General features: G+C 45.2%; 2 protein-coding genes and 3 long non-coding RNA genes across 5 annotated transcripts in view; 1 reads left to right on the top strand and 4 right to left on the bottom strand.

Annotated features, from left to right (window-relative positions):
- Positions 1-16,727: 16,727 nt before the first annotated feature.
- LOC146042625 (uncharacterized) lies at positions 16,728-25,166 on the bottom strand. The gene is made up of 2 exons (XR_014463948.1): positions 24,618-25,166; positions 16,728-19,433 (listed from the first exon to the last, which is right to left on the bottom strand). It is a non-coding gene; the product is annotated as an uncharacterized LOC146042625 (long non-coding RNA).
- A 4,401-nt stretch (positions 25,167-29,567) lies between these two features.
- LOC146041863 (uncharacterized) lies at positions 29,568-30,991 on the top strand. The gene is made up of 2 exons (XR_014463631.1): positions 29,568-29,795; positions 30,826-30,991. It is a non-coding gene; the product is annotated as an uncharacterized LOC146041863 (long non-coding RNA).
- A 44,506-nt stretch (positions 30,992-75,497) lies between these two features.
- SLC17A7 (solute carrier family 17 member 7) lies at positions 75,498-240,341 on the bottom strand. The gene is made up of 12 exons (XM_083162706.1): positions 239,595-240,341; positions 178,607-178,859; positions 167,348-167,466; positions 120,509-120,623; positions 108,106-108,193; positions 103,898-103,984; positions 102,957-103,099; positions 102,170-102,319; positions 97,961-98,093; positions 80,685-80,795; positions 77,309-77,436; positions 75,498-76,752 (listed from the first exon to the last, which is right to left on the bottom strand). The coding sequence occupies exons 1-12, from the start codon at positions 239,654-239,656 to the stop codon at positions 76,411-76,413; spliced, it is 1,731 nt and encodes a 576-aa protein (XP_083018832.1). The 5' UTR covers positions 239,657-240,341; the 3' UTR covers positions 75,498-76,410.
- A 39,924-nt stretch (positions 240,342-280,265) lies between these two features.
- Positions 280,266-281,837, bottom strand: LOC146041864 (uncharacterized). The gene is made up of 4 exons (XR_014463633.1): positions 281,602-281,837; positions 281,148-281,225; positions 280,767-280,847; positions 280,266-280,390 (listed from the first exon to the last, which is right to left on the bottom strand). It is a non-coding gene; the product is annotated as an uncharacterized LOC146041864 (long non-coding RNA).
- Positions 281,838-285,168: 3,331 nt separating this feature from the next.
- Positions 285,169-288,358, bottom strand: part of LOC146041554 (uncharacterized) — a 25,047-nt gene continuing 21,857 nt past the window's right edge. Inside the window, exons 2-8 of the mRNA XM_083161510.1 lie at positions 288,104-288,208; positions 287,622-287,708; positions 287,140-287,226; positions 286,659-286,745; positions 286,177-286,263; positions 285,695-285,781; positions 285,169-285,299 (exon numbers count right to left, since the gene is read on the bottom strand). Coding sequence (XP_083017636.1) covers positions 285,193-285,299; positions 285,695-285,781; positions 286,177-286,263; positions 286,659-286,745; positions 287,140-287,226; positions 287,622-287,708; positions 288,104-288,208 — 647 coding nt within the window. The 3' untranslated portion in view covers positions 285,169-285,192. The remainder of the gene's footprint in view (positions 285,300-285,694; positions 285,782-286,176; positions 286,264-286,658; positions 286,746-287,139; positions 287,227-287,621; positions 287,709-288,103; positions 288,209-288,358) is intronic.

A 288,358-nucleotide genomic window follows, 5' to 3' on the forward strand; every position in this document is an offset into this window, starting at 1 on the left:
AAGGAGTTTCCTGGGGTTTGGATAAGTTTGATTCTATAACGAACTCGACACGCTCTCAATTTGTGTGCCAAAAAGGCATTGGATCTATTACCCAACGTGTAGTGTTTCTGCTGGAGTCTAGTATAGGCGTATTTCATGTGGTCGAGGAATAAAGTTTGGAGCTGATTGCGGATTGAGACTAATTCCTTTCTCAGGAGACGGGATGGTTGGGATCTATTTAGAGATTCTACTTGTAGCAATTGTTTTTCCAAGTCTTCCTGCTGTAGTAAAGCGCGTTTTTTGAGGCTAGCTCCAATTTGTATAAATGTGCCTCGAAGTACAGCTTTTAGTGCACACCATGGGTGGGTATGGAAGTGTGGAGTTGTGAGTTTTTGGCTAGGTATTAATGTAAAGCCTCTGAAACCGTGGAGCATGCCTCAGGGGATCGTAATATATACTCTGGAAGTCTCCAGGGGCGAGGTGGTCTTTTGGAGTCATGAATGTTCCAAGACCAAGTCACAGCCGCATGGTCAGACCAGACTACAGGGACTATGGATGATTTGGTGGTATGTTGGAGTAACCACTTATCTAATAGGATAAAGTCTATGCGGGAGTAAGAATTATGTACGTGGGAGAAAAAGGTATAATCTCTGACCGATGGGGATTTTGTCCGCCAGACATCTTATAAATCAACAAGCGGCTTAGGGGGCTTAGTGTGCGACGTGTTCTGGAGGTGACTGAGGGTTGTGGAGCTTTGTCTGGCTTCTCATCTGTGACTATATTGAAGTCTCCCATAAGTATCAGATGGCCTTTCTGGACCTTTTGGATAATGGCAAATAGTTTACGGAAGAAGGAAATCTGATTGGTATTCGGGGCATATAGTGATACTAGGGTTATTGCCTTATTTTCTAGTTTGCCCACCAAATTTAAGTAGCGTCCATCTTTCACAGATGTTTGCGAAGTCAGGTCAAACTGTACCGAATTGTGGAAAAGAATAGCCAAACCTTGCTTTTTGAAGGGGCCGTTTGAAAAGTAGCCTACAGGGTAGCGGGAATTATGGAAGGAAGGTGGGGCCAGTGCAGCAAAATGTGTCTCCTGTAAACCTACTACTGTACCTTTTTCCTTATGGAAGGTTTCTAGAGCCTGATGCCTCTTATTCGGGGAATTCAGACCATGCACATTCAATGAAAATTTTTTAACCATTTGGGAAATTGAAGGTAAGAGATATATTTAGTAAGGTGGTATACGTACCGGCGGACTCAGAGTAAGAAAGGGAAATAACAGTGGGGAAGCATAAAAAGAAATAAACATCATTGTTGAAATGACCCTAAAACAAGGGTCTGTTATGATATCCGGGAGTCCTCGCCAACCCTAACTCCGTTGTCATCGAATGGGATTGATGGCTGCGTGCTAGTGCTAGGCTTCGCCTATAATAGCCGCGTTCGACAGAGCCCGTTAGTCAGGCTCCGCCCCCGATGCCACCAGGTCTTGAGAGTTGACAACGCTGCCACCAATGTCAAAGATGAACAAGGGGATGACTAACTAACCCAAGAAGGCGAGGTCACCCTTGCTCTAAAGCAAACTGGGTAAACGTAACAATACGTAGAGATGTAACACAAACCTATACCAAACAGGTGTAACAATACACAGAGGTGTTTCATAAGAATCAAGATACAAGTAAGGGGTAGTCTGGGGATAAACCCCACTTATCTGTGCTCCGAGGAGACAACGGCAGCGGGAACCAGGGTACGGACAGCAAGGACAACGCACGGACACCAGGAGGACAAGAGGCAGAACGGAGGACACGGCTGGGAATGAACGACAGGACACAGGACGACTGGACACAGGAACCAGGAGCAGTGAGTAAGCGGGAACCAGGAACACTTGAGACCCTGAGGTGCAAAAGCTATAACCGGCGTCTGTCCTGGGCAGACGCCGGCTCTTTATTCAAAATCCCCGCTGACGCTGACGTGCGCCGCACTGCCGGGCGCATGACCTCAACGCGCCGGCACGCCGACGGAGACGCTCGGGGACGTTGCCCGGCAACGCCCCGATGCCTGCTGACGATGCCGTGGGGACGGAAGCCAGGGGCGTTGCTGTGCGACGCCGCTAACGTCTCCCCCGGCACTCGTCTATACTGTCTGTCCCGGCCGGTCCGGGACAGAAGTGTAACAGTACCCCCCCCTTGAGGAGGGGTCACCGAACCCTTAGAACCCGGTTTCCAGGGAAATTTTCTAAAGAACTCCGCTCTTAGTCGGGGCGCATGCAAAAACTTTTCTGGGACCCAAGATCTTTCCTCATCTCCAAACCCCTTCCAGTGGACAAGAAACTTGAGCTGACCCCTGACTACCTTGGAATCCAAGATATGTTCCACCACATACTCCTTATGCCCTCGAACCAAGACAGGTCTTTGAGTACGTGTAGAGCTGGATGGAAGGGTTCCGATGACAGGTTTGAGCAGGGAACAATGAAAGACATTATTGATGCGCAGAGACCTGGAAAGCTGAAGTCTGAATGCCACAGGGTTAATTTGTCCGATAATCGGAAATGGACCGATAAACCTGGGACCCAACTTGGGACATTGCTGTCGAAGTCTAATATGACGTGTGGATAACCATACTCTCTGACCCACTTTAAAGAGACACGGTCTCCTGTGCCTATCAAAGAAAATCTTAGACCGGGCTGAGGATTGTCTAAGGGCTATGTGTACATTCTTCCAGGCTTTCCTAAAAAACGAGACAGTGGACGAGGATCTTGACGGATCAACCGGGGGCATGAATGAACTACATTTGGGGTGCAAACCTGAGTTGCAGAAAAAAGGAGAGCTCTTGATGGCTGAATGATAAGAGTTATTGTATGCGAACTCTGCTAATGGAATAAGCTCAGCCCAATTGTCCTGGCACTTTGAAATGAAACAGCGGAGGTATTGTTCCAAAGCCTGGTTGACCCTCTCGGTCTGTCCATTCGACTGCGGGTGATAGCCAGAGGAGAGACTGACCTGAATCCCTAAGGCTGCACAAAACTGTCTCCAAAACCTGGCCACGAACTGGGAACCTCTATCTGAGACAATATCGACCGGGAGTCCGTGAAGCCTAAAGATGTTGGTGATGAATAAATTTGCTAGGATTTTAGCAGTAGGAAGCCCATGTAATGGAGTAAAGTGAGCCATTTTGGAAAATCTATCCACAGTAACCCAGATGGTGGTGAACTTGCTAGACGGAGGCAGGTCAACTATAAAGTCCATAGAAATATGGGACCATGGTTTCTTGGGAATGGACAAGGGGAACAGCGGCCCAATAGGAGACTGTCGAGACGATTTGTGTCGCGCACAGACCAGACATGAGGCCACAAATTTGTCGACATCTTGCCTCATAGAGGGCCACCAAACAGTCCTGGCTAACTGTTCAAAAGTTTTGGCAATACCCGGATGCCCGGAGCTTTTTGCCGAGTGAAAGTCCCTGAGAACCGCCTGCCGTAATTTCTGGGGAATAAATAAACGGTCCTGTGGGGTCTGTTGAGGAGCCGACGCTTGGGCAGCAATGACTAAGGTGGCTAAATCTTGGGTCAGGCCCGCCATGATTACTGAGCAAGGGACAATGGGAGATGCTTTCACCTCAGACCCCTGGAAAGTCTGAAAACTGCGGGAGAGGGCATCCGCCTTCACGTTCTTAGATCCCGGCCTAAAGGTGATGATAAACCGGAATCTGGTGAAGAACAGTGCCCACCGAGCCTGTCGTGTGTTGAGGCGTTTGGCGGACTCAATATAAGAGAGATTCTTGTGATCGGTGATCACGGTGATGGTATGCTGAGCTCCCTCAAGCCAGTGACGCCACTCCTCAAACGCCCATTTGATGGCCAATAACTCACGATTGCCTACATCATAATTTCTCTCGGCTGGAGAGAATTTGCGGGAGAAGTAAGCGCATGGATGAATCTTTAGATCCAGTGGACCCTTCTGAGACAGGACTGCTCCAGCACCCACATCAGAGGCGTCGACTTCGATTAAAAAGGGAAGCCTGGGGTCTGGGTGGTGCAGAATTGGAGCTGAGCAAAACGCTTTCTTTAATTTTATGAAAGAATCCATCGCCCGTTGAGACCATTGTCCTGGGTCAGCCCCTTTCCGAGTCAAGTCCACTATGGGTGCCACGATGTCCGAAAAGGAGCGGATAAATTTGCGATAGTAGTTAGAAAAACCAAGAAATCGCTGAATGGCCTTGAGCGTGGTTGGGCGAGCCCAGGATTGAATGGCCTGAACCTTCGATGGATCCATGGAGAAACCTTGAGGGGAAATAATATACCCTAAAAAAGTCACTTGTGACACTTCGAATTCACATTTTTCCAACTTGGCATATAGATGATTCTCCCGTAGCTTCTGCAACACCAGGCGGACGTGCTGCCGATGCTCAGGAAGAGATTTGGAAAAAATGAGAATGTCGTCCAAGTAAACTACGGCAAAACCCCCTAAAAACGGTCGAAGGACTTCGTTGATAAAGTCTTGGAAGACTGCCGGGGCGTTAGCTAGACCAAAAGGCATCACAAGATACTCAAAATGCCCCGAGTGGGTATTAAACGCGGTCTTCCATTCATCACCACTTTTAATTCTGATTAAGTTGTAGGCCCCCCTGAGGTCTATTTTGGAAAAAATCACTGCCTCCCGAATCTGGTCAAATAATACGGAGATGAGGGGTAATGGGTAGGAATTTTTTACCGTAATTTTGTTAAGGGCTCTGTAATCAATACAGGGCCGTAAAGACCCATCTTTCTTCTCAACAAAGAAAAACCCCGCCCCCACCGGTGACTTAGAGGGCCGAATGAACCCCTTTTCAAGGCTTTCTTTAATGTAGAGGTCCACGGCTTGGGACTCAGGTGCGGATAACGCATATAAACGACCCTTAGGAAGTCTGGCATTAGGCACTAAATCAATGGCACAATCAAAGGGGCGATGAGGAGGCAAGGTGTTGGCTTCTTTTTTAGAAAAAACATCTGAAAAATCACGGTACTGAGGAGGGAGAGCTTGAAAATCGGGGTGCATCACACGGAGAGGGAGAGTGAGACAAACATCCGAACAGGACCCTCCCCACCGAGTGATCTCACCGGTTTCCCAATTAAATTCAGGGTTGTGTTTTTTCAACCAGGGCAGCCCCAGGACTATAGGAGTGAGAGGACAGTGAAAAATAAGAAAGGTGATATCTTCGGAGTGAAGGGCCCCCACCGACAGCCGAAGGGAGGGAGTCCTAAAAGATATACCGCCTTTAGACAGTGGACAGCCATCCAACCCACAAACAGAAACGGGATTTTCCAGGGGTATGGGCATAAGGCCCAATTGTTGCACCAGGCCTTCATCTATAAAGTTACCGGCCGCCCCACAATCCACAAAGGCAGATCCGTTCCAAGAACGGTCGGTAACAGAGACTGATACCTGAATTAATACAGAATCTGAGGGAGAAAAGCTCGACAGGCCCAAGTGAACCCCCCAAGTATCACTTAGGCCCTGTCTTTTCCCGCCTTCAGCGGACAAGCAACAGCAAGATGACCGGGACCCCCACAATACAAACAGAGGCCCTTGAGACGTCGGCGTTTTTTTTCGGATGAAGATAGTCGAGTGGCCCCCAACTGCATAGGCTCGTCTCCGGGTACCTCGGTAGACTCGTCTACAGATGAGGAAGGCAACACTCCAGACCGTCTTTCTCTCTGCCGCTCCCGAAATCTCCTATCCACTTTAATGGCTAACTGCATGATCCCATCAATGTCTTTGGGAGTGGGGTACTGTACTAATGCATCCTTAAGGGATTCGGATAACCCAATCCGAAACTGACTACGAAGCGCTGGGTCGTTCCAGCCAGAATCAATAGCCCAACGTCTGAACTTAGTACAGTATGCCTCAGCTGTGTCCTGCCCCTGACGCAGGGCCCTAAGATTAGACTCGGCCGAGGCCGCCCGGTCCGGGTCATCATATAATAACCCCATTGCTGAGAAGAATGCATCCACAGAAGAGAGAGCCTCAGCACCATCTGGAAGGCCGAAGGCCCAAGACTGAGGATCTCCCTGCAGGAGTGAAATAACCATTCCAACCCGTTGAGCCTCAGAACCAGAAGATCCTGGGCGCAATTTGAAATAAAGCCTACATGACTGTTTAAAATTAAAAAACAAAGACCGGTCACCTGAAAAACGGTCAGGGAGATTTAACCTGGGCTCCAGACTCCCACCGGAGGAGGAGCTAGACTGAGACCGTTGCTCGTGTGAGTCTACCCGTAGGGTGAGCTCTTGCAATTTCTGCGTCAGTGTGTGCATCTGTCCTGCAAGAGAATGGGCAGCAGCCTGCTGTGACGGATCCATGATTGGGTTTCCCCACGACTACCGAACCTCTGAGCTGTAGGGGCAACAACAGTCTCAGAGTATGGTCTGGCCGGTTATAATGTTATGATATCCGGGAGTCCTCGCCAACCCTAACTCCGTTGTCTTCGAATGGGATTGATGGCTGCGTGCTAGTGCTAGGCTTCGCCTATAATAGCCGCGTTCGACAGAGCCCGTTAGTCAGGCTCCGCCCCCGATGCCACCAGGTCTTGAGAGTTGACAACGCTGCCACCAATGTCAAAGATGAACAAGGGGATGACTAACTAACCCAAGAAGGCGAGGTCACCCTTGCTCTAAAGCAAACTGGGTAAACGTAACAATACGTAGAGATGTAACACAAACCTATACCAAACAGGTGTAACAATACACAGAGGTGTTTCATAAGAATCAAGATACAAGTAAGGGGTAGTCTGGGGATAAACCCCACTTATCTGTGCTCCGAGGAGACAACGGCAGCGGGAACCAGGGTACGGACAGCAAGGACAACGCACGGACACCAGGAGGACAAGAGGCAGAACGGAGGACACGGCTGGGAATGAACGACAGGACACAGGACGACTGGACACAGGAACCAGGAGCAGTGAGTAAGCGGGAACCAGGAACACTTGAGACCCTGAGGTGCAAAAGCTATAACCGGCGTCTGTCCTGGGCAGACGCCGGCTCTTTATTCAAAATCCCCGCTGACGTGCGCCGCACTGCCGGGCGCATGACCTCAACGCGCCGGCACGCCGACGGAGACGCTCGGGGACGTTGCCCGGCAACGCCCCGATGCCTGCTGACGATGCCGTGGGGACGGAAGCCAGGGGCGTTGCTGTGCGACGCCGCTAACGTCTCCCCCGGCACTCGTCTACACTGTCTGTCCCGGCCGGTCCGGGACAGAAGTGTAACAGGGTCAGAGTGTTTGTCGCCTAACAAAATTGGCAACAAAGCAAAAAACATTAGTGGAGTGACCTGAATTGGGTCCCTCTCATGCATTCTAAACAGTAAATAACACGTAACTGGTGCAAACATGTATAGCATTCTATATCAATGGTAGTAGATAATGATATAACTTCAGAGATAGGAGAATCACTGGTGTACAGTGGGAGAGGTGTATTCCCGTAACATATTGTAAACAAGTTATCAAGTATAAATCTAAAGAATTTTCTTACCAAAAGGAAAGGAGGAACTAGGCGCTATTATGACATGTTTTTAACACAATATAGCTGCTGCTTAGGTGAGGTCTATAGTAGACCACTAAAAAAAATAGCAAAAAAATATCATATAAATGAACATCTATATATTGAAGCAGCGCTGTACCTTTAAACAATTAAACATGTAGGGATTGCCTGAAAAAAGTACATTTATTTAAAATACAATTTTAAACATTAAAACAATTCATATGAGCAGCCTCATAGGGGTAGTAAATTGGCCAATTGAAAATGTCCTCTGAAAGATAGGGAGCAATTTTGTGGAACCACAACTGGTAACAGATTGTTAAAGTCTCACCAATTTTGAAAGGGATTTTTCCAGATAGGGTCCAGTTGTCCTCACTAGGATGTGGCTGTGCTGTAATGGTAATAGACCACCGGAGGAAGATCTCAGACCTTGTGGGGCTTCCCAATCAGTTGAATGGTGGATTTTATAATGCTTGTGGAGCTGTGCTGGTGAAGCTGTGCTGGGTGTCCAATTTCAAAGAGGCTCCTATTGTCAGCAGAGGACGAAGTGATGCCAAAATGTTTGTTGGAGGTCTGCTCAGATAGGTGGCTATCTGAGCAGACCTCCAACAAACATTTTGATAAAATTGCAAGAGATCGAGGTATATCTGGAGGCCAGTCTGGCTGCTTTGATAATTTCTTCCTTAATGTGGTAGAAGTGAATTCTAAGGAGGACATCTCTGGGGTAAGTGGATGTAAAGTTTCCCCTGGGTTTGGGCAGCCGATGGATGCGGTCAACGACCAGATCTTGTGGCGTAGCTGTCGGGAGCAGTTTTTGAAACAGTTTAGTGACATATTCCTTTAGTTCCGAAGGGGGCCACAGAGTCCGGCACACCGCAAATCTTTAGGTTGTTTCTTCTAGACCTGCTCTCCAGGTACGCCATTTTATCCCTCATTGAGGTGACCTCATCTTGTAGCTCAGAATGTGAGGTAAGCAAGTCGTTATGAGACGTCACCAATTCCTGCATCTTGTTTTCTAAGTGGTCGGTACAGCCTGCTATTCCCACTATGCCCTCTCTAAGTGTTTGGTATGAGGTCTCTAGACCGGTGAGGATGTCTGTACGAAACACCGATAACATTTTAGGCATAGAATGGGTTGTTAGCGGGGCTTGCGGGTCGAGATCCATTTCCATATCTGTGGGAATTGGAAGGTGTAGATTTAGAGGATTTGGATGGAGTAATAGAAGCTCTCGGAGGTGTGGATCTGAATTTCTGGGCCTGAGCTTCAGGTTCTATGAAGCGTACAGGTGCAGGCCTTTTAGGGGTTTGGGCCCTTTTTTTTGACGGCATGGCAGAAACGGCAGTGGCGTCTGTAGCAAAGAGAGCTTTGAGCAACGGAAGCTGGGAGATAGCTCTATGAAATGTAGAATGCTATATGGACTGCATGAGAGGGGGGGTAGAAGATGTATAATCACATTTCCTTCCCATCTGTGTAGTTTGTAATAGTTGAAGTCGAGGGACCCTTAGAGGAGGTGTCAGCAAGGATATTCACATTGAGACTGCAGGCATGCTGGATTTGTGAGCAGGGTGGCAGGAGTGAATAAGAAGCACTGTTCTCGGCTGGTGGAACAGTGCACCGCATCTCTAGCAGAATATGAATAGGGTTAGGGTGCACGACTTATAGGGGGCATTAGCTCACTTAATATTTCAGCTAGGTCCCAGCAGCTGGACTGGGCAGAGAGGCTGCAGCGATTTGTCCCCTAGTGCCACTACCAAGATGGCCACCACTAAGCCTGATGTGAAAGCTGGGACAGGAGAGGGGATCAGTACAGGTAAGCAGGACATACCACAGCCCTCCTGGCTCAGGGGTATATCTGGGGATGTCTGGGTGCCCGCTGGTGGGTTTGTGGAGGCTACGGTGGCGTCTGCATGCCACGTAGCTCGATTCCTGGCTGCTGCCCAAAATCGAGGCCCCGGCTCCGAAGTCGCGGGTAGGCCGCAATCCGCAGAAGCCTGCAAACAGGTTTCCCGACTCCGCGGCCGCCCACAACCACGCGCCGGAGGGGTGGGCAGGTCCTGTGGGTCCCTCAGGAGTCAGTCTGGTGCTTGTGAGCCCCTGTAGACCTGTTTTAATGACAGGCTTTGTGGGAGCCCACTGAAAGTGCTGCTGCTCGTGATGGCTGCCAGGCCACGCCCCCCTGTTTATGCTTTTTTAAAGAAAAATCAGAACCCAAAACCTTGAGGGGGTGTTTTGGCAAAACCTATTATAACCAAAACCTGAAGGTAATCAGAACTCAATACCCAAAACGCAAAAAGTGGCAGATGCACATCCCTAAAATAAACATTGTGAGAGGTTCAGGATAGACTTGAGTAGAAATTAATATTATCAAGGTTAAAAATACTGTATGAACAAAAAACAAATTCTATGATTTTAGCGATTTTTATGTCTTTCTTTTTTAAATATTGCTCCAAAACACGAAACAACACGGCTGGAGATACAGACCCATAACACAAAACATGAAAAGTGGCATATCGCTAGTAATTACTTGTGCTGGTAGACTGCTGCTGCTGCAGAACATAAGGACCATGACACTCCTGCATTTTTCTAACTGCTCCCTGTAAACTTCCTGTTAACATCTTGAAATGGTCACTTCCTCAGGATCACAGCGGCAACTTGGTGCATGCTCGTAGCTCATGCGCTGTCTGCCAATTCTGCCATATTGCATAGACATCGAGCATTGCGTACAAACATTAATCAGTCCTTGTAAGAAAATAATCTGTATCAAAGCCATACTATTTATTATACATAATTGTATGAATTGAATACATTTTTGCAGCAAGATATTATCTACTCCATTTTTTTAACCACTAGTGTGTGTGTGTTTATTTCATTAATTAAAATCTGTCTTCATTACTTGTCTAAAAACCGCCTTCACAAACATTTAAAAGTGTTGATGTTGACTGCAGTCTAGCAGGTGATGATGGGGTTAAATCAGGCTATATAAATACACCAAATCTAACACTGCCTATTACATCATGTAAAGGCTTTTAGCAAAATCTCAGATTTCATTGCTGTCTCTGACATAGGAGACCAGTCTTCAGTCCTGTGCTTCAATGTAAAGTGTTTGCATTCTCAGCAGAGAGAAGCAGATGGCCTGGGAATAATATCCTCCCCATAGGTCCTGTTACTCATCAGTTATAAAATACACAGAAACAGGGTTATGATATGTACAAATATAGAAGAAGGTACAAAATTGTTCATTTTAGTATCAGCAAACTGTAGAGATGGGCACAATATCTTTAGGGTCCTACCTGGGAAGGTGATGATCAAATAGTTGCCCTAAAATAATAGAATTAAAATCAATATAATTGTGATACAATGAGCCAAACAAACTCCAGGGGAGCAGAATCTGGGCACTCTGACATTAATTAATGATACATCTCTTAAAAATCAGACCATCTGCTCTCGCTTACTAATTGCAAACTGTAGTGTGATACATAAATGCATCATACAGGCAGCAGTTCAGACTCAGACTAAGCACAATTATATAATTTAATAACATGTGGTGAGTGTATACAATTGATTTCAGGATTGCTGAGTTTAAAAAATTTCAAATGTATATATGTCCCTAGTTATGCAACTGGTCATTAATATCTATGAATTCAAAGTTGGAATTTAAAAGTGTTGGTAAGGAAAATGTAACTTACTAGCAGAGGAACTGGAGGCTACCCACGTCCCCAAAGTCTGTATGAATTTTGATTGCATGAAAGTCAGGTTAGTTACAGATTGGCAACCCTGGGGGAAATGGGAAGGGGGGGGGGGGGGGGGGTCGTAGGGTGCCCCAGAGCATTCATTATAATGCCAGAAGACAGTGGGTATTCTTACCAATAAAACATTTTTTTTTTTTAAATCAGAATAGCATAATTTAAAGCTAATAAATTCATAGACATCTGTATATGTTTTTAAAACTGGTCTTTCCTTTATTGATAACAAAAAAAGGAATACAAATGGTGGTAAAAAAAGAGACAAGCATATTAATGCACTCCAATCATATATTTACAGGCTTTGCATTCTGAAGAAATCAATATTAGATATTAATCCCCTGCAAACGGGAGATGTTGACCACTAAATAGAGGCCCGCAAGCCGGTCCCACACACTACCACTTGTCCCCTGCCGACCCGTTTAATGTCCTACTTTCCTGGGATTTACATTTCAGTGGAAAAGGTGTCAACCCAGGAAAAACTCGGGATAGTAGGGCAGTGGAAACAGGGACCTGGGTAGGGAGACCCAGCAAAATCCTAGGTCAAAAATTCTATGTGCGAATGACTGATCTACTTAATGGAGTGCAGATGTGGTTTGGTTTGCTGACAGCCATTCAGAAAGAACCCTGTGAATTTAGGCATATGTCTGCACTTAAAGTGAATCCCCCTCCTTTTTAGTTCACTTTGAACGCACTAGGTAGCTGTAACATAAATTGTTACCTTGATTTTATTCTATTGATTTGGAGACAATAACATTATGTTTCTGGAAGAAACACCCCTGATGAAATCTTGATTAAGATGAAATACATCAGGTTAGTGTACTTCTATTCACTTGTATGAATTTGAATTCACTCTGATCAAGTTTACAATAAATCTTTTGGATCATTCAATTTGTACTTCATTGATTATTAAATATTAAGTACCAGACAGGTTATTCTCCTAATAAGGAGTTATTTGGCGCCTTTCCATTATTGATGTATGTTTAGCGTTTTTTAGCGGTTTTTAGTGGTTTTGTTATGGTTCCCCACCCAGTGGTCAAAGTGGACCAGTATATAGCGGTATGCCATACCGCCACTTCTTCTCACTGACCCGGAAGCATGTAAACTCAATGGTGCGCTCAGCACCTGTCCCCGTGGAAGCAGCAGCATCAGCCACATAGGCTGAATTGTCCCCCTGCGCTTCCAGTCCCAGTCAGTAGGCGGTCCCCAGCATCCCCCTGCTTGCTGTACATTTTGACTGACAGCGCGATCAGGCAGGAGAAAGCCAGTGAGCATGAGCTGCAGTGTGTGGGCTGGAAAGCAGAGCAGGCGTATGCATTCAGTAGCCCGTGTAATTGTTAAACCACAATGCAACCAACATCCACTTGATTTCCTCAATCACTTTGCTGCGGTTATGGCACCATCTCCATGGTGAGCAGCTGGAACTGTGCGTAACCGTGCCGGACAAGGTGAGCGCCATCCAGTATGAAACGGCTCCTCCTGAGTCCTTAGGACTCATAATCCGCCGCTGAAAGGATGCTGCATCAGCATTAGAAGCAGGAGACTGCTACAAAAGGTAAGTACTCAGTCAGAGGTATACTTGGACTGCAGTAATACAGAATATTAATATGGCTTATCTGTGTGGCATACTGGAGAGGGACAATATGTAGTATACTGGAGGGCACCAAGACCATATTAATATAGGGGTCTCTGTGTGACTTGGGGTGTACATAGACATAATATGGGCCATTTTGCATAGCATACTGGGGCGAACTGTAACAAAACTATGATGGGCTCTGTGTAACATGCTGGGTGGCAATATGTGCTGTACTGTGGGCATGGGTAAGTAATATTAACATGGTAGCCCTGTGTGGCATACAGGGGTGGCAATCTCCCCCTACTACTTCTCTCCCTTTTCTCATTTCCCTCTATTCCTCCTCTCTCACTGCCTTATTCCTCCTCTCTTTCCTGTATCCCTAATTCCTCCTACCCCCCCCCCCCCCATTTCCCCCTATTCCTCCTCCTCTCCAGTTTCCCACAATTCTTCCTCCTCTCCCATCTCCCACTATTACCCCTCCTCCCCCATTATAAATCTTTTTGCAATAATGGACTGATGTCCTAATTTGGGGGAATCTGGATATGTGGTGTGGTATACTGCACTTAAACTTGCCTCTTTGTGTGACCACAGCTTCTTTCCTGGAGCCTTCGGCGCGCACACACAACTACATCCTTTGTTTTTCGATACCCACACTTTAAAATTTCCACTTCGAGCACTGTGCCCACCTTCAGGGAATCTGAGTGGATCAGCTGCCTTTTTAACCTATTTTATAATTGTATATAACTGTTATTAAGCGTGATTAAGGGTATTGTTCAATTGTCAATATATATCCGGAGTGATTCGAAATTCAGGGACAGAGACTGCGGGGAAGTGGGGCCAGTAACAGCAGGAATGCAGGAACAGTGACAGCGGAGACAGTAACAGTGGGGATGCAGGGACAGGGAGAGAGTCAGCCGGGATATATGAGGAGAGTGACAGCGGGGATATAGGGACAGGGAGAGTTTTAGCTGATACACTGACAGTGGGAATGTGTGGATAGTGACAGTGGGGACATAGGGACAGGAAGAGTGGGGATGCGGGGAAAGAGAACATGACAGTGGGGATGCAGGAACAATGAGAGTGACAGAGGGGACATAGGGATAGGGTGAATGACAGAGGGGATTTGGGGAGAGTGACAGCAGAGATGCGGGGACAGTGACACCGGGAATGCAGGGACAGTGACACCGGGAATGCAGGGACAGTGACACTGGGAATGCAGGGACAGTGACACTGGGAATGCAGGGACAGGGAGGGTGACAGCAGGCACAGTGATAGTGGGGACATGAGAGAGTGACAGCAGGGTCGTAGGGACAGGGAGAGTGGACATAGGGACAGGGACAGCGGGGACAGGGAGAGCGACAGTGGGGAGGCTGGGAGATTGACAATGGGGGAAGTAACAATGAGTACACAGGCACACAGAATGTAGAGGCAGTTTGTGCATTAAATTACTACTTACTTTTGAGGTGTGCCAGGGCTCCAGCAGCAGTCAAGGAGAGCTGGGCCACCCGCTGCAGATCTAGCGGCACTGTAAATATAGAGCCTGTGCACCGGGGGGGATTCAGCGATGGGAGGTGGGAGGCCACCCAAAGCATATCCAGCTTCATTGTTGAGAGAGGGAATCATATTCAGTACATATGCTACATATTCAGTAACAGCATTGACAGAGCCGGGCCACCCGGCAAGCATGAGGAGGAGAGGGGGAGGGGAGACACTGGACCAGCAGCATCAGTGAGGGGAGAGGTAGGGACCAGCAGCACACAGAGCAGCCCTTTTGTAAGTGCAGCAGACCGGCCAATCTCCACAGCCACCTGCTGTACAGGGCTGCTATTGAATAGTGAAAACAGCACTCTCTTGGGTTGGGTCAGTGGGCCATACCGCTGCACAGCGGCATATATATATATATATATATATATATATATATATATATATATATATAGATAGATAGATAGATAGATAGATAGATAGATAGATAGAAGGTGATACAGTTCCGCGCTAGATTGCAGTCCAGCCACCAGCTGAAAATAGGGTATGTCCACCCTTTAAAAGTTGCACTAAGTCCCAATCCGGACTGCAGCTCACTCCACAAAATCCCAGGGCTCACGGGATCAAAGACAAATCTGTGGAAATACAATAACAGAGGAGCGCTCCATAGTGTAAAACTGACAAATTTTTATAAGCAAAACAATGCTCCGGTAAATCCTTCAAGGACTCGTACCGCAAATAAAACAGGTGTGGGCTGGATACCACAAGGTGTTAAACAACAATAGCCAGGCACATCTCCTACCACCATCCGGGGCACTGTGGACTCGTACGAACACCCGCCGAGGCTCACAATCTGTGGGAAACGGCGTGCCGAAGGTCCAAGCAGGAACAGAGGAGGCAGGGGAGACCCGGTGTGCAGAGAGCTGATGTCACCAAGCCCCACCCTAAGGCCAAGCCCCGCCCTGACATCACCAAGCCCCGCACTAAGGCCAAGCCCCGCCCTGACGTCACCAAGCCCCGCCCTAAGGTCCAAGCAGGAACAGAGGAGGCAGGGGGGACTGTGCCGTAGTTTATAACATACTGAGTACGTAGTTTATAACAACTGTGCCGTAGTTTATAACATACTGAATGTCGACTGGCATGCTGTGTACCTCTGGCGAATTCATGGTACCCCAGCGGCAGTCACATATTATGTGTCACAAACTTGGGGTGCACTACCACTCGGGGATTGGCTAGACCTGACACAGGGGCGCGGAGTCTAACCGTGACGGGGGTTTTCTGCCAGTGACCCCTCCAAGCGGGATATGGGCTTCTGCGGCACCCGACACGTCGGTCGCGGCCCCCTGGTCAGGTTCCCCGTATGAGTGGTGGTAGCTTGTGAAATATGGAGCGTGGTCGTCAAGCCGGGTCAGTAACAGGTGGACAGAAACGATACCAATGGGTGCAGCAATGATTAGTCAGAGTCAGGCCGGGTCATACACAGGAAGGCACAGGATGCGGTACACAGGGAGCAGGCAGAAGGATGGTCACAGAACAAGCCAAGGTCATACACAGGAATCACTGGACACGGTACCGGAGGATCAGGCAAGAGAATGGTCAGGAACAAGCCGAGGTCAGATGCAATAATCAGAAGTCTGGAATAGGACAAGGCACTGGAATGCTGGAGCTGGTGTGAACCTATACTCTGGCAGCTTCTGTCTGCCAGAGACTGCCTTTTATAGGAAGCACAGGGAACTCACAGGTGAATTAATCAACGGGCTGAGCATGCTCAGTTTACACAGAGCTTCCCAGCAAGAGAGGTTCACCAGGTGTAACTAATTAGCTGAGCTCAGATCTCACACCACAGTTCAACTATACAGAGCTAGTCAGCAGCATGAGACAAAGCCAGCAGGATTTGACCAGCAGGTAACTGAAATACATGCATATTGTGACATTATGCATATATGTATGAAGGTTAAATAAATCCAGTATATAAATTACATGTGCATATCTAACGGGCATATATGCAATCATTAGGAAAATCGTCTAAAGGTCCGGAACAACCTGTGGCCAAGCACTTCAAGAACTGTGCCCATCCGCTGTCAAGTTTACATTGCAAGATAATCGATCATGTCCCACAGCATCCCCGAGGCGGTGATCGAGCAAAAAGGTTATCGCAGTGCAAGTCCAAATGGATCCATACCTTAAACACACTCGCACCTAAGTGACTTAATAAAAAGTTTTCTTAGAACATTTTTCTTTGAATCATAACTAGCATTATCTCCAATGGGTGAAGTTTTTCATGTATGGCTAATAGTGAGTGAAGAGAATCGATCATACGCCGATGTATCGATTGTCTGATCTATTAATTACCTTATTTGACCTCAGTGTGAAGACCCCTTAGAGCTCCGTGAGAGTGTAACCTCATATGATATGACCAGTAACGATGACCACAGATACAAGGTTGAACTCTGATTTAATGATGACGAAAACAACATATTTATACACAACAAACGACGCTGGTTCAATTACATGATTGGTTAATATTTGGTGCAGAGGTAGGGAAATAGCAGTGTCTTTGTGGGGTGGCTTATACATCGCCTTGTGTAGTATTCGTTAGTTATGAGAAAGCACAGAATGTACAGTGTCTAAGGAAAGTAACAAAGTTTATGATAGCAGCGAGTACTGGAAAAGAGCCAGGATATAACCACCTTGAAATCAGCAGGGACAGACATAGAGAAACAAGATGGCTGATTAACCCTTCAATGAAAACAAGATGGCTGATTAACCCTTCAATCCCCTCTTAGAATCAATGTCCTTTTTAGACAATTTGATTCTTGTAGATGGCATCTTGTTTGGTACGATGGATTTTAACATATTCACTATAATCTTCTGGTGAGGGAAGGCTTTTGGCGAGATCAGTGTACATAGCAGGTGTTACATTATCCAGGTACTTGGAACCAATCTTCTTACATATGGGAAAGACACAATATCCTACTATCATAAGTACAATAATTATAATGAGAATAAACATGCCTATTTGTGTTAGTGCGTGTTTCCAATCGTTTAGCCATCCAAACCAGCTACTCCAGGGGTCCGTGACACCTGAGTTCTTCTTGAGTTCGATGGATAAATCTTCTAGATGTTTAATAGCTAGGGTAGTTTTCCCATTAGGACCTGTGTTGTCTGGGATATAAGTACAGCATCCATCAATCTTACCTATGTACACACAGGTTCCTCCTTTCTCGGCAAGCATCATATCTAAGGCCATACGATTCTGAAAAGTCATTTGAGAAGTGGCTTCTAACTGTTCAGCTATACCTTTTAAAGCATCTCTAGTATCATTCACAAAACGTTGCTGGTTATAATATATGTAATTTATCCAATTCACATTCTTATTGATTGTCACCTGGGGAAGCAGAGACTCAAAGCCAGCAGCGACTTCATCTCGAGCCTTGAATTCATCTGGAACTCCCCGGGGGACACCAATAGTATCGATATACACATGTGGATCGAAACTTTCCTTGGGGGCATCTCTCTTAGCTCTAGAGTGTGTGTTTGTGTTACCTGTGGGAGGAGGCCGAGGAAGGTTGGCTGGGAGGATGTGAATGGGCATGATAATCTTTGCCAGGGCACATTCTCCTTTCCAAGGGTTGTCTAGTTTTGTCCTCAGCCTCATATCTCCACAGATAAAAAAGATATCTCCCAAAGATTTCTTCATGGTGGGTATGGTGATATGTCTTCTTTCAGCACAATACCCATCAGGAAATAATTTCAATTGTACAACATTTTGATCAGTACTATTAGAGAAATAACAAGTGTAATTACCGGGGTAAATAGTTATAGTACTACCAGGGTTGGTATTCTTTGTCATAATGGGGTATTCCTTTTTCCATTGTTCACATTTGGCTTCTTCTATTACAGTGTCAGTGTATAAACTAAAAAAGCATTTATCCTGTTCAGGTGGTATGTGTATGGGTACAGTACCTAAATGGGGTCTGGACTTTCCACACACATAGCAATCAGTTTGATTAACCTTGCGGGCATTATACTTCATCCATTCTAACCAATAGTTTACATCAGAGAAACCTGTTTCCATAGACATGGTATCTTCATACGTGGGATTATCAATGGCCAACATATCATTAAAAGTAGTGACATGTGGTTTAAGGAATGATGGTGGTGTTTTAGGTTTTACAGTGGCTTTGAGGGCGGTGTATTCTGGGTTATCGTACATGTCCTTTAAATGGAATTTTCCTCTTGGGCCCCCGTTTTCCCCTGATTGATATTTACCCAAGACATATAGTCCGGCATCACCGGAGGCCGGGTTTTCTAAGTTAATGATAAATTGGCCATTGCAGGTGCCCTTTTTTCGTAGGGACATACGGGCTAGTAAGGATCGACCATTGGACCATTTATGGATGCCAACATCGGGGTAATATCCCCAGTCTTGGCTGATATTAAAGGCAGTGGTATCTGCTCTAGTGTTCCACCCAACAGCCCCCCATGAGTTGCAAGAATCTCCCCAGCAAGTACTAGTGACACAGATATATACGTGACTTACAGCGTGTGGTGTGTGTTGGATGTTACACAGCCAGGGCAGCGGTGGTTCTTCTCGATTCCCGCCTTGATTGTTTGAACAAGATACAATATCACAATAAGAAAATATGAAAGTAGCAACAGTTGTACTAGAAGAATTATACCAGAAGGTAAAACGTCCATCATTCTGAGTAATATCAACTTCAGCAAAACAGTTATAAAGAACAAGCCCGAATAAAATCACTAGGGCTAAGGTGGGGGGAGTCATATCCTGTAGCGTCGTCCTCGGCTTCAGAATGTTGTACCCCTGATTCCTCATCACCTCCAGCCGGCAGGTCTTCTCCAAGTTGGAGGTCAGAGCCACTGGCTCCCGTTATTACCTCTCTCGTCCCGTCTGTGTCAGTCTCGGGATCGGTGTCGACCTCTGTGTTGACGTGTGGTGGAGGTGGAATTTTCTTTACTCTGGATGCATGGATCCACGTTGGTCCTTCGTCGGTGAGGACAGCCGTCCTGGTAACCGCGACCACTTCTGTTTCTGGACCGTAGGTGAAATCTCCGGGGTGCTTGTTTCTCGGCAACACTTTCACTACGACCTTGTCTCCAACCCTGAATGGGTGAGTGGGTATCTGTGGATGAGAAGGATTCTTAAAGATAACATTTTGTTCTAACTCATTAAGTTTCTCTATTAGGGATCTAATGTACTCTTCTCTTATTACGTCTAGATCTCCCTCAGTTGTAACTAGTGGTTTCTTTGCCCAGGGCGTGGGAAAAGGTCTGCCCATTAGTATTTCAAAGGGGGAGTAACCTAGAGTCTTTTGTGGTGTCATTCTAATTTCAGCCAATACGATAGGAAGGACTTGTTTCCATTTTGCAAATGTACCTCCTGTCGCTTTACGTAGTTTATCTTTAAGAGTACGGTTCATGCGTTCCACGATACCGGAACTCTGTGGATGATATGGAATGTGAAACTTCCATTCTATTTGCAGTGCTTTGACTAGTTCTGCTGTGACCTTGGCTGTGAAGGCTGAACCTTTATCACTATTAATTTGAAGCGGGCATCCCCAGCGCGGAATGATTTCTCGCGTGAGTATGCGGGCTACTGTTTTTGCATCTTCTGATTTAGTGGCATATGCTTCTGGCCACCGAGAAAACATGTCGACAATGACCAGGGCATATTCCTGTCTTCCTGCATTATTGATATGTGTAAAATCGATTTGCAGGTGAGTGAATGGAGTGGTTGGGTATTCTAGGTGCTGGTGTCTTGCTTTGTCTGGGTTATTTGGGTTGTTTCTGAGACATATTATACATCTACTGATGTATTGTTTAATGAGATCTTTTGCATTAGTAATGTAGAAATCATTGGAGAGGAGTAAAGTAGTTGTTACTATACTATGGTGTCCTACTCCGTGGTAGTGTGCTATGAACAATGATGCACTGGTTTGGGGTATACATGGTTTCCCCTCTTTGCAGATTAATCCAGTCCGTGGATTCTTCTGCAGTATTGGATATGTCCAATCTGATAGATCTGAATTAGAGGCAGCAGCCTGTAATTCTGTCAGTAGGTATGTATCATCTAACGAAGGAGGCGAGATGACAGCAAGAGTGAGGTTATATGTTGCTATAGTGGCAGCACGTTTAGCAGCGGTATCAGCAAGAGCGTTGCCTTTGCTGATATCATCCTTTCCTCCAGTGTGTGCTTTACAATGAAGGATGGCAATTTGAGATGGTAATGTAATTGCGTGTAAGAGATCTGTGATGAGTTGCGCATGTGATATGCCTTTCCCATCAGCGCCAGTGAAGCCTCGGCGTTGCCAGATCATACCATGAACAACTCCGTAAGCGTATTTGGAGTCTGTGTAAATTGTGACAGGTTTGTCTTTGTAAATGTGACAAGCTCGAGTGAGTGCAATGAGTTCTGCAGCTTGTGCTGACTGTAAGGGGACTGTCTTTGCTTCAAGGGTGGTGTTTGGAAGTTTAACCACTGCATATCCTGCCTGGTACGTGTTGTCATTGGGACGGCTGCAGGAGCCGTCAACAAATATTATGTCGGCATCGGGGATAGGCACAGTCGACATGTCTTGTCTGGGTGAAGTTTCTGAGTCAATTGTCAGAGTACAGTCATGTTGAGGCGGCGCCTCGTCGTCAGGTCCTTTAAGACCTAAAAGTGCGTTTAGTACAGAGACAGGTCCTTCTGTGTTTGTTGCGTATTTTACAGTGAGAGAAGGGTTCCCTAGTAGGAGTACTTCATAGCCGCTGAGTCTTTGGGCAGACATGTGTTGTGTGTGTAGACCTTTGAGGATGGAGAGGACATTATGTGTGGTATGTAACACAGTAGGATGTCCTAATGTAAGTGATGTGGACATCTCAACAACCATTGCACAGGCAGCCAGTGCTCGAAGACAAGCTGGCATTCCTTGCACAGTGACAGGCATTACCTTTGAGAAGAATGCGACTGGGCGCATTTTGCCTCCATGAAGTTGGGTCAGTACACCCGCCATAGTTGTACATGTGTCCCTTGCAAACAAGTGAAATGATAACATATAGTCCGGGAGACCAAGCGCGGGACTCTGTACTAACATTTCTTTCAATTTTTTAAATGCAGAATACATTTCATCTGACCATTGTATAACCTTGGGTTTGTCTTTGAGTGTGCATTGTCTCAAGATATTATCATAGTAGGAACAATCAGAGATCCACTGTCTGCAGTAACTTACCATACCCAAGAAAGACAACATATCCTTCTGGGTAGTTGGGGTGACCAGGCCCAATACAGACTGTATGCGTTGTGGACTGATTTTTCTTTCTCCCTCAGAGAGTACAAAACCCAGGTAATTGACATGCGTTTTACACCATTGCAATTTTTCTCTTGACACTTTGTGTCCACATTCTGCTAACCAGTTTAACAATGAGATTCCATCTAACCGGCTGGTCTCCTCGGTGACACTACAGAGAAGCAGATCATCTGCATACTGTAGCAGGACAGAACTATGGGGGGGGTGCCATGGAGCCAATGTGGCTTGGAGGACTATGCTATAGACCACTGGAGAGTCAATATAGCCTTGGGGTAAACGACACCAGGTTAATTGTTTACCTTCAAATGAAAAAGCAAAGAGTAATTGGGTCTCTGTGTCTATAGGAATGCTAAAAATGCGTTTTTCAAATCTATGACATTAAAGTGGGTTGCGTTTGCAGGGATTGCTGAGATGAGTGAATTGATGTCAGGTACTATGGGTGCAATAGGAACAATGAGATCATTTACTTTTCTCAAGTCTTGTACGAATCTAACAGAGCCATCGGCCTTAGCAACAGGGTTGATAGGTGTCGAGTAAGGTGAGACAATGTACCTGAGTATGCCTTGTTCGAGGAAGTCATGTATCATAGGTCTAAGACCTTCAATCTTTTCTGGTGAGAGTGAATATTGTCTGCAAAACACGGGTTGTGTATTTGGTTTGAGCTTGGCTTTGTATGGTGTACAGGGTATGAAGCCAGTGTCATAAGGGCCAATGGCCCAAATTCTATCATCAATTTGATCAAGTGAGTTGTCCAGAGTATTTTGTAGTGACACAAAGTGTGGGGAGGTGACTTGGAGCCCACTCCCTTGTGGAGAGGGTGAGATGGAGATGTGGAATTTACTAAACAAATCACGGCCTAGTAAGTTAACAGGACATTCTGGGATGATCCTGAATTGGTGTATACCTAAATGTTTTCCCTTGACGGAGCGTATGATAACTGGGTCAGTCAGGTATGTGTCAGTGGGTATCCCGTTGATTCCCATTGAAGGAGTAGTCTTTTGCAGTTCACCATCATAGTTAAGAGAACACAAAACACTGGTTGTTGCCCCACTGTCTACTAGAAAGGACAGTTTTTTATCATCAACATATAATGTGATGAGGGGTGAATCTTCCCAATGAGTAGTGAACTGTGCAAAAGATGGGATACCCTCCTCCGGGCCCCGTCAATGTGCAGGGTCAGACCAGTCCACTCTGAAACGTACATGGTCTTGAACTGATGTTGAGTGTGGTCTGTATGGTCCCTGTTGGGGTCTGGGAGTGTAAGGTTGTTGTGGTTTCTGGGGAGGGAGTGGACAGTCCCTAGCCCAGTGTATATTCCGGCCACAGTTGAAACAAGTTGTTTGTCTTGGTACTGCACCAGTATTGTTGTAATCTCTGTTGTATGGAGGCGCACGGGGTGTTGGACCCTGAGGGGGTCTATACGGTCTTTTCTGGTTATTTTGTGGGATCCCCCTATTTGGTCTATTTGGTGGGCCTCTGTTATTATTTTGGAAGTTGTGAGTAGAAGTGACGACAGTCTTCTTCATATCAAAACATCCAGCAGATTCTTTTTCATATAAGTGCTCACTAAATTCAGTGAGTTTGTCAGATGTCCAGGTAGAGACATTCTGTTTGACTGGCGTGGAAATGGAGGGGTGTAGGTTATTGATAAAGGTGGAAATGAGTAAAGGGAATATTTCAAGAAATAGTCCCGTTTCCTCAGTCCAGCATCTTTTAAATCTCTTCCAAAATTCAGTGACTGTAGGTTTCTATTTACATGAAACTGCAATAGGCAGCGATGTTCAGTGTTAGGGAGAGAGAGGCCAATACTGCAGCTTCCCCCTCAAACCCCCCTCTTCCAGCAAAGACACAGAAGCCTAGCAGGAATCCGCCGTACACCCTGAGAGCTCAATAGAAAATAGATCTTTCAAAGCTGAACTGGTGTACGGTGATTTCATTCCACATGTCAGTTATCTCCTGTGCTTTGTTAAGGGGATAATCTGCAGCTGTTTACTATATTGCAGGGATCGGGGTATTAATACTGGGGACTTGATTCCAGTCCCATCTATTATATTGTCCACCTCATGGATTAACAAGGTAATAATTTGTGGGCAACATACTCCTTACATATTTCACTAGGTAATGGGGGTGGATAGACTGTTTTATTCTTACTATTATTTCCACCCATGTCGGGGTATGATTGTGTATCAATATTTCTGACTATGAATGGGAGCGTGGAAAGTTCTTAATACTCAGACCAGGGGCACCGTCTTCAGTCAGGCAGGTCGGGACCTGTGGCAGCAGACTGTGAGGGTTGGTCTTTATCTGAATATTATATGAACTATATTTCCTCTAGATACATCCCATTAAATATAAAAGTACAAAATGTTAGTGAAACAACAGACCGTCTACGTGACGGTGGACAGAGTCTTGTTGTTATGTTGCTGAGAACTGTATGTGAAGCCTCACGTTGCGTTACTCCGAGAAGGAGAGCATAAAGTCCGCAAGTCTGTTGGCATACAGTAGTCAGATTAGACAAACGGTGAAGTTATTGTGCGTGAACTTACCAGCCGCACGGTTTACAAGGAAATACAGATATCACGAGTGTGTATACTCACCAATCACACAGGGATATTGAATGAAAGAAAAAAACTTATACTTTAAGACAATACAATAAAGACAATTGGCCAATAAAGAATGGGCGTTCAAAGTGAGGTACTATTTAGACTAAAGACCCCAGGTCTCCTTCGTACTCCAAGTACGGCATCTGATCCCAGATCAGGTTATGTGCACAAAAATAGAAGACTTTAACTTCTATGATAGAAGACTCTAACTTCTATATAAGACATTCAACATACCCCAGGCATGGTGTCACAGGTTCAGGATCGAGTATGTCCGTAACCTCACAACAGATTCAGGCAGACTGTAAAATCTTTATGACATCTGTGTAGGAATGGACCTCGCATCCCGGTGGCCGAGCCCCCACTTGAAGAGAATCGATCATACGCCGATGTATCGATTGTCTGATCTATTAATTACCTTATTTGACCTCAGTGTGAAGACCCCTTAGAGCTCCGTGAGAGTGTAACCTCATATGATATGACCAGTAACGATGACCACAGATACAAGGTTGAACTCTGATTTAATGATGACGAAAACAACATATTTATACACAACAAACGACGCTGGTTCAATTACATGATTGGTTAATATTTGGTGCAGAGGTAGGGAAATAGCAGTGTCTTTGTGGGGTGGCTTATACATCGCCTTGTGTAGTATTCGTTAGTTATGAGAAAGCACAGAATGTACAGTGTCTAAGGAAAGTAACAAAGTTTATGATAGCAGCGAGTACTGGAAAAGAGCCAGGATATAACCACCTTGAAATCAGCAGGGACAGACATAGAGAAACAAGATGGCTGATTAACCCTTCAATGAAAACAAGATGGCTGATTAACCCTTCAGTGAGCATGATTGCATATATGCCCATTAGATAAGTATGGTACAAAATAGGGTAGTCGACACATAGCATGTCTACATGCATATAATCTATAGCAGCGGAGCAGCAAATTAAATAGCCGCTCCCAGGTATAAAATCTTATTCAGAATCCCATGCAACCCATCATTTTTAACTATTCTCAATTTATTATATAGTCACGTGTACTCAGTTTATCACTAGCACATATGTTTAATGTTTGAGTTGTTCACATGTTCATTTTTTTCATATTGTTTTGTCCACAGTTACACGTTAACGTATATTGTCACAACCGGCATCTCCACGGGGGGTGTGTCAGCAACGGAGTGACAGAGCGCAAGGAACACCCTCGGGGCATCCCGTAGTGTCCAGCCCCCCGGATGCTGCATGCTGGTTTAACACTCCTATATAATGTCTCTTTGGCCCTTATTCTGATCGGTGCATACTTTCCCGAATTCTTTCGGATCGCGTTTTTTAGCCGTCTGCGCATGCGTGGGGAACGCCATGCGCATGTGCCACGCATGGTCTCCGTACTTGTTCTCACTAATACCGTACAGAAATGTGCACCACAATCACTCGGGCAATATGGGCGTGTTATGGGCGTCATGCGGAATGACACAGGGGCGTAGTTTCAAAGTGGGCTAAACTGGGCGGAAACATGGGTGGACATGGGGGAGTACACATATTTTGGTAGGCGTGCATTCGGACAGCACGCCGAATGCACGCGAACAAAAAGGGAAGAAATGTGCGGTGTCCAAAAGGCTAGTATTGCTTAGCGGACACCACTCGGTCATGCGCTAGGCAATCGGAACGCCTAATCAGGACGGACGCACCTCAACCAATGTCAGCTGAACACAATACAATCACCTACTTTACTCATTACTTGTTAATTACACGCTTGTCACTGCTTCAATTGGAACCATTGCAGCTTAAATGGACCATTACTAAACACACATATATATGCTGCATTTTTCACACACTTTTACACTGCAAAATGCACACAACTTAATATTAATAATACTAATACACATGTCACTTCTGCATGGATCAATTAATACAGACATTTGGGGGGCCAAAATAACATTTATTAACGAAACTTAGAAAATAATTTCGAAACCATCACAAAATAAATGGTACCATAACAGGACTAAAAGTAAATAATATATAATAAATAGCCACAGCAGAATCATTAGGAACACATCAGGTGGCTTCACAACAAAAGTAGAGCACCAACACTTCAAGTACAGCACACAGTAATGCTAGCCGAAACAGGGCAACAGGGGAACCAAACATGACATTTGAACCGCGGGCAAATGTGGTGACCCTCGGCACGGAATTTGACACAGGATGCTGACACACACAGCTCAATGGAAGATTTGGGAAGACATAACGGTGGAGATTAATGGGGACACAAGTTCATTTGCGGGCACGTTTGCCCCTGGCAGGCTCCTTGCCACGTGCAGCAGCTCTTCGGCCTCGCCCACGGCCACAGTCAGATGGTGGGTCACGTGGAGCACATGCTGGGGAGGGGGTGGATCTTCTTCCCCCTCTGGCAGCAGGGAGTGATGATGGTGGTAATGCACCAGAAACGGGTGACATTAGGACCCTATTGGTGGTAACTAGCTCCACCATAAGTTCATTATGGCAGAGGAGGAGTTCATTTTGCCACAGGGCTTGATCAGCCAGCACCTGCAGGCTAGCAGCAATAAATTGCTGGCTGGCACTCATAGCCTGCAGGCTCGCAGCAATACTCTGCTGGCTGGTGGTCAAACCCTGCAGCACCTCCTCGGCCCTACGCACCCGCTCTGATGCGAGTCTCCCTGCTGCACAATACTTTCAAGCACATGCCCCCACGTGGCCAATTCATCCGCGGACATTGCCGGCTGCTGCTGCACGGGCCTGCTACTGGGGCCAGGTGGCACAGACTCCACAACCTCCTCAAGAGATTGTTGACCAAGCGGTGGGGATGCTGTTGAATGAGAAAATACCAATTATCACACATTCCATGCAAAATTCAAAACATCTACTTATGGCCTGGCAAATAATTACCTTCAAGCGTAGAAGCCATCACTTCCGCTGGGGACTCGCTGTCTATGGTGCTCACCCCCCGGACCTCCTCCACTGCAATGCAGCACTGTGCCATCTCTTCCAGGGGGGTGAGCTTCAGCTTTGATGGCATGGGGCCAGCCCCAGAGGTGTGGCTGTGTTCCCACCGCTCGGTCAATTTCTTCTTGAGGTTGCCTTTGAAGTCGTGCCACCTGCAATCAAAGTGTACATATTAATACATGTCACTCCTCATGTTTGCTGTAGCACCCATTGCAATCTGAAACATAATACAACATGTGCCTACTGACACCAAACTTACATTATATTCATTTTGCAAAACAACCCTTAGAAGATACAACTACAGTCACCCTACAATAACTATCAATTCAATGTCATGGCAAACATGTCTGTGCCTCCAAGCAACGTGACCACCCATTGACCAACTCCATCTAATATTGAATGTAAACATTACTGGACTTGTACTGCTCAAATGTAACACACATGTACTTGCCTCTTCTTAACGTGCTCCGCTTCACGAACTTGTGGAGCCACCGCATTAATCTCCGCCGTTATCTCCTCCCAGATCTTCCATCTCCTTGTGTGTGTCAACTTTACCGGTGGGCACTCTATCAAATCACGTGCCCGGGTCACCAGGATGTCACGCTCCTGCGGTTCATATGCCATGTTTCTTGTGGTTGGTTCCTCTGTTGCCCGACTGCGGCCACGGGCACGACCACTGGCACCGCCACTGCCACTGGCACTGCCAAGGCCACCGGTTGCTGTACTTGAAGTGCTGGCCTGGCTACTCTGTTGGGAAGCCACCTGCTGTGTTCCCAATGATTCTGCTGATGCTGAGGATGGGCCAGCTGCTGATTGGCCTGATGTTGATGGCCCATCTGGCTGTTCTGGGTTGAGGGGGACATAGGTGGTGTTGGACTCCATGCGGGACAAGAGGTTCTGCACCACCTGTTCTTCCTCTGACTCTGAGCCAGCCATGTTTGCAACAACTGTTTGCCTTTCTAGGACAACTTTAAATACTATTTCTGTAATTGGCGTTAATCAGCTGCAACCTGCGTTCCGTACGTCAACCGTGCGGCGCATACGGCACGGCGCATACGGCACGCCCCTTGGTGTGGATAAATATTTCTCAAAAACCTGGCAAACTCAGTAAGTCTGATTTAGTAGCTAAATGCAGATTTGAACACCAATGACCAAATAAAACTGAGGTCACACATGAAATGTATATTTGAATGTACATCTGTACTGTGCACTTGTTTGGTATGTAGTACAACTGACACTACCCATTCCATATGTAAATCCAGTCCACCACTTAGCCACAAGTAATCAGTGCTAGCATCCAAATCACATGTGAAAGCACTCCAAATTCTGGCTGGATGCTAGCTACTTTTCATTCCACCTCTGTAGTATGGGCCAGTAGAAGGTAAGTGTACACATGGCAGCATGGCCTAATTTTGGGAAAAGGTCTGCCACTATTTGCTATGTTTCTGCTGCATAGCTTTCATTATAAAATAGCTGTTTAGTACCTTGTTGAGTTAGGTGTAAGTCTCTAGTGATGCAGACTATTTCACCTGTTGCTTATACCCATGTTTGGTGAATGTTATAGATTATATATAATGTGTTTCCATCTTAGTTTACACTGTCTGTTTAGGATGGGTGTGCGATGCAATGGGTTAGCCGTCTGTTCGGGCGCATACACGCTGTTAGTGTAAAAATGAACAATAAAGTTAATACCAAATATCACTCTGATCAACCAATGACAGCACATGATTGTTTGATTTGTGCCATTGCTAAGATGGCGGCCTATGGCAGAGCAGCCCCTTTTTCCCCTGCAGAATTAAGGACACTGGTCGCCGTTATGGAGACCAGGCTGGGCCGTGCAGGGCCATTCATTACCAACCGGCAGAAACGTAATGCCTATGCGGTGGCCCGCCGGCGCATATACGCCCGTACGCAGGTGCGGCGGACCATCGCACAGCTGGAGCGGCGGTGGTCCGACTTGAGACGACGCCAGCTAGATTTGCTCCAGCAAATCAGGGCCAGCATAGCGAGATGTGAGTGTTTATACATTAAATGGCCATTTGTACATGACTGCTTACATGACCTTATTTAAGGCAATAAGGCCACCAGCCTGATCATGAGAGAAACATGGCATACACTATATGTGTGCTACTTCCTGTTTGACACCCTGTAATGGTGATAAAATATGTCATTGAGTAGGATTAATGTTTGTGATGCTTACAATGGCCCAAATGTCACAGCATACCTGCCATGTTACAGGCTGTGTTTTGTAAAGGCCACTAAAAAGCTGTTTGCCTGTACAATTATCTGTACTTATAACCTTTGCATGTATAGCTTGACAAGGCTTAATACAAATGACCCCTAATCAGCACTTTTTTGTTTTTCCCCAAACACAGCACGGGATCGAGCAAGACAGGCCCGGGAGGAGCCAGAGGTGGGCCAGGAGGAGCTTGCCAAACCAAGGGCCCAGGAGGTGCCTCAGGAGGAAGGGATGGCGGAGGAGGTGGCACAGGAAGTGGAGGAGGAGGAGGAGGGGTGGGCTGTGGAGGCGCTGCCACCAGAGGAGGACGTGCCACCAGAGGAGGAGGTGCCAGCAGTGGAGGCCCCTCATGAAGAGGAGGAGTTTGAGGCCTGTGAGGTTGTCCAGGCGGCAGAAATTGGTATGTATACATAAGGATTAATTTTTCCTTTTGTCATCTACTATTTGCTATGTAGCACTGGTGATTCAATTGTGTTTTTCAATACTATAAAGTGATAAAACAAACTGGGTAGCAACAGACACACTTAGGGGTTAGATAGGGTGGGCAAACCATCCCTTTCATCCAGGACACATATTAATGACACAGGTTGTGGGGATGGCTTTCAGGTCGATTTTAAGTGTCAATGAACCAGTGTAGTTAATCTGTATCCTGGAAGAAAGTGATGACGTGCTCATGTAAGGGTTACATGTCCCTGCTGCAAGCGTACAATCTGTAGGCTCATATAGGTGAGTATAGTTTACAGGTGCTTAATTTGACCAAACTAGATTCAGTATGGCATAAATGGAGTATGGACAGGCGTGGCTTAGACTGGAGTAACAAGTGGTCAGTGCCCCTGGGCCCTCCTCTAGCTAACCACCCCCTGCGGTCTGCATGTATGTTTGCCACCATAATTGTTTGATGATTTGATCTTAGTAATGATTTTGTGCATGGGAGTGGGTTAGTGCTGCAGCTTCACCTAACTGGCATTATGGCAATGATTTCTGGAGCAGACCATCAGCAGGCAAGCCATGCTTGAATGCACCAATGTACTGTGCATTCCTGAGAGTTGTGTAACTCCCCTGCCAGGCTCCATCATATAACAGACACTGAACTTTGTTAGCAGAATTGTGATTGGTGCAGCGCGTGACATGCTTCTCAGAGCTTAGTCATGGGTGGGTTTGGATTGAGAAGGAGCAGTATGACTGTGAGGTGTTCTACAGAGTAAAGGGTATAGGGCAAAAATCAGGCTTTCCATGTAGTATGTATGCATGTATGTATAGGTGTATGTGTCATATATATAGTTATATATGTGTCTATATATATATATATATATATATATATACATATACACACACACCTGTCACGGTGCATGTTTAAAATGTAGGTATGACTATGTTAAATGTATGCATGAATATCATTATTTATTTTTCTATTTCTATTTCCTCCACAGATGAGCCTGCCCAAGCAGAGGAGGGTCGCCGTGGGGCCCTCCTAAGAATTAGAGCCCACATGCGGCACATTTTGGACGAAATGGACCGGCTCATTGATGAGGAAAATTAATTTCTTACACATTTATTTTTTCGTGTTTATTATAATAAATAGTTATTTAAAGTTCAAAGTTGTCAGTGTTTTTTTCTAACATGCAAAAGTATATGTGTAACTTGTTTAAAATGTTTTAAATAAGCAAAATGTAAATATTGTATATAGATGTATGTTAGGGTCACATGCTGTAAGGGTTAATGTGTGTCATGAATGTAGTAGGAATGTGGGTCAGTATAGATGAGCATTTAATTGATTGAAATTGATAACAATCCCTTTTTCATGAGGTTGCCTAATTGCCTAAGTGGGTCATGTGATCGCTGTGTGTACTCAGTACAAAAGTGTGGGATTGAGCGTAAATACTCACGCATCGGGGTGTACGGACAGCTTCCCGTACGTTCTGACGCGGTAAGACCATGCTTGTGCGGGAAGACCGTGCAGAATCTGTACGTTTCCCCCGCACACGCACGGTTTGTATGTCGTCCGTACACACGCCCTGTTCTTAAAGAGTGTGTCCGTCCGAATGCGGAGGACACGTGGGCGTTTCTACGGACGTTGGCCGTACGCCACCGCACAGCGTGGCGTGCGGACCGCACCGTAAGAATTCGGGAAAGTACGCACCGATCAGAATAAGGGCCTTTAAGAGGTAAGAAACTGCTGTTTGCCTATCCATTGCATATGTCACTTTTGTTTTGCACGGTATGACCTGATGAAAAGGCCCAGGCGGTCATGAAACGTGTGTTTTAAACCATCATTATGCACTTTGAAATACAAAATATAATTTGAACAAAATACCATTGAGTGCCGCCTATTATCTTCCATTGGAGATCATCATCGCCGGTGGGAGTGTTGTTTATATATATATATATATATATATATATATATATATATATATATTTCTTGTAGCGGCCCGGCACTCTCCTAACTTCTCAACTGCCCCGGTGCCTTCTGGAGGCTAGATATAGAGAGTGAAGGAACAAACAGCGGCACTCGCAGGGAACTTTTCAAAACGTGTATTTAGAACATAAAAACCAATCCAACGTTTCGGGGCGTACGTGGCCCCTTTGTCAAGGTGTGGGTAACAACAGTGTATCAAAGAAGTGCTTACCTTATATGCAGTACAAAAGTTTAGTGTCAAATCAAACGCACGCTGCATGTTCGCGCCGGGTCCGGGGCTGCCGGAAGTGTAGTGGCCGGAAGTGTACCTCCGTGTATGAGACGCATCTGGCTCTGCTCTAGCTGTTTCCTAGGAAACCAGACGCTTGCGGTCCACAGTTCCATGTGCTACCGCTGGTAGAATAGGAAGCTGGCGGTTCCCCGGTCCACGGCGTATACATGCTGCGTGAAACAAAAAATAAAACAATCGTGCCATTAACAACATTTCACAATATATGTATATAGTTCGTGTAAAAGGCTCAAACCTATTAAATGTGAATATTAAGATCCGTTTATAATCGTGAATCTGTGCATGGGATTATCGGTCTGATAAGTGGTCAGCACCGATCCCTGTCCTTTATATGGGTGGTTATAATTCCAAAATAGTGTTATATCGTAGAAGTCTCAAGCACGGGAGTGAAAATTAAAAAAGGTGAACCCACATAGGGGACACAATGCTATGGATCAGCTGTAGATTGATGTCAATACTTTTATGTGTCGATTAGTTGCCTGTTTAAAGGTCAGGATCATTGGCGGGTTACCGTTCGCCAAGAAGTTATAAGGGCCTATAGGTCATAACAGGGTGCGTGCATGCACAGGTAACATCTATCATATCAATGGGAAAATGTAAAGGGATAGCAAGAATGTAAGATAAGAAGAAGAAAAAGCACACCGGTCTGTCGCCTGACAAGTAAACTCTATTAAATATGTCAAAATTGGCATAGCATCTATCATATCAATGGAAAAAAGCAAAGAGATAGCAAGAATTTAAGATAAGAAGAAGAAACAGCACACCAGTCTGTCGCCTGACAAACACACCCTCTTATATGAGTCCCAATTGGCATAGCAGTGTTGGTTAAACCCATCAATCTAGCTATATAGTGGTCTCGCAGGTATAAAGCAGATCTGAGGGTCCAATACTATGCTAAGAGAAAATGTAAAGGGATAGTAAGAATATAAGCGGAGAAGAAGAAAAAGCACACGATCTAGAGGCACTGGGCCTAATTGTCCCACTGAATATTTACATGTTATATAACAGTCAGGAAAAATATACAGGGATAGCGAGAATTAAGCAGAGAGAAGAAAAAGCACACGATTTGGAGACCTTGGGCCTACTACATAAGAATGAATGTTGGCTTGAGTCCAGCATCCATGGGCTGTGGGATAAACTGTCCCACTGAAGGCTTACATATTATATCACAATCAGTAGGCCCAAGGTCTCCAAATCGTGTGCTTTTTCTTCTCTCTGCTTAATTCTCGCTATCCCTGTATATTTTTCCTGACTGTTATATAACATGTAAATATTCAGTGGGACAATTAGGCCCAGTGCCTCTAGATCGTGTGCTTTTTCTTCTTCTCCGCTTATATTCTTACTATCCCTTTACATTTTCTCTTAGCATAGTATTGGACCCTCAGATCTGCTTTATACCTGCGAGACCACTATATAGCTAGATTGATGGGTTTAACCAACACTGCTATGCCAATTGGGACTCATATAAGAGGGTGTGTTTGTCAGGCGACAGACTGGTGTGCTGTTTCTTCTTCTTATCTTAAATTCTTGCTATCTCTTTGCTTTTTTCCATTGATATGATAGATGCTATGCCAATTTTGACATATTTAATAGAGTTTACTTGTCAGGCGACAGACCGGTGTGCTTTTTCTTCTTCTTATCTTACATTCTTGCTATCCCTTTACATTTTCCCATTGATATGATAGATGTTACCTGTGCATGCACGCACCCTGTTATGACCTATAGGCCCTTATAACTTCTTGGCGAACGGTAACCCGCCAATGATCCTGACCTTTAAACAGGCAACTAATCGACACATAAAAGTATTGACATCAATCTACAGCTGATCCATAGCATTGTGTCCCCTATGTGGGTTCACCTTTTTTAATTTTCACTCCCGTGCTTGAGACTTCTACGATATAACACTATTTTGGAATTATAACCACCCATATAAAGGACAGGGATCGGTGCTGACCACTTATCAGACCGATAATCCCATGCACAGATTCACGATTATAAACGGATCTTAATATTCACATTTAATAGGTTTGAGCCTTTTACACGAACTATATACATATATTGTGAAATGTTGTTAATGGCACGATTGTTTTATTTTTTGTTTCACGCAGCATGTATACGCCGTGGACCGGGGAACCGCCAGCTTCCTATTCTACCAGCGGTAGCACATGGAACTGTGGACCGCAAGCGTCTGGTTTCCTAGGAAACAGCTAGAGCAGAGCCAGATGCGTCTCATACACGGAGGTACACTTCCGGCCACTACACTTCCGGCAGCCCCGGACCCGGCGCGAACATGCAGCGTGCGTTTGATTTGACACTAAACTTTTGTACTGCATATAAGGTAAGCACTTCTTTGATACACTGTTGTTACCCACACCTTGACAAAGGGGCCACGTACGCCCCGAAACGTTGGATTGGTTTTTATGTTCTAAATACACGTTTTGAAAAGTTCCCTGCGAGTGCCGCTGTTTGTTCCTTCACTCTCTCTATATATATATATATATATATATATATATATATATACTGTACATATATACAAAGCACAGGGGCTCTGCACTCTCTATATTAACTAACAATAATAAATAATTAAGATTTAGTTCATGTATTGATCAATGCATTTTAAGCCTGCAGCCCCCGGAAAGAGGCCCCACTTTTCTGCAGGTTCCTACTCTATGTCGCTACTGGCCACCTTGTGGCACCTAGTGGACAATCAAGAGCCGCTATGCAGTCAATAGAGGTATTCCGGAGGAGGAGCTGTATCGTGTGGCTTCTCCGCACACTTTGGCTACCTCGGGTTTTTAGCTTTTTATTTTTTCATCTTACCTGGATGCCTACTTGGAATGAAGTGGACCGGTCTACGCTGGAGGACCCTGGTAAGTATAATTTCCTTCCACAGGTACCCCATGGATTTATTCAGGACCTGACGAATGGTCAAGGTAGGTAAGTATCAGTATGAAAGTGCTATGTATGTAATAAAGTTTTATTATTCTGGTGTCAGTGTGTTTATTTTACTAGAGAAAAGTAGCTCTAAATTGCACACCCTCAGTAATGAAAGGTGCCATCTGCTGAGAATAAAATGGTTTACATGGAGAGAGAGGGTGCAAATGCACTATGCGATCATTACATTACAATATAATATATAAGAGGTTGTTGGTATATCATTGGCCAGTGATATTGGCCTGCCCACCAATCGTCCAGGTCACCTCTTGTCGAGCAGGTTCCTAACACTATGGGGTCACCACCTTGGATGCAGGGAACCCCGAAACATGATCCAGCTAAGGACCCACCCAGGGCATCACAATAAAGAATAGTGATTGTAAAGTGGTAAAATTATAAGTATGAAAGTCCCTACTATATGTTTGGAGGTAGAGAGTGTGTGAAAAAAAGGTGCATACATAAATAATAGACAAACATGATATAAAAAGTGACTGTGTTTTAAGTTGTGACGCCCTGAGACAGTCCAGCCAGAGCAGCCCGGGGGCCCCACGCCCAGATGCCAACCCCAAATTTTCTGACACTATATCTAAATAAAAAGGACTTACTTGGAATTATGCCTCTGTCTCAGTGCAGTCCATGCTGGTTCCCTGCTTAAAAACAGGGAAAAGTGGCTCTAAATTGCACACCCTCAGTAATGAAAGGTGCCCAAAGCATTGCGAGCGAAGCGAGAGAGGATGCGATGCACTGGAAACTGTGATTTTTTTTAATTATTTATTTAGTTTTCTATTTTTTTTTTTACAATGCAGCCTGCACATATCTGACTGATCTGTGCAGGCTGTCAATACATATTTGTATTTTAAAATATGAATTTGTATTTTAAAAGACGTCATCGGAAAATATGTCAAATACGATGGCTTTTTAAATTTTCCTCCAGAGTACGAATTTGTAAATGCAATACATGGGTGATGCCAGTCATATTCATTCGTATTAAGAATACAAATTTTTGTATTCCTATTTTTAGTGAATTTACCCCAATGTACCATTAGAACGGATTGGGATCATTGGGTCTACAGCAAGTTGGTCGACAAGCGTTAGGCCACACCATTAGGTCGACATTGGGAAAGGTCGACATGGTTCTAGGTTGACATGGGTTTAGGTCGACAGGTCAATAGGTCAACAGTCAAATGGGTGACGGGTTTTTCACTGTTTTTTTACCCAAATGTCAACACAGTCCACATGGACACAATTTCCAGTGCACCACATCCCCTCACTGGCGATGCTTTGGGCGCGGTGCCCCGCTGCGCTCAGTACACTATTTTATTCTCCCATCCTGCCCTAGTGGATGGTAGGGCATGAAATACCACCTGTTGGCACATGTCGGCTCAAAAAACAATGGAAATCCCCTGTCAACCTTTTGACCGTCGACCTAGACCCTGTCGACCTAATGACCTGTCGACCTAAACCCATGTCGACCTTGACCCATGTGGACATATCCCCATGTTGACCTAACGGAGTCGACCCAAGGCTTGTCGACCAACTTGCTGTAGACCCAATGATCGTATCCCATTAGAACACTGGAGTGATGGATGCTGGAAATGGGCCTCTATACGCCTGTGTAGATATTCCTTTAAAAACCAGACATTTGTAGCTAGTATAGTAATTTACCACATTAACAATGTATAGAGTAGAAGAGTGTTTTTCTGATTATTTGAATGTATATAATTGCTGAGGCAACAGTGATGTACTGTATACGCTGACGTGCACACAGAGGTGTGTCGTCAGTTTGGCTCTGTGATTGGATCCTGATCTGGAAGCTCCTTTTATGGAGATCCAGCGGGCGCGTGTCTTGAGCAGGAGACTTTCTGGTTGATCAGTGGAATGAATTCACACAGGTGATCAGGGATTCTTCAATTTGTTGGCAGCTATATACTGGGCTGGCTTGCTCAATTTGGGGGTTATTCTGTTTGGTACGGTGAAACGTACGTACGGTCCGTCAAACCGTATGTTTTCCGTACACTCACGGTGAGCGTAAGTCTGCCCACAGAACAGCCGCACACGGACGGTCGCAGACACGACAATGGGGAGTGGCGTACACTTGAGCGTACGCCACCGTGTACGGACAGATCTCCCTCTTAGCCACCGATACCTGGTGTACAACAGAGCGTACACCAAAGTGCACGGACAGATCTCGTCCGTTTTCCCACCGACACCTTCCGTATATCTGAGCGTACGCCACATTGCAAGTAGAAATTGAGTCCAAAAACATCATTGTTGCTCTTAGAAGTGGTTTATGTGTCTTTTCCATAATAAAAAAATGGTATGTTTGTGTTACAGTGAAAAAGTTGACACATGTCGACTCCTGTGAATTGAGTGTCCTGCTTTTTAAAGTAGAAAAAAACACTTTCTGAATGGGTGTAGATGGTTATAAAATAACTACCTTAACATATATAAAAAGGTCTTAGAATGAATATTACCTAAAATGAATCCAACCTTTACATGTTGAGAAGTGTAGAAAGATAGGCTTCCAATGTGTTTGAGGGCTGTGTGTGGCTTGCAGGTAGTCAAATAATGATTTCTCCTTAATAGCCTGCAGCATTGCTTATTACATTCAGGTGTACAGATGGGTCTTTTCCCATCTTTGCAGGGGATGGCGCTGGCGTCGCCAGCCGCCATCCCCCGCCAGCGCCATGGCGATGGTGAGAAGGGGACGCGCGCGCACGAGCGGCGCGCGCGTCCCCTTCCGACGGTGCTTCCATTCGTTCCCCCGGGTCCCCGCCGGCTTGCCGGCGGTGACCCGGGGTCCCCGCCGCCTGCCCGCACCCCCCCTAACCCCCCCTAACCCTGTCCGTCTCCCTGAGGTGGAGACGGACAGGGTTTCCGTCGCGCTAGCGACGGAGACTGAGACGCGCGTGCGCGTGAGACGCATGCGCGTCTCAGTCTCCTCGCTGGCGAGGCTGCTGGCGGGTCGCCAGCGTGTACCTTCTGGCGACCCGCCAGCAAGGATGAAAACCAGCACATACTGTATGTGTTTGACTAGTAATCAGCGTTAATTAGCAGACCCAGGCGTCCGCTCTCATACGGTATCTCTAGGGGTGGTCTGGAGCTATCTTTGGCGTCCGCCTGTTTTTGGGCCAAAATGCACGGTGCGTTCGCCGTTCGAGGTGGTTGTGGCACCGTGCATTTTGTGTGCACACCCATCATGTACGGCCATGTTTACACCCAGTTTTCCTCATTATTCCGGCCGCTCCCATAAAAACGCCCCCATGCCGCTCACAATGACCGTGCTCTTGCGGACAGGTTTTTTCGCACGGAGAGACCCGTCCGTGAGCGGTGTGAGGTGCACAGATGAAAAAAAAGCCTGATCCGCCCGTATACGGTCCCACCGTACCAAACAGAATAAACCCCTTTATGTGGGTCAGTCCAGGATGAAAGCTGGATAAACCGAAACAGGCTCATAGACTGCCTTTCTTTAGACTCTTTGGATGGGTGAATATAAGTGTGCCCCATGATTTTTAACATCTGCTATTGCCATCTTTTGCATCGCAGTCCGGATACCAGTATGCTATTATGGTTCTGTAAATAAATTAAACTTGTTCTATCATAAAAACTGCTGCCTGCTATATTCTCTTGATATAAAGTGCATATATATATATATATATATATATATATATATATATATATATATATATATATATATATATATATATATATATATATATATATATATATACAAACGATAGGATCCCCACAACAGGAAGGAACCAAGCACGGCACTGGAGGACTTGTAAAGGTGGTTTTTATTACCTCAACGTTTCAAGGCTGTTTGCCCCGTCGTCAGGAGGAGAAATACACATGGCTTTTATTTACATCCACTTTTTAAGAAAATCCTGTGACAAGGAACAACAGTGTAAATTTGTTTTTTAAAAGTGTAAATTTTTAATAAATGTTTATAATTGAAAATATTGGTCTATGGATGTTTGAGAGTAAGGAAAGACTAATAGAGAAATAAGGGCGCTCGATAACACTATTGTGGTGATATGATATATATATATATATATATATATATATATATATCATAAGTAATTGGTACAGTATGGTCGGGAACACGGAATAGTTTTTTGGAGATGTTCACATGCCTCAATACAGTGCACAAACCAATACGGTTCACCCACAAAATTGATCATCAATCTGTAGCATTCCCAAATGTAACTGTTTATAGGGAGCATGATGAATTTGGATACACACTGTATCAGAAAACAACTGATCGGAATACCTTACTCAAGGTCACCATCCACTACAACTTAAAGAGAGTTTACCTCTCTGTCAATTAGAGTCACGCAGTTCTCTGAATCACTGGCAACAGCAAAGGTCAGCTCTGTCAATGCTGTGGAGATAGGGCAAGGACACTTGCAGGTGACAAAATCGATAGCTGCGGGTGTTGGAAAGGTCAGTCAGGTGCATGAGAATCTGTAAACTCATTTATTTGCTGTACTTTATGTTAAGGTTTCTCATGTCTATGAACCCTCGTATTTCCAATGGGGGTCATAAAAAGTAACAAAAGCAATACTTTATATACCACATTTCCCTTTACTGACAGCTAGACAGCTATTAATACAGCATTATACAAAGTTTGCAGAGAGAATAACTATGCCAGTACACTGACTCACCTGAATATTTAAAGTTGCAATTTGCTTAGGAATTTAAAAAGAAAACGCTAAAAGGGGATAGAAAATGGTGCTTGTAGTTGTCTTCACTATGTAAAATAGGTAAATGTCTCTATAAGAAGTATGAAACTACAATAGATTAGAACAGTGGCGTAACTAGAAATTTTGTTCCCCCCTGTGTGGGATGCAGCTACGGAGCCGCCCGGATGGTGTCCTTCAAGCAGGACTCTTTCCGGCGGCAGGGGCAGAAGGGGGAGCAGCACCGGCAGGCTTTATGATTTAGTTGCTGGGTGCAGTGGAGAGCCTTGAATACAGCTTGGACAGAGGTTGCATGGCTACAGAGTCCAGTCTCTGCTCCCACACCTGCCACTTCCCACAGCAGCATCCTGGAACCAGCGCTTCCCGCAAAACGAGCCAGTACTGGCTCCCCCATCCGCTGTGGGGTCTGCCTCACCATTGTTAGGCCACTGGAAACATTTACTATATGAAGTGGCTTCAACCCTTTTTTTAGGGGAGTCTTGCATTCAGTTTTTTGTTCAAGCATGAGACTGTGTTCCAACAATTATATAAGCTGATTGGTTTGTATATTATCTTTCTCCAAGCTTTGATTTTAGTGGCATATTTATCATATTTTCTAAATATTGATTATCACCTAAATGTGTGAAGGGAGGGCTACAGACACTCTGGGTGAGATTTAATAGGATGAGAGATTCAGAAAGTGAGAGATTTGGGAAGAAATCTCCAGGTTTTTTTAAAGCGGCAATCATTTACACAGCAAATCAAACTGGTTTTGCAGTGTAAATGATTGCCGCTTTAAAAAACTGGAGATTTCTTCCCAAATCTCTCACTTTCTGAATCTCTCATCCTATTAAATCTCACCCAGTGTCTCTCTATCCATGCATTCCAACTTTTATGTAACATGTAGTGGGACATGCTGCCCCTAATAAGGGGGGAGGCTCTGGCTGGAGGAGCCGGACAGCACCTGGCTCTCCTCTCTTCACACAGCATTTATCCAGCGATCATGGCAAAGTTATGCTGCAGTGATCACCTGCTCCGCCAATTACCCCCTACCCCCTGTCCGCGGTATAGTGTGACCTGTGGGAGGGACAGCAGGACAGTCTCCAATGAGCTAGACTGTCCAGCTGTGATCAGGACAGCCAGGAGGTGTGCCCTATCTGTTTGTAGTTCCTTCATTTATGACAGCAATTGCAGCCCCCATTATGCACTGTAGTCCAGACTGCAGTGTGTTTGACTACTAGAGCAAATGTCTTCTTTGTTATTAAGTGTGAGCTTAAGGTGAAAGTAAATTCACTGAAACCTGTTTTCAGCAAGTTTGAGAGTGAAATTGCCGAATGTCATAGGGTGCAAATAGAGATTTTCCCTGACCGCCATGTTTTAGTTTTGGATCTTTATTGACTAATGCAAAAAACTGCTAAAATCATGTAATTTGGCCCTGTTGTTATTCTTGCAGTATTATTAAACTTACTAATATTAATTTCCACTCAATTTGGGTAGATGAGGGCTGATGACACATCTCACGTACCATGGCATAGGTTGTGGATACGATAGTGAGGCTCATAGGGGAACAAGGTTGGGGGAATGGGCATGTTAGCTCATGGCGGAGAAGGAAGGATGAAGGGGGGCACAGGGTTCAGAGTGATCCTCAAGGGGGCACATGAATGCGGGTGCTAAAGGAGGCACAAGGTCAAAGGGAAGCTGAGGGGGCACATAGTAAAGGGGGCTCTTAGGGGGCACAACATAAAGGGGGCTGCCCAAGCAAATGATCTCTCAAATGGACAAAACCATGCTGCACTGCAGGTGGGGCTGATGTACCATGTGCAGAGAGTCTTAGATTTGGGTGATATTTCTAACTCTCTCTGCACGTTACATCTGCCCTACCTGTAGTGCACCTGGATTTGTCCATTAGAGAGAAAATTTACTTTTGCAAGAGAACCAGAATCAGGCCCGATATATTATGCAAAAAAAGGACTTTTGACAAAGTGAAGTGCAGCTTTTTAATTTAACAATGGAACACACATAAATCACTTAAAAGCAATGAATATGAACAATGTCAGCATCAGCGGTGGGACAACCGAACTGAGGTCAATCACTTAATTAAAAGCATGGATGGCTACTCCATCAAATTGCCCTCTGATGGTATGTGCGCTCTGGTATTTGATCTGCCCCACCATCCGCTTTGATAGCTGCAAGTTGACAACTTGGCCCCTCTGGGATTTAGCTCCCTTGTACCCCCCCCCCCCCCCCCCAGCGATGTACTGCTGTCTGTTAGATCTAATTAGTGGCCACTACCATAGTGCCCGGCTGCTGGTTGGCGGAAAGACAGCCATTCTCAGAAAACCAGCAGTCTGTTACATGGTGGTGGGCAGTGTTTAGATCCAACACAAAAGTGTGATGATCTGATCCAAAATACAGAAGATCTTACACTGGGAAGATGTTGTTGGGGATGCCACCAAGGTGGTATAGGTGGCGCTGTTGCACTTGCCCTTGCCCAGCAGTCCTTAAAGCCTCCCGCATGCTTAGGCTTCACCTCTAACAGCCACATTCGAACGGGTAAATTAGGTTCACCCCAACCAGTAGCGCACGCAGGGGGGGTTTCTGAGTACCCAGAAACCCCCCCCAGGACTCTAAGTGCCATATTCTGAAAGCTGAGGGTCCCCTCTTTCCATGGGTATAAGAATTTTAAAAATCGGCCATGGGGAACCGGAGATATCGGACTTCAAAGCAGTGGTCCCCATCCAAGCCTGTTAATTGCTCTCCCAAGTCAGATATTTCAGTTTCTGTCTGACGTAGAGTTTTTCTGAGGGTATATTCCAAAAGCTGGGACTCTCCCCGTTTGAGGGATACTAGTAGCTTGTCTCTACTGTTCTCAGAACCAGAGATATCAGCCTTCCAGCAGCTGGTTACTGCTCCAGCTCCACACACCTGGTATGTAATTTTATATTCTCGTTGGCAGATTACTCTGCCTCCTGAACTCTCATCCCCTAGTCCCCAGTACCATTTGGTAGGTGGGATTCTCTAGTTTTTAATTCAATTAAAATCTAAGAAATCTATTTCTGGGAACTGGATATATCTGCATTCAAGCAAGCTGTCCTCCCACCAGAAAATTATGAATAATGAGCCCACTCAACTATACACCCCTCTTCTGCATATTAAACATCCTCTACCACCCTGGAAGTTATGTTTCAGGGCCCCTTCATTCAGCCCAATGCCCCCTTCTCCCACCTCATCTCCCACCATCTGTGCAGTAAAGGGGTAATTAGTGGAAATTACTGAGCCCTACATGCTAAGTGGTTGATATAATACCCCCTACCACCTGTGGGACATCAAAGCTTCCGCTCATAGCACCCCCCACCCCTACCGCTGGAGGATAGGTAGGGGCCCTATTACATTGCTATGCCCAGGGGTCGACACTGATGTTATGTATATATATATATTTATATATATATATATATATATATATATATTTATTATTATTATTATTATTATTATTATTTATATACATTTGGTCTATCTGTAATACTTTAACTGACCCGGCATATACAGGGTCACCTAAGTGTCCATCTCCGTGCTTTGCTCCGCCCCTCTCTGGAAACCCCCCTCTGAAAATCCTGTGTTTGCCCCTGCCAACCTTGGTGCGGCCAACACTTATGAGGGGACAAGGCTGCTACAGGAGGCTGGGCAAGGCAAACACAGGACTGGAGTCAGACTGGAACACAAAAGGAAGGACCAGACACACAAGACAAATATGCTAACTTTAGCACAATACCATGTGCGACTAGCACGGGACAACTGCAGCAGATGGTATACACGAGCACCACAGCACTGGAGATGGATTTACCAAGCACTGGGTACTGAACCACAATGGAGATAGAGGTGCAGTTTCAGCCAGTGTCTAAATGCAATATAGTACAAGCAGACAAGGGACAGGACCGGGTTGCGGAGCAGAGCTGGCACAGGAGGGTAGATACAGACAGTACATACAGCAGGACCAGACTGTGGGGCAGTTTTGGTTACAGACAGACATATGGGTGAAAACGGGATGCGGTCATTTGGTCTACTGCATTATGGTCGACAGTCATTAGGTCGAATCCATTAGGTCGACATGCTAAAAGGTCGACATGACTCTAGGTCGACATGGGAAAAGGTCGACAGGATTCTAGTTCGACAGGTCATTAGTTCGACAGGTCATTAGTTCGACAAGGTCATTAGTTCGACATTGTCTATGTCGACATTCACAAGGTCGACATGGAGTTTTTCACTGTTTTTTGAGCCAACATGTGCCGACAGGCGGTATTTCATGCCCTACCATCCACTAGGGCGTGGTGGGAGAATAAAATAGTGTGCCGAGCGTAGCGAGGCACCGTGCCCGACGCATAGCGAGCGCAGCGAGCGATGCGAGGGGATGCAGTGCACTTTAAACTGTGTCCATGTCGACTGTGTTGACATTCAGGTAAAAAAACAGTGAAAAACCCCATGTCGACCTTGTGAATGTCGACATAGACAATGTGGAACTAATGACCTGTCGAACTAATGACCTTTCTACCTAGAATCATGTCGACCTTTTCCCATGTCGACCTAGAGTCATGTCGACCTTTTAGCATGTCGACCTAATGGATTCGACCTAATGACTTTCGACCATAATGCAATAGACCAAATGATCCCAACCCGGTGAAAACACAGGTACATCAACTGAAGCTCTATTGGAGCAAGTATCAACTGGGAAAAACAGGACCAAACACAGCACAGGCACATGAAGGGTTAAGCCAACTGGGAATCCAGGTAGGTACAAACTCAGCGCTGGGTCAGATAGGGTATAAAGGCAAGGAGGAAGTACAGGAGATAAGCATAAGGGTTGGTCAGGAAAGCATGCATGTGCTCTACTAAAACAAGCAGTATAACTAGCCCAGAGCTTAGAGGGAGGGTGGTTAATATAGGGAGCAATGTCCAATCAGAACAGCTAATATGGACAAGCCCCTTTAATGAGGAAAGTAACTGCAGGTGTGCAGCCTGACACAAGGCAGAGTGCTAATTGCATAATTATATATTATTGGGGCAGCACGGATGGTGTAATCTTTAGCATTACTGCCTCACAGCGCTGAGGTCATGGGTTTGATTCCCACCATGGCTCTAACTGTGCAGAGTTTGTATATTCTCCCCATGCTTGCGTGGGTTTACTCCGGTTTCCTCCCACAATCCAAAAATATACAGGTAGGTTAATTGTCTTCCAACAAAATTAACCCTAGAATGTCTGCGTGTACATGTGATAGGGAATATAGATTGTTAGCTCCACTGGGGCATGGACTGATGTGAATGTTCAAATATTCTCTGTAAAGCGCTGTGGAATATGTATGCGCTATTTAAGAAACTGTTAATAAATAATAATAAATAATTATATGACAGGTGAAAGTGAACACAAAACAAATACAAGAGTCAGGCTGTATTTACATAGACCCACCAGAGTCTTGTTTTTTGATCCAAGCCAGATTTGAAGATATAAGCCATTGGGTGGGTCCCACTCATCTCTAGTTGTGAAATGGCAAACTTATTGAAAAAATTATATGGACAAAGAGCACTTTGTCCCCGAGTGGCATCATTGCTGCAATGAAGGGATGTGAGCCGCATCCTGGTATAAGTGTACCATGTACCCTCGCATGGCTTGCAACACTCAGCACACTCTTATATTCTCACTCTTTGCCCACTTGGACAGTAAAATATGAAAAACCATTTGAGGAACTCATGGTGACCTTATTCAGGTCAACCATGCCCATGTTGACATTTAGAATGTGTCGACCTAGGGTATGTCACCCAATCTTTGGTGTCGAATAGTCACTGTCGACCATTAGTGGTGGACTTAGTGACTGCATACCAGCATCCCAGCGGTCAATATCCCAGAGTTCAATATACTGACAGCCAACATCACATTTGGTAAGTATGTGGGAAGATGTAGCGGGTGACTGCGGAAGAGAGTGTTAGGGTTAGGCACTAGTGGGGACTTAGGGTTAAGCTACGGGGAGGGGTGGGTTATGTTTAGGCTCTTAGCAGGGGCATTTGAAGATAGCTGTGTGCAGCTTCCTCATGTGGGGCTCCCTCCTCTTTGTCAGTAGTGACAGAACCGCCGGATGCATTAAGGTCTGAGCAATACAGCGCTCAGACTGTACTGTGTGAACCTCTGGAAAAATTAAGTGCTGGCCATTTTTCCAGAGATTTTCTTAATGCTGCATTACTGATGGCAGCAGTGCAGTATTGAGGAGTCTGAGCACTAGAGCACTCATACTTCACTATGCATGCACACATCAGGAAAATGGCTCCAGTGTGCACACATTATACTGTAGATACGCCACTGGGTTAGGATTAGGTGGTAGGATATGAGGGTTATCCAGTAGCAGAGATTGTTATGGTCAGGCAGCAGGGCGGGTTAGTGTGAAGGAAAAGAGGGAGAGGCTTAGGACACTTATGATGCTTCTATTGGGATTCTCCGTATTGGGATGTCTTAACTCCTGACATCCTAGGATATTAAATGTAACCCCTGGTAACGATAGATAGATAGATAGATAGATAGATAGATAGATAGATAGATAGATAGACAGACAGACAGATAGACAGATCGTTTTCTTTACAAATAAATATGAGGACACCGATATGTACAGTTATTATTAAAGATATATTATTACAATTTAGAATCTGATTTTGTAGCATCTTCTGGGGCACTATGACCAATTAGTCATGCGTAAGTGATTTCTGATTCAGAGGGAGTATGTGAGTCCTGTGATGGGTGAGGGACTGCTTGTATGTACATGAATCCTAGATGGGATCACCGAGCACTCAATGAAGTGTTGCAAGTCTTGGCAGACCCCCAACACCTCTAGGCAATATATTTATGCATTCTCAGACTCCCTAAGTAATTACTCTAGAGACCAGGCATGTGATGGAAATATCCTTCATTACACCAGTCTGACAGGGAGCAGCTGTGAGCCGGATTAGACGTTAAATAAAATTTCTGGTTAGATCTTATGTGGTCATGTTTTTATCCTCCAAAGATTTATATCAATTATGTCTGTTACACAGAGAGCGGAAAAGCTGATTTACTAAAAAATGGTAATCATTAAATAATGTGCAAAGTCTTTAATTGCAGATGTACTGCTACTGCAAATCTCATTTGTATATTTGTACTTACTGTAAGTCGCTTTTATTCTTACAGAAACTGCATCATCCTCTTTATGTTCACACCACAATCCCATAGCCTCTAGTTTGTAAAATACAGTACCATACCTCACAACTTTATCAATCTGAGAATAGGGACACTTGCGCGAAAAGGGGGCGTGGTGTATGTAAATGAGTGTGTGGCTTATGCAAATTAGTCCGCGCCCCCCGTTTTCGGCCGCAAATAGACACTGTGCGCATGAGACTGCCCCCCCTGCAGCGGGACACTGCCAGCCGCGGAAGGGACGTCAGAATGTCCCCAAAAACGGGGACGTTCCCGCATTTAGCGGGAGAGTTGGGAGGTATGCAGTACTGTACTCCACCTTCTTTTCATTTATAACTTTATACTGTACTTGTTTTGTCAATAATATGAATATGTTTATGTTGCTAATAACTATTTCCCAATTAGCAATGACAGATAAACATATTGAGATTGAGTTCGGTTTCTCAATGGTTTTGACTAGGGATGAGTGGGTTCATATCTCTGATTTGAGCTCCTCTCCCCCCTAAACATCCCGATCCGATAAGGGAATCCAAGTACGGCTCGGATTTTCCCAACCCACCCAGATCCCAGATCGAGGCAAAACATCATTGGTGACCACTATTGGTCGACAGGCACATTAGAAAGGTCGACATGGCTTAGGTCGAAAGGTCGACACAAGCAATATGTCGACATGGGGAATGTCAACATGGGAAAGGTCTACATGAGTTTTCCATGTTTTGTGTCATGTATGTTGATATAAGTTATCATGGACACTGTATATGTGTACTGCTTTGCTCGCCATGTTTCGTGCTCGGTGCCACAATAGACTCAGCACACTATTATATTCTCCCTCTATATCCACTTGGATAGTTATATATGAAAAACACCTATTGTATGTGTCGACCTTATTTACTGTTCACATGCGGACCGCATCTCCATGTAAGAATAACAAATACAAAGCCTGCTTGTTATACTTTGATTCAGGGAATAATACAACACTACCTTTTTCCTTAAATCAGTAAAAAGCAGTTCATCAATAAAAACACTGGCTGTTCCCATGGGAACGCAGGCGTTGTGTTGCATGGTCTGGGCGGGTGTCTGACGTCACATGACGTCAGTGCCTTCCCCTTATCCGGCGATCAGTGTGGAAATAAAAGTCAGTTTAGACTGACTTTTATTACTGTAGGGGAGAGGAATCATTTGATGGTCAGCGACACATACCCTTGCATTTTATTTATTAACAGTTTCTTATACAGCGCATACAAATTCCGCAGAGCTTTACAGAGTATAGTTGAACATTCACATCAGTCTCTGCCCCAGTAGAGTTTACAATCTATATTCCCTACCACATGTACACAGACATTCTAGGGTTAATTTTGTTGGAAGCCAATTAGCCTACCAGTATATTTTTGGATTGTGGGAAGAAACCGGAGTACCCGGAGGAAACCCACGCAAGCACAGGGAGAATATACAAACTCCGCACAGTTAGGGCCATGGTGGGTATCGAACCCATGACCTCAGCGCTGTGAGGAAGTAATGCTAACCATTACACCATCCGTGCTGCCCATGCTATTGCATGCTATTGAGGGAATTTGATGGCGGGGTGACTGCGCATTTGGTCACGCAGATGGCAGAGCTTATCAGTTTGCTAGGCTGCAAGTATACACAGCCTAGCAAATAGGTCTAATCAGGCCTTTAATCTGTATGCAATTGTAATCAGGCCTTTAATCTGCTGCTGCTTCCCTGTGGGTGTGCGATTAATAAACACATTGGTATGAGGCCTTCCATCTGTGACTCCCTGGGTGACATTTAATGGGAGGAGATATCCCGGCTTTTTTTTAGTAAAAAATGTCTGAAATCGCCCGTTTTTGTGAAATCGACAACTTAATAGGATGCGATTACGCTTAATATTGCATATTCCCCAGCATATTCTCACATGGCTACCTGGCGGTTTGAATTCACACTTCATATCACATCCAGATGTTTTTCCACTCTAATCTATATAAAGGCACCGATTTAATAGGATCAGAATTCGGAATTTGCCTCTGAATATTTACTAAAAATTGCCACATGAACAGACCAGGTTGTGATGGGCGGTTTTGAAATAGACCAACTTGGAAAATTATGGAAATTGTAATTTTTTTTGTTCCCTACTATAATCAGAAACTCCCCTACATATACCCCAACATCATCAAGGGCACCTGTGAGGGTTTGGGAGATGGACTATTTGCTTTGTGGAGTAGAGCTGGTCGTTTGTGATATTGCAAGTTTGGAGGAGCAGCGCAGGAGGAGGGAGCAAGCTGCATACCAGATCCAGGTCCCCCGACCACTTCATGCTTCAGGTATCATGCTAGGGTGTTCCTGGACTCCCTCTCTGAACAACAGGTTTCGGGGATGTTTCGGCTGAACCGCAATAACCTGTAAAACTTATATGAGAAATTATTTGGAGCCTTTTTGGGCTGCCAACTATGCGGTTTCTGGGCTGCAAAAAATAAATGTGCACCCTCTACTTCTTTGCCACAGGCTCCACTCAGTCTGAGAGCTCATGGCCATTGGGGGTGTTACAAGCCACTTTCTCTAAGCATTTAATTCAGGTGTTATATGCCTTGAATAAACTGTGGTGCACATATATCACATTCCGACATTCTGAGTCCGAGTGGTGGGATATGAAGGTGGCATTGTATCGGCTCTCAGCATTCCCTAATGTGCTGGGAGCCATAGACTGCACATGCTTTGGGATTCGGGTACCACACCTGAGGGGGTATGTCTTTATCAATAGACGTGGGCGTCACTCCCTATTGTGCAGGTGGTATGTGATGCCCACCTGAAAATTCTTAGTGTGGTTGCAAACTACCCTGGGAACTGCCATGATGTCTATATCCTGCATCTCTCTGGCCTTTGGGATCACTTCCAGGGATGCACCATGCCCGAGAGCTGGCTACTTGGTAAGTACATTTTCACTTTATATTCATGTGTTTGCCTCTATCTATAGTGTATGCAGAAAATGTTTAAAATGTTAAAACTGCACAAACACCAGTGCACTGGTGTGCTTACAGTATGTAGCGACTATTGCTTTAAATCATGTACATGTTACATTTCATATGGCATGTTGCTAAGGGAAACCAATGTGAATGGTCACCTTTTCAACTTTAAATTTGGACCTGACTATGGTTTAGTGACAATGGAATAAAAAAAAGGGACACCCATCATTTTCAAGCACCAAAAGCAATTGCGGGGAGGGGGGAGAGGAACAATTTGTATGGTAATATGATTCCCCCTCCCCTGCCCCTTCCCCGCTTTTTCATAAATGTTATGCATCTCCCCTCCCCAAACAATACCCTTCCGTCTCCACCTGCTTCATTATTGTTATTGCTGAAGCAGCTTCACCAATTGTTTTAGCTCTCCCTGCCCCCTTGCCACTACTTCTTAGTGATCCTTCTGCCTTTCCCCCCTCCAGGCCCCCACGCTGCTGCAGCTTCATAAAAAATTATCCCCATCCCTACTACTTCCCCAAAAAATGTATAAGGCAGTGGGGAGAAAAAAATGTTTATGAAGAAGAAGGTGAGGCAGGCAGGGGAGACTTTTTATGAAGCTGCGCTGCTGCAGAAGCGTGGAGACCTGGAGGGGAGAGATGGCGCCTGAGTGAAGAACCCTTCTAAAATATCAGCGGGGAGCAGAGGGACAGAAATCATTTTTAATATGCACCGAAGGCAGCAAGCTCACCAGCCAGTCAATCGCACCCGCTCCTGCTCCTGGTGCTCTGCTGCCTCCTGCTACGTAGTCCTCATCCTGCAGTGCAGTCACCAATCTATTCTCCTGCTGCTCCTGAGGTCGAGGCCACTCCCGCTCAGTGCTATGCAGTTCGCCTGCCTGCCTGCCACTGCTGCATAGTTAGTGTGTAGCTGCTTCTGTGGACAGCACTACCCATAAAGCCCTGTAGCGGCCCTGTAGCGGCCGACATTAAACAGGACAGACGCTACGCCATGACGTCGCGCTTAAAGAGCCTGACCCCGGCATTTCCTGACTATGGCATGTGCAGTCACAAGTTTCCCCGTAAACATGGAAAAATGGGAGGTTCCTCTCTATTCCCGTGGGAACGGAAGTTAGAGCCAAAATGCGGGAGACTCCTTCAAATTGCGGGAGGGTCAGCAACCCTGAGCTACAAACGTATTAGTGTTAATATGTGAAACAACATTAGTGTAATTAATCATTACTGTGTATTACAATTTGCAGAACTATAACAAACAACAATGTGATGTGTTACCTTCCAAACATAACAATATACATGGTACCTTACACTCTAAACCCAAAATTTTGTTTTCTAGGACCCAGGATTAGAGATGAGCGGGTCCGGGACTGTGTCCAGGGTGACGGGCTGTATCCAGTGTCCAGTGTAACGGGCTGTGTCCAGTGTGACGGCATACTGTATATCTAGTGTCCAGTGTGACGGACTATATGAAGTGATCAAAATTTACTAGAAATGAGTGGAACTTAATGTTGTTGAGCTTAATAATTCTTTAGGGGCAAAAATAGGCCCAAAATCTGTTATTTTAGCTATTTTTAGCATTTAAAAAAAAAAATCCAGATCCAAAACCCGCAAGGGTGGTTTTGCCAAAACCAATCCAAATCCAAAACACGAAGGGAGATCCAGATCCAAAACCAAAACCCGAAAAAGTGCCCGCCGCTCATCTCTACTAAGGATATGGGTGTCTCCCTTGGCTCATGATAACTCTGCACAACCCCCAAGGCGCTGCACAGCACTGCAACAACAACGCACACATTGTCACCTGCAATGTTGTGGAACGCACCTTTGGCATATTGAAAGTAATTTCCGGAGTTTGGACCAATCATGCGGTACACTGCTTTAGTACCCAGCAAAAGTACAGTAGTAGCACTTATTTCAAAGGCCTGTATATTTTGCATCTGATTAGTTTGGTTGGCCATAAACTCCACCTGCTTGTTTTTAAAAGTGTCTAATGACCTTGCTAAATCATCAGCACTAGGTGCTGTAGGGGCTGTTTGGCTAACTGGGGTACGTTGGGGTGACATGACGGTTGGTGCCCTTTGCATGACGGCTTGCTGTGTTACTTCCTCCACAGGTTCAAAAGATTGTACTATCTCCAGAATTATTTCTTGATTGTCCTCCATCTGTTGTGGCGGTAGTTGTGGCTGGAGCAGTTGTGTTGATGTCCCTGTGAATATGTTGACATTGGTAAATATGTTTACACCACTGGGGGCACACTACTATTGGCGCAGTATGGACGGTGTAATGGTTAGCATTACTGCCTCATAGCACTGAGGTCATGGGTTAAATTCCCACCATGGCCCTAACTGTGTGGAGTTTGTATATTCTCCCTGTGCTTGCGTGAGTTTACTCTGGTTTCCTCCAAAAATATACTGGAAGGCCAATTGGCTGCCGACAAAAGTAACCATAGAATGTGTGTATGTGGTAGGGAATATAGATTGTAAGCTCCAATGGGGCAGGGACTGATGTGAATGTTCACATATTCTCTGTAAAGAGCTGTGGAATATGTATGCGCTATATAAGAAACTGGTAATAAATAACTACTGAGGAGTATGTTTAGGTGTTGCATTTTGGCCCAATGTTGGAAGGCTGATATCTCTGGTTCTGGGCATAGTAAAGACAAGCTTCTAGTATCCATCAAAGGGAGAGAGTCCCAGCTTTTGGAATATACCCTCAGAAAAACTCTAAGTCAGACAGAACCTGAAATATCTGACTGGGAAGAGCAATTAACAGGCTTGGATGGGGACCACTGCTTTGAAGGCAGATATCTCCAGTTCCCCAGGGCCGATTTTTAAAATTCTTGTACCCATGGAAAGAGGAAACCCTCAGCTTTCAGACTAGGGCCCTTAGATTCCTGGGGGGTTTCTGGGTACTCAGAATAGCCCCCTGCGTGTGCCACTGGCAGCTGGGTGCTACATCTCGTTGCATTGAGTGAGAGGGTGCTGCTGGGCTGGCTGGAGGTAGGGGGTGCTGTGTAGATACAGAGGCAGCCTGCTACAGTTCCTCCAAAGGCAAGCAGTCCTCCCTGGCTGTGTGAAAGAGCAAGCAACAAGCAAGCTGGGAGAGAGGACCAGCAGCTGCAGTAAGTCTACTATTATCTGACCAAGGCCAGGATGGTTTATGCTGAGGGGCTCAGGGGTTGTCTTCAGTGGCGTAACTACTGTAAGGCAGCTCCAGCTGCCGCTTGGGGGAGCAAGCAGCAGCGGGGTCTGTGTGGGTGCCGGCACCCGCTCGAGGCACTGACATGCTGCTGTCTGCCGCTGCCCACTGGCTGAGCACTGGAGGCGAGTCAGCCGCAGCGCCATGCGGCCATGGCAGAGACGACAAATCCCCCCAGATTCAATTGACTGTACACAGAGCCAGCTATTGGCTATTGTGTACAGGATGGGAGGGCGGATGGGCGTGCTAGGGCGGCCTGGGATGCTCCGGAGCTATGGTAAGCAGCAGTGTCTGCTGGTCTCTCTTCATCTATCCTGCTTCAGCTTCTCCGTTATGCGTGTGACATCATCACGCCACACACTGGGGGGACACTCTGGAGAGGAGCCCGGTACGGGGGGGGGGGGCCACAAACTTTTTGGCAGGGGGGGGAGCAAAATTTATAGTTACGCCACTGGTTGTCCTGATGTTTGTTTGAGGGTGGAGGATGTATGCTATGTTTACATATTGTGCATGTGTATGTATGGTATGGTATGTGTGTGTACATGGTGTGTGTGTGTATGGTATGTGTGTGTACATGATGTGTGTATGTTCCTGATGTATGTACTGCATGCATGCATGTGTCTTTGTGTACATATGTGTATGTATGCTACGTGTGTACATAATGTATGTGTATACATGATGTGTATGTAAGGTATGTGTATACATGATGTATGTATGCTATATGTGTGTTTGTGTATACATGATGCATATGTATGTATGCATGGTATGTGTGTGTAAATAATGAATAGTATGTGTACATGATGGGTGTAGGTATGTATTGTATATGTGTGTGTTCATTATGTGTGTATGCTGTGTGTGTACATGATGTGTTTGTGTATGTAGGTTATGTATGTGTATGTACATAATGTGTGTGTATGAATGGTATGTATGTGTACATAATGTGTGTATGCTATGTGTGTGTGTGTGTGTGTGCATGATGTGTGTGTCTATGGTATGTGTTTGTGTGGGGGTATTTTTGTATATATAGTAGAGATGAGCGGGTCCGTATCTCCGGGATCCGACAGATCCGAATATGGTGATCCGAATCAGGATCCGAGCTGGCTCTGGAGTTCCCGCCTGAATTCCGGACCGAAAACGAGGCAAAACGTCATCATCGCGCTGTCGAATTCTCGTGGGATCTGGATTCTATATAATTGTGTCCATTGTCCAGGGGCTGTGTCCATTGTCCAGGGGCTGTGTCCATTGTCCAGGGACTGTGTCCAGGGTGACGGGCTGTATCAATTGTCCAGGGACTGTGTCCAGGGTGACGGGCTGTATCCAGTGTCCAGTGTAACGGGCTGTGTCCAGTGTGACGCCATGTATCTAGTGTCCAGTGTGATGGACTATATCTAGTGTCCAGTGTGACGGCATATATCTAGTGTCCAGTGTGACGGACTATTTCCAGTGTCCATTGTAACAGGCTGTGTCCAGTGTAAAGTAAGAGAAATAAATAAAAGTAATAAATAAAATAAAAACCAAAACCCGCAAGGGTGGTTTTGCCAAAACCAATCCAGATCCAAAACACGAAGGGAGATCCAGATCCAAAACCAAAACCCGAAAAAGTGGCCGCCGCACATCTCTAATGTATAGTTACAGTATGTGCATGTACAACCCCCCCCCCCATGAAAATACTGCATTTGCCCAACCCCACTCTGTAGCCACAGCGTGGGAAGCTCTGCTAAGAGTGCAGCCGCAGCGCATCCACAGAGCGGTCAGTGCTGCCTGACCCCTAGACCCTCCTAAACAGAGCAGCGGATCTACACCCCCCCCCCCCCCCCAAATAAAGCAGCAGCCAGTGGACGGACCAGTAGCTGAGGAACAGGAGACCCGCAGATGCTGTTGAGAAGATTTGCCTCACCTACCCTCCCATACACTCTTCCCCTGTCACTTCATCCCAATTATCTCACTCTCTCTTGCCCCTTATCACCGTCCCTCCACCACCTCACCCTCCCTATCACTCCCCTGTTGTCTCACTCCCTCTCACTCACCTAACCCCCTTTCACGTCTTCTTCCATCACTTTACTTATTCGCCCCCTGGCACTTCACCTTGTATCACGAACCCCCTCTTGCGCCATCACCTCACCCCTCTCTCACCTCTCCCCCACACCATATTTCCTCTTTTTCACTCTCTTCCCATCCCCTTTTCTCTCTCCTGTTCTTGCGCCAACCCAGTCACCCACTCTCTCCCCTGCTGCCCCCCCCCTCCCGTGCTGTCTCCTCTCTCCTTACTCTCTCCGACCTGCCACCTCTCTTTCTCTCAACCCCCCACTCCGTCTGTGGCTTTATGTGTAAGGGGTATTACAAAGGTTGCTAAAATGTGCAATGGGTGGTATAGTGTTAGACTGCGCCCCCTTTTTGCTACGCAAGAGCCCCACCCACCTACTCCGCGCACCGTGGCACCTAGCTACACCACTGCCAACAGCACAAATTAGTGATGTAATGCTTCTGAGAAACTAGTGCATGGTTTCAAATGCACGTTTAATATACACATATACATACAAATACATGTCTTGTATATATAGGGCCTGATTCAGGTTAAATCGGTCGGAGCTGAATTCAGCTCTGTTTCCAATTGTTTGGGACTGCGCATGCACATGGGCAAATAAGCTCATGTGCAGACCAACTTTGTAAATGCCTTGAGCGAGTATCACACTACAGAGGGGTGTCCCCATGAAAATACTGGGCGTTCCCCTGGGAATGCAGGCGGTCGGCCACTGACATCACATGATCAGCGCCCGCCCCCTTTTTGGCCATCTCCATCAGAAATAAGTCAGTTTAGACTGACTTTTATTTGCAAATGTTTAAAAAATCATTCGATGGTCGACGCCCATCAAATTGTTTTTTTACTCATACGGCCACATTCGAGGGGATGCGTAAGTGTAGACATCCCCTTGCATGCAAATGTAGGGATTTGTGCAGCGGGGGATGGGCACTCAGTCCGGCAATGGTGGACGGGCAGCGTTTACCTGTTTACTAGGCTGTGAACAAACACAGCCTAGAGAACAGGTCTGAATTAGGCCCATAGTTTGTATGATTTTAAATCCTATAATTTATTTAAATGTAACTCAAGGCTGACTAATGATGACAGTTAGGGGTCCAATTATTATTTATTGGGTTTTAGACCTGAAAAAATTATTGTTGCCGATAATCGCAAATCATAGCTCTTCCCTGTTATGTATAATGGAAAATGATCGCATTAGGGAACACTTTATTGTGTTCTGTGGGACCTAACGGAACATGCATGGCACGGTTATCAGACAGCACCTGTGAGTGGCTATTACCACCCTATCCCAGTAAAATATGCAGTCTGGAGGCTACAATAGCTAATGCCTAATTAATATGATGTTAACTATAAGATAAATCTCCGAATAAAGCAGCCCTCATAATAGAAACCTATGGGGGCAGCTATGGTGATCGAAAACGAAAACAGCAGCAGATACTGTATCTACAAAATCTACTTTGAAACCATCGTAATGCATTCAGGGGGATGCTTACATTTAGGAGGTACCCCCCAAAAATTACATTTACTGGGAATTCACCATAAAATGGGGGACATTTACTAAGATGTGTATTCTACTTCACATGTGATGTTGCTATGGGCAACCAATCAGATACTGTCTACTATCTAAGCAGTAGCTTCTGATTGGTTGCCCATAGCAACATCACATGTGAAGTAGAATACACACCTTAGTGAATTTCCCCCAATGTATTTAATACATTGCCTTTCTAGTAATACCCCTTTTACACCGCCGAAAAATCCGGGTCAGCGGCGGGTCAGACCCGGATCCGCGGCGGTGTAAATGGGGGGTATCCGTTTCCATTTACACGGGTCCTCTACCCAGGTCCTGACCTGGGTAGAACACGGATAGGACCCGTGTAAATGTCGGTGTAAATGGTCCCGCTGCGGGTGCAGGCACCCGCAGCGGGTCCACAGCGTGCAGCGCTGGGGAAGATGTTCCCAGCTGCTGCGGGAGGAGGGGGGTCCCTGCGGCTGCTGAGGAGAGGGGGGTACCTGTCAGCCTGCTGTGCTGGGGGTACCGGGGTGCTAGGGGTGCTGGGGGTACCTGTCCTGTCTGCGGTCGGATCTCAGCGGAGAAGATGATGTGCGCCGCTGCTGTATCACCCCCCCCCCCTTTCCAATCCGGCAGCCGGTCCCTGCGGCGTATGGAGTGTCAGTATCGGCGGTCCCTCCAGCGCAATAGGAACTAGTACTAGTTCCCATGCGCCAGAGGGACCCCCGCCACTGACACTCCATACGCCGCACGCCGCAGGGACCGTCTGCCGGGGGGGGGGGGGGTGGTACAGCAACGGCGCACATCATCTTCTCCGCTGAGATCCGACCGCAGACAGGACAGGTACCCCCAGCACCCCTTGCACCCCCCAGCACCCCGGTACCCCCAGGTACACCAAGCACAGCAGGCAGGACAGGTACCCTCCGGCACCCCCAGCACCTTAAAAAAAAAAAAAAAAAAAAACACTTAACCTGGGTCAGCCCTGATATATATATATATATATATATATATATATATATATATATATATATATATATATATATATATATATATATATATATATATATATATATATATATATTATATTATATATTTCCATATATTATATATTTCTATATATATATATATATATTTCTATATATATATATATTTTTCTATAAATATATACATAAAATATTATTTAAGGCAGGGCTGACCCAGGTTCAGTGTAAATGGTGCAGACCCAGGTCCGACCCAGGTCAAAGTGCTGTGTAAATGGGGTATAAAGCAGGGTCAGACCCTGGATACTCCAGCATTCAAAGACCAGGGTCGGACCAGGGTTTTTGGTGTAAAAGGGGTATAATTTAGAGATATGGATATAGTAGTGGATAGTGATGTAGTTGGTGCATGCCCCATTAACCCCATCTTCCTCTGCAATAACTCTCCCAATTGCACTGTCCTCTACTTGAGTTAGCACAGCTGGTGGAGCAGCAACCAATTAGGAAGTGATTCATGGTGAACAATTGTATCAGTTGTTAATGGGGCCCCCAGATGGAACGCCTAGATGTTGTGACACTAACTGCTTAATTATTGACCACAGATTGATTGTTTTTCCCCAGGGACCTGAGGCACGGGTGCATTGTACTGTGTCTTGTCAAGAGATGTAATATAGTGTTAACACATTCATAAACCTGCTCTAGGACCTGCAGGCATCATTAGTGACATTGTGTAAATTACTCAACCTCTGAAAAATGACATTATCACTGATGTGGCAGTAGCAATTCTAGGTACAGTTCCTCTAGTCGCTGATGTTAATACTGTTCTTTTTAAATATAATCTTCTCATTATACAGCTATTATCCAGCAATGTGATGTCCCTTAAACATAGAGTCTTTCACATTTTTATTTTTATTGAAAAAAAAAGAAAACCCACAAAAACATCCACTCCTGAACTTGTGAGTGTGTCAAGGGATCTAATCAAATCTTAGACAGTAAAATACCCAACCCCCTGGAAAACATAATATAGGGAGACTCGCATTTTCTTGGGTTGTGCCTTTCATAAAGCAAACCACAGCAGCCGTCCCTGGGGAACAAGGAAAACACAATTCCTTAGATGTAATTGTCTAAATTCCTGATTTGTACAGTATACCTAGTAAGGGATGCAGTCAGCACGCTGGTGATTGGGAAGCCGGCAGTCAAAATTCAGGCACCAGAATCATCCAGGAACCAGCCGCTCATCATCAAATGATTTTTACACTGTTCATCGCAAGCTCAGAGCAGCCAGGGATGTACTCGGTGGCTGTGATGATTACAGACTTATTCGGCCTAGGCCAGACATCACACCCCCCCAGTGGCGGATTCAGGGGGGGGGGGGCACCCGGGCACGTGCCCCCCCTGTCATTTCATTTTGTAGCTGAGGTCCAGGGCTTTCCAAAGAGCCCAGCCCCGTGTCTCTAGCCCCCCGGGAACTGGAGATATCGCCTGGCAAAGCTGTAACGTTTTTTCCCCATAGGATAATATGGGACCCTTCAATTCGGACCCCCACCCGGTTCCGACGGCTGCCAGTTCCGGCCCTGGCATCACAGAAGCTTGTGGTTGATCTCATTCAATTCCAATCGCTGGGCCTTCAAAATGTTACCAGGCTGGTCCATATCGGTCAATTGGTTCCAGAGATATTGCGCGTAAACCAATTTTTTTATTTTTGAAATGTAATTTCATGGCTGTTCATGTTCTTTGAGGGCAGATTACTCTGGAACCAAACGTTTCAGTTTTACTGGACCAAAATCATTCAAAGCCCACTCAAAAGTTCTTCAATATGATACTTGTCTCATGTAAATGGGTCAGCTGCTTCCGAAGATATAGCCGGTAAATGAGATAACTGGTTAAAGGGGAGGGGGGGGGGGAGAGGTGGTTTTCTCCCCCCCTCACCATAGGCGTGCGCACAGGGGGTGCCGGGGGTGCACAGGCACCTCCGCACAATATCAGCACTTCCTAATGACCGGCAGTGGCAGTGCCCCCTCCCCCGGCCACCTAGCAGTACCTGCGCTGGGCTGGGCTCCTTCAGCAGTCAGCAGGACCTCTCCCCCCCTCCCCTTTAACCGTGATTGGGCCACGCCCCTGCCTTTTCCTGTGCCCGGGTGAACTAGTGCAGCTGCAGTAGTAGTGAAGTAGTGCAGCTGCAGGCCACCTAGCAGTACCTGCGCTGGGCTGGGCTGGCCTGGGCTCCTTCAGCAGTCAGCAAGACTCGAGGTTTCAAAAGCGGGCATGGACACGGGGGTCCGTGATTAGGCCACGCCCCTTCCTTTTCCTGTGCCCGGGTGAACTAGTGCAGCTGCAGTAGCCCTGTAGCCTACTGTTCTGTGTCAGGCTCACAGGATGGCTCCTGGCTGAAACCTGAAGGTAATGTATGCAGAGATTGGGGAGTGTGCCATTTATTGTGAGGGAGTGGGCTGTGTGTGACAATGTAGTGAGGGGAACAGGGGGCCTGATTCAGGATCACTCACTAAGCATCAATCTTTTGCTGCCTAGCAAGCGGAACACCGCCCACGAATAACTGGGAAAACTGTACTGTCCCTGCTGTATTGTTACCTGCCTGGCTGATGCGGTGACCAGTGGTGCCGCTGATGGCTGCCTAGGCGCTGTACAGCTCGGCGGGTATTTGTTCCCTGTGTGATAACTGTGCTGTCTCTGCCTATATTGTTAACCACCCGGGGGTCCAGTTGTGCGGCTGATGGCTGCCAAGGCACTGCGCAGCTCAGCGAATATATGTTCCCTGTGTCTATATCACCCAGGGTACATCTAGCGTATACATATAATACATACATTAGTCACTATGCACTGTGTAATGTGACTATAGGTCACTACGTGCAAATATTCGTCACTGTGCTGTGTAATGTGACTATGGGTCACTACGTGCGAATATTCATCACTGTGCTGTGTAAGGTGACTATGGGTCACTACGTGCGAATATTCGCCACTGTGCTGTGTAATGTGAATATGGGTCACTACGTGCGAATATTCATCACTGTGCTGTGTAATGTGACTATAGGTCACTACGTGCGAATATTCATCACTGTGCTGTGTAATGTGACTATAGGTCACTACGTGCGAATATTCATCACTGTGCTGTGTAATGTGACTATAGGTCACTACGTGCGAATATTCATCACTGTGCTGTGTAATGTGACTATAGGTCACTACGTGCGAATATTCATCACTGTGCTGTGTAATGTGACTATAGGTCACTACGTGCAAATATTCATCACTGTGCTGTGTAATGTGACTATAGGTCACAACGTGCGAATATTCGTCACTGTGCTGTGTAATGTGAATATAGGTCACTACGTGCGAATATTCATCACTGTGCTGTGTAATGTGAATATGGGTCACTACGTGCGAATATTCATCACTATGCTGTGTAATGTGAATATGGGTCACTACGTGCGAATATTCATCACTGTGCTGTGTAATGTGACTATAGGTCACTACGTGCGAATATTCGTCACTGTGCTGTGTAATGTGAATATGGGTCACTACGTGCGAATATTGGTCACTGCACTCTGTATAATGTGAATATGGGTCACTGCGCACTGTATAATGTGAATATCTGTCACTACGCGCTGTGTAATGTGACTGTGGGTCACTGCGTGCTGTGTAATGAGAATATAAGTCACTATGTGCTGTGTCATGTGAATATGGGTCACTGCGCGCTGTATAATGTGAATATCGGTCACTAAGTGCTGTGTAATGTGACTGTGGGTCACTGCGTGCTGTGTAATGTGAATATGGGTCACTGCGTACTGTGTAATGTGACTATAGGTCACTACGTGCGAATATTTGTCACTGTGCTGTGTAATGTAACTATGGGTCACTACGCACTGTGTAATGTGATTATGGGTCACTGCCAATGTTCCCTCTAATTTTACGAAGGCTTTGTGCAGAAAAAGATATTGGCTGTGCAACTTTGGAAGGAAATGTACATTTTTGTGCGTCACATAACGTATACAGGCCTAGGTTTCGAGTTCTGTTGAGTTAATAAAGCAATTTGAATGTTTACCGACTTCACACACCACACATATAGACTATATCAGTGATTTTCAACCTTATTAAACTCGTGGCACACTAAAACAAGATTTTAACCTTTGTGCGCTCAGTTGTAATGTCTGTGCGCGGGCTCGGCGAGTTGTGTGCGCGCGCACACGCGCACAGCTTAGAGGGAACACTGGTCACTGCATGCTGTGTAATGTGATTATGGGTCACTACATGCTGTGTAATGTGAATATGGGTCACCATGCCGCCATTTTCCCAGTGGTCTTTACCGCTGCTCTGCCAGACCGAAGTGTGAGGTGAGTAGAATTAAATGGGTGAAGGGTGTACAGCGTGTGGGTCCCCCAGCAACACTTATGTGACATCATATGTAATAGCCATTACAATGTGTGGTATAATATGTAATGGGCATTATGGCATGTGTCATAATGTGTACTGGGCATTCTGGCATAATGTACAATGGGCATCACGGTGTGAGGCGTAATGTGTAATGGGCATCACGGTGTGAGGAGTAATGGGCATAGTGGTCTGAGTCAATGTGTAAGGGGCATCATAGTGTGAGGTGTAATGTGTAATGGGCATCACAGTGTGAGGCGTAATATGTAATGGGCCTTACAGTTTGTGGCATAATGTGTAATGGGAATTACAGTGTTTGGTATAATGTGTATTGGGCATTACGGTGTGTGGCATAACGTGTGTTGGGCATAATGGCATGTGGTATACTATGTAATCCCTATAATCCCTATTTTACAAAAATTTGTCAAGCCCTGGCATAATGTGCAATGTCAATTACTGTGTGTGGCATTATGTGTGATGGGTATTATGGTGTGTGGTATTATGTGAAATGGGCATTATGCTGGGTGGCATTATGTGGAATGGGCATTACTGTGTATTGCATTATGTGTGATAGGCATTATGTTGTGTGGCATTATGTGTAATGGGCATTATGGTGAGTGGCATTATGTGTAATGGGCATTAGGGTGAGTGGCATTATGTGTAATGGGCATTAGGGTGTGTGGCATTATGTGTAATGGCCATTACAGTGTAAATTTTCGACGCGCACTGTCCCTGTTTCTGGTGTGTGTGATGGGAATAATTAATCCTGAATTCCATATACATAAAAAAGTCACCTATTTAGTTTGCATTGATGCCCAGTAGGCAGTGATGGACACGCCCAGTAGGCTTTGATGGACACGCCCAGTAGGCGTGATGAACACGCCCCTCCAATGGTGCACCCCCTAAGAAAATGGGCTGCGCACGCCTATGCCCCTCACCCCAGAAAATGCAGGGACTAGGCTGGTGTAAAAGGGGCCAACCTGGGAATGCATTTTCTGGTGAGAAAGGGGTATTCTGCAGTGCTCTGAATACAGCCAGGCTCTGCCACTGTCGGTGGCTATCACTTCTGCCTGGCGGCGGCTGTCCCCCATTTACCGGGAGCATGTATTCCCCCTTGGCAATGAACATGTAATCCCACATTGCAACGAGCATGGAACCTCTGGCAATGAGCATGGACCCTTGGCAATGAGCATGTAGATAATCATCACTTATGTCGCATAATTTTTAATAGGCATTATGGTGTTTGGCATAATACATAACGGACATAATGGCGTGTAACTTAATGTGTAATGGACATTATGGTGTAAATGTTTAATGCACGCCTTTGGTGGACAATGTCCCTGTTTATGAAGCGTATTGTGAATTTTGGCTTAATCTGTGTGCCATTATGTGAATTCTGGCTCAATCCGTGTGGCATTCGGTGAATTTTGGCTCAATCCGTGTGTAATTATGTGAATTTTGGCTCATTCCATTTGGCATCATGTGTAAGGGGGAAGTATAATGGGGTCTGGTATATTGTTGCATAATGTGTAGAAGTTGTTTATGGTGTTGTAGACTACACTCAAGGACACACCCCTGTTAAATGGCCACACCCCTTTTCCGGAGCGCGCCTTTGGCGCGCGCACAACTACATCCTTCACTTTTGTCGCCATGGTGGGCCTGCGTACTTTAAATACCAGGGCCTATTTTTAATCCCATTCCCACCCTCTCTCTGCCGCTCTCTTAGCATGTACACTGGCACCACTGACACCGCCCTCCCCCAACCCAAACCCTCTTTTATCATGGTGCCCCCCCTGTCATTTTATCCTGGATCCGCCCCTGCACCCCCCATACTTGCCTAGTTTTGGAAACTGGTTTCAGGGAGATTCCATTCCTCACAACTTGTGGTTAAAATCAGGACCTGCCGCGCCTGAGGTGTGGCCAAACCAGGATGGGGGTGGGGCTTCAATGAAGGTGGGTGTGGTCTCCAGTAAAGTGGACAGGGCCCTGTGAAGCGACACACATTTTCATCATTTTCCACTGGTGTCTGGCCACTTGTAGGCTTTGCTGGCCTGGGTGGCTCTTGTGCGGACTACGGGCAGCGGTGCTTGGCAGGCCTCAGGCATGATCGTGCCAGGCTCCGCCGTGCTGTCCAGATTTTTAGATGGGGATTGCGTATTCTGGGGCTATTGGGAGGGCTATGCAGGGCATGGGGGGGGAGGGGGGATTGGTGATTAATGCAGGAGTGTCGGCAAGCATACTACCAGACCACACACACACAGGGGTCACTACCAGCCTACACACACATAGAGGTCACAACCAGCTAACACACACACACACACACACATACATACATACATACATACAGGGGTCTCTACCAGCCCACACACACACATAGGGGTCACTACCAGCCTACACACAGACACATACATACAGGGGTCACTACCAGCCTCCACACACATAGGGGTCATAACCAGCCAACACGCACACACAGGGGTCACTACCAGCCTACACACACCCATATACACACAGGGGTCACTGCCAGCCTACACACACACACATACAGTATACACACAGGGTCACTGCAAACCTACACACACACACACACATCTACACACAGGGGTCACTGCCAGCCTACACACAAACACACACACACACACACAGGGGTCACTACCAACACACACACACATACATACAGACATAGAACATAGAATTTGACGACAGATAGGAACCATTTGGCCCATCTATTCTGCCCCTTTTTTTTACCCTTCAGGTAATCTCAACCCTTTTTAATCCTTATTTCTTTGTAAGGATATTCATATGCCTATCCCTGCATGTTTAAATTGTTCTACTGTCTTAGCCTCTACCACCTCTGATGGGAGGCTATTCCACTTATCCACTACCCTTTCTGTGAAGTATTTCTTTCTAACATTTCCCCTGAACCTACCTCCCTCCAGTTTCAGTGCATGTCCTCGTGTTTTATTACTTGTTTTCCTTTGAAGAAAATTTCCCTCCTGTACTATGTTAAAACCCTTGATATATTTGAAGATTTCTATCATTTCCCCCCTTTCCCTTCTCTGCTCCAAACTATACATGTTAAGATCTTTTAGTCTATCCAGGTAAGTTTTGTGATGTAGGCCATGCAATATTTTAGTTGCCCTTCTTTGTACACTCTCCAATGTATTTATATCCTTCTGAAGATATGGGGTGACATTTATTAGAGATCGATGTTGGGTTTTTGGAGATTTTTATCGCAAAAAAGGCCGTTTTTTCTTTTTTTTCCCCAAATCGACTACTTAATGGGTGGCGATTTGCGGCATAAATCGCACTTTTTGCCGCTAATTCGCACTTTCTGAAGTGGCGATTTACAACATCGCATCCAGATGTTTTCCCATTGAAAAAGATACAATTTCTGATTTAATATCTGCCGCATTTGGAAATCGGCAGCAAAATGCGATTCCCCCCCCCCCCCCCAAAAAAAATAGACCAAGTACAGGGTGGCGATTTGCTTAAAATCACCAGCGTTTGAGCGTAGAAACGGTTAAATCTCTCACAGGTGACCCACATAGCACTTACTAACTCCCCTACATATACCCCCACATGATTATGGACACCTGTGAGGCTGTTTGAGATGGACATTTTGCAGAGTGGACTGGAGGTGCTAGTGTGTGAGCTGGGGCGTTTGGAGGAGCTACGCAGGAGGGATGATGCTGCTCACCAGATCCAGGTACCCCAACCACTCCGTGCTTCTCGTCAGTACCGTGCTATAGTGTACCTGGACTCCCTCTCTGATCAACAGGTGGTGGACATGTTTAGGTTGAACCGACAGAACCTGTTGAACTTATATGAGCAGGTGAGAGATGATTTGGACCCTTGTGGGGGGGCCAACTATGCAGTGTCTGGGCTGCAGAAATTAATGTGTGCCCTCCACTTGTTTGCCACAGGCTCCACTCAGTCTGTGAGCTCATGGGCCTTGGGGGTTTCACAAGCCACTTTCTCTAAACATTTTTCTCAAGTGTTAAATGCATTAAAGAAGCTGTGGTGCACATATATCACATTCCCACGTTGTGAGTCCGAGTGGCAGGACCTGAAGGTGGCATTCTATCGGCTCTCAGCATTTCCAAATGTGCTGGGAGCCATAGACTGCACCCACATTGGGATTCGGGCCCCGCACGTGAGGGAGCATGTCTATGTGAATCGCAGGGCTGGCTACTTGGTAAGTCACTTAGCACTGTTTACATGATGTTTGCTTACCTATGTCTTTCCGTTTAACATCCATGTGTGTAACCTTCTATTCAAGAGTAATTTCTGTTGTAATTGTTTATACCAGCCCAAACAATATAGTATAGGCTGCTACTATTATGTGCAAATTACCCACATGATATGTGACCACACAAATCCCTTTACATGTTAGGTGACTCAGGATATGGGTGTCATTCGTGGCTCATGACACCTCTGCGGAACCCACAAAGCCCTGCACAGCACTGCTACAATGCTACAATGCTGCACATATTGCTACCCGCAATGTAGTGGAACGCACCTTTGGGGTGCTGAAAAGCCGATTTCGGTGTTTGGACAGGTCAGCAGGTACACTGCTATACCACCCTGCCAAAGTGGTTTTGGTTGTCCAGGCTTGCTGCATGCTGCTGCATAACATAGCTTTGGGTCAACCAAATTATGTAGATGTGGCCCCTGCAGCAGTTGTGCAGGAAGCTCAAACTACTGATGTTGTAGTGCGAAGTACACGGAGGGGGGATGTGGTTCGTACACAGTTGATCCTGCAGCATTTCACAGGTAATTTTTGTGTGTACAATGAATAGTAAAGGGGAACCTGTAACACACATACATTGGTAACATTACATTTTTCCCTGTCCATGTTAATTGCCCAGAAGCAGACCAACAATAATGGCCAACACCTGCAAGCTACCCCACCACAGCATACTTTATGCCTGGCAACATGATAACACCTATAACAATGTCAAGTAAGTACTGTAGTTTTCTGTGTGTAAAAATGTTGGCAAATACAAATTAACATAGGCTTAATGGATGGAGGTGACATGGATCATTGATCTGAGGTGGTTGAAATGTAGCAAAACAAGTGGCGCCTACATACAGTATGCAATTCCCAATGCTTATCCCCTTCAAATGTGACTATTTCCTTAAAATTCCATGACAAATAAGCACACACAACCCAAAGTCCCGTGGATGCTAAAATGTCACTAGTTGACAATACATAATAGAACAGTGTGGGTAATCATTTGTAAAGAATGACAATAAGTTTGCTGGATGCAAATAATTTTTACTTGCTGAAACATTTAGCCATAGGCCATACCATATAAAAAAAATGTCATGAACATTCACTGCATGAGTGAAGGAAAAAAGAAAGAACATGATACACATGTAAATGCAAAGAACATTATTCATTTTTGAATACAGGCCGGGTATTAGCACCCTTACCACTAGTGGCACCACCACCCCTAGTACGGACACTACGCCATGGGGGAGTAGTGGGGGACCCACTCATGGGTGTGGAGGACACACTACTACTTTGGGTAGATGTGGTTTGGTGCTGACCTAACAAAGTAGTTGCACTGAGGCTGAGTTGCGTTTGTAGGGACATCAACGCAGTTGTTTGGCCATTAATAGCTTGGGTCTGTTCAACCATATTGGAATTTAGTGCTCTAAAATTAGTAGTTTGGCCCTGAATGGCTTGGCCAATTTCTGCTAAGCGTGTGTCTAATGTGGAGACAAGAGGAATTTGTGTCCCTACATTAGCCCGCACACTTTGAGAAATTCGTCTCATTTGCAGAGCTATGTTACGCACATACCCCTTAACGGTTTCTAGTTGGGTGGTCTGCACCTCCATAAAAGCTAGTTGTTTCCCCTTGAAAAGATGGATGGATTGCGCCAACTCCTCCGCACTAGTGGGGGTGTTGGTGGCTGCACTGATTGGGGGCTGCTGCCTATGTGACTGCGTATATGGGGCCTCATTGACTGGGTGTGCTTGGTTTTGTGCAGGTTCCAACGATGGCACCGTCTCAAGAATGATTTCACTCATGTCGTCCATATTTTGCATGGGATCCGTAGGTTCAGGCATCGGTTGTGAAGGGCCTACAAATGAGAAAAGAGTGGTAAGTATGCTATGCAGATTGGTGTATGGTGGGTCATGTTACCTTAGTTGGAATGGTTAGGTGTTGCTCATGCATTATGCATTGGCACAGGCTACTGTGGTGGGGACAGCCATGTGTGAAATGTGCAATGTGTTTGTGTAACACTATGATATCTCACCTGCAGACTGGACAGTGTGAACAATCGGATGTGGCTGATGTTGCTCAACAGCAGGCTGGGACTCCAGAGATGGAGCTGTTTGAAAGAAGAAGACATATTCCATAATGTTCATTTGCACCTAACTGTCACTTTTTCAAATATGCTGATAAAAACTTTAACAAAATCAAACTTTTTTACTCTGATATGATTACATAAGGAATGTGAAGACTTTGAACTGAAGTGGTTATTTCAGTATTATGACTGTGAACGATATTTTTAATCCACTTGCAAATAACAGGAAAGACCAGCCGATTACACATGTAAAAGTGACTGTAAAGTGCATTTCCAACTACCCAGAGGATTGATATGGATTAACAATCAAGTACACTGCAGCCCTACAGTGATTAGGACAGCACACATTAATTGGATCTGTGGAACTACATAACCCAGCAAAATGCAGAGTCCATTATTTAGCAATGCAAGCAAGCAACATGTGATTTTGCTGGGATATGTAGTTCCACACACACAGCAATCTTTTGGACACATAAAGCATACCACCATAATAGCATGCGCACATGACATAGCAAAATGTGTAGTTGACATGTGTGGACACTTACCAGTTGGCGGTGGAGTGGGGGGCCTGTTTGTGTCGGCAATGTAGAAGCACCTCCGGTGGGATGATTCGGCGTAGCAGCCTCTCATAGGCCTTAAAGCGGACTTCCTGCCTAGGGCCACCTCCTGTGCGACAGGCCTCTTTCTTCTCCAGGGCAAGCTTAGCTTTGAGGAGGCGCTTGATGTCATTGTATCGCTTCTTGATGTTCCGCACACTCCTCTTGTGTGTGCTAACTGCATTTACCGCGGAGGTGATATTGTCCCACATCCCCTTCTTTCTTGCCACACTTGTGCGGTGATGGTGAGGACCAAGTAGGCGGTCATACAGGGGCAAGAGTGCACGCACCAGGGCCATATTCTCCTCATAAGAGAACCTGACTTTCCTCCCACTAGCTGTACGAGCTGCATCATCCTCCTCCTCCTCCACATTTTCAGCCTCACCCTCTTCCTCTTCCTCCTCCTCCTGTCCTGCTTCTTCCCCCAGCACCTCCAAGTCTGCTTCATCTGCCTCCTGCACAGGCCAGTTCACCTCTGAGAAATCCCCCTCTTGCAGCTCCTCCTCTGTGTGCCTGGCACTCTTTTCCTCCTGTGAGGACACCTGGCTTGTGCCTGCTTCCTCCTCATCCTCCATAGCCACCTGCTCAGCTTCCACCATGTGGCCTCTCCCTGGCGCAGCTCTTGCTGGGAGCATGCTGGCTCTCCCTGTCCTGCCTCTGGCAGTGTTGACTCTCACTTCCCTACCTCTCCCAGTGGTTGGGGTATTTGGGCCCAAGCTGGCTGTCCCTCTGCCTCCTCTGCACCTTATGACTGCTCCTCTTCTCTCCATCTCAAACGCCTTACTCCCTTTCAAAGGGTAAAATGGCGTCTGCGCCCCTTTATATAGGGGGTGTGATGCGTATTGCAAGGGACTAAGGTGGGCCAATAGGTTAGCATGTTGTATGGGCTGATCAGGTGTATTGGTGTAAATCGCATTCCGGTTGGCCACAAATACGCACCTGACCTAACCCGGAAATCGCACTTTTATGGCGTATTACATCGACTCAATTCGCACCTTATCGCCGTCTATCGCCATCTATCGCACTTTTCAGGCGGCTTTGCGCCAGCAATTCAATACGCGATTTCTGGAAAAAAATGTGATTTTAAAAAATGGCGATACACGGCGATTTGAGTTAAAATCGCATTTTCTGAAAAACGGTCAACACAATAAATCTCGCCCATGGTCTCCAGAACTGGACACAGTATTCCAGATGAGGCCGTACCAATGACCTATAAAGGGGCATTATTACGTCTTTTTTTTTCTGCTACTGATTCCTCTCCCTATGCAACCAAGCATCTGCCTAGCCTTCCTCATTGCTTTGCTACATTGCTTTCCTGCCTTTAAGTCACTTAAAATAGTGACTCCTAGATCTCTTTCCTCCTCCGTAGTTTCCATTATAGTACCCTTGATACTATATTGAGCCTTTGGGTTTTTGAGTCCAAAGTGCATCATTTTGCATTTTTTAGCATTAAACTGTAGTTGCCATGCTCTTGACCAATTCTCAGGTTTACTTAGATCATCAGTCATTTGATTTACCCCTCCTGGTGTGTCTACTCTGTTGCATATCTTTGTGTAATCTGCAAAAAGGCATACTTTCCCTTCAATACCATTTGCAATGTCACTATGAAAGATATTAAAGAGCACTGGTCCAAGTACAGATCCCTGGGGTACTCCACTGGTAACATGTCCCTCCATAGAATGCACTCAATTTACTACAACTGTCTGTTTCCTATCCTGCAACAAGATTGTTATCCATTTAATTGTTTTATGATCCAATCCCACACTTTCAAGTTTATTTAGCAGCCTGCGATGTGGGACAGTGTCAAATGCCGTACTAAAGTCTAGATATGCCACATCTACGCCCCCCCCCCCCCTTCATCTGAAGGGGGGGGCTGAAGACTCTGCTGCTGCTGCCACTGCAGGTAAAGTCTCCCTGGAGGCTCTGCGGGGCGACAGGCTGCAGCTAGTCCAAGCCCCGCACTGTGCAATCAGCTCTAAATCATGCCCTATTGCACAATGATTGTTTATATAATATGCATTAGTATTGACAAAAAAGCCCAAGTGAAGTTAGCAAAAACATTATATTTTTCTTAATCTCAATAAAATGTATATGTGAGCTTTGCCATATTGTCCTAGGGCAGGGGTAGCCAACTCCAGTCCTCGAGAGCTACCAACAGTTAATGTTTTACAGGACTCCTCACAGAATCACAAGTGAAGTAATTAGCTCCACCTGTGGATCTTTTAAAATATGTCAGTCAGTAATGAGTGCACCTGTGTACCTGCGAGGTGAGCTGGAAAATGTGAACTGTTGGTAGCTCCCGAGGACTGGAGTTACCACTGTCCTAGGGTATGGATTATATGGTCGACCTAAAGATGATCGACAGTCATTAGGTCAACACCAATAGGTGACATACTGCAAGGTTGACATGGGTCTAGGTCGACATGGGACAAGGTCAACATGGGGTTTTTCACTGTTTTTTTTCCGAATGTCGAGACACAGTCGACATGGACACAGGATTAAGTGCACCGCTGTGCTCGCCATGCTTCGGGCAGGGTGCCTCGCTACGTTTGGCACACTATAGTATTCTCCAACCATGCCTTAGTGGATGGTAGGGCATGAAATACCACCTGTCGGCACATGTCGGCTCAAAAAAAACAGTAAAAGAACCCATATCAACCTTTTGACTGTTGACCTAGAGCATGTTGACCTAATGCTTGTGTCGACCTAATGACCTGTCATCATTGTCCCATGTTGACCGAGACCCATGTCAACATGTAGTATGTTGACCCAGTAGTGTCGACCTAATGACTGTCGACCATCTTTAGGTCGACCAACCGACCGTATCCCTTGTCCATTTGCTCTGGTCAGGGCCGGCGCTACCCACTCAGCAGCTCCTGCAAAGCAGGGAGGCGCCATGCTGAAAAGGCGCTGTCTCCCTCCCTGCTCTGTTAAAGCTGCCTCAGCCCTCACTGTCACTGCCTCCTGCATGCCGCCCGCAGCGCCTGTCTGACATCGGGCGGCAGTATGGAGAGGCTGAGCAGCTCCCTGCACCGCGCACACACTGTCCTCCTCCTGTGACCTGCCCCCTCTTCCTCACGGACACTTGCGCTGAGGCATGTAGCGCTGTCTGTGAATGCCTGGATGACATGTCATGTCCGGATCCGTCCCCTACCCATTGCTCCCTGCGCCTGTCAGCTGTCAATCAAATGATGAACAGGCAGCAGGGCCATCTCCCCTTCCTTCCCTCTTCTCAGTGTGCTGTGCCAGTGCCGCTGCCAGTCCTCAACACTCCACCCCCTTTATCTCCTCTCCTCTTCTTCCGTCTCCTCCTTCTCTCCCCTCCTTTCCCCCTCAGTTACAAGTGCTGCACATACTTTTTGTACTGCTTTCGGATCGCATCGCACACACATTGCATGCATGCCGTGCGATGCGATGTAGACCATAACGTATGCGCAGGGCCGGCGCCACCACTAGGCAGGTCTAGGCATTTCCCTAGGGCACGGCCACTGGAGGGCAGCAGTTCGCCCCTCACCCGCCGTGCAAAGGGGGTACCTACTGTGCCGTCCATGCCGGCTTCTGACAGGAGTCTGCAGTGGTGTCCTTGCCGCGCGGGTACCTGTGGCGCTGTGTATAAAGCTGGCGGCGGGGGGGGGGGGGGGTCCCTGCAATGAATAAGAAATAACTAGCGCTATCCGCCGGGCTATGTGGCGGCGCGGGAAGCACTGCCCGGTTTGAAAACACTGGCCACACGCTGATTGGCTGAGATTCAGCCAATCAGCGTGCGGCCAGTGTTTTCAAGACAGAAGCGCTTCCCGCGCCGCCGCATAGCGCTAGTTATTTCTTATTCACTTCAGGGACCCACCTCCACCGCCAGCTTTATACACAGCGCCGCAGGTACCCGCGCGGCAAGGACACCACTGCAGGCTCCTGTCAGACGCCAGCATGGACCCCCCTGCCTGCTCCCCAGATGGCGCAACAGGTACCCCCCACCCCCGGCACCGGGGCGCCCCCACCCCGACTCGCCTGGGGCGCTCCGGTGCCTTGCACCGGCCCTGCGTATGCGATTCTCGCAGCGTGAATGGACACCTTTAGTGCCTGCAACATTTTGTGGACACAGCACTGAGATGGTGTATGCATACATGTACATGCACCTGAGATCCTCCATACGAGCGCATGTTGCATACACTCCCACAATCGGGCTGCAGCTTGTTGCAATGGCAATATGAAAGGGCGCAAAATGTATGGTTTGCAAGAGGGCGATACGGAAACACCCTAGTACCGGCCCTGGCTCTGGTATACTTCTGCTGTACATTTTGGCCCTGCTTATTATTAGATCAGTCCCCCACGTTTCGTATATATGCACATGTGCAGGGCTTCTGTGTGGGAGCATTCGCCGACCTGCACTGTCAGTGTGGCACTCGCACAGGGAAATCATGTGATGGTCGCTGACCATCGAATGTTTTCTCCTGTTGCGGGCATGGTTCGAGGGGGTGGGCACTCTGGGAGTCGGTTAGCTGCAGGCTTCGCAGCTTACCAAATAAACCAGAATTAGGATCTTTGTACAGCCGAAAAATGAAAAGCAACATGAAAACCAAATTGCATACGTTCTTGGTAAAATGATAAATGCCAGAATCAAGGTTGTACTCAACGGGATACGATTTTTGTTAAACTTAATGAAAACAATTTGCACACTCTGAATCGGAATATAATTTATTATGTACAATTACTGCACATGTTTAAGTCATTTTATCTTCACGACCATCACCCTTCCCAGAACACCTATCCTTTCTGTTACACTGTGAATGTTTAGAATGTGCTTGGTACACGGATGACTAATGTGAATAAACCAGTATACAGCTCTCCATATTGCTTACTGTATGTAGGTAATGCAGGTAGTTCAGAGATGGAAACAAATCCAATAATTTCACAATTGCTGGTGTTTTTTCTTCTGCCCATTCATCTTTGTCACACAGCCTTAATGTCATTATGGTCTTGCAACGACAGTTACAGGGCCAGATTCTAAAGGGCCCCATACATCAGCAATTAATTGTGACAATTTTCAGATATGGAGATGATTGCCACAATTAATTTTAGATGTGTGGGCTCCACCTTTTGGCAATCACAATCAAAATCGCCAATCGATTGCTCAATCAGACTTTTAAACATACTTAATAATCTCGTATTATCTGCGGATCTTTTTTATATGTGTGGGCATTCCCAATTCGTCTTCTTCATCTTTTTACATTATGAACAACTGAAATGACAATCGATTGGGCAATTTCCAGATATGAAGATGCAATCTTTAGATGGAAAAATCTGCCGATCACTGAAATAAATCTGTAATGTGTGGGCAAAAACAGATAGATTGTAAAATCCATTTATCTGGCCAAAAAATCCCTGTATCTGGAAATCCATAAATTGTGATTGCTGATGTATGGGACCCATAAAAAGCTTCAAAAGTGATAAAATGGAGAGTGATAAACAGCCAGCCAATCAGCTCCTGTCTGACATTTTTCAAACGCAGTCTGGGACTGGGAACAAGAGACTGCCAGTGACTGAGGGGTAGATGTATGAACAATCGAACAGGTGTATATGCGCTATCCCCACATGTTATATCAGGGGATATTGCTTCCCCTGATGTATTATTCCCGCGTTGCGGGACCCACCCTAGCGAAGATATGGAACATGTGTCACATCGGCGCAGGTATTATTTAAATTGTACCTCTAATGTATGAAACGCTGATGTGCATCTTCTTCATCATCTTGATTTGGCAATGCGGGTTTCCAGCAATCTAATGCTCTGTGGTGCATGCTGGTCTTTGGTGTCTAAATTAAAACAGCACATGTGTCGGGTATACAGCGCCGTCCATATCCCAGATTCCCATGCAAACATTTCCCAGTGCATGCACTTTTTCAACAAGCGCGGCGGAGCATAAGAAAGCTGGAGACACAGCTCACATCCGATATGGGAGGATACGTATCCCCATCGGAGATGCTGCACAAATAAAACACGCAACCGATGTCAGGACCCACTTCACCATGATAACATGATGAAGTAGGCCCGGACACTCAATTATCGAAAACGGCATATTAATACATCTACCCCCTGGGTCCACAAGTTGTGAGGGATAGTGTGACTGATGTTTGGTTGTGTACATTTTGCTTCAAAAGGCAGTGGCTGGAATATTTGCATATCTTCTCATATCCACTGCATACAATACACAGCGGTGAGACGATTAGCGTCCATCTTTGAATCGGATGCATGGATCCATAAAGCTCACACTGCTTTATAAACACTCAAAAAATAGTTCTTTTAATGCTGGAGATAATAGTTTAAGAACTGGAGGAACCTACAGCGCTGTATAGTTTAACAGCTGTCATCTTTGGATATGATCTGACAATTCCAGAAAGGATTTGGCATGAGAATACAAAATGCTTGGTGTTCAGTAAAATAAATGTTTTGCTAAGGACACAATTTGCACCGATGTTACCGTAATGTACAATATGGCCACACAGAAAACTGTAAAAGTAATGCACTTACCATTCTCTGGACAGGGGAACTTGCAACTTAAAATGTAGGTAGAAATGTGACAAAAACATAGTCCACAGCTTATTCAATGCTTTAATTATTTTTGTTTGTTTTTTTGCCATCATGTCAGCCAAGGGACAATGTTGCATGCCATAAACTGACTCACCATTGCCAAGCACACAACAACACAAAAGGTGCCTCATCAATTACACTAATCACAAAGTAAGCCCCGAGCCCCGAGACTGGAAAATGACAACAACCACCACGATGGCAAAACATATTTTACCTGTCCCCCACTGTGATATTTATCTGGACAATTTCCAGTTAGAGCTGATGGTGATAGAAGCCCTTATGATTTACATAACAGTAGGACTGCCATGGGGTACAAATTGGTACCATATACCGCTCCTTGAAAGGAGAGACATATGTCATTAATAGTTATTATATTTAATAAATATTTATTTTATACCTCTAAAAATAAATAGGATAAAGAAAGCAATGGTAAGAAGTCATTGGGTATCCTGCCTTGCCTGGAGATGTGTTAATCAATGGTATTACCCACAATTATAATTCTTTGTCACAAATACATTTCAGCAACCCACAAAAAGTTTACATGTATGTAAATCAGTGTTCAAAGTCAATGATAAAACTCATACATACATCGTTATTGCTTACACAATCAAACATGTGATGGACATTTTAAAGACGTTTGCTTTGTGGCAGTTTAGACAAGAAACAAGCAAATCACTAATACCAGAAAAAAATTGGGCCCTTTGACATCAAAGACATGTTGGGGTTCTTTAAAGGCAATATAGGTACTGCCTTTAACCACATTATGGAAAATAACAATGTATTAAAACAATGCAAAGGAAACCACGATGGTCATGTAAAGTGGGGAGGCTTGGCAACACCAGTCACCTCTCTCTCATTCTCAGTTGGATTTGAGACATTGCTTTATCATTATTTAGACTTCTTTATGTTTTTATTTTCAAGATAAGTCCCTTTCAGCAGCAGTCCCATATAAATAGGGGTCCTTGCCCTGGTCTTGGATAAATTCTTCTTTTTTCTCCCACTCGGCTGGCCAGCCACCATTTGGGAAACTTGTGCTTTTGGTGGCACCATAACTTCCATAGCTACCATAGCCCTGAGGTTGATCCTCACTTTCGTCAGCAAGTTCATCTTCATGGATGAACCCACATTTCTCATCTGTGGTTTCCTCTGGTTCTGCCCATGGCTGCTTCTCTCCTGAAGCAAATAAGCCATAGAAAATGACCCCGCCATAGTGGACGAGGGCCGCAATAAGGAAGACGTACTGCCACTCCTCTCGACTCTAAAGGGGATAGAAAGTTCACATTAAAGACAGGATAAAAATGTTTGTTATATGTATATTATGCCAGGTGCTGTCTCAATGTATATTTATCTATTTCTAAGGGGAACATTTACTAAGATGGGCATTCTATTTCACATGGGGTGTTGCTATGGGCAACCAATCAGAATCTACCTATTTATTTAGCAGATTCTAGAATATAATAGATACGTGTAGTATCTGACTGGTTGCCCATGGCATCTAAAATAGAGCTCCCATATTTGTAAATGTCCCCCTAACAATTTTTGTTCCAAATTTTAGGCTCTAGGCCCTTTTGTAAATACATTACATTTGTTCTTTTCATTATTATTTTAGGAAACGTTATGATCTTTCAAAAAATCTTAATTAATGTAAAATGAAAAAAATGTAGAAAGAGCCATTTGATGGACAAAAGGATAATCACTAAAGCAAAGCAGTTGTGTTTGGAGACATCATATAATGTTGGCATGACCAGCATGGTTATTTCCGTTATTACAATTTACAGTACCTAACTATGATTTTGGTATTCTAAGATCCATACCTTGTGCTTTGTCATGGCACCTACAATCAGAGGGCATACCATGCCCGACAGGGTACCCACACCATTGGAAATACCCATGAGAATGCTGGCATATCGGGGTGCGATGTCTAAATGATTCACGTTAAAACCTTAAATATAAGTTGAAGAAAAACATTGTCACAAATATTGATATTTGCAAATGAATACATCAATCTATAATAAAATAACACTTTTGTTGGTAAGCTGCTCAATCAGAGGTGTGTCACTCAGGTGCCAAAAGGGAGGGGTAATTCTGTCTAGGAAAAAAACATGTTGTATCCCAATTGCACACTGAGTGAGAAAAATAACTACATGATAATCAGATAATACAGAGATCTTGGTTGCATATATCTGCAGATATAGGGCTAAGCCCCAGGCCGTACGTCAAGGCATCTCTGTCACTGGGGGGGTCCCTAATACTGGGTATGGGTCTGGGGTGTGGGCCCCCAACATGCCGACACAGGCTGACTACTCCCGGGCAGCACACAAATGCTCCAGGTTAGCACACCCTAACACTTTATTAATACTTATTTTTTTCCTATCACATTGTATATATTTTGTATTTTAATCACACCTTCACTTCCCTACATAGCACCTATGTGCTTCTTATTAACCCTACTAATTTTCATTGGTGTGCTGCCCTGGAGTACTCAGCCTGTGTCGGCATGTTGGGGGCTCACACCCCAGACCCATACCCAGTATTAGGGACCCCCAGTGACAGAGATGCCTTGACATACGGCCTGAGGGCTTAGTCCTATATCTGCAGATATATGCAACCAAGATCTCTGTATTATCTGTTTATCATGTAGTTATTTTTCTCACTCAGTGTGCAATTGGGATACAACATGTTTTTTTCCTATAATAAAATAAGTAAACCACAATGCTGTACAATCTTCCTGATTTTAAACTATGAAAAAAATGATATTATAATATCAGATATCTTCTGTAAGGATGAGTTTTTTAAGCACAATTCCTTCAGTGAAGTTCAATATAATTCTTGGTGATTTATGGAAATCCAACAGTACATGTTTTTATGCGCACTTCTATGGGAAGGGATGGGTTGGCCATAGGCCTCATAGGGTAAGATTCCTGGTGGGCTAACATATATAGTATGTGAGGCTTGTAGTTTTTGTTGACTTGTGTTAAGGTGAGCTCAGGGAGGACCAGTAGCGTAACTATAAATTTTGCTCCCCCCTGCCAAAAAGTTTGTTATTCCATCATTGCAGTACAGAAACTCTGCCATCCAATGATGCTGTCATGGCTACATATCATGTTATACCTTTGGTATGGCCCATGTGGGCTAACTTTAACAAAATTTTCCAGGGCCACTTTTTGTTCCCAATCCTCCCATGTCAATCTGGGTAGGTTGAAAATATGTGATGTTTCTGTGGCACTTTGCTGCATTATTACATTGCCCCTGGCATGATCATTTAAAAAAAATGCTAAGATGTATATAATTACCAATCTATTGCATTTCATGATTGAACTTTACAAGATAACAAATAGAATGTTATTTATACAGAAACATAATTTTATGAAAATTGGGTTCACAACCACACCACTTATATTGCAATTGCATCTGCTGTGTGGTGTAGTGGTGATATAGATATAGTCAGGGCCGGATTAACAATGGGCCTGATGGAGCTATAGCTCCAAATAGGCCAATTTTGTAGATGAGGGCTGGTGCTTTCCAATGAGCCCAGCACTGCGTCTCTAGCCCCCCGGGAACCGGAGATACCACCAGCCAAAGCTGGAACGTTTTACCCAAAGGATAACATGGGACCCACTAATTCGAACCCCCACCCGGTTGCAAAGGCTGCCAATTCCCCCATTGGCATCACAGAAGCTCAAGGTTGATCTCAGTCGAACCCAAGTCACTGGGTCTTCAATCTGATACCAGGCTGGTCCATATGGGTTCATTGGTTCCAGAGATATTGCGGGTAAATCGATTTTTTTCATTTCTGAAATGTAATTTCATGGCTGTTGATGTTGTTTGAGGGCAGATTTCTCTGGAACCAAATTGCACAGTTTCACAGGACCAAAATCATTCAAATCCCACTCAAAAGTTCTTCTACTGGTCTCATGTAAATGGGTCAGTTGGTTCCGAAGATATAGCTGGTTGGTTAAAGGGGGGGTTCTCTCCCCCTCACACCAGAAAATGCAGGGACCAGGCTGGTGTAAAAGGGGCCAACCCGGGATTGTCCCTACCTGATCCTGGGTCCATATTCCCGGGTAATTCCCTGCATTTTCTGGTGTGAAAGGGGTATTATTTCACATAGCTTGGACCTGCAGTGCTCTGAATACAGCCAGGCAGTCTCCCTCTCTCTGTCCGGCTGTCCATGGCTGTCATTTCTGCCTGGCAGCTGTCCGACAGGTACCACGAGCATGCATTCCCCTTTGACAATGAGGAATAGGGGGAGATTCTCTAAGAATCTCCGCCCCCTTCGCCGCCCATCGCATTTATAATTATCGCATATGTTCTGCTGCTGCGCCGGGCTCTCCTCCTCCCTGTACCCGGAAGAGGATCAGTGCAGGGAGGAGGTCACAGGTCCGGGCAGCACAGCTCTGTGCTGCCCGGACACAGGTGAGGGGGCGATGCGGGGGTCCATGCGGGGTGGCGGTGGGATGTGGTAGAAGGCCATTGGCTTCTATGGGGCATCGCCAGATTTTTCTGCCGATGCCCCCCGTCGCGTTAACCCGGCGGGGGATGCTTACAGCATCCCAAAATGCGGTAAATACCCCGATAACGGGGTTTTTACTGCATTTTTAGCTTAGAGAATCTCCCCCATAACGTGAATTGTGACTCAATCCTTTTGCCATAGTGTGAATTTTGGCTCATTCCATGTGGCATAATGTGTAAGAGGCAAGTACAGTATAAGGGGGTTACTATTGTGTTGCATGATTTGTATAAGGGGTATATGGTGTGGTAAACTTAGGTGACCACATAAAAAGTGCTGAAATGTTGTCTACCAAGTTTTGGCTTTCAGTATTTTCTTTATGACTCGAGTGCCATCTCACCCCACAAGTATCTTAGGACATCGGTGCACTTTTGGAGGGCACCCGCCAATATATTTCCCTGCATTTTTCCTATGCCAGCCCCCATCCTTTTCCAGGCATATATAATTAGTTGAAAGTATTTACACAAATAGAGACACACCCATGAGCGGGTCACCCAACCAGAACACTGGTCACGCCCCCCACATTATTAGGTGCTAGCCACAACCCCTATTATTGCACATAATAGGCCCTCAATCATTTTCAGCTCCAGGCCCATTTATACCTTAATCCGGCACTGGATATAGTTGTACGGTTATGTATTGTCATAAGCAGGTTTACGTGATTTCATTTCAAGTCTCACCTGATATAGCAAAGCCGCTGAATCCCACAGCCAAAACAAGAAAGGAGATAGCCACTCCTCGGGTGTGTGAGTAGCCCACCACTAGAAGAAGAGTTGCCTCCATGCCAAAACCTTTGAAAAAAACACACAAATGTGACTATACAGAGATAACACATAACAAAATTTCTTTTGTGCTGTTTTATGAATGCAGATATGTATCTATATTTGTCATTTTGTGCTTATAAGATGAAAAACAAAGACTGCAGAGAACACAATAATTCATGCTTTTTAGGATCCACAATACTTCTAATACTTTTACTATGTCTACTTTTATTTTGCTTCAACTGCCTTTCAAAGGAACCTTATAGTTCAATTTAGAGTTTTTGTATTCAACTAGTTACTATGGGGGAAATTTACTAAGAAGGGAGTTCTATTTCAGATGGGATGTTGCTATGGGAAACCAATCAGATACGATCTATTATTTTCTAGAAGGTGCTAAATAAATAAGAAGTAGACTAATTGGTTTCCCATAGCAACATCCCATGTGAAATAGAACTCCCTTCTTAGTAAATTTTCCTCTTAGTATCTATACTTCTAAGCTCTTTGTGTCGTGTGGCTGCTGTAGCCAGGGCCGGCGCCACCACTAGGCAGCTTTAGGCATTTGCCTAGGGCGCCGGCCACTGGAGGGCAGCATGGGAGCACCCCCCCCCCCCACTTGGAGCCATGTGAGCGGTGCCCAAACCCAAACCAAACACCCCCCCCCCCCAGACTCAGCAGCATTGTTCCCTCCCCCGGACTCTGCAGCAGCTGCCGCTTCAAGTTCCCCTCCCCCTCTACTCAGGCGGCGGCGGCCCCATCCCCCCCCCCCCCCCCGAACTCGTCAGCATTGTTCTTCCCTCCCCCCCGGATTCTGCGCTCTGCGGCGGCGGCCGTCGCTTCAAGCTCCCCCCCTCTACTCGGCAACGGAGGCTCCCTCCCCTCTGCTCGGCAGCAGCGACTGCATCCCCTCCCCCGGACTCAGTGGCAAATCCCCCCCCCTGGATGCCGCATCAGCCCCCGCCGTGAGCAGGTAATCTGCCCTGGCTGTAGCAAGCCACATTGATGGTGCCATGTGAGTGTTTCCATGATGACATTATTATTATAATTTTATTTATAAGGCGCCACAAGTGTTTCGCAGCGCCGTACAAAGGAACAGTACAGGGAGACAAAACTTGGCATAACATTGAATAAATAACAAAAATAGAGTACAAATAAAGAGCACCACAGTTCAATACACATTACAGCTTAAATATAAGTAGTGAGGACTCAATCAACATACAACTAGAGGCTTGAGGCCAATGATGGAGATGGGTATGCAGACGAAGATGGTCACTGAGTGTTGGAGTATAGGAGAGCTGTGAGTGACATGTGAAGAGAAGAGGGCTTTGACAACAGGAGGGAAGAGGGCCCTGCTCGGAGGAGTTTACAATCTAATAGGAAGGGGAGACCTACAGATTACAAAAGGTGCAAGCAAGTGGGTGGTGGCTAGATAGCACCTCTTGTAACCTTTGTAAATAGCTCTATGGGGGCATTATGTGTATGGCTTCATGGGGACATTGAGGGTTATGCTGGTTGATTCACAAGGCTTGCGAGTCCACCAGACAGATCCCTGCGATTGCTGGTCCGCCCCCCCTGCACGCCACGTTCGTATGCACGGGCTGCGAATGGATGTTTAACATAAACATCCATTTGCAGGCTGTGGGGAAACAATCACACACCCATATCGTCGACGGTCGCTGACCATTGAATGATGTGGAAGGCCCATCTAAGGTTACTCTCAGGTAACCTTAGATCTGCGTGGACATTCGGCATGAAGTGTGCGGGCAGCTGACATCCTGTGATATCAGTTGCCCTCACCCAGCGCCCACGTCACCAGGTGATTTTGATGGCAATGCCCAGCATTTTCATGGGAACCGCCATGAAACGCTGGGCCCACAGTCTTGGGTGCATGCACCCGGCGAACAGTCTGTTCGTTATGGCCACATGCACACAGCATATGTACATGCACAGAAATGCGGCTGCGCATGCGCATATGCCAAACATTTGTCTCTATGGGGGGAATTATGTATATGGAAGTATGGCTTACTGCACATTCTGTCCCTATTTTGAGTATGGAGGGCATCAATTCCCTTTCTGGCACAGGCACCAAAATGTATATTTTGATCAAGTTCAATACATTCAATCCATTTTACTTTTTTTTGTTTTACTAACAAATGTGGAAATGTTGATATTCTTTTAAGGTTAAATGCATTCTTCCCTTGCACAAATGCGTCATATAATTTCCGGGGTGAGCCGTATAGTTCCTGGGGAGCTGCCCGTTTTATTAGTTAGTTTAAAAGTCTTTCTCTTTTTTGTTTTAACTGCAGGATTCCTCCATGTGTGGTGTATAATTCCATGTGTGCCACTATGTGTGCTGTATCAGTCCAGGGCTGCCGCCATCTGTGTTGTATAATTCCATGTGTGCCGCCATTGTGCTGTATCAGGTCAGGGGTGCCACCAACTGTACCATATAATTCCTGGGGCAAACCAAATCCTCTGTATACTTCATGGGGTGCTCCAAATATGCTGTATCAGTCTAGGGGGGGATGCTAAGTGTACAGTGTCAGTCCAGGGGTGATGCTAAATGTGCTATATCAGTCCAGGGGTGATGCTTCAGTGTGTTGGATCAGTCTAGAGATGCTGCTAAGTGTGCTATATCAGTCCAGGGGTGCTACTAACTGTGCTGTGTCAGTCTAGTGTTTGTGCAGCCCATTTGTGTCGCTGTGCATAGTCCTTTATTTACCTCGGTGCAACCTATTGGCCTAAAAACATACAAAATTGTGAGGTATTTAAGTAAGAATAGACTGGAAATTAGTTGCGTAGGAACAAAAAAACACCCAAATTCTGCAATTTTATCAGATATTAGAGTGCTGAGGGCTGCATAAGCCAGAGGCCATATAAGAGCCCTGACTTAGGGTCATAGAAAGTTCAGCATAGAAAAAACTTAGGCTAGACTGTTCTGCCTGGATACAAGCTGGTGATCAGGCAGGGACCTATCAGAGGGTTAAGGGGAGTAGCCAGGGATAGGTTATATAAGTCAGGTGATCATGTGACCTCCTCCTTCTTTTACCATTTTGAAGTGCTGGAGCTCCTGCGCGGATCTGGTAAGAGATTTATTTTCTGTCAGCTTTATCCTGATTCATTAGCATGCCTCGTCCGAGACGCTCTGCCCCCCCTCCCCGCCGCCTGGTGGACGCGGCCCGGCCATTATCTGCAGCCGGGTACCGCCGTCCTCGGGTTAGGGTGATAGGGGTCCAGGGTGTTCCTGCACCCTCCGGGTCCCCCGTGGGGAGCCCGGCGCGAGGGCATAGTCTGGCTGTATTGAGCCAGTCACCTCCGGTGAGCGTGGCCAGCGCTGCACCGGAGGATACACTAGCGGCCACCTCTGCGGGTGAGCCGCTTGCAGTCGTCTGCGGTGCGGGCCGGTCCTATCCAGGGCCCTCGGCGGGAGTTGATAGGCTTCCACTACCTCAGGTCGCTGCGGCGTTGGAAGCGTGGCCTGAGGCCTTCGTTTCGGCGCCGGAGGTTCCCCCTGTCGCTCTGGTGACAGGCGGGGCTCCGGCAGTGTCACAGGCCTCAGCACCGGCTGGCGCTAGGCCTGTGATTCCGGGGCGGGGTGGGGGAGGGCTGCTGATGGTGTCGCAGGCCTTGGCGCCGGCTGGCGCGGGGCCTGTGACATCGGTGCGTGCGGCAGAGGGGTCTCCGGGTCAACATCAGGCCCCGGCGTCGGGGACGCGGGGCCGGCGTCATCAAGGCAGGACCCGGGGCTCCGGACAGGTCTCATCGCAGGTAATCAGGCCGCGGCGTCTGGGACGCGCGGCCTGGCAGCATAATGACAAGCAATGTGTTGGGGGCTTCTCCCCTGGCGGGGATTGAGCATGCGGGGTCTGCCACTGGGGGAGTCGGTTTTGGTGCCTCGCTAGGAGGTAGGGGGAAGGGGTGAGTGAGGTGCTTGGTGGCCCTGCCTCCCATAGCTTTCTGGGTACAGGATTTGCAGCGAGCGACTTGGGAAGTGTCCCAGTGGGTGCTGCAGCAGCAACAGCTGCTGGTTTGGTTAACATGGGTCATAGGCCCCCGGTTAGCGCTGGGGTGGGTGGGAGTAACCTGCTGCCCTCAAACTTAGGGGTTAAGCCCATGGGCAGCCAGAGTTTACCCATGGGCAGCTCAGATAGGGGAGTGGGGATCAACTCACTTTGGAATCCGTTGGGCTTCTCAGCAGGGCTGCCCACTGGCCTGGGGGTGTCAGGGCAGGTAGTATATTTAAGGAGCACCTTGGCAACGTCTGTCCATTTGCAGCCCCCCCCCCCCTTGGGGGGCATCCCATGGTATTGTGGGGTGGAGGTATGTCCACCCCTTCTTGGCAGGGTTCCCATTCGGTGTCAATGGCACAGGGTCCTCCCACGGTGGGTTTTCCTGGGCAGTGGGCGTCTCCGGGTTCCCCGTATTTTGAAGCACCTGTGGGTGGGGGTTATGGGGCCTGGCCGCAGGTTACACATTGGAGACACCAGGCGGCTTTGGGAGTGGCGCCGCAGTATACTGCTGGCTTTCAGGGTGTCCACACCAGTCAGCCACTTCTGTGGTCCGCGGGTGCGCAGGTTCACAGCCCGCACAGTTCAGTGGGTTGCAGATGGGATCAGAGTTTTCCCCCTGCGGGACCCTGGCCCTCTCAAAGGGGTCCGGGAGTGTCATTGCCTCATGTTGGTATTAATGCTTTGGGGTCACAGAGTGGTTTTTTGCCGTTGGGGGTTCCCCCGTTGCTTAGGGGCCCTCCACCCAGTGCCTCCGTGTCAGCCCCACCTCCCCCACCATTGGCCTCTCCGGTGGGGTCGGGAGGAAGGGGTAGTTTGTTGTTTTCTCCCCCCCTCCCATTGTGTGTTCACAGGATACGAGTGTACAGGCATCGACGGTGGTTTCCAGGTGAAGAAGTCGGGAGGTCAGAGAGGAGTCGAGGACGGCAGCGGGACAACGACAGCTGGTTCCAGGTTGGCCGTTGCGGCCGATGAAGTTTCGGGGACATCTGGTGCTGGTGAGTGTGCAGTTCCTTATTCCTCCTGTGATTCGTCTGATAGCGATAGCACTAGCGTGGGTTCGGATTCCCCGCGTCGCCGGCGTAAGCTGGCTAGGCTCATTGCGCGTCATGTAGCGAAGGCAACAACTAAGGACAAGGTCGCTGTTTCTGCTCCGCCTCCTCCGGACCCCCCTTTGTTTACCGAAATGGTGCATTGTGCGAATACTGCGTTGACTAGGGGTCTCCGTAAGAGGATGAGGGAGAAGATTAAGAAGGGGAAATACGTTGACATGTTCACCCTTACGGAGGACATGAGACAGGCCTTTGATAAGGCGAAGAAGGCCGATGGCATTGGGGAAAATGCCTTTAGGAATTTCCATCAGTGGTTGAGGGGTTTATTGGTCTTTGCAGCCTGCTATGCGGAGACCAGGCCTGCCGAGTATCCTAACGTGGTGAAATATTTGTTTTTGGCGCATGAGATGTACCAAAAAACAGGGTTACTCCTGGAGGAATTACGACGAAAGGTTTCGTCGGAAGCAGGATGGGAATGCTGTTTTGACCATGGGGTTTAAGGACGTAGAGGTCTGGCTGGGGGTCACACAGCAGACCAAGCCCCCGGGGAAGGGTTTGGGGAAGAAAGCGCCTGTGGCGGCGTCTCCAGCCACCAAGGTATCGGGTAAGGGTAAATGCTTCGCATTTAATGATGGTAAGTGTAGTAGGGGGGCGAGCTGTCGTTTTCGTCACTCCTGCAGAGTCCGTGGTGGCCAATCACCCAGCAAAGGACTGCACCGCAGCTCCAGCTGGCAAAACAGCCGACGCCGGGGAGTCCGGGGGAAGTCACAAGTAAGGCTTTTCGCCGGTGGTGGTTTCCAAGCTGGGGGAGTGGCTCAGGGGGTACCCTGATTCTGCAGTGTCTCGTTCTTTGTTTGAAGGTTTCAGTTCAGGTTTTCGGGTGCCCATTAAGGGCATGGTTTACGTTGTGGCTTCAAGGAATTTGAGGTCCGCAGTAGCGCACGCAGGGGGGGTTTCTGAGTACCCAGAAACCCCCCTAGGAGTCTAAGGGCCATAGGCTGAAAGCTGAGGGTCCCCTCTTTTCATGGGTACAAGAATTTTAAAAATCGGCCGTTGGGAACCGGAGATATCTGACTTCAAAACAGTGGCCCCCATCCAAGCCTGTTAATTGCTCTTCCCAGTCAGATATTTCAGGTTCTGTCTGACTAAAGGTGCCCATACACTAGTAAGATTTATCTTCAGATCTGGCTGGTTGGAACAAAAACCTTGTTATTTGTGAGTGACAGTTTGTCAGTTTTCCAGCATTTCCAAGCAAATAGTCAACTGTCATTTGCTCTCATCCATAACCATGTTTTTGTTCCAACCAGCCAGATCTGAAGATAAATCTGCGTGTGTATGGCCACCTTTAGAGTTTTTCTGAGGGTATATTCCAAAAGCTGGGACTCTCCCCCTTTGATAGAAGCTTGTCTCTACTTTTCCCAGAACCAGAGATATCAGCCTTCCAGCAGCTGGTTACTGCTCCAGCTCCACACAACTAGTATGTAGTTTTATATACTCGTTGGTGGATTGCTCTGCCTCCTGAACTCTGTTCCCCTAGTCCCCAATGGCATTTGGTAGGTGGGATTCTCTAGTTTTAAATTCCATTAAAATCTAAGAAATCTATTTCTGGGAACTGGAGATATCTGCAGTCAAGCAAGCTGTCCTCCCACCAGAAAATTATGAATAATAAACCCACTCCACTATACACCCTCCTCTGCATAGTAAACATCCTCTACCACCCAGGAAGTTATGTATCAGGGCCCCTTCATTCAGCCCAATGCCCCCTTCTCCCACCACATCTCCCTCCATCTGTGCAGTAAAGGGGTAATTAGTGGAAATTACTGATCCAGGCCCTACATGCTGAGCGGTTGATATACTACCCCCTACCACCCGCGGGACATCAAAGCTTCCCCCACCCCTACCACTGGAGGATCGGTAGGGGCCCCAACACATTGCTATGCCCAGGGGTCTACACTGCTGTTATGTATATATATATATATATATATATATATATATATATATATATATATGTGTATATATTATTATTATTATTATTATTATTTATATACATTTGGTCTATCTATAATACTTTAACTGACCCCGCATATACTGGGTCACCTAAGTGTCCATCTCCGTGCTTTGCTCCGCCCCTCTGGAAACCCCCTTCTGAAAATCCTGCGTTTGCCACTGGTCCGCTAGGGATTTCCCTCAAATTGTTAGGGCGAAAGTTTATGCGGAAATCAGCTTGGGGCGTATGTGTGGCCCTTACAGTGTTCCTCCTATTCAGGGATTGTGTATTTCCCCGGTGGGGGTGGTTCCCAAGAGCACCCCGGGAATATTTAGATTAATACAGCATCTTTCTCACCCCCATGGTGGCTCAGTTAATGATGCAATACCGGAGGAGCTCTGCAGGGTGAGGTATCAGCTGTTTGAGTAGGCTCTTTGTTTGGTTCAGGATTGTGGGCGGAATGCATTAATGGCGAAAGTGGATATCGAATCAGTTTTTTAGGTTGCTCCCGATACACCCTGATTCTTTGCGGTTTCTGGGTTTTAAATTAGGCTGGGAGTTCTTCGTTGATAGGTGTTGCCCATGGGCTGTGCAGTGTTCTGCGCTTATTTTGAGAAGCTCAGCTCTTTTCTTCACTGGTGCATTCTGGGAGCCTCGGGGTGTCAAGGTATTGCACACAATCTAGATGATTTCCTGTTTTGTTGGTCCCGAAGGTAGTTCAGTTTGTAAAAGGTTGTTAGAGACCACGGAACAGGTTCTATGGGCGTTGGGGGTCCCTATTGTAGAGGGTAAGACCGAGGGCCCCACCCATTGCCTGTGTTATCTGGATATTGGAATTGATACGAAGGCAGGTTGCTGCCGTTTTCAGCTGTTAAGGTGCATAAGTGGTTGGGCCTTATAGATGATTGTTTGGACAAAAGGAGAGTGCGGTTAAAGCAAGTTCAGTCTTTGCTTGGGTGCTTCAATTTTGCATGTAGGGTGATGCCAATGGGGCGAGCCTTTTGCAGGAAGATGGAACGGGCTACCACTGGGGTTGCCAGGCAGCATCCTTCAGTGTACCTATCCAGGGAGATCAGGGATGATTTGCGAACTTGGTCTTCATTTTTGGAATCATTTAACAGGGTCGTGTTTTGGCCAGCTCCTCCATGCTTTAACAGTGCATTGTAGCTTTTCACCGACGCTTCTGGCAGCGTGGGTTTTGGGGCAATTTTTGGTCTGGAATGGTGTGCTGAGGGGTGACCTGCCTCATGGGTTGACAGGGGTTTCGCTAGGAACTTGCTGTTTTTGGAGTTGTTCCCGATTGTGGTGGCCCTGGAGTTGTGGGCTCAGGAGCTAGCAGACAAGCAGGTGGTTTTAGGTGTGATAACATGGGTGTTGTGCACACCATCAACAATCAGAGGACTTCGTGCCCGCTAGCCTTGTGGTTACTTAGGCATCCGGTCTTGCAGTGTTTGCGTTTTAATGTAGTTTTCTCAGCTTGTCACGTTCCTGGCATTGATAACAAGATTGCGGATGCTCTGTCCCGTCTTCAGTGGGTTAGGTTTTGGGAGTTGGTGCCGGCTGCAGCGCCGGTAGGTTTACCTTGCCCACCTTATATCTGGCAGATTATCGAGTCGGTATAGTGGGTTTGGGTAGGAGTGCTTTGGCTCCTTCTACGCAGAAGGCTTATGATGCGGCTTGGAGGGATTGGCAGGCCTTTCTATGTAGGTATTGTCTGCTGCCCTTGCGGGTATTGTTTTCATTCATGTATGAGAGGTCAGGAAGACCCCACCCGGTCCTTAGTTTTGAATGGTTGGGCGAAGGCGGTTCCGGTTGGTAAGGATTCACAGCGGCCTATAGAGCTACCTTTAGTAAGGTCAAGGTCTTGGGGGAAGTCTGCGAGTCCAATTTTGAAGTCTTGCTGTTTCGCACGGCTTTTGTTGTGGCATTCTTTGTAGCTTTTTGGGTCAGCGAGCTAGTGGCCAAGAACAAGAAGGAGGGTAAGTCTTTTTGCTTTTCAGTAATGTTCAGTTGCGCTGCGGCAGTGCACTTTGCAGGATAGCTAGGTCCAAGACAGATCATGTAGGAAAGGGTAGATGGGTTGCTTTGCAAGGTCAAAGCGAGGCGGCGATTTGCCCAGTCCAACTGGCGCAGCCTTATTTGGAGATTCGCCCAGTGGGAGTTGGGGGTCAGTTTTTGTTGTATGAAGATAAGCCTGCGCTTTCTAAGTTTCAATTTGCAGCTGGGTTAAAGCATTTGTTTAAGTGCATTGGGGCTCCCACCCCAAGAGTATGGTACCCATTCCTTTCGGATTGGTTCGGTTACACAGGCGGCGGCAGCTGGGTTGTCCCCAGGGGCGATCCAGGCGCTAGGCCGGTGAAAGTCTGATTCGTATAAAGTTATGTTAGATTGGATAAATTGTAGTTGCGCCTATTGCGCCAACCCTAAAACGAAGTTTACTCCTGGTTTTTGAACGAAAGCGTTCAGGAATCGTGGGTGTGAAGGTTGCTTTTACTTTTTCCTCCACGGGGGCCTAAATTCAATTGGCAAAACAAGGTCCACGGGAGGTTTTTTAAGTTTTCTCCTTCACATGGGTTGATTATTTAAGTTTGTGTGTTTTTAAGTTACTGTCGGTAGGGATTCTCCTTTTTTCAGTTTCAATGGAATCCTCGGGACAGATGTGGCTCATTGGCCATTCTTTTATTTACTGGGCAGGGAGGCACCCGATGGGGAGGAGGTCACATGACTATTCAGGACATTAGGACAGTTAGGTGGATAGGTGTAGAGGCATGCGCGGGGGAGAGTTTTTTGAGTGAGCTCTTCAGGCATGAGAGGAATTGGGGTCATCCCCAGTGGTTGGTCATCCACCTGGGTGGCAACGACACGGGGATGGTCAAGGGCATAGACTTGATTTTGAGTATCAAGTCGGATTTGGTGGCTGTGCGGGCTCATTGGCCCGGTGCGAGGATAGTTTGGTCCGAACTTATTCCTCTGTTCCATTGGCGAGGTGCTGTCCGGACCTCAGCTATTGAGAAGGCACGGAAAAGGTTGCATATTTCCCCTGCGGGAAACTGCATTTTTCTTGAGGACATCTTCCGTTTGTGGGCTTGAGTAGTTGGGGTGTTCTTTCCCAGATAGTTATATTTTTCTTTGGGGATGGCGGCGGCGGTTTGTTAACCTTGTTGTGGCGGGAAGTCGCTACCAGCCAGCGGTCAAAGAGGGGCACAAGCGGTCATCGTGGGGCACCACCCCTTTCGTAGGACGGCGGGTGGTCCTTCCCATGCGGGTGGACAGGGGGCGTTCCCCTGCGGGACCGTCCGCTAAGGGCTAAGCCAGGTTAGGGGGTGGTGGGACCCGCATGATGCAGGTTGTGCCGTTAGGAGGCGGTGTTGAACCCCTCCTACAGTTCTGTTTTACGTACATCAAGTTGACTGGGCTGGCGTGTTGGTAGCGGCTTAGTCTTTGCCATCCTCCAACCTGTAGCTTAAAGTTAGGGACTCAATATCCAAATTTAAACTCCAAATTTACTAGGCTAGTTTACAAGGTCTTCAATAAATATTCCTCTTGACCTTTTAAAGTAACTCTTGGAGTCCGTGTGGTTATTTCTTGTCAGTGTGAGTTATTTGGTGTCGTCTCATTTATTTTAGATAAGGTTTTTCTTAATAAACAATGTATACTGTAGGTATTTAAGTTATGGGCTGCTTAGAGTGGCTGAGGGCTGCATAAGCCAGAGGCCATATAAGAGCCCTGACTTAGGGTCATAGAAAGTTCAGCATAGAAAAAACTTAGGCTAGACTGTTCTGCCTGGATACAAGCTGGTGATCAGGCAGGGACCTATCAGAGGGTTAAGGGGAGTAGCCAGGGATAGGTTATATAAGTCAGGTGATCATGTGACCTCCTTCTTTTACCATTTTGAAGCCCTCCCTCCCACCCTATTATCAGGCTCACTGGTGGGATGGTTATCCCTAGGAGTGGCTTGGCGGTTTTTGCAGAGGTGGTCTCTGCAAAATTTTATTTTTGTGGCTTTCCAGCCAGTATGGCGGGAAGTCGCTACCAGCCAGCGGTCAAAGAGGGGCACAAGCGGTCATCGTGGGGCACCACCCCTTTCGTAGGACGGCGGGTGGTCCTTCCCATGCGGGTGGACAGGGGGCGTTCCCCTGCGGGACCGTCCGCTAATGGCTCAGCCAGGTTAGGGGGTGGTGGGACCCGCACGATGCAGGTTGTGCCGTTAGGAGGCGGTGGTGAACCCATCCTACAGTTCTGTTTTACGTACATCAAGTTGACTGGGCTGGCGTGTTGGTAGCGGCTTAGTCTTTGCCATCCTCCAACCTGTAGCTTAAAGTTAGGGACTCAATATCCAAATTTAAATTCCAAATTTACTAGGCTAGTTTACAAGGTCTTCAATAAATATTCCTCTTGACCTTTTAAAGTAACTCTTGGAGTCCGTGTGGTTATTTCTTGTCAGTGTGAGTTATTTGGTGTCGTCTCATTTATTTTAGATAAGGTTTTTCTTAATAAACAATGTACAGGTATTTAAGTTATGCAGGGCCGGTGCAAGGATTCTAGACACCCTAGGCAAAGCACCACAACACCGCCCCTGCTCCCCCCAATACCCTCCACCCAGCCACTCGCATACATAATTGACTTCTTTAAATATTATATTGATTTTGTATTTGTATGAACAAATATAAAAAGAATAACTCCATAAAATGTGATAACAATAACATTACCATTGAAAGACCTCCATGTAATACTAAGAGCATTTTAATAGCCAGACAAAATGTAGGGCATTTATGTGAACGCCAGTCAATAAGGAGACATACGCTATTGGGCAGGCACTCAGTCACAAGGTGGTCAATCATCATGATATGATGATGGGCAGAGCGGGCAACAGAAATCTTGGTACCCAGCATGCTGATATTTCAACGCACAGTTCCTAGTGCATGGAGCTAGCACATATTGGTGCATTATTCAGTTGTACAGTACACAAAAAACACAGAATGTGATGGCAGATAAGAACCACTTGGCCCATCTAGTCTGCCCTGAACACATGTATATGCACACACTTGCACATAATATATTTTGACTGTGGGAGGGCCCAGGAGTACCATGAAGCCCACCAAGCTACAAAGCCCTACCTACCCTGGTGTGCATCCGTGTATCAAAATGTGCAAGGAATGAAACACCCACTGTAAGTGTGTACCGATGCTGCAATCATGCTTTAGACTTCACCATTGGTCGCACCATTGAAATTTGCATAAGCCATATACTAAGAGCAGATCATGTATTGTGCAATGTGAGCAACTCATCGTCTTTGTTTACTATGGCTTCCAGCAACATGCCCGTGTCACCCCAATAGCATGCAAATACTATGCTACATCTGCACCTGATTAGCCAAAACCCTGTAACTACCCAGGACAAAAAATATATAATTTGTCCCAATAAGAAAAGCAAAAACATAGGGGAAAATAAACAACATATTGGCCCCTACAAGACAATTTATAGAAATAAATAAAACACTAGATAGATAGATATTGCCCCACAGGCCCTTAAAAGACAAGAAAAAAAGGTACTTGTGAGTTATCTGGGCGTCCGATTTTGTTAGTAGATCGCATGCGATATCGCATGCGATATCGCATGCGATTTGCGATTTGCATGCGATTTAGCATGCGATTTCCATAAGATTTGCTATTCATTTCATTACCCCACTATCCCCAAAGTGTGTCTATCAACGTGAACCCGAAGCGTGGCGAGCGCAGCGAGCCCGCGAGGGGCGGCGGTACGCGTCCTCCGACCTTTTCATGCCCTACTATCCACTAGGGCGTGGAGTGAGAATAGAATAGTGTGGCGAGCGCAGCGAGCCACCGAGCCCGAAGCGTGGCGAGCGGACGCGGACACCTTCACAGGTATCCGCGTGCCCTTGCGGGCTTCACAGGTGTCCGCGTCCCCTCGCGGGGCTCGCTGCGCTCGCCACGCTTCGGGCTCGGTGGCTCGCTGCGCTCGCCACACTATTCTATTCTCACTCCACGCCCTAGTGGATAGTAGGGCATGAAAAGGTCGGAGGACGCGTACCGCCGCCCCTCGCGGGCTCGCTGCGCTCGCCACGCTTCGTGTTCACGTTGATAGACACACTTTGGGGATAGTGGGGTAATGAAATGAATAGCAAATCTTATGCAAATCGCATGCTAAATCGCATGTAAATCGTATGTAAATCGCAAATCGTATCCGATATCGTATGCGATATCGTATGCGATATCGCATGCAAATCGCATGCAAATCGTAAGTACAAAATCGGACGCCCGGATAACTCACAAGTACCGAAAAAAAATACACTATCATAATACAAAAAAATCATCACAGAGCCTGGCATATAATGTTGTAGTGACCTCGATATACAGGGTGATTCAAAAGTCGCAGTACACCCTTTTGTTTCAAAAACCTACTCCCAATTATACTCCAATCAGGTACAGGACTATTATTTATAAGGGAGTCACAGTAATTACATCATAGAACTCTCTTACCAGAACTCTGGTCACATAGTGATACTCTTCATAAAGTAATAATATTAATGCATTAAAAAGTAAAAAAAAAAAAACAAGCAAAAAAATATATATACACACACACACACACACACACACACACACACACACACACACACACACACACACACACATAGCTGTTGTATATAAGAAACAGTTATACATAGTTATATACAGTATTTATATATTATACACACACATGCACAACACACACACACACACATATATCTCATTGCTATTATACATTACAAACAGTTATGCATACTTGTCATGATTGATACTGCATCATTGCAATGGTACTGTAGCTAGCTGTTAGGTGTACAGACATTAGTCTAAAACACACAGGAAGGCACACACTGACACTAGTAGTGATTGCATCACTCTCACCTGATTGATTCAGAAAAGGGAGTTGAAGGATGAGGAAACGAAAGGACTGAAGCTGTGAGGAGGAAGGAGGGGCAGAGAGCCCACCCCCCTCCCCGTTTTGCCGGGCTGAGGAGCCAGGACTCGAGTCGAGGAGAGGAGAGAGGCACTGTGCTGTCTGCTCCATACTACTGCTCTCTGTGCTGGCCGGCACTTGCAATAGAGAGTGTGTGGCCCTTGTGCAGATATCAGTGGCCAGTCCAGGTGGTCTCCCTCCCTCCCCGAACAGGCTGTGAATTGATTGCTTGAGAGTGACTTCTGAGCTCACTGCTGGTGCAGTAGGGGGTGCCGACCCTTTGTAAACGGCTTCTAGTGATCGTGTTCATATTGCAATCATAAAAGAGAGGAGGGGGAGAGAGAGAATATGCGGGTGCACTTTCAGGTTGTAAATTTTAAAATCATGCTGCTGTGTGATGGGGAGGGGGGTGGGGTGTAAGGCTTGGTTTGTGGTGAGAGAATAATTATGCGGGCGCTATTGTGAAGGGAGAGATTGCAGAGGGAGGAGCTGGCAGTGGGAGGGCAGCGGGTTTAACACTGCTCCACGCACGGGCGGGATGCAGGCAGAGGGGGGGCGTATGTCTCACCTGCTCCCTGCTGGTACGAACTCCTGTGTGCCATACTTGGCAGCTGCTGCTGCTTTCTTCTTCCGGCTCTCCTGCAGCTAATTACCGCCCTCTAGTGGCCGGCGCCCTAGGCAAATGCCTAATGCTGCCTAGTGGTGGCGCCGGCCCTGAAGTTATGGGTTGCTTATAATAAAAAAAAAAAAATACAGATCCAATACACAAAACCCAAACATGAAGGGTGATGTTTCAAAACACATTCAGATCCAAAACACGGCCAGAGGTCCAGACCCAAAACCAAAAACACAAAACACTAAGGGCGGGATTCTCTAAAATCCGCAGCCCAGTATCGCCGGCATTTGCATTTCTAATGACCGCATATTCTCTAAAATATGCGGTCATTAACGCAAGGGACAGCTCTTGCGGTAAGAGCTGTCCCTTGCGATGCGGCGCCGTTGCTGGACTTCCGGGTCTATGACCCGGGAGTCCGTCTGCGCATGCGCAGACCGACACTCCGGCCGCGGGGCATGCTGGGAGGGATACGTGACGGATCCCTCATACAGCGCTGCGGTAAGAAGCCCATAGGCTTCTGAAGGGGATCGCCAGCTTTTTCTGGCGATTCCCTCCGCAGCGCTGACACTGTGAAGGGGGGTTAGAGAATACAGAAATGCGGTAAAAACCCCGATAACGGGGTTTTTACCGCATTTCTGTGATAGAGAATCTCGCCCTAAAAATGTCCGGTGCACATCCCTACTGTGCTTATAATATTATATCTGTAGAAGAAATAAAGATTGTGAAATGTTTGATTAACAATTATGTGGCAATTGTCCATATTTTCATCTTTGTTTGGTTATATGGATATATACTGTCCCTGCCAGCGGTACCACAGATGTAAGGAGCAGAGTTATATATAAATACAGTAGTTCCAAGAACAAAGGAAGCAGCACTCCACCAGGTTTTTGATTTGTAGAGTGTAAATGGTTGATTGTAATTTGTTCCCAGACATTACCAGATTTTCATTCCAACCAGCCAGATTGGAAAAAATCATCGTATAGTCTGTATCTAGGTCAGGCATTCCCAACGACGGTCCTCAAGGCACACCAACAGTGCAGGTTTTAGTGATATCCATTTTTCAGCACAGATGGTTTAATCAGAATCACTCAGGTACTAATTAATTCACCTGTGCTCCAGCCTGTATATCACTAAAACCTGCAATGTTGGTGTGCCTTGTGGACCGTGGTTGGGAATGCCTGATCTAGGTTAAGGGTGAGATTCCTACCTGGTGTTCTATACCTTTATAACACAATTAACCTGCCATAATTTGTGGCTTCTGTCTGTGGGGGTTTTCTAAGTCCTGAAAGACATATATTTTTACTCAAGTGTCTCTAAAATATATCTATAACCTTGTTACAGTGATTAAAGGGCTTTATCATCCCTTATGGGGCTTTTACACCTGCAAGCTTCTGCAAGAATCAAGGGGTGTGGATCGTTTTATCGACCTAACCATGGTTAGGTTGACAGTCATTAGGTCGACACCGTTGGGTGGGAAGGTCGACAGGTTCTAGGTTGACATGGGTGAAGGTCGACAGGTGTCTAGGTTGACATGGGACAAGGTCGACATGGGTTTAGGTCGACATATGCGGTAGGTCGACAGGTCGTTAGGTCGACATGGGGTTTTTCACAGTTTTTTTACCCGACTGTCGACACAGTCGACATGGACACAATTGGAAGTCAAACGCAGCCGCTCGCAATGCTTCGGGCACGGTGCCTCGCTGCGTTCGGCACACTATTTTATTCTCACACTACGCCCTAGTGGATGGTAGGGCATGAAATACCGCCTGTCAGCACGTCGGCTCAAAAAACAGTGAAAAAAACCCATGTCGACCTAACGATCTGTCGACCTAACACATGTCGACCTAACACATATGTTGACCTAAACCAATGTCAACCTTGCCCCATGTCGACCTAGACACCTGTCTACTTTCACCCATGTCGACCTAGAACCCTGTTGACCTTCCCACCTGTCGACCTAATGACTGTCGACCTAAGTGCTGTCGACAATACGACATTAAATACGTATTAAATAATGCACCCATTTATTATTAGGAACCCTACAGTATGTAACCACCCCATGTGATCTGATCCCTTTGCTTTGTACAGCCCTGTGTCTCCCCAAAAAGTGTATATACCTGAACTCAGATCATTTATGAACATTTACACTGCTTGGTCAGACCCGGCAGTGTAAATTCCATTGCTATTAATTGGCGACAAAAAATATTATATATATAAATACAATATTCATCAGAAAAAATTTCATGTGCAGAATGATTTACGTTTTTCTGAACAATTGCAAGGGAAAAACAGTGAATTACATTCCCTTTACAAGCAAATAAATATTTTATAGTATAGCTAAGGCTCACCCCTACATATTCATAAACAAAAAATTAATTTAGTGAAGATCAAGAAATGGCCATAATATCATGTTCAATTAGAAAGTAGGCAACTAATTATTGTTGTGTTGTTTAACTTGCTCTGGGCTGATCAAATCTGATGGTTGCTATTGGTTATTGATAAGTTATACTTTCAGCCATCTTGGTACTGTAAATCATTCAGATTGCCTCCTGAGAGTTGCCTGCTGGGAGTTGACTTACCACCGCAGTTCATCATTTTTCGGACATTGGTAGTAGACATGATTCTCTTGGCGCGCAGAAAGTCAGCTATCTGGCCTCCAATAGGGACTATGATTGTCATAACCAAATGAGGTAATGCAGAGATGAGTCCAACCTGAAATACAGTTAGCATTAGGTGATAATAATAATGTTGTACTTGATTTAACTTGATTTAAGATGTAACTTTTTTTACAAATACGTCTAGAGTAATTGCCTAATAAATTAGTTATTTCCCTTTTTCTGAGAATGGTAAGAGCAAATCAAACTTTTGACCTGTGTTTTATAATTGCAATGTAGCAATCAACCATCCCTCGAGTACCACCAACTGTAAAATGCAAATCTCACAGCTAACCTATCATGTCCATAGTTAAGTATAAAAGCTTTAGCACATAATTTCAATCAGTTTAAACAGTTCTATAAGAAAGTAAGTTTTGGCAGTTCAAACGAAACGTTTACAACTCCAAAAACATTTACTCCAATGCACATATTACACTGTGACATATGCCATACCTATAGACGGTGCAGGGTATGCAACTGCTATGGGGCCTGGTCTCTGGGGGGGGGGGGGGGGGGGGGCTCGTATTGTGTGTGTTATTTTGGTACTTGTTTCCTAGCACAGCCACAATCGCGGGCATCGTGTACCTTAAAGTTTGAAACCAGGTCCATTTAGCCGTCAAAGGCTAAATCGCGGCCATTAACATTAACATGGCCCCAGACGCGACCGACGAGATGCCCGCGATTTCCCCATAGGCTTCAATGTTAAAATAATTTTTAACATTGAAATCGGGAGCATCGCGTCGGTCTTGTGCCATTATAATGGCACAAGATGAGATGGACTTGATTAAGTCCATCTCACATAGGAAACAATGTGAAATGGGCCAATATGACCCATTTCACATTGTATATGGCCCCGTCGTCACCCCACGATTGACGCGAACCCGAAGCGTGGCGAGCGCAGCGGTGCGCGTCCTCCGACCTTTTCATTCCCCTACTATCCACGTCGGCGTGGAGTTGAGAATATAAAGTGTGGTGAGCGCAGCGAGCCACCGAGCCCGAAGAGTGGCAAGCGCACGCGTATACCTGTGAAGTAAAACGCGTCCGCTCGCCACGCTTCGGGCTCGGTGGCTCGCTGCGCTCGCCACACTTTATATTCTCAGCTCCACGCCGACGTGGATAGTAGGGGAATGAAAAGGTCGGAGGACGCGCACCACCGCCGCTCGCCACGCTTCGGGTTCACGTCAATCGTGGGGTGGCGTTGAGGGTGTAAAATTGGGGGTGTAGGGAATATTTTACATTGACTGTAATGTAGAATCGGGTCCCAGGGACCCTATTCACATTTCATTCAATTAAAAAATCTCGTCGATCGCGTCGGTCGCATCGCATGCGATTTGGTCGAAATGTACAGATATATTTGCAACAAAAAGTCGGGCTGGCCAGCCTAAGAATTGATTGGATGTCCATGTCTTTTATTTAAATTGTATTTTATTTTCATTATTACATGTGTAATGTATTGTGTGTGTTTTAAAAAAATATACTAATTGCTTTGCCCACCACTTAGGTGTGTGATTATTATTAATTAATGATAATTAATAAAAACATATATTTTTTATCAGAAATCCAGTGTTACATTTGCGCTCTTTAAATATTTTCTTGATATTTCCTTGATAATTCTATCTTTCTTTGGGGATTGCAGATACTCCCCACTTAAGAGCTGCAGGTGTCACACTTTCTATTTGATCAAGAAATTGTATTGGTTACTGTGCGCCCGATTTTGAGTCTCCTGTTCACCAGTGCCAGATTAAGGTCTAAATGGACCTGGAGCTGAAAATTATCAAGGGCCTATTATGCGCAATAATAGGGGTTGTGGCCAGCACCTAATAATGTGGGGGCCGAGACCACTGTTCTGTTTGGGTGGTCTGCTCATGGATGTGTCTCTATTTGTGTAATTACTTTTAACTAATTATATATGCCTGGAAAAGGCAGGGGGCTGGCATAGGAAAAATGCAAGGAGATATATTGGCGGGTGCCCTCCAAAGGTGCACCCGCAGCATGCCAATGTCCTAAGATACTTGCGGGGTAAGGCGGCACTCCAGACATAAAAAAAATACTGAAAGCCGAAACTTGGTAGATAACATTTCAGCATCTTTTATGTGGTCACCTAAGTTTACCACACCATATACCCCTTATACAAATCATGCAACACAATAGTAACTCCCTTATACTGTACCTGCCTCTTACACATTATGCCACATGGAATGAGCCAAAATTCACACGACTGAGTTAAAGTTTACACTATTGCACACAGATTGAGTCAAAATTCAATTTAAGCCACACAGATTAAGGAAAAAAAATCAAGCCAAAATACACACTATACCAAACAGATTGAGCAATAATGCACAATATGCTTCATAAACAGGGGCTTTGTGCGCCAAAGGTGTGCATTAAAAATTTACACCATAATGCGCATTACATATTAAAAATTATGCTACATAAGTGCTGCTTACCTACATGCTCATTGCGAGGGGTTCCATGCTCATTGCCAGGCATTCCATGCTCGTTGCCATGTGGGATTACATGCTCATTGCCAAGGGGGAATACATGCTCGCGGTAACTGGAGGACAGCCGCTGCCAGGCAGAAATGACAGCCATTGACAGTCGGGCAGAGAGCAGGGGGCTGCCCGGCTGTATTCAGAGCTCTGCAGGTCCTGGCAATTTGAAATAAAACCCCTTTCACACCAGAAAATGCAGGGATTTACCCGGGAATATGGTCCCAGGATCATGCAGGCTGGCCCCCTTTTTAACGCAGCCTAGTCCCTGCCTTTTCTGGTGTGAGGAGGAGAGGTAACCACCCTCTTAAACAACTATCTATATCTTCGGAACCAACTGACCCATTTACATGTGGGCTTTGAATGATTTTGGTCCCGTGAAACTGGGCCGTTTGGTTTCAGAAAAATCTGTCCTCAAACAATATGAACAGCCATAAAATTACATTTCATAAATGAAAAAAATCGGTTTACCTACAATATCTCTAGAACCAATGAACCCATATGGACCAGCCTGGTATCAGATTAAAGGCCCAGTGATTTGGGTTTGAGCTTCTGTGATGCCGGAGGGGGAACTGGCAGCCGTTGGAACCGGGTGGGGATCGGAATTAGCGGGTCCCATGTTATCCTATGGGAAAAATCTTCCAGCTTTGCCTGGCGGTATCTCTGGTTCCCTGGGGGCTAACAACGCGGGGTTGGGCTCATTGGAAAGCCCAGGCCCTCAACTACAAAATGGGCCTATTTGGAGAGTGGGCCTGGAGCTGTAGCTCCATCAGGCCCATTGTTAATCCGGCCCTGCTGTTCACGGGTGGATGTGTGTCTAAACATATCACACATCATCATTCTGTGACGCTGTGCGTGGGGGGAAACGGTAGACCAAATTTGTGATGCCCCATAGAAGCCTATGGGCTTCTTACGTGACCCACCGCCGCCCCGCACCGACTCCCCCCCCTTCACAGAGCTGTACTGCCCGGACCTGTGACCTCCTCCTCCCTGCACTAAGATTCCCTTTCCGGGTGCAGGGAGGAGGAGAGCCCAGCGCAGCAGCGCTGGGTAAGGGAGGGAGGGGAGAGATGACGGGTCCCGATGGGACCCGCTGACTCTCACCGCAAAGGACAGCTCTTAACGCAAGAGCTATCCTTTGCCATAATTATTGCATATGTTAGATCATATATGATAATTATTTTAGCGGTAGCCGGCGATGGGCGGCAGTAAGGGGGCACGGATGTTAGAGCATTCTTCCCTAGATCGCTTTGAAATGGAGCACTGTTCGCTCCGTGTGTATAGCCCCAGGTGTTGGCGGTGCGTGGTCCTGTGTGTTGCCATCGCCGGCAGGGGAAGAAAGTGCTTGCACTGTCTTTTCTGCTAGATCGCAGGGCTTTGCCTATAAACAATAGATATATCCCCGCTCAGCACGATTGCTCAGCACAAATCGCGGTGTGCATTGCGGGTGTACCTCGATGTGTGCTGAGGCACATTGTGTCCTTAAATAATCCAGTTAAACTGGCTTTTAGGCTTTGTTTTATTACTTTAATGGTTATAGAATTTATTTTAAACCACATGATACTAAATATATTTAAGGAGACTATTGATCTCTGCTAGATTTAGCAAATCATTAAAACAACATCATCTGCCACAGTACACATACCTTGCTGATTTCAAAGCCAAATACTTCTTCAAAATAAGCTGGCTGGCTAATTAGAAGGAGATAGAATGTCCAACTGCGGCAAAAGTTTGCGACAATAATTGCATATACCGGCATGGAAGTAAAGAATTTTCGCCATGGTGCCTTAAATTTCTGTAAGGAAACACAATTACAGCATATGAAATATAAAAGTTAGGTCTGGGATCACTTTCAGCCCATTAATCTGGCTTTGATCAGATGTACTCAATAGTTTAGTGGATATAACAATAAAATTGACTTTTTGAAATGCCTGACTGTCCGGGACCCACACAAGTACTAATGGGGATTATTGGCCTACTGAATCTTTGCAATAATTTATGTTCAAAAAAAGATTTTGATCATTCAGTCATTGGGTTGACAGACATGTTACTACTACTACTACTAGAGCATATCTGGTGGGGAAATAGGAAACGGGATCTTTCCCTGTGATAAATCCTTTATGGTTTTGACAGTTTGTTTGCAGATTTGTCATTTGAGTAAATAAGCTGATATTACAGTTATGTGGATTGGTAATTAAACTAAGCATTTAATTTTGACTTTTCTATGACTTCATTTGCCCAAATATATTTCCTCCATATTACTTAAATACTTAAATACTGGTGATTTAATCTTTCCTTCATTTGATTTTGCCTAACACTATATTGTGGAGGTTTTTTTTATATACTTAATAATATGATAATGCTAACTTGACAATTTCAATTTCCATTGTATCTTTGCATACATTCCTTACTCATAACAACATTCGACTTACTGTAAGTGGGTTCATGAAACCTGTGCTTTCACCAATGCTTTCTTCAATGTACTTCCTTTCTTCATCCGATATTGTTGGATGCGCTGCGGGGCTTTCATAAGACACAAGAATCCAGAACATATACCACATTAAACCGAAGCTGCCTGCAAACAGACATAGAGGAGCTCTCTTTAAGACCTGTATACTATTTATTTATTTATTTACAGTTTCTTATATAGCGCAACATATTCCGTTGCGCTTTACAATTGGAAACAGCGATAAAACAAACTGGGTAGTAACAACCCGACATAGAGGTTGGAGGGCCCTGCTCCCTAGCTTACAATCTATAGATGTCTTCCAAATGGAATTTCTCATGAACCTGGTCTTTTGATGTAAACAATGGGATCTGTATTTAATATAAACGTTAATGTGGACGCTTCACATAAAGGTCAATGGGATTGGAGGTAAAAGGCATAAACTAAATAAGAGCCAAAGAAATCTATGTTAGCAAACTGAGAAAAGCTGAGAAAAGAAGGACTCAGTATTAACCCCCCCTCATGCACCTGAGTGGCATTACTGAGCTAATTGAGCATCTAACACTATATGTATATATATCCAGAAGGCTGCATATTAAGGCCATTCAATTCCCACCACTACTACCAAAATATGGTAAGTCTTTAGCAAAAATAAATGATAAATGTCCTGTGCTGGAGATTGTCTCTAGCCATTAATTACAGTGGACAAATGGATGGAAATAGGAACTCTACTCTAAATCAGAGGAATTATGGTCTTCGAGAATAAAAGGTCTTCTAAAGTTTCTTTGCGACATTTCCAAAGCTCAGAAGTCTAATGGTAGGCCAGGACAGGCCCCTTATAAAACAAGGCAAACCGTAACTTGTTCATGGCAATATACAATACTTTAACTATCTGTGAAGTGTTGCAGAAGCTTTCTAATTACTCACCATAGACATAGAAGACTGAGCTCCATCCTGTATACTGGACTAAAACTCCAGCCAATGGCATGGCCACTACGGCTCCGGCATAAGAACCTACAAACAATATGACATTACCAACTTGGCAACATGGGCATATAATAATAATTTTATATAAATAGAAACATTATTTTTTCATATAAGCATTTGGATCTGTTTGTAATGCTGGGAATGTCAGATATAATGTCTGTCAAATTTTACCTAACAAGGTGAAACCATCAGATATCGTGGCCATACACTGGGAGGGATGTACCAAGCCAGATAATACAGTCAAACCTCAGAAAACTACATAATACTTAAGATTCCCCATATGTAATACAGCAGTCCTCAATAGATCACCTATGGACCATATGCATCAAGCTACACAAAGCAAAACTTTCCAGAGTTTGTACCTACTGTATGAGCTTCTTACTACTGGATTCTACTGATTTTAATCTAAGATACTTTTGTTTACAAATATGGCTATTAAACAAATTACATCAACATATATCTCTTTGCTGATCTCCCAGAATGATCTTTAATCAGCACAAAATCTATGTCAATCACCCACACTCACAACACTCAACCTAACAGTTACAGGGAGAAATTTAATAAGATGTGTATTCTACTTAACATGTGATGTTGCTATGGGCAACCAATCAGATCATGTCTACTACAGTATCTTCTAGAGGGTGCTAAATAAATAAGAAGTAGATTCTGATTGGTTGCCCATAGCAACATCACATGTGAAGTAGAATACACATCTTACCACAACAGACTTTTTTGGGGGGGTTGTGTCCTCTCTGTGGAATGCCCTCCCATGCACAATAACACTTTCCTCTAGTCCGAAAACCTTTAAATATCCCTTGAAAACCTCTTCAGGAAAGCTTATCAAATTCCAGAATCACCCACATAACCTCCATAAGCTATTTTATCCAATTACATTCCCTCTATATAGCCCACACATAACCTTTCATATTTTATCACTTAACATAATGCCGACCATAGGAAAATATTTCTATGTGACTGGATCATACAGTTCACAAAGAACTCTGTCATTTGGCTAGCACAATATTTCCAAATGCTTTATTTTTGAAGGCACAATTAAATCCATAAATCCCCTATCCCACTTTTTGGACTCATGTAGGCCTCAAGTAATACACTAATGTCATAAAACTGTATTAATCTGCCTTTTATATATAATGCCGCGTCCTCCGACCTTTTCATACCCCTACTATCCACGTCGGCGTGGAGTTGATTTTATAAAGTGTGGAGAGCGCAGCGAGCCACCGAGCCCGAAGCGTGGCGAGGGGACGCGGATACCTGTGAAGCCCGCGAGGGGACGCGGATACCTGTGAAGGTATCCACGTGCCCTCGCGGGGCGCTCTCCACGCTTCGGGCTCGGTGGCTCCTTGCGCTCGCCACACTTTATAACATCAACACCATGCCAACGTGGATAGTAGGGGTATGAAAAGGTCGGAGGACGCGTACCGCCGCCCCTCGCGGACTCGCCGCGCTCTCCATTCCTCGGGTTGGCGTCAATAGTGGAGTGGCGTTAACAATGGGGGGGCATTTCAAACATGAGGGGGGGTTTGGTATTAAAATGGGGGGTTTGGGGGCTTTTTATATTGAAATTAATGTAAAATCGGGTCTCAGGGACCATTTTACATTGATTCTAATGTAAAAATCGGGTCGATTGCGTCGATCGCATCGCATGCGATTTGGTTGGCATGCGATGTGATGCGATCGACGTGATTTTTCCGACCCGATGGATACAATCAAAATCGGTGGCGCCGTGCTAGGAAACAAGTACCTATTTTGATCCCCCACATAAGTTCCCTAGCACTTCTGTCTGAGATCAAATACAAGTTCTTGATTGCATGGTATACTGCAGATGCCAGAGTGATCTACATAAAGTGATCCCAGGTAACTTGTTGTACACATTGGAAATGTGACATTCCCGCAAACACACATTTGCACAATAAGGTCACCCCTTATTCGCAAACCATAATAATGTCAACTGGCGAAAAAGGGACGCGTCGCCGAAAACTGGTTTCAGAAACCACATTGCATAGGCAGCCGCCGCTATTTTCCCTCTCAGAAATAGCTGTGGGGATTGAATACCGCCCTAAACCGATCCACTATGGGAGTGCTTTGTGGGGATTCATTTATGCATTGTGATGGAAGACTTTTGAAGTTAATAGATACTCTGAATAAAGGCACATACAAACTGGGCGATTTTGAGCTGAATGTGGCTCAGTTATGCCGTTTGAGCTGCTTTTAGCTAAAAAACTATCATTGTGTACGGGGCAGCGAAGTATTACCAACAGATAAGCAAAGGGATGGGTGGTTTTTCCATAGCGTTCTACAACCCCAGGATAATCGCTCAGATTTTCAGCACAGCAATTTTCCCCATCATCCTTGTCCATACATGCTGGACAAAATCGCCCAGTGTTTATGGACCTTAAGTGTCTATTTGGTATTACTGGCTTGTATTAAGTGCCTGAAGTGCCTAAAGTGTTAGCCTCTTGTTTCATTTTGTTTAGGTTTTTTTTTGCTTGCAATGCTCTCATAAGTTTCTTTGTTCCACAATTCACAATTATGGGGGTAATTCTTAGCGTAGCGGGACGAATTGCTCCCCAGTTAGATATCAGGGGCCAAATGTAATAGGGTGAGAGTTTCAGAAAGTGAGAGATTTTGGGAGAGTTTTCCCATTTTTTTTAAAGCAGCAATCAATTACATGGCAAAATCAACATGGTTTTGCAGTGTAATTGATTGCTGCTTTAAAAAACATGGGAAAACTCTCCCAAAATCTCTCACTTTCTGAAACTCTCACCCTATTACATTTGGCCCCAGGTGTTTGTGCATGCACAAATATGCGCATGTGCAACAAACCCCCACAGTGAACGCCTTCAGCAAGTTTCACACTCACCAGGTATTCGCTCCAGGAGAGGCGGGCATTGGCCGGATGCAGGGGGCCATCCAGTGTTTCTTGGACGTGGCCACAAAAACGGTGGGCACACCCATAGAAACGCTGGGTGCACCCCTGCGCACACAAGCGTGTCATTGCGTGCTTGGGACGGGCGGCTGACTTCTCATGACGTGAGCACCCACACTGAATATGGCCATCTGCGGCCAGAATAGAGGTCAGTCTAGACCAGTTATGGCTATCCTTGACACTGCTGGGATGTGTAGTTCAACAACAGCTAGAGTGTCAATGTTAGCCATCACTGGTCTAGACTGACTTTTAGTAGCCAACGGAAGAAAAATACTTCATAGAATGTTTTTTTTTTCAGCTGTTCGGCCACATTTGAGCAGATGTGTATGTAAATGCATCTGCTCGCATGCTAGTGAGTGGATTCGGGCGGCAGGGCGGTGCGGACCTGCTCAGGCCTGTTTGCTATGCTGCGTATATTTGCAGGTCTGAATCAGGGGCAATATTTGTTGTATGTTTATTGTCGGCTCCCAATAAACAATGTAAAAGAAAAATGATGTAAAATGTTTCGTTTCCATACAGTATATAACATAATCACATATATTTAGAAAGTTTAATCTTACAATGTGCTAATTGTTCTGTAACTATCATTAATAACATTTGTAAATATATTTATTACTTTTTAAATTGTAAAAATCACTTAGGTACTGTAGTTCCTACCAATTATTTTTAGGAAAAAATAAGCTAGGCATCAATGTAGAGTTCATCATTTGCTTTATCCAATCAATAAGCATGCATTATTAATGTATTTATTTTTAGAATACCGGACTTTTCTTCCTCTAACCTTTCTACAATAAACAACCTTATTACTGGAATATGTACTCTGAGCTGCCAATGCAGCAATCAGGGAAACAAGACCCTATTTAAAGGAAAGGAGGAAGTGATACACAGGATCTAACAAATACACTGCATCAAATAATAATCAAATGTGTACGAAAATTGTAACAGACAAACATTTTACAAGGTTATTTAAATGTCATCTCATATTTGTGATTCATTTCTATAGACTCGGCATAGTAGAACGAGTATTTGATTTGTGAGAAAACTTCATGGACCTGCATATTTCAAGAGAAAGAACGAAACCATGGATCCTGACTTACCAATTTTCTCACGTTCTCTGGATCTCTCATGGGTGCAGTTAACAGTATGTAATATATAGTGTAATTAAAGGGACAGAGTGTAAATTGTATTCAAATGACATTACCACAGAAAGCAGTGGTGGCCAGTCTGCTGCGTTCCAGTGGGGGAGCCCACTTACTCCAGATTCCATGGCAGGCTGGGTATGTCACTCCCTTGAACATGAGAAAATATAAATTATATATAAACACAAGGGATATACGGCTATATTTTGTAAGACAAAAAGTATAGCAATGTCATATACATCTAAAGATGGCAATACATCAGGACGAATGATCTACAGTTACACTTTGCTAAGTGGGCTATTCTGCGTAGTGAAATCGCATTGCATCACACGGCACATTTTCGTGTCGTGCGATGCGATCTCACTAGTTAATTTATTCACTGCTCCAAGTTAATTTATTCACTGCACCCTGGAGGCAGATTGCATCACATGTTACGCAAAATTGCACGTGATTTTGAGTGCATTGTGATTTAGAACAACACCCCCAGTGTACATGTCTATGTCATGTAATGGGATATAGCACACCCCCACTATCCACGTCACCCCAAAGTGTGGTTAGGGCAGCGAGCGCCGCGTCCTCCCTACCTTTTCATACCCCCACTATCCACGTTGGCGTGGAGTTGATATTATAAAGTGTGGCGAGTGCAGCGAGCCACCGAGCCCGAAGCATGGCGAGCGCAGCGAGTCCTGCAAGGGGACATGGAACACATGTTAAGTAATCGCCACACTTCAGGCTCGGTGGCTCGCTGTGCTTGCCACACTTTGTAAAATCAAAGAAAAGATCACATTAATAAAATAACAATAATATAAATTTTTCATGACAAAAGAAAATAATAAAGCAGTCATTCTGTATGAGCCTTTGGTAGAAGTGAAAGGGCATAAAGAATATGCTCAAAAGCATTTTGTGCGCCTACAGTCTTTCGCCAGATAAATTCCTGCAGGTAGGATTCGAGATTCTGGCGCGCGGTGCCTCTTTAATATTTGTTGCGCCATTTACAAGATCCCACAGCCGCTCAATGTTTTGTGTGTGAACCCCAGTCTCCGGATCTACGAAATTGAACCGGTGGTTCACCCGAGCATGGTGATACCCTGCCTGCTTCAGCTGCTCCGTATTATAGGCACACCAGCAATCGGAGTAGATGGTCATCCCTGGTTCAATGCTTTGGTTTATGGTGGCCATCAGGGTACTGGCGTCATGTCGTTTTACAGGTGTCACAAAGCACTCACCAGTCTCTCTGCAAATGCCTCCGAATAGCCACTGCTGAGGCAGCATCTATCCCACATGGCTCTTCCTCTGTACAAAGAGGCTCTCGTCGACTTCTACGATTTTCCCTGGACCGCCAATTTTGCATTGGGGCTGCGTCATCAGGTCCACAGTGCAGGCCTGACGCATAAGATTATTATACTGGACCGCTGTTTTATTGGACAAGTTATGTTGACGCTCACAGAAAGAGATAGTTGTGAGCTCCTCCGCCCATGAATAAATAAACCTTAAAAGGTAAACGGCAACCCAGGAACCAATGTGCCTCCCGCAGGCTCACCTTCTTATGGCACAATTTAATATGGTAGCACCACGTGCACTCCTTCATGCTGAGGCGCATTGGGTCTCCATTTATACAATTTTTTGTCAGTGGCAGCAAATGGTGCTGCTGGAAAAATACCACTGACTCCTCCTCTGTCTGTGGCAAGCTGAACATTGTGACAGGTTCTGCAGCCATTACACTGTCATTTCACCTTCAGATCTGACAGGGACACTAACTGTCTGGCAGTAGGAACACTACGCTACTTCTGACTGACTACGATATGTGGAAACACTACGCTGATTCTGACAACACCGCTATGCTAACTGTGTAACGGCCGCGGTGCTAATACATGAAATCGCATACACAAATACACAAGTACCATTAACTAGTGAGATCGCATCGCACAGCACGAAACCATGAAACCGTGCCATGCGATGCGATTTCAGTACGCCAGCGTATGTATACTAATGTGGTACCTGGCAAATACACAAGTACCCTTGTCTGCCACAGGCATGTCTATTGTTTAAATGGTGCTTTATGGTCAGTTTGAAAACCAACCATTAGTGCATTTGTGGTTCTAATGGGAAAACATTGTTCTAAGGTGTTTTAAAATTGGGTTTTTGGACAATTTTCATGCAATGTTGACTTTAGTAAATGGTCAGTTTACAAAACTGACAACAAATATCCAAAACCCAATAAGCATATACCGTATATACTCGAGTATAAGTCGACCCGAATATAAGCTGAGGCACCTAATTTTACAACAAAAAACTGGGAAAACTTATTGACTCAAGCGGGACCCTCACTCAAGTATAAGCCGAGGGGGGCTTTTTCAGCATAAAAAATGGGTACTTATGTAATATCTGGGCTCCCGTTTTTCTTATAATACCTCGCGGGGCTCTCTGCGCTCGCCACGCTTTGGGCACGGTGGCTCGCTACGCTCGCCACACTATATAAGATCTTATTAGAGTATTGGAGGCTGACTAAGTCTTGGCTGGCTATAGAAATCTGGCTTTAGAAATTTTGTCAGAATTCAAAGTAGGAAGATTCTAAGTAGGAATATACAACCGCACACTGTCGCCTAGACTTAGCCTGGACTTGCTGTGACATAACTCCCGTCTTATTCTTATTCTCTTCTCATTGCAGGTAAAATTCCATTCATGCAACAGTCATATTTGAACTAGCATCACTGTGATTAGTATACTGCTTTGTCCTAGGTAAAATTCCATTCATGCAACAGTCATATTTGAACTAGCATCACTGTGATTAGTATACTGCTTTGTCCTAGGTAAATGTACAAATTTATTTTTAAAATTAGATAGTGACTTAAAATTAACTAGTGACTTGGACATGGTCTGTAACATCTCACCATTTGCTTATCTCAGTTTTATTGCTCACTTTCTCTAGTGGGAGAGGGGCATTGGGTGCGGTCTTAATTACTGAAGTTAGAAACAGCTTTTACAGATCTACTTATTAGAGTATTGGAGGCTGACTAAGCCTTGGCTGGCTATAGAAATCTGGCTTTAGAAATTTTGTCAGAATTCAAAGTAGGAAGATTTTAAGTAGGAATATACAACCGCACACTGTCGCCTAGACTTAGCCTGGACTTGCTGTGACATAACTCCCGTCTTATTCTTATTCTCTTCTCATTGCAGGTAAAATTCCATTCATGCAACAGTCATATTTGAACTAGCATCACTGTGATTAGTATACTGCTTTGTCCTAGGTAAAATTCCATTCATGCAACAGTCATATTTGAACTAGCATCACTGTGATTAGTATACTGCTTTGTCCTAGGTAAATGTACAAATTTATTTTTAAAATTAGATAGTGACTTAAAATTAACTAGTGACTTGGACATGGTCTGTAACATCTCACCATTTGCTTATCTCAGTTTTATTGCTCACTTTCTCTAGTGGGAGAGGGGCATTGGGTGCGGTCTTAATTACTGAAGTTAGAAACAGCTTTTACAGATCTACTTATTAGAGTATTGGAGGCTGACTAAGCCTTGGCTGGCTATAGAAATCTGGCTTTAGAAATTTTGTCAGAATTCAAAGTAGGAAGATTCTAAGTAGGAATATACAACCGCACACTGTCGCCTAGACTTAGCCTGGACTTGCTGTGACATAACTCCCGTCTTATTCTTATTCTCTTCTCATTGCAGGTAAAATTCCATTCATGCAACAGTCATATTTGAACTAGCATCACTGTGATTAGTATACTGCTTTGTCCTAGGTAAAATTCCATTCATGCAACAGTCATATTTGAACTAGCATCACTGTGATTAGTATACTGCTTTGTCCTAGGTAAATGTACAAATTTATTTTTAAAATTAGATAGTGACTTAAAATTAACTAGTGACTTGGACATGGTCTGTAACATCTCACCATTTGCTTATCTCAGTTTTATTGCTCACTTTCTCTAGTGGGAGAGGGGCATTGGGTGCGGTCTTAATTACTGAAGTTAGAAACAGCTTTTACAGATCTACTTATTAGAGTATTGGAGGCTGACTAAGCCTTGGCTGGCTATAGAAATCTGGCTTTAGAAATTTTGTCAGAATTCAAAGTAGGAAGATTCTAAGTAGGAATATACAACCGCACACTGTCGCCTAGACTTAGCCTGGACTTGCTGTGACATAACTCCCGTCTTATTCTTATTCTCTTCTCATTGCAGGTAAAATTCCATTCATGCAACAGTCATATTTGAACTAGCATCACTGTGATTAGTATACTGCTTTGTCCTAGGTAAAATTCCATTCATGCAACAGTCATATTTGAACTAGCATCACTGTGATTAGTATACTGCTTTGTCCTAGGTAAATGTACAAATTTATTTTTAAAATTAGATAGTGACTTAAAATTAACTAGTGACTTGGACATGGTCTGTAACATCTCACCATTTGCTTATCTCAGTTTTATTGCTCACTTTCTCTAGTGGGAGAGGGGCATTGGGTGCGGTCTTAATTACTGAAGTTAGAAACAGCTTTTACAGATCTACTTATTAGAGTATTGGAGGCTGACTAAGCCTTGGCTGGCTATAGAAATCTGGCTTTAGAAATTTTGTCAGAATTCAAAGTAGGAAGATTCTAAGTAGGAATATACAACCGCACACTGTCGCCTAGACTTAGCCTGGACTTAAACTGGACAGAAACTGAGGGAAACTACAATCAACACAAGTGCAACTCTTAACTGCTAAAACTTTGAATATTACTCTTCCTGCTTGCATTTGCACTGTCTGTTTTAAAAATGCCCAGCTGTACCTCTAATGACTTTAGCTCTCCTGCTCTTCCATTGATAATAGGTGTCCCCCAACATTTTATTCTTGGCCCTCTTCTTCTCTATCTCTACATGTCCTCTCTGGGTGAGCTTATTTGCTCACTTAACTTCCACTACCACCTCTATGCTGATAATACTAAAATCTACCGATCCTTTCCTGATCTCTCTCCCTCTATCCTCACTCATACCTCCAACTGTTTCTCTGCTGTCTACTCTTGGATGACCCAGCACTTTTTTAGACTTAAAATATTAAAGACTAAGCTGACCTCTTCCCACCCTCCTGCATAAAACCTGACAATCTCTCAACCTAACCTGTCTAAGCTCACTTCTTCGCCTTCTGTGTCACCCCAGTCTGTCTAACCCTCCCCTTTAGAATGTAAGCTCTCACGAGCAGGGCCCTCTCTCCTTATGTGCCTTTCTTAGAATATATAAACCTCTGCCACCCTGATAATTGCTTCAGTGTCCTGTCCCCTGGTGCACCTATCCATATTAACCATGTACTTGTCCGAAACTGTCTTGTACTGTAATTTGTTATGTGTTTTTGATTATAACTATGCTCTGTAAAGCGCTGCGGAATCTGTGTGCGCTATATAAGAAACTGTTAATAAATAAATAAATAAATAACTCCATGCGTAGTTGGATGGTAGGGGTATGAAAAAATGGGGTTCATTTAACATGGGAGCCCAGATAATACATAAGTACCAAAAAATGTTCTGAAAAAGTAGGCTTATACTCGAGTATATATGGTATATATTCATAGAAACATATAAAAAAAATAGAATGTGAAAGCAGATAAGAAGTATTTGGCCCATAATTGCACACATCTCTGAGGCTGGAAAGTCCCAGTTACACCTATACACCAGTGCCAAACCCCCTGAATGCTTAGCATCATGCAAGTGCCTAGTTGTTTCCCGATTATACCTATACACCAGTGCCAAATCCCCTGAATGCCTATCCTCTTGCAAGTGCCTACAGTAGTTGTCTCCCATTTATTCCTATGCACTAGTACCAAACCCCCTGAATTCTAATTCTTAGGGTGAAGTGTACTAAGCCTTAAAAAGTGCTAAAATGGAGAGTGATAAACCTCCAACCAATCAGACCCTACTTGTCAGTTTTCAAACACTGCCCGTGACATGGCAGTTATGAGCTGATTGGATGGTTGTTTATCACTTTCCATTTTATCACTTTCAAGCTTAGTACATCTGGCCCTTAGCCTCATGCAAGTGCTTAGTTGTCTCCCAGTTACACCTATTTAGCTGCAATAGTAGATGCTACTGAAATTGTTTATAGCTACGCAGTTTGTATGCCGATCTGAATCAGGTTTAAAACCAACAAATTGCTGGTTGTTTGGGCATTCATGTTGTGTTAATGTCATCTTCTCTATCCAGCATCAAAATATCTAACTGGTCTAAGAGAGGTCACCCCTCTCTGTAAATGGAAAAGGCTGTATCAATAAGTGCTGTCTAATGCTGGCCACACATCAGACCAACTTTTCTAAAGCCCTTCAAACCTCCAACCATAAACCTTTTTAATTTTTTTTAGTTCAGCCAACTTCTGTACAACTTCTGATGCCACAGAAGTGGGCGGGCAGTGTCTGCCAGGTAACAAGTCTGGTGCAACACTTGCACTTTACTTTTTTTTTTGCACCTGCTGAAATACAAAAAAAACACAACTACCACACTGCCAGGAGGGGGCCGTGTCGGAGGTCGGACATGTAGCAGGTCCGAGCTCTGACTCCAATCCAATGCACACGGGACCTAGCTTCGGATCAGATCACTTATTTGGGCTGGTGCACAGGAACATGTGCTGTAACTCATACCTCACTAAGGGCAGGATGTTGTAACATCCGCAGCTCTGTTGCCCCCCCTCCCCCTTTGCCGGTCACCGCATTATTAATAACGGCATATGTTCTAACATTTGCGGTTATTAACGCAAGGGACAGCTCTTGCGATAAGAGCTGTCCCTTGCGATGCGGCGCCGGCACTGGACTTCTGGGTCTGTGACCCGAAAGTCCATCTGCGCATGCGCCAAGTGACGTGCCAGCCGCAGGGCATGCTGGGGGGGATCCGTGACAGATCCCTCAAACAGCGCTGCGGTAAGAAGCCCATAGGCTTCTGAAGGGAATCGCCAGCTTTTGCTGGCGATTCCCTCCGCAGCGCTGCCACTGTGGAGGGGGGTTAGAATATACAAAAATGTGGTAAAAACCCAGATAATGGGGTTTTTACCGCATTTCTGTCTTAGAGAATCACCCCCTAAGCATCTCTGCTCCCCTGCTCCAGTCCCCTGCTGGCTCCCGGATGGACGCTGTTCCAGCGCTGGCTACTGGGCGGCTGCGGCTCCAGCGCTCACCCCCAGATGGCCGCTGATGCAGCATTCACCCCCGTGCAGCCGCTCAGGCAGGTCCGGCTCCTGCACGGCCTTGTCCTGAGTGGCCGTTGCCCCTCCGCCAGTTCCAGGGCGGCTGCTGCTCCTCCGCTGGCTGCAGCAGAGTGCATCCCTGGGGACCCGTTCAGGTTCTAAAATCGAGTCCCCGGGTGGAAATTTAATTAGGGCTGGCAGGGGAGCAGTGACTTTGACAAGCAGCATGATCATCTTGCTGCTGACACTGAGCTCCGGTAATGGAGGAGTAGGCGGACACTGCTGGTCAGTGTGTCCGCCTATTTGTCGTTCAGTTCGGGGAAAGTTCCCGAAACACCAAAACGATTTTCCCAGCTAGTTGGAACGACCGATTTGCCCGTTTTTTTGCCCAAAAAGTTGGCTGGTTGGAAGATATCTTTCTGAGGGGTTGTGGAAATCCTCATATAGGGCCTTATTTTGGTTCATTCTTTCTGACAAAATCCTTCTTAGATGGACAAAACCATGTGCACTGCAGGGGGGGCAGATGTAACATGTGCAGAGAGAATTAGATTTGGGTGAGTAATTTTGTTTCTGTGCAGGAAAAATACTGACTGCTTTATTTTTGCACTGGAATATAGATCTCACTTTGAAGTAAAACCCCACCCAAATCTAATTCTCTCTGCACAAGTTACATCTGCCCCACCTGCAGTGCACATGGTTTTGCCCATCTAAGAAGGATTTTGTCAGAAAGAATGAACCAAAATAAGGCCCATAGTAATGATCAGGAAAAAATAAATAATGATATACACAATATACTAAGTGAACATATTTAATAAAAACAAAATATAAAAACAGACATTAATATGAGCTGGACTTGGCAAAAAATAAACACTCCTTTTTATACTTTGTTTTTATTAAATATATTCACTTAGTATATTGTGTCTTTTTTCTCACTTCCTCTCTGTCTTGAAAGACACAGGAGCCAGGAAAAGGAAGAGAATAGGCAGTAGCCATCTGGTAAGCAGGGTAAATTATGCCCACAGAGCATCCCACACTAAGAACTACCCAAAAATAGGATACAGAAAGAAATGTCTCTGTGTGGTGAACCCAAAGAGAAAGAAACATAAAATATAACCTTTATTCAATGTCTATTTAAAATGTAGCGAAATAAAAGACACAAAACATATAAGGTAAAGACATGGACAAGTGAATTAAAAAGGATATTTCTATCCTTACAAAGGGGGTTATTCTAGTTCATTCTTTCTGACAAAATCCCTCTTAGATGGACAAAACCATGTGCACTGCGGGTGGGGCAGATGTAATTTTTGCAGAGAGAATTAGATTTGGGTGGGGTTTTTCTTCAAAGTGAGAGCTATATTGCAGTGTAAAATCATGCAGTCAGTATTTTCCCTGCACAGAAACAAAAAAACTCACCCAAATCTTAATTCTCTCTGCACATGTTACATCTGCCCCCCTGCAGTGCACATGGTTTTGTCCATCTAAGAAGGATTTTGTCAGAAAGAATGAACTAGAATAAACCATAGTGAGGCCCCAATGTTGTGTACACCTTGTATACATTTTGGTATTTGTTTCCTAGCACGGCGCCCATCGCATACCGTATTTAGTGGCGTGCAATGCGATCTTCCCGTTAAATGAACAGGAGTGCTTGTACAATGAAATATCGCATAGCAATTTTTAATTGTACAAGCACCCTGTTGGGTGCTTACAATGTTAATTGCACCCCATTGTCAATGCCACCCCCACTATCAACGCTAACCCGAAGCGTGGCGAGCGCAGGGAACCCGCGAGGGGCGGCGGTACGCGTCCTCCGACCTTTTCATACCCCCACTATCCACGTAGGCATGGAGTTGATTGTAGATAGTGTGGCGAGCGCAGCGAGCCACCGAGCCCGAAGCGTGACGAGCGCAGCGAGCCCCGCAAGGGGACGCGGAATACGAGCCCGAAGCATGGCGAGCGGAATACATGTAAAGTAATCCGTGTCCCCTCCTGGGGCTCACTGTGCTCGACATGCTTCGGGCTTGGTGGCTCGCTGTGCTTGCCACAATATCTAAAATCAACTCAACGCCAACGTGGATAGTGGGGGTATGAAAAGGTCAGAGGAAGCGTACCGCCGCCCCTTGCGGGCTCGCTGTGCTCGTCACCGCCACTGCTGGTACCGCCGCCCCCTCGCGGGCTGCACTGACTACCTGTGGCCAGGCTGATCCACGGTGTTGACACTTACACACCGTGATCTTCCCCAAGAGGCAGGCGACTCCTGGCTTCACACCGCCCGTTACCCGCTTCCCGGCTAACGCGCTGGCTATCAGACTGCAGTCTGTACTCAGCGTGAGCCACCAGCGGGATGGGATCAGGTTTAGGCAACCCTGAGCCCGTCCAGTGAGATTGATAACACGGACGTACACACTGCCCTACACTATGTATGTGATCTAGGGAACCACTTCCCAACTTATCTGGAGTTATTGTGAATCACTGGTTATTAATCAATTTAAGAGAATCAGCAGGCTTCATAAGGAGGATTATCCCTATTCACTCTGTAACCTCTGAAAATACGGTGTCAATCATATATATACTCCAGAAAGATAGCACCACTATCTTGATCATATGAAATAAAAATTTGTTGTACACGATGTTAGGGCCCCACTTTGTGAGGATATAAATATCCTTTTTAATTCATTAGTCCATGTCTTTACCTTGTATGTTTTGTGTCTTTTATATCACTACATTTTAAATAGACATTGAATAAAGGTTATATTTTATGTTTCTTTCTCTTTGGGTGCACCACACAGAGACATTTCTTTTTGTATTCTCTTTTTGTGTATCTCACCAATGTCCCGTGGTAGCACACCCCTCGAGAGGTACCAATACCAAGCATTATACATTTCCTGAGGGGGGTCGCAGCCTTATACTGTATATAATCCCTAACTTGACAGTGTGACTGGCCGGTGCTTTTCAGTTTTTCACACTAAGAACTACCCTCATTATGGGCCAGATGCACTAAGCTTCAAAAGTGATAAAATGGAGAGTGATAAACAACCAACCAATCAGTTCCTACCTGCCATGTCACAGACTGTGTTTGAAATGTCAAGCAGGAGCTGATTGATTGGTTGTTTATCACTTTCTATTTGATCACGCTTGCAGCTTAGTGCATCTGGCCCTATGGTTTTAATTATGGATGCCCTGATAGGCTGTGTTTAAGCTTGAAATGTGATGAACACACAGGATGTGGGATGTACTCATTCAAAAATGCAGTAAAATCAGTTTTATGGGTATTACTGCATTCCCTTTATGTACTTCAGTAATCAGCTATTGCTGGGCTGGTTCTAGTTGAGAGAGATCCAATCGGATCCCTTCTAGCATTTCGAGCATCCCTCTGTGTCCAGGGACCGGCGGTCCTCACAAAGGGCAGCTCTTATCAGAAGAGATGCCCTTTGTGATACTAATCGCATATGTTAGTACAATAAGTGGAGAGCTGTACCAGACAAAGTTGTACATACTGCCCTGTAATGCTAATTAAACTTTTTCATTTTAATTGGAGGGGAGTTTAGATTGGTATTCATTTTTACAGTTATATTAGTTTGCAAGTTATTATATTCATTTTGTAAAATGGAAAAATTGATATATTAATGTTTTTCCTTCCCTCTCTTTCTATATATTGCATTTATATACAGTGTGTGTAGGCCTGATACTCTAATTCTATCATTATTGTTGTGTGTATTGCGGTAGAGATAGCATCTCTCCACTTGAGAGTAATGTGGATGATTCAGACCAGGTTTTGGAGCAGTAGCAGAAACTAGGTGTGTGTTATCAGCAGCACCTGTGATTTCCTGATATAAGTGTTTCCAGGGCAGAGTGCAAATGCTCTTGATGGCGGATTAGTGATACGCCGGGGTGTGGGCTATGGAAGGGACACATTTTCAAGAGTCTGTTTATGCTGTGATTACCTGTATGCTGCTGCCTGTAACTATGCTTGCCTATGGAATTCTTCTGGTATGATGTGACCTGCTTTATAAAATAAAAATCAAAGTCTTCATTTGAAACCCCGTGTATTTTATCCTTGTCACGGTATATTTTTTTCTTTAGTTCTGAAATCAAGCATTTGGAAACTACTTCTGCCCCTGTCACTTCATGTTCCTTGGCAATATCAAGCATATGTGAATTTCTTTCTAGATTCTTTCTAAATTTTGCATGAGATTGCCAGCTATAGCACCAGGATATCAGCCCATAGCCAAACACATTTTTTATATTAAAAAATTATTTTCATACAGAGCCATCATACAGTGTAAATGATATACTGTTAGTTATAGATTTAGACTGCAACTTTTACTACAGTTGATAAGTATTAACCTTCTATTGTAGTCATTATACTGCACATACTGTATATTGTGATGCAGCTTATTCCCTGGAAAATACTGGTACAGTGTCAAACAGATCTCCCTTCTGTAATAAACAAGTTTGACTATTTTTTTTAACATTCTTACTTTATATTGCTGATTAGCCATTTAACAAAAGATTGACAATGTCTAAGCATGATAAGCCACTATTTGGCATTATTAATAATCAAGGACTGTGTATTTCGGTTATGGATAATATACATAGAAGAACACTAGTGTTTATACGTAACCAAATACAATATGTTTGCAATGCTTGTTTTCCCCCTGCTGTGGTTGGTTGCCATGTTACTGTATAGGAAAAAGGAGTGTGGATTACAAGATAGACAATTGGTCTACGCAAAAAGGTCAATATGCAATAAGTCAATTGGGTCAAAAGCTTGACAGGGTCAAAATGTTGACAGGGTCCAAATGTAGACATGAAAAAGGTAGACATGAGTTTGTCACTGTTTTTGATGTCAATGTCACCATGAACCCCCAATTAATGTAATGTGTACCCTTGTATGGGTCACTGCGCCATGCTTCAGGCTCGCTATGATTGGCACACTATAGAATTCTCTCTCTGTGCCAACATGGATGGAGAAGTAAAAGAAGCCGATTTAAAAAAAATCATGAGAAAACTTGTCATGTGTCTACATTTTTTATGTCGAAAATTTTACCCTGTCGACATTTTGTCCCTGTCGATCTACGTAAACCATGTTGACCTTAGACTGGATTTGCACTAGTAGACGTTGATGGATTCACAAGAATGGGAATTGATATTACAGCAGATAGAGTGACTGCAGTCCCAGATGTTTTAGCTAATGAAAACAAATGTAGGTTCTAAAAATATGGTAGACATTACAGGTGTCTAAAATGGATTTGGGAGGTCAAACTATACATACTAAAAGAGTTGCCAGGTTAACAATAAACAATGTTTTACCTCGACCAATCCCTGAAGGATCCTGACGAAGATGACACATCCATAATGTACTCTGGCAGCAGAAGGGATCAACATGTTTAACGTCGATGTAGCAACTATAGCAAATCCAAACACTCTGAAAAGCAAACACAGACATATCAGGTTTAGTACAGTATGTTGTATATAATGCAGATGTTCTAAAATTATAGCAATATGAATTAAGCTATTTTCACAGCCATCAAAACAAACATTTTGCTAAAAGTGGTTCAGCTCTACTATAGAAATTTAGTGAGCAAGATTGGCATGATGATCGTAAGTGTATTTGCTTGAAGTCATGTAGCAACCAACATGCATGGGCATTTTACCAACATATTAAAACATATAGTAATTTACCCTATATCACCTTGATGACGTCTTTGCTGAAACAGAATACACTTCAACTATACTGTATTTTAAATTGAAATTCCAAATAAAGTGAAAAAAAGTAATATTTCACAAATGTCCTCTTTTTATCTACTTATTAAATTGTAATGTCACATGTACCCATGGAGTTACAGGTTTCAGATAGACATGTATCAAGGGAGCAGATAAATATAGTTGTTATAGGCAATGGCACTAGGGGTGGGTAAAGGTACCCTTTACCCAGGACCGGATGGGATGGAGGGGCTTCACAGGGGTCCGGGTAGAGAATCTCCATTTTCTAACACTGCCCTTCTCAATACTGCTGGCTGTGCATGTATAACAGTGCAGCTGAGGAGCACATTAGTCAGTGAGACACTGGGGGCAAGATGTACTGAGCCAAGAAAAGTATTAAAATGGAGAGTGATAAGCCAAGAAAAGTGATAAAATGGAGAGCTCTTGACAGCCATGGTCACAGGATTTATATCCCTTTTGCTTCCCTATTCTCCCTCTTTTCATGCCAAAACAACAGTTTGGACTGCACACACATATTCTCAACATAATAAGTAAATTTACTAAGGGAAATACTGCTAAAACAATTATATTCGTATCCCTCACATGAGAGTTGCTGCCATGCTGAGTCTTGTAAACTTAAAAAATAGAAAATGAAGGTGCACATTCTAAAAACTAATGAGAATAATTCTAATAAAATCTGCAAAATAACAGAGTAAATTTGAGGGGCATAACAACATTTTGAACAAAAATATAGGCCCACCCTTCCTGAACAGGTGACCTCATATGGTAGGTCCATAATGCTAAGGTTCAGGTCCAGGGTAAGGGAAGCCCCAGGCCAGTACAAGCCAAATGCCCCAAGGCATCACACAAGTGGTTTAAGTGTAAAAAAGTATTAAATGTGTGCTGAGTCTTACATAGGTGACGGGTAATAATTTCAGTGTTAAAAAGTGTTACATTAATTAAAAAAACAATCAGGCCCTAAAAAGTGCTAAATTAACTGCACCCCAAACTTATAAAAAATAATGACTATGATATACTGTACCAATAATATACATTGATTCAGGATGTATCATTCATAGTGCTTTTTCCAATATGCAATTTGTAAATGCCAGAGATCTATGATAATTGAAAACACCCTCTGGCAGGTGGGAGGCCTGCTAATCCAAGCTGAAGGACATAGCCCAGCACTACTCTCCCAGAGATGCTTCACACACAATTCCCATGTGATAAGGTAAGAAGCAACAGGGGTAAGAGTGTAAGTTGTAAGTTGTAGGGATGCTGCCAGGGCCGGCAACAGAAATCTTGGGCCCCGGTACACTGATATCTCTGGGGCCCCCTAACCACGCCCACTTGAGCAGAACATTTTAAGTATACCGCTTATTGAATGTGTTTTTTTTATTATTACAAAATACACAATTAATATTCACTAATACTGGAGGGGTGTCTGGGTAAGTACCCTTACAGGAATCCAGATGGGGCCTTTATAAACCATTTCTAGGCACTGCACTCCCGCAGCTATGCTTACAGCCCGTCAGAACTTTGGGGCCCCTAACAAACTTGGCCTGGATGCTGCATAGGGTCCCACATGATTTTCTAAGTAAATATTAAATACATACATGATTCATTATATTTATATAATGTAGTAATCATTATTAAGCAATTTTATACATTCTACATGACTAAGGAGGGACATAACTCATTTGGGAGCTTGCTCATTGAGACGGAAGCTTGCAGACTATAGTGAAGCTTGATTACTTAAGTGAGTTGGAAACTGAAGCAGGTGAGTTAGAATACTGAAAAAGGTGAGTTTGAACTAGAGATGTGCAGGCTCGGATTTCAGAGATCCGAGCCCCCACGGACGTCATCATTCCGAGCCCGATTCCGAGCAGCACTCGTAGATTCCCGCCTGACTCGGTCCGTCTGCGTGATTAGAACGTCATCCCCCGGCGTCGGATTTCGCGAGGCTTTATAAGCGGCTGCCGCGCCCGCCATCTTCACTCCAGTCAAGTAGTGGGTTGGGAGAGGGTGTGTTGGTGCTGCTGCTGGGGCTTAAACTTGAGCTTGATCTTGAGCTTTTGCAATCGCTGGTGCTGTCTCTCAGTGCTGCTGTGTAGTAGTCTAACTGTGTACTTGTAGTACTACTGTCTCCTCTGTGCGGTCTACCTCTGGTGTGCTGCTGTGCTGTAATTAATTATTTTATTTGCTGGGGCTGTCTCCCTCAGTGCTGCTGTGTACTTTGTTCTCTGCTTAGGAGAACAGTCTAACTGTGTACTTGTAGTACTACTGTCTCCTCTGTGCGGTCTACCTCTGGTGTGCTGTGCTGCCTGTAATTAATTATTTTATTTGCTGGGGATGTCTCCCTCAGTGCTGCTGTGTACTCTGTTCTCTGCTTAGGAGAACAGTCTAACTGTGTACTTGTAGTACTACTGACTCCTCTGTGTGGTCTATCTCTGGTGTGCTGTGCTGTAATTAATTATTTTTTTTGCTGGGGCTGTCTCCCTCAGTGTTGCTGTATACTCTGTTCTCCTCTGCTTAGGAGAACAGTCTAACTGTGTACCTGCCTGTAGTACTACTGTCTCCTCTGTGCTGGGGCATACCTCTGGTGCTGTGCTGTGCCATTTATTATATATATTAATAATTAATTAATTATATTAAATAAATATATATATAGTCCACTGGTGCTGCCTGCACTGAATCTGCCAGTCTGGTGGTCTGTGGTCTGGGGCTCACTGCCTAATAAATAATACTGCCATATATCTAGTTAACTGTGTGGTCTGGGGCTCACTGCCTAATACTGCCGTATCTACCGTCTGGTCTGGGGCTCATTGCCTAGTAAAATACTGCCGTATATCATTATCTACCTGTGTGGTCTGGGGCTCACTGCCTAATAAATAATTAAATACTGCTGTATATCTCTACCGTTGTGGTCTGGGGCTCACGCCTAATAAATAATTAAATAGTAAATACTGTCGTATATCTCTACCTTTGTGGTCTGGGGCTCACTGCCTATACTGCCGTATGTACCGTCTGGTCTGGGGCTCACTGCCTAATAAATACTGCCGTATATCTACCTGTGTGGTCTGGGGCTCACTGTCTAATAAATAATTAAATACTGCCGTATATCTCTACCTTTGTGGTCTGGGGCTCACTGCCTAATAAATAATTAAATACTGCCGTATATCTCTACCTTTGTGGTCTGGGTCTCACTGCCTATACTGCCGTATGTACAGTCTGGTCTGGGGCTCACTGCCTAATAAATACTTAAACTGCCATCCTGTCTGCCGCTGCAATGCCACTCTTACATGAGCTACGTGTTTGTGCCGCACACTTGTGTGGCTTAGCATAGTTATCCAGCTACCTCGGTGAAAACTTTTTCCCTAAAAACAATATTGTGAGGTGTTCAGAATAGACTGGAAATGAGTGTACATGAATGTTATTGAGGTCAATATAGCGTAGGAGCAAAAAAACCCACCAAATTCTGCGATTTTAGCTGTCTTTATGCTTATTTAACAAAAAAATCAGAACCCAAAACCCAAAAAATCCAAACACAAAACACTTAGGAGGTGTTTTGCCAAAACCCATTAGAACCCAAAACCTCAAGGTAATCAGAACCCAAAACCCGAAAAGTGGCCGGTGCACATCTCTAGTTTGAACACTGTCTAAATCTTCATATTCTATTTTATTGTAATATATTAATCTTCTTTCTATCCTATTGTAACCTGTTGCTCAATTTTGACATTTAATTCATTTTATCTCTATTTTTTCCAAGATTGTATTTCATTTTACTCATTCACTATTATTTTCTCTTATCTTTGCCACACATTTATTGCACTCTGTTTCCCTCTTCACGCCTGCTCAAATTTGCCTCACTTCTGACCTTCTCTGTTCCCTTCATCCTCTCACTTGTTGTTTCATACTTAATTGGATTACTCAATCAACCTGATTTTACCCACTTTTCTCCTCTCTGACAGTAGTTCCTTGCCTGTTACCTTCTCTCTCACTCTGTTTTCTACCACATCCTCGCAAATCTACTACAGACGCTGTCTGTCCCCCCAAATCCCTCTGTCTGCTTTCACTAACCTACACTCTCATCTCTGGTCCTCATGGCTGTTAATCTCTCAACTTCACTTTCTCCAACCGCTCCTCCCCCCTCCCATCCCATACCTATCCTGACCACTCGCCCCCACACCCGCACCCTCCCAACGACCCCCCCTCGCTTCTGCAATCCCAAAAACCTTATCCACATAAATACACAACCCACCCCCCTCTTTCCTGTGCACTATGGAATGCCAGATCCATCTGCAACAAACTCCCTGCCATCCATGACCTATTCATCTCTAGAGCATTCCACCTCCTTGCTATCACGAGACCTAGCTTTCCACCTCTGATTCTGTCTCTCCAGCTGCTCTCTCCCACGGTGGCCTCTCTTTCTCTCACACTCCCAGGCCTGACGGTCGCCAAGGTGGCGGCGTGGGTTTTCTCCTCTCAGCCTCATGCACCTACAGTGTCATTCACCCTGAACCCTCTCTCCTTTTCTCCTCCTTTTAGTCTCACTCTATCCGTCTATACTACCCCTACCACCTCCTTGTCGCTGCAATCTACCGCCCCCCTGGCCCTATCTCCCAATTTCTTGACAACTTCGCTGCCTGGCTTCCACACTTCCTCTCCTCTGACCTGCCATCTGTCATTCTTGGTGACTTTAACATCCCCTTGGATAACCCCGCTGATCCTGGTACCTCCAAACTCCTCTCTCTCTGCTCCTCTCTTGGCCTATCTTAGTGGACTACCTCTCCCACCCACATCCAAGGACACTCCCTCGATCTTGTCTTCTCTCGCTCTTGTTCCCTTACTGACTACACTATCTCGGCTTTTCCTCTTTCTGACCATCACCTCATCTCCTTCTCCCTCACTGCTTCCCCCTCTCCCACCCCCCTCCCAAGCGCATTGTCTCATGGCATAACGTCAACACACTTGATCTTGCTGCCTTCTCAAACACGCTGTGTCCTCTTCTCGCCCCAATCGCCCTCATGTCCTGCCCGAAACTCGCCGCCTCCCTCTATAATGACACCCTATCTTCGGCATTGGACTCTGCCTGCCCTCCCTCCTCTATCCCCTTCAATGCTCCAACCCACAACCGTGGCACTCGCCTATCACCCGATTCCTTAAAAAGTGCTCACACACTGCTGAGCGCTTCTGGAAGAAATCACACTCCCTTGCGGATTATCTCCATTTCAAATTAATTCTTTCCTCCTTCAGCTCTGCCCTTGCTCTGGCCAAGGAATCCTACCTTAAGTCCCTCATCCTTTCCCAATCATCCAATCCCCGCAGGCTCTTCGCCACCTTCAACTCCTTGCTCTCCCCCTCCAGCTCTTCCGTCCTCCATCGTAGCCGCTGATTTTGCAACCTACTTTTCAACCAAAATCTCCTCTCTCAGGACTGCCATCACTGCTGCCATGACCTCACCCTCTCCCTCCTCCCCTCCTACATCTCCACTCCCCTCCTTCCAACCCCTGTCCTCATTTTACCCCACCACTGCTGCTGAAGTCCACTCTATCCTTCAATCCGCTTCTCCCTCCACCTGCCCGCTCGATCCTATCCCCTCCAATATTATCCGTCGTCTCAGTCTGTCAGTCTGCTCTCACCTGGCTCACCTCTTTAATCTTTCCCTATCCTCTGGGATCTTCCCTTCCTCCTTCAAACACGCTCTTGTCTCCCCAATTCTCAAAAAAACAAATCTGGACCCCAACTCTCCATCCAACTACAGGTCCATCTCCCTCCTCCCTTTTGCCTCCAAGCTCCTAGAACGTCTGACCTATAATCGTCTCCTAAGCCACCTTACTGCTAACTCCATTCTAGACCCCCTCCAATCCGGGTTCCGCCCTTTACATTCCACTGAAACTGCCCTGACCAAAGTCACTAACGATTTACTATCGGCTAAATCCAAAGGCCTCTTCTCTATCCTCATCCAGCTTGATCTGTCGGCAGCCTTTGACACTGTTGACCACCCTCTCCTGCTCAACACCCTCCGCTCCTTTGGCATCACTGGCACGGTCTTCTCCTGGTTCACCTCATACCTCTCCGATCGCTCCTTCTCCATCTCCACTCCGAGCTCCTCCTCTCCTACTACCCCGCAGCCAGTCTGTGGCCCTCTCCTCTTCTCCCTCTACACCACCTCTCTGGGCACCCTCATCAGCTCCTATGGTTTTCATTACCACCTTTATGCTGATGATACCCTAATCTATCTCTCCTCCCCCGACCTATCCCCATCACTCCTGTCCAAGGTCTCCGAATGCCTCACGGCCATCTCAGCCTGGATGACCCAACGCTTCCTGAAACTAAACATGGTTAAAACTGAACTTCTAATCTTCCATCCCCCGAACATCCCCTCTTCTCCCACTATCTCCATCAGCATTGGTGAAACCAAGATCACCTCCACCGACCAAACGCGCTGCCTCGGTGTCATTATTGACTCCTCCCTCTCTTTCACCCCCCACATTCGTGCTCTCTCACAGTCTTGACGCTTTCACCTATGCAACATCTCACGCATCAGACCATTCCTCTCCACTGACGCGACCAAAATTCTCATTCACTCTCTTGTCGTCTCCCACCTTGACTACTGCAACATCCTTCTCTCTGGGCTGCCTCTCACCCGCCTCGCACCTCTCCAAACTATTCTTAATGCTGCTGCTAGGCTCATCTTCCTCTCCCGCCGCTCTACCTCCACCTCCCCCCTCTGTCTATCTCTTCACTGGCTCCCCATTCCTTTCCGAGTTCTCTTTAAACTCCTCACCACCACCTACAAGGCTCTCTCCTACTCCACCGCTCCTTACCTCTCTTCACTGATCTCTATCCACACTCCCTCCCGTCCTCTTCACTCCATCGCTGACCGCCGACTGACCTCTCACGTATCACCTCCTCCCACTCCCATGTCCAAGACTTCTCTCACGCTGCCCCCCTGCACTGGAACAACCTCCCGCCACCCATCAGGCTTTCTGATTCCCTTACCTCCTTCAAGCGCTCCCTCAAAACCCACTTTTTTCGACTTGCCTATCCCTCCTATGATGACCCGCATATGATAGTGGATTTGACTGAGCCCACCCTCTCCAAAAAGGGGGCGGTTATCTAATCTGCATATTCCTCCTAAATACCGCAGTATGTATTTTCTATTAGATCCAGGTCCTTTACGCTTAAAGAGATACAATGTTTTTCTTTCTTTAAAGGACATTATCACGGGTCTACCTCCGTGAGGGTTTGAATGATCACAGTGCCAGCCCTCATGTTGTTTTTCCGCGATGTTGTCCTTTATTTTGATTCTTTCAATACATAATATATAAAAGTAAAAAGTGATAAAAAGAAGTGATAAAAAGAAGAGAGATCTCTTGTTTAATGTTTCCCAGAGAAAGTATTGTGCAAATATGCCGTCATTGTGCAAAATACGCAAATATATATACACATATATATAAAAAATTCTTAAATGCTAGATAAAAGATAAGAGATAAAAAATGGCTTAAAAAATTGGCTTAAAAAATGACCAAATAAAAATAAAAATGACCAATTAAACCAGTCCAGACTTTTCATAAAAATATATAGGTATCCAAGTCTGCCGGCACTCAAATAATCACGAGCATCTGGCCCCGGTGCCCAGAGCAGTAACAAACACCAAATCCAAATAATGGCACTCAGGAGACAAATGGTAAAGCAAAAAACAGGATGTGTATTTCACATGAATGCCAAGCTTTCAGGGTGTAACCCCCTTCGTCAGGACACAATCCTACAGCAATTTGCCAATGCAACAATCAACATTTAAATACCCCACCAAATGACACTCACCGCATCTCCATGCTGTGATCGCGCTGTCCGCCGTAACTGGAAGTCGTCACCAGGCCATGCACATCCGGGAGTACAGCGCTTCAATGTTGCCAAGCAACTACTGAGCTTGTGCTCCACGGCAGCCATTACCAGGGATATCCATAGTCAGGCGAATCCACGCTCACAACGGCGCCGATCAGCAGACCAGGCCAACTCAGCAACGAGTGCGAACACACATCCCCGCTTTTGAGAGGCTCAAGTGCGGCGAGTGCGAACCAGACAGCGCGCATCCACATGCTGCCAAGCTAACACCAGCCTTAGGAGAATAGTGCATACAATATACATAACCATGAATAACAATAATACACAAAGAAAAAAAGAAAGACAGTATATACAAAGAAAAATGCAAATACACATACATATGCAGATAACATTTTACATAAACGAATTCCAATTAATTTTGTCATTTAATCTCTTAGGGTAAATACAATCCAGGCGGTAAATCCACCTGGATTATAACAATAAGAGACGCTTCGCTCTATCCCCTCCTCTAGGGGAGTCCTGCACCTGAGGAAGGTGAACTTCGAAGTGCGTGCAGGCTAGCAGACAGCTGTTTGTTATTTTTCTTACATTGTAATTTTGATTGATGATGTGTGTCCATTTGGTGTCTTGGTCCTGAGTCCACACTGAGACCCATACTCATGTGCCACTGTGTGCCAGTGCAACCCAGAAAGTGTCATTTCTACGACACACCTCTGGGTGCATGCTTGTCCTTCCTGGACTTAAATCCCCCTATAGATTTGTTAATAGAGGGGCATTCAGGCTCACGTGTGAGGACTCTCTAAGACCTGATCACTTTCTCCTGGGCGCAACCCACTAAAGGAGCGCTCAGATATTAATGTGTGGTCTCCACACAGTGTGGTCACCGGTAACGGTGTCATCACAAATGGCAGGACATCATTACTATTAGTAAAAGGAGTTAGAAGAGGCGCATAACCCACTCCTGCAACGGCACCTAAAATAAAGAACGTGTGGCAAAACGGCAGAAAGTCCAGTGGACCTGCACAGTTCTAAGGTAGCCCACACACCATACAACCACTGAAGGAGTTATTTAAAAGAAGGGAGCTATCCCACTCCAGTTTGGCACCTCATGGTATGATCTGCTAGCATTCATCGTTGAGCACCCAGACCTGCGATGATTGTACAGATCTAGGTAGCCTACACACGGTTGAATCACAGACAAACATTGAATAAATTCTTTATTATAACAGCTTTTTCTGCCTGCCACCACAAGTTTTACATTGTGTAAACCCCACCCATTCATGTTGTATGTTGTTTTAATATTATTTTAGCAGCCTTTTAATAAAGACTCAATAAAGGTTAAATTTAAAAAAACTATTTTTCTGAGGTGCACCTAACAAAGGACATATCTTTCTTCTTTAAGTACTTGTTCCTATGCCCATGTCCCTAGGTAGCACACCCCTGTTTTTCAACTAAATTTCAGATTGAACATTTGAGGGGTCCGATTTTTCAAATTGTTATCTTGAGCTACTGACCCAAACCCCCCTTTTCCTAGTCCTTAGTCCCTGATCCATTTGTCCACATGTCCGTAGCTAAGTGTACAGTGGGTACAGACACATTTTTCAGGGCACTGAGGACACTTTTTCTGACGTCCCTGTACATCCCGGGTATCGCCTGCCTAGTGAAGTGGAATCTAGACATGATTTGGTACTGGGTCACAATACCTCCATCAACTGTCTAAATGCCACTCCACTGATGACGAGGAGGAAGTTGGTGGTGTGCTTCTCAGGTGCTTGGATCCAACAGGAGGACCAAGGGATTTAGGTGTCCCTGGACTGCTAGCCACAGTTCCTGAACTAAACACTTATTTATGAAGGGTCTTCTGGGTGGGCAAGATCCTTACCCCTGCTTATTGGAGCTTTACATAAGCTACATATGGCAATACATTTGTTGTCTGGATTTGGATAAACAAAAATTCCAGACCTTAGAGGTGGATTTATTAGTCCCCTGCCCAGGCATGATGATGGGCTTTTACATCCCATGGACAACAACTGTTTCCCCCCCTGGTGCCTCATTTAAGCAAACCACAGAATATCCTCGTCAACTTCCTCCTCAGCACCAGCTACATCAATATCCTCCTCTCGGTCTACAACATTGACACCTTCATTATCTAAATCAGGAACTGCACTGTGAGTGATCCTTCCAGCATATGCAGAGGGAGTGCTGAAAATGGTGGCAGGGGCCACCTCTTCCCGTACAGTGATGGGAAGGTCAGGCATCGAAACCACCAACACCCTTGCCCCCCCTGGGGGTTTGTGATAACATGTCTTCTTTAGAAGGCAGATATGTTTGCTGTGATTTTGATGACAGTTGAAATATCTTCAAATTTCTAAAGGGGGAGTAGGAGGGCTTGTATGGTCATGTGTAGTTGAACCACCAGTCATGAATACAGGCCAGGGCTTTAACCGTTCCTTGCCACTCTGTGTCGTAAATGGCACATTGCCAATTTTAAGTTTCTCCTCCAATGATTTTAATTTATTTATTTTTGGTCCTCCTTTTACTAAACTTTGGCTTTTTGGATTTTAAGTGCCCCATACTTTCACACTGGACATCGGCCTTGGCAGATGATGTTGATCGCATCGTCTATGTCATCATTACTACTTGCATTTGCAGCACATTCAGAAGTAAGAGTAAGCGGCCCTTCATCTTTCCCTAATTGATTCTCCATATTTTGCATCTCCATTATTTTTGTGGAGTTATGCAATATAATATTACACCACAGCACCACTGGAGTGCAAGTATATATGGCAGTAGATGCACCAATAGAAAGGTATTTATTTTGTATATGATTATACAGTACTCAATCAATTAGGCCCCAACAAAAAAATATATGGTAGTCAAATACGCACCACCAAAAAATTATACGGTAGTCATTTTATAATTATGCACCACCAGAAAGATATATACGGTAGTCAATTACGCACCACTAAAAATTATACAGTAGTCAATTTATAATTATGCACCTCCAGAAAGATATACGGTAGTCAATTACGCACCATCAATAAATTATACGGTAGTCAATTTATAATTACGCACCACCAGAAAGATATACAGTAGTAAATTACGCACCACCATAAATTATACGGTAGTCAATTTATAATTATGCACCATCAGAAAGATATACGGTAGTCAATTACGCACAACCCAAAAAATATACGGTAGTCAATTACGCACCACCAAAAAATTATACGGTAGTCAATTAATAATTACGCACCACCAGAAAGATATACGGTAGTCAATTACGCACCACCAAACAATTATATTGTAGTCAATTTATAATTACGCACCACCAGAAAGATATACGGTAATCAATTCCACACCACCAAAAAATTATACGGTAGTCAATTTATAATTACGCACCACCAGAAAGATATACAGTAGTCAATTACGCACCACCATAAATTATACGGTAGTCAATTTATAATTATGCACCATCAGAAAGATATACGGTAGTCAATTACGCACAACCCAAAAAATATATGGTAGTCAATTACGCACCACCAAAAAATTATACGGTAGTCAATTTATAATTACGCACCACCAGAAAGATATACGGTAGTCAATTACGCACCACCAAACAATTATATTGTAGTCAATTTATAATTACGCACCACCAGAAAGATATATGGTAGTCAATTACGCACCACCAAAGAGATATTATATATATGGCAGTATAATTAATATGCACCAGCAGAGATATTATTTTAATTACTAGATGCACCAGTACACTGTAAATGTATTAATATTTTTATTTATGTCAGACTCAGTAGTAGAGTGAGTATATGCACCAGCAGAGAATATGTACTAGTTATGTAAGGCTGTATACACCAGCAGGGGTATTATTAATTATACAGCAGATGCACATGCAGACTGGTGTACTAGTGGTTAAGGTTAACAACAGTGCTGCAGCACACTGCAGTCAAATACACAATGGCTGATATAAGGCTGTAAAAAAAAAATACTCCAGCCAGCAGGGGGGTATTATTAATTATACAGCAGATGCACAAGTAGCAGACTGGTATAGAAGTGCTTAATAAATGTAACAGTGCTGCACACTGCAGTCATATACACGTCTGATCCTGATGTATAAGCCAATGCTGTAAAAGATACACCAGCGGGGGGGGGGGGGGTATTATTACAGCAGATGCACAAGCAGACTGGTATATACAAGTGGTTAAATAATATACACGTATGTATGATTGAAGTGATGGGCTGGCGCCTGGCAGTGCAGCAGAGTCACACCACCAGAGAGCAGACAGTGGCACTAGGCACTTGCAGTCGCCCCAGCAGAAAATAAAACACAACTCTTCTTAAGCCTAACCTAACTAACTAAACTCCGCACACAGACTATCCTACTCCTAACCAGCTGAAATCACGAGTGAAAAATGGTACCGGATACTCGCTCTTTATATAGAGTTCTGGATCTCGCGAGAATCCGGCGCCGGGCAATGACATTTTGCCCGCACGTCCGGGTCCGAGTCAGGCGGGAAGCTCCGATCGCCGCTCGGATTGATGACGGATCTGGGAAATCCGAGCCCGCACATCTCTTTTGTCTGCTGGGGCTGTCATCCTGAGGACGGGGGTTGCATCCCCCGAAAGCGCTCGATGTGCATTTGCCCAATACACTTGATGTGATTACTTAAACCTGGATTGTGTGCCTCTAATCATTGGAGTTCTATACATGCGTTATGGAGTGCACCTATAAAGTTGCCTAAAGATTTTTGGAGTGCCGGCATAAAAGGAATGCTATATATATATATATATATATATATATATATATATATATATATATATATATATATATATATATATATATATATAGTTGTGTTATAAGTCCCAACAAAATCTAAGGCTATTGAATAAACTTGTGTTATACACAGCCGGTGATTCTTTTGTGTGTGGTAGCAAGTGACATGGTTGTTGGAGAGGCTGCTGATGCTTCAGAATTTAATATCTCACTGCAGATTTTCACCTCTTCACTCCCCCTCTAACACCTCCACCAGCGAACTGTGACACAATAAATTAGGTTACATACAAGGAGACTTCAGTTCCTTTTTTTGATTAGGAGAGGTGTCAAAAACACTTTGCTGCCAGAGGCTAGAAGGAAGATCCAGTGTCGTGTTTGCATTGACAGATTTTAATGAAATGACTCACCTAGCTTCAATCTGCTATTAATAACAACGTACAGTCATTTACATGGTCACCACCTTTGTTTTTCTCTCCATCTTTAAGGTTATTTTGTAACTTAAATGCCTGGATGGATTAATTATCTAGAGCAATCATTTGCACAGCAACAAAAGCTGCTATTTTGGCTATTACAGTAAACTGAAAATATAGGCCGATATGTAATAGGGTGCGATTTTTAGACTTTTGCGATTTTTTGTCAAAATTGACCAAAATCGCATTTTTTCTAAAAATCGCACATGTAATAGGATGCGAGTCGCGGTAAAAATCGCACATTTTAAAGATGCGATTTTCAGGCACACTGAAACTCGCATCCAGATGTTTTCCCATAGTAAACTATAGAACTCGCATATGTAATAGGATGCGAGTTCTAAAGTCGCATATGGGAGCTTAAAAAAAATCGCAAAAAAAATAGACCAGCTTCTGACTGGCGATTTAGGCAGAAACATGCACAGATCATTGAGATCTGTGCATGCTTCTGCTGTAAAAAAATAGTTAAAAAAGAAATTTAAATAAAAAACTGGCGGACGGGCCCCCTCCTAAGCATTACCAGCCCCGGGCTCAAAAAGCCGGTGCTGGTATCATAAAATCAAAGGAACAATCAAGTTGGGGTTCCCTGGATTTTATAAAACCAGCACCAGGCTCAAGGTCCGGCGCTGGTTCCCAAAATACGGGGGACAAAATGACTAGGGGTCCTCCGTATTTTAAGAACCAGCACCGGACAAAACCAGCCAGCAGGGTAATGCCACAGCCGGGGGAAACTTATTATATAAGCTCCCGCGGCCAAAGCATTAACCCCCTGGCTGGTCAGCATGGGCAGGGGTCCTGGGGAAGTGGGGACCCCCCCAAATGAAGGGGTCCCCCCCCTCCAGGACTTACCAGCCCATGCTGATAGTCCGGGGCTGTCCCCGATGCCCCTGGGCGGTGGGCATCGGGCTGATGACTTGTGTAAAAAAAAGAATTAAAACTATTGTTTTACACTGGCGAACTATGAGTCCCAGCAAGCCTACCCCGCATGCTGGGACTTGGGGAACCACAAGTCCCAGCATGCGGGGCATTAAAGGGCCCGCTGGCACTTGTAGTTCTGCAGTGAAAAAAATAGTGCACAAAATCACACTGACACCCTGTAAAATAAAACTTTAATACACACAAAACACACACACACTGAAACTTACCTACCTTGAGCCCGTAGGTCGGTCCCTGGATCCTGGGTCCGTCCTCCGGGGCTCCAGGGCAGAAGAGTCCGGTTCCGGGGTCTTTGTCCTGGTTCCGGGGCTGGTCCTGGGGTTCCGGGGCTCCTGGGCTGCAGAATCCGGGGTCCGGGATCCGTGGTAGTCCCCAGGGGTACCTAAGGAGGCAAATCCAACTCACCTGCTCCCCGGCGGCGACCTCCGGTGACAGCGCTGCTCCACACTGGTACCCGGCTTGCTGGACTTTGACCGGCGCTGAGATGTTTCCTCCTCACCGTCTCTGCACAGAATGATTTCTTGGCCAATCAGGAGCCGAGAAAATCGGCTCCTGATTGGCCAGAAATCATTCTAACTAGAGACGCCGAGGAGGAAACATCTCTGCTCTAGATGCGCTGAGATGTTACTTCCTCGGCATCTGTATTCAGAATGATTTCTGGCCAATCAGAAGCCGACTTTCTCGGCTCCTGATTGGCCAAGAAATCATTCTGTGCAGAGACGGCGAGGAGGAAACATCTCAGCGCCGGTCAAAGTCCTGCAAGCCGGGTACCAGTGTGGAGCAGCGCTGTCACCGGAGGTGGCCGCCGGGGAGCAGGTGAGTTGGATTTGCCTCCTTAGGTACCCCTGGGGACTACCACGGATCCCGGACCCCGGATTCTGCAGCCCAGGAGCCCCGGAACCCCAGGACCAGCCCCGGAACCAGGACAAAGACCCCGGAACCGGACTCTTCTGCCCTGGAGCCCCGGAGGACGGACCCAGGATCCAGGGACCGACCTACGGGCTCAAGGTAGGTAAGTATCAGTGTGTGTGTGTTTTGTGTGTATTAAAGTTTTATTTTACAGGGTGTCAGTGTGATTTTGTGCACTATTTCTTTCACTGCAGAACTACAAGTGCCAGCGGGTCCTTTAATGCCCCGCATGCTGGGACTTGTGGTTCCCCAAGTCCCAGCATGCGGGGTAGGCTTGCTGGGACTCATAGTTCGCCAGTGTAAAACAATAGTTTTAATTCTGTTTTTTTACACAAGTCATCAGCCCGATGCCCACCGCCCAGGGGCATCGGGGACAGCCCCGGACTATCAGCATGGGCTGGTAAGTCCTGGAGGGGGGGCCCCTTCATTTGGGGGGGTCCCCACTTCCCCAGGACCCCTGCCCATGCTGACCAGCCAGGGGGTTAATGCTTTGGCCGCGGGAGCTTATATAATAAGTTTCCCCCGGCTGTGGCATTACCCTGCTGGCTGGTTGTGTCCGGTGCTGGTTCTTAAAATACGGGGGACCCCTAGTAATTTTGTCCCCCGTATTTTGGGAACCAGCGCCGGACCTTGAGCCTGGTGCTGGTTTTATAAAATCCAGGGAACCCCAACTTGATTGTTCCTTTGATTTTATGATACCAGCACCGGCTTTTTGAGCCCGGGGCTAGTAATGCTTAGAAGGGGGACCGTTTTTTTTTTTTTTTTTTTTTTTTTTTTTTTTTTACAACACAGCGCACAGTACTGAACATGTGCCGATTTTCATGACTGAAAATCGCACATTTTCATTACTAAAACTCGCCCGAAATCGCACCACATCGCACTTTTTTCCTGTGAATTCGCATCTCAGTACATATGCGAATTTGCGGCAAAAAATGTGATTTGGAAAGGTGCGATTTTGTGCGATATGGTGCGATTTTTGGACTAGTCCAAAAATCGCACCCTATTACATATCGGCCATAGACTTTATTTCCATTAGGAATAATAAAAAAAAGAAAATCAATACATAGTAAAAAAAAAAATGAAATACACAAAAGAAGCATGAAATGTAATAGGGTGAATAATAAGGTGTAATAGGGTGAAATAGGGTGAAATGTAATAGGGTGAGAGATTCAGAAAGTTTTTTTTTTTTCAAACTGGTTTTGCAGTGTAAATGATTGCCGCTTTAAAAAAAACTGGACATTTCTTCCGAAATCTCTCACTTTCTGAATCTCTCATCCTATTAAATTACACCCAATGTATTTTAAGATTATTACATATAGCACAAAAAATATTCTTTTTATGTCTTCTGTTAAATCCATCTTGATATAGAAATCATTGTACAAAAGAAAGTCTCAAATTAAATCTTCCAGAAGTTTGGAATTCAGATTTCAAATCCAAATTTTGTGTTTTTGATTGCATGATTTTAATTGTTTTTATCTAGTTTCAGATTTTAAATTATGTATTTATTATTTAGGTACATGTTTCCTAGCACGGCGCCCATGATTTTTAGTCGTATGGCATCTTATGCATTGTATCGCATTGCATGCCATGTAGCTGCATGCGATGCGATTTAAGCACCATATACGATTTTTAATTGTATAAGCACCCTAATGGGTGCTTACAATGTTAAATGCACCCCCACGCCACCCCCACTATCAACGCGAACCCGAAGCGTGGCGAGCGTAGCGAGCCTGCGAGGGGCAGCGGTGCGCGTCCTCCGACCTTTTCATACCCCCACTATCCACGTCAGCGTGGAGTTGACTTTATATAGTGTGGCCAGCGCAGCGAGCCACAGAGCCCGTAGCGTGGCGAGCCCCGCGTATTACGTTACATGTATTCCACATCCGCTCACCACGCTTCGGGCTCAGTGGCTCGCTGCGCTCGCCACACTATCTAAGATCATCTACACGCCGACGTGGATAGCTGGAATCCGGCTATGTCATATGTCCCCCCCCACACGTGCCTCAAGACCACATTACCATATGTACGCCCAGAGTTTTCATGGGAACACCCATGAAACGCGGGTTGTATGCATATGGTAATGAGCCCAAACAGCCCTTCACGCCCCTCTCCACCCCCCTTTTCGGATTGTACAGAATTCACACCGTATTCGGACGTGCGCGATGTTCACACATGCGCAGATACGCCTCTGCACATGCGCAAACACCAACCATAGGCCGTCCTTACGCATTCGGAGCCATCCGAACCAACCAGAATAAGGAATATTCAACGTGAATACGCAGGGAACTGAGTCAACAAGAATCAGGCCCTAAGTGAAAGAGCAGCAGCACAAATACATGTCACAGTACACTGCACAGTAGTACCCTTATGCTTGTCACGCCACACTAGAGCCACTTATACACATTATACCACTATAGATCCCTTTCTCATTCCTCATCAGTCCTATTGATCATCAGTCCTCATTCCCTTCCCCGCACTGCACCAGCACATACACACACAGAGTTACACTGCACTACATTCACACAAACACAGGGTTACATTGCATTGCAGTAGCCCACACAGGGTTACACCGCACTGCAGCAGCACACACACAGGGATACACTGCACTGAACTAACACACATACACAGTGCTATTTTTGTAGGAAAATAGGTTCAGGAACTGTGGGTGGAGGCAGAAAATGGGCGGTGATGTGGGAGGAGCTACAAAGGGGCGGGGCATTACAGTTAAAAAAAAAGATAGAAAAACAGATAATTCCTCCCAACAGTGGCAGTAACATAACAATCCCCAGCAGCAAAGTGGAGAATATGCGCGCGCCTAAGGTGCGCGCCCAAAAACAGGGGTGTAGCCTCACTGCAAGGGGCACAGCATTGCAGGAAAAGACTAATTTATACCGCGGTTTTGCAACCTGCATGCAGAGAATTGGCCCATTATACATATGCCACACACCATATTGCTCCATTATACATATGCCACACACCATAATGCTCTATTATACATATGCCACACACCGCGATGCCCATTATACATGTTCTACACACCGTGATACCCATTATACATGTCACACACTGTGATGGCCATTATACATATGCCACACACAGTGATGGCCATTATAAATATGCCACATATCGTGATGCTCCCTTATACATATGCCACACACCATGATGCCCATTACACATATGCCCCACACCGTGATGGCCATTATACATATGCCACACACAGAGATGCCCATTATACATATGCCACACACTGTGATGGCCATTATACATATGCCACACACTGTGATGGCCATTATACATATGCCACACACAGAGATGCCCATTATACATATGCCCCACATAGAGATGCCCATTATACATATGTCCCACACCGTGAAATAATCCCAGTGGTAGAGCTGTAATTACACGCCATCCCTGAACCCCACACCACGTTGCCCCCCTCAGTAAGGCTTCTAATAAATTATAATTTACCTGCTTTTTGCCAAGGGGGTTAATGTCCGTTGCCAAGGTGGTTAATGTCTGTTGCCAAGGGGGTTAATGTCAGTTGCCAAGGGGGTTAATGTCCGTTACCAAGGGGTTAATATGCATTGCCAGGGGTTATTGCTTGTTGTCAAGAGGAGTTAATGTCCGTTGCCAGGGGTTCTTGCTCGTTGCCAAGGGGGGGTTAATGTCTGTTGCCAGGGGTTCTTGCTCGTTGCCAAGGGGTTAATGTCCATTGCCAGGGGTTCTTGCTTATTGCCAAGGGGTTAATATGCATTGCCAGGGTTATTCGTTGTTGCCAACGGGTTTATATTTGTTCCCAGCGGTTATTACTCATTGCTAAGGGGGGTTAATGTTCGTTGCCAGGGGTTCTTGCTTGTTGCCAAGGGGGGGAGGGGTGTGTTAATGTCCATTGCCAGGGGTTCTTGCTCATTCATTGCCAAGGGGTTAGTATGTGTTGCCAAGGGGTTAATATATTTTGCCAGGGGTTAATGCTCGTTGCCAAGGGAAGTTATTTTCCATTGCCAGGGGTTCCAGCTCGTTGCCAAGGGGTTAATACGTGCCCACCCCCGTCAGCTGCTGCTGCTGCCCCTGCCTTACCCTGCCTTCCCCTGCGCACAGAGAGACAGACGCTAGAAGTCATTTTTCACATCCAGTGTCTGACAGGGAGCACAGCTCTGCAGCGTCACCAGGAAGTCGCAGAGCTTTGCTACCTGTCAGACACTAGAGGTGAACTATGACTGTCTCTCTGTGTGCAGGAGAAGGAAGGCAGGGGCAGCCGCAGCTGACGGGTGGGCGGTCGGATACATAGGTGGGTGGTCGGGCGGGCGGACACTGACAGGGAGCGGGGAGCAGGGAGTGGCAGGCGATGCCGGGCGGCCTGGAGCAGGTTCCGGAACGCCGTTCCTGATGACATCATTTTAAATTTGAGCTTCACGAACGGCGTTCCGGACCGTTCCGGCTGAAAAATAGCCCTGCACATACAGGATTATGCGCAACAGCACACACATAGCATTATGCCACACTGCACCAGCACACACAGGGTTACACCACAATGCAGCAGCACTTACCTGTTTACACTGTACTGTGCCAGCACACACACATAGGGTTAAACTGGCTCTGACCGCCTTAGATTTCTTAAATTTGAGCAGATTTAACTTCTAAAAATCCAAACCACTCATCTCTAATCATACTGAACTCATGTGATTAGAGATCCGCAGGAAACATACAGGACAGCCAAACATCCAGGGCAACCCTGCGTGTCACTATCACCAGGCTAGATATTTTAAGCATGCTTGAATTATATGGTCATCGCCTGTATCCTCTCTATTGAGAACACAGGCAGTGACAGATCGCTCAGCACACATGACTGGTGGAGTGCTGTGTGCTAAAAAATCAGTTCTGAGCAACCTGAGCAATACTAGATCACTCACCAAAAGCTCCCATGCCCCGTGTGCAGGCCCCATAACACTGATAGGACTTAAAGAATCTCATATACAGATGGGGCAGGTCCCATCTTGGCAGGGGATGGCGATGGCGAGAAGGGGACGCGCGCGCGTCCTCTTCCAACGGCGCTTCCAGCTGCTCCCCCGGGTCCCCGCCGGCTTGTCGGCGGTAACCCGGGGTCTCCGCCGCCTGCCCGCACCCCCCCTAACCCTGTCCGTCTCCCTGAGGTGGAGACGGACAGGGTTCCCGTCGCCCCGCCGACGGAGATTGAGACGCGCGTGCAGGTCCCATCTTGGCAGGGGATGGCGATGGCGACGCCAGCCGCCATCCCCAGCCAGCGCCATATCGATTGCGAGAAGGGGACGTGCGCGCATGAGTGCCACGCGCGTCCCCTTCCGACGCCACTTCCAGCTGCTCCCCCGGGTCCCCGCCGGCTTGTCGGCGGTAACCCGGGGTCCCCGCCGCCTGCCCGCACCCCCCACTAACCCTGTCCGTCTCCCTGAGGCGGAGACGGACAGGGTTCCCGTCGCCCCGCCGATGGAGATTGAGACGTGCGTGCGCGTGAGACGCACGCGCGTCTCAGTCTGATGGCTGGCGAGGCTGCTGGCGGATCGCCAGCGGGGACGTTCTGGCGATTCGCCAGCCTGGAAGAGGGCTGCCCCATCTGTAGGTGTGCTTTTACATCTTTAATCACAAGTGCGGTAAACCTGCATTACATCTTTATACAGTATGTCGGCCTCTGTACGTAAAGAAACCTTTATATACCAGTCTTTAGTATCCTTTCAGTGAATTAAGGCATGCTACCCTTATCTATCTCTCCTGGGTCGAGGTTAACATGATTTGAAACAGATAAGGGGTCAGATGTACTAAGCTTGAAAAGATATAAAATGGAGAGTGATAAACAGCCAGCCAATCAGCTCCTACCTGCCATGTCACAAGCTGTGTTTGAAAAATGACAAATAGGAGCTGATTGGTTGGTTGGTTGTTTATCACTCTCCATTTTATCACTTTTCAAGCCTTAGTACATCTCACCCAACATCCTTTATATACTTTATATGAGGGATTTTAATTGAGTTGGGTACACTATTCCCATCATATTTGTGAAGATTTAAGATATTCATTGAACAATCTATTTTTAGTTTTTCATGTATGGATATTTTATGACAATACGACACATTGTGGCTTTTTAATATTTTCCATTCCATATGTTTGCTGAAATCAGTGCTTACTGTAAGTGGAGGTATCCACCATCAATACAGTCATAAAAGGTACATATTGTATATGTGTGTATATTAAGTCTTGCTTTTATTATAAATGCAATATACAGCAAGAGAACAGAACATATGTTCTAATAAATTATTTGCATTTGCAAACACAGTCAGTCTGAGAAGATAATCAGCATTTATGAGACTAACATTTGACATTTAAAATACTGTAGTACATACGGTAAATTGCTAATCAATAAAGATCTACAGAAAGCAATTAATGCAATACTGTCAGTCTAAGTCTTTAATATTAATGAGGCATCCTATATATTAAAAGGTGAATGCTGCTCCTCACCTCTGTGGGGGGAATTCAAGTGCCTGACAGAGCTCACAGTCTACTGGGCTGACATTACTATTATATTGTTACGTGACGTCTTTTTGATGGGCTGGTAACTATTCCAATATAATTCTGTGCTATGTCAATAAGCAATACATTTTGATACCCCTTTTCCATCTAAAAGCCGAGTCTTACTAGAGTCCCCACCTGGCATAATGCCGGGCGGGTGATGTCACCGGAGGCGGGTCCTAAGCCAGCACTGGGAGATGAAAGCATCTCCTAGCATCGGCTATTGTATCGAGGTGAACGCGACCTGGGACGCATCGGCCCGGGTTACACTGCACCGTGAGCCAGGTTGAACCTGTGTTTAACCCTCCTCGCTACCCAGTATGAAATCCCGGGTCTCACGACCTGGGTCATTTCAACTGGCCTGCAATTCAGGGATTTTGCATGTTCCAATGCCAAAAAAAATTATATTTAAGCTAGTGGAACCCACCTACCCTAGTTTTTCCATCTATTTTTACTACATACTGTACACATATGTTGTTTCAAATTTTGGGATTCATAAAGCTGTATTCATTTGCCCCTGTCCTTGTTACAAACAAGTTACATACTGTAAAGCTTATACAGTATGCTACATATTGTTATATGCATTTATGCTATGATGCTATGTAATAATGTGCCCCGATGTTGGGACAGCCCCCCTGCTCCCAGCACCGGAGCAGCAGCCGCAGTGGAGAGATATGGAGCTGTGTCCTCCACTGGACACAGCTACGCCCTGTGCAGGGATCAGCTGTCTGATCCCCTCGCCTACAGTATGGGCAGCATGCTATAATGCTATGTAATAATGTGCCCCGATGCTGGGACAGCCCCCCTGCTCCCAGCACCGGAGCAGGGGGGCTGTCCCTAGCATATATCTCCACATTATAACATCGATATCAGGCATAGAATATTGAGAAATAATGATAATATATGAAAAAGAAGATAATATTCATGAGAATATCGGTCACATGCATGAACAAATGCCAGGGCCGATTCAGTGGCCCAGTCCATTGCTGATATAAAACAAAATTACAATATTACTAGAAATATAGCAATTACATATCTAATAGCAGCCTGGCTGTACACACAGACGAGGGAATCTCTGGAAACACAGAAGGTGGGCTGGCAAGACACACAGAATGTGACTGGCTGGACCAGGGCCGGCGCCACCACTAGGCAGGTCTAGGCATTTGCCTACGGCGCCAGCCACTGGAGGGCGGCAGTTCGCCCTCCGTGCAAAGGGGGACCTGCTACGCCATCTGGGGAGCGGGCAGGGGGGTCCATGCCGGCTTCTGACAGGAGCCTGCCGTGGTGTCCTTGCTGTGCGGGTACCTGCGGATCTGTGTATAAAGCTGGTGGTGGTGGGGGGTCCCTGCAGTGAATAAGAAATAACTAGCGCTATCCGCCGGGCTATACAGAAGCTGGGTTTGAAAACACTGGCCGCATGCTGATTCAGCGGATGGCCAGTGTTTTCAAAACAGAAGCGCTTCCCACGCCGCCGCATAGAGCTAGTTATTTCTTATTCACTGCAGGGACCCCCCGCTGCCGCCAGCTTTATACACAGCGCCGCAGGTACCCGCGCAGCAAGGACACCACTGCAGGCTCCTGTCAGACGCCAACATGGACCCCCCTGCCCGCTCCCTAGGCGGTGCAACAGGTACCCCCCGCCCACACCCCCGGCACCGGGGCACCCCCACCAACTCGCCTGGGGCGCTCCGGTGCCTTGCACCGGCCCTGGGCTGGACACACATCAGGGAATGTCTGGCTGAATATACAGAAGGGTAGGCAGAGGCAGAGCTGCAGAACTATGGGATTCAAAGGAGTTGGCTTTCTCTGGGCTTCTGCACTGATGGGGGCACTTCTTAAGGATGCCATCACCTTCAGTGGAGGTCTGAAGTCTCAGCAAGCAACTGCAGCCATGGAGAGATAGGGACACTGGAATACCTCAGACAGGCTGTCTCGCACTTCTAGCATCTCGGTCCCCTCCTCCTTGCAAGTGCTACAGTACAGTCTCCTGGTCCCAGCCACATCACCAGTGTGCAGGGAGAATGGGGTGTTGGTTCTGCTGCTTCCCTCCTCAGAACTCGCTCACTGAGAGCGCCCATCACAACAGAGGTGGGTGGAGGGTTCAAAATTGATCTCGCCTCTGACCAATTGGAGGAAATTTACACCACTGAGGGGAGGCTAAAATACAGAGCATGCTGGCTAGATGGATGCACAGAATGGGTATTCGATGGATACATAGAATAGGGAACCTGGCTCGACACACTGAAGGAGGAGCTTGACTGGATTCACAGAAGGTCAGCTGGCTGGATGCACAGAAGGGGGAGCTGGCTATATGCACAGAAGAGGCTATGGACCAGATCTATCAAATCAAAAAGTGATACATGGAGAGTGACAAACAGCCAGACAATCATCTCCTACCTGTCATTTTTCCAACCCAGCCTGTAACATGATAGTTAGGGGATGATTAACTGGCTCTTTATCACTCTCCATTTATCACTTTTTGAAGCTTGATACATCTGGTCCAAAATGCTAACACCATGCATTGGGCCAGATGTACTAAGCTTTAAAAGTGATACAATGGAGAGTGATAAACAACCAGCCAATCAGCTCCTATCTGTTATGTCACAGGCTGTGTTTGAAAAATGACAGGTAGGAGCTGATTGGTTTATTGGTTTATGGTTTATAACTCTCCATTTTATCACTTTTCAAGGTTTAGTACATCTCACCCCTAATACACCCCTAGTACAACATCACAGATGTACAGTAGGTGGAGACACTGACCAAAAATGACTGCAACAAGCCTGTGTGCTTTGCAACCACGCCTCCCCCAAACAGTCAATGGGTCAGATGCACTAAGCTTCAAAAGTGATAAAATGGAGAGTGATAAACAACCAGCCAATCAGCTCCTATCACAGGCTGAGTTTGAAAAATGTCAGGCAGAAGCTGATTGGTTGGTGTTTTATCACTCTTCATTTTATCACTTTTAAAGCTTAGTGCATCTGCAAGTGACATTGCTATGGTACCTTGGTACATGTGCAGTGTTACTAAGATGCATGCAGTTTTCTTATAATCATTCAACCTGTACTTGCGTGGGTTTCCTCAGGGTATTCCGGTTGGCTCCCAACAAATGAACCCTAGAATGTCTGTGCGCGTGTACATGTGGTAGGGAATATAGATTGTAAGCTTCACTGGGCAGGGGCTGATGTGAATCTCTTATATATTTGGCTACATCTGTCACTCAAAGGCCCTTATTCTAATTCGGACGGTACGGCCCGCGTGCGGCCGTACCGCCGATGTTTTTACTCTGCACATGCGCAGAGGTCAATCTGCGCATGTGCAGCCCCCTTCGCCGCAGACGTATTTCGTCCGCCGCAAAGGGGGCGTATAGGGGCGTGAGAGGCATCATGCCCTCATTTCCCTATGTGTACGCCCCGCGTTTCATGGGCGTTCCCATGCAAACGCGGGGCGTATGCATGGTAATGAGGCCATGACGCAACTCATGGGGGCGGAAAGCTGACGTCGCCGGATGTCAGCTTTCAGCCCCCATACAAGCTACCACACGGACGATTGTCCGTGTGGTCTCAGCTTGCGGGAGCTGCCGCGGCGTGCGGACCTGCCTTCGATGGTCGACGACCATCGAATGCAGGGGGCAGCTCCCACCATGGTGGAGGCGTACGCCTCCACCATTTTTATGCGGATCGCCAGCCGTCCGTGTACGGACGGCCGTGGCGATCCGTAGGGTGGGCGGGGATTGGTTTGTGCGGCCGGAGCCCCGTGTGCGGCTCTGGCCGCACCAACCAGAATAAGGGCCAAAGTGTGTCTGGAGCTGTAACGCTGGGTTGTGGACTTCCATCTTAATTTATGATTGTCATCACCTGTTTTAAACAGGGTAATTGATAAGAAAGGTGTTTAAGCACAGGTGATGGTAATCCATAAATTAAGAAGAAAGTCCAGAAACAGAGCAATGTGTCCCTCCTGGAGAGGGTCATGTTGAGAGGTATGCACCTCCCTCCCTCCCCCCCCCCCCATTCACGGCATCCCCACGATTAAATGGCACATGCAAAACACTGACATGGCTATGGTCGACAATGAAAAAGGTTGACAAGATTTATTTTTCACTTTTTCAATGTTTTCATATTCATTCTCATGTGTCGACATGGACACCAATGAAGTGCCACACTTATGTCAACATTTACATGTGTTGACCTTTCTGTGTTGATTTTTTCTTGTGGCAATTCGCGGCACCCCCCGCGACCCCCCTCCCGCGACCCCCCTCCCGCGATTTGCAGCACACACCCCGCAATTCACGGCACCCCCGGTGACTCCCGCGATTCGGGGCCCCACCCCGTGACACCCCCCTCCTGCGATTCGTGGCACCCCGCGACCCCCCCTTCCCACGATTCGCCAACCCCCCGGGCCCCCCCTCCCGCGGTTCACGCTGCCCCCCACGACCCCCCCTACCGCGATTCCCCACCCCTGACCCCCCCTCCTGTCATTGCGGCAACCCCCCGCACCCCGCGACCCACCCTAGCACGATTCACTGCAAACCCCCGCGCCCCCCCTCCCACAATTCGCAGCACCCACACCCCCCCGCGACCCCCCCTCCCGCAATTCACGGCATCCACCCACGACCCCTCCTCCCGTGATTCGCGGACACCCCTCACCTCCTCCCTCCCCCCCACCCCTGCGCGCGATTCACGGCAACCCCAGGATTAAATGGCACATGCAAAACACTGGCACGGCTATGGTCGACAATGAAAAAGGTTGACATGAGTTTTTGAAGATTTATTTTTCTTTTTTTTTATGTTTTCATATTCATTCTCATGTGTCGACATGGACACCGATGAAGTGCCACACTTATGTCAAAATTTACATGTGTTGAACTTTCTGTGTTGATTTTTTCTTGTGGCGATTCGCGGCACCCCCCGCGACCCCCCTCCCGCGATTTGCAGCACACCCCCCGCAATTTGCGGCACCCCCGGGATCCGCGGCCCCACCCCGTGACACCCCCCCTCCTGCGATTGCGGCACCCCGCGACCCCCCCTCCCATGATTCGCGCCAACCCCCCGGGCCCCCCCTCCCGCTGTTCACGGTGCCCCCCACGACCCCCCTACTGCGATTCCCCACCCCTGACCCCCCCTCCTGTCATTGCGGCAACCCCCCGCCCCCGCGACCCACCCTCCCGCGATTCACTGCAACCCCCCGCCCCCCCCTCCCCCCCCTCCCACAATTCGCGGTACCCACACCCCCCCCCCCCGCGACCCCCCCCCCCTCCCGCAATTCACGGCATCCACCCACGGCAGCACCCCTAAGCCCCACTTATACTCACACACCCCTATCACTACCCAGCTTCCTGCTCTCCTGAACCGTAACTTCCACCACTGGGGAGTCGCTGACGCTGTTTTGCCCACATGCCCCTATCATGCCTCATAGCCCAGCCTCCTGCTCTCATGCACCCGAACTCCCACCCAGTAGGAGGAGACACTGACTAAGGGCCACCATCCTGTACTGCCACGCTGGCCCCTCACCCACTGGCAGAAGCTGCACAGTATCTCCCACCCTCCTCTTTAGTCCCCCTTATGCCCACACACCCCTATCACTACCCAGCCTCCTCTTTTCCTGTGTCGTGACCTCCGCCAGTGGGGAGCCACTGACTCAGAAACACCCTACTATACTATTGCACACACACACCTAAACAACACGCACACACAGCCCCCCCCCACACCCACAAATGTCACTGTACCATCCACACTATCAATGTACATCTTACTCTGTAACCGCTTTTTAATTAAACAAAACAATACACACACCCTTCCACATCATATGCTCTCTATTTAACACATTTCACCTATAACTCAAGTTGCAATACAGGCATCTTTCATACAATTCTAACCATCTTTCTCATATGCAAATGTTCACAAATTAAGGGGGCGCAGCCCCTTACGACGGTGTCAAGAGCGCCCGTAGGGCGCGATGAATCACCTAGTGTTCAAATATTCTCTGTAAAGCGCTGCGGAATATGTGTGTGCTATATAAGAAACTGTTAATAAATAAATAAACTCTAAATATTGGCATCGCATTAAATTCTTAATCAGGCCTCGCGCAATATATAACATGAAATTCCAGCCAAGCCTGTCCGATTGCAGAAGCAATCCAAGAGAGTGCTTGTACAACCCGTGCGACTCGCAGGCTCCAATGTGATGCGCTCAGGACCGCCCTTTGCATTGGGCCTGCTGTCATTCACCTGCAATTTGGGCTCTTTTCCTGCGATTAATCACAGCAATGGAAAACAGCCCAAATTGCAGGTGAATTGCATAGTGTATGGGGGCCTTAATGTCTCTTAGAAATTAAATATACAACTTAAATACTCTCTCGAAAAATAGCCGCAGATAGCAAATCTAATCCCAAATTTTTTTTACAGATATATAAATGGGAAACGGTTAAGGAAGGAAAATATTGTCCCACTAAAAACTAAGCAGGGTACCCTGTAAAAAAGAAAATATGAAAATAAAAGTTAAATAGCTGTGTCTGTGTCTTTTATTATAAACACTCTAGTGAGTTGTGTTTTTAGTGTAAAGATAGGTTGGGTCCCTCTGGGCGTACCAAAACTCACGTAGGTTTTTGGTGGTACCCCTCTTATAAAGGTTTCTTTTTGTACTTTCCTGGAGGGGCTCAACTTTTCAATATGTGTGCTTCTTTTAGTATGTGTGAAATGATCACAGAATTTTCATTTGAAAAAAAAAAAAAAAGAAAAAAAGAGTAGTGTCTGAGATCTACAGTATTACTATATTTTTTTTTTTTAAAGAAATAGTGTGAGGGCTGTGCAAATACAGTGGATTTCGACAGCGTACCTCACTTACATAAGTGATAAGGGAAAAACACATGTAAAGGTTTCTTTTTTGCTGAAACGAAAGTGTACCCCTACTCACGGTGTCACGTGGGGTTTTCAAACCCATAAAGGTTTCTTTTCACATGTGTTTCTCACTGATGTGATGTCATAGGTGGCTGTGGAAATGGCGTACCTTACTCACCCATTTTGGTAGGGGGCAAAAGCCTGAAAAGGTATCTTTTCCAAGTATGTCAGGTACTAATCACTGATATCATATGGAACCAGAGAGCCAATTGAGGTAAAAAAAAATTCCATATAGTTTAGTCCATAAAAACACTTTACAACAGTCCCATGGGCAGGTCATGTGGACACATGAAAATAATAAAATCCCCAAAAAATTCAAATCCAAAAATAACGAAACAAAAACAAAAAACTTAAAATGTCGAATATACATACATCCAGGAGTGTGGCTGTTCACTTTCCTCTGGCAGGAATATAGACTATGGCGGATCAAGACTGAAGAACTTCCATGGAGGACCTGGGTGAGTAGGATTTCCTTCCACAGGTCCACCATGGATTTTTTCGGACCGGACACCGGACACCAGACACCGGAGCCAGGGACCCGGGACCCAGGGACCTACCGACGGGATCAAGATAGGTAAGTATCAGTATGTGTGTGTTATGTATGTATTAAAGTTTTATTTTTCTGGTGTGTCAGTGTGTGTTTATTTAACTATTTTTTTAAGTGTGGAACTACAAGACCCAGCGGGCCCTTTAATGCCCCGCAGGCTGGGTTCTCCAAGTCCCAGCTTGCAGGGTAGGCTTGCTGGGACTCATAGTTCCACAGTTAAAAAAATAGTTTATTCTATTTTTTTACACACAATCAGCTCGATGCCCACCGCCCAGGGGCATCGAGGACAGCACCAGGCTTCAGCCTGGTCAGGTAAGTCCTGGAGGGTGGGGGGCCTTTATTTGGGGGTCCCCACTCCCCCAGGGCCCCTGGCCAGGCTGACTGGTCAGAGGGTTAATGCTTTGGCCGAGGGGGACTTGTATAAAAAGTCTCCCCCCGGCTGTGGCATTACCCTGCTGGCTGGTTGAGCCTGGGGCTGGTTATTAAAATACGGGGGACCCCTAGTCATTTTGTCCCCCGTATTTTGGGAACCAGCCCGGACCTGGAGCCTGGGGCTGGTTGTTAAAAATCAGGGAACCCCTATTTGTCGGGTTCCCTGATTTTTTATTACCGGCCCCGCTCTGTCAGCCTGGTGCTGGTTTCAGCTGTGGGGGGGTCCCCACGCCATTTAAAAAAATATATATTTATTTTTCTTTTTTTTTTTACACCTTGCAGCCTGCACGGATCTGACTGATCCGTGCAGACTGCCTACACTAATTCGTATTAGCGGCCGTATATACGGCCAGCTAATACAAATCAATACGCCATCGGAGAGTTAAAAAGCAGTCGTATTTGACTGCTTTGTAAATCCCCCTCCGGAACACGACAAAGCATACGAGGTATGCTATTGTATTAATTCGTATTAAGAATACGAATGCAACTTTTGCATTAGTATTCTTAGTAAATTACCCCCATACTGTTAATATTGAAAGGATTAATAAGGTTTATACCAAATAAGAATGTTTGCAACCAATCAGTGAACAGCATAACTTATATATGTACCTGCAATTGTTTGCTGCGCCATTGACAATATGACTTCTACCAGGACAGCCCTTTTATCCCCAAGGGAGCTGCTGGTGCTGGTCGAAGTTATGGACCAGCGTCTGGGGTCCTTGGGCCCTTATATATCGAATGCTGTGAAGCGCCAGGCATATAATGCGGCCCGGTGCAGGATATTGGCCCGCACGGGCGTCTCGCGGACCATCGCCCAGCTGGAGCGGCGATGGTCTGACCTCAGAAGGCGTCAGCCAGACCTCCTGGGGAGGATCCGACGCTATGTGAGGCGCTGTAAGTAATTTTAAATTGAGTGTGTATATGTGTTTTTTAGCAAATGTTGAAGTGTGTATGTGTATGTATGTGTATGTATGTGTGCATGTATGTGTATGTATGTACAGATGGGGCAGGCCTCTTCTTTGCTGGCGAGTCGCCAGAACGTCACCGCTGGCGATCCGCCAGCAGCCTGGCTCACCATCTGACTGAGATGCGCGTGCGTCTCAATCTCCGTCGGGGGGGGCGACGGGAACCCTGTCCATCTCTGCTTCAGGGAGACGGACAGGGTTGGGGGGGGGTGCGGTGACCCGGGGAAGCGCTGGAACCGCCGTCGGAAGCGGATGCGCGCGACTCTCGTGCGCGCTCGTCCACTTCTCGCTATACAGGTGTCGCTGGCGGGGGATATCGGCTGGCGTGGCCATCGCCATCCTCTGCAAAGATGGGACCAGCCCCATCTGTATGTATGTATGTGTATGTATATGTATGTATGTATGTGTATACTGTATGTGTGTATGTTTTTTTTTTCTATAAATTAAAAAAAAAACAATCATTAACTATAAATTTTGTTTGTTGTTTGAATTAATAACTTTTCTTTTTATATTTTTCATTTCATATTCCACCACCTTCAGTTACACTTCCATCAACATTGACATCAAGCACGCGCCATGGCACGCATCAGGGCAAGAGAAGCTCGCCAACAGGAAGAGGACTGTTGGCTATTTCCCCCTCCCCTGCCCCCATCCACTCCTCTATCCCCATACACTCCTTCTCCAGGAACAATGGGTCCCTTGGTGTAGGTTTGGAGTGTGGCCGTGCATCACCCCTTTAGTGATTGACACACTTTACATCCATTGAAAGATCCTAGAGCAGTGGTGTTAAACTCATGGGGCTCCAGCTGTTGTGGAACTACACTTCCTAGCATGACCTGCAACATACATTTAGATATTGGCTTGTTAATACTTTGGGAGCCCATGCTGGGGCATGCATTTCCACAACAGCTGGAGGCCCATGAGTTTCACACCACTGTCCTATAGTTTGAGAAGGATAAACTGGTAAAGCATCAACAATGTAATGATTCTTACACTGCATAGGTTAGTCCAGATGTTTGAGCTGCTTTCCCCAGCACAAACCTTCCAAATGTGATGCTGCATACATTCAGCAAAGAAGGCGAAGGGCACTTATTTGAAGTCATGTCAGATGTTTGTGTGTGTCAACATCATAGTAGTTTTTAACATCTTCACAGCAGGTCCATCTTCAAGGCTTTTTTAAAATGTGTGTTGCCTTTACAATTCACTGACTGCTTATTAATGATTAAAAAGTGACCAATAATTTGTGTTCAAGTTATAATACACTAAAACATTTTTTTTCCTTCCCAACAGAAATTCTACAGCACCAGGAGGCCTTGGCCCACACTGTAGCAAAATTGAAGGGGGCCTTCGAAAATGTGGCGAGGCTCCTTGGTCGCCTGCACAGTCTAATTTAATTTTTTTTGTTTTCATTTTTGTTCTTTTTGTAAATAAAAGTTTCTGAATAGAATAGTTGTGGTTTTTATAGTAACATGTTAGAGTGTTTCTGAGGGCAGGTTGACATAGGTACATGTACACATGTGTAATGTAACTTATATATGTAATTTAAAGTGAAGGGTAAGGAATGAATGTGTGCATGTGTGGGTTCTAGGTTAAATAACAAATATTGTAAATGCATGAATGTTAGTTGTTGGTGTAAAACATCACACATATCATTTATTAGGGTAGCGAGACATGTCAATAAATAGGAACATATTAATGATTCACATTATTTACAGCATGCACACAAACCCCCAAATCAATTAAAAAATGAAACATTGGGGGACACATAGATAGTGAGTAAAGTGCCACATTAGAACAAAAGAAATATACATGTAATGAGGGTTCAATTGTATATTAATTAAGGGAGACAAATGAGGTAATATAAATAAATCAATCAATAAAACTTAGCATAATTTGGTAATTGTTAAAAGGTAACTTCAAAGGGAATAATTGCTGGACCATATATGTGTACGCCACCGTGATCAAACATACGCTTCCTCCTATGGAGAATTGAGAAACACGCTTAGTTTCTGTCCGAAAAAGATGAGATCCGTCCAAGCACGGTAGCGTACGCTCATATACACACCACTCCCTTTTGCTGGCTTTTCCCACCGACCATGTGTGGATGTTCTGTGGACGGACTCACGCTTACTTGAAGAGTGAGCGATCCGTTCGAACGGTCCGTCCACACACGTGGCCGCCCGATCCAACCTGAATAAGGGCCATAGTGAGTAAAATTGCCATATTTGCGGACGACACGAAATTGAGTAAGGAAATTAACTTAGGAGAGGACGTTGATACACTACAACGTGACTTAATTAAACTGGAAAGGTGGGTGAAGAGGTGGAAAATGCAGCTTAGCATTGATAAATGTCAAATAATTTTTTATGGCAACAAAAATATACAAACTACTTATAGGCTAAATGGAGTTATAATAGGGAATTCTGCTGTAGAGAAGGACTTGGGGTCATCATAGATGAAAAATTGGGCAATAGTGCACACTGCTCAAGTGCAGCAGCAAAAGCAAACAGGACACTGGCATGCATTAAAAGGGGAATAGATTCAAGGGATGCCAATGTGACAGTGCCACTTTACAAGGCATTGGTGAGACCACACTTGGAATACTGTTTTCATTTCTGGGCAATGCACCTCAAAAAGGACATAAATGAATTGGATCAGGTACAGAGAAGGGCGACTAAGCTAGTACAACTTCTCGGATCACTAGAATACAAAGATAGGTTAACCAGGCTGAATATGGTTTCACAGGAGAAACGGAGGTTGAGAGGTGATATTATTAAGTTCAAATACAGGATTGGGAATCATATGGAACTGGAAGATGATTTGTTCACAAATACCCCTTTCACATCGCACTTTTAAAATGGTATATTGACTTTTTTTTCCATTTTAAAACGTTTAAGGCTGCAATGTGAAAGTGCCAGAGTTGATTTACCGGTTAAAGTTAACCGGTATTTCAACACGGTTAAAAAGCAGAGTCCTACACGTTTTAAAGCCGTTTTTTTGGCAGTTTGAACAGCTCTATTTCAATGGCTTGAAACGTTTCCCTTGGTGGTTAAAAGGGTTGAATGTTTGAATGGTATTAAATGATTTTTAAAACGGTTTTCACCTGCAATGTGAAAGGTCTCAAGGCTCAGACCCGTTTTAAAGTCCCATTTAAGAATACTGTGTCATTACCCATTTCTGCAATGTGAAAGCAGTATAACAGGTCTATACTTAGGACACGCGGGCATGTACTGAGGCTCAAGGAAATTTTTTTTTTTTTTAATTTTTAGGTTTATACAGTACATCTCTGATGACTTAACCTGGTCTCTAAATTGCACCTCTATGATCAAGAAGGCCCAACAACGCCTCTTCTTAAGAAGACTTAAGGCTGTGTGCTTAGAGACAAATACGTTAATTAGATTTTAGAGAGTTTTTTAACATATGGGATTGTAGTATGGTTTGGATCGGGTGGTAAAAACTGCTAGTAAAATTATTGGGGTGTCTTTGCCACGCACCCAAGAATTATATAAAAATAGAGTGTTAAAGAAAGCTAACTGTATTCTAGCAGACCCAAGTCATCCAAATGATGAGGTTTTTGATATTTTGGCATTGAAAAAACGGTTCTGTAGTGTCCCAGCACAAACAAAACGCATGCTAAACAGTTTTTTTTCCAACTGGTGTTCGTATGCTAAATAACAAACACTGAACTGGGAATTGTCTTTGTTGCTTTTATTTTGTGCAAGTACTTGTAAGTAATCTTCGTTGTGCATTGTTGTAGTGCATGGGTCTTCAAACTGTGGCCCTCCAGGTGTTGTGCAACTACATGTTCCAACATGCATTGCCACATTTTTTCCTATAAGAGCATGCCAAAACTGTCAAGGCATGCTGGGACATGTAGTTCCACAACATCTGGACGGCCACAGTTTGAAGACCCATGTTGTAGTGTATTGTTAATGAAAATAAAGTATTCTTCTTCTGTGTTACAGTATTTGTGTCAAACACCTTTTTTATGCACAAAATGTATAATATAAGTTGACATACTACACATAGATGTACAATTGTCTGTAACTGCTTCAGCACTCCGTGTACAGATATAACACACAAGATAACCTACATAGTTTTCATTTCATACATTCAGGCACATAATTATTTACATATGTTAGTCAAAAAAATTTGACTAACATATGTAAAAAACGGTGGTGTCTAATATAGTACATGTGTACAATATAATGATTATCACACAAGGGGTTAAATATAAAAGAATGTTTCTAGCACAAAAGGAAAAGATGTGACATTCGCAGCAAGGGAGGTTTTCACCTTTTGCACAAAGCCTTATTAGCTGGAACAGCAGCTCTGCCATAGACTTTTTGATGCTGGTTAGCGCTGTTCTATGTTTAAAGGTGTCAGTAACAGCATGCCATTTTCTCATTGTCCCTGGATTTCTCACTAATAAAAGGATATGTTTCTCATCTTCCTTCCTTGCCTTCATGTGTAGGGAATGATGGTAGATGGAGACAGAGCATTGTTCTCTTCACCACTTTGTAAGTTAATGGTGCTTGTTACATAAAGATCTAGTGTATCTCAAAATTGTGAGCAGTAGGCAGCATTTTTGTCCCTATTTCTGTGTATGATTATTATTTGCAACTCACTACCTAATTGTACTCTGCCTTGGAAACGTCCTGAGTCTGTCTATCACAATTTACGGATGACTCTCAGGCCCTTATTCTGGTTGGTGCGGTAATATCCTCGTGCTTTCGTGCCGCCGATGTTTTGTGTCTGCGCATGTGCAGAGGCGTCTCTGCGCATGTGCGAGCGGGGCGTACGGCCAAATCCCGCATGAAATGTGAACACTCCGAACAGGGGATGGAGAGGGGCGTGAAGGGCTATTTGGGCTCATTACCATATGCACACGCCCCGCGTTTCATGGGCGTTCCCATGCAAACGCTGGGTGTACGTATGGTAATGCGGCCGTGACGCACGTGTAGGGGGCGGACATATGACATCGCCGGATGTCAGCTGCCCGCCCAGATCCCTGCTTTTGCACTGAAAAATGTCCGTGTGGTCTGAGGTTGCGGGAGCTGGTGGAGCACTCGGTCCTGCATTCGATGGTCCGCGACCATCGAATGATGGGGGAGGTTCCCAGAAATGGAGGAGGCGTATTCCATGAAAAATACACGTGCGGTCCGTTCGGCCAGCTTCTTACCGCATACGGACGGAGTTGGCGATCCGTATGGAAGGCGGGGTTTCGCACGCACGGTCCTGGCCGCATATTCGGATCCGGCCGCACCGTTCAGAATAAGGCCCTCAGAGAGGTATCATTGTTGAATTTGGAAATTGGCAGGTGTTGAACCTCTGACCCCAACTCCGTATTTCACCTGAGGTTCTGGAAAGTCATCATAAATTTAGTGAGAGCAGTAAGCTAAAGATTTGCCTAGGTAGCTATTTATTACAATCTTAAATTGCTAAATAGCACAAAAGCAAAACAAATTGTCAAACAGATAAATAAATACAATGTAACACACTTGGATACATAAAGGTAAAATAAAGGGGCATGCAAAAGGGGCGATTTCGGCCCCTTTTCTAAGCGATCTGACCAAAATGCCCCTCTTAGCACGATCGCTCAGCACACATCGCGGTGTGCATTGCAGGTGCGAGATGTGCTGAACAATCATGGTAAAGCATGTCGCACAGCCAAAAAGCCAGATCGCCACATCTGTATGCCCCTTAAGACACTAATGTAAAAGGGCAATATTTGCAGTATCCTGATACCACATATCGCATGTCGGACCCGCATAATTGCGGGTTGGTGATGTGTCGACCCGTGTTGAGGTGCACTAAAGCTTATAACCAGTGTCGACCAATCCAGCAATTTGACTCAGGTTATAAGAAGGGTTAAACCCGGATCGACATCTGTATAATGGATGACCCAGGTTTAATATGAAAGCGCCAGACCCAGGTTGGTGCAGGTCCGCCATCAGAAAATACGAATAGGAAAAATCGTGATTCCTAATTTACTAACCGTAATTATCGGCAATTACGGCCGTAACCAGCACCAGGTTGAAAGAGCCGGGGCTGGTTTTAAAAAATCAGGAGACCATTGAGATAGGGCTTCACAGTGTTTTTTAAAACCAGCCCCAGGGCTGGGGCTGGTTTCCAAAATATGGGGGACAAAATGATTAGGGGTCCCCCGTATTTTAAGAACCAGGCCCAAGCAGCCAGCAAGGTAATGCCACAGCCGGGAGGAGACTTTTTATACAAGCCAAAGCATTCAGCCCTCTGAGTGGTCAGCCTGGCCTGGGGGAGTGGGGACCCCCCCCCCAATAAAGGGGCCCCCCTTCAGGATTTACCTGGCCAGGCTGCCCTGGAGCGATGGCCACCGGGCTGATAAAGTGTAAAAGATAGAATTAACCATTGTCTAATACTGTGGAACTATGAGTCCCAGCAACTTGGAATAGCGCTATTGGGTGGTTTGCGGCCTAGCGGCTCCTGATTGGCTGCAAGGCGCCGCAAGCCGGACAATAGCACTATTCAGGGAGCGATGCTGCACGATGTAAACAAAGACATTGTGCGTCTCCTGCTCAGTCCGGCTTGGTTCTCGTTCTCGGTTTGGCTTTTTGTCAAGTCCCACTGGACCCTACATGGAATGAAGCAGGGACAAACGCAGGATTTTCAGAAGGAGGTTTCCAGACCAAAGCACGGACATGGACACTTATGTGACCCAGTATATGCCGGGTCAGTTAAAGTATTATAGATAGATCAAATGTATATAAATAATAATAATAATAATAATAATAATAAATAATAATAATAATAAAAAATACATATATATATATATATATATATATATATATATACATACAGGGGTGTCAACAGCAGTGTAGACCCCTGGGCATAGCAATGTATTGGGGCCCCTCCAGCGGTAGGGGTGGGGGGTGCTATGAGCGGAAGCTTTATTGTTCCGCGGGTGGTAGGGGGTATTATATCAACCGCTCAGCACGTAGGGCCTGGATCAGTAATTTCCACTAATTTACCTTTACTGCACAGATGGTGGAAGAAGGGGGCATTGGGCTGAATGAAGGGGTCCTGATACATAACTTCCAGGGTGGTAGAGGATGTTTAATACGCAGAGGAGAGGTGTATAGTGGAGTGGGCTTATTCATAATGTTCTGGTGGGAGGGCAGCTTGCTTGACTGCAGATATCTCCAGTTCCCGGAAATAGATTTCTTAGATTTTAATGGAATTAAAAACTAGAGAATCCCACCTACCAAATGGTATTGGGGACTAGTAGATCAGTGTTCAGGAGGCTGAGCAATCTGCCAATGAGTATATAAAACTACATACCAGGTGTGTGGAGCTAGACCAGTAACCAGCTGCTTGAAGGCTGATATCTCTGGTTATGGGAACAGTAGAAACAAGCTACTAAAGTCCATCAAAGGGGGAGAGTCCCACCTTTTGAAATATACCCTCAGAAAAACCCGAAATCAGACAGAAACTGAAATATCTGACTGGGGAGAGCAATTTACAGGCTTGGGTGGGGACCACTGCTTTGAAGTCAGATATCTCCGGTTCCCAAGGGCCGATTTTTTAAATTATTGTACCCATGGAAAGAGGGGACTCTCAGCTTTTAGCCTAGGGCCCTTTGACTCCTGGGGGGTTTCTGAGTACTCAGAAACCCCCCCCCCCCCTGCGTGCTCTACTGTGAAGAGGACGTGACCTACGCCAGAGGAGACTTGTAAGTATAATTTGCTTCCACAGGTACCCCATGGATTTTGTTGGACTCGAGACCCGGACCCCTGGACACCGGAGCCGGACCCCTGGACACCAGACCCGGACCCGGGGACCTACCTACGGGCTCAAGATAGGTAAGTATCAGTATGTGTCCCTATATCCCTATAGATTGTAAGCTTGCAGCAGGGCCCTCCTACCTCCAAGTCTGTATGTTGTTACCCAGTTTGTTTTATCACTGTCTACTATTGTAAAGCGCAACGGAATCTGCTGCGCTATATAAGAACCTGTAAATAAATAAATAAATAAATAAATGTGTGGGCTTTGGATGTAATAAAGCCTTATTTTTCATGTGTGTCAGTGTGTGTTTATTTTACTATTTCTATTACTGTGGAACTACAAGTGCCAGCAGGCCCTTTAATGCCCCGCATGCTGGTTCTCCAAGTACCAGCATGCGGGGGAGGCTTGCTGGGACTCATAGTTTCACAGTATTAGAAAATGGTTTATTCTATCTTTTACACTTTATCAGCCCAGTTGCCACCGCTCCAAGGCCACCGGGGACAGCACCAGGCTTCAGCCTGGCCAGATAAGTCCTTGAGGGGGGACCCCTTTATTGGGGGAGTCCCCACTCCCCCAGTTAGGCCTGGGGCAGGTTCTTAAAATACAGGGGATCCCTAGTCATTTTTTCCCCTATATTTTGGGAACCAGCCCCAGCCCAGGGACCTGGGGCTGGTTTTAAAAAATACAATAATAAAATAAAAGCCCTATCTCAGTGGTTTCCTGATTTTTTAAAACCAGCCCTGGCTCTTTCAGCCTGGTGCTGGTTATGCCCGTGGGGGGGGGACCCCACAACGTTTTTTTTTTTTATGTATTTATTTATTTTTCTATCTTTTTTTTACACACTGCAGCCTGCACGGATCTGACTGATCCTTGCAGGCTGCCTATACAAATTTGTATTAGCGGCCGTATATACAAGGCAGTCATATTACAAGGCAGTCGTATTTCACTGCTTTGTAAATTCCCCTCCGGAACACGAATTTGCATACGGCTGAAACAGTATATAGTATAAGAATACTAATACAAAAAATCGTATTTGTATTCTTTGTAAATTTCCCCCACTGTATTTAACCTGTCACTGTCATCAGATACTGAACCTTCAGCTACTTAAAGAGTTTGAATAATAGACTCATTGATATGGTCAACACACATACAATGAGAAAGAAATATAAACATATGACCAAATATATAGGATGTCATAGATTTATTTCTTCATGTGTAGTATAAATACTCGGCACTGATAGCATCTAAGTACACACATTTTTGAAACAATACTATAATTTAAGACTACAATCTGGGTGGTAGGGATACAGAATACCAAGACGTTGCTACTGATATACCCTGACATCACTGTCATTATTCCAACCAATTCCTTGGAGAATGCGGACTGCAACCATTATCTGGGATATAGACGTGATATCCTTCCATAGTCAGTTCCTCAGTCTTTAAAACAGTTGTGGTATCTTGCTATGATAAAACAACTATTAAACAACTGCATTAACAGCTGACTACAGTTATATAACTCCCATAAATAAAACGTTTATCCTAACCCCTTCCTACAATAAATAAGTTAAGAATGGTGTCACTGTCAATAGAAAAGTATATATGTAAAGTGTGATATGATAGCTTGTTATTCAGGTGTATATCTTCACATACTGCATGAACCCAGATAAATGTACATTATATAGAAATAATCCCTCTCCTTGGGTAAGGTATTCCCTCAAAATGTTTATGGATTTAATCCAAAACATCTGGATATTTAAATCCTTTGACATTCATGAGACTGCAGGACTGATTATAGCAGTTACAATTTTTATATATAAATTTGAGACCTATATTTATTTATTCATTATTATTACCAGTTATTTATATAGCGCACACATATTCCGCAGCACTTTACGGAGAATATTTAAACATACATATTAGTCTCTGCCCCAGTGGAGTTTACAATCTATATTCTCTACCACATGTACAGACACACACATTCATTCTAGGGTTAATTTTGTTGGGAGCTAATTAACTACCATATATTTTTGGACTGGCACACTACTACAATATCTACTTACTGTGCAGGGAACTGGCTCACTCCTACAATACAGATATACATTATAAGGGACTGGCACACTCCTACATAACGGCATGCAGTATACAGGTTTGGCACATTCTTATACAGTATTAATGGTATTTACTATAAGGTATTGGCACACTCCTACATTATCAACTTTCAGTATAAGAGACAGCTATACTCCTACACTACCAACATTTACTATAAGGGACTACCGCACTCCTAAACTACCAACATCACTATACAGTAGGTGCATTGCACACTCAAGGGCGTAGCTGAGAGGCACCCACCTTCAAGTTACATGTGTCAGGGCTGTGACTAGGGGGGAGCTAGGGGGTCATGATTTAGACCCAAAACTAAAATATGTATTTCTTTTATTTATTTACAGTTTCTTATATAGTGCAGCAGATTCCATTGTGCTTTACAATAGACTTGGAGATAGGAGAGCCCTGCTGCAAGCTTACAATCTATAGGGATATAGGAGGGAAACACAAGGACATTCACCAGTAATAGCATAGCAGTCCCACCAAGTTACAAGTCCAGAATGGAAGCTAAATAATACATAAGTGCCTCAGAGGGTTATGCGTGTAGAACTTAAATATTATAGGCTTGCCTGAAGAGGTGCGTTTTCAGGGAACGCTTAAAAGTTTGGAGGCTAGTGGAGAGTCTTATTGTGCTTGGAAGGGCATTCCATAGGATGGGAGCAGCCCGATGAAAATCCTGTAATAGTGAATGGGAGCTAGTGATCAGTGCCAGTGCAGAAGAGAGACACAGATCTTGTGCAGAGCGGAGTGGTCGAGATGGCAGATATTTTGTGATAAGTAAAGAGATATAAGCTGGTGCAGTATGGTTAATAGGTTTATATGTGACTAGAAGTGTTTTATATTGAATATGGTAAGATACAGGCAACAAATGGAGGGACTGGCAGAGTGGATCATCAGATGATGAGCATCTTGCAAGGAAAATCAGCCTAGCAGCTGCATTTAAAATGGATTGCAGTGGTGAGAGTCTGTTCTTGGGAAGACCAGTTAGGAGACTATTGCAATAATCAACGCGGGATATAATGAGTGCATGGAGAGATTTAGTAGTGTCTTGTGTGAGATACAGTCATATTTTGGATATGTTTTTTAGATGCATATAACATGATTTGGAGACAGATTGAATGTGGGGAAGAAAGGACAGTTCAGAGTCGAGGATGACCCCTAAGCAACGAGCTTGTGGAGTAGGGTAGATTGTTGAGTTGTCAACAGCAATGGAGATATCAGGATGGTAACTGTTCTTGGTTGGAAGGGAATATAAGTAATTCAATTTTGGAAATAATGAGTTTGAGTTGGCGAGAAGAAATCCAAGATGAGATGGCAGAGAGACATTCACAGACTCGGCCCAAAACCACTTGGGGCCAACTCTGGGGTTGATAGATAGATTTGAGTATCATCCGCATATAAGTGGTACTGAAATCCGAAAGAGCTGATTAGTTTGCCAAGAGAGGAAGTATAGATTGAGAAAAGCAGAGGACCTAAGACTGAGCCTTGCGGCACTCCGACTGACAGAGGTAATGAAGAGGAAGTAGAGTCAGAGAAGCGAACACTGAAAGAGCGATCAGATAGGTAAGATGTGAACCAGGAAAAGGCTGTATCATTAAGAGCTAGGGAGTGTAGTGGTTGTAAGAGAAGAGTGTGATCCACAGTGTCAAACGCAGCAGAAAGATCTAGAAGAATAAGTAGTGAGTAATGGCCTTTCGACTTAGCAGTTACCAGATCATTCACCACTTTAGTCAGTGCTGTCTCAGTGCAGTGTTGAGAGCAAAATCCTGACTGAAGCGGGTCTAATAGGGTGTGAGAGTTAAGAAAGTTTGTGAGGCAAGAGTAGACAAGTCTCTCCAGTAGCTTGGAGAGGCATGGGAGCTGAGAGATAGGACGACAGTTAGAGAGAGAGAGTTAGGGTCAAAATTGTGTTTTATCAGAATGGGAGTAATCACTGCATGTTTGAGCAGAGAAGGAAAAGTACCAGTAGCAAGAGAGAGATTGCAGATTTTAGTTAAGGTTGGAATAAGCACATGATATAGATTTTTAATGACTTGTGCAAGTATAGGATCAAGAGGAGAGGTAGTAGAGTAGGAGGATAAGAAGAGTGTGGATACTTCCTTTTCATTTGTAGACTCAAATGAAGAAAAAGTGCCAGAGGGTTCAGGTGGGGAAGAAAGAGGGTTAGAGGTTGTGGAAGAGCATACCATTTCATCTCAAATGTTATCAATCTTGTCCTTAAAGTAGGAGGCAAGTTCTTGTGCATTGATGGTAGCCGGTGGAGGAGGAGGGGGAGGGTACAGAAGAGACTTAAATGTGTTAAAAAGTTGCTTAGGGTTGGTGGCATGAGAAGAGATGAGAGATTGGTAGTATGTTTGTTTGGCAGTGTCCAAAGCATTGCAGTAGGAGTGGAAGCTAGTCTTATATGTGAGGAAATCAGTCATATTACGAGATTTACGCCATTGGCGTTCTACTTTACGTGATTTCGTAGTTGTCTTGTTGTTTTTGAGTGCCACGGTTGGCATCTAAGCCTACATGGGGTGTAATGGGTAGCTGGAGCCACATCATCAAGGGCTGTTTCAAGACTCTAGTAGAGATGGGAAACAGCAGAGTCAGGAGAGGTAATTGTAGAAATTTGTGAGAGCTGTTGTTGCAGGGAGGTGGAAAGTTGTGGAAAATTAATAGCATTAGTATTTCTGCGGGATATAGTAGGCTTGCATGATTTCAGTGTCAGTGAGCTTGGGGTAATGGAGGAGAGCGAGAGGGTAATGAGATTGTGATCAGAGAAAGGGAAGGTAGTGTTGGTAAAATCAGAGACTGAGCACAGCCTGGTGAAAACAAGGTCAAGGCAGTGGCCTCTTCATAAGTAGAGGCGTCGGACCACTGGGAGAGACAAGAGAGAGGAGGTTGGAGAGAGGAGTTTGGAAGCATGCAAAGATGGTGGACTGTCAATAGCAATATTGAAGTCACGCATGATTATAGTGGAGATGTCAGAGGATAAGAAATGGGGGAGCCAGGCAGAGAAATCTTCTGGAAATTCAGTTTTGGGAAGCCAAGGTGGGCGATATATAGCAGTAACACGCAGACAGAAGGGGAAAAAACCCTAATAGAGTGAACTTCAAATGATGTAAATGTGAATGAAGGAACTGGTGGTAGAACTGATTATGTGAAGGATTGTGACAGTAATATACCAACCCCACCTCCTTTACAGTTACCAGCCAACACTTTTCTGTAATGGCCATCAGGTTGAATTTGTGAGAGATGAAGAGGTCATGGATGGATGTTAATTTATTGCAAACAGCATGCATTCAATAAGGCACATTTAAGTTGTTTGGTGTGTGGTGGGAGGCATGTGATATTTATGAGGTTAGCTGAATTTCTAGGCTTAGAACCAATTCAATCTGAGTGGGACAGGTCGTTGGGGCCTGGGTTTGGTGATATGTCACCAGCTAATAAGATTAGAAAGGAGAGATAGATATACAGATGGAGCCGGCCTTGTCTTTGCAGGGGATGGAGGCAGAATCGCCAGCCGCCATCCCCCGCCAGCTGCCATCTGCTCTGCGAAAGGGGACGTTCGCGCACGAGATGCACGCGCTTCCCCTTCCAACGGCGCTCCCCCCGGTCCCCGCCGGCTTGTCGGCGGTCACCCGGGGTCCCCACCGCCTCCCCGCACCCCCCCCCCCTTACCCTGTCCATCTCCCTGAAGCGGAGACGGACAGGTTCCCGTCGTCCCGCCGCCCAGAAACTGAGACACCCGTCAGTCAGATGGAGTGCCGGGCTGCTGGTGGATCGCCAGCGGAGACAGTCTGGCGATTCGCCAGCAAGAGGGAGCCCGGCTCCACCTGTAGGTGGATGTGTGTGTTTTTTTGTATTGGTGGTGGGATGTGGATGTGAAAGTACAAGTAGAGAAGTAAGTAAAGAGCTCATGAGAGTTTAGAAGAGGGGAGTAAATAATGGAAGAGGCAATGTACACTGAGCGGTGAGTGTCAGGGAGATTATAGGATGGTTGAACTTTGGTTAGTATTCCATGTAATGAAATGAGAAGTAGCAGTTTGGTGAGCATGATGTGATTGTGTGTATGTTTGAGACATGGTTATGTAGAGTGAATATGTATAGTAATAATGTGTAATAAGTATTGCATAGAATCTATTCACATCTCAGGGGAAATTTAATAGGATGAGAGATTCAGAAAGTGAGAGATTTGGTAAGAAATCTCCAGGTTTTTTTTAAAGTGGCAATCATTCACACTGCAAAACCAGTTTGATTTTGAAGTGTAAATAATTGCCGCTTTAAAAAACTGGATATTTCCCATCAAATCTTTCACTTTCTGAATCTCTCATCCTATTAAATTTCATCCACCTACTGTACTTTATCCACAACTACAGATTTTCAGAAAACTGAAATGTTCACAGTAAACCAAATCAAGTGAGACCCATAAAGCCACACAGGCAAGATTCAGTACACATGTTGGGGTAAATTGACTAAGATGGGAGTTCTAATAAAGATGGTATGTTACACATAGAAACCAGATTATATATGGTATCTTTTAGAAGGTGCCTAATAAATAATAATAAGAATCTGATTGGTTGCTGTTGGCAACATTCCATATTCAATAGAACTCCCATCTTAGCAAATTTACCCCATTACATCTGCCCCACCTGCAGTGCAATATGGTTTTGCCCAAATTAGTTATTTTTTGCCTTACTGTAACAAACCTGAATCAGGTCCAATATGGTAGATACATATAAAAAGAAATCCCACTGCTGTTCCTCAGTGCATTAAAGGCACTTATTGGATACAATAATCATAATATGGACTTATATAGCAGTTTCTCATATACACACTGAGAGACATGAATCTCCCATAATAAAATGGCTGTGGTTTCCACTTAATCCTACCTCCAGGGAAGTCTTTGTGAGTCCTGCAGGTCAAATGTGGGGTGCAATCAGATGTTCATGGCAGCCTTCTGCTGGCCATACTACCCCATCCTCCCTCATAAATTGTATTAGTCAATCAAACAATTGAATTACTTTAACTAACTAATCAATCCTTCTATTACAGCAACTGGGGATAGAAAAGGCCATAAAAGAATTTAAAAAAATCTATATTGTTCCCATTGATTACATTTTTAGAATCCAAAATTAAATTAAATTATCTAATCAATCCTTGATTTACAGCAGCTGGGGAGAGAAAATGCCATAAAACAATAAAATAATTTTCAGAACTGTCCCCAATACACCTATTGATTAAAGTTTAAATTAGTTAGTTATAATTAATGGAGATCCAAATGTAAGGGTGGTTTGTCAAATTAGTAGTAGTAGTAGTAGTAGTAGTAGTAGTAGTAGTAGTAGTAGTACGTTTATTTATAAGGCGCCACAAAGTGTCCGCAGCACCGTACATAGCAAACAAAAAACAAATTACAAGGTAACGTACAGGGTGTGTTGATAAAATACAGCAATTAGAACCAAAACACAAAATGCACCGTGCTCATGTCTAAACATATAGTTATTTTTGTTTAAATAGTGCTCTGCAAACTTCTGAAAATATATAATATTATAACTGAATTATATATTTGCTAAGTATAATGATACTCTAGTATGGATGAGACAACTACGGCCACAGAGGAGATGTTTTCAAACCAATAATAGCAGCTCCTGTTCCTATAAAACTTAATGTGTTCATCGGTACTTGAGATGCCACCAGGTCTTATGTTCTCAAGTGTTGCTGCTAATCTCATACATTTTGGGATTGCAGGTGTAATTTAAGGTAGAATACAATGGACCAGGTGAAGAAATGGAAAAGCAGCAGGTGTTCTGAGCACAGATAATATTGTGCAGGGAGAAACTAGGAAATCACAGACAGACAGATGGTACATCTTTGGAATCTTATGTTGATGGTTAGACTAAGCAAATAACAGATAATGGAGTACACAGCTGATGGTCAACTTATCCACAAGCAAAACTGACTTAAAGCACACGGACAGGGACCAGTGTGTCGTTAGTGCAAGCACTAAGTACAGTATAATCAGCAAGGAGGAAGCCAATTTATTAGAAAGCCCCACCAATCACAGGAAAACAGGCAATTACCTGTAATAATACATTTATATCATACAAATATTTAATAAATAATTAATAGTACTATCACAAACAGGTGAAGTGCTGCACATAGGTAGCTAGGAAATTTAAAATTTGACTATATTTATTATGGCTGCTATTTTTCCTTTGAACACACGACACACCAAAAACAAAGTAGATTAACAAAAGCTTTCTTTAACATACCTGTTAGCAGCAAATTTTTGTGATATGTATCCTCCTGGAATCTGCGTTACAATGTATCCCCAAAAGAATGAGCCATGTATCATACCAACTGTTTCAGGATCCCAGGTAAATTGTGCTTGCTGTAAATAGAGTTTATAATATATTATTAGTTACAATCTAGCCCAAACTACTGATTAAAAGGCAAGGCACTATTACACTATAATGGAGAGTGTGGAGTATAAAGGTACAGAATAAGTATACTTTAAAATGCTGCAGTAGAAGGTGACCCCTGCTGCCTAATTATTCTATGGTTGTCGGAATAACAGTATCTAAATCCAGGATCACAGCTGTCGATCCCTCCTGACAGCCGTGACCCTGGCCCATTTGCGTTTGATCGACAGCTGAACGTCAGGCGGGATTCAATGTCCGGAGAAAGACTGAGTGTAACCGCTCCAACAAATCATTGTGTGGAGCAGATCTTGTATGCTGTAATCACCTGCGGTTGTGCTAATCACCTCTTGCGGTAAGTTGTATTTTATCCAGTGTATTCCTGGAAGGATTTTTAAAGAATTAGGGGCAGATTTATTACGCTTGGAGAAGAGATAAACTGGAGATAAAGCAGAGAAAAGTTAAAAGGAGATAAAGCACCAGCCAATCAGCTGTCTTTGAAAAAGACAGTTGGGAGTTGATTGGCTGGTGCTTTATCTCAATTTACATTTTCTCCGCTTTATCTCCAGTTTATCTCTTCTCCAAGCTTAATAAATCTGCCCCTAAATCTTTTATCAAGGCCCTGCTCCGTTTAGAATCACGTTGGATCTTTAGACTGGGCACTGAGGGCCTTATTCTAGTTCACTCTTTCTGACAAAATCCTTCTAAAGCTACCCATACACGGTCCGTTTAACGGATCCGTTTGGGACTTAAACAGCACACATCGGATCGGATCGCATCCCTAGTGCATGCAGTGTGCATGCACTGCGATCCGATAAGATGTGTATCGAGTACAAAAAGTATGTGCAGCACATACTCTTTGTACCGTACTATGTGATGCGCGGGAGCGCGCATCGCATAGTACAGAACGGATGCCGGCGAACGGCTCCGTGTATGGACACGTGTCTCTTCCACTGCACCTAGCTGGTTTACACGTGTTGTTCCTGAAGCTTACTTTGAACTATTCTCATTCACCTAAAACGCTCCTTGATAAAGGTCCATCTTCTCTAGGACCGAAACGTCTGAGTTTTGGTGAAATTGGAAATATACTTGAAAAACATTGTTGCAAATAAAACAATTTATTTTTTATCAAGAAGCACTTTCTTTGATAAGGTGGCGAGTGCCTGCGTCTCTATATGAGAACCGTAGCTATACATTGGAGTACAGATTTATTTCTGGACCCCTTCGCATGCACCCCACAGCTGGTCCACTACCCCTAGTGTGAGTGCGGTCTGTCTTTGGAATATATATATATATATATATATATATATATATATATATATATATTCACACTCACCCTTCTGTACACTGAATATAACCGGCACTCCAGGTATAAAGATCCAAAGTAATTTTATTAAGGCATGAGAGAAACGTACACACATGGCCCAACAGCCATTTCAACTGCACACAACAGAATTCCTCAGGGCAATACTGCTATGAAGCTCCCCCGGTTTTTACCTGTTTGGCTGCTTGTAAGGGGCCGGTATGCTCTAGCCAGCTACAGTAGTTGCAGAGCTTGGTGTCAGCTCATCTTTACTTTATGTGGAAGAGCTACCTTAAAACCACAAGTTTTCAGTACAGCATTACCCCAGTCACAGGCAGTCCTGACACAGGTCCAGAGACATTCACACCTTCTTTTCCCATCTGGCTCCCAAACAGGGACCCTTTTGCTGGATGTTACTACATGGCAAAGAGTCCTGGAAAAGGTGAGGCGATCCACCAACAGTGGCAGCAGGACACTACCCGCACATAGGCGAATCTAGGGGGTGGTCCCGGGGTGCACAGGACCACCCATTAGCCCATATTTTGTAGCTGAGGGATGGGGATTTCCAACAAGCCCAGCCCCGTGTCTCTTGCCCACTGGGAACCAGAGATACGGCCAGGCAAAGCTGGAACGTTTTCCCTATAGGATAACATGGGACCCGCTAATTCTGATCCCCACCCAGTTCAACGACTGCCAGTTCTCCCTTCGGCATCACTGAAGCTCGAGGTTGATCTCAGTCAAAACCAAATCGCTGGGCCTTTAATCTGATACCAGGCTGGATCCATATGGGTTAATTGTTTCCAGGGATATTGAGGTTAAACCGTTTTTTTTTTTTCATTTCTTAAATGTAATTTCATGACTGTTTATGTTCTTTGAGGGCAGATTTCTCTGGAACCAAACAGCCCAGTTTCACGGGACCAAAATCATTCTAAGCACACTCAAAAGTTCTTCAATATGGTATTACTCATGTAAATGCTTCATGTAAATGGGTCAGTTGGTTCCGAAGATATAGCTGGTTGGTTAAAGGGGGGTAGGGAGAGGGGAGTGGTGGTCTCTCCCCCTCACACCAGAAAATGCCTGGGAATGTCCCTGCATGATCCTGGGACCATATTCCCGGGTAAATCCCTGCATTTTCTGTTGTGAAAGGGGTATTATTTCAAACAGCCGTGACCTGCAGTGCTCTGAATACAGCCGGGCAGCCCCCTGCTCTCTGCCCAGCTGTCAATGACTGTCACCTCAGCCTGCCCCCCCTTTAATCATGTGGTGCCGGCGCCCGGCTTGCTCCCCCGACGTCACGCACAACAACAGCGCGCACAATATTTCAAATGTCCACTCGGCTAGAGGGGACACCAGGAGGGGAGTGGGAGCGCTCTGCTCCTCTCCCCATAGAAGCAGCTGCACCGCTCTCCATCTCTCCCTGCAGCAGCAGCAAAGGCTCATATAAAAATTTACAGTAAGTGGCACTTTTGGGGGCATTGCTTAAGGGACGCTACAAGTGATGGTATGTGGGGGCATTATGCATAATGTGTCGCTTAATGTGTAAGGGGCATTACAGTGTGTAAGAACTATGGTGTGTGGCATCATGTGTAATGGGTACTGTGGTGTGCGGCATCATGTGTAATGGGTACTATGGTGTGCGGCATCATGTGTAATGGGTACTATGGTGCCATCAAGCAAGAACCCCCTACCAATGAGCATGTAGGTAAGCAGCACTTATGTGGCAAATATGTAATGGGCATTACGGTTTGTTATATAGTATGTAATGGGCATCATGATGTGTGGCACAATGTGTAATGGGCATTATGGTGTGTGGCCTTATGTGTAATTGGCATTACGGCGTGTGGCTTTATGTGTAATGGGTATTACGGAGTTTGCTAAAATGTGTAATGGGCATTACTGTGTATGGTCTAAAGTGTAATACCACACCCCTTTTTGTGATACCATGCCTCCTTCCCATGAGACCACGCCCCCTTTTTGCCGCGCAGCTACGCCACGCAAAAGTTCCCCCGCTATTATGTCTAGATCTGGGACCACCCATTACCATAATTCTAGATTCGCTTATGTACCCTCAGCACTGCGACTTGGTGAGACTGATTTCCACAGGTAATATTACTGATTCCTGTGTATGTAGCTTAGTGGTCAGGGAAGGCTGTAGAGTGTGTTTACTTATGGCTATGTGTCTGTAGAAAAGATTTAGTCAAGCCTGCAAAGTTTATCCACAAAGTAGAATCACTAGTTTTTGAAAGATGTTTACCGAGCTGGCTACAGACTAGCAAATTCTAACACAGGTGGTAGGGAATGGGAGGTGTTGCAGAAGCTGACACCATCAGATGCCATAGAAGCATATTTGTGCAGCTTTGAATGCACTGCTACTAGGCTAATATGGCCAGAGAAGCAGTGGGCTGTAAGATTAGTTAGTATCTTACAGGGGAAGAGGACCTATGTGATTGGATCCTCACTTGAATAAATCTATCTCACGAGGGTTGGGGTGACAGGCTTTAACAAAGGTCAGACATTTCATGACTGGCAACTGAACTACTATAAGACTCCATGGGCGAAATGTAATAGGGTGTGATTTTTTAGACATGTGCGATTTTTAGTCACATTTCAATTCGCATCCAGATGTTTTCCCATTATAAAGTATACAACTCGCAAATGTAATAGGGTGCGATTTTTGGTAAATGTTACCAAAAATCGCAAAAAAAATAGACCAGGTTCTGACAGGCGAATTTGACAGAACCATGCACAGATCATTGAGATCTGTGCATGGTTCTGTTAATAAAAATGTGTAAAAGTGTTTTTATAAAAAAAAAACGGCGTGGGGTCCCCCCTCCTAAGCATAACCAGCCCCGGGCTCATTGAGCCGGACCTGGTTCCAAAAATACGGGGGGACAAAAAGCATAGGGGTCCCCCGTATTTCTGAAACCAGCCCCGGACTCTTGGACCGGTCCTGGTTCCAAAAATACGGGGGACAAAAAATCTGGGGGTCCCCCGTATTTTGAAACCAGCACCGGGCTCCAACAGCCCGCGGTGTCATGCCACAGCCGGGGGACACTTTTTATACAAGGTCCCCCGGCCAAAACATGAGCACCGTGGCTGGTCAGCCTTGGACGGGGTACCTGGAGGAGTGGGGACCCCCCCAATAAAGGGGTCCCCCCCCCAGGCTTCACCCGTCCAGGGCTGAAGCCCGGGGCTGTCACCGGCGTCCGTGGCCAGTGGACGCCGGCCTGATAGGGTTAAATCCATCATACATATCATTACATTGCTTTTTACCGGCGAACTACAAGTGCCAGCAGACCTCCCCCGCATGCTGGGACTTGGAGAACCACAAGTCCCAGCATGCGGGGCATTAATGGGCCCGCTGGGACTTGTAGTCCACCTGTAAAAAGAATGTTTATAAAAAACACACACAGAGAGAAGTACAAGTTTATTACACACACACACCTCACTTTTACACCAGCGTTACTTACCATTCCTGGATCCAGCGCTGGTCTGGCTGCTTCACAGCCGGCTCCCCCCGAACTGACAGGCAGCGGGGAGAACCGGCTTTCTCCGTTGCTTCTAACAGCTTCTGTAGCGCTGTCCGAGTGCTACAGAGGCTGAGAGCGTGATTGGCTGAGCTACAGTATGCGTCTCCATTGAGACGCATAGCTCAGTCCTGATTGGCTGAGCTATGCGTCTCCATGGAGACGCATACTGTAGCTCAGCCAATCACGCTCTCAGCCTCTGTAGCACTCAGACAGTGCTACAGAAGCTGTTAGAAGCAACGGAGAAAGCCGGTTCTCCCCGCTGCCTGTCAGTGCGGGGGGAGCCGGCTGTAAAGCAGCCAGACCAGCGCTGGATCCAGGAATGGTAAGTAACGCTGGTGTAAAAGTGAGGTGTGTGTGTGTAATAAACTTGTACTTCTCTCTGTGTGTGTTTTTTATAAACATTCTTTTTACAGGTGGACTACAAGTCCCAGCGGGCCCATTAATGCCCCGCATGCTGGGACTTGTGGTTCTCCAAGTCCCAGCATGCGGGGGAGGTCTGCTGGCACTTGTAGTTCGCCGGTAAAAAGCAATGTAATGATATGTATGATGGATTTAACCCTATCAGGCCGGCGTCCACTGGCCACGGACGCCGGTGACAGCCCCGGGCTTCAGCCCTGGACGGGTGAAGCCTGGGGGGGGACCCCTTTATTGGGGGGGGTCCCCACTCCTCCAGGTACCCCGTCCAAGGCTGACCAGCCACGGTGCTCATGTTTTGGCCGGGGGACTTTGTATAAAAAGTGTCCCCCGGCTGTGGCATGACACCGCGGGCTGTTGGAGCCCGGTGCTGGTTTCAAAATACGGGGAACCCACAGATTTTTTGTCCCCCGTATTTTTGGAACCAGGACCGGTCCAAGAGTCCGGGGCTGGTTTCAGAAATACGGGGGACCCCTATGCTTTTTGTCCCCCCGTATTTTTGGAACCAGGTCCGGCTCAATGAGCCCGGGGCTGGTTATGCTTAGGAGGGGGGACCCCACGCCGGTTTTTTTTTAACTTTTTTTTTTTTGCACAAAATCGCATTTATGAAAATGCACACATTTTCATGACTGAAAATGCTCACATTTTCATGACTAAAAATCGCGGCAAATCGCGGCAAATCGCATTTTTTGCCGCTAATTCGCATCTCATTACATATGCGAATTCGCGGCAAAAAACGCGATTTTTAAAGGTGCGATTTCTGGCGAGTTTGGAACTCGTCCAAAAATCGCACCCTATTACATTTCACCCCATGTTTCCATCTAGTCAGATTAAGTAGATCTAGGTTACAACCGGACATCAAAAACATCCTCAGGGTATTGTGGAATTTGATGCCTTAGACTTTGCTATATAGATGTTAGATTGGGTTGTACAGCAGTAGCCTCTTCAAGCTGGCCCCAAACATTTGCGAATGCCCCCCTCATACTGTAGTTACATTTAGGATTGTGGCAGTTGGTATGCTAATACCAGCATCCTCAGTGATGTCAGAATTCTGTCACTGGACATCTGGCTCTGGTCATGATGCCAATGTAGTTATTGTGACTGCCAGCATCCTGCCCAGCAGTCTCTAGACACAAAGTACACCATGATCTTTCATTACCTTGCTTGTGAACAGGTATCCCCTATTCCCCTCTCCTCTCCTTGGAGTTTATTCTGCAAAATTCACAAAATTTACAGCTTTGCTGTAAACCTGCACGACCCCCTCACACGCTGATTTCTACAGCGCTCGCAAATCTAAGACTCCTCTCTGGTGTCCTAGATCTGCGGGTCCTTGTACAGGAAGCAGATGCCCCACGCTCCCACGGCACTGGGGCCTGCTGCCCCAGGCCCGGCACTTGCACTGCTGTGTGTGAGCGGCCAGCGAATAATCAATGCGGCTGCACATAAATATTTATGCGCATGCACAGTCGCTAAACATCGATTCCCTGTGCGAACATGTGCAAACTAGAATAACCTCCCTTGTGTATGTCCCTGCAGGTTTGTCAGTCTGCCCATGTGGGGGGTGCATTTTTACAATGCCCGTCATGTGTTGCAGGTGGGAGGAGAAGGGAGGGATAAAGGAGAGCATCCATTGGTTGTGCTGCCCACTTCTCATCCCGCAGTTGTTAAAACTCCAGCGGCTGTACTGATGGCCACCGGAGTCAGTACAGGGGGCGGGGGTGAAACTGTGCATAATGCCCACAAGGGGGCCTTGTTTTGCAATTTCAGTGCTGGGGAGTGAGACTTGGTTGTGGGTGTGATGTCCACCAAGGGTGCCACACATATTATTACTTCTGCAGCTGTAGTGATAGCTGCCGAAGTCATTACAGATGGGGTGGGGGTGAAACTGCGCCTAATGAAATTTCAGCATGGGGGGCACCGGGTTGTGAGTGTGATGCCCACCAAGGTTGCCAATTCAGTGCAGCTGCCAGAGTTTTAAAAGGTGCTGCACCCCCGGCGGTCATCATACCTGCAGCCAGGTCTCTTCCCTCGTGCTGAGTGTTCTAATGCAGGGCCCTTGGCAGGCATTTGTCATGGTTTACCCCTGCCCCCCTCCCTTGTACTGACTCCGGTGGCTGTAGTGATATACTGAATTGTAAAAGCTGCAGGATCCGAGGCGTGCATCACACCCAGTGGATGCTCTCCCTCACCCCCCCCCCCCCCCCAGACAAGCAGCTTCCTTAACTCCTCACCTAAAAAACATGGGGGGATGGCATTTAAAAAAAATCTTCCACCTAGGGATAGTTTTTTTCGGTGGAAGGTGGTTTTAGCATTTAATGGTACTATTTTGATGTTTGTCACCATTGAAGGGAAATTATTTGATGGGTGACTGTTTCTTTCGTTTATCAGAGCTTCCCTGGCCCTGTCTCTGTGAATTGGTCTGCTTCAGAGGTGACTGCTCTGATCCCTCCTCTCCAAGCTATTGCCACTAGGCAACCGGACACATACTGTGTCCGGTCTTACTGGCTAGCTCTTAATGGCTATCACTGACAATGATAACCAATCAGAGTACTGTCCCCAATGGGCTGCCCGGCTTCCCCTATGCTACCAGGCTCCCTCCACCTTCTATGTGCGCCCGCCACCCGGCTTCCCATACCTGGCTCTCTGGTCCCCTTGCCGCATTCCCTGCACGGCTCTCTGCACGCAGCCACACCCCCTCGCCCAGCTCGGCTCCCTCCGCCTGCTCCCGGCTCCCTCCCTCCTGGGAACTGCATGTTTATCACATGCAAACCTTGGCACATCAAGTACCAAATAATGTGTGAACCCCCCGGGGCGCTGTCAATATGATTAGGTCCGACTTGTCCAAAGGCCCCTACTGCAGGTTTGCAGTAGGGGCCTTTACCCCTACTGCAAACCTGCAGGGATGCTTTTTCCAGTGTTCATAACTTCCCAGCAGCTCTGACAGACTTAACTCCTCCTCCTTCCTGAGGAGGAGGAGTGTATAATAAAACCATGTGTTTCTCTGTATATTTTATACTAACAGAAATCTGACATATTCATAGCCAGCTTGTCATACATCATATCAAGCTCATCATATCCAGCTCGTCATACATCACATCCAGCTCATCCTACATTATGTCGAGCTCATCATACGTAATATCCAGCTCATCAGTCATCATATGTAGCTCGCACCACATCATATCCAGCTTGTCATTCGTCATATCCAGCTCATCATATGTCATATCCAGCTTGTCACACATCATAACCAAATTGTCATATCCAGCTTGTCATATATCATATCCAGCTCTTCATATATCATATCCAGCTCGTCATAAGTCATATTCATGGAGCTGTAATTTTGATTTGAACAGCCCCTCATATTCATGCCAGGCTCAATAAGGAATGTTCTCATTTAGCATTGTTTCTCTTTAGAAAATAAATGCTACAAGCCATGTGCAAAATGCATATGCATTTCAGAAATTGGAGTAATGACTAGCACAAAAATTATTTGTAATGTACGATACCCATAAAATCATGAATACCAATTCAAGATCCTTAATGTTCTGGAATGTAGGTATAATATATAACATTTAACATAATATTTAACAGGAAAAATCTTTACCAATAATACTCAGCTCTCAGATATCACTATCAGGTCATGTTCTTTAATCATGCAAAGGTAAGGTCATCTATTTTGCTGGGTCAGTAATTATATCACCTGCTTTCACAGACAGAAATCCTCAAGGAATGAGCTGGTGGGAAAACTTTACTGTTGAGGCTGAGAATATAGATAAATAATACTACAAAATTTTGTGTATGGCTACCAGCTGCTGCAACTGTCCATCGGCAGCCCTCTTTACATCTGGCTATTCAGGATAACGGCCTTCCAATCCTACCCACAAGCTTAATATTTACAATTGCAGGTTAACCATACCTACCAACATGACCATGAAGGACACATTGCTCTGCTCCTGCACTTCCCTCTTAACTTATAACTGCCATCACCGGTGTTGAAACACCTTTCATAGCAATTTACCTGTTCAACACAGATTAGGGTAATCATATAATAAGAGGAAAGTCCAGGAGTAGAGCATTGTGTCCTCCTGGAGAGGGTCATGTTGGGAGGTATGGGTTAACAACCACGGTTATTTACATACCTGTGGAAATCCTCTGAACGGAGTGCATTATGGAGAGTTGACTAATTATATGAGGTACTGTACCTCAGTCATTTGTATTCGCCAATATCCGCAGCAGATGTTTTCTAGACATATTTTATCTCTTATTCTGATATTTTTTATTTCTGATTTGATACATTGTATATATTATGTGATTCAAATGTGATTACATTGATTTAATTGTGCAATTAGTGCAATATAAATACATATTTTGATTTAATCTTACTTGTTGTCTAAAATGTTACTATACAGTATATATTGTGGAACACCTGTATTATCATTCACCTACAAGCGCAGCTTTCATATATTGTCTTTCCAGCTTCTCAACTTGCAACGCGCAATAAATTACACCCAAAGCTGCTGCAGATGAGTTAGTGATTTAAACACGATTGCTACAACCATTACTATTTTATAGAATGATTATGGATTGATTGTCCTGTTTTTACAATTTTATAGAATTTAATTGGTTTAAAAGCCTCCAGCACCTCAAGTTCACTTTTTTTGTGCTCAAGATAATGCTTTCCGCAGTTAATTGCAATTTCCATGCAGCCAGTCGTGGGAATCATTCGCGGGTAGAATGAGAGCACCACATCTGTACATTCGGAACTTCCTCATCTTTGTGGCCACCGCTATGCCAGTTACGTTAGCCGTTATTCTGAAAGCAATTGCTGAGGTCTAGCCACCTGCCTCCGACAACTAAAGGTACTTTCACACCACCCTCCCTCCTGTGTCCACAACACCCTCCTGTGTCCACGCCACCTTCCTGTGTCCACGCCACCAGCTATTACCTTTAGTAAAGCCACGAGCCCGAAGCATGGTGTGCAAAGCGAGCCCATGAGGGGTACGTAAGTTCTGTAGTGTAAATGGTGGCGGCAAATATAAGGAACTACCGTACAATCTGTATACACATTACAGCAGTCTCTACTTACTGTATAAAGTTCTTTGTATTGCAGATTTGCAGTTGGTAGACATTGCATTCAACATGAAATATGAAATTGGTTGGTTTTAAACCAACTTTACTAACAATTGACAGTCTTTAGAAGACTTGCAGTATATGACTCATAGGCACAAAAACACCTTCATTGATTACCTACATGGCACAGTCTATATAATGACACTTTTCAGTCGCTATTGACAACTTCTCCACTTTATCGCTATTGAAAGTTTGATACATCTCCTCCATATAGGACCTTATTCTGGTTGACTCGCAAGGCTGCGTATTTCGTGAAGCTACCAGACATGCACCACCCGCACGGCCGCCTCCCCCCCCCCCCCCCTTTTGCACACCGCATAACCCTGCACAGTGGCAAATGGATGTTTTACATGAACATCCATTCCCAGCCTTGGGTGCAGGGGAGAAATTATTTGATGAGATGTCTCAGAACTGCAGGCGCCCTCTACGACACACCCACGTCATTGAGGAATTACAATGGGAGCACCCAGCGTTCCCGTGTGCGAATCCTCTGGCCCGCCACCCCACGCCCCACCCAACCACACTGACGTGTACAAGCACCCGGAAAATAATCTATTTGCCGTGGCTTCTTGCAAGCAACAGCTGAATATGCGCATAAATGACTATGAGCATGCACAGTCTCAAAAATCAGTCCCCCATGCGAATGCGTGGGGGAGCGATTAAATTAGAATCACCCCCATAGTTTCATTAGCAGCATATGTATTTAAAGCACTCAGTGCATACCATGAGTTTTCTTACCTCCATAACCAGTTTATTCCCTTTGTACACTGTGTTATTGTTCACCATACTGACGATAGCCACACCAAGGTTGCATCTGATGCCAAAGGAAATACAGAACCCCAGTCCACTCATGATAGCAATGATGTAACGACGGGGCAACCCAAAGCATGTGCAATCTACTACAGGCTGGTGTTTCTCCGTTACTGTCACAGCCCGTCCTTCCTCTGTCAGCTCGATCGTTTCCCCAGCTGGCTGTCGTTTTTCCAATATCCTGCAATCATGTAGAAGAACCAGTCAAACTTATTGGCTATAATTTAATTTAAAAACATAATCAAATGAAACATATTACATACCTCCCATCACATCTGTTATGTAACTTGGGTAAAATAAATTACTCTTATGCATCACACGTCTCATAGATTTTGAATTTCAGGAGGGAATTAATTATTGTCCAGCTTTAAGAATAAAGGGACAGATTTAAGAACAAGTGATATTCCTGTTATCACTATTTATGATTGTGAAATGGTCCTCCAGCCAATCAGCTCCTTTAATTTTTCTAATCACATGACAGCTAGTAGCTGATTGGCTACTGCACCGTTTTACATAATAATGAGTGATAATCAGCATATCACTTGTTGTTAAATGTGCCTCAAAGTATCAGGCTGTCTTTCTGCAATTTTTGCACCTAATGGTGATAGGAAGGAATAATTGGTGAAAAATGTCACATTGCATTGGAGTATGTCATAAATCAATTGTCCTGGTTGGGAAAATCACTACACCACCTAACACAAAAATACAACTTGAGGGCGGTTTCACACACTCCGGCTTTCGCTGGGCGGCGAAACTCTGCACGGCCAAGAAGCCGAGCTGTACACAGTAGTTAACAGTGGACAGGATTGTGTCCATTAACACAGGGGGTGAGGATGAGAGATTCAGAAAGTGAGAGATTTGGTAAGAAATCTCCAGTTTTTTTAAAGTGGCAATCATTGACACAGCAAAATCACACTGGTTTGGCTGTGTAAATGATTGCCACTTTAAAAAAACTGGAGATTTCTTACCAAATCTCTCACTTTCTGAATCTCTCATCCTATTACATTTCACCCAGGATGTTCACAGCCCGGCCGCCGGGTTGCAGCCGGATGTCACCACTGGAAAGGGTGGCTGCCGGGCTGTGGCCATCCCGACCATTGTAAACTTCTGTGTATGGTACACCTTCTTGGCCGTGTGTGGGGTTTCGCCACCTGACATCAGCCGCAGTGTGTGAAACTACCCTAAGTGAGTTTAATATATAAAACCTTATGTATTGGACAATATACAGAGACAAAGAAGATATATCTAGTAATAGATTTTACATAGATATATCACTGTTGCTTTTCTCAAAAGTGATCAGAATTACATATCCAAAACAAATAAATATCCACTGGTGTATAGAAAGTAATTATAGCATGGTATAAAATACAATTATACACCACAAGAAACCAGCGGCCAGTGAGAAACTCCTGTCAGTAACAGAAGCCAGTGAGCAGCTTCTGACGTAACAGAGGCCAGAGAGGAGCTCCTGACAGTAACAGAGGCCAGTGAGGAGCTCCTGGTAGTAACAGAGGCCAGTGAGGAGCTCCTGACAGTAACAGAGGCCAGCAAGGAGCTCCTGACAGTAACAGAGGCCAGTGAGGAGCTCCTGACAGTAACAGAAGCCAGCGATGAGCTCCTGACAGTAACAGAAGCCAGCGAGGAGCTACTGACAGTAACAGAGGCCAGCAAGGAGCTCATGACAGTAACAGAAGCCAGCAAGGCGCTCCTGGCAGTAACAGAGGCCAGCAAGGAGCTCCTGACAGTAACAGAGGCCAGCAAGGAGCTCCTGACAGTAACAGAGGCCAGTGAGGAGCTCCCAACAGTAACAGAGGCCAGCGAGGAGCTCCTGACAGTAACAGAAGCCAGCGAGGAGCTCCTGACAGTAACTGAGGCCAGTGAGGAGCTCCTGACAGTAACAGAGGCCAGCAAGGAGCTCCTGACAGTAACAGAGGCCAGCGAGGAGCTTCTGACAATAACAGTGGTCAGCGAGGAGCTCCTGACAGTAACAGTGGCCAGTGAGGAGCTCCTGACAGTAACAGTGGCCAGCGAGGAGCTCATGACAGTAACAGTGGCCAGTGAGGAGCTCCTGACAGTAACAGTGGCCAGCGAGGAGCTCCTGACAGTAACAGAGGGTCGGTTTTGCCTGGTAAATATTTGCTGTTTTAAAAATATGAAGAACACTTGCATACATTTCTGAATGGTATGCATTTGATGGGTAGACACTAATTAGGTCAACACGCAATAGGTCAGCAACTATTGGTCGACACCTTAAAAAGGTTGACATAGCTTAGATCAACATGGACAAAAGGTCAACATGAAAAAGGTCGACATGACTTCACGTTTTTCCTGAACAGGATTTTTTTTCATACTTAACTATCCATGTGGACATAGAGGGTGAATATAATAGTGTGCTGAGTATAGCAAGGCACCGTGCCCGAAGCATGACGAGTGTTACACTGATTCCATGTCGACACAGACACCCAAAAATTTGTGTAAAACCCATGTTGACCTTTTCCATGTCAACCTTTTCTATGTTGACATATTGCTTGTGTCTCTCTTTTAATCGGTCAACCCATGGCCTGTCAACCTATTGAGTGTCAACCTAGGCCAGGGATGGTCGCATGCACGTGGAGCTCCGTCTCCCCATCCATGGAGCTCCACCATTCCCGGCTTCAGGAGCAGCTAGTGGCAGAGGGGGGACAAGGACAGGCAGATGAGGCGGCCAGGCAGTGGAGGCTGGGGAGGAGTGTGCGCCGCCGGAGCACGGAGGAGGCTGAGCGCCGAGCGCCGTGGATGCTGGAAGGCACCCGGCCGTGGATAGCAGTGCGCCACAGCCACCATCAGCCACGGGGACACCCAGGATGCCAGAGAGGCATCTGGCCAGGGAAGCAGTGCGCTGCAGCCCCCAGCAACACCATCGGCCAGGGGGGGGACAACAAGGACACCAGAGAGGCACCTGACCAAGGAAGGTGTGCGCTGCAGCCCCCGGCAACACCATTGGCCTAGGGGACACCCCGGGAAGGCAGATTACCTCCACTTCCCTTCCCTATGGACACAGAGGGCCGGGCATAAGGCACAAGCACAAGCAGACCAGCAGACTTGGTGAGAAGGGCCCCAGCTCACTCGGCGACCCATGCCTAGGTGCTGTGTGTTCTGTGTGCGGTAACTGTACTGTCCCTGCTTATATTGTCACCACCGGGCTGCTGCAATGACCAATGGTGCCGTTGATGGCTGCCTAGGCCCTGCGCAGCTCGGCGGGCATGTGCCCCCTGCATGTAATGTCTTAATGTAATGTATGTAATGTCCCCCCCCCCTTCATTCCTGCTTGATGCTGCACTGTAATCCGCAAAACAATCCTAGTGTGCAGAGGGAGCAGCACAGGTAAGCAGCGGCACACGACACCAGGACACGCCCTAACGCGTTTCGTCAGGAGACTTCTTCAGAGGGCGAAGTCTCCTGACGAAACGCGTTAGACGTGTCCTGGTGACGTGTGCCGCTGCTTACCTGTGCTGCTCCCTCCGGCGTCTGTTCCTGACCGTGGTTCCGACACGCTGCACTGCAGCGGGAGATCGCGTGCCCACTACAGTGCTCCGGCGGTAGGAGTATTGCCAGGCTTTTACGATACGTATCATGTGGTAACCAGTCCACTGCTGTTTCACTTTTGGTACGAGTCCCATCTTATGTCTCGTTATTGTGCAATATTGGCCTAATAAACTGTACCGTATTACACTATGGAGCGCTCCTCCTCTATTCTTTTTTGAACAGATCTTCCCATTCCCAACGAGTCCTGGGATTCACTTGGAAGGAGCTGCAGTCCCGAATTTGGACTTTGTTGTATTTTGTCCATTAAGTGCTGCCTTTTGGACATCTGACTGGTTTTACAAGTATCCCTTTTAGCGCTATTGATTCACAGACTTTCTCTTTGTCATATATATATATATATATATATATATATATATATATATATATATATACATTTATACTTTGTAGAAATGCCTGGCACTCTCCTTAATCATGCAAATATACATTTATATATACATTTATATATATAGATAGATAGATAGATAGATAGATACAGTAGATAGATAGATAGATAGATAGATAGATAGAGAGATAGATACTAGCTAAGCCTGCTCAAAGCAAAAGCTTTGAAAGCTAGTCTGTTACCTTGTGATTGCCTCTGTGTTTTTGTATGTGTGATTGTCTCTGTGTTTCTGTGGGGATTATTCTGGTCCATTCGCACAGAGACCAATGGATGGTGTATGCGCATATGTAGGGTCATTTCTGCACATTTGCATAACCCGGGTGCGTGCGGCCACGGCGAACAGACAGTTTGCCGGGTGCACGCACCCAAGGCTGCGGCCAGAGGGCATGGGGCGGCCGTAGATAGTTGCGCTCATGGGAACACTCATAATTTCATGGGTGTTTCCATCAATGTATAAGAGCATATACAAAGAGACATAGAAGATGTATCTGGTAATAAAGTTACAATAGGTCATTTACATTTTGCCACTGATGCAGGGTATTACATACAATTATGTAGCACAAATTAACATGTCAGTAATGCTTAATGATGGCTGAGAAACCAGCCATAATCGCTGGCATGCTGGTAAAACCAGCAGATTGGAGACTTTGCTTGTAATGATCTGGGAGCAGGCATCATAGCTAGTCTGCCATCGAGGGGCCATACAGTATACGATTTTCAGCTCAAAACAGCATATATGAGCAATTTTCAGGTGAAAATCGGCTAGTATGTATGGGCCTCAAGTGCTGGGACTGGTGAGTGTCTGAATAATTCTCGCAGCTCCCACTATATCAGCAGACTTATACCAAACATTGCTACAATCATGTCTGACCTGTCCCAATATGGATACATACTTCAGAGGCTACAACATTTAAAGGGGATGTTCCAGCTTAAGTAGTGTACACACGGTGCAATGTACTTTCTATTCAGTCCGATTCAATCCGATCAGTGCGTTGCAGGGCTTTGCCTATTCTTTATAGGCAAAGCCCTGCGATCTAGCAGGAAAGACAGTGCAAGAACTGTCTTTCCCTGTGGGCATAGGCGAATCTAGAATTATGGCAATGGATGGTCCCAAATCCAAATTTATAAGTAGGGTGGACCTTTGCGCAGCGAAGCCGCACTGCGATAAGGGGGTGTGGCCTCATGGGACGGAGGCATGGCATTACAAAATGGGGCGTGGTATTACACTTTAGACCACACACAGTAATGCCCATTACACATTTTAGCCAACTCCATAATACCCATTACACATAAATTAACATGCCGTAATGCCAATTACACATAAGGCCACACACCATAATGCCCATTACATACTATATAAGCAAAACGTTATGCCCATTACATATTTGACACATAAGTGCCGCTTACATACGTGCTCATTGCTAGGGGGTTCTTGCTCTATGCCAAGGGGGCTTCATGCTCGATGCCAAGGGGGCTTCATGCTCGATTCCATGGGGGAATACATGTTTGTTGCCAAGAAGGAGTGATATTGCTCATTGCCAAGGTGGGGAGGGTTAGCTTGATGCCAAGGGGGGGAGGGAATTGCTAATTGCCAAGAGGGGAGGGAATTGCTTGTTGCCAAGGGGGATGTCATACTTTTGCACCTAATTTAAAGAAATGACAGCCGGGCAGAGAGAGCTGTGTGCTGCCCGGCTGTTTAGTCTAAGGAATTGCTTGTTGCCGGGGGGGGGGGATGTTACACGCCGCTAGACTCACCTAATTGAAATAAATGACAGCCGGGCAGAGAGAGCGATGTGCGCTGCCCGGCTGTAGTCTCTGCAGGAGCATCAATATTTTTAGTTCTTGCGCTGGGGTCCAGCAGCCTATCAGGCCAATCAGGCTTTCAATACCACCAATGCCGCTCCTGATTGGCTGCCGGCAGTCCAAAGGGAAAACTGAAAATATCAACGAGCAATTCCTTAGACCAGTGGTTCACAAACTGTGTGCCGTGGCTCCCTGGGGTGCTTCAGGACACTTGCAGGGGTGCCCTGGGTTGGTGGTCCAGGACCAATTTAAATTATCAATGGGTAATTATTTATGAGCAAAACCAGTGCTGGAGGCTGCCAATCATAAAATGTGTACAAACAGAAGCAAATCCTGCCCTTTAGCACATAACTGACCCTAAGAATCAAATATAAACCCAATCTCATATTTTTTTTTTTGGCCTAGGGGTGCCGCGAAAAAATTCTGATACTCTAGGGTGCCGTGATTCAGAAAAGATTGGGAACCCCTGCCTTAGACTAAACAGCCGGGCAACACACAGCTCTCTCTGCCCGGCTGTCATTTCTTTCAATTTTAAGCGGCTGGTGGTCTAATGGGTGGTCCGGTGCACCCCCGAACCACCCCTTGAATTCGCCTATGCCTGTGGGTGATGGTGACGCGTGGACCACGCATAGCTGTCACCCGGGGCTATACACACAGTGCGATAAGTGATCCATTTCTAATCTTTTTGTTTTACGTTAAAGTTCTTAAAGTTTCATATAAAGTTACACATAAAAAATATTATATCTTCCGGCTCCCGTGACATGCAAAAATAGAAAAAACATGCATTCCATAAATAGTTCACGTCAGCCGGGACCTGCGTTAGTGTGCACTGAGCGGAAGCAGAAGTGATGTGCGCTACACCAGCCGGAAGCAGGGGACGCGGCGTGCGTTCTGAGGACCGGAAGTGGGGCGCCATCACATACCACATTCCGCTCCTCTATTTGGTATAGCGCACACAGGTAAATAACTTTATATTTATACTGAATTATATATGTCTGCCAATATTTTATTACAATGTTCAATATGAAATGAAAAACTAAAATCTTTTCATTATTTATGCGTTCATGATATGGATTAATTGGGTAATTGATCAACTAATTATGTCAAGTGTAATTTCCTGTTTGTGGGTATATAAACCTATACCTGAGAGAGGGTGCTGCACCTTTGATAAAGTCGTCTGGCACGACGAAACATGTCAGGAAGCACCAGCACCAGGGCCGCTGCAAGGTATCTCAGCACCCTAGGCAAACCATCAGCCTACCCCCCCCCCCCCCCCACCCCCCATATTCCCACATACACTCACAAATACTCACTCACTATTACCCTTAGTCCCAGGGATATTAATTACTTTTAATATAAATGCACATATGAATGCACATGGTGTTCGGTTTATATAATAGTTTCTAAATTAAATATATTTGACACCGCATTTATGTTTTTACTTGTAAAAGGTTTGTTATACGACAAAAAAAAAATACATATTTGACTTAACAGGAAACACATAACAGCAATCTAACCACTTATGATGTAAGTAATCAGAGTGGAGCCAGGGCTAGGGATAACAGTATTCTAGTAACCTAGTGATCAGGTTACAGAAGTATAGCAGCCAGCCCCTGCCGGGAAGGGGGCAGGGGCTGGCTGCTAGTGCTAGTAACTTGTGCTGGCTGCTTGTGCTTTTAATTTTGAAGTACAGGTATTAATATTAATTAATAAAATATATTTTTTATTCTGGAAGATAATAACAACTCACAGGTTCAGTCCTCAATATAGACAGGTCTACTGTTTGAAGACACCAGGTACATCATTTAGTTTGTCTTTGGATTTTCCAAATGGCAGCAATGATTCCTGACATGAAGGAGTCTTGAGCAGCAGACCAACAAAAGGTAACCAGTGCCAAATGTTGTTCACTGCTCATGGGCATATGTGGCTTTAAAATAGATGACAAGATTTCAAGATAGGTATAGCTGGAAGCCAAGCAGGAGGCAGCAGGCCCTGTGTAGGAGAGGACTATCCCATCCCATCAGTCGTGACCCGGGCAATGGAATGGCAGGAAGGAGGCGTGCCATCATAGGATGTGACTAAAAGTACTCAACAGCACAGAGGGCCAGCAGCACGATTAGGCTCAACAATGCGGACAAAAATATGTGTCCTCCTCCCCCTGCTTGCGGTCCTACTGGTTAAGCCATGTATTAGCAACAGCCTGTGTGTCGGTAGCGCATGAACCCAGTCACCAGCAGTGTACTTGCACTCTCGCATGGCTCACTAATCATTCCTGTCCTTGCCACCCTGCCTCCTCCTCTAGTCACGACCTACTGCTCGCGCCTCCTCTTTGCCCCGGCTCCCGTGAAACTGTAATACAAGGTACAGTACCTGCCAATCACGCAGTAACACCACCTCCACGGGGGGAGGAATACGGACGCCGTGCTGCTCTGGGGGGAGATGCGGCCATCGCGCTAATCCAGGGGGAGGGTGGGATACGGTCACTGTGCTGCTCCAGGGGAGGGTGGGTTAGGGGTGTGATGCGGCCGGAGCGCTGACATGGGGGGGAAATAAATACGGCAGCCGTGCTCCTGGGGGGGAAGGGGGTTAAGTGACCACAGCTCACCTCCATCCGGGGGTCTCTGCTCCCAACTACCGCCCCCCCCAGTGGCCGGCGCCCTAGGCAAATGCCTAACCCTGCCTAGTGGTGGTGCCGGCCCTGACCAGCACTTTTTGAATTATTTCCATTTGGACTTCTAAAGGTTGTATGGGACATTCCACCTATCACTAGCTGCCTCAGCTCACTCCCTGGCTGCAGTCTGCAGCACTTTTTGCACTTTGCATCACAAAGCACTTTATTGGGACTCCACCACCTGCCTAACTTTAGATACAAATACAGCAACATCGTGAGGATGCCTCTTTCCAACAACTGAGGACTGCAATTTCCCTCCAGTGGTCTTTCCTGCAAGGTTTATGGGCCTTAATTGTGACATTTTCTGCTGCTAAAAAAGGACATCCAGTGGACAAGTGAGTCATTAAAAGCAAAAAAAAAGCTGTGAAAGTGGAAACTCCATTTGAATAAGTATACAACCTTTATTCTATTTGAATTTGGATTATTCAAACAGTACACTTGCTATTATCTATTGATCTTATAAATGGCATGTTTTTATTGTGATTATCATACTCATTGTTATTCTATAATAAATATAATATTGTAATACCCAATTCATCCCAAGTTTGTTTTAGCACTCCACCAATCTTGTTTGTGTAATGTCAATCTTATGTATTTGGCCACACCTAGTGTTGCCATGGGAGTTAGGGTGCTGTTTCCTGTTACTGCTGTTCTTGTTTAACATGGTTACATGAAGATAGCATGTAGAGTCTGTCCTCATTTATTACATCTGAAACAAATCCCTTTTTCCTTTTTAGCATCTATGTAGCGGATCCGACATACCCCTGTGAGAGCAGCTAGGCAACACACCCCAGTAGGCACCTGTTTTAGATACATAGCCACAAGGCTTGTAAATACACCTTTTTTTCTTTATTTCCATTTCTAATCTAGTCAGATCGATTAGAAATGGGCGGAAAATTTCCCCATGTGTATGCCCCTATGCTCTGCAGTAGTAAGACCTCTGTACAGCAATTGATGAGAATGATCTCTGTGGGTTCATTTATGTTGTCAGAGATGGCAACTTTGCAGCAATAGATGACATGTATTTTGCCTGGTGGACTTTTTACTCTTTTAAATTCAGATTTATAATTAAATCAATACACAGTGTGAATAACACAACAAATGGTGCACAAATTACATAAACAAATAACTCTAAATGATTGCAGCACCTACACAATTATATGTCCCCTTTGCCGGTCTTTTGATGACTGTATTTGTAAAAGATTTAGAATTATTTGTTCTCACTATAGCCTATATTCCAGTAGTCAAAAGGAATTAATGAAAATAAGTAATCTACCTGTAAATAGACAGTCCGTGAGTCATGACCTAATTTGTCAGAGTTTTCCATTCATGGACATTTGGAGAGAAGCTTATTGTGTGATCTGAATTATACAGGACAAGAGGGTTTAACAGTGGACTGCCTTCCCTTCTGCAAACAGTTACTGTCTTATAACATATCTTATTAAATTACTTATATGAAACTTTGCTTAATAATATGTGCAGGAAAATGTAAAAACTCCAAGCGCCATTTTGTGAATCAGTAACTACAGGAAACAAAATGGTTCTCTGATCATATATCTGTAAAATGTGTTTAATTGCTATGTTCAAAGTTTAGAAATGGCTCATTAACAGCTGTGAAATCTTTCACTTCCACATGATAGCTGAGAAAAAGAACCTGAAAATTATCACTTGGATAAACTATTTATAACCAGGATTAAAAAGAACAGGATTAAAGCACCTACCAATTTATTTGGTGATGTCTTCTATAATTATTTCTGATTTATCTAATCCTTCACTGCGCTATCCCTAATGGTTTTCTAATAATGTAATCATTTATATTCACAGTCTTTAATAAATAATTGCATTTATAGACGGGATATAATACTGGTTATAGGTAATAGTTTGCTGAATGGTAAGGCTACAAATCTTTCAATTAAAATAAGGCTATCTATCTATCTATATGTACAAATATTAAATACATTTATAAAACCATAAATTCATTTATTATAATTTATAATGCATCAATATTATGATACCTAAGGACAGAAAACCAGTTATTGCTGCAAATTACTAATACAATACTGTTGGAAGTGGAACAAATCATTTTCCTGGTTTAAAATTCCCAGTTTTGGTGCATCAGCGCATGTATGATCCACCTTGCTGGTCCACGCATACACATTGGAACTGGAAACCCAGACTTGAGTCTATAGACTTTCTTGTTAAAGAGACAACATTAAAAATGTCTAGAAATAATTTTTCATAAATTAATAAATAAATATATACATTGGTAGCCTTTGCATTATAAAATTGCTTCACTGAATATAAAGCATTGTTTTCTGTATTTATTGTCGACCATCCTGATATGGCTATATCTAATGAAGGATTGCATCTATACTTGTTGTAACTAGAGATGTGCGCAGAACCTATGTTTTGATTTTCAGAATCAGCTTTATTTGGCCAGGTATACTTGCATATACAAAAAATTAGATTTGGATTACTGTGCAACAGTCAGTTAGCTAACATTTCAACAGTTACAGTACAGATATACAGGGCCGGCGCCACCACTAGGCAGCTCTAGGCATTTGCCTAGGATGCCGGCCACTGGAGGGCGGCAGTTCGCCCCTCGCCCCCAGCATGGAGGGTTAGTGTAGGTGCTGGAGCGGGCAAGGGTGTCTGTGACGTGGGGGTACCTGCGGGGCTGTGTATAAAGCTGGGGGCGGCAGCCTGCAGTGAATAGAAAATAACTAGCGCTATGCTGTGGCGCGGGAAGCGCTGCTGGGTTTGAAAACACTTGCCGCACACTGATTGGCTGTGATTCAACCAATCAGCGTGTGGCCCCGTGTTTTCAAAATCAGAAGCGCTTCCCGCACCGCCCCATAGCCCGGCGGGTAGCTCTAGTTATTTCTTAATCACTACAGGCCAGGGACGCCAACGCCACCAGCCAGCTTTATACACAGTGCCTCAGGTACCCCAGCAGCACGGACGGACACTCCTGTCAGACACTGGCACGGACCCCCCTGCTCGCTCCCCAGACGGCGCAGCATGTGACGAATCTAACATAACTGTCAATTCAACAGGTTTTTCAGACTTCTTGAATATCTGACTGAGATTAGAAAAGCCATCAGCTTGATGGTTACAACCTGGAGTCGCGACCCCATGGTGAGAAGGTGGGGACCCACTTTGGGGTCAGGACCCACAGTTTGAGAACTGCTGCACTAGATGTATTCTGAGGAGGGTGATGGACGTGTACAGGGGAGACACGAGGAACATATATTTGCTATAGTGCACAGCACCAAGGCAGCCATCAAAAGCGCCACTTGGTCATTGCAACAGCCAGGTAGGTAACAAATAACCAGAGATTGCTGTGCAATGTATGAGACAGGGTTGACACAGGGGTACATATGTCTGGATGGCACAGTTCCTAGGCAGCCATCTGAAGTGCCATCTTGATCATGCTACTCACGGCCATTTCCCCTACAGCGTGCCAGGGCCCTGGCTGGAACTGTGGATCGGGGGAGAGCCAGCATGAAGGTAGAGGAGGGGAAGGGGAGGTGAAGTTTTTAGCTATGTATTTTGGATTCATTTTTGCTTTTGCCAAAACCTCCCTCAAGTGTTTGGATTTTGGATAAGTATTTTTGTTCAAAATATGAAAATATGATTAAAACTGGAAACATTTGTTTGTTCAGTATAATTAACCCTAATAACATTCATTTCCTGTAATTTCCAGTCAATTTTGACAAACTCACAGCTCACAATATTGTTCACTGATATTGGTGAAATGATAGCTTGCTAAATTTGGCAACAGAGCAGCAACACAAATGTATCGCAGTTATTAGCATATCTGTCAAACATTGCCACACAGCACTGGCAGGAAAGAAAAGTGGTGCAAGATGAAACTGTCCCTGGGCCTTCCAACTCACCCTTATTTTGGATATTAAAAAAGAACATGAACTTCAGCAACTAAAATAGCAACTCTGTGGCATCGCTATTTGTATGCTGTATGCTGTTGATCAAGTAATCCTCCATGATTCTTTGGATGTTGACCATATTAGATTGAGTTATGGTAGATATGTCATGTATTTTCAGTAATTATTTTAGACCAGACCAAAATGTTGTGTTGACTAAAAGAACAACAACAGGATCAGCCCTAAAAATTTTGTAAAAGATTGTATTGTCTTCACAATGATATATTAAAACAAATATATTGCACATGCACATATAAAATATTCAAATTAAACAATATATAGAGGCAGTCTGTTCCTATTGAACCTCTAGGACCTTGGAATATAGTTCCTTATAAGTCGAACTGGTTGTGGAGATATTACATTACCAAGACTGAGGAGATGTGGTAGTGACCAGCTGGCTAGGATATCCGCAGAGAGCTTGCTGATGACCACTGGAGCAATATGACCACTGGAGCAATATGCTGGAACCCACAATATTCCTGATGGTATAGGCAAATGTCCACAAGCATTGTTGTCTCCAAAATGGCAGAAAAGGTAGGTCTGCAGCTGGTTCAGACTGGAGAGGGTTAAACCCAGGTGTTCAATAGAGTGGATGTACAAAAAATGTTGTGTTGACTGCATGATCATTGGGTCTTTTGGGAAAGGTGAGCCTATTCTGGCAGCTGCATTTGACAGTGAAACTGATGGAAGAGACGTTGTACTGTCATGTGCCACTTGAGCTGCCAACTTGCTCAATAGGAATTTTTTGCATTTTTTAATATCTGGGTCAGCTGGAAAGAAAGAGACAATCTATGACATAAACCAAGGATCAAGCATGGTCACCAAAATCAAGTGATCCAATTTCAAGATATAGACAACCATTTGATCCTGGTGAAGTGAATGAAGGACCTGATCTACAAAAGTGACATACTTTGTGGCATCGCTTCATTTCATCTCCTCCAATTTCATAAGCTGCTTTTCCAAAAGTCGAATTAAAGGAATCGCCTGCCTCAGGCTAGCAATGTCTGAACTGAATTGAAACACAGGGAAACATGTTCCAATGCATTTGGCTAAGGTACACCCCCTGTTTTCCCAATGTCATCACTGTTTGTGTAGCTTTGCATGGCTTTTTGCTGTTTCTTCATCCATTGAAGCATGTAACAGGTGGTATTCGATCAATAATGAGGATACTGATGATGAAGGTGTTGGTAAATAAGACTGCTTAGGGGAAGTAGTTAACAAGTGTTGTCTTTGGATACAATCTATTTCCATGCAATCATAGAATAGAATTTAATCTTGACTTGTATAGTTGGTGCTATATATAGGAGATGGTTGAATCCTGATCTATTAAGTATCAAGGGTCAGAGTGGTACCACGTGAAAAGTGCTACAATTGATGACCAAGTCTGTGTGGATCCACAACCCCCTTTTTGTGTATCAAATATGGTTGCATAGGCAGTCTTACCACACTGTGTGGCCGGAGACTGTGCGCACCTGTGCTCAGCTCTGCATCTGTGTGTCAGAGCTGGGCTAACAACAGTTTGTCCAAGCATGGGCAGCCAGCAGCGGTACACCACTGACTGAGTCAGAGACGAGTCACAGTCACACGGGTTCTTCCTTAAGGCCCCCCAGCTCAACTTCCATTCCTGCCCGGGCTCTGCCGTAGCACCGCCCCCAACTCTCTTCCTGTCTTCCTGATCTCCTGCTCGTCCCTGCTTCCTCGGAAGGCTGGACCTGTGATCTACTGCGGATCATTCATAACAAAAAGGTACTCCCTGACCCTGCAGTCTATCTCTATCTTCCCTGCGGTCTCTCCCACTCTCTCCCTTTTCCCTGCTGTCCCTCTCACTAACTCCCCTGTCATCTCTTTCACTCTCTCCATCTACTCTGCTGTTTTTTTCATTATCTCCCCTTCTGTCTCTCCCACTAACTCCTTTGTGGTCTCTCTCCCTCTCTCCTGCTGTCTCTTTTACTAACTCTCCTGCTGTCTCTTTTACTATCTCCCCTGCTGTCTCTTTTACTAACTCCTCTGTAGTCTCTTTCCTTCTCCCCTGCTGTCTCTTTTACTATCTCCCCGATGTCTCTTTTACTATCTCCCCAGCTGTCTCTTTTACTATCTCCCCTGCTGTCTCTTTTACTATCTCCCCTGCTGTCTCTTTTACTATCTCCCCTGCTGTCTCTTTCACTTTCTCTCCCTCTCCCCTGCTGTCTCTTTCTCTCTTTCCCTGTGGTCTCTCTCCCTATCTGCCACCCTCTGCTTTTTCTCTGTATTTCTCTTTCCCCTGCGCTCTCACGCTATCTCCCCCTCCCCTGTGCTATCTCTCTCCTGTGCTCTCTCTCTTGCTATCGCATTCTCCCGTGCTCTCTCTCATTACATCACTCTTCCCTGTGTGCTCTCTTGCTCTCCCCTGCTCTCTCTCTCTTGCTATCTCCCCCTCCACTGTGCTCCCTCCCGCTATCACTTTCCCCTTTGCTCTCTCTCGCTATCTCTCTCTCTCCCACATGTGCTTTTCCCTTTCGGGTGGGCTCCTCGCACAGCACTGCTGTATGAGGGATTTGAAACGGATCTCTCCCAGGAAGCCCTGTGGCCACCTGGGTCTCTGCGCATGCGCAGGGGGACTTTCAGGTAAGCAACCCGGAAGTCCAGGCAATGCCGGGGATTGCAAAGGGCAGCTCTTATCAGGAGAGCTGCCCTTTGTGTTGCTTATCGCATATGTCAGTACATTTGCGATGAGCATTGTGACGATGGGCGGCAGGATGTACCATTACTGCTTGGTGCATCCCGCCCTCTATCACTCCATGGCCACTCTCTTATGTTTTCCCCCCAGGCTAAAAGTTGCCAGCCAGCCCCTGTCTATGGCTACAGTATCCGAAAGGTCAGGGTCACACATAGCCCTTATGGACACACTTGAACTGTCTTCATGGATTTGTGACATTTCTGAAAGTTTACTGCATTAGTGGTTTTTATGTTTTTGTCTTTTCGACTCTTCTCAACTTACATAATCGCAAGAGGCAGTAGATGACTCACTGACAGTTGCAGAACTAGCAGTCATAAATAAAGATCAAGGCCTTTACTTGTCACTTTGTGTGGTGAATAACATGTTTTATGATTTTCTGCACCAAAATTTCCCTTTATTGGAGGTGTTTTTTTCTTTATCTCCGAACAGGGCCAGACTGGCCATCTGGCCCTTCTGGCAAATGCCAGAAGGGCCGAATTTGACCTTTGCTGTCAGCTTCATTTGCATACTTGCGCCATGATGCGGCTGCGCCATGACGTGATTAAGCCTCCAGTCTGAGCGGCGCGGGAGGGGGAAGTGCTGAGCCGCGCAGCTCTGGAAACACAACTCAGTAGGCAGAGGAGGCGGGGTGTCAGACAATGCACCTGCCTCCTGACAGTCGGGAGCTAGGATCAACTTCAGCCATGCTAGGAACCCGCTCAGCGGTGGTAGCAGCAGACAGCAGCACGAGAGAAGGCTGGGTGACTACATGAGCTAAGGGAGTCTGGACTACAGCAGCAGGGGTTGTGAGCCGTAAGCGGCAGCGGTGAGATGGGTGGAGATGTGTAACTTTGTATAATTGTATAGTGTGCATGTGTGGTGTATGAGGAAAGCAAAATGGGGCACTTACAAAAATGATATTTAAAGACTCAAAAATGACAAATGGTAATGTTTCAGCCCATAACAGACCTTTTTCAAGAGCAAGATATCTGCATTTCAGTGCAATAAATATGCTGGTGCTAAACACTATACAGGTTGAGTATCCCGTATCCGAATATCCATTATCTGAATTATTCCGAAAACCATACATTCCAGAAAGTGAAAAAAAAAAAGTTTTTTTTGCTAAAAACTCACTGGGGACATTTGTAACAGCACTACTGGTGACATGATATGTAACTGGCACTATATATGTACAAGAAAATGATTGGTTGGCATTCAAATTCAATATCTGAGATAGTACACAAATGTTTTTTGAACAAATAAAATATATTTGTGTGCATTTCATGTGTTTGATGTGTTTTTACAGCATAAATGCAAGATACTTCAAAATACATCATTGAAATATTAAAATATTCCAAATACGGAATAATCCGTTATCCAAAATTCTCCTGGTCCCGAGCATTGGATTCAGGATACTCAAACTGTATATTTATTGCACTGATGCTGTGCTGTATGTCTTCAGTAAAGTCTGTTATGTACCGTGCACATTTGTTATTTATAAGAGCATTAAATACTTCTTTTCTGCTATTGATTGCCTCATTTTGCTTCTATTACATCGATCTTTACTTCTGTGGTATCAGGGCCGGTGCTCCACGCTTTGTGGCTACCTCCTGCCCTGCCTTCTCTATCTCGTTGCAGCAGCCTGCAGGAGACATAACTGTCAGTGTATTTCTCTACTATATTTGCATTGTAATTAAATCTCTCTCTCCTCCTCTGTCTCTATATCCCTACTCTCTCTCTCCCTCCATCACTCTCTATCTCAATCTCTATCTGCCCCTCTGTCTCCTTCATGCTCTCTCTCCATCACACACATACTCCCTCTGCCTTTCTGCCTCCCTCTCTTCAGCTATCTCTCTCTACCGCTCCCACCCTTTCTTTCCCTCCATCACATGTACACTCTCTTCCTCTGCCTCTCCCTTTCAAACACCTCTTTCTCTCTCACCCTCTCTTCCCTATCCCCCTCTTTTCTTTTTGTTTATTTCTGTTCATTCCATTTTCTGACATGGGTATTGTGACTTTTTTCATTGTTGTCAGTGTTTGGATTGTAATGGTCATTTTTTTTTTGGGGGGGGGGGGGGGGCATGGTTAATGTGTCCATGGCATTGCAGACATGAATATGACAAGTGTGTGATGTCATGACTTATGTCACATATTGGTGACATCACAACCCACAGAGTAGAGGTGCGTGGGTTCGGTGGAAGAGGTGGTGGTGGGGTAAAGGGGGACCCACAGGAATGTCAGTGTACTAGGCCCCAATAATTCTGTTGCCGGCCCTGTGCAGAGGAGGGGGGCTGCCGTGATGTGCGCCCCCCCTTCTACACTGCTTCTGCTGCCACAATGCTCCCCACTTGCGCCTGCACCTTTAATATACAAATAATCAAATAAATAATGGGGTTTTAGTTCATGAATTGATCAATACATTTAAACTTGCAGCCCATCACCAAGGGTTCCCATTTCACTCAAAGTCCTACACTAACAGTAGTCTCTTAAGAACCTGGCAACTGTTGACACATTATAGCTAAAATGAACATGTGCTTGTTCGTTTTATTTTGCATATATATATATATATATATATATATATATATATATATATATATATATATATATATATATATATATCAACAATAATATCTCTAAAATTGCACTAAGTCCACTACTAGTTGGAAATTACAAATGAACAACAAATACCAGTAGTGTCTTCATAGCGCCCAATGTACTTATTACAGTTATCAATTTCTTATAAAAGATACATTTATTGATATATAAAAATATATATTTATTAAAAGTCCAATAAAAAATAAAATTCAACAATTCATTGACACGTCTCCTTGCAGATAGAGTAATTCCTGGTGTTCAACAGTAGTTACAGATTTTTGACAATTACCCAACGCGTATCAAGTTACTTCATCAGAGGAAACAATAGATCTACAACTTTCAACCAATGTTTTTTTTCCAATTCCTCTATTCTCTACAGAGTGTGTGTGTGTTCTCACTTAGGTGTCCAGCACACAAGTTGTGGGCTGGACACCAAGGAGAGCACACACACATTTTTGAACAAACTAGACTGGATGTAATTTGTACCTAAGAATCCGAGCGCTTTCCTTTTTCTTTTTTCTTTGCTGTCGTTTGTTCGGACTTGTGAACCCAGTAGGTTAGCAGCTGGATCAATAGGTACATCTAACTTTAATCTGTCATTAGCACTTATTCACTCCTTCCTGATTCAGGTGTGCCTGGCAGGGACAATGATATATAAAGCGCACTGGTCATTCAGTAATTATACACTCCTGACGAAGGACTTCCGAAACATGTTGAGTGTTATTAGGACTGTCCCCCAGAAGGAAGGCTATCACCAGTCATCGCGGTGCTCCAAACGCTGTGTCCATTCCCTGTTCCGGACTGGTATTTGGATCTGTGACTGAGCCTCCCTATTCCATCTGTGACTGATACTGCTTGCCTTGTGGGACAAAATCTCATGCTGTTTTTATCATCTACCTATTGTAAGTGTGGAATTCATCTTTTATTGAATATAATTTGCACCATTAATTTTTTCTGTTTTACCACCTCAACCACATTCATTGTGAGGAGAGGTGGTTATCATTTCAGATATCCATCTAATCTGACCATTGGACAATCACAAGGACTCTGTGAAATTCATTCTTATCCATTTCATTATATGGTGATTTAAAACCTGGTTGGTATAAAGGTTACTCATTGAGCGGTTTGTGTTATACACCAATTTTCTGTTTCTGTATTGTTGTTTGGCTTTAATTCATTAAATCATCTTGACACACAACTGTTTCTTGCATGACGGGCGATTTTACAACCAAAGCGCAGGATGCGCCATGTGATCGGCGGCTGCCCCAGTATATGCCAACGCCTACATGCACTCGGTAGAGAAGAAGTTATTCTGCACAAACACAGAATCTCTAACAAGGTGTTTAAGTACATGAGGTACATTGATGACATCCTGTTGTTGTGGACAGGATCAGAAGATTTACTCATCGAAACTCTACAAAAACACAACACATCAGATTGCGCAGCAAAACTGACGTACAATCTCAGTAGAATCAGTGTTAACTTTTTGGATGTACAAATCCTGATAGCAGATGGACAGATTCACACACAACTATACTCAAAACCCACTGACCGGAACACCATCCTCCATAGCCATAGCTTCCACCCCAAACATACCATCTCCAGTCTACCGTATTCCCAGTTTTTACGGGTCTGCCGCATCAACAGTGACCAGGGAAAACAAGACGATCAACTAGAAGATATGCACAATAAATTCATAGAAAGAGGGTACCAGAAGGAAGCTCAAGTTAAAGCTAGACAAAAAGCCTGTTGGAGAAATAGATCTGAACTCCTTAAAAGCAAAAAGAAGGAGACAAAAAAAGGAGTAATGACATGGGTGACTCATTAAACGACCAAGAGTCCAAAGATCATCCAGAAGGTAAAGTCATACTGGCCCATGGTCAACACCGACCCTGAACTTAAAAGCCTACATGGCAAACGTCTAATGCCAAGCTACATACGGGGGCCTAACCTCAAAGATCTTTTAGTGAAAACTGATGTGACGGGCTTGGGAATCAGTAAACCAACGAACTTTTTGACAAAGAAACCCGGTTGTTACAAATGCCTGGGATGTGTGACATGCATTTACATGGTAACAGGAGACAAATTCCGACACCCTTATACAGGCCGAGTGTTTAAAATGAGACATGTGTTGACCTATTCAACAACACATGTGGTCTACCTGCTGTCTTGCCCGTGTGGTTTACACTACGTAGGCAAGACAGCGAGACAATTCAAAGAGAGGATGGCCCAACACCGCAAGGCGATAAGGGATGCACTACACAGCGGAACTAGCATTCAGGCTGTAGCGCGGCATTTCGGAGAGAAAAAACATGGAATGGCAACTCTCCGGTACAGAATGATCGACCATGTCCCGGCCTCACTGCGAGGAGGAGACAGGGACAAGAGACTTCTACAATTGGAATGTCGGTGATCAGCAGGCTCAACACAGTGAACCCCAATGGACTAAATGAGGCCCTAAACTTGCAGGTTATAGAAGATAAAAACTAGTCAATATGATAAGGTATCAATCTCCTGTGCTAGGCACTGTACAGCACTGTGATGCTCCAAAAACACAATAACATGCAACTGCAGTATTATTAGCATGACCTATATGTCTGGTGAATCGAGTACAATAACACACATGTGTGGCTGAGAAGTCATGCACAATAATACTCAATTATGAGACAGCTTGTAGTATTTAACCAGTCAACTATATGTCAACAGTTGCTATATGTTAAGGCAGGGCTGGGCAACACCGGCCCTCCAGATGTTGATGAACTACACATCCCAGCATGCCTTGCATCAGTTTTTGCATGGCCACATAGCAAAACTAATGCAAAGCATCCTGAGATGTGTAGTTCACTAACATCTGGAGGGCCGGTGTTGCCCAGCCCTGTGTTAAGGTCTAGGGGCTTATTTATTAAGTTCTTTATGACTGATAATCCAAAGAAAACAAACTTTTTCTTCGCATTTATTAAGTACCAGTCAAATGTCTTAATGCAATCCAGACACAGTTCTGTGGGGGCTGTAATAAGGGCAAATGTATTAAAGTCCAAACAGCTTAGCTTTTTAGAGCTTGCTTCCTGTTAGTTAACACCATCGTCTGATGGCACTAGACATTGTAGTGGCATTCTCATAATTCAGATCTTCCTTTATTAATGGCTGCTTGGACATGTATATAGTGCATAAGCTTTGAGGGGTGCATGAGTGGTGCCATCCATAAGGAAGAAATGCCCTGTTGGCAACCCTATACTGCCCCACGGTCGTGCACCTAGAAAGTCTCCCGCTGACCAGTAGCACTGTTTAGCTAAGTGCTAGGTAAGGCATCCAAAGTATGCTCCAGACATGCACCCTGCAGTGTGTAGAGCTGCCTGCAGAGTCCTAGCAGGTGCCCACATAGACACATGACATGACTGCGGTTTGGGACCTGCACAGGGTTGCAGTCAGCCCAGTCCCAGCTCTGGCATAAGTGATCACTTTACTTTGTAGACTTTTCAAACAGGCCATATCGGAACCTGTGTTACTGCCAAATTTTCTATAACTTCTAACTGCCATTGTATGCGACAGTAAGAAAATATACTTAATGGGGCATTTTTATAAAGATAGTTAAATATGCCCATGAGTGGGAGATGTATCAAGCCTTCTAAAGAATAATTGGACAAATGGAAATGTTGCCAATAGCAACCAATCATGCCTTACGTACTGTATCATGTCATAGGATCAACTTGATAAATGGTAGCTAGAATTGTTAGTTGCAGCATTAAATACTTCTCCACTTTTACTCTCTGGAGAAAATGAAGAGTGACAAAGTAGCAGCCAATCAGCTCCTACCTACCATGTCCAATGCTGTGTTTGAAAAATGTCAGTTAGAAGCTGGTTGGTTGGTGGTTTATCACTCTTCAAGGCTTAATACAACATGCCCTTTAGGAGGCTTGGTACATTAATCTTTAATTAGTTACACGTTTCCCACAATAACATCTATAATTACTACTCCGCCATTGGCATGATACATTTTTGTACCTATTAACATTTCTGTTTGTTCGTTCTGGTATTAGACTTGGTGTTAATCTGGTTATATAAGTTATGCGGCCAGCATGAGTCATCATTGTAGAATGTGCGGTACAGAGTACTTAAGGTCATTCTTCCTTAAAAGATCTAACTGGAGTGGATTTGATCAGGCAAGTTGGTGGTCACATTTACATTTGCCGTGTCACCAGGCGACCATGACCTAGCGCATAATCTATACAACATCCACAGAAAGATTCTCTGACAATTTTTAACCTGTGTATCATGAGTATACAATATTCACTCATAAGCACATATGGCTGTATTCAATGAGAAATATTCTCCGTGCATGGCGAGAGATTTTTTCTCTCGCCATGCACTCGCCCTGTTCCGGAGGGCTCGCTGCCACTCCTGCTCCCACTATTCAATGTGGTTAAGACTCGCCGCCACTCGCCACTCGCCACAGACGAGCGTCCGTGGCAGAGAGCTGGCAGGGAGCCAGGGGACGGTGGCAGCCAGGGAGATTAAAGTCTCCCTGGCTGCCCCAGAACATATGTGGAGGGGAGGAGGGCTCCATTGGACCCAGGCAGCACAAGCTGCCCCCCCTATAGCCAGCGGGGGACCCAGTATTCACTGCACCCGATCGTGCATATGTAATGATCGGGTGCAGTGAATATATGAATATCTAATGAGCGGCTCGAGAGCTCCGGCCCCCTGCTGGCTGCTCTGTGTAAAAAAAAAAAAAATGAATAAAAATAGCATGCCCCTTCACAGAAAAAAAATTCCTGATTTTTTTACACCAAAATTTAAAAAAAAAAACCTTTTAGTTTAAAAGTTCACATTCCAGGTCTCCATGAAAAGATGGAGAATTGCTGCACGGAGAGACACGGCGAAAATCACTTAGAAAGGCGGCGAAAATATCACATTGAATAGGGTGGTTCACTTTTGGAGAGCAAAATGCTCATTCCAACCCGAAAATAGCACAAACTCGCCATAAAACACGGCAAAGTTTTCTCATTGAATACTGCCCATAGACATCACAAGTTCATTAACATATGAATTTAATATGCATAATAGACTCTCATTTAACAATTATGCACATTGGTTGCCTGATAAGAATCACACTGCCAGCTTATACAGCATTATAGGCCATCTGTCATTAATTATAGCAAATGAGCGAGTAATCCAAGTAATCTGCATTTTTCTTGTATTGTCCCAGGAATCCTGACTGTCTGTGACACAAACTAAACATGTAATACACAGTAAGTTTGGTTTCTTGTAATGTTTAGCAAATGTCTGATTGATTCATATGGATTACACAACCTTATTTCAGTTCATTTTCAAAGGCGTTGGAAAACATATATCTGAAGATCTGCCAGAGGGCTAGCAACAGCAGGTATTAGTGGCTGAAGAGTCCACAACAGGACTGATAGTAAGCATCATGTGATCATCTTCCATCCTTGAATGACCCCTTTGGTCAGATATATGCTGCTAAAGGCACGGCTCCTGGCAAAACTTAATAAATATAAGAATACATTCAGGAAGCAATGATCAAACTAAACAAGTACCTAAATGGCAATAGATGTGGAAATGAGAGAAAGCAGCATGTAAAGAGCTCTGGAAAATATACAGAATCATAGGTTGTAGTGCGAACTGTGGGACCCTGGTGCCACCACTAGGGTTACCACCTAGGACCTTTAATTCCGGACACATGTTAATTACACAGGTTCTGTGGCAGTTTAAAATCAGGTGAAGTGGAGTCTTGAAGTCAGCCAGCCACAGAACCTGTGTAATTAATATGTGTCCGGAATTAAAGGGACTAGGTGGTAACCCTAGCCACCACATTCATGATTAAGTGCATTAATGAAGGTTTAAGAATATTAACTGATTTGAAGAACATGTTTCAAGGGGATATATTTGGATTGCTTTTAGCAATCAGAATACCGACACCGGTATCCCAATAGAAGGAATCCTGATGGGATACGGTAAGTATGCTTACCTTCCATCCGCTCCCAGCAGCCTAACCCTCATCCTAATGCCTTCCCTTAACACACCCTGCTGCCTAAACCTAACTCCCCCACCCCACAACCTAACACTAACCCTCCCTTCTTAGTGTCTAACCCTCTAACCTTGCAGTCTAACTTTAACCTTCCTACCTCTGCAGCATAACCCAATGCTCCCTTTCCCTGCATAACTCCTCTCCTTACTTAAGTTTAGCATTCTGGCAATCGAGATACCGGCTCTGGCATCCTGGCAGTAGTAGGGATGCCGGCATCGCTATTGTGAATGGCGGCATCACCACTAGAAGATTTTAAACTGTAATGGATTCTTTTGTGCCAATACGGGTTTATGATTGCAATAGCAGTGGCATGGAGTTTAATAAGTGCGCCAGTCTTCCTCATTGCTATAACCAGGGCTGGACTGGCCCACAGGGGTATAGGGGAACCCCAAGTGGGCCCCACCTCCTTTTGGGACTATGGTGTCTTTTCTGAATTGAATTGCTGTTATTAATCTGGTACTTTATCATGCATACACTAGCAGTATTTACTATATATACTTATCAAGGGGCCCAGACCATGCGCTCTTTAATGGTTAGCGGCAGCCAAACCTCTGTGACAGCTGGCCACCCCCATTCTGGAGACTGGCCACACCCCTAAACAAGAGCCCTTATCACTGCATTCCACGATGAGCCCTTCATGCCTCAGTCCAACACTGGGTATAGCAATGACAATGTCTGTGTCTCACAGTCAATAGGTCGACTCTAAAAGGTCAACATGCAAAAGGTTAATGCTGGAAAAAGGTTCACACATGCAAAAGGTCGAGACATAAAAGTGCAGCAAATGAAAAGGTTGCCATGAGTTATTCATGCATTTTTTATCTTGAATTAGTTTCCCGTCCTAATTGCCACTTTGTTGTTCCCAATCAGTGTCCATGTGGATGATAAAGTATGAAAAATAAAAAAAAAAGCTGAAAAAAATCATGTAGACCATTTCATGTGTCGAAAGTTCCATTTGTCAGCCATTGCCATATCGACCTATTACTTGTGTCGACTGTCTGAACATGTTAACCATGCCATATGTATGTTAACCATATTGAATGTTGACCTAGACATTGTCTGTCAAATCAAGACACAAGTTTGGAAGTAATCCAGTTAAAAGCTCTCCTGCAGCTTTTGCAAAAACCATGTTGAGTTAGAAGAGAATACGTGGGAAATAGCAGCGGCTCCCTATTCAATGCTGTCTTTAACGACAGCATTGATGCAGGATCACGGCAGAACGGGCCCAACTTTAGAAGCTTTTGGTCCCGTTCTGCCGATAACGGCTGTGGATTGTCACAATCCCGGCCGCAGATCGACAATCCACGGCAGTTTTTGTGGCCACGAACCGTTGGAGCCGAGAGGCAGGCGGGACATTGAATCCCGTCTGTCGTTATGTGTTCGATCAGACCGTAAATGGGCCAGGATCACGGCTGTCAGCGGGGATCAACAGCCGTGATCCCAGATTGCATACCCATCCATAGTGGGATATGCAATCACTGATAGCAGGTAATTGGCTCCCTGGGACTACAGAATTAGCCCTGTGCAGTCTGCAGTATCGGGCATTCTGTTTCGAAAGTCCCATGCACACAAAGCAGAATCCACATTAATTAGCTGTTTGAAACCCATTTTTCAATAACGGGTCATTTATTGCAAGTTAAACAGCGCAGTAAGTTAGTGTACAGAGTAGCATATCCCCCTAAGATTTAACATTTTGAAGCATCTACTAGCTACTTTTAAATTGAAGTATAAAATGTAAGCTGCTCAGTAAATTTGTGTGTTCCATGCAAAAATTTGTCTGGGCAGTTGTTCCAAAAGCTGCTACTATAAGGAATAGTCAGCTCCTCCTAAATAATACAATGGTAAAACTGGTGAGGATCCATTATTTCTAAGCATGTGGACAGTGATACTATCCTCCAGTGTTATATGTTACATGTTTGGACTGTGCCTTTAACATCGGGAGTTAGCTATAATTGCCACAGGGCAGGTTTTTTTGGAGAGCGCTCCCTAAAAAAACCCAGCTGTGTCTTCTGGAGTCAGGCAGTGCTGCTGTGCACAATATCAGCCACTGCCTGGCCCTGCTCCCAGCAACCTGGCTGTGTGCGGCGTGATGTTAGCAAGTTCACGCAGCACACAGCCAGGAGGAAGGAGCTGGGCAGCCAGAGCCGGGCAGTGGCTGAAGCTGAGGTTATCACTAGCTCAGCACAGCTGCACTGCTCGTCGCCAAGTGCGGCAATCTCTGAAATTTTCCGGGAATGCCAGTGTTACCACTGAAGCATAGCTCAGAAAATTTCCGGAATTGCCAGTGAAGGCGTTAAGCAGATAATTCATTCTAGGATATTTATTTGAAACACTCTAACACTATTTTCTGTTTTTGTTTTTCCAGTCAAAAGCTGCATGCAAAAAAGTTGTTTTCCTAAAATGATTTGTTCTGATGCAAATTTAAAGAAGTTATCTAGATTTGCTTCTAAAGGTGAGTTTTTGCCCAGTGTGTATGCCCAGTGATTATATGATAATAACTTTCACCTGGCCCACAGTAGCAGACTGTGGAAAGGGGTTAACTCGGCCAGTAAAATAGGTCAATGACGTGGGAGCGAGCATTAGCGCTCACCACTCAACACCCAACCATACACACTCACAGACTGAGTTACTCCAACCATACACACTCACAGACTGAGTTACTCCAACCATACACACTCAAAGACTGAGTTACTGTAAAAGTAGCTCAAAACTTGAAAACTGAGCTACATTGAGCTAAACATTGTCTATTGTGTATGGGGTGTTTAGTCTAATTGAGGCCTAGTATTAGGTAGTAGTGAGAATGGCTGAAAAGGGGTTGATTCAGTTAAATACATACTGTATGATGAGGCTATGTAAAAAAAATCTCAAAGTGAGGGGGGTAGATGAGGTGCACTACTGGCACTTTGCCCCACTTGCACCTTGATGAATTGACCCTATGGCTGGCATGTAATTGGAGCCGAGTTTGGTTAAATTTTCTAAACTGTTTTCGGTACTTATGTAGTATCTGGGCGCCCGATTTTGTGATTGTATGCCTTACCTTAAGGCATACAATCAGATGCGATTCGACGCGATTTTTGGCAAAATCGCGTCGAATCGCATCCGATAGCGATGCGATGCGATTCGATGCGATTTTGCATAGGATTCAATGTTAACAAGGTCCTGTTCATTTCCCCACTATCCAAGTGGGCATAGAGTTGAATTTATATAGCGTGGCGAGCGCAGCAAGCCCCGCGAGGTGACGCGGAAAACATTTTAAGTAATCCGTGGCCCCTTGCTCACTGCGGTCGCCACGCTACAGGCTCGGTGGCTCTGCGCTCGCCACGCTTTATAAAATCAACTCTATGCCCACTTGGATAGTGGGGAAATGAACAGGACTATGTTAACATTGAATCCTATGGAAAATCGCATCGGATCCCATGTGACTCGATATTTCCGACCCAATTTTAAAATCGGGCGCCCAGATACTACATATGTACCCTGTTTTCCAAAAAAGTTTATGGAAAATCAGACAGAACAAGAACACCATAGTAAAGGTCGGATCCAGATATTTTACCCATATACTGTAAAATATACAACTCAGATGATGTAATAGAGTTTGAGTAACAATGTCTCACACAAAACAGCTCTACAGTATATAGTAATTAGACATAATAGAGCCTTTTTTAAGGGTGGGGGGGAGTGAATTGATCAAGGGGTGACATTGGGATGAAGACAGATCTGGGGGTGATACTGGTAGGAGGTTATGGCAAATCGTTGGTTAAAGGGGATGAAAACCTGGGGACTAGAGGTTATGGCAGATCTGGGTACAGGGGTGTGAGAAGATCTGGGGGAGGGGGTGTGGCTAAATTTGTGGGCAGCAGGTGACACTGGCAGGGGGAGAAGGCAGTTCTGGGTTCAGGGGAGAGGACAGATCTGGGGGAGATGGGTGAGAGCAGATCTGGAGACATGCCCTCTATTGTCTGCACCAGCCATACAATCAGTCCGAGCTTTCCCCATTGCTGGTAAACAAGCATTTCCCAGTGCACATCCCCCCTTACCTGCCAGCTCATGCTCACTCCTGCATAAAAGAATGCTGACATGTGGGCTTCCCGGGAACTAGTGGCTAAAGTATGTTGTGGAGACTGCCATGGCTGCGGCAGCAGGTTTGTGGGTGCCCTGATGTGGTTGTGGCAGCTGCAGCATATCCTGAAGAAAGCTTCTGTGGGTTTTGGCAGGGAAGGGCTGGGGCTGCTTCTGGGTGAATGGAGACCAAAAGCAGAAGTGTGCATGCACTGTTCTCCCAGCAGCCCTAGCTACGCCCTCTTAAGGAGGAGCTATCTCATCAAAGAGAACCATGGTCTTGCTCAGTGGCTTCAAAGTGGTAAAATGGTATGGCTTATTGGCTGCCAAATTTTGGGCGGTACACAATAATAGACCATACTGTCATACAGACACTGCTGCATGCAGCTTGGTTTGCATCTTTCCAGTTTGAGGGTCTCTGCTTCCAATTTCCTGCCCGGTGATAGCTCTGACATTGCGGCTGTGCATAATATAGCTGTACCACCAATTGGTGAAGCACTATGGGCCACACCACCCTATGGTAGTGGTAGAGGTTCTTAAGATGGGGGCCAACCTCAGAATTACTTGTAGCCCTGCTTAATCAGAGGTAAGAGCTTCGCGGCACATGACATACTATAATAAGCCTGTCTGATTTTTTATTATTTATACTGCTTATAATGCTGTCAACTGCAGACCCCTTCAGTGTCCCTGTGCAATTCACATGTTTCACTGCCGACAGTTCAACCCCGGTATCCATCCATAGGCAAAAAAGTAGTTTACAACATCTGAAGGTGGTGCAAACCAATCCAAAATTCTACCCTTTGTACAGAGTCTAAGCATAAGTCTCATTGCTAATATTAGAACTTAATGTCTGCATGCTTATTAGTTAGGGATGTGCACCGGCCACTTTTCGGGTTTTGGGTTTTGGGTTCTGATTACCTTGAGGTTTTGGGTGCTAATTACCTTGAGGTTTTGGGTTCTAATGGGTTTTGGCAAAACACCTCCTAAGTGTTTTGTGTTTGGATTTTTTTGGGTTTTGGGGTTCTGATTTTTTTGTTAAAAAAGCATAAAAACTGCTAAAATCACAGAATTTGGGTGGTCTTTTTTGCTCCTACGCTATATTAACCTCAATAACATTCATTTACACTCATTTCCAGTCTATTCTGAACACCTCACAATATTGTTTTTAGGGCAAAAGGTTGCACCGAGGTAGCTGGATAACTATGCTAAGCCACACAAGTGTGCGGCACAAACACGTGGCTCATGTAAGAGTGGCACTGCAGCGGCAGACAGGATGGCAGTTTAAAAAAATAGGCCCAAAAAAGACCCCTATCTGGCTTGATCATGCACTGTTTACCATGTGCAGCCAAGGAGCGGTGGGCATTTTGTGCAGCACAGAGTTTGTCTGCAAGTGTGTAACTGTTTTGATCACTTTAACATCCAACAAGACCCCTATCTGGCTTGGTTGTGTGATTATGATTAATTTATGTTATGTGATTTTTTAATTTTGTGATTATTATTCATTTATTACCAGTGTCTCTTAAATCATTGCCTAATGTGTGTAGGGGAGGGGGCTAATCAATTTTAAGGTGGCAGATGGAAGATGTAATGTAAACCATCACTAGCATTGGTTGCAGCAGTGGCAGTAGTGATGGACCCGGCTGTGCAGATAAGGATGCTGACAGCGATTATGTCACAGGGAGAGCCAGCGAACTGTTGCTCCATGCAGCGCTGGAAAACTTCGCTGCCCGTGGTGATGCAATAGGGCAGTAAGCAAGGAAGAGGCTCTGTCCAGAGGGATCTGCCAAAACCCACACTTGGCATTCAGGGTGCTAAAGACAGTTGCACCTGGCATGTCAGCGATCACCTGCTCGATGGTGCAGAGTGTGTATCTGTTTTGGTCAGTTTAATATTTAATAAGACCCCTATCTGTCTTTATTGTGATTGATTATTAATTAATTTAATGATGTGATTGATTCATTTCATGATTATTAATTTGTGCTGCACTGATTTGTTCAGCGAGTGTGTATCTGTTTTGGTCAGTTTAATATTTAATAAGACCCCTATCTGTCTTGATTGTGATTGATTTATTATTAATTAATTTAATGATGTGATTGATTCATTTCATGATTATTAATTTGTGCCGCACTGATTTGTTCTGCGAGTGTGTGTCTGTTTTTGTCAGTTTAATATTTAATAAGACCCCTATCTGTCTTGATTGTGATTATGATTATTTATAGTTAATTAATTTCATCTGATTTTTTATTTTGTGATTATTAATTATTCATTTATTATTTATTACCATTCGTCTCGTCAATCATTGCCTAATGGGTGGAGGGGGATAATCAATGACTAGGTGGCAGCTGGAAGAGTTCTATCTGGCTGCGACTTCTGTAACTCTATTGATCGCTAGGGTGGATTCAGGTGATCTGGCTCGCTAGGCGGGTGTTACCTTTGCTCACTGCTTCACATGCGTCCCTCGTGAAGCTGCGTGCTCTGTCGAGGAGGATGTCCTTTGCCGGTAGAGAAGTACTGATCTTCGCTCAAGGTGTTAGAGTAGCTGCACTCCCCTGCTACAACCTCAAAACAAGTACCAAGACCCCTATCTGGCTTGATTGTGCACTGTTTACACAGTGCAGCCGAGGAGCAGTGGGCGATTGGTGCAGCAATCAATTACTCTCATTAGTGGAATGCTATCAGTTGTATGCATTTAAAAGACAAGTCCCTCATACAAATGACTCTCAGCAGTGGGCACCAGACCAGACAGGTAGATGAGGCAGTACTAGGCACCACACGGTAGATACTGCAGTACTTGGCACAAGACCAGTAGATAAGGCAGTACTAGGCACCAGATGGTAGATACGGCAGTACTAGGCAGTGGGCACCAGACAGGTAGATGAGGCAGTAATAGTTGTGTGTGTATCTGTTTCGGTCAGTTTAATATTTAACAAGACCCCTATCTTGCTTCATTGTGATTATGATTGATTTATTGATTATTAGAGACAGGATTATATGCATTTGCATATTTGCATATGCATTTGCATATTTTGCCCATTCTCACTGGTTATTGCATATTTTACCTAAAATCTAGTGATGGTGCATATTTTAGGCCCCGTCCTCTTCCCACCCGCGAGTTACAGCACTGCTTTGCTGCTGCTGGCCAGGTAGTGGTAGAGTGTGCATGCTGGGGCAATATGTCCACAGTGTGGGGAACCTTGGATGTACACTGACACTGCTCTAGGCTGCCAATCCATGTTGATAAAAGTCAGTCAGGGCGGATGCCATTACGGAGCTCCTGAACCTTTGCCTGCCCCTGGCCTGGGACTTTACACCAAGAGACAGACTTCTGCAGCAGAGGAGGTGGGCGGAAGGGTTGTGACATCATGCGGCGCAGAGGAAATGCCGTGTCACAGTGAATATGCAGCGCAGGGAGGAAGCCATCCAATGCGCCGCCCTCACACACTATGCACATATTTGGTCCATCGGCGCTGGAGATGAGGGTCCGTGTAGTTGATGCAAGATGAGCTTTGGACGCTGCAGTCTGCTGTAGCAGCCAGGAAGAAAAAAAATCCGGTGTACAGCACTAGACATCTGCAGATGCTGTGGGCCTATTTTTGAGGTTTATTTGCAACTAATTGTATCCTGATTTTTAAATAAATAAGTTAAAAATTACTTTTTTTTTATTATTTAATGTAGCATATTTTAACACTTTTTATGCATATTTTATGTATTTTTCATGCATATTTGCATGCATATTTCAAGCTTTTTATGTTGCATATAATCCTGTCTCTATTGATTATTAATTAATTTAATGATGTGATTGATTCATGGTCGAAACCCCGTTTAACAACTTGCCTGATCCTGACCCTGATGTGCAGTTTGTCTCTGTGCTGAAAGATCCCAATCTCAAATGTCAGACTGAACAACCTGTGGATAGCCATATTTCTAAAAATGTGAATGGTCTTGTGTGGCAGCCCACTACAGGATACCCCCTGTTCCCCTGGAGTGCCCCTGTGCCCCCAAAGAAGTTTAATTGCAGCCAATGCTGCTCAGAGGAAAACTGCAGGGATATGAGGGGTTAAACAGCCCCAGCTCAGTCCATGTGCAGGGAGACTGACACCCCCCTGATTGGCTGCCCAGGGAGTGTGAAAGGAGAGGTCAGAGGTGACCTGAAACTGTGCAGCGTGATGGAGGAGGGTTTGCATCAGCGTGAGAGAGGCTGACACGTGCTTAGAGAGAGAAGACACACTGGGCACCCTAAAGATTCACAGAGAGGAGAGCAGCACAGTGCGCAGCTTGGAAGCATGCAGAAGTGAGACCCGCTAGTGAGAAGAGAGCCGGGCAGCGTTGCCGTGCAGGAGACTCGGCGGTGATTGACAGTGACGTCTGAAGCTGCACAGTGCCGGAGGAGAGCGGATGCTGCTGCGAGGTCCCGGGCAATGTGACTGACAGGAGAGGAGAGCGGGCACACACTAATCACCCGCCCGGTAGGTCCGGCAGTGATGGACAGCGGCACACACACAGAGAGCCAGCAGCCAGCATCATGAGGAAGGCAAGAAGGAGGCCCTGCAGAGTGCCAGCCGTGACACCAGGGAGACGCTACCGGCCAGAGCCGGCAACAGCAGCAGAGTACAAGGGTGCCCTACCCCCACTCAGCCTGTACCCTTCCTGCCCCAGCCCTGACTCCCCCAGGGTACCGTGCTACAGGGACATGGTGTGGCCCATTGCTTGCCTGCACTACGGATGGATCCCTAAAGAAGACTTGCAAGGCACGTCCAGCGCCCAGAGGCCCCTAGTACCCCTACCTGCAGTATCGGGGATAGTACTGGAAAGACTCCCTTTGTTGAAGGCCCTCTATATGGGCGGAGTGTTTCTGAGGCCTGTTGCTATATGGAGGTTGCCCCAGGAAAATTCCTAGTGTGCGCAAGCATACATGGCCAATAAAGTTAATTCTATTCTATTGAGGGTCAGGGAGATCACATTCTCACCCATGAAGATGGTGATGGTGACACAATTCTAAAAGAGGACAGAGAACAATCTCATGCACACGAGACCACTGTGCTTGATACAAGACAGACCAGAGTCCACCTAAAGGTTTCGTCTAGTACAGCATCCCTAAAAGTCTCAAGGCTCCAAAAAAAAGGCTGCAGTGGCAGACTCCCAAATTAATGCAGGGTGAGAGCTGCAACCAGCAGTGGGCGATTGGTGCAGCAATCAATTACTCTCATTAGTGGAATGCAAACAGTTGTATGCATTGAAAAGTCCCACATATATATGACTCTCAGCATTAGGAATAAAGAATGGTGATGCAAGATGGAATTGTCCTTGGGCCCTCCCTCCCACCCTTATGTTGCGAAAATAGGACATGCACACTTTAACAAACCAAACATTTCAGCGGAAATTGGTCTGGATTGTACACCCTAGGGTGTCACCCTGCGCTCGGTTTCACTTGCCGCTTTGTGGGTGCAGGATCTAATTTAGATTTTTTATTTATTGATCACATACACTTAATTGAAGTTTCATGAATAAAAAGTTGTTTATTTTAAAAAAAACATCATATTATTTATGTTTAACAATTGCATATAATTTATAGCAAAATACAGATAAATGAAAATGAAGAATTCTGAATAAAATATGCTAAAAATTAATTGTAATACTATAATATATATGAGGTTGAAATCAGGTTAAAAGTCGTCTGAAACACTAAACTAGTACCGGTACAACAAACCACATAGGGAAAGGTAGGGGAAGGAGTGACAGACAGAGACTAACACAGTCCTTCTGGTACCAGTACAAGGTGGTGAGCAAGTGCTGATGTGGAAGCTCTACAGTCTCAGTCTACAGCGCGGCCACCCCAGAAAAACCCTCTGTCCAAACATTTCAGCGACAGGGCCTACAAAACTGTGGCTGAAATGATTGGTTTGTTTGGGCCCCCACACCAAAAAACAATTCATAATATCTCCCTGTATAAACTGGCTCTACAGCAACAAGATGTCATCGTCACTCATCATCATCCTCCTCCTCTGATTCCTCGCCCCCTTCAGTGTGTACTTCCTCATTCTCAGAGATTATCAATTCGTCCCCGCTGGACTCCACAATCACAGGTCCCGTTATAATCTCTGGAGGCAATTCCTGGTCTTCATTGAATAATTGATCATTCATTTTTATAAACATCATTTTCTCACCATTTTTCGGAAGCAACCTCCTTCGCAGCTCACTGACCAGGTTCCCCGCTGCACTGAATACTCTTTCGGAGTACACACTGGAGGGAGGACAACTCAGGTAAAATAGAGCCAGTTTGTAAAGGGGTTTCCAAACTGCCTTTTTTTCCTGCCAGTACAGGTAAGGACTGTCTGACATGTCTACTTGGATGCTGTCACCAAAGTAATCATCCACCATTTTTTCAATGTTGACAGCATCCAATGCACCGACAGGAGACATGTCAGCAATCGTTGGCAGGTCCTTGAGTCCGGACCAGATGTCCAAACTCCCTCCTGTCTGCCCTGCATCCCCGCCAGTGGGTTGTGTGGGAAATCGCAGCTGTTTCCTCACAGGCACAGGTGGGGGACAAAATGAAGGAGGAGCTGGGGCCGTGTCACAGTCCCCTTCAGATGACAATCTCCTGACCAGCAGGTCTTTGCACCCTTGTAGACAGAGACACAACATACACTTTAAACCGAGGATCGATCACTGTGGCCAAAATGTATTCCTCTGACTTTAACAGACTGAACACCCTCGTATCCTGGCAAAGCGTATGGAGGGCTTCATCCACAATAGCGACATGCTTTGGAAGGAGCTGGTGTGCAGGAGATGCTGCTGCTGCTGTGGAAGGCGATGCATCTACCCAGTGGGCTGTCACAGTCATATAGTCCTTAGTTTGCCCTGATCCACTTGTCCACATGTCTGTAGTTAAGTGTACAATGGGTACAGCCGCATTTTTCAGGGCACTGAGGACACTTTTTCTGACTTCCCTGTACATCGCGGGTATCGCCTGCCTAGTGAAGTGGAATCTAGACGGGATTTGGTACCGGGGACACAATACCTTCATCAACCGTTTAAATCCCACTCCATTGATGGCGGACACCGGACGCACGTCTAACACCAACATAGCTGTCAAGGCCGCAGTTATCCGCTTTGCCATAGGATGACTGCTGTCGTATTTCATCCTCATGGAAAACGACTGTTGGACGGTCAATTGCTTAGTGAAAGACGTAGCGGTCTTACGACTTCCCCTCTGGGATGATGACTGACTTCCAGGAGCGGCAGTAGTAGTAGGCGTAGCGCTGCAGGATCCTCCGGAGGAATCTATGGAGTCATTCATGCAGGTGAGATGGACTGCAGGACTCGCCCCTATCCGGATCGAGGAGGAATTTGTCGAGGAGGGAGTTGGTGGTGTGCTTTTCAGGCACTTGGCTCCAAAAGGAGGACCAAGTGATTTAGGTGTCGCTGGACTGCTAGACGCACTTTCTGAACTAAACACTGAACCATGACGCTTCTTTAGGTGATGTTGAAGGGAGGTTGTCCCTAGGTGGGCAAGATCCTTACCCCTACTTATTGGAGTTTTACATAAGCTACAAATGGCAATATTTTTGTTGTCCGGATGCGGATAAAAAAAATTCCAGACCACAGAGGTGGATTTATTGGTCCTTTGTCCAGGCATGACGATGGGCTTTTTCATCCCATGGACAACAACTTTTTCCCCCACAGGTGCCTCATTCCCCCCTGGTGCGTCTTTTAAGCAAACCATCTCTCCATCCTCCTCGACAACTTCCTCCTCAGTACCAGCTATCTCCTGGTGTACAACATCACCTTCACTAATAAAATCTGGAACTAGACTGTGGGTGATCCTTCCAGCATATGCAGAGGGCGTACTGCAAATGGTGGAAGGAGCCACCTCTTCACGTATAGTGATGGGAAGGTCCGGCATCACAACCACCGCCACCCTAGGACTCTCCGTGGGGATTTGGGATATGTCTTTAGAAGGCTGAGGTTTTTTTCTGATTTATTTTCAGAATTTTTTTCTTTTTTTTTCTGAAAATTTTTTCAGACTTTTTTGAGTCGGTGTCAGCCTAACTCACTTTAATTTCCTATTGGGCGGGGAGAGAGGAGGAGGACTTTCCTCGTCATCTGAAGCTGCACCACTAGTCATGAAGTTAGGCCATGGCCTTAGCCGTTCCTTGCCACTCCGTATCATAAATGGCATATTGCCAAGTAATAGTTTCTCTTCCAACGATTTACATTTCATATTTTTATTCCTTATACAGAAGTTTGGTTTCGATTGTACATGCCCTCTGCTTTCACACTGGGCATCGGCCGTGGCAGACGATGTTGTTGGCATTTCATAGTCTATGTCATGACTAGTGGCAGCAGCTTCAGAACTATGAGGAAGTGGATCTTCATCTTTCCTTTGTTTGTTAACCTCCATATTTTGGATCTCCATTATTTTTGTGGAGTTATGTCACAGGACAGCGCCACTGGAGTGCAATTAATATATGTCAGTGAGTATACTATGCACCAGCAGGCAGTTATACAGATACAGCAGTATTAGGCAGTGAGCCCCAGACCAGACGGTAGATACGGCAGTATTAGGCAGTGAGCCCCAGACCACACAGGTAGATATACGGCAGTATTTATTAGGCAGTGAGCCCCAGACCACACAGGTAGATATACGGCAGTATTTATTAGGCAGTGAGCCCCAGACCAGACGGTAGATACAGCAATATTAGGCAGTGAGCCACAGACCAGACAGGTACGGCAGTATTAGGCAGTGAGCCCCAGACCACAAAGGTAGATATACGGCAGTATTTATTAGGCAGTGAGCCCCAGACCAGACGGTAGATACGGCAATATTAGGCAGTGAGCCCCAGACCAGACAGGTACGGCAGTATTAGGCAGAGAGCCCCAGACCACAAAGGTAGATATACGGCAGTATTTATTAGGCAGTGAGCCCCAGACCACACAGGTACGGCAGTATTAGGCAGTGAGCCCCAGACCAGACAGGTACTGCAGTATTAGGCAGAGAGCCCCAGACCACAAAGATAGATATACGGCAGTATTTATTAGGCAGTGAGCCCCAGACCACACAGGTAGATAAGATATACGTCAGTATTTATTAGGCAGTGAGCCCCAGGCCACACAGGTAGATATACGGCAGTATTTATTAGGCAGTGAGCCCCAGACCAGACGGTAGATACGGCAGTATTAGGCAGTGAGCCCCAGACCACACAGGTAGATATACGGCAGTATTTATTAGGCAGTGAGCCTCAGACCACACAGGTAGATATACGGCAGTATTTATTAGGCAGTGAGCCCCAGACCACATAGGTAGATATACGGCAGTATTTATTAGGCAGTGAGCCCCAGACCAGACGGTAGATACGGCAGTATTAGGCAGTTAGCCACAGACCAGACAGGTACGGCAGTATTAGGCAGTGAGCCCCAGACCACACAGGTACGGCAGTATTAGGCAGAGAGCCCCAGACCAGACAGGTACTGCAGTATTAGGCAGAGAGCCCCAGACCACAAAGGTAGATATACGGCAGTATTTATTAGGCAGTGAGCCCCAGACCACACAGGTAGATAAGATATCTGTCAGTATTTATTAGGCAGTGAGCCCCAGACCACACAGGTAGATATACGGCAGTATTTATTAGGCAGTGAGCCCCAGACCAGACGGTAGATACGGCAGTATTAGGCAGTGAGCCCCAGACCACACAGGTAGATATACGGCAGTATTTATTAGGCAGTGAGCCTCAGACCACACAGGTAGATATACGGCAGTATTTATTAGGCAGTGAGCCCCAGACCACAAAGGTAGATATATGGCAGTATTTATTAGGCAGTGAGCCCCAGACCACACAGGTACGGCAGTATGAGCAGTGAGCCCCAGACCAGACAGGTACTGCAGTATTAGGCAGAGAGCCCCAGACCACAAAGGTAGATATACGGCAGTATTTATTAGGCAGTGAGCCCCAGACCACACAGGTAGATAAGATATACGTCAGTATTTATTAGGCAGTGAGCCCCAGACCACACAGGTAGATATACGGCAGTATTTATTAGGCAGTGAGCCCCAGACCAGACGGTAGATACGGCAGTATTAGGCAGTGAGCCCCAGACCACACAGGTAGATATACGGCAGTATTTATTAGGCAGTGAGCCTCAGACCACACAGGTAGATATACGGCAGTATTTATTAGGCAGTGAGCCCCAGACCACACAGGTAGATATACGGCAGTATTTATTAGGCAGTGAGCCCCAGACCAGACGGTAGATACGGCAGTATTAGGCAGTTAGCCACAGACCAGACAGGTACGACAGTATTAGGCAGTGAGCCCCAGACCACACAGGTACGGCAGTATTAGGCAGAGAGCCCCAGACCACAAAGGTAGATATACAGCAGTATTTATTAGGCAGTGAGCCCCAGACCACACAGGTAGATATACTGCAGTATTTATTAGGCAGTGAGCCCCAGACCACACAGGTACGCCAGTATTAGGCAGTGAGCCCCAAACCAGACGGTAGATATGGCATTACTAGGCACCAGACAGGTAGATAAGACAGTACTACTAGGCATAAGACAGGTAGATACGTCAGCAATACTACTATTGTGCACCAGCAGAATTTATAATAATTAATTATTAGGTACTGCTTGGCAGTGGCACACGTCAGTGCACCAGCAGCATGTAATTATTTTTTACAGTCCCACACAGCACAAGTATTATTTTTGAATTAAATTAGATATACCTGTAGCAGCCTAGTATGTACTAGGTAGGTACACAAGGTAGGCAGTAGCACTGTCAGTGGCAACAGTGGACTGAGTAACTAAATAATACTGGCAGATTCAGTGCAGGCAGCACCAGTGGACTATATATATATTTATTTAATATAATTAATTAATTATTAATAATATATAATAAATGGCACAGCACAGCACCAGAGGTAGGCCCCAGCACAGAGGAGACAGTAGTACTACAGGTACACAGTTAGACTGTTCTCCTTAGCAAAGAGGAGAACAGAGTACACAGCAGCACTGAGGGAGACAGCCCCAGCAAATAAAATAATTAATTACAGCACAGCACACCAGAGGTAGACCACATAGAGGAGACAGTAGTACTACAAGTACACAGTTAGACTACACAGCAGCACTGAGAGACAGCACCAGCGATTGCAAAATATTGCGCTCAAGCTCAAGGTCAACCTCAAGTTTAACCCCCAGCAGCAGCTCCCAACCCACTACTTGACTGGAGTGAAGATGGCGGGCGCGGCAGCCGCTTATAAAGCCTTGCGAAATCCGGTGCCGGGAGATGACGTTCTAATCACGCAGACGGACCCGAGTCAGGCGGGAATCTCCGAGCGCTGCTCGGAATCGGGCTCGGAATGATGCCGTCCGTGGGGGCTCGGATCTCTGAAATCCGAGCCCGCACATCTCTATTATTAGTGACATTTTATAACTGAGTGACCCCTTATGTCAGTGTATTGGATAAATGACAATATATCAATATAAAGGTAGAATTGTAATGCAAATGTTAGTCCATCAAACAATGCTGTGTACAGATCTTTTTTATAATTTTAAAGATTATACTGTATTCCTACCATTCATGAGACATATTCTCTTATTCTATAAATAAATGTACATTTCCACTGAATGTTTCACTCAACATCCCTGTCAGATGCTGACATGTATGGTGTCTTGTTCAGCCAGGAGCTCTCAGATGGAGTTGTTAATTGAGTGTTTCATTATTTTTCTCTTGCAGGGGTCCCTGTTTTGTGAACATATGGAACTGGTACCAAGATCCTCAGGAAGTGGAGGATAAGTGCAGCAGATCCCACCCTCATAAAATATGCATTAGAGCAGCCGAGTCCCTTTTTCTTCTTATAAATAAATCATTTCCCATGATGGCTGGGCCTGCTCCTACATCGAATAGCCAAACTCATTATTTGTAAGGTTTTCTTGTAGGTTGGCACATTATCAGCTAAGATTTTGCTTTCAGCCTAACCCAACCACAGACTACATTATTAAATATTTCAGTGGAATTAGGTTATTTATTACACTGTGTTGTTATTTTGTTAATATACCGAATAAAGAAATTGAAATGACTGAAGCATCAGTTTGGTACACCAGTCTGTTTTCTGGAACAGTGACAGACAGATAACTACAATAGCAATACAGATTGCTAATTGGCTGAAAAACACAAGATAAGGGAATACTACAGTATGTGAAATTATCAAGCTCATTCTGACCTTAAACAAGCAGCAGTTTCTGCATATTTAAGGTCAAAATTAAGGGTACTTGTGTATTATCACGGTGCCCCCGATATTAAGTCACACGACTTTTAATTTGCATCGCATCGTATGCCATACACCGGGTGCACTTTAAAATTGTATAAGCCCCCTATACGATTTTAAATTGTATAAGCACCCTAATGGGTGCTTATAAGCACCCTAATATGTGCTTACAATGTTAAATGCACCCGGTGCACCCCCACGCCACCCCCAGTATGAACGCCAACCCGAATCGTGGCGAGCGCAGAGAGCCCGCGAGGGGAGGCGGTACGCGTCCTCTGACCTTTTCATATCCACAGCGGCGTGGAGCTGATTTTATATAGTGTGGCGAGCGCAGCAAGCCACCGAGCCCAAAGCGTGGCAAGTGTAGCGAGCCGCGCGAGGGGACGCGTATTACTTTACATGTATTCCGCGTTCGCTCGGTGGCTTGCTGCGCTCGCCACACTATATATAGTCAACTCCACGCCGACGTGGATAGTGGGGGTATGAAAAGTTCGGAGGACGCGTTCCGTCGCCCCTCGCGGGCTCGCTGCGCTCGCCACAATTCGGGTTCACGTTCATAGTGGGGGTGGCGTGGGGGTGCATTTAACATTGTAAGCCCCCATTAGGGTGCTTATACAATTTAAAATCGCATCGCATTGTATGGCATTGTATGCCATATACAATGCTATACAATTTTAACATTGTATGACATCGGGGGAAATCTCGTCGCATCGCATACCATCGCATGCCTTATGGTCTGCGATGCGATGGGCGCCGTGATACTACACAAGTTCCAAATTAAGTGTTGTTAGCATGTAGCAAGGTAAAATCCATGGGAATTAGACATAGTTCCCATACAGCAGCTATCAAAGGAGACGTTCAGAGGCAATGTAACAAACTCAGTAAAGCTAAGCTTAAGCTTGCCTTTTAAATTCATTGTGTCAGCCCTGTCTGATCCATCTACAGGGAGCTGATGGTTATTTCTATGTCATCACAATATATTTGCAAGTCATTTGTCCAGATGAAAGGCAGCACAAATGCAGTTCAACAGCTGGTGACTGGTCATACACAGGTGCCTATAAGCAATCACTTTACTCTTTACTGAGCTGGGCTCTTATCAGAGCCTACTGTATGCTCAGGTGACTGTAGCTTAAGTCAACATTAACTTTTGTATCTAAGTTATAGTTGACAAAAAGGAATGCTCATTTTTGAGAGCATAGTGCACATTTTAATAAATAAAAGTCATGGATGAAAATCAATTTTGGGATTTCCCTCCGCGTTGTAAGGAGGAAGAGGCTTGATTCTGGCACCTACTATCACAATGTCCAGTGTTTGTTTGGTTTGGAATTGGGGATACACACTTAATGGGCATATATAAATATATTATATGTTTAATTACACTAGCTAAGGTAACAAAATCATGGTTTTCGATTAATCCAGAGATTATCAAATGGAGAGCACTTGTGAATTGTTCCAAACACATAATGCAATATCTAAATTTTATGATAAATGAGATAAGTGGCGTCCCTCTAGGTTAGCTAAGATAACTAAAAAAGATATTACTATATAGTGAAAGGTATATCAGTGTATTTAAATATGTATATACAGTATGCATATAAGGGGGAGAGGTTATTTTAATTGGAATGATATACCGAAATTAAATTAATAATGTGTTCCTAAAGTAGCTACAGTTATGGGAGTATTGTAAGTCAGAGATGTAGGGGCAAACGCAGGATTTTCAGAAGGGGGTTTCCAGAGGGGCGGAGCAAAGCACAGAGATAGACACTTAGGTGACCCAGTATATGCCGGGACAGTTAAAGTATTATAGATAGAACAAATGTATATAAATAATAATAAAAAAAAAAAAAAAAAAAAAAAATATATATATATAGGGCCTGGATCAGTAATTTCCACAAATTACCCCTTTACTGCACAGATGGTGGGAGAAGGGGTGGGAGAAGGGGGCATAGGGCTGAATGAAGGGGTCCTGATACATAACTTCCAGGGTGGTAGAGGATGTTTAATATGCAGAGGAGGCGTGTATAGTGGAGTGGGCTTATTATTAGGGATGTGCACCGGCCACTTTTCGGGTTTTGGGTTCTGATTACCTTGAGGTTTTGGGTTCTAATGGGTTTTAACAGAACACCTCCTAAGTGTTTTGTGTTTGGATTTTTGGGGTTTTGGGTTCTGCTAAAATCACAGAATTTGGCTTTTTTTTTTTTTTGCTCCTACGCTATATTAACCTCAATAACATTAATTTCCACTCATTTCCAGTCTATTCTGAAAACCTCACACCTCACAATATTGTTTTTATGGCAAAAGGTTGCACCAAGGTAGCTGGATAACTATGCTAATATATAATTAAATTAATTAAATATTAATAATATAGCAGCCTAGTAGATAGAGAAACTAATGTACTAGGTAGGTAGGCAGTAGCACTGCCAGTGGCTACCACAAAAGGTAGTTACACATCACCAGTAGCAGACTATTATGCACCAGCAGAATTTATAATAATTAATTTTATTATTAGGTACTGCTTGGCAGTGGCACTCAGTGGCACACGTCAGTGCACCGGCAGCATGGAATTATTTTTTACAGTCCCACGCAGCACAAGTATTATTTTTTAATTAAATGATATATAGCAGCCTAGTATGTACTAGGTAGGTATACTTAGGCAGTAGCAACAGTGGACTGAGTAACTAAATAATACTGGCAAATTCAGTGCAGGCAGCACCAGTGGACTATATATATAATATAATTAATTATTCATATAATATATAGGTACTTATGTATTATCTGGACTCCCATGTTAAATGCACCACATTTTTTCATACCCCTACTATCCAACTATGCATGGAGTTGATTTTATATAGTGTCTGAAGCGTGGTGAGCGCAGCGAGCCCCGCGAGGGGACGCGGTCTCATAAGAAAAACGGGAGTCCAGATATTACATAAGTACCAATATATATTACAGCACAGCACCAGAGGTAGGCCCCAGTACATAGGAGAGAGTAGTACTACAAGTACACAGTTAGACTGTCCTCCTTGCTAGGGAGAGCCCACCCTAAGCAGAGAGGAGAACAGAGTACACAGCAGCACTGAGGGAGACAGCCCCAGCGAATAAAATAATTACAGCACAGCACACCAGAGATACACCGCACAGAGGAGACAATAGTACTACAACTACACAGTTAGACTACACAGCAGCACTGAGAGACAGCCCCAGTGAATAAAAAGTATTGTGTTCAAGGTCAAGCTCAAGTTTAGGCCCCAGCAGCAGCACCAACACACCCTCTCCCAACCCACTACTAGACTGGAGTGAAGATGGCGGGCACAGCAGCCGCTATTTAAAGCCTCGAGAAATCCGGCGCCGGGAGATGACGTTCTGACCACGCGGACGGACCAGAGTCAGGCGGGAATCTCCAATCACTGCTCGGAACCGGGCTCGGAATTATGACATCCGTGGGGGCTCGGATCTCTGGAATCCGAGTCTGCATATACTTTTTATTCATAATTTTCTGGTGGGAGGACAACTTGCTGACTGCAGATATCTCCAGTTCCCAAAAATAGATTTCTTAGATTTTAATGGAATTAAAAACTAGAGAATCCCACCTACCAAATGGTATTGGGGACTATGGGATCAGAGTTCAGGAGGCAGAGCAATCTTCCAACGAGAATATAAAACTACGTACCAGGTGTGTGGAGCTGTAGCAGTAACCAGCTGCTGGAAGTCTGATATCTCGGGTTCTGGGAACAGTAGAGACAAGATTCTAGTGTCAATCAAAGGGGGAGTGTCCCAGCTTTTGGGAATATGCCCTCAGAAAAATTCTAAGTCAGACAGAACCTGAAATATCTGACTGGGAAGAGCAATTAACAGGCTTGGATGGGGACTACTGCTTTGAAGTCAGATATCTCCAGTTCCCAAGGGACGATTTTTAAAATTCTTGTACCCATGGAAAGAGAGGACCCTCTGCTTTCAGACTAGGACCCTTAGACTCCTGGGGGGGGGGTCTGGGTATTCAGAAACCCCCCCTGTTTGTGCCACTGAGATGATCTTATTTATTGACTTATTTATTTATGTAATTGATGATTTATATGTTTTTAAAGTGATAAATCTTTAATAAAGAATTTACAATTGCCTGAATTATGTTAGTGCCATTTTAAAAAGGGTTGTTAATTATCCAAATATAAGAGTCATTTTAATTAGCCTATTGAGCTAAAAAATTAGTCCAGCTGTTGTTTGAATCAACAGTTCATTGTGGTTTCTTTGCAACTATACAATCTTTTTTACCGTAAAAGTTTAAATAAATCAGATTTTGAATAAAATAGACTTTTCTCTTTATTAAGGGGTGATATGTATGGTGATTGGGATTTCCGATAGTTATAAAAGGAAATCTCCACAGTGGCTATCAAATATTAAAAAATTACAGCAGTGGGACACGTACTGTAGGAACTGCAGGAAGTGGTAATATTCTTAAATATTTGTGATTATTCAATATCTTTAGCGCCTGTGATGAATTACATCCAATTTATCTTAAACTCCCCCGGAAACTCCCAAGAAGTCCTTTTACATGGTGATAAATCGTTATTAATTACTGAAATTTCCTTAAAAACTAAATAAAATATATTTGTTAATACAAATATTTCCAGTCAATGTTGCTATCAATTGAGAGATAGATAGAAAACTCCTTAAACGAATGGGTTTCATTGATACTTTCATCAGTCTATAAAGGATACTGTTATCTTGCAGATTTGTAAAGCTAGTGGTTTTAGATGATCTATATGACAAATGATGTTTGCTTATTCCATACTGTATAAGCATGTAAAAAAAACAGGCAGATCAGTATTCAATTTCCGTTATTGACAATACTAAATCCAAGCCCAGTGATCTCTATTGCTAAAAGTAGCCTTTTCAAGGTGATATCTTTCATCCTGTGGGAATTCTTTTCAAATGTCATACAAGGTCATCTTTATTTTGCAGCCACTCTGGCAGACCTAGAGGTTGTCTTGTTATAGAACAGATGATGCCATGGTACATCTAATGTGGTGTAACCTCAGCACCCATTCTTTGCAAGATCTTTAAGTTGCTGCTCTTCTCTGTTTACATAATAGGGCAAACACTAGTGTATACAGTTAAAGAAAATGTTCAGTATTTGTAGATTTAATATGCAGTGTTGCACTATATTAAATATATTATTCATTTGTATTTATTAAAAAAAAATTTTTTTTAAATAATTTAATATTTATTTATTTTTGCAAAAAAAAAAAACATACATGACATTAACATTAAAACATCCAGTGTGTGGTTACATTCTGTGTCAATGCTTTCCAGTTGATTTAAAATTCAGGAATATAGACACTTTACCCACTACCCCTACATACACTCCACATTCATTGTACATTACATCGGATATCGCCGGTTTCCTGCCTTTTACTTTTATCTTCGACGCCCCATCTATATGGGCCATTCCATTCTTGTGGCTATTCTTTTCCCCAGGTATATTAACACAGTTTTTATGTACATTTCTGGCCACGCATCCATTACCTCTACTGTCTATCGACTAATGCTGCCCTGATAACTTAGCCCTTTTTTTTTTGTGTCATATCAGTGGAAAAGGTTCAGCTCAGCCGCAAATATCAAGAAAATAACCCGGCTGAAGACGTGCGTGAATTAATGGTTCTCCATTCGGTTTACCATATGTGCCCCTTTATTATTTAATATTTAAATAGATAGTTGTGTCTCACTGTTTCACACTGTGTTACAATTATACATTGTGCCATGTTTATAGTTATGTGTCTTTAACATACAAATTTTATAAATCAGCTATCTTGTAGCATAACTATACATTTCCTTTTCAGAACAACTTCAAGTGTTTAGTGCCGGATTTAAATATTTGTGAAAATCAAAGTTCGCTAGTATCACTATAGAAAGGGGATATCAGCCAGGGGTTCCATATCTGTATGAATTTATTCCTATTGTTTGGACTTATATGTAAGTATTTTTTCCTGTGATGCTGTATAATTTACTAGGGCCACCCAGCTATTAAAGTCCAGGGCCTTGCTGGCCAACCATTGTCTGGCCACTATCACTTTAGCTAATGAGCACATAATATTGATGTACCGCCTGTTGTGTCGAGGGACACCATTACCTTCGAATATATTCAAGATACAACTTTTAACTGTGAAAATTTCTCTCGGGAAAAACCCGTGTTTACAATAGTCTCTATGACTTTTTGCCAAAAAGAGTTAACCAATTGGCACTCCCATAGGAGGTGAAAAAATGTCCCGGGGTCTAGCCTGCATTTTGGGCAAATTGCCGATGTTCTGGCCTTGAATTTAACCATCCTCGTCATCGTCATATATGATCTATGGAAGATAAATAATTGAATTTGTTGATTGCGAATCCCATTTGTAGCCCTGGGGATAGATAGCATGGCTTCTCTCCAATCCTCCTCACTGATATTGCCCACCTCTACCTCCCATTTTATTCAAAAATGTAATATTTTTTATAATGCATTTTATTGTATATTGCTTTTTTTCAGAATTGTGGTTATTTCCAACATGTAGTATACATTTTTAATGCTGTCAAAGAAAATATTAAGGCCAGGAGGTTAATTATTAATTACAGTCAATGACAGCATTAATGACATGTGAACAGTCAGTTAATTCATAGCATGTGACTGTTATAGCTATTATGCGGTATGTTGTCCTCCATAGATTACACAGAGCTTAATTTACAAAGCTTATTCACAAAGTGCAGCTTAAAATGCTATATGGCAGTGCTATATGCCACAGTTTATGCAGGTGCACCTAGTCTGACAAACATATGGAGCAAGATGTCAGTTTTTTTATAGAGGAGAAAAGGAGCAGCTGGAGCAGCATCCTCTGCCTACTGCTCAGAGCCAGGTGCACTAATGCAGTGTGCTATTGCACCATTAATAAGTATAGCAGTGTCATACCCAGTATCACATAGGCCTTTATTCAGATCTGATCGCAGTACAAATTTGTTTGGAAAATGGGCAAAACCATGTGCACTGCAGGGGGGCAGATGTAACATGTGCAGAGAGAGTTAGATTTGTGTGAGTTATTTTGTTTCTGTGCTGGCTGCATTATTTTTACACTGCAATTTAGATTTCAGTTTCAACACACCCCACCCAAATTTAACTCTCTCTGCACATGTTAAATCTGCCCCACCTGCAGTGCACATGGTTTTGCCCATTTTCCAACCAAATTTGTACTGCAATCAGATCTGAATAAGGGCCATACTGTGGATGTGGAAGGTGCTTCCCATTGCCCAATTAGAATAGTGGGAGGTCTTTACACTATGAATAATGAATCGCTGGAACCATCCACCAATAGGCGTGCATAATGATTTTACATGGAGTGTACATTTTTTTGCGAGAGACAGGAAGGAAATGTGGTAATAAATCATTTACTTGGAATAACCCCTAGGATTTGGTAGAAGGGCTCTGCTAAACCACTGAACCTAACTTAAGTCCAAATCCAGCCCATAATTTGAGCTTTCAAAGATACAATCTTTTAATTCACTGGGCAGTGGTGGTACTGTTCCATGGCACTTTTATTTAGATTACAGAATACCATGTAGTTTGGGTACACAGCTTCTCCATGTTTCAGTGACAAGCCATTGTGGCCCATCCAAATAATTCTTTATATGCTCTAGTTGCAGAAATTATCCTGATAACTTGCTGTTGTAAACTAAAGGTGTATTCAATTAGCCCTGATGCATTTTCAGCCAATAAAAATGGCTTCATTATCGCGGTATCCGATTAGAGGATGTTTTTTTCTGCTGAAAATTCAATAAAACATTGCCAGAAAAATACCCAATTAGTGTTGGTATCACTGGCGTGACTATAGCTCCGCAAACCCTGCGGTGGCTTGGAGGTGCTATGCAAGTTTGGGTGCCACGGGGTCTGCAGAAGCTATTGTTATGGCTGCCACATCTGGTGCTGCTGTGTCAGCCCGCCGGGACAAGCAGATCCCCCTGTCTGCTGCAGTCCTGGAGCTCCTCCTGATAGAAAGTCACTTGCAAAATGGCCGCCCCCTCACAGAAGATGGTTATTAAGGATGTTAGAGGAGGCGATGACCTCCTCTTGCATCATAAATAACGGTTGCTGTAAGGTGGTGGCCATTTTGCATGTGACATGCAAAATTTACCGGAGGAGTAGGAGGAGCGCCGGGACTGCAGACAGGAAGATCTGATGGTCCTGGCGGGCCGGGAAGGGACCGGGTGGCCAAAGATAGTAAGCTGTGAGTGGAAGGAGGGGTGGGCGCTCAAATTGTAGTGGCGGGGGGGGGCGCTCAAATTGAAGTTACGCTACTGGTTAGTATCAGGGGATAAGGATGCCAGCATCAATAAGATAGTCCCTGATAAACCTATAAGCAGCAGTAAAGAACCACTGCTGATAGGATATCCTAAATTCTGTTTCTCTTTGATACTGGCTGTCCCATCCCATCACATATTTGGTGAACAGGAGCCTTGCTCATTGTACATTTTTACCCTGCCCTAGGATCAGACCCGGTTTTCCCACAAGGTAACCTAGACCTCTGTGTAGGGCCTGGCAGGTCCCAAGGGGTCTTTGGCTGTGCCCCACAAAATCGCCCTGTCCCATGATCAAAAAGACTTGCTTTTAGTTAAATGTTTTACGGAGGCTCAGACCAGAATTACTATCACCAATACTAGCACTGAGCTTCATTACTGTACCATTAAGATCAGTCTCTGGCTCACCCAGAATGAGCATGAGGAGCCTTTACAGACTTTGCCCTTTTCTACATTACCCTAGGAGTGGTCAAATTGAATTAATCATGTTTTTGTAATCTCTATTAATATACTGTAATGCAGACATGTCCAAATATGGCCCTCCAGCTGTTGAGAAACTACAAGTCCCATATGCCTGGGATGTGTAGTTTCCTCACAGCTGGAGGGCCACAGTTTGGACATGCCTGCTGTAATGTATTAGTATAATGTGATCCAAATCTATATGATGTATGATATAACATGATTAGTATCCTTCTATGATTAATTTTTATTAGGAACAAATAAAAAGAAGGGAACCTTTTATCCCCACATTGTTATGATCAATTTAGTATATACATAATTGGAAAATGAACTGTCATTTAGGAGAAAATAGAAATAATTAATAGAAAAAAATTCTACTTTGGAAGAATGTTGGATGTCATGTGACATTACAGGGTACATTTGCAAAGATGGCTGTTCTATTGAAGATGGACTGTTGCCCATAGCAACCAATCAGATTCTACTTATTTATTTAGCACACTCTAGAAGATAATATATAGAATCTGATTGGTTGAAATGGACAAAATTTCATCTTAAAGAAAACTCCCATCTTAGTATATTTGCCCCTTACATTTTTGGCACATTTAAAGACACATTATTAATTTGCAATAAACCTTGAAGAAGCTTGACAGGCCCTTTCGGCATGCTATTGTACCCAGAGTGTTTTGTGAATGAGGTCTCCTGTAGCACACAATGACCTGTATGATTGTATAAGAACATATTTCTATGATGCTATTGTCTCAGCAGAGGATATCATATACCAAATGATTGTATGCAATTCTGTTCTTGATAAAAGTCATCACGACTGAAACGTCAGAAACGAACCCACAGTTTGGAGTTTTCATTGTTGTACCAGGACCCACGAGTGCCGCCACACCAGTTTGTATCTGTATCAACCGTATTTTATACCTAGGAGGGCACCGGGGCAAGTATCCTCAGGCAACCCAGAGGAGTGCCAGCCGCATTTGCTTGGACTCTCTCTCTCTCTCTCTCTCTCTCTCTCTCTCTCTCTCTCTCTATATATATATATATATATATATATACATACAGTATATATATACAATATATTTATATAAAGTCTGGGCCCCAGACATGGACTGTCACCCAATCTGTCTACTTTATATTCTACCATTGACCGGCAGAGCTGTATCTCTTAAATCTGGGAAGCTCACAAGTCAAGGAAATGGAACAGGGCCCTATAGACTCATGGATCTGTAGACCGTGTGTAGACCATATCCCCAAGCCATATTTGCCGACTTTCTGTTTCTCCTCTCCGGAAGAAGCTGCGAGAGGAGACTTTCAGTGTGCTTCTGGGGGTGTAGCCAGAGTCTGACATCATCAAGTCCTGCCCCAATCACTACAACTGCCTCGATTTGCAGGTGCACATGGAGGGGGCGAGGTTAAAATTATTTTTGGGAGCCTCCCGCCCTTTCCGGGAGGGTAGGCAAGTATGCCCCAAGCTGCTGTAGATAAACTAGAGTCTAACTTTCCATGGCCTTTAAGTAAAATTATTATATTAATTTATAATAAAGGGTACTGGTAATGTTTCTGAATAACTAATTATGATTTTTTTAATTATTTTAAATATTTGATCAAGGCTTATTATATTGAATATATCACAGGTTTTCAAACACAGTACATTTTTTGCATGTCTCTTCACATAATCACAAGTGAAATAATAAGTTCCATTTGTGAATCTTTTAAAATGTTTCAATGAGTAATGAATGCTCCTGTGCACCTGCCGGGTGACCTAAAAAACATGAACAGTGTGAGTCCTGAAGACCGAGTTTGAGAACCCCTGGAATATATTATTTGTATTACTGTGCTAATTTGTACAAGATAGAGGCATAGTAGTCTTGAATGTTTAGGTCACAGCCAGGGCCACCAATAGGGGGGTGCTGTGGGTACAGCTGACCCGGGCCCTGGCCTCTGGAAGGGCTCGGGCAGCTCATTTTGCCCACCCCAACCCCCCAACTGCCTCCTCTGTGCTGCGCTTAGTGCACTGAACAAAGCAGGTCCTGGAGAGCAGGCTTATTCAACCCTGGACGCCAGCATCCACTTAAAATGCTGCACCAGCTTTTGAGCCAATCGTAGTAGCTGCCGGTACGCAAGCTCTGATTGGCTCTCCAGCTGGTGCTGCATTTTGTTGGGCCACCAGAGATGGGAGAGCAGGACCCGGGTTACGGTAATCCAAGTGAGGAGGGGGGCCCAGACTGGAAATGAGTCTGGGCCCCAAAAATCCTGATGGCAGCCCTGGTCACAACCGCTTCAGACGAAGATTTATTAAGCCTGGTGAAGTGATAAAGGTGCCAGTGATAACGCACCAGCCAATCAGCACCTAACTGCCAAGTTACATGCTTGGTTTGAATAATTACAGTTAGGACTGACTGGTTGCTGCATTATCACTAGTCACTTGGCCAGCCTTACTAAATGTGTGCCTCAATTCCATTCTACTTTGGATCTACTGCAGCATTTATGACTCATATTTTTTCAAATCAGCCCTTATGATGCAACAATCACATTTACTTCCATAAATCAGACTAAGATAAAACTGAGATTAGAGTTTAATCGGAGATAAAATGCTTTATATAGATAAAAACAGATTGCAGAGGAGTAAAGTAAGGTTAAAACTTAATATTAGTACAAGTTAGTTATAATGAATTACATTGTGTTTGACTAATTCTAGTTTTTTACCATTGTAATAGATTTGGCTGCCTACATAGTTTAACCTAAAAAAAAAACCATTAATCAACTCAACTAAGTAATATGAAACTGTTAATAATATTTTTTTTTACTCAATATTCACTAAGGAAGGAGTAGAGAAGGGGCCCCTATTAAGGTGCAAGTACATTCATACAAATTAGGTAGATAAAAGTATGTTTAAAGAAGAGAAGGTCCTAACAGTACTCTCAACACTGAAAATCAATGGAGCCCAGAGGGAATACATTCAAGGATACTAATATAGCTTAAAGGGCTTCTACTGTAGCAACTCCATTAACAGAATTATTAAACTAGCCGCTAGTTACAGGAGTAATTACAGAGGACTAAAAAAAAGCAAATGTAATCCTGCACAAAAGTGGAAGCAAGGAAGACACAAACAACTACTGACAATTGAGACTCACGTCAGCAGTAGGACGATATTGGAAATAGTTGTGGAATAAATAAAGTAAATTTACACAATCCTAAACAGCAAGGATGTATTAGGGGGAGACTTTTTTGATTGGGTGACTAAAGTGATAGATAAAGGGTGTGTGTGTGTGTGTGTGTGTGTGTGTGTGTGTGTGTGTGGGGGGGGGGTGGGGGGGGGGGTGGGGGGGGGGGTAGCTAGTGGTGATTTTCATATTGGGCCTGTGAGGAACGTGCCTAGGGTCGGCACTTGTTTCGGGGGTGGACATTTTTCTTGTAACTTCAAAATGTAACTTCAAAATACTTTAACTGTACTGTCCCACATGCCATCTTGAATGGACTGTAAATGGGTAGGACATGCACATACTACCTCTGTAAGCTTCTCTGCTTTAGTAAATATGAATACATAATTAAAAAGAAAGAAATGTCACAGATAGTGGCTTTTTTATTATTCTATATTGGCTAACATCAAATGAGGGCTAATAACCAGTCAATGAAAAAGAAGGAAACGGGCTCAGCCATTTCGGTTTAGCTAGGGGCACACCTAAATCTGCCCCTGGGTGTATCTGTAGCTTATCTAGACTTTAGTATGGCTTTTTTTTACATGGTCCCACATTGCAGATTGGTAACCGAACTGGAAAGCTTGGGACTGGGTTCTCTCACTACTGAACAGATAAGACCTTGTTTGCAGGATAGGAAACAGAGTTTTAGTAAATTTAGTCTACTCATAGGAGGGAAAGGTTACCAATGGAGTATCTCATGGATCTGTACTTGGGCCAGTGCTTTTTTATTATCTTTGTTGGTACAGTACCATTGTAACATTGTACAGGGTATTATATGGAAAGTACAGTATGCCTTTTTGCAGACAAAACAAAAGTATGTAAAAGGGTAGACACCCTGGAGGGGTAAAATAACTGATTAAGGATGTAGGTTAACTAGATGCATGCCAACTATAGTTTCATGTAAAAAAAATAAAAATCATGCACTTAGATCTCAAAAACCCAAAGGCTAAATATAGTATCAATGGCACTACTAAGGAAACTACAAAGGAGATAAAAGATTTAATAGTTACCATTGCAGATGTCTTGATGCAGTGAAGTAATGTAACACAGCAATGAAGGAAAGTTATGGTGTGTACACACGTTAGATGTGCCTTAAGATCCTATCCACGATCTGATCAGTTAGGATCGTGGATAGGATCTTAAGGCACATCCGATTTGCATCCTATATTGACTATATAGTGCAGATCTGCACTATATAGACAAGGCAGCCAAGACTTTCTGGCTTCCGATACGTGAACGCGCATCGGGATCGGATCGGGATCGCAAGGGTTAAAACCCTTGCGATCTGCATCCGATGTTGATCCGATGCCGATCCGATGTTGACTATATCGTCAACATCGGAAAGGAAATCGGACCGTGTGTACACAGCATCAGATGTTTGGTTGCATAGGGAGAGGAATCAGTAGCAGGAAGCAAGAAATAATAATGCCACTGTATAGGTTATTTGTATGGCCTAATACAGTAGACGATGAAAACAATTATATAAAACACATTTGACCCCTTTTTACCCCTTTGCAAGTGGAATTTTGGAAAATCCCTTCTATCCCTATGTCACAAAAGAACTCCAAATTTCTAGTTCCTAGTCCTCGTGGTTCCTGAGATTTCATGATGAGTCCGTGAGTCAGTCAGTGTTATTTATATATATATGTAGATTAGATGGAACTAAATGGTGCATGGCCTAAAGCACAAAATTGTCAAGGAAAGAATGAAATATCTTAATATAAATAGTTTGGAGCAGAGAAGGTAAAGTGGAGACATGATATAAACTTAAAAAAAAAACAGTTTCCAGGGTATATCGAGGTCCAGGAAGAGAACATTCTTCAAAAAAAGAGATATACTAGAATACGAGGACATACTGTACACTGAGACTGAAGGGACCACTGGCATTTTTATAATGGATGCAGTATCTGGCTGGTCGCTGATGAAAGGGAACCTCAGCCTGCGGTGCCGCAGAGGTAATCAGCTGGTCACAGGAGCAAGCTCCTGCGAGCAGCGATTAGAATGGGGCTGAAAACGGGAGGGCGCACCCGGCGATTTATCGCCGGGGCACACTCCCATCACTGGCAGTATGGTCGCCAGCAACCATATTTCCAGCGATTTCAGCCCCAATCGCCCCCATGTGTACACAGCTATAGACATTTAAATATGGGGGTTTTAAGAGAGAAGGAGGCCTGTGTGCAATATTAGGCATTATTTTAAACCCTCAGGTCCTTTCTCAAACCAGTGCTCTGTAACATTACTGAATATTGCAAGTGACTTGTCATATTTATGCAACTAATATGTTTGTTAAGTCTTTCTTTTTTCAGTATTAACAATCATTATATGACTCCCCATACTTTGGTAACCTACTTGAGTTTGAATTAATTCTTCTTTGGATACTCATGTCCACCTCCTACGCCAACCCATCCCCTGTCCCACCTCCATTCTCTGTCCCAGATATATGGCACACTACTGATTAATAACTATATGGGCACTTCATCCATTTGAAATTCAGTTCATTTTAATCCATATATATATATATATATATATATATATATATATAATTTTGTAGATATAGATAGATAGACTTTAGGGACTTGTGTTTATAGCATAAAATATGTGTGAATCTTGTGGGAATCAAACATTTTACAAGTGACAAAGGATCTGCAGCAGAGAACTGAGAACACATATAATTATTATTTTTTTAATCTTCACCATGCTTTACATACAAATGCATGGCGTAGTACATTGTATTAGATTAGATTTTATAATATTTTATGTTACATTATATACATTGTTGCATTATATACATTGTTGCATTACAATTTTATCTGTGCCATATACCTCTTTATGGATTACATATACTAACGGTCTTTTTTTTCTTGTGGTTTTAAATGTAAAAATCAATATATACGGATTAAAAACTACCTTTAGTAAATGAACCCTTAACAGTCTAGATTCGTACTTGAGCACAATTGCCAAAATTAGTACCTTGTCAATCAGATTAACCATCTGCGCTCGTTTGTGTTTATACTTAAACCCTGGACTATTAGGTGACTTGAAGACTGGGAACCACTGTTGTATTATAAGTATAACAGCGGCATAGTATTACGGTTTTGTATTTTATTGGAACCTGCGGTATGCAGGTATTTAGAAGTACACTGCAATCTGCCGCAAACTCATACCCCTTTCACATTGCAGCTGTAACACGGTATATTGCCGTTTTTTTAGTGCTTCAAAACGGTTCCAGCTGCAATGTGAAAGCTACATTGTCAATTTACCGGTTACAGAAAACCGGTATTTTGACACGTGTTAAAAGCAGGATCCTACACGTTTCTGAGCCGTTTTCCCTGCAGTCTGAACAGCTCAGAAACGGTATTTGCTATAAATGATAACCACACTTGATCCCCGCCCACAAGCAGGAAAAAAAACATTTAAAATGACATTGTATGGCTTTTTATGGGTGAAACGGGTTGAATCTGAAAGGTACAAAACGGTATTTAAACTGCAATATACCTTTACATCATGCAATATGAAAGGGGTTTAACTGGCTTTTGACCAGTTTTAAGACACGTTTAGAAAATCGGGTTGAAAGCAGGTTTTTGCAATGTGAAAGCAGTATAAACGGGCTCTACCAACTGGAATGTGACGCACATGCGTTTAACAGCAGCAATTATTGCCCTGTTCCTGGGCCTGCATTGCCCTGTGGTCTCGCCTGCTCTTCCCGATTTCTCACATTCATTCTAATGGAAGAGAGCTTCCACCAGTGGATTACACTACTCACATGGTAATCCCTAGAAGAGGGCAGCAAAAATACAAGGAAATCCTAACCCATAGTGTCTCCAGAGACGCCTCGGGCTAAATAATTCCATCCCCAGCCCCAAGCCACACATACACACGTTTATATTTACATAATTAGGTACAGTAGATGTCTGCTTTACCTCTGTAGCAGGTAAGAAAACCGTGGCTCCTTGTACATGTATTTTAGTGAGAGGAAACACTCAGTGTGTATGTATACTATAGCTAACATAAACAGTTAAAAGCGTAAATGAAAACAAAATCCAGTTTATTCTGTAGTGTAAAAACTACAACAGAACAGATTTGCACTGATGAACTGATACATCTGCCAAAGACTTTGTAAACGGAAAACCAGTCAGGTCCCATTCGGGTACTTTGCATAGAACCAGTCAGCTGACTGGGTAGGAGGGGGTGGGGGTGGGGGTGTCTTGTTGATCTTATTGATTTTTTATATAATAATTAGGCATATATTCACATGTGCTGGGGTATATAACCTGACAAGTTTTAGTTAATAGCTGAAAAACGGTATATACAAAATTATTCAGAAGTGTAAAATATTCTCCTGGCAAATGTGTAATTATTATTACAGAATACAATTATTACATTGTTCTTTACAAGCGAAATGCATATACTGTACATCTCACTGTCTAATAATATAGCAGTTTTAATATTACAGCGTTACAAAAACACTAGGAGACCTGAGAAAGCTTCACCTAATTCAAAGTATCCGTTGTGTTACATATAGAACATCAGTGATGCTTTGTCACCTATTTGAGACACTCCCCCTTTGGGAATATAGAGGAATCGGATTTTAATTATAATTCCCAGCATGCCTGTGCCATCTGAGTACTAGGATGAGAGGAAGGGATACCAGCGATGTCTTCATTATATAGGCTAACAGATGAGAATATCCATTACCTGCATGTGCACACTGCTGAACATTCTTAAAAGCTGGATACACACCTAATGATGTATCTGTCCAATTTGTATTTTGTGGTAACGTGTATGGGAGGACAATCAGGCATTTTCTCCCAAATACTTCGAAGCAGACAATGGTCGTACAGACAGATTGCTTGAAGTCTTCTGATTTAACAAAGTTATCCAAACAAACATTTTAAACCGTTTTCTAGCAATTGGGTTAAATGGTTGATTGTGGCTCGCATACACTGACAGATTGTTGTTCCTATCAGACAGATTGAACAGATAAATCTGTCTGTGTGTATCAGCTTTAATGTCAGTCTTGGGGACTGCTATAACTCATAGGACTGATGTTCATAGTGGGCCATTCATGTATTATTTATAGCATCCATCTTTAAACTAAGCAATCCCTCTTACACTTCCTTTTTCTTTCCCTCACTCTTGCATACCTTCTCTCTTTCTCTCTCCCTCTGCCCCTTTCACATTGCAGCTTTAACACGGCATATATCTCATCTATCTTGTCTTCTCTTCTGCTCCTATTTTCTCCCTCTCTTTTCTTCTCTCCCTCCCTCTTTCGCACAATTTCTCTTCTTCCCGTTCTGTCCCTCTCCGTTTCTCACCTTATCTTGTACTGTAGCTTCTTTCTTTTTCTCACCTCTTTTCTTTCCCTTTCTTCCTCTTCCTCCATTTATATTTTTATTTCTCTACTACTCTTCCTGTCTCGCCTTTATCCTTTATTTCTTTCCCTCCATTTTTTATTTTTCTTTCTTTCCTCTGTCTTTCCTCTTTCTTTCCTCTTTCTTTTCTTTTTTTATTTCTGTTTTTCTGTCTAATATTTAAATGTAATAGTGGAACAAATCATTGCCTTGAATTAAGTATTGTATATATATTAAGCACTGTATCTATGCCGATTTAATACATACGTTGCTAAATAATAATTTTCCTTTGTATGTTTCTCCATCTAAAATGATCCAATAAATCTGGGATATTTCTGCATTGATGATTGGAAGTACTGATCTTGCCTGTCACTATTCCCTGGGAATTCTAGCCCCGGGTTATGTACAGAGGAATTGCTAATGCTATCCATATATCAAAGGATGCAGTCCATTCCTTTATCCTTATTGCAGATACATGTGAGTGCAGTCCCCCTGTGTTTAATAATCCCCCCATCTCGTACCTCTTCTGTTAGGTTGTACAGTAGCTGAGACTGCAGAGCATTGTACTGCTGGCTTTGCAGAGCAGTGAATTGCTGAGACTGCAAAGCATTTTGTGCCACATTTTTGTCACATTGCTGTGATTGCAGAGCATTACATTACTGTGTCAACTGGGCGTGCTCAAGCTGATAGACAAAATGACCCTTCTTACAATGGCTCCTCCATACGTGTTTTAAATAAATAAGGTGTATAGAGTTTTATTATGCAATGTAGATTGAATTATATAGTAAACATCTATAATAACACAATATCGGCAGTATACAGCACAGATGGAATACCATCATCATGGCGTGTAACCACATGATTTTTTTTTTTCGTTTTTATACCGATTTTGTCTTCCTTTCTACGTTTATATATATATATATATATATATATATATATATATATATATATATATATAGATAGATAGAGAGAGAGAGAGAGAGAGAGAGAGAGAGAGAGCGAGCTATGGAGAGAGAGATAAATAAATACATATGGAGATATATATATATATATATATATATATATATATCCATATTTATCTCTCTCCCTCTCTATGGCTATATATATATATATATATATATATATATATATATATATATATATATATATATATATATATATATATATACACATATATACATATATTTATTTCAAGTTTGTACCCGGAATTATAGCTGATGATGATAGTAATAATAATAATAATAAATAATAATAATATTTTGTGTTCACTATAATTTTTTTTGTCCTCTAATTTAATCTGTATTTGCTGTAATAAAGGCAGGTCCCACTCACCCAAAAATTCAAGACGATATATAAATATTCTTCTTATTATTGTTATTATTATTATTATTATTATGCTCTGTGAAAATGTTCTATTATTTTGTGTCCATAGAAGAGTTAATTCGCATCCTGTTATAAATGTCACAGTGCTATTAGATATACAGTTATAGGAGTATTTGCGAAATACTAATTTGTTAAAAATCCTGATTCTGTTTCCATGCTACAACCTGGTTCCTTGTAATATGTTGGTTTTCGTGAGGGTTTTATCCGTAAACGAACTATTACGTTATATTTAATTTTAAATGAAATAACTATTATATTATACATATCTATGGGACCAAAGAGAAGTAAACGATCTTGCTAGAAGAGAATACCTTATTGCAAACCTCAGATTTATTCCTGGGAGATAGATGGGACCTTATTATGTAACATTCATAATTCAAGATTGCTACTTTATCATATCTGTAGATGGGTATGTTAGGGCAGCGTTCGTCACCTTGGACGTTGCTTCCATCAGAACTGTTTGCTATGGCTGAATATTTTAACTTGATTTTCTCCATTCTCTTTTGTAAATGGGGTTTTTGCATTGAGTCTAATAATCGCAAAGACGATGTTTAATTGCATGAAATATAAATGAGGTCTCTCCATCTATTTGCTGAACATATCAATTATTCAACCTGTGTCTCAGCAAGAATTCGTTTAAAAGCCATCTGAGCAATAAACCCCTCCTGTCTCCAAGTCAGAGTTAATCCCCATCTATCAATAATAAAAAAAAAAATACCAACGCTATTTACTTCACGGACGTACTATATACGTTATTTGTGACGTCATGTCCCATTTACAGAATCCAGTGTTTAATGTGTTAATTGCAATGGACTTTGGATTTGATTAATGATAGATACCGAATATATAGATGAATGGATTCATAACATATTATAGTATGTGTGTGTGTGTGTGTGTGTGTGGGGAAGGGGGGTGGGGGGGTGTGTGTGTCTATATAAGCCTTTATTGCAATTACATGTTTAGCAAACAGTGTAGAGTCAGAGGGAATGGAAGAGGAGGAGGTGGGGGCTTGGCTAGAGGAAAATATTCCACTACACCTTGTGATCAGTCATCACCCTGATTCAGCAATCAATGAGAGAAAGTTCTGCACAAGGTGACATTGGAACAAGTAAAATTGCTGCAGTATGGTAAAGAGCAACACGGATCTGCTGAGGTTATATGAATGCCATGACCTTCAAAATGAGTGCGACAAATAGTTGACTGTAGCATAGGATAAACCACACTGGTTATTTAGTGCATTTAATAGTAAATTATATCGGCATAAAATATTTATCCATAAATGTACTGCAAATCCAGAAACCAATATAGATAGATAGATAGATAGATAGATAGATAGATAAAGAAAAAAATCATTAGGAATTATACTTGACAATCTATCTGCATAGCCTGTGTGCTTTTGCAAGTGAAGGCTCGAATTAAGGATTTAAAAGCCCCTCCATCAAATTATCCCTAACCTCACAGTGGGATTATAGGATAATATACTTTACAGGCCATCAACGTAATCACTTCTCCCAGTATTCACCCTCTTAAACCGATAAGCACATTAAGATCCTCTGTGCCCACTCACAGGACAAGCAGTGGACATAAATTAATCAAGAAGAAATAAAAATAAAAACACTCATCCCAATGCAATGGACTGTGAATGGGAAATCCGCTTTGATTTTTTAGCACGGATTACTGTTAGAGGAAATGAATGAATGGATGGGATCATTAAGGGGAATGTTTCTCCAGTCCTCGTTTCCTGTTCATACCCCTTGGGGTTACCATGCTGCACATGAGAATTTAAAAGCTAGTGATGAATGGGAGATTGAGATTTTGATTAAATTCTGAGCTGCATACATAAATCAAGATTTCAGAATATAAACCATTCAATCAGAAGACTCCTTCCAGGCTAGAACCGAGTGCAGATCTATTGTTTTATCATGCCATACAAATATCCTTAGAACAACAGGGAGTTCACAGCCATTACAACTAAAGAAACTGATCAACGTATTAATAAATGTTATCAAACCTTACTTAGAAAATACATTTTTCTAAACAAAAAAATATAAATAAATATACAAACAGCGTATGAGAAAGAAGAGAGAGAGAGAGAGAGAGAGAGAGAGAGAGAGAGAGAGAGAGAGAGAGAGAGAGAGAGCACAAACATATAAATACCTGTGCAGTTTTCCTAAGGTATTTCCAGCTAGTTTCTTGAATTCCTCTTTTCTAAACTCCATTGCTGCGATCTCTTTATCCTGGAAAAGTCCAGGTATCAAATCTGTGTGCTATTAGAAAAAAGTTCTCATTACGAGTTTTAAGGCCGATATTAAAAAGCGGACGGAGATGAATTATGATTTTTGCCTCAATCCTGACAGATACTGAAGACGATTAAAACCAATTAAACATAAAGTCTATGGTTGTGTGGCCTGTGGAGACACAAGCACACACACATAGGTAGGCAGCGGCTTATGTAGTAATGAGAAGAGCCACATTAGGGATGGGGAGCTCAGGCTGTGCTATTCGCTATAATATCCAATAAATATCCTTCTTTCTTGCGTGGGACGGCCATGAACGAGAGTGGGGGGAAAACCCTTTGTAGTCAGAGTTACAGTGAAGTCAGGGGAGGTGTGTGACACAGCTACCGTGCAGCCAAAGGGATGGATGGGCTTCAGCACCAGGGACAGCGGCACTGTATCCGGGTATAATGCCTGTACACCAACTTCAGGCGCTCAATCTACAACTCCCTGTATGCCATGATGACACATCTGCCATAGCCTGCTATTCCGAAGCACAGCTAAGTGCTAAGAGGATGATTCTCTTGCCCTGTTGCCCTGTTATGCTTTGCGGTTGCCTCCCCCCTTCTCTCTCTCCCAACCTTCACACAACTCTACACAAATTGCTATATTTGGAGCTGGATTAGCAGACGTTTCCCTCTCAGTCCCAGATGATTTCTACTGTGGGAGGGGGTAAGGAGAAACAAGGAGGGGGCGAGTTAGAACCAGGAGACATTGCTTATAATAATCTGCAAAGGTACTTAGTGAGGGGGGATGGATGCAGGTGGTGTGTGAGAGGGGGGGGGGGGGGGTGTTGGTGCAATTGTATTGTTCAGTTCAGGAATTTATAATATGACAGGGAAACACTTATCTGTTTTAGCTGTAAAATAAGTAATATATTATTATGTGCACAAAAGGAAGAGGTGTGAGGGTGAGCCTAGGAAACCACTGATCTGGAAAGAATGCTAATCATATAATAAAAAACACCAAATAGAAGCAGGATATTTTAATTGTGGTATAATATTATAGTATGTATTTTATATATATGTGTGTGTATGTTTATACTTACATACACGTATACATGTATGTTTGTCTATCTATCTAATATATATATATATATATATATATATATATATAGTTAGTAAAGGAAGGAGACTGGCACTCGAAGGTCTTGTAAAACGTGTATTCAAAACCAGTGGAAAGACAACCAACGTTTCGGGGCTGCGCCCCTTTGTCAAGGTGTATGTGAGAACGGTTCTCACATACACCTTGACAAAGGGGCGCAGCCCCGAAACGTTGGTTGTCTTTCCACTTGTTTTGAATACATGTTTTACAAGACCTTCGAGTGCCAGTCTCCTTCCTTTACTAACCATTCCCACTGGACGGGCAACGAGGCGGATGACATGCTGGAGTGAGTGCCGGACCGCACTGCTATATATATATATATATTCCACTATCTACTCAGTCCCTTTCACTGGTTCTTTGTAGTAAATAGAGGCGGCACTCAACGGTCTTTAAACCACAGTGAAATTGTATTCAATCATAAATACAGGTGAATGCATTCACCTGTATTTATGATTGAATACAATTTCACTGTGATCACAATTGCGTGGATCGCCCCCCCTTTCGGGCTCGCTGCACTCACCATGCAGTGGGCCCAGTGCCTTTCTACGCCCGGCACACTAATTTATTCTCCCTCTATAGGTGTCGTGGACACACATAGAGGGACAAAGTGCCGGGATTTCGGCGTCGGGATTTTGACCGCCGGGATTCCGACCGCCGGGATATCAACTGCATCCCTGTATATGTGTACACACATCTATGCATGTGCACACATACTTATAATTGTATAGGTGCTGGTAAACCAGTGGATAGACCTAACTTAGTCATTAATCACTACTTAGAATTCCTTATTGCATCAAATTGATTAATGTAAATGTGGCCCAAACACTAATTTATTAAGCCTTATTAAATTTCAGATCAGAAGTCTTTTTTATCGTACAATTTTGTTGATATCTTTATTGTATACTCTACACACAGTGATTTAACATGCAAGTCATGATATCTCAGACATGTGCAGGATCTGATTTACATCCCTATGCATTAAACACAAATAATTCAATTCTAGGATTGTACATTGACAGAATATCTATCCCAATTTAATTATGAACCATTAAGAACTCATCCAGTTTTCAGGCGCACATGCTCATGGTCATAAAGTGTTAACACTCCCTAGTGTCCATAATAAGATTTGCCATCTACACATTATTGTTGATCAGATGGATCGCTGAGAAAAAGAGAAAGATACAAAAACATTAAATTATGCCGTCTATCCAAGTAGATTTTAATTGGAAGCAGCATGGATATTTGGTTAATGTGATATTTGGTATGATGGAACAGCAAAAAATATTTGTAATTTAAATGCAGCTACTTCATAAATGACCAAACTCTGGCCAACCATGGGCCATGGCATTCAGGAAAGAAATAATGCACACCACCATGGAACTTTGGGCCTTATTCTGGTTCACTCCTTCTGGCAAATTCCTTCTTAGATGGACAAAACCATGTGCCCTGCAGGGAGGTAGATGTTACTTGTGTAGAGAGAGTTAGATTTGGGTGGGGTTTTACTTCAAAGTGAGATCTATATTGCAGTGTAAAAATAAAGCAGTCGGTATTTATCCTGCACATAAACAAAATACCTCATCCGGTACTTATATGTTAGTTGGGCGCCCACTAGGCTATTTGCTTTGTTTTACGCGTACGCTCGCCACGCTTCCGGCTCGGTGGGTCGCTGAGCTTGCCACACTATATAAAATCAACTCCACGCGGACATGGTTAAAATGGAAAAAGGTGTTTCTGCACTATTTGTTGGAGCTGCTCTGTAATTTATGGTGACAATGTGTGCAGTAGCAGTAGTACTAGGAATCTGCTTCCTGGAATCAGCAGAACAGCACCACCTGCCTTCCTTTGTCAGGAGATTCCGTGGCCCCCCTGAAAAGAAGATCTACTATTTCTGCACTCTGTGTTTGTGAGGTGTTACTGGAGTGGAGGGCAGGACTAGCCGGAGTGTGAGGGGTACAGCACCGGAGGAGGATCTGATTCTGGATGGTGCAGACGGAGAAGCCGGGATGGAGAGAAGAGACCGCGCGCCGCAAGACAGTGCACAAACTGACAAGCGGCGAAGTGAGACTCGGAAATCCCCCCACAAGTCCGGAAGAGGACACAAAGGTATGTTAGGGAAAGCTTAGAATACCAGAAACCTCAACATGAAAAATGGACTTTGCACACCCTCATAAAAATATCCAGAAAAGAGCTGATAAACATCTGCCTTATATCCTGTATATTTTTTAAACAATTTTTTTACAGGTACCATGTTCAGCAGTTCAAATCACTTTTTACATTAATTTATTCACACAAAAAAAGCGCTCTCTTTTCCCAATATTTCCAAGCGGACATGGATAGTGGGGGTATGAGCTTACTAACTATAGTGGGTGCCCAACTAACATATAAGTACCCCTCATCCAAATCTAATTCTCTCTGAACATTTTACATCTACCCCCTGCAGTGCACATGGTTTTGTCCATCTAAGAAGGAATTTGCCAGAAGGAGTGAACCAGAATAAGGCCCTTAATATTGTAAGGGATATTTTAAACCCGTGTGTGGGCCGGGTACACTCTCCTGTGCCACCCGCATATAATAAATAGTTTTAAAATAAAATAGTTATTTTAATCCTTCTAATTTTTCAGGCTTTGCCATGTGTTTGTGGTTTAGGGGTGCACACTCCTGTGCCGCAAATTATTATGCGACAGATGTATCAAGCTTTACAAAGTGATAAAGTGGAGAGTGATTAACAACCAGCCAATCAGCTACCTGTTATTGGCCGATTGGCTGGCTGTTTATCACTCTCTATTTTATCCCTTTGTGAATCTTGAAACATCTGGCCCTATATCTCCAGGAAGATAATGGAGAACAAATTTGGAGGATAAAATAGTGAAAGAAACAAGAAGAACCACTTCCTTCTAGTTCTGAAGCTGCTGCCACTAGTCATGACATGAAATGAACATGAAATTACATCAACGTCATCTGCCAAGGCCGATGCCCAGAGGAATACATTCTGGCCACTCTTGGCCACATTCCTCAGTTTAAAGCATATGTTGTGTCTCTGTTTCTGGTGGTGCAAAGATCTGCTGGTCAGGGGATTGTCATCTGTGGCTGTGAGGAAACAGCTCAAATTTCCTACTGTTGGCGGTGATGCAGGGCAAGCAGGAGCGAGTTTGGACATCTGGTCCAGACTGATGGCCCTGCCAATGATTGCTGACATGTCTGCTGTCACTGCACATGATGCTGTCTCCATTGAGGAGGTTGCTTCCGCAAAATGTGGAGAAGATGATGTTCATCAAAATTAAATATCAATTGCATCCAGAGACTACAGAGGAACCTGTGATTGTGGAGTTCAGCGGGGACGAATTAATAATCTGTGAGGACGAGGAAGTACACACTGAAAGGGAAGAGGACTTGGAGGATGAGGACAACATCTTGCCTCTATAGAGCCAGTTTGCGCAGGCCAGGAGAGATGAATTGTTTCTTTTTTTGTGGGGGCCCAAACAAACCAATAATTTCAGCCACAGTCGTGTGGCAGACCCTGATGCTGAAATGATTGGTTTGTTAAAGACAGTGTGCATGTCCTATTTACACAACATAAGGGTGGGAGTTTCCAAGGACAATTCCATCTCGCACCTCTTTTTTTGCATTATATTCTCTTTGGGGCTTAGTTTTTCAAACTGCCATCCTGTCTGCCATTGCAGTGCCACTCCTAGATGATCCATGTGTTTGTGTCGTCCTCGTGTGTCGCTTAGCATAGTCATCCAGCTTCCTCGGTGCAACCTTTTGGTCTAAAAACAACATTGTGAGGTGTGAGGTATTCAGGGTAGACTGGAAATGAGTGGAAATTAATGTTATTGAATAATAGTTTAAGAGCAAAAAAACACCCCAAATTCTGTGATATTAGCGAAAACGAAACACTGAAGGGTGAATTTTTGGAACAGATCCAGATCCAAAACACTGCCGGAGATACAGATCCATAACACATTTCAAGAAACACTAAAAGGGGCCGGTACACATCCCTAATTAATACCTGCTATAGTGATGTTCCAGTATTCTGCATCACTAAGGCCCTTATTCTGATCGGTGCGGCCGGAGCCGATTATGCGGCCAGGACCGTGCGTGCAAAACCCTGCCTTCCAGACGGATCGCCAACTCCGTCCGTATGCGGTAAGAAGCACGGAATACGCCTCCTCCATCTAAGGGAACCTCCCCCATCATTTGATGGTCGCAGACCATCGAATGCAGGACCGAGTGCTCCACCAGCACCCGCAACCTCAGACCACACGGACATTTTTCCGTGCAAAAGCAGGGATCTGGGCGGGCAGCTGACATCCGGCGATGTCATATGTCCGCCCCCTACACGTGCGTCACGGCCGCATTACCATACGTACGCCCAGCGTTTTCATGGGAACGCCCATGAAACGCGGGGCGTATGCATATGGTAATGAGCCCAAATAGCCCTTCACGCCCCTCTCCACCCCCTGTTCGGAGTGTTCACATATCATGCGGGATTTGGCCGTACGCCCCGCTCGCACATGCGCAGAGACGCCTCTGCACATGCGCAGACACAAAACATCGGCGGGCCGAACGCAAGCGGATATATCCGCACCGATCAGAATAAGGGCCTAAGAGTTTGTAGCATAGACTCACCAGCTGGTAAGCTGCATGAAACCACTCCCTTGAAGCTACGCTCTATCACAAAGACACAAAAGTAACTAGGATGCACAGAGCAGATGCCATATTAAGCACATGTGTAGTGCAGACCTACAGTACCTTCTGATTGTGTCCAGTGCAGTGCGTTAGCATTTATGCTTTTTTAAACTTTAAGGCTGCATAGTTATGTCTGACAAAAAACAAAGTAGAACAGCACTTGTGCTATACTCAGTTGTATAAAAAAAAAACTATAATGTGGCTAGGTATAGTATAACAAATTAATTTACTGTAAAAATACACATATAAAAATTACATGCATCAAATAACAAAATAAAACGTTCATAAAAAGAGCCTTAATAGGTTTCATGAGTTGATGATAACACTAGGCAACAGCCAAAAAGGATTCTATGTAAAAACAACCAATTCTTACTGATTTCAATGCGCTGAACATGAATATGAAAATAGTTTATTAGTTCAAGTTTTGAAGATCCTTAGCGATGAACTAAATCGTAGTTTCTTCTGTGGTCACACATTGCAGACATTTTCCGAATTTTTAAAATATTATCTTTATTGACATGTCTCCTTTAAATGATGTAAATGGGTTATCATTGTTTAACTTTCTGGTTAATATATTTTCAAAAAGTCAAATCGGTATGACTTGTAGCTATGTAAATTGGACAGCCGGGCAAGGACACACTATTACATACAGAAGGAGTGGTCTATTCAACAGTCTATGGCTCCAGGTGTAAAGAATGTACTACATGTGCTATTGATTGATTCAAAGAACATATTGCTGCCACCACTTCACATTAATCTTGATTTAAGAACAACTTTGTGATGGCAATGGATAGGGATGGGCAAGCATTTCAGTACTTATGCAAAAGTTCCCAATGCTCAGTGGTGAAAATCAAGGAGGGCATCTTTGTTGGACCACAAATACGAAATCTCTTCAAGGACAAATATTTTGATAGTATCTTAACAGGTGATGAGAAGACTGCTTGGAACGATTTTTGTCTAGTAGCACAAAACTTTTTGGGAGATATGAAGAAAGCAAACTACGTTAACCTGGTTGAAATATGATCTCCTCGTATCAGACACTTGGGTGCAATATGTCTTTGAAGATGTATTTTCTTCATTCTCACTTAGATTTTTTCCCAGCTAACTGCGGCGCCGTTACTGATGAACAAGGTGAACATTTTCCCCTGGATATTTCTGAGATGGAGAAGAGATACTAGGGGAAATGGAATGCTTCATTGCTAGCAGACTATTGTTGGACACTTGTGAGAGATGCCCCAGAAATAGCGTACAAGGGACTTGCAAAATGAAAGCAGCATTAAAAGCAATAATTTTTATTATTGTTGAGTATGTGTATGTATATTAAGCTATTTGCAAAACAACAAATGTGAAGAACTATAAAACAGCAACAAATCTTTAAATTTCATTGTTATTTTTGTTTTCAGCACCCTAAATTCTGTTAATAAACATATGTAATTTTTAGGATCTAAATAAAAAGTAAAAATTTGTTGTCCAGTGTAATATGTCACTCTTTTTTATATAATAGAGTAATTTTCATTCATATTTTTAAATCAATAATGCACCCCAAAAATAAAACTAGTATATTGTAGCTCAGGCATGTCCAAACTATGACCCTCCATTTGTTGTGAAACTACAAGTCCCATCATGCCTTGCCACAGTTTTGCTATTAGGGAATGCTAAAGCTATGGCAAGGCATGATGGGATGTGTAGTTTCACAACTGCTGGAGGGCCACAGTTTGGACATGCCTGCTGTTGCAGATACAGTTGGCAGATATTACATGCAGTACAACAAACATACAGCAAAATACACAAATATATTGAACCCATGAAGCATACGTATGGAAGGAATAATGCTAAAGCAGGATTAAAGCATCTCGAGTACCTGAAGTGTAGGGTGAAAAAAACCACCCATACAGATATTGAAAAAAAAAACCACCCATACAGATATTGAAAAGAACAGGGCAGGAAACAGACCAGCACTCACAGGGTTAGTTGAATAGAAAACGTGTATTTGAAAATTCAAAGCATGTTACAGAGTATCAAGTGCAGCATGGCTGACCCAACAGCTGTTTCAACTGGATGCCTTCCAGATCAGGAGTACCCACACAGCTAGTCAGGACTGCCTTTTAAATGTTTTAAAAATACTGTACGCCAATCATGCCTGTGGCCATTCGGCTGGGAGCTGTCACTCAGCACCATTTGAAACGCGCTTCTGCACTGTGAATAAAAGCCGGGTGTGGTCTATTACTAACTATTTGGACCCTGCACCACAACTATAAATCTGTTGGAGTGCCGTTTTGTTCTATGTATATATGTATATGTATATATATATGAGTTTCCATAATTTGGAATTATTCAGATTGTGCGTACCGTATAAAAAATATTTTTGTGCTCATCAGAAAAGATGGTGTTTGGATATCTTGTCCTTGGATTATCAGGATGCTACCCGGAATATTAATTCAGCCTCTCAGGGCAATTTTCCCACAGGTTTATACAAGATCCAAACGTCAGTGCCACGCAGTGAAAAAGGGAAGAAAACTCCAATTAAAATTTAAAGGAAATTAATAAAGTGCATAAAAGTGAAAAAATAAACAATAGCTTACATGAAAATGTGCAGTAGTAGAACACAGGTTGCCATCAATGCGTTTCGGCACTTACTGCCTGTAAAATAGGCTGGACTTCATCAGGAAACTCACTTACTACACTAGAGAGCGCTGTTTCTCACCCCCTTTTTCTAGTACACATCTCTGAGACGACACAACAACGCCTTACGGAGAAACATAGCAGCCACCTTTTATAAGGTTGTGGTATTGGAAGAAGAATCTTCACTTAGGGCCTTATTCTAGTTCACTCTTAGAGGCAAATTCCTTCTTAGATGGACAAAACCATGTGCACTGCAGGTGGGGCAGATGTAACTTGTGCAGAGAGAATTACATTTGGGTGGGGTTTTTCTTCAAAGTGAGATCTATATTGCAATGTAAAAATAAAGCAGTCAGTATTTTCCCTGCACAGAAACAAAATATCTCACCCAAAGCTAAATCTCTCTGCACATGTTACATCTGCCCCCCTGCAGTGCACATGGTTTTGTCCAGCTAAGAAGGAATTTGCCTCAAAGAGTGAACTAGAATAAGGCCCTCAAAGAGACTCAATTTGGACTATCATTATCAGAACCACCTGGGTAGAAGCACTGTACAGTACCTCCTATCTATCTATCTATCTATCTGTCTGTCTATCTATCTATATATATATGTTTCCAAAAAAGATGCATGGACACCACAGCTATATATATATATATATATATATATATATATATATATATATATATATATGTCCAAGAGACCGGCACAGTCCACTGCAGCTATGCGGAGGATATTGGCTGGGTGTGTGCACGAAGAGATAACATACTTGTTGGGGATGGAGCGGCACTCTCAGCAGGAAGAAGAAACAAGTACAGGTTGTTTAAATGAGCGACGTTTCAACGTCCTTTATTTGGACATTTTCTTCAGGCTGTTAATCATTTGGAAGAAACATGGCTTTGTACCCCTCCGTGCAAATTAGCGTCACCTGCCGCCACGCAGGGCGGCGCAATGTGCATGACATCATAAAAAAGTGCTACCATCACCAGGGTTACATACAACAACAAACCCCCATTTACAGACTTAACATCACAACTGGGACAAAAAACATGAATAGCAGTGAAGGCATAAATACTGTAGTCGGGCAATATGAGTACACTGCGGAATATGTTATTAAAGCCGCAAGCAAATATAGACATGGTGACAGTCAGTAATTACGCTAAACATAAGCATATTTAAAACGCTCACAAAGTGAGAACCTCAATATTATGACATGTAAAAGAGACACTTAAGCTCTTGGGCACAAGGATAAGGTGACTACAGGTGTAACACAGATGAATAATATAAAGAGGAAACTTTAAAGAGCTGTTAAGTTGCTAATATTGAAGGTGATGGCATGACCTGTATAATGAGTTAATGCATTAGATATTGCGTCGATCCACCATGAAAGACAACCACCAGACACGATAGGGCACAAAAGATTACTTTCTAGTTAAGCAGCTAATACCCGCTAACTCATTTAAGCCACGGGGGGCTAGTGTGTCTAAGCAGTGTATCCACCGCGACTCGCATTTTAGTAGCTGCAAGCTGCGATTGCCACCCCTCAAATTGAGAGGGATGTGGTCAATCATGCGGTACCTTAAAGAGGGTAGGGTATGTTGTCTTAATACAAAATGTTTGGGTACAGGCAAATCACATTTCCCACCCGCCAATGTGTGGTAATTCGTTCTTTAAAACTGCGTTCAGTTTTACCAATATATGAAAGGCCGCAAGGGCAAATTAATTGATATACAACAAACTTAGTTTGGCATGTCAGAGTGTGTCTGATGGTATATTTAGTACCCTGAAGTGGGTGGTAGAATGTATTGCCAGGTATCATACAAGTACACCGGATACATCCTCTAGGGGGGGGGGGGGTTTAGGAGCATTAAAGCCCGTGATGTCGGTTTTCACTAATATGTCACATTAGGACCCCTCTGATAACACGCCATAAGTCTAGTGTTGGGAATGTTAATTTGTTTGTCAGTTTTGACTATAGGCCACAATTTTTTAGAGATTTTATTAATAACCGGGCTAGCTTTGGTGTAAGTGGTTACCCAGGGAATCATCGGAGTTGGAGGTGTAATGGCTTTAGTGACCAAAAGGTCCTCTCTGGGTATGCCTGCTACCCGATCCCTAGCGGCTAGGAGGTGCTGGAGTCTGTACAGACTCCAGCCATTACACCTCCAACTCCGATGATTCCCTGGGTAACCACTTACACCAAAGCTAATATGCGTGACATATTAGTGAAAACCGACATCACGGGCTTTAATGCTCCTACCCCCCCCCCCCTAGAGGATGTATCCGGTGTACTTGCACGGTATGTACTTGTATGATACCTGGCAATACATTCTACCACCCACTTCAGGGTACTAAATATGCTTATGTTTAGCGTAATTACTGACTGTCACCATGTCTATATTTGCTTGCGGCTTTAATAACATATTCCGCAGTGTACTCATATTGCCCGACTACAGTATTTATGCCTTCACTGCTATTCATGTTTTTTGTCCCATTTGTGATGTTAAGTCTGTAAATGGGGGTTTGTTGTTGTATGTAACCATGGTGATGGTAGCACTTTTTTATGATGTCATGCGCATTGCGCCGCCCTGCGTGGCGGCAGGTGACGCTAATTTGCACGGAGGGGTATAAAGCCATGTTTCTTCCAAATGATTAACAGCCTGAAGAAAATGTCCAAATAAAGGACGTTGAAACGTCGCTCATTTAAACAACGTGTACTTGTTTCTTCTTCCTGCTGAGAGTGCCGCTCCATCCCCAACAAGTATATATATATATATATGCAGACAGAATTGAGGTGCACTCCCGCGGATTTCACAAAAAGAACAGCCAAACACAGATAAGGTGCTAACGTTTCGGGGTGTAACCCCCTTTATCAAAGCAAAAATACATGAATAAGATCAATGGAGGAATATTTAAGTGGACCACATCATCATTCGAACATATAGCTACGGGATACCAAGTACCCTCAGTTTGGGACAGGTCCATCAGAATGTATTCATCCAGGGTATGATTGGACACCGGAGGTATATGGACTGTAGTATCATGGCCTTGAGGCAAAATTTCCCTATTTTCCACAACACATTTGTCATGGCGGAAGGAGGTAGAGACATAATCCCTCTGTACAACAGCGAGCTTGCTAAGAAGCCTGTCAGCAGAGACGTGTACAGCCTGTAGGATTAGTTGGAGAAGCTTCCATATTTATATGCAGAGTGGATGCAGCCGGAGTTCCAAATATGCAGGAGTACATAATGGCTGCTGTGGAGGATCTCAAGTGTAGATGGTTGCGGCTTGCACACAGCCAAACATGCAAAGGAGACTGTCAGCCGCAGCCCAATCGGCTACAATTCCAGAAGCTTGAACAAAATGGGGAGGAGGTAATATTTAGGCACAGGGCTATCCAGCAATTGCACACAGGGTAATGATAGGATGTCAGCTGGTGGGGCGGAAGTTATTATAAAACCACCCAGATTATAAGAGTTCAACTCTGGCAAGCAGAAACGGTATCCTAGAATTGTAATATGCAAACAGCTAGCAATAGGAGAGTAGGCAGTCTTTACATAAAATTGAGCTTCACCCCGGACACCAGGGGCAAAGGTACCAGGGGGTCTTCCGGGGGTAGAAGGGTACACATCAGCGAGAGTTTGCCACCGACACCAGGCAAACAGGATTTTATAGCGGATAGATGTTGGGAGCTACAGCACCGAGCTGCCTACTCCATACCAAGCCAGGCCACGCCCCCATGCTATGTCACTGTTAATAATTTACTTATTTAATTTGAATATGAGAAAATAAAATAAAAAAATATTCTAAATTTTAGAAGAGCAGGAACAATTGTTTAACTTTAATAATACTAATTGTTTTGTAGAGTATATAGCAGGCAGATGGAATAGGACACAATCTAGCTAATGTAAGATGATATCCTCCGAATCGCTTGTATACATTTTTAAAAGAGCTTGACCAATTTGTCTTCAATAACAATAACTAATATAATTTTTTAGTACAGAAACCTGGGCATTATGTTTTTAGGCAGGCACCCAGTTCATAACACAACCTAGCTATGATAATATGTAGAGACAGGATTATATGCATTTGCATATTTGCATATGTATTTGCATATTTTGCTCATTCTCACTGGTTATTGCATATTTTACCTAAAACCTAGTGATGGTTCATATTTTAGACCCGCCCCCTTTCCACTGCTTTGCCCTGCTGCTGCTGGTCAGGTAGCGGTAGAGTGTGCAGGCTAGGACAATATGTGCACAGTGTGGGGGTCCTTGGATGTCCGCTATGTCTGACACCGCTCTAGGCTGCCAATCCATTTTAATAAAAGTCAGTCGGGCGGATGTCGGCACGAAGCTCCTGAACCTTTGCCTGGCCCTGACCTGGGACTTTGCACCAAGAGAGAGACTTCTGCAGCAGAGAAGGTGGGCAGAAGGGTTGTGACATCATGCAGCATGGAGGAAATGCCGTGTCACAGGGAGTATGCAGCGCAGGGAGGAAGCCTTCCACTGCGCTGGCCTCACATGTTATCCTGACATTTGATCCATCGGCAATGGAGATGAGGGTCTGTGTAATTGATGCCAGAAGAGCCTAGTTGGGAGATCTCCCTGCTACTCCCTGAGGTGTTTCAATAATGTGCGCATGCGTACAGTGTCTATTCACGTAGATAGAGGACATGGCCATAGTGGCAAAAGTGGGACATGGCCCCATGGGAGTGAGGTCACGTTCCCTGACCAGTAGGCAACATCCCAAATTTTAGAGATGCTTGCACGTCCATGTCCGCCGGCACATCAGAAGCAAGATAACAGTGGATGGCGCACCAGTGGAAACGATAAGAATGGTCCCATACAGATAGCGCCGGCCTTATTATTGCCGCCTGGACGCCATGGCGGAGGTTCTGGCGCATCGATATTTTTATGGCGCTGGCGTCCGCCAAGCTACATGGTTGCTCGCCATGTAATACAATCTGCCACCACTGGGTGGCTAATGCTCCATCAAGATACAGTCGGAGTGATTCCTCCATTCGCCGTATTACTATACTGTATGAGAAGCTCGTGCGCGATTAGACGCTCATGCACGATGAGGTGCTCGTGGGAAATGATAAAGTACAGTACAGTAAAGTAAATTAAAATGAGACACTAGTGAACGTACAATACAGTACAAGTGAGCAAATGGAGGAGGCGCTGAAGTCAAAGTGCCTCCTGCCTTTCCAGAGTTGGACGGTATCGACTTGCGCTAAAATAAAGTACAGTACTACAGTACATGACAGTACATGACAGCACTAATCTATGAAAGGACAAACTCAGACAATCCATGAAAGAACTACAGGTATCAGACGCTGGCGGGCCGTCCTCGGGGTTCTCGCCAGGGGGGCGTCTCAGAGGCTGCAGGGGTACTGGTTTTGCCATCACATCCTGCACGGGTTACATGACCGTACAGTAGTCTAGTGGTTAGCTGCGCGGCAGACCAGACTTCACGGAGGTTCAGGCGCATCTGCGGCCGAATCTAGATAGTACACTCGGGAGATTTAGCCGCTAATGCGACTGAACCTCCGCGAGGACCAAGAGTTACAGTATGAGTTGAAGCGTCCAGTGCGAGGTTTGCCGGGGGTGACTGGTTTAAGAAAGCCCTATTTCACACGCTGCAATACTGTATTGTCTCTTGCAAGGAGTAATGAAGTCAAGCGCCTCCTCCCCTCCCCCCAGGGGTGGAGGGGGTCGGCTAATACAGGTCATTACACTTCAACATCTCCTGCAGAGCAAAGAATCCACGAAGGGGCGGGCCGTGCCAGACGTGCTTCCAGAGCTGGCGGGCCATCCTCAGGGTTTTTTCTATTGGAATACAGTGTGTACAGTATTTTGTAGAATGATATTTAATAAAACTATACAGTACAGTATGTCCTAGCGATTTAGTATCTCCAAACTCTTTTAAATAAAGTTTTGGGCGCATGATGAAAGTCATGTGTCTAGGACCCCCGCGCCGAAATTTTGCGTCACCTGTGCTTTATTGTACTGTATGCTGTGCACCACTGCATTGTACAGTACAATGGCGGAGCGCAGAGAGGGCCCGTACAGCACCCGGGAGCTGAGGCACCTTGTGCGCTGGAGAGACAGGACTCTCTCCAGCAACAAGGAGAAAATGAAGGCCTACAGAAAGACCCGCAGGGCTATCCTTAGGGACACTGGCCGTCAGCGGTCTATCCGCTCCTTAGAGCGGCGCTGGAGTGACCTGGTCAGGAGGGATCCTGAGAGACTTCAGGCCATCAGGCGCTGTAAGCACAGTACTGTACCGAGGGGGGTACAGGGAGGGGGGGTTGGCGGCTCTAGAGAGCACCGTCGATATGGTCTGTGTGGGCCCTGGGCAGCAGACCATATCAACGGCGCACTTTCACAGTACGGCATGCGGTCATAATGTCGAATGACATAATGTCGAATGTCAAAATGTCGACACCACAATGTCAAATGTGTAAAAATGCCCTAAGCATCGCGAGCGAAGCGAGCGATGCGAGGGTCCGATTCACTATGTCAACAGTGTCCATGTCGACACTGTTGACATTTCGGGCCAAAAAAACCCCAAAAGAGCAATTCAACATAACCCCAGTCGACATTATGGCAGTCGACATTTTTGAAATGTCGACATTAACCCATGTCGACATTTTTACACATTTGACATTGTGGTGTCGACATTTTGACATTCGACATTATGTCATTCGACATTTCAATCCACACCCTACAGTACATGTACTGTACAGTACACCATAAACAATTGGGGCTGTGTGTGAATAGGGATCGACAATGCGGTATACTGTAGGAAGGAAGAGGAGGAGGAGGTGGAGCAGCAGGAGGACCAGGAGCCAGGCAGTGAGTACAGTGGTCCGGGGGAGGGGGTGCTTTGTGGGATGCGGAGGTGGGGGTTGGCTGTTGAAGTGGTTGGAAGTGCAGGTGGTTCTGGAGGAACTGAAGATGCCGTTCAGCGAAGGCATTCTCTTTGGGGTGCACTGCATTGAGTGTCACGCAGCCTTTGGGCCTTTGCTGGTTGTACAGTACATATGTACACATCCCAGCATGCCACTTTTTGTATACAGTACAGTATGATGGATTGTTAAAACTGTGGCATGGCATGCTGGGTGGGATGTGTACAGTACTTCCACAACAATTGGAGGGCCATGACTTTGACACAACCGTTCTATGGAGTTCTAAAAGTAGAAGGGAATTTACTTTACAGTACAGTACGTTTACAATGTTTTTATTTTTTTTTATTTTTAATGCAGCATTACTAGGCCACACCCGGGAAGAAGAGGCGGTTCCCCTCGACACCGAGGAGGAAGAGGAGGAGGAGGTGGAGCAGCAGGAGGACCAGGAGCCAGGCAGTGAGTACAGTGGTCCGGTGGAGGGGGTGCTTTGTGGGATGCGGAGGTGGGGGTTGGCTGTTGAAGTGGTTGGAAGTGCAGGTGGTTCTGGAGGAACTGAAGATGCCGTTCAGCGAAGGCATTCTCTTTGGGGTGCACTGCATTGAGTGTCACGCAGCCTTTGGGCCTTTGCTGGTTGTACAGTACATATGTACACATCCCAGCATGCCACTTTTTGTATACAGTACAGTATGATGGATTGTTAAAACTGTGGCATGGCATGCTGGGTGGGATGTGTACAGTACTTCCACAACAATTGGAGGGCCATGACTTTGACACAACCGTTCTATGGAGTTCTAAAAGTAGAAGGGAATTTACTTTACAGTACAGTACGTTTACAATGTTTTTATTTTTTTTTATTTTTAATGCAGCATCACTAGGCCACACCCGGGAAGAAGAGGCGGTTCCCCTCGACACCGAGGAGGAAGAGGAGGAGGAGGTGGAGCAGCAGGAGGACCAGGAGCCAGGCAGTGAGTACAGTGGTCCGGTGGAGGGGGTGCTTTGTGGGATGCGGAGGTGGGGGTTGGCTGTTGAAGTGGTTGGAAGTGCAGGTGGTTCTGGAGGAACTGAAGATGCCGTTCAGCGAAGGCATTCACTTTGGGGTGCACTGCATTGAGTGTCACGCAGCCTTTGGGCCTTTGCTGGTTGTACAGTACATATGTACACATCCCAGCATGCCACTTTTTGTATACAGTACAGTATGATGGATTGTTAAAACTGTGGCATGGCATGCTGGGTGGGATGTGTACAGTACTTCCACAACAATTGGAGGGCCATGACTTTGACACAACCGTTCTATGGAGTTCTAAAAGTAGAAGGGAATTTACTTTACAGTACAGTACGTTTACAATGTTTTTATTTTTTTTTATTTTTAATGCAGCATCACTAGGCCACACCCGGGAAGAAGAGGCGGTTCCCCTCGACACCGAGGAGGAGGAGGTGGAGCAGCAGGAGGACCAGGAGCCAGGCAGTGAGTACAGTGGTCCGGTGGAGGGGGTGCTTTGTGGGATGCGGAGGTGGGGGTTGGCTGTTGAAGTGGTTGGAAGTGCAGGTGGTTCTGGAGGAACTGAAGATGCCGTTCAGCGAAGGCATTCACTTTGGGGTGCACTGCATTGAGTGTCACGCAGCCTTTGGGCCTTTGCTGGTTGTACAGTACATATGTACACATCCCAGCATGCCACTTTTTGTATACAGTACAGTATGATGGATTGTTAAAACTGTGGCATGGCATGCTGGGTGGGATATGTACAGTACTTCCACAACAATTGGAGGGCCATGACTTTGACACAACCGTTCTATGGAGTTCTAAAAGTAGAAGGGAATTTACTTTACAGTACAGTACGTTTACAATGTTTTTATTTTTTTTTATTTTTAATGCAGCATCACTAGGCCACACCCGGGAAGAAGAGGCGGTTCCCCTCGACACCGAGGAGGAGGAGGTGGAGCAGCAGGAGGACCAGGAGCCAGGCAGTGAGTACAGTGGTCCGGTGGAGGGGGTGCTTTGTGGGATGCGGAGGTGGGGGTTGGCTGTTGAAGTGGTTGGAAGTGCAGGTGGTTCTGGAGGAACTGAAGATGCCGTTCAGCGAAGGCATTCTCTTTGGGGTGCACTGCATTGAGTGTCACGCAGCCTTTGGGCCTTTGCTGGTTGTACAGTACATATGTACACATCCCAGCATGCCACTTTTTGTATACAGTACAGTATGATGGATTGTTAAAACTGTGGCATGGCATGCTGGGTGGGATGTGTACAGTACTTCCACAACAATTGGAGGGCCATGACTTTGACACAACCGTTCTATGGAGTTCTAAAAGTAGAAGGGAATTTACTTTACAGTACATTACGTTTACAATGTTTTTATTTTTTTTTATTTTTAATGCAGCATCACTAGGCCACACCCGGGAAGAAGAGGCGGTTCCCCTCGACACCGAGGAGGAGGAGGTGGAGCAGCAGGAGGACCAGGAGCCAGGCAGTGAGTACAGTGGTCCGGTGGAGGGGGTGCTTTGTGGGATGCGGAGGTGGGGGTTGGCTGTTGAAGTGGTTGGAAGTGCAGGTGGTTCTGGAGGAACTGAAGATGCCGTTCAGCGAAGGCATTCACTTTGGGGTGCACTGCATTGAGTGTCACGCAGCCTTTGGGCCTTTGCTGGTTGTACAGTACATATGTACACATCCCAGCATGCCACTTTTTGTATACAGTACAGTATGATGGATTGTTAAAACTGTGGCATGGCATGCTGGGTGGGATGTGTACAGTACTTCCACAACAATTGGAGGGCCATGACTTTGACACAACCGTTCTATGGAGTTCTAAAAGTAGAAGGGAATTTACTTTACAGTACAGTACGTTTACAATGTTTTTATTTTTTTTTATTTTTAATGCAGCATCACTAGGCCACACCCGGGAAGAAGAGGCGGTTCCCCTCGACACCGAGGAGGAGGAGGTGGAGCAGCAGGAGGACCAGGAGCCAGGCAGTGAGTACAGTGGTCCGGTGGAGGGGGTGCTTTGTGGGATGCGGAGGTGGGGGTTGGCTGTTGAAGTGGTTGGAAGTGCAGGTGGTTCTGGAGGAACTGACAATGCCTTTGGTGTAGGACTTCACTTTGGGGGGGCTCTGCGCTGGGTGTCACGCAGACTTTGGGCCTTGCCTGTTTGTACAGTACACTACTGTAGGTGGGTGGTGCCCGCTTGGAGATGGTGTGCAGACATTTCAATCTACACCATTAGGACCTTCTTCTATGGAGTTGTACTGTACAGTACATGTTCAGTACAGTACCTGTAAGTAGGCAAATGATGTTTTTTTTTCTGTACTACTTACTGTATTTTCCTTTCTCCACTCAGACATCATTGAGGTGGAGGCCATGGAGCTGGAGGAAGATGAGGAGGAGGACGATGAAAGTGGTAAGAATTACTGTAGTACTGCACTGTAACCAGAGGTGTAAAAGTGATGGGCAACTGGTTTCCAATGGTAGAGGGAACTGAGTTCCGCCTCTGACACAGTCCTGAACAGTAATTCCAATAGAAAAGCCTGTCCCACCCACCAGCTTCTTCTTTTGGCATGGCATGCTTTATTTGATGGCATACTGTACAGTACAGTACGACCACCACCGTTGAAGTGAAGAAGGGCCACTAAGTGGAACAGGTTCTGTACATGCTGTATTGTAATGCTCACTTTTTCTCCCACTACAGTGCCAATCGTCCATGGGGGCCCAAGACACCAACTGTGGATAAGCCAGCACAGGCCAGGATCAGACTCGCAGGGGCCTGGCCCGGGTACCGGCCCCAATTATAGAGGTACAGTTACAGTACAGTATGTCAGTGGTTGGGATTGCTTTTGTAGAATAATAATACAGTACAGTACTTACCGTACAGTACACTATAGTAACGTTAACATTTTACTTCCCCACCACAGAACAACAACAGAGGGCTCAGCGGCTCAGGGCACTTGAGGCGGCGCGGGTGCTGATGCACCAGTTCATTGATTTAATTTTCCAATTTTTAGTTCGTTTAATTTAATTGTTATTCTGGCGTTGTTTCTTTTTTTTTCATACTGTATTTATAAATATTTTATTGTTACTCCAATGTATCCTTGTCTTTTTTCCAGCGTGAGACGATACTGTACAGTAACTTATTGTATGCTACTGCAAATACTGAATACTGTAGTAAACACTTTTATTGACAGCAGATGGATGATATGGCATACAGTACAATCAGTGGGGAAAAGGTAGCAAGGTACAGTACAGTACAGAATAGAAAAAAAAAAAAATCACACACAGATTATTTTTTTTTTTTAATTTGTTTGGGGTGGGGGTTCAGCAAGACACACAAATACAGTAAAACAGACTGTCTACAGTACAGTACATCGCACCGAATCAACATTTTTCTACTTGTTATCCACATGTACAGTAAAATACTTTTATTGACAACAGATGGATAATATGGCATACAGTACAATCAGAGGGGACAAGGTACAGTTCAGTAGCAAGGTGCATTACAGGACAGAATAATAAACAAAAGGTACTGTACAGCAGTGGTGCAGGTAGAATTTTTTTCTTGGTGGTACAGTACTCATGGGCTCTACCAAATACTGTATGGGTGTGGCCATGTGTCATGAGTGTTGGTGGTCACACAAAGCTAGAAGAGTGACTAAGGGCCTTATTCGAATTTACTCTTTCTTTTTTTTTAAATTCAAACAATTTTTATTGAGTTTAAAACATACAAAAAATCACAAAACACACATACACAAGAAAAAAAACAATGCAAAGATCAAATATCCAAAAGTACAAATTATGTCTGGTTGTACAAACAGTGCATAGAAATAATCAATCCAGAAGAGCAGCCTGAAAGGTACATAAATAGAATGTCCATAAATATCCACCCGGCATAGTCATACACTATCAGGAGTTACATGTCAAAATAGGACATAAAACTAGTAACGTATCTCGCAATCTCCAAATTCCTATTTCTCCCTAGTATAGAATGTATCACACCCACTGTCAGTGCCCGGGGGCGTTCCAGAGTCAACCGTAGGTACAGTATGAGTCTAGTCATTGCGTTTCCGTGATCGTGGGTCCCACTCGCCGAACACACTGGTATGACCATGTATGGCTGAGTACAGCCCTATGCAGGGGGTCTCAACCAACATAAGCAATCCAACCCTTTAGCCCTCGAGGTGAAATACTAATGGGCGCTTGACTTTGTTGCATAAATGGACGACGTCCATCTGTCCCAGAGTTTAGCATGTTTCCCTTCCGCTCCTCTAGCTATGTACACAAATCGCTCATGCTCCACCGTATCGTTTACCAAGGCTACCCAGGTCCAAAATGTAGGCCCGACTGGAGCCAGCCAGGTCCGTGCGATACAAACTTTGGCTAAAGTGCAAAGATTAACAATGTATTTACGAGCGTAAGGGTCAAGAATATCATCCTCAATAGCAGCCAAGAGGCAAGCCACTGGCGTGAGAGCATCCGAAGGGATACCGGTGGAGACTATCGCTCTCATCACTTCTTTCCAGAACCCTGCTATTACAGGGCAGGACCAGAGCAAGTGCCCAAAGTCTGCAGTATGCTCGGCGCATTTTGGACAGCTAGAGTTGTTCCTACCCCCCATCTTACACAAGCGGGCCGGTGTCATGTACACTCTGAAAAGGATGAATAATTGTATCTGCTGAAAGCGTACAGAGGTGGTGGATCGCCTGGCACCAGACATAGCTAGTTCCCAGGCCTCCTGAGATATCTGACCCACCTCTCGTTCCCAGGTCTCTCTGAGGCATTCTAGGTCATCCGTATGGTGAGCCGTATTTAATGCGCTATAAATGTTAGATACCAGATGACGACTATCCAATGCAGCCAACATCTTTTTAGTGGGGGAGGGCTGTATATGTACTGCGTTGGCAGTGAACTGTGCATTGCATGCATGCTTTAATTGCATATAGTGAAAAAGTTGTGTATTAGGGATCTTATATTCTTCCTGCATTTGTTGAAATGTTTTAATTTTCCCTTCACGGAAAAAATGGTCGAAGGTAGATACTCCAAACCTCCCCCAAGCCCTAGCAAATTCTAATTCTGCAAGTTCATCAAGACCCTTGGCCCCAAATAGGGGGGTGTCCGGGTCCCAACTCGTTGCACCTAGTATCTTATCTGCTCTTTCCCACACTAGTACGGCCTGTCTGACAAAAGGTATGCCAAACAGAGTCCGATTGCCTGAAAGTAGAATCTGCAGGGGTGTCATATCAGGGAATAGTACTGTGAGCAAACGAGTCACAAGCGCTTCCCCGGTAACGTCAGTCGCCCACTCTTGGATATGAGCTAGCTGTGAAGCAATATAGTAGAGCTTAAAGTGAGGCACAGCCATGCCACCTTTCTCACGGGTGCGAGTCAGAGCATTTAGATTAATTCTCACCCTTTTGTTAGACCAGATGATAGAGGATAATATAGAATTTATCTGATTGAAAATGACCTGTGGGACATATGTAGGGGAGTGCTGTAGAACGTATAGTATTTTGGGCAGGGCCGTCATCTTAATGAGGTTAATTCTACCTGTAACAGTTAGTGGGAGCTTGCTCCATACTGATATGCGTGAGCGGAGGTATTCTATTTGGGGCCGTATATTAAGGGAGGAGTATTGAGAAGGGATGTTAGAAATCCAAATACCCAGGTACTTAAATTTATCCACCCATGCCAGAGGCATAGAGATATCAGGGGTGTCGGGTGGTGCATCTCTGTGCGGGAGGATGCAAGATTTATCCCAGTTAATCCGGAGTCCGGAGTAATTACCAAAGGTGTTAACTACCTCTAATAAGAGGGGCATAGAGTTCTTATATTGTGAAATGAATAAGAGTATGTCGTCCGCATACAACGCTATCTTCTCTACCATACCACCCACTGCAAACCCCCTGATCCCTTCACAGGTTCTAATGCGGCACGCCAATGGCTCAATCGCCAGGGCGAAGAGGGCCGGGGACAGGGGACAGCCCTGCCTAGTGCCTCTAAACAATGGGAAGGCCCCAGATGTAAAGCCATTAATCGAGACTCTAGCCTGTGGGGATGAGTAAAGAAGGCGGACCCATTTAATAAATCCCTGCCCTATGCCAAGCCTCGCCATGGTGCCCCACAGGAACGCCCACTCCACAGAGTCAAACGCCTTAGCCGCGTCAAGGGAGACCACAATGGACTCGGGGGCGTCCCTACGGGGCACCTGGAGCAGCATAAAGAGTCTACGGATATTAATCAACGTGGACCTGCCAGGCATAAATCCCGTCTGATCCCTGTGCACAATTTGGTGTATCACTGAGTTTAATCTCGTCGCCAAGACCTTTGCCAGAATCTTCACATCCGTCGGCAATAGAGATATGGGTCTATACGATTCTACTTTTCGTGGGTCTTTACCAGGTTTTAATATAACTATAATTAGTGCCTCTGCCATGGAGGCCGGTAGAACGTTGGTACTGAAGATGTCGTTAAAGGTGGACAGAAGTTTGGGAGCAAAAAATTCCAGACGCTTCTTGTATAACTCTAAAGGGACCCCATCTAGTCCTGGAGCCTTTTTGTTGGGAAAGGATTTTATAGCGGCCTCTACTTCATCCAACCTTAGAGGTGAATCCAAATGATCTCTCGCCTCCCGTGATAGGTTGGGCAGCGGGATATCCTCCAAATATCTCTCAATCTCATCTGAAGAGCAGTGTAATTGGGAGGAGTATAGGCCGCCATAGAAGGATTTGAATTGACTTGTGATATCGGGAGTGGTCATATGTTCAACCCCACTATCATCCACTATCAGGGGAATGGACAAGTTTGGACCCTCTGTTTTTGCTATACGCGCTAGGTAACTTCCTGGCCTGTCTCCTTCAGCATATTGGGAGTGGCTTGCAAACAGTAGCTTAAATTTAGCTTTATCGTTTAAACAAGAGGTCCATTCTTGTTGAGCTGCCAGCCAACTATTTTTGGAGCTACTCAAACCATCCTCCAGGTAAGTCAATTCAAGCGACCTGCATGTGGCCTCCAGCTGCAGCTCCCTTCTCTTATACGAGCTTTTAAGAGTATTAACGGATTTAATTAAAGTCCCCCTTAGGAATGCTTTGAAGGCGTCCCAAGTGATCGATGGGGAAGCCGAATCTTTATTAAGCTCAAAGAATTCTTCCCACGCTTTTTGTAATTCAGTGCCCGTACCCAGCCTATCAAGCCAAAATGGATTCAGCTTCCAATGTGTTTGCCCCCTTAACCCCCCAGCGTCTAGGGACAATGTCAGTGGGGAGTGGTCGGAGATCCCTCTTGTCTCGTACCCGACAGTTTGCAGACGCGGGAGGATGTCAGGAGTCACTAGTGCCAGATCAATTCTAGAAAACGCAGAGTGGGAGGCAGAGTAACATGAGTACTGTCTACTAGTGGGGTTCCTGTATCTCCACGCATCCCAAAGGCCCATCCCCTCCACCAGAGCCTTAAATTGCCCGTTACTCCGCCCACTAAGTTCCCCCCTAGTTGCATGCCTATCCAGCTTGCTGTCTAATACGTTATTAAAGTCTCCTAGTAGTATTGCTGGGGTGTTGGGATGTGTGGCCATGAAGTCAGCCGCCGCTTTCAAAACTTCGTGTGAGTATGGGGGGGGGATATAGATACCTATTAATAAGAGAGGCAAGGAATGCACTTTACAGCTTACAAAGACCGATCTACCCCTGGGGTCCAGCCGGACCTGGTCCAAGTGAAATGGCAGAGACTTACGCACCAATAACGAGACCCCCCTTGAGGAGGAGGTGAAAGTGGAGTGACCAGCCCACCCCACCCATGGCTTTTTGAGAGACAGGACTTTGGCACCCACCAAGTGCGTCTCTTGAAGACATACAATATCCGCCCCAGATTGCTTAATCTGCCTCAATACCAGTGCCCTTTTGGTTTTATCATTTAGTCCCCGGACATTCCAGGATATTATTTTAAGTGTATTGGGGGCCATCGCTTAGAGAAGATAAATGGGTATATAGTATGTGGTACCCATAGAGGGCGGGACCTAGACTCACTACCAATACATTACGCATTGACCCCCGGTGCGATCTCCCCGTCCGACAAAAGATGCACAAGGACATATGCTGCAACTTAACTTCCAGGCAGTACAGTGTAATTTGTGATGTACAAAAGAAACAAACGGTAAACAAAAAAAGGCAGGCAGAAAAAACAATACACACACAAAAACCGTAAACCCCACCCCCCACCCTGTATACCTGCAGAACTAAGTATACCTCATTCCCTAAAAACACTCTACCCATTAGATCTATATTAGAACATACAAACCCCTTCTAAAAAAAGTAGAAGGAAACAGATCTAGTTCTAGGTAGCTAGGGGGCAAAAACAAACTATAATGGCTCCTATGCATGGTGCCACTCCGTCAATAACATGTTTAAGGCACCCGTAAAACAACGACTGGAATAGCACAGGCTTGGGTGAATGTACTAGCTGGCCAAGTTATCCCTACACCTGTCACCTGCCATTATATTGAACAAGGGCAAGCCCCGGGTATCAATCTCAGGCCTCTTCCCTCTCTCCAGAAATAGGAATCGTAAGGATACCAGTCAAATATAGCAGCCTGAAAAATTCAAAGACACATATTAAAACCTGTAAACAGTATATAGTCTACACCTAAACAAGGTAACAGAAATCAACTCGGCAAATTAGAGTCTTGTATTGCAATATGTATACATTACAGTTCCTGGGCCATAGATCTTCTTGCAGGCCTGTGGGTGTCGAGCCAACAGGCGGCTTCCTTAGGTGAGGTAAAGAACTTGGACTGTCCATCAACAATAATTTTCAGCTTGGCCGGGAAGAGCATTGCATAGGGGATTTCAAGTTCCCGCAGGCGTCTTTTGATTGGGAGAAATTGGGCCCTGTCCTTCTGGACCTCCATAGCAAAGTCCGGGAACAAGGACAGCTTGACTCCATTCCATGTAGGTGAGCCCTTGGTGCGGTTTAACCGAAGTATGGTGTCACGGTCCCGGTAGTTAAGGAGCTTCGCAATGAGAGTGCGCGGGGGAGCGCCAGGGGGGGGGGCCCTAAATGGAACCCTGTGGGCTCTTTCCACTGTAAAGAACTGCGAGAGGGAGTCTGAACCGTAGGTGGTGCGTAGCAGGTTCTCTAGAAATTGTTCTGGATTCTGACCTTCCTCCCGCTCAGGGAGCCCTACCAAGCGTATATTACACCTCCGCAGGCGACCCTCCATGTCTAGAAGCTTGTCTTGGACTGAAGATAACTTGGTAGTTAAAGCGTCCACTTTGTTGCTTAAAGGAGTAACAGTGTCCTCCAACGTGGAGGTTCTGGTTTCCACCTCGCCCACCCTTTCTCTGACTCTCTGCAGGTCGTGGTGTATGATGGCCAGGTCAGATTGTACCTGTCCTATCTTGTCTGCCAGCCTTGTCTCGCAGGATGTCACCGCCTCAAGAACTTTCTGAAAGGGGTCCACTGGCGGCGGCTCAGACGAACTCGCGGCCTGTGAGGTGGATGGGGGAGGGGACAGGTCATGCTCCGGGGTTTTATCTTTCACATTGGAGGACTTAATATACTTGTCTAACTTTGAAGCGGCTGAGGTCTGCTGGGACTTTCCCATATCGATCCTTCTAGGTACAAGATTACGCTGAAAGTGAGCGGGCGTAGTTCAATAGAGTAGATGCGGGAAGAAGGGGGACGGTCCCACGGTACACCAGGCCAGTGGGGGTTTTTGTTTTTGCACCTGAGGTGTAACCTCACGGGGGCCAAGTGTGATATATTCAGTAAAGCAGCCCAGAGTACTTTCAGAAAGCTTTCTTTCAGGAGAGTCTAATAACTTGCTCTCTGTGTTCAACCAAGGCACCGCACGCGGACCTGCGAATTGGCAGCAGAGGATAGGGAGGGGTAGTGGGAGAATGGGTCCAACTGACAAAGGGAGGGATCCCACGCAGAACTCCTTAGTGCCAGGAGGTTAGCAGGGCCAGCGAGAGATGCTAGGGAGAGGGGATCAGCTACAGGGGGTGCTTACACACACTCCCCTATGTCCCAGACGTGTGGCAGGGCGCAGGGGACTGCGCAGACAGCGCGGGCCACTCGTAGCTAAGAGGTGTAAAACGTGGCCAGCTGTTGTTAACAGTGCCTCCCAGAGGGCACCCAGCGGCAACAGTACCTTGTGCGCCCGGGCGCGCTGCTTCAGACAAGGCCCCAGGGGTGGTAGGACGCAGGAGGGCCCCAACGGTAGATGCACAGCCCACAGCAGACTCAGGTCCCGGCGTTACCGTATGCCGCAGGTCCTCCGGGTAGCAGCAGGAAGCAGGCGGGAGGGGGACTGCCGCGCTGGCGGTGAGTTGCGTCACTGGACAGAGAGCGGCAGATACCGGGCAGGATAGAGTCTTCGGTTCGCCGGGTCCCGCTCACAGCTTACCGGCCACGTCCTCCCCGCAGTCCAGATGTGACAGGGCGGGCGGCGACGCGCGCAGTCTGCGGCGGCCTCTCCCCAGGGCTCTCACACGGCAAGATGGCGCCCGCACCACACGCGACCCTGCAGCAGGCCGGGAAGAAATCTTCACAGTGCGGGGCAGACGGGCGGACTCACATGCAGGCAATGGCAGGGCCTGGGTCAGCAGCTATTCCCCTCGCTCTGGGGACCACTTTGGGTGCAGACAGGTGCCACAGGATGGTGTACAGGAGATCAGGGACGGAGAGCTCACGCTTTAGGCTGCTACTCCATGCACGCCGAAGCCACGCCCCCCGAATTTACTCTTTCTGACAAAATTCTTCTTAGATGGACAAAACCATGTGCACTGCAGGTGGGGTAGATTTTACTATTGCAGAGAGAATTAGATTTGGGTGGGGTTTTTACTGTACTGTACTTCAAAGTACAGTACAGTAAGCTCTATATTGCAGTGTAACAATAAAGCAGTCAGTATTTTTCCTGCACAGAAACAAAATACTGTAACTCACCCAAATCTAATTCTCTCTGCTCATTATACTGCACATCTGCCCCACCTGCAGTTTTGTCCATCTAAGAAGAATTGTGACAGAAAGAGTGAATGCGAATAAGGCCCTAAATGACAATAGTGGCGTGGCATCAGGAGACAGGGAATGAGAAGCAGGAAATGACTGGGGGTCGGTTGGCTCTTGCTTGGCGGAGAGCTGGGCAGATTGTGCTTACAGTTGTGGAGCCTGCTCTTCATGCTATCGCCACTGCAGATGCCTGTCAGTGTGACAGGCTAAATCAGCAGTAGCGGTAGCTACGCCAATCATAACGCTGAGTGGGCGGGCTGCGGATGCATTATATTTAGACTTAAATTAAAAATATAATTGACAGTGGGTCAGGGAGTAAGTGGTACTGCGTACCTGCAACATACTGTATTTCTTACAGGTACAGTACTCTGTACCACACCGTACCCCCTTGCTTGCAACACTGCTGTACAGTACTGTAACATCACACACACAACTTTTATTTTTATTATACAGTATTTTGGGGTGGGGGTTCATAGAGAAACACACAGAAAACAGACTGATTAAGTACTTCTATACTATTTTAATACAGTACTACATACCACTGGGTTGTCCATTTATTTTGACTATAACAGGCAATACTTTATATAGATGATTTATGCAATTATTACAAATGTCCGGTGTCAGCACTTCTTGCCAAAATTTACGGATCCCATCCAACAGCTGCTGTTTTGTTGTCGGCTTCGCAGTGTTCCTGATGTAATACTTCATTTGAGCCCATACCAATTCAATTGGATTCATGTCCGGGGATCTAAAGTAAACAGTATGATACAATAAAGGTATTTCAATAATGTTTCTTTTAGAACAGAAAAGCATACAATCTTGATAAAACAATAAAAGTACAGTACAATATTAAAGCAATACTCACTCTGGTGGTGTGCGTTCCCAATTGATGCCTTTCTCTTCCATGAATTTTGCAGAGGCAGAGTGTTTAGGATCATTGTCCTGGAATAGTCTATGATGCGATGGGAAACGTTTCCGCACATATGGCACCATACATCCCTCTACTATTCTTTCTTGAAAGAATTGTTTATCCATGATCCCTAGAGAAAAAAGCAGTATTGTTTATTAATAACCACTGCATTCAATTTTAATTATTGTAGTGTACAGTATAGTACATTATTTCTTACAAACACAGACAACGCATGGTACTGTATACTGTACACAGTAGTACTGTACTATACTGTACCTTCGAACATTAACAATGGGCCAGCTCCCAATCGTGATATGGCTCCCCATACGTGGACTTTCAGTGGATGCTTTGGCCGTGGCTTCAATGAGATATGGTCCTTCTTACGGAATGACATTCGCGAGAACCTCTCGAGTGCAATTGAGGATTCATCGGTGAAAAGGACATCCTGAAAAGTTTCACCGCTCTCAATCCAACGACGTGCCTGTTCCACTCTCTTCTCTTTGTTGACATCTCTAACCATGGGAGTTATCCTGTCAACAGCACAAAAATATACAGGTAATTTAATACAGTACTGTATTATAGACATCATTAAACAACCGTGCAGTACTGTATGCAAATAATGTAGGTATTAACCACTTGAGTGGTACTGTACTGAATGCCTGGAGATTTTCCGGATTCAGCTGTGCTGGTGCAGTGGGCTGTCCCGGAAAATCTCAAGGCATGCCACTATACAGTAGGTGTACGCCAGTGGTGTCCTTGTGTGCACCACTGGTGCAGCACCTCCAGTCAATTCCCCCACCCCTCCCCCACTGCCGGGTATGGTTGGTGCGGCTTGTGGGGGCTGGCGAGTGCTCAGGCCGAGTCCTCCAGAGCTGCCACGAAAATCCCTCATCATGACGCCATTGTCACTATGAGGAACAGTAGCATCAAGCTCTGCCGCCGCTGCCCTGGTACTGTAGGTTTGTACTGTCCCAGCAAAACCCACCACTCAAGGGGTTAATGTGAAATGGCGCGCATTACTGCTCTATACAAAACTCTTACTGTACTGTACCTTGTAGCACAATATTTCCATCCCATTTTCCGACGCATTTTTCGAATGCTGGTGAGTGATATGTCAAAATCATACTCTGTTTTGAAGATGTTTTTAATTTGTCGAGCAGAGATTTCATCATTCTCACGAGTTATTTTCTCCACAATTTTTTCAGCTCTCCTACAGTGCACACAGTAAATAAGAGTTAATGTACAGTACAGTACAGTACAAGGCAATGACTGAAACGTTTCATGTTCTATATTACTGTAGTACAGCAAAGGTTAATACTACTGGACATACTGTACAGTACAGTAGTTTATACAGTACCAGTTTAACAAACAATACAGTACAGTACATTACAGGTAATTTACTACACAACACTGATCTTACCAAGAGCACTTTGGAGCAAATATTTCCTTTCTGGCCGTTGTTCTCTCGAAAGCATGATAGCGCACTGTTTGTAAAGTGACTACAATCCCACTTTCCCTCAGCCAAGCCTGGATCTCTTTGGTAGTTTTATTTTCTTTTTTCATGTTTGCAATTATTTTGCTCATCGCCTTGTTGATCTTAACTGGCATTTTGGACAGCTGTACTAGAGACTTCCCTGTATGAAGAGAAGACAGTACATTTAGAAATACAGTACATGGACTTTTTCGCAATACAAATTACTATAGTACATTAAACATTTTTTTTAAAAAATGTTACAGTACCTTTACCCCCCCCCTCCCCCCCCCCAAAAAAAAACAACGTTGGTGGTAATAATTGACAATGATGTACTGTACAGCACTCAGTTGCTAATGCGTCAACTTCTCGTTAGCTCGAGCGTCTCATTAGCTCAAGCGTCCCAGGCTCCGGGGAGGAGGGGTCGGTGTGCTATACGGGCAAGCGTCGGTCGCTCGATATACCGCCAAACGCCTAGGGGCCTCGTGGAAGGGGGGGGAGGGAACACTGGGAGAGGTTGGAAGCACGGCTGCACGGAGAAAAGACAGGGAAGGCAGGGCCGAGCGACGGGTAGCGGATACCGTCGTTGCTGCTCGAGCGTCTCATTAGCTCGAGCGGCCCATTAGCTCTAGCGTCCCATTAGCTCGAGCGTCCCAGGCTCCGGGGAGGAGGGGTCGGTGTGCTATACGGGCAAGCGTCGGTCGCTCGATATACCGCCAAACGCCTAGGGGCCTCGTGGAAGCGGGGGGGAGGGAACACTGGGAGAGGTTTGGGAAAGGTTGGAAGCACAGAGAAAGGACGGGGAAACCAGGGCCGTGCGATGGGGAGCGGGCATACAGTAGCCCCGGGGAGGAGGGGCAGCGTCGCTCGAGAGCGCTCGAGGCAGTTTCGCTCGGAGGCAGGGCTACACAAAATGGCCGCCAAACGCCTAGGGGCCTCGTGGAAGCGGGGGGGGAGGGAACACTGGGAGAGGTTTGGGAAAGGTTGGAAGCACAGAGAAAGGGCGGGGAAACCAGGGCCGTGCGACGGGGAGCGGGCATACAGTAGCCCCGGGGAGGAGGGGCAGCGTCGCTCGAGAGCGCTCGAGGCAGTTTCGCTCGGAGGCAGGGTTACACAAAATGGCCGCCAAATGTCTACGGGCCTCGTGGAAGCGGGGGGGAGGGAACACTGGGAGAGGTTGGAAGCATGGCTGCACGGAGAAAAGACGGGGAAAGCAGGGCCGAGCGACGGGGAGCGGATACCGTCGTTGCTGCTCGAGCGTCCCATTAGCTCTAGCGTCCCATTAGCTCGAGCGTCCCATTAGCTCGAGCGTCCCAGGCTCCGGGGAGGAGGGGTCGGTGTGCTATACGGGCAAGCGTCGGTCGCTCGATATACCGCCAAACGCCTAGGGGCCTCGTGGAAGCGGGGGGGAGGGAACACTGGGAGAGGTTTGGGAAAGGTTGGAAGCACAGAGAAAGGGCGGGGAAACCAGGGCCGTGCGACGGGGAGCGGGCATACAGTAGCCCCGGGGAGGAGGGGCAGCGTCGCTCGAGAGCGCTCGAGGCAGTTTCGCTCGGAGGCAGGGTTACACAAAATGGCCGCCAAATGTCTACGGGCCTCGTGGAAGCGGGGGGGAGGGAACACTGGGAGAGGTTGGAAGCATGGCTGCACGGAGAAAAGACGGGGAAAGCAGGGCCGAGCGACGGGGAGCGGATACCGTCGTTGCTGCTCGAGCGTCCCATTAGCTCTAGCGTCCCATTAGCTCGAGCGTCCCATTAGCTCGAGCGTCCCAGGCTCCGGGGAGGAGGGGTCGGTGTGCTATACGGGCAAGCGTCGGTCGCTCGATATACCGCCAAACGCCTAGGGGCCTCGTGGAAGCGGGGGGGAGGGAACACTGGGAGAGGTTTGGGAAAGGTTGGAAGCACAGAGAAAGGGCGGGGAAACCAGGGCCGTGCGACGGGGAGCGGGCATACAGTAGCCCCGGGGAGGAGGGGCAGCGTCGCTCGAGAGCGCTCGAGGCAGTTTCGCTCGGAGGCAGGGCTACACAAAATGGCCGCCAAACGCCTAGGGGCCTCGTGGAAGCGGGGGGGGAGGGAACACTGGGAGAGGTTTGGGAAAGGTTGGAAGCACAGAGAAAGGGCGGGGAAACCAGGGCCGTGCGACGGGGAGCGGGCATACAGTAGCCCCGGGGAGGAGGGGCAGCGTCGCTCGAGAGCGCTCGAGGCAGTTTCGCTCGGAGGCAGGGTTACACAAAATGGCCGCCAAATGTCTACGGGCCTCGTGGAAGCGGGGGGGAGGGAACACTGGGAGAGGTTGGAAGCATGGCTGCACGGAGAAAAGACGGGGAAAGCAGGGCCGAGCGACGGGGAGCGGATACCGTCGTTGCTGCTCGAGCGTCCCATTAGCTCTAGCGTCCCATTAGCTCGAGCGTCCCATTAGCTCGAGCGTCCCAGGCTCCGGGGAGGAGGGGTCGGTGTGCTATACGGGCAAGCGTCGGTCGCTCGATATACCGCCAAACGCCTAGGGGCCTCGTGGAAGCGGGGGGGAGGGAACACTGGGAGAGGTTTGGGAAAGGTTGGAAGCACAGAGAAAGGGCGGGGAAACCAGGGCCGTGCGACGGGGAGCGGGCATACAGTAGCCCCGGGGAGGAGGGGCAGCGTCGCTCGAGAGCGCTCGAGGCAGTTTCGCTCGGAGGCAGGGTTACACAAAATGGCCGCCAAATGTCTACGGGCCTCGTGGAAGCGGGGGGGAGGGAACACTGGGAGAGGTTGGAAGCATGGCTGCACGGAGAAAAGACGGGGAAAGCAGGGCCGAGCGACGGGGAGCGGATACCGTCGTTGCTGCTCGAGCGTCTCATTAGCTCTAGCGTCCCATTAGCTCTAGCGTCCCATTAGCTCGAGCGTCCCAGGCTCCGGGGAGGAGGGGTCGGTGTGCTATACGGGCAAGCGTCGGTCGCTCGATATACCGCCAAACGCCTAGGGGCCTCGTGGAAGCGGGGGGGAGGGAACACTGGGAGAGGTTTGGGAAAGGTTTGAAGCACAGAGAAAGGACGGGGAAACCAGGGCCGTGCGACGGGGAGCGGGCATACAGTAGCCCCGGGGAGGAGGGGCAGCGTCGCTCGAGAGCGCTCGAGGCAGTTTCGCTCGGAGGCAGGGTTACACAAAATGGCCGCCAAACGCCTAGGGGCCTCGTGGAAGCGGGGGGGAGGGAACACTGGGAGAGGTTTGGGAAAGGTTGGAAGCACAGAGAAAGGACGGGGAAACCAGGGCCGTGCGACGGGGAGCGGGCATACAGTAGCCCCGGGGAGGAGGGGCAGCGTCGCTCGAGAGCGCTCGAGGCAGTTTCGCTCGGAGGCAGGGTTACACAAAATGGCCGCCACATGTCTACGGGCCTCGTGGAAGCGGGGGGGAGGGAACACTGGGAGAGGTTGGAAGCATGGCTGCACGGAGAAAAGACGGGGAAAGCAGGGCCGAGCGACGGGGAGCGGATACCGTCGTTGCTGCTCGAGCGTCTCATTAGCTCGAGCGTCTCATTAGCTCGAGCGTCCCAGGCTCCGGGGAGGAGGGGTCGGTGTGCTATACGGGCAAGCGTCGGTCGCTCGATATACCGCCAAACGCCTAGGGGCCTCGTGGAAGGGGGGGGGGGAGGGAACACTGGGTGCAATGAGCGTTTACATACAGAATACAGTTTAAAAATAAGGTATATTTATATCGAAATACTGATAGAAAAAGATTTACCGTTCAGGAACTTTTGCTAGTAGCACTTGAAACCAGCCGAGTTCCGTGAGGCCAGCAAAGATTTCAAATGCAAGCAGAAGTACAGGAACGGTATTCGGAAGTACAGGAACGGTATCAGGAAACTTCAAGAAGTCTTGAGAGGAGAGGAGCCGAACAGCAAGTCAGCTTACGAAGAAACAGGTTTGCCGAGTGGTAGCTGGAGTGCCTGGGGACGCCCTTTTTATGTGAAACAAACAAAAGGTTTTTCCCGCCCAAGATCCAGACCCTGAGATTGGTCTCTGCAGATATGTTTGGGGCGTGAACAATTTCCATAATCCAATCACAGGACCTGCTTTGGGCGTGGAAAAAACCTTTTGTTTGTTTCACATAAAAAGGGCGTCCCCAGGCACTCCAGCTACCACTCGGCAAACCTGTTTCCTCGTAAGCAGACTTGCTGTTCGGCTCCTCTCCTCTCAAGACTTCTTGAAGTTTCCTGATACCGTTCCTGTACTTCCGAATACCGTTCCTGTACTTCTGCTTGCATTTGAAATCTTTGCTGGCCTCACGGAACTCGGCTGGTTTCAAGTGCTACTAGCAAAAGTTCCTGAACGGTAAATCTTTTTCTATCAGTATTTCGATATACTGTAAATATACCTTATTTTTAAACTGTATTCTGTATGTAAACGCTCATTGCACCCAGTGTTCCCTCCCCCCCCCCCCTTCCACGAGGCCCCTAGGCGTTTGGCGGTATATCGAGCGACCGACGCTTGCCCGTATAGCACACCGACCCCTCCTCCCCGGAGCCTGGGACGCTCGAGCTAATGAGACGCTCGAGCTAATGAGACGCTCGAGCAGCAACGACGGTATCCGCTCCCCGTCGCTCGGCCCTGCTTTCCCCGTCTTTTCTCCGTGCAGCCATGCTTCCAACCTCTCCCAGTGTTCCCTCCCCCCCGCTTCCACGAGGCCCGTAGACATTTGGCGGCCATTTTGTGTAACCCTGCCTCCGAGCGAAACTGCCTCGAGCGCTCTCGAGCGACGCTGCCCCTCCTCCCCGGGGCTACTTTATGCCCGCTCCCCGTCGCACGGCCCTGGTTTCCCCGTCCTTTCTCTGTGCTTCCAACCTTTCCCAAACCTCTCCCAGTGTTCCCTCCCCCCGCTTCCACGAGGCCCCTAGGCGTTTGGCGGCCATTTTGTGTAACCCTGCCTCCGAGCGAAACTGCCTCGAGCGCTCTCGAGCGACGCTGCCCCTCCTCCCCGGGGCTACTGTATGCCCGCTCCCCGTCGCACGGCCCTGGTTTCCCCGTCTTTTCTCCGTGCAGCCATGCTTCCAACCTCTCCCAGTGTTCCCTCCCCCCCCGCTTCCACGAGGTCCGTAGACATTTGGCGGCCATTTTGTGTAACCCTGCCTCCGAGCGAAACTGCCTCGAGCGCTCGCGAGCGACGCTGCCCCTCCTCCCCGGGGCTACTGTATGCCCGCTCCCCGTCGCACGGCCCTGGTTTCCCCGTCCTTTCTCTGTGCTTCCAACCTTTCCCAAACCTCTCCCAGTGTTCCCTCCCCCCCGCTTCCACGAGGCCCCTAGGCGTTTGGCGGTATATCGAGCGACCGACGCTTGCCCGTATAGCACACCGACCCCTCCTCCCCGGAGCCTGGGATGCTCGAGCTAATGGGACGCTAGAGCTAATGGGACGCTCGAGCTAATGAGACGCTCGAGCAGCAACGACGGTATCCGCTCCCCGTCGCTCGGCCCTGCTTTCCCCGTCTTTTCTCCGTGCAGCCATGCTTCCAACCTCTCCCAGTGTTCCCTCCCCCCCCGCTTCCACGAGGTCCGTAGACATTTGGCGGCCATTTTGTGTAACCCTGCCTCCGAGCGAAACTGCCTCGAGCGCTCGCGAGCGACGCTGCCCCTCCTCCCCGGGGCTACTGTACAGTATGCCCGCTCCCCGTCGCACGGCCCTGGTTTCCCCGTTCTTTATCTGTGCTTCCAACCTTTCCCAAACCTCTCCCAGTGTTCCCTCCCCCCCGCTTCCACGAGGCCCCTAGGCGTTTGGCGGCATATCGAGCGACCGACGCTTGCCCGTATAGCACACCGACCCCTCCTCCCCGGAGCCTGGGACGCTCGAGCTAATGGGACGCTCGAGCTAATGAGACGACGGTATCCGCTCCCCGTTGCTCGGTCCTGCTTTCCCCGTCTTTTCTACGTGCAGCCGTGCTTCCAACTTTTCCCAAACCTCTCCCAGTGTTCCCTCCCCCCCGCTTCCACGAGGCCCCTAGACATTTGGCGGCCATTTTGTGTAACTCTATTAACATATTACTTAAACAGTAAAGATGGCCCCCCTGCAGCTCTGGGCCCCATAGCAGCTGCACCCCTTGCACCTACTGTATGGTACAGTAGTTACGGCCATGACAGTACAGTACATACAGTACTGTACAGTCATGTACTGTACTGTAATCTACTGGACATTATTGTGCTACTGTAAAACTGCTTTACTGGATAGTGGAACACAATTTCATGTGTAATTATTTTATTGTAGACAAACAACAATGAATGTATCAAGTGCAACATTCTATGGAAAACGCAGTGCACGTTCCAACAAGAGACAATTGGCCTTGGCTGCAATGGTTCCACAGTGTGCACCCAAAAAGGCAAAGAAGACTACTGCCAAAAAAGAGAACATTCCAGTCACAGTAAAGCCAAGGAAAAATGCCAAGGCAAAGAATGGTGTTTTAGAGCAGATTGTAGGTAACGATAACAATGTCCCTTTCTCTATTACAGATATTGAAGCTGGTCCTTCATACAAGGAGACTGTGTTGGCTAAAGATGTACCTGTACCAGTGGTCAGCATTGATCAAACACTGGTACAGGCAGTAAGTATTGATCCAAATGAGGAGTTTGTTGTTTTGGATTTTGTTTCGACCCCAGGTCTAGAAGGACATTCTTCACCAAGAAGAAAGCTGGATTTTGGAAATCTTTCAGGAACAAAAGAATTGATGGACAACCTGCAAGACGACCATGGTGCACAGGAGCTTCAAGAAAAGGTACATCGGCTGGAGATCGAAAATGCTGTATTAAAAGATACATTGAAGAACACCGTTGAATCAATGAAGGAGGTCCTCATTGAATCAGTGAAAGAAGACCTCATCAAATCGGTAAGTAATACCATCATGACATCAGTCAATACCCTCATCGAATCAGCGACTCACACCATCACAACATCAGTGAATGAGCGGATCATCTGCGCAATGGAAGACATCATCGTTAACACAGTGAAAAAAGCAACACCACAAACCCATGAAGTAGCTGTGCAGATGTGTCGAATTGAAGATGGACCTGGCAGAATAGATGCACTCTGCGAATTGGATGAACCGGGTGAAGTGAATTCATTTGGCGAACTGGGTGCACTCGGTGGATTGGATGGCCCGGGCGAAGTGTCTACATTCAGCGAACTGGGTGCACTCTGTGAAGTGGATTTTGGCGGCGAAGTGAATGCACCCAGTGAAGTGGACACCACAATAGTCGTGAATAGACACGTAGAACTGCCTTCTACAGCACACCAAGTGCTGGACTTTGGTGAAGTGACTCTGCAGCTTCCTCGAGCACCCACTCAGTGCAGCACCCCTGCAGAGCCAGACAACGAGACAGACTGTGGACCTGTTCTGCCCAATATTCCACTGTGCGACATCACAGATGCAACGGACGACCTGCTTTATGGAAAGGCACATGAACAACTGAACAGATATGCACAATTTATTTTTCAAGAACATGTGCCACATGACCTTTATTTGTCATGGGCAAACCATGTGAATTACAATGGGAAGAATGGGAAATCTGCACTGCCAAAAAATGTAAGAAAAGACATCATGAGAAGATGTGGCAAACGGATTGTACTTCAGAAGCACCATAGAACTTCCATCATCAATACCATCAACGGACTACTACGAATGAAGAGGAGAACAGCATGGAGACGCCTCGATCATGTAAGGCAACCGTTACCACCGTTGCCAACAGTTTGCCCTCCCTTGTGCACAACTCGGTGATGAAGCAGTGGTGTTACTGTACTGTACTTTTAACCGAATACTGAATTTTCCGTGAGTTTGTCTCAGTTCCTTCAAAAGTAAACCTACAGTAAAACAAAACATACTGTACAGTACAAATATACATTACTACTGTATACAGGAATAACAACAAAACATGATATCATTAAAAAAAAAATAAAAAAAAAAATAATAATAATAATAATAATAATAATAATAAAAAAGTTGCAAAGTGTTTCTCTTCACCGGTCAGTTTTCCGAGTGTGTGTGCTGCTGTTCCTACACCCCACCCCAAAGACAGTACTGTAAATCTAAAAAAAAAAATTACCCAAAACAAAAATTAATAATAATAATAAAAAAATAAAAAAAAATACCTGTACAAAATTCCAAAAAGCAAAAAAAAAGTTGTGTGTTTTGCTAACATGGTTTTTCTTGTTCTGTGTCGTGGTTACCTTTTTCCCCACTGCATCCAATATTTTCCTTCAGCAGGCTTACTGTACAGTACCTCTGTGTGTGTCAGTGTTCCAAAGTAATGGTAACCCCCTCCATCCCTCCAAAAAAAGGAAAAAAAAAACCCAAAAAAATACAAAATTCCAAAAAGCAAAAAAAATAGTTGTGTGTTTTGTTATCATGGTTTTCATCGTTCTGTGTCGTGGTTACCTTTTTCCCCACTGCGTCTGATATTTTCCTTCAGCAGGCTTACTGTATAGTACCTCGGTGTGTGTCAGTGTTCCAAAGTAATGGTAACCCCCTCCATCCCTCCAAAAAAGGGAAAAAAAACCAAAAAAATACAAAATTCCAAAAAGCAAAAAAAAAGTTGTGTGTTTTGTTAACATGGTTTTTCTTGTTCTGTGTCGTGGTTACCTTTTTCCCCACTGCATCCAATATTTTCCTTCAGCAGGCTTACCTCGGTGTGTGTCAGTGTTCCAAAGTAATGGTAACCCCCTCCATCCCTCCAAAAAAGGGAAAAAAAACCCCAAAAAATACAAAATTCCAAAAAGCAAAAAAAAAGTTGTGTGTTTTGTTAACATGGTTTTTCTTGTTCTGTGTCGTGGTTACCTTTTTCCCCACTGCATCCAATATTTTCCTTCAGCAGGCTTACTGTACAGTACCTGTGTGTGTCAGTGTTCCAAAGTAATGGTAACCCCCTCCATCCCTCCAAAAAAAGGAAAAAAAAAAACAAAAAAAATACAAAATTCCAAAAAGCAAAAAAAAAGTTGTGTGTTTTGTTATCATGGTTTTCATCGTTCTGTGTCGTGGTTACCTTTTTCCCCACTGCGTCCGATATTTTCCTTCAGCAGGCTTACTGTATAGTACCTCGGTGTGTGTCAGTGTTCCAAAGTAATGGTAACCCCCTCCATCCCTCCAAAAAAGGGAAAAAAAACCAAAAAAATACAAAATTCCAAAAAGCAAAAAAAAAGTTGTGTGTTTTGTTAACATGGTTTTTCTTGTTCTGTGTCGTGGTTACCTTTTTCCCCACTGCATCCAATATTTTCCTTCAGCAGGCTTACCTCGGTGTGTGTCAGTGTTCCAAAGTAATGGTAACCCCCTCCATCCCTCCAAAAAAGGGAAAAAAAACCCAAAAAATACAAAATTCCAAAAAGCAAAAAAAAAAAGTTGTGTGTTTTGTTAACATGGTTTTTCTTGTTCTGTGTCGTGGTTACCTTTTTCCCCACTGCATCCAATATTTTCCTTCAGCAGGCTTACTGTTCAGTACCTCTGTGTGTGTCAGTGTTCCAAAGTAATGGTAACCCCCTCCATCCCTCCAACCCAAAAAAATAAAAAATTCCCAAAAAAAAAATTTGTGTCTTCCTCACCTTGTAACCTTTTCCCCACTGATTGGACTACTGTACTGTACAGTATATCCCTTGTCGCACATGTGCTGTCAATAAAGAGACAATACTACAGTAGTGAACATACAGTAAACCCTTTTATGTACAGCATACTGTAAATTAAAAATAAAAAATTACAGCCGTTGGAAGGTCACCGTAAAAGCATGGTCCACGAGCTGGTGCATGATGGCTTCTATGTTGGCCATGGTGCGATGGAAGTTTTCTGTTGGGGAATAAAAAGGATACTGTAGTATTACTGTACGATACAGTAAGCAAAAAACTACTGTACTTTAAGAAACATACAGTACAGTACTGTACTGTAACTACAGTACAGTATAGAAACATACTGTAGGGGAAAAAGGGACCTTTTCATTTCCCTACTATCCAATTACAGTACACATGGAGTTGGATATACTGTACTGTAAACCCGAAGCGTGGCGAGCACACGCGGATTCGTTAAAAAGTACAGTATTCCACGCTCTATCGTGGGGCGCCACGCTTCGGGCTTGGCCAGGTTTACAGTACAGTACATATATCCAACTCCGTGCGTAGTTCGATAGTAGGGAAATGAACAGGTCCCTTTTTTCCGATAAAATTCTACGTACTGTATGTTAAAATGGACTCAGTCCATTTTAACATTGCATCCTATGTAAAAATAGGGACGATCGCGTTGGTTGCATCACATGCGATTTTTTCGGATGTGATGTGATCGACGAGATTATCGTGTCTGCCTAAATTTAAGGTCACTAAAATCTAGAGGTCACAAAAATCAGCATTCCAGTTACTACTGTACCTACAGTACAGTGCAATATGATTTACCTCTGGATACTGGATCCTCGGGGAGAGGATGGCTGTTTGCCACAGATCTGCAGACAAACCGAATCATCCTATGGAAAAGTGGCCAGAGAAGCCGCAGCCTCTCACGGTTGTCTGTGAAAATGCAAAGTACAGTACAGTGAAAAACTGTAGGTTTGTTTGCAGAGGTCACGCTGCGCAGAGCCAAGGACGCCGCCCCCGCCCCCCGCAGGACGCCGGACATCCCTCCCGACGCCCACCGCTCACCGCCACAGCCCGCCCGCCCCCCCCGACAGGCTCCCCGGCCGCACCGCAATGTACAGTACAGTAAGTACAGTAGATATGCGGGGCGGCCGGGGAGTTTTTTTTTTTTTTTAATGGGGAGCGAATCATGGGATTGAAAAAATGCCCCGGGATTGGCCACCCTAGTCGCCATGCTGGGAGGAGAGGGGAAGTCGTATGGACAGTATAATCCATGTACAGTAGCCCCTTTTTCAGTGACTCCATGCTGTCTCTGTCCCAGATGAAATCAGAGTAATGTACAGTACTGTACAGTACTTACCAGCTGCCACTGGCCTGGGGTGGGATGGTTCGGTTGGTCTGCGGGGGCGGGGGCGGAGGGTCATGTGTATGGGTGGGACTGCAGAAAAGAACAGAAAAAGAGGTTAGTTTGCAACATATTGTAATTTACTGTACAGTGTTATGGTCACCAAAATCTATTTTGGCTGAGGCATCCAGATGTGCCACATGGTTGGACCCCAGATACAGTACAGTAGGTACCGTATAAGGTACACACAATGACATGGACCCTTTTTCCCATACAATTCTACTGTATGTTGAATCGTATGGAAAATCGCATCGCATACAATTTGGGCGCATGTGATGCGATAATCACATTGAATCGGATTGTACTGTATGCCTTAAATTAAGGCATACAGTACAATCGTACAATAATATCGGGCGTGCAGATACAGCATTACACCAGTACTGTACAGTACCTACAATACTGTACTTACCGACCGCGCTTGGACTAGGCTCCGGCAGGGTGGCGGCGAGGGTGGCCCTCTCCTCGAGGTGGGGGGGGAAGCTTTCAGATGCTGCAAATGTACAAAAAAGACGAAATAAAGACACTGTACAGTATAATCTCAAGCAGGGGTGTTTTTCAACAGGCTCCAGCAGGAACTGATGCCGGGGAGTTTTTTTTTTTTTTTAATGGGGAGCGAATCATGGGATTGAAAAAATGCCCCGGGATTGGCCACCCTAGTCGCCATGCTGGGAGGAGAGGGGAAGTCGTATGGACAGTATAATCCATGTACAGTAGCCCCTTTTTCAGTGACTCCATGCTGTCTCTGTCCCAGATGAAATCAGAGTAATGTACAGTACTGTACAGTACTTACCAGCTGCCACTGGCCTGGGGTGGGATGGTTCGGTTGGTCTGCGGGGGCGGGGGCGGAGGGTCATGTGTATGGGTGGGACTGCAGAAAAGAACAGAAAAAGAGGTTAGTTTGCAACATATTGTAATTTACTGTACAGTGTTATGGTCACCAAAATCTATTTTGGCTGAGGCATCCAGATGTGCCACATGGTTGGACCCCAGATACAGTACAGTAGGTACCGTATAAGGTACACACAATGACATGGACCCTTTTTCCCATACAATTCTACTGTATGTTGAATCGTATGGAAAATCGCATCGCATACAATTTGGGCGCATGTGATGCGATAATCACATTGAATCGGATTGTACTGTATGCCTTAAATTAAGGCATACAGTACAATCGTACAATAATATCGGGCGTGCAGATACAGCATTACACCAGTACTGTACAGTACCTACAATACTGTACTTACCGACCGCGCTTGGACTAGGCTCCGGCAGGGTGGCGGCGAGGGTGGCCCTCTCCTCGAGGTGGGGGGGGAAGCTTTCAGATGCTGCAAATGTACAAAAAAGACGAAATAAAGACACTGTACAGTATAATCTCAAGCAGGGGTGTTTTTCAACAGGCTCCAGCAGGAACTGATGCCCTTATTCTGCCTCCTACAGTAGATGGACAAACCCATGTGCACTGCAGGGGAGGCAGTGCAAAATGACACACCCAAATCTAACTGCACAAGTACTGTATAGTAACACTGCCTCACCAGGGGCCAGATTCTATAAGCTTTAAAAGTGATAAGTTTCACAGTGATAAACAGCCAGCCAATCAGCTCCTACCTGCCATGTCACAGACTGTGTTTGAAAAATAACAGGCAGGAGCTGATTGGCTGGCTGTTTATCACTGTGAAACTTATCTCTTTTGAAGCTTATAGAATCTGGCCCCTGATGAGCACATGGGTTTGTCCATCTACAGTAAGAAGGATTTTGCCAGAGAGTGAAGCAGGTGTTACACAGTACACATGTCGGTCCCACAGATACTGTACTGTACTATACAGTATTTTCCGTTGCACAAGGTGGACCCACAGTTACAGTACTGTGCAGTACAGTATATGGCACACATGTGGGCACCACAAGTACTGTACTGTACTTTGCTGTACAGCAGGGGCGGACAAACCGGTCCTCAAGATCTACCAACGGTCCAGGTTTTCCATATCACCAAGCTGGAGCACAGCTGCAGTCATTACTACAGTACAGTAACTGTCACATTTTCAAACCTGCTGCATTCATTCCTACTATACAGATCCACGGGTTGCCTGAAAAACATGAACTGTTGGTACTGTAGATCTTGAGGAAAGGTTTGGCCACCCCTGCTGTACAGTATGTACAGTACTGTACAGTATTAGAGGGTTCACATGGTGGGCCCACAGATGTGATTAAGTACACATGTTGGGCCCACAATTACTGTAATATCCGGTACATGCGGTGTGCTGTTGTACAGTACAATACTGTACTTACCATCTGCACTGGGCAACTCCTGCTCCTCCTCCTCCTCACTGGTATCAATCACCAGGCGTCCTGTGTGTAAAAGATGGAGTACGTATCAAGTATCGTCATACAGTATACAGTTAAATAATAGTAGAAAATAGTGACCATAACAATGATTACCACTATCAGAGCTGTCTGCGCTCAGAGACTCCTCCTCCAGCTGGGTGGGGGCAGAGGTGGCCCTCTCCTCCTGGGTGGCGGCAGGGAGGCTTTCTGGAGCTGCAAATGTCAAAAAAAAAAAGGACAAAATAAAGAGGCTGTATCGTGCAAGCAGGGGTATTTTTGAACAGGCTCCAGCAGGAACTGATGCCCTTACTCTGCTTCACTCTCTGACAAAATCCTCCCCACAGTAGATGGACAAACCCATGTGCACAGCAGGCGAGGCAGTGCAAAATGACACACCCAAATCTACTGTACAGTACATACTGTAATTCTCTCTGCGCAAGTCCAGTAACACCTGCCTCACCTGCAGTGCACATGGGTTTGTCCATCCAAGAAGGATTTTGTCAGAGAGTGAAGAAGAACAAGGGCCTCAGTACATGCTGGAGCCTGTTCAAAAATACTTTTCCGGTACAGATGGTGAGAGCCCTGGTGTTATACTGTACAATACTTACCAACCGCGCTCAGAGACTCCTCCTCCAGCTGGGTGGGGGCAGAGGTGGCCCTCTCCTCCTGGGTGGCGGCAGGGAGGCTTTCTGGATCTGCAAATGTCAAAAAAAAAAAGGACAAAATAAAGAGGCTGTATCGTGCAAGCAGGGGTATTTTTGAACAGGCTCCAGCAGGAACTGATGCCCTTACTCTGCTTCACTCTCTGACAAAATCCTCCCCACAGTAGATGGACAAACCCATGTGCACAGCAGGCGAGGCAGTGCAAAATGACACACCCAAATCTACTGTACAGTACATACTGTAATTCTCTCTGCGCAAGTCCAGTAACACCTGCCTCACCTGCAGTGCACATGGGTTTGTCCATCCAAGAAGGATTTTGTCAGAGAGTGAAGAAGAACAAGGGCCTCAGTACATGCTGGAGCCTGTTCAAAAATACTTTTCCGGTACAGATGGTGAGAGCCCTGGTGTTATACTGTACAATACTTACCAACCGCGCTCAGAGACTCCTCCTCCAGCTGGGTGGGGGCAGAGGTGGCCCTCTCCTCCTGGGTGGCGGCAGGGAGGCTTTCTGGAGCTGCAAATGTCAAAAAAAAAAAGGACAAAATAAAGAGGCTGTATCGTGCAAGCAGGGGTATTTTTGAACAGGCTCCAGCAGGAACTGATGCCCTTACTCTGCTTCACTCTCTGACAAAATCCTCCCCACAGTAGATGGACAAACCCATGTGCACAGCAGGCGAGGCAGTGCAAAATGACACACCCAAATCTACTGTACAGTACATACTGTAATTCTCTCTGCGCAAGTCCAGTAACACCTGCCTCACCTGCAGTGCACATGGGTTTGTCCATCCAAGAAGGATTTTGTCAGAGAGTGAAGAAGAACAAGGGCCTCAGTACATGCTGGAGCCTGTTCAAAAATACTTTTCCGGTACAGATGGTGAGAGCCCTGGTGTTATACTGTACAATACTTACCAACCGCGCTCAGAGACTCCTCCTCCAGCTGGGTGGGGGCAGAGGTGGCCCTCTCCTCCTGGGTGGCGGCAGGGAGGCTTTCTGGATCTGCAAATGTCAAAAAAAAAAAGGACAAAATAAAGAGGCTGTATCGTGCAAGCAGGGGTATTTTTGAACAGGCTCCAGCAGGAACTGATGCCCTTACTCTGCTTCACTCTCTGACAAAATCCTCCCCACAGTAGATGGACAAACCCATGTGCACAGCAGGCGAGGCAGTGCAAAATGACACACCCAAATCTACTGTACAGTACATACTGTAATTCTCTCTGCGCAAGTCCAGTAACACCTGCCTCACCTGCAGTGCACATGGGTTTGTCCATCCAAGAAGGATTTTGTCAGAGAGTGAAGAAGAACAAGGGCCTCAGTACATGCTGGAGCCTGTTCAAAAATACTTTTCCGGTACAGATGGTGAGAGCCCTGGTGTTATACTGTACAATACTTACCAACCGCGCTCAGAGACTCCTCCTCCAGCTGGGTGGGGGCAGAGGTGGCCCTCTCCTCCTGGGTGGCGGCAGGGAGGCTTTCTGGATCTGCAAATGTCAAAAAAAAAAAGGACAAAATAAAGAGGCTGTATCGTGCAAGCAGGGGTATTTTTGAACAGGCTCCAGCAGGAACTGATGCCCTTACTCTGCTTCACTCTCTGACAAAATCCTCCCCACAGTAGATGGACAAACCCATGTGCACAGCAGGCGAGGCAGTGCAAAATGACACACCCAAATCTACTGTACAGTACATACTGTAATTCTCTCTGCGCAAGTCCAGTAACACCTGCCTCACCTGCAGTGCACATGGGTTTGTCCATCCAAGAAGGATTTTGTCAGAGAGTGAAGAAGAACAAGGGCCTCAGTACATGCTGGAGCCTGTTCAAAAATACTTTTCCGGTACAGATGGTGAGAGCCCTGGTGTTATACTGTACAATACTTACCAACCGCGCTCAGAGACTCCTCCTCCAGCTGGGTGGGGGCAGAGGTGGCCCTCTCCTCCTGGGTGGCGGCAGGGAGGCTTTCTGGATCTGCAAATGTCAAAAAAAAAAAGGACAAAATAAAGAGGCTGTATCGTGCAAGCAGGGGTATTTTTGAACAGGCTCCAGCAGGAACTGATGCCCTTACTCTGCTTCACTCTCTGACAAAATCCTCCCCACAGTAGATGGACAAACCCATGTGCACAGCAGGCGAGGCAGTGCAAAATGACACACCCAAATCTACTGTACAGTACATACTGTAATTCTCTCTGCGCAAGTCCAGTAACACCTGCCTCACCTGCAGTGCACATGGGTTTGTCCATCCAAGAAGGATTTTGTCAGAGAGTGAAGAAGAACAAGGGCCTCAGTACATGCTGGAGCCTGTTCAAAAATACTTTTCCGGTACAGATGGTGAGAGCCCTGGTGTTATACTGTACAATACTTACCAACCGCGCTCAGAGACTCCTCCTCCAGCTGGGTGGGGGCAGAGGTGGCCCTCTCCTCCTGGGTGGCGGCAGGGAGGCTTTCTGGAGCTGCAAATGTCAAAAAAAAAAAGGACAAAATAAAGAGGCTGTATCGTGCAAGCAGGGGTATTTTTGAACAGGCTCCAGCAGGAACTGATGCCCTTACTCTGCTTCACTCTCTGACAAAATCCTCCCCACAGTAGATGGACAAACCCATGTGCACAGCAGGCGAGGCAGTGCAAAATGACACACCCAAATCTACTGTACAGTACATACTGTAATTCTCTCTGCGCAAGTCCAGTAACACCTGCCTCACCTGCAGTGCACATGGGTTTGTCCATCCAAGAAGGATTTTGTCAGAGAGTGAAGAAGAACAAGGGCCTCAGTACATGCTGGAGCCTGTTCAAAAATACTTTTCCGGTACAGATGGTGAGAGCCCTGGTGTTATACTGTACAATACTTACCAACCGCGCTCAGAGACTCCTCCTCCAGCTGGGTGGGGGCAGAGGTGGCCCTCTCCTCCTGGGTGGCGGCAGGGAGGCTTTCTGGATCTGCAAATGTCAAAAAAAAAAAGGACAAAATAAAGAGGCTGTATCGTGCAAGCAGGGGTATTTTTGAACAGGCTCCAGCAGGAACTGATGCCCTTACTCTGCTTCACTCTCTGACAAAATCCTCCCCACAGTAGATGGACAAACCCATGTGCACAGCAGGCGAGGCAGTGCAAAATGACACACCCAAATCTACTGTACAGTACATACTGTAATTCTCTCTGCGCAAGTCCAGTAACACCTGCCTCACCTGCAGTGCACATGGGTTTGTCCATCCAAGAAGGATTTTGTCAGAGAGTGAAGAAGAACAAGGGCCTCAGTACATGCTGGAGCCTGTTCAAAAATACTTTTCCGGTACAGATGGTGAGAGCCCTGGTGTTATACTGTACAATACTTACCAACCGCGCTCAGAGACTCCTCCTCCAGCTGGGTGGGGGCAGAGGTGGCCCTCTCCTCCTGGGTGGCGGCAGGGAGGCTTTCTGGAGCTGCAAATGTCAAAAAAAAAAGGACAAAATAAAGAGGCTGTATCGTGCAAGCAGGGGTATTTTTGAACAGGCTCCAGCAGGAACTGATGCCCTTACTCTGCTTCACTCTCTGACAAAATCCTCCCCACAGTAGATGGACAAACCCATGTGCACAGCAGGCGAGGCAGTGCAAAATGACACACCCAAATCTACTGTACAGTACATACTGTAATTCTCTCTGCGCAAGTCCAGTAACACCTGCCTCACCTGCAGTGCACATGGGTTTGTCCATCCAAGAAGGATTTTGTCAGAGAGTGAAGAAGAACAAGGGCCTCAGTACATGCTGGAGCCTGTTCAAAAATACTTTTCCGGTACAGATGGTGAGAGCCCTGGTGTTATACTGTACAATACTTACCAACCGCGCTCAGAGACTCCTCCTCCAGCTGGGTGGGGGCAGAGGTGGCCCTCTCCTCCTGGGTGGCGGCAGGGAGGCTTTCTGGATCTGCAAATGTCAAAAAAAAAAAGGACAAAATAAAGAGGCTGTATCGTGCAAGCAGGGGTATTTTTGAACAGGCTCCAGCAGGAACTGATGCCCTTACTCTGCTTCACTCTCTGACAAAATCCTCCCCACAGTAGATGGACAAACCCATGTGCACAGCAGGCGAGGCAGTGCAAAATGACACACCCAAATCTACTGTACAGTACATACTGTAATTCTCTCTGCGCAAGTCCAGTAACACCTGCCTCACCTGCAGTGCACATGGGTTTGTCCATCCAAGAAGGATTTTGTCAGAGAGTGAAGAAGAACAAGGGCCTCAGTACATGCTGGAGCCTGTTCAAAAATACTTTTCCGGTACAGATGGTGAGAGCCCTGGTGTTATACTGTACAATACTTACCAACCGCGCTCAGAGACTCCTCCTCCAGCTGGGTGGGGGCAGAGGTGGCCCTCTCCTCCTGGGTGGCGGCAGGGAGGCTTTCTGGAGCTGCAAATGTCAAAAAAAAAAAGGACAAAATAAAGAGGCTGTATCGTGCAAGCAGGGGTATTTTTGAACAGGCTCCAGCAGGAACTGATGCCCTTACTCTGCTTCACTCTCTGACAAAATCCTCCCCACAGTAGATGGACAAACCCATGTGCACAGCAGGCGAGGCAGTGCAAAATGACACACCCAAATCTACTGTACAGTACATACTGTAATTCTCTCTGCGCAAGTCCAGTAACACCTGCCTCACCTGCAGTGCACATGGGTTTGTCCATCCAAGAAGGATTTTGTCAGAGAGTGAAGAAGAACAAGGGCCTCAGTACATGCTGGAGCCTGTTCAAAAATACTTTTCCGGTACAGATGGTGAGAGCCCTGGTGTTATACTGTACAATACTTACCAACCGCGCTCAGAGACTCCTCCTCCAGCTGGGTGGGGGCAGAGGTGGCCCTCTCCTCCTGGGTGGCGGCAGGGAGGCCTTCTGGAGCTGCGACATCCACTGGGACTGCGGAAAAGCACACAAAAAAACTACTGTGCTGTACAGTACTGTATATTCTCTAACACGAACATACTGTACTATAAAGTACAATGTGTTAAGGTACTGTATCAACACTACAGTACATACTGTACTGTGCAGTACATAACAGTACAGTAC

This window comes from Crinia signifera, chromosome 19 (genome assembly GCF_055691185.1).
Source record: "Crinia signifera chromosome 19, ASM5569118v1, whole genome shotgun sequence".
In the NCBI taxonomy this organism is placed as follows: domain Eukaryota; kingdom Metazoa; phylum Chordata; class Amphibia; order Anura; family Myobatrachidae; genus Crinia; species Crinia signifera.

What these genes read in the sequence shown, in the direction of transcription:
- SLC17A7 (XM_083162706.1), bottom strand. Translation starts at nt 239,656, where the DNA reads ATGGAGTTTAGAAAAGAGGAATTCAAGAAACTAGCTGGAAATACCTTA. An exon ending in TCCTTCAGGGATTGGTCGAG is followed by an intron (nt 108,194 to 120,508) that starts GTAAAACATTGT and finishes CTCATGTTCAAG; the next exon opens with GGAGTGACATACCCAGCCTG. An exon ending in AAAAATGATGAACTGCGGTG is followed by an intron (nt 80,796 to 97,960) that starts GTAAGTCAACTC and finishes TTTTTTTCAAAG; the next exon opens with GTTTTGGCATGGAGGCAACT.